This window comes from Electrona antarctica (assembly GCF_951216825.1).
Source record: "Electrona antarctica genome assembly, chromosome: 5".
Lineage (NCBI taxonomy): Eukaryota > Metazoa > Chordata > Actinopteri > Myctophiformes > Myctophidae > Electrona > Electrona antarctica.
In genome coordinates, this window is record NC_136810.1 from 17,392,680 (window position 1) to 17,681,037 (window position 288,358).

At 42.8% G+C, this 288,358-nt stretch overlaps 6 protein-coding genes across 10 annotated transcripts in view; 4 read left to right on the plus strand and 2 right to left on the minus strand.

Moving 5' to 3' along the window:
- Positions 1-17,716: 17,716 nt before the first annotated feature.
- wasla (WASP like actin nucleation promoting factor a) lies at positions 17,717-46,633 on the plus strand. 3 transcript variants are annotated; one of them, XM_079502180.1, is made up of 12 exons: positions 17,719-18,344; positions 22,417-22,551; positions 24,138-24,224; positions 25,051-25,147; positions 26,684-26,707; positions 33,157-33,415; positions 34,189-34,231; positions 36,800-36,953; positions 40,345-40,691; positions 41,052-41,372; positions 43,041-43,146; positions 45,444-46,633. In XM_079502180.1, exons 1-12 carry the CDS (start codon positions 18,228-18,230, stop codon positions 45,503-45,505), a joined length of 1,752 nt encoding a protein of 583 aa, XP_079358306.1. In that variant the 5' UTR covers positions 17,719-18,227; the 3' UTR covers positions 45,506-46,633. The 3 variants fall into 3 exon arrangements, with proteins under 3 accessions (XP_079358307.1, XP_079358306.1, XP_079358305.1); XM_079502179.1 differs by having other exon boundaries at positions 17,728-18,344; positions 41,052-41,375; XM_079502181.1 differs by lacking the exon at positions 26,684-26,707 and having other exon boundaries at positions 17,717-18,344; positions 41,052-41,375.
- A 4,821-nt stretch (positions 46,634-51,454) lies between these two features.
- Positions 51,455-60,432, minus strand: lmod2a (leiomodin 2 (cardiac) a; the record flags this gene model as incomplete). The annotated part of the gene is made up of 3 exons (XM_079502215.1): positions 51,455-51,481; positions 57,734-59,101; positions 60,163-60,432. 3 exons carry the CDS (start codon positions 60,430-60,432, stop codon positions 51,455-51,457), a joined length of 1,665 nt encoding a protein of 554 aa, XP_079358341.1.
- Positions 60,433-64,757: 4,325 nt separating this feature from the next.
- On the minus strand, positions 64,758-89,264 carry asb15a (ankyrin repeat and SOCS box containing 15a). Its single transcript, XM_079502216.1, has 19 exons — positions 89,014-89,264; positions 88,825-88,877; positions 87,675-87,809; positions 86,610-86,774; positions 85,474-85,719; positions 84,182-84,353; positions 83,003-83,528; positions 81,275-81,428; positions 80,471-80,645; positions 73,581-73,715; positions 73,358-73,395; positions 73,077-73,208; positions 71,970-72,128; positions 71,074-71,319; positions 69,242-69,413; positions 68,408-68,713; positions 66,515-66,758; positions 65,623-65,776; positions 64,758-65,307 (listed from the first exon to the last, which is right to left on the minus strand). The coding sequence occupies exons 1-19, from the start codon at positions 89,115-89,117 to the stop codon at positions 65,132-65,134; spliced, it is 3,492 nt and encodes a 1,163-aa protein (XP_079358342.1). The 5' UTR covers positions 89,118-89,264; the 3' UTR covers positions 64,758-65,131.
- Positions 89,265-93,455: 4,191 nt separating this feature from the next.
- Positions 93,456-112,498, plus strand: iqub (IQ motif and ubiquitin domain containing). Its single transcript, XM_079501354.1, has 13 exons — positions 93,456-93,736; positions 95,562-95,694; positions 96,539-96,673; positions 97,561-97,728; positions 99,367-99,548; positions 102,080-102,238; positions 103,421-103,631; positions 104,926-105,101; positions 107,018-107,188; positions 107,406-107,582; positions 109,577-109,843; positions 110,210-110,395; positions 112,221-112,498. Exons 1-13 carry the CDS (start codon positions 93,590-93,592, stop codon positions 112,386-112,388), a joined length of 2,280 nt encoding a protein of 759 aa, XP_079357480.1. The 5' UTR covers positions 93,456-93,589; the 3' UTR covers positions 112,389-112,498.
- Positions 112,499-114,191: 1,693 nt separating this feature from the next.
- On the plus strand, positions 114,192-148,948 carry slc13a1 (solute carrier family 13 member 1; the record flags this gene model as incomplete). Its single annotated transcript, XM_079502217.1, has 15 exons — positions 114,192-114,293; positions 117,022-117,150; positions 119,595-119,731; positions 122,490-122,794; positions 125,192-125,220; positions 126,978-127,144; positions 128,802-128,921; positions 129,716-129,814; positions 130,219-130,320; positions 131,550-131,644; positions 133,040-133,134; positions 140,485-140,646; positions 143,121-143,258; positions 147,509-147,681; positions 148,182-148,948. 14 exons carry the CDS (start codon positions 114,192-114,194, stop codon positions 147,665-147,667), a joined length of 1,839 nt encoding a protein of 612 aa, XP_079358343.1. The 3' UTR covers positions 147,668-147,681; positions 148,182-148,948.
- A 6,845-nt stretch (positions 148,949-155,793) lies between these two features.
- Positions 155,794-288,358, plus strand: part of cadps2 (Ca++-dependent secretion activator 2) — a 229,821-nt gene continuing 97,256 nt past the window's right edge. For 2 of the 3 annotated variants that reach the window (XR_013790062.1, XM_079501503.1), the window contains exons 1-12: positions 155,794-156,550; positions 203,428-203,541; positions 229,187-229,504; positions 247,031-247,111; positions 247,776-248,009; positions 250,318-250,439; positions 268,492-268,603; positions 275,608-275,747; positions 284,460-284,532; positions 284,762-284,788; positions 285,663-285,771; positions 286,421-286,621. Coding sequence is in view for 2 of the 3 variants with exons in the window: in XM_079501503.1 (XP_079357629.1) it covers positions 156,131-156,550; positions 203,428-203,541; positions 229,187-229,504; positions 247,031-247,111; positions 247,776-248,009; positions 250,318-250,439; positions 268,492-268,603; positions 275,608-275,747; positions 284,460-284,532; positions 284,762-284,788; positions 285,663-285,771; positions 286,421-286,621 (1,951 nt within the window). In the remaining variant the exon portion in view is untranslated. The remainder of the gene's footprint in view (positions 156,551-203,427; positions 203,542-229,186; positions 229,505-247,030; positions 247,112-247,775; positions 248,010-250,317; positions 250,440-268,491; positions 268,604-275,607; positions 275,748-284,459; positions 284,533-284,761; positions 284,789-285,662; positions 285,772-286,420; positions 286,622-288,358) is intronic. The other variant, XM_079501504.1, reaches the window with a different exon arrangement.

Genomic DNA, 288,358 nt, shown 5'->3' on the forward strand with positions numbered 1-288,358 from the left:
TTGTATCATGCCGTCTCTCCCCATTCTGCTGTTGCTTTGGTCAAAGCAAATGTCCATATGGCATAGTGGTTATATTAACATGACTCAAGGCCAGCACATTGATGCCTGTGGTGGCACATTTAGTTTTAGTGGATCAGCTTAAAGATATGGAATGGAATGATTAGGGAGTAGCCTACATATTAGATTTAATTACATCTGAGCAGCAGTGACTACATGAGTCCTTTAATGCCCCTGAGATTTTAACATATTTTTATGCACTTTTTTTGTTGAATTTCCCGTCTAATGGACTAAAGGGTTTCAATACTAATCAACATATAATTGATCAAAAGTTCACATACCTCCAGGTCCTTTTTGCTCGATGAAGTCTCTCGTCTTCCTGTTGGCAAAAACTGAAATTGTTCTCTTCTAGAATCTAGACAGTGTTTCCGACCAACCCTGTGTCCCGGCTGGGTCCCTTGGCCCGGTTAGTGGGACCAGCGATGGCCCCACTATTGTTGGCTTGGCCCCTCCTCATTGACCTGGCTACTAACTCAACCAAGGGAGATAGATGGCCACAACTCTCCCACCAAAAAGAGCTACTTCCTTCCTGCACAGACCATTCTAGTCAACTAGTTTACTAGATGAAAACCTATATCATTGGCAGTTGCTGTGTGCTGTCAGGCATGCGAGAAATGTCTTCTCTCCATATTTATGCTTTTTGTGTTTCTTTTTTTTTTGTAAAATGAATGCCCTACTTAATCGCATTAGTGTCACAAAAGTATCAAAATAGCACATCTGCAAGCTCCAAACGTGGCACGTGCGAGTGTGTAGATCTGCCACTTTTGCTATTTTGGAATTTGGGGTTTGAGGTTTCCATGCACCCGACAGAGACCATATGCTGTAGCATTGTTGTTTGGAATAAATGCATCAATGAGATCAGAATGGATCAAATGGATTAGTTCTCTTGATCAAATGGATTAGTTATCTTGATCAAATGGATTAGTTCTCTTGATTATTTTACCGTCTTGCACTCTAGCCAGCCAACTGTTACTTTTCACGATTGAGGAATAATAGCAATAGTAGCAATGTTTTGAGTACAAGCTCAAAACGTGTCGCTTCGAGCTTGTGGATCTGCCACTTTTGATGCTTTTACGAAAAATGTTACAATATGGAAATGGTTTCTGCCCGACAGCAGCGATACATCTCTGATCTCTCTATATCTATAATTGCACCAGGTCTCTGTGTGTGTGTGTGTGTGTGTGTACGTACGCACGTCTGTAATCCACGTAACTCGAGAACCGTTCGCCCCGCCGACTTCAAATTCGACACATGCGTTCCACACCACCACAGGGAGTGCAGTGCCCAGTGTCGGTCGGACCCACAGTTGTCCAGAACCGCCACAAAAGGCCTCTTTCTGCCCAGGCTCTGGACCTGATATAGGAATAAAGGGACACAGAGAGACAGATACAGAAATCTCCATATAAAAGGGACAGATGGGTGGAACGGGTACTCTGACACGGGTATTGCATAGCCGGGTGGGGCATGGATCTCCAACTTCCATCGTTACCGACTCGGTGCTCTGCAGCCGGGCACCGGTCTAGTGTAAGCAATATCACATGAGAGCCAGTACACTCGTACTGTACTGCACGGGACAAGGTTGCGGCCTCGTGCCTATATGACCTCGTGCCTACGATGACAGATTATGATTTATTGGTTTATTTAATCATTTATTTGGCTCCGCCAACGCGAATAGTTTTGTAACTGCTTTACTGTTGCCAGGCAACACGTAAACATTTGCTGGCACACTAAAAGGGATATTTTACTACTATTTCACCAATTGTAACATGGTACAATAGGGTGAGGATGATTTTTTTCATTTATTTTATTCCATTTTTGGAATTATTTTCTCAAGGAATAAAAAACAAAAACAAAGGCCGGAGTAGATGTTGAAATTACCTCAAAATATCCCTTTAATTCTTTGCTACTTTGTGTAGGTCGGCACGTTACTGCAGGCCAGCTAGTTGTATCATGTACAGATATGTATCTTGTGCATGTTTACATTTTTTATGAAACCAGTCAAATTGGCTGCAGGTGTGATTCTGATGAGTTAACAAACTTAAAAAGAGTGGCAGAGTCCCCCAGGGGTCCATCCTTGCCCCCTTAATCTTTTCACGAGGCAATGCGTTGTGAGTGTTATGAGCTACTGCTATTTTTGTCAAATGTTTTGCCTATTATTACATGCCCAGAAAAGGGACGCTAATCACACTAGGGTTCAAGTGATTATGATAGATAACGACTGATCGTAAACTTACGGTTATTATTAAATGACCTACTCTATTGCTCAACTCTACTACTCTACCTTTACTCTATTGCTCAACATTCTAGGAATGCATCTTTTCCAATCAAATTACTTGCTCATAGAACTAAACTGTCCAGCCAGCACTTGCTTAAGCCAGAGAGGAAAGGTGTTTGCTGTATAAGAATCAGCTGACATCCGTGAAAACGTTTAACTCCAGACAGTTGCATAACAAAGGAAAGGGGTGCTCCACTTAGTTTGGCGTTTCTCACACGTATTTGTTTCAACAGCTGAGAAAACAGCCATGGTGCGTATGGTGGACTAACTTGTACAACACCTCTGCATCAGCATCATCGTTCAAACACTGCAGATCATGAACCTATATGGCCACGGCCCACACACATGTAGAATGGCCTTCCATCCGCACGCAAAGTTGACTTTACACAACATCACCTCTGAGGTCCGTCACGCGATATCACATAAAATATATTACCGTGGTCTGTGTTGCGCACATGTACCATAAAAAAACAATCCCAGGCACATTCCTTGAGGCCAAGTATTTCCTGCAGAAACAGCTGAACAGCGTCTACAGGCCTCGCGGGTTCGACGCACGTATCTCCGCTTTTCCCGACCCAGCCTCCCACGATCCGATTGTGTTCTTTCATCGATGGAGGGCCATGTGGACGAGTAGTTCTCCGTAACTCAGCTGTAGAAACAGTTTAAGTGGTTTGCTTGAAACCTTTACAATGTGCTTGGCTGGTGTTGACTTTATACAGACTCACACAGATCTGCATGGGCATTAAAAACATGAATAAGGTGTGTGGGTTCCTATATGGCTTGCTTCTTCATCATCATCATTAGGATTTGTCCTTGCCAGCAGTGTGTCATGGTTATCCGATGTTGGAACATTGTCAAGGCTGATTTGTGAAATTTTTGTGAAGTTTTCCAAATCTAGCTGACTAGCTCAAATTTATGCTCAAGAGCTTTTCACATCACTCAGCAGCCAAAGTTGGCATATTGCTCAATGCGGAAAAGACAGAATGCCTGCTTCTGAATGAAGAATCTGATCAACCAACCATCCGCTCCATAGATGGCAGTGCATCTTTATGGTGCTGAAGGACAATGAATCCCCCCATCTCAGTTGTTGTAGCACAAATAAGACTCCGCTTTGCTGGACACTGCCACAGAGCAAAAGACCAGGTCATTTTGGATATTCTGTAGAGACAATGATCTTGGTGTGGGAATTAAGAGCAACAGAGACCAGTGGAAGCAGCTTAATTGTGTCACATATCTCGAGGGCACTCAAATGATGATGATGAGCTCATATTTGAAAAACTTTATATATATATAGGAGACTTTGTTGACCGGGGTCTAGACTTGGACACAGCCCCTCCCCTTACACACTAAGGGCTCCATTTTCGTCACCGCTAAACCCCATATCCCTAAACTTCTTTGCCTTTTTTACTATTTTGAAAAACATTTTTGAATAGTTCAACTAGCCAATCTACATTGACACGTTGTGAGCTTGTAGACTGGTCATTTTAACTATTCAAAAATTGCGACGCATTGAGAGCTTGTAGATCGGCTATTTTCAAATGGCCGAAATGTTTAGGGTTGAAGTGATTAATGTATGTTTTCTAATCAAAATTAAAATCGCCAAAGTAACTAGTAGCTAAAGTTTTCAAATAATTGTAGTGGAGTAAAAGTACAAATGTTGGCTCAGAGATGTAGTGGAGTAGAAGTAAATGTACTGGAAATTGGAAATACTCAAGTAAAGTAAAAATACCTCAAAATTGTACTGTACTTAAGTACAGTACTTAAGTAAAAGTACTTAGTTACTTTCCACTACTGTGGACATACAGTATGAAGTTTCCACCCGACATAGACAATATGCTACTTCTGTGCCACACAAGCTCTTTCAAACACTAAGATATGAATTGAGTGTGCTGTCACTGTGCACCTTCATTCTCCGAAGAGGATGACCCTTACTGATTATTATAGAGACTCCTTGGCCTTTCCTTCCATCTTGCGAAAAAGGGCGGCTTTCCATGAAACGTTTGCCGAGGGCATTCATGCTCAGGGGAGGATGAACCTCATTTGAAAGTTGCCATGACCTTCCCTCTTGCGCCTCCCTCGGGTGAAAATTATGTATTTTCACACAAGATCTCTCATAATCTAATGGGAATATTGCAGGATTTGAAAGCCTGCACAGCCTCTAGCATTTTTATTTTTTTCTCTCACCAAAACAATCTTTAGTTCTAACCCTGGTGGAAAAGGGGGCCTATAGTGTGAAACAGACAGCCTGGTTGTTTGGTTGGTGTGATCAAAAGAAAATGAGTCCATGTTGTGCCCCCTGTTGGCACAGCAATGACTCCATGAGAACTTCCTCGCAAACATCAAACACTCTCATCATCAGGGTTTTAGTGAGTGTCTAGACACTAAAGCACAGGAGGAAGGAAGCGTCACAGACACAACTTGACAAATCTAATCAAACCGTTCCATTCCACACATAATAACGTTAGACATTAAGACCTGAAGCAGAGGTGGATTAAGGCCAGGACTGTGAGTCTAGTTCACAACTATTCTGCTGAATGTGTGCCAGTTGATTCCATGTAGTTGAGCTGCTGACAGGCATGTTTTCCACACTGCAGTTGCCACATCAGTGTTGATTGAGAATGAAGTGTCTGCTGCCATCTACTGGCGGAGATTTCATAATACAAGCTTTAGTATCTCAAATTACTTTTTAGCAGTGGTGGCAACTGGCAACTTGGCAATTAACTAAGTACATTTACTCAAGTACTGAAGTAGCCTACAATTAGTGTATTTCAAAAAATATATATATACCTTTACCCACTCTCATATTAATCAAAATATTGCACTTTTTACTACAATTATTTGAAACTTTAATTAGTAGTTACTTTATAACTTTAAATCATTTCTAATACAAAACCCCAAGCACTGTGTGAGCTTGTAGATCTGCTATTGCCAAAAAGTTCTTACACATTTTAAAATATCTTCAAAGAATGAGTACTACCACTTTCGGTTGTAGGCTACTTTTGTATTGTACTCAAGTAAATTATTTTCTACAGGACTTTTACTTGTAACAGAGTATTCCTACATTGTGGTAATGCTACTTATAGGCTACTTAGAAATAAAGGTAAAACAAAAATCTGATTTTTATGTATATTGTTTATGATAGTGGTCAGTAACAGGAATCATAATATTATTACCTGAGCCACAAAGCGACTGCAAAACTATTGTAGTACATTTAGTCCATGAGCCAGACCCCCCTAATTTGCGCGTTAATTACGAAATGGGTGGGCAAATTCTTGTTTGAATTTTTGACTAGCTAGTAGCTGTACATCTCTACTTCACATTTTTGTATGATAACAATCGCAGACTAGCAGCTTAGTGGTAGTTATCATGCATTGAATACATGCACCCCTATATTGCCACATGCAAATTGTGACAACACATATATGAACAACTTTTGAACCTTACTTTGTGCAGAGACCAATGAAACCACTTTTCTGCATAATTCAAATATGGGGAATCGATTGGAATGGTTATTTTACTTCCACAAAACTTCCATATATGCTTAAATGGGCTTTTAATGCAGTATTTTGCACACACACATCTAAGAAATTTAAAATAAGGCTTGCAAATATCCCCATTTTGGAAGTGTGTGCTAAGAACCAACATGTTCCTAATGGCTATAGAAAACTGCTCACCATTCTAAGCTTTAATATGAGTGGTAACATGTGTTTATACGTTTTGTAACTCTAGAGATATAATCAGAAACACTATTATAGTGTGATAACACGAGCCAGGGCCATAGCTATAGAATCAAATGGGTGGTCAAAGCTGGTGTGATTTTTTTTTACTTGTTGTGCATCTCTACTTCACAGTTTGGCATGATAACCATTGCAGACACATAGCTTAGTGGTCGTTATCATGCATTGAATATGTGGACACCTATATTACCACACACATTCTTACAAAAATATATGATCAACGTTTGAGCCATTATTGTGTAGAGACCTATAATCACACCTTTCTGCATAATTCAAGTAGGGTAATTGATTGGAATAGTCATTTTAATTATTCAATACTTTCATATATGCTTAAATGGCTTTTTAATGCAAGATTCTGCACACAAATGGAATAATTTGAAAATAAGTGCTGAATGAGGACATCAACACATAACGCCACCTAGTCCGGGAACCAAAGGGTGATTTTTGGCTGAACGTGGTTTCGTCAGATAAAGTTTTTTTGTCAACTGATTCTTGTAGCATGGGGTCACCTCTTAATAATTCAAGAGGGTGCCCAGTGATATCCCTTGGGCATTTTTTGTTATTAGCCCCTTAATGCCCGAAACACAAAAGAATCCACCCAAAATAGAGTTTTATGGTATTTCATGCAAAATACTTGGTCTAAATGCATCAACTTTGATTTCTACAGTGTTTATGAATGTGGATATGCAATCCACATTGTATAAATGTGACCAGATTTGACTGAGAGCCTGCCATCGCCAATTTGAAGCTATGATTCCCTGCTTTCATATGACGTGAAAAAACGAAAATCTAAAAAATCCAATGGCAGTCCCTCAGTCAAATTTAGTCACATTAATGTATAACATTTATGATTAATTCATTATTTATTAATGCATATTATTAACCCCTTCATGCCTGAAAACCCCAACATGCCATAAAATATATCTTTTGAGAATGAGATTGTATGCACAATAATCAAGTCAAATGTATCAAATCTGCTTTCTACCATCTGTATTAGTGAAACTGTAGCATATTTCTTTTCAGGTTGAAGATGGTGGCAACAACAGCCAAATCCAATTCAAATTATACACTCCAAAGTGTATGACCTAAATTATATCTATTCAATGGTCATTGTACTCCTGTCTAGTGACTGTGATGTTCATGTGGAGGATGGCCTTGCCTATGAGCTGGCACCAGTCTTAACTGCCATGTTCACAGAGGATGGAATGCAAATGTATATACCTTTATTGAAAGGATAAGCCCCTTGAGATGCATCATCTCATTTTAGAGGGGGTCCTCAACACCGATGAACAGTAATAATAAACAGCATCATCGAATAAGCAAGGTATAAATATGAACATGCATATTGGAAAAGAGGCAGCACTTTGTTTGTTGTAGAAATACAAAGTCCAAGAAAAAAGAAAAAGATTAGAAGCATGAGCACAGTGTTAGAAGATGAGTGAAGATCGATTATTTAAATACTGTACATTGAAAAGAAGTGATTGTCCACATTGAAGACGTCACTTCGGGAGGAATGCTGCTGATGCAGATGTCACTGTCATTGATGGATCAGACCTTTGGACCATCCAGCTGATGTCAACCACATACCTGTCTGACAGTGATGTCTACCTAATCTTCGAGATATAGGTCTACTGTGATTACTGTGATCAGGTCAGTCAGCAGAGATGCCAGGGAGACGGGGGTCAGCTAGAAATACCATGTCCTATCATGATATATCTCCTCCAATCACTGTAGCTACAAACAGGTCTGATTTCCACACTCATCTTGTGCTATAGGCATTCCAGCAAGTGCATTCTGGACGTAATGAAGTAATAAAAGTAATAAGTGTAATAAAGTAATAAGTGATAGAGTTAATTCATAGGAAAGGAGGTGTGGTGGACATGACCACTTCCAAATAAGCATTTATTTTGGAATGCAAATTTGTTGCTTTTGCATTAATTATTGTAGGCCTATTTTATGGTCTTTTGCTGTGTTAAGCATGACGGGGTTAATATCTAAAAATGCCCTATTCTGAAATCAAATATATTGTACATATCCACTCATGCGGATAAACACTCTAGAAAGCTAATTTGATGCATTTAAACAATATATTTTATGGGATTTGGGGGTTTGAGGCATGAAGGGGTTAATATGCATGAATTACTTGCGCAAGCAGAACGTGCAAGTAATGTTATCAGTCAGGTGCTACGATGCGCATGTCCCTTAGCAGTACATGATATGACGTCTTATGCTGGCACGAAGCAGACCGTGCAGGTATGTTCTCCGTCATGCTACGAAGCGTATGTCCCATGACGTGATGAAGATATGTACCAATGTCCCTTAGCAGCATATGATATGACGTCATATGCTGGCACGGGACATACGGAAGCAGACCGTGCAGGTATGTTTTCCGTCATGCTACGAAGCGTATGTCCCATGACGTGATGAAGATATGTACCAATGCCAGGGTATAATTGGTTTACGATGGTGACGTAATGATATGTTTCAGTGTCGGGTGGATTAAAGGGACATACGCATCAGACCACCCGAGTAACCACATTATACCACTAATCAACAGAAATTACATATACATACATATAGACATATACATATATATAGACATATGAGCATATGACGTGATGAATATATGTACCAATGCCAGGGTGTAATTCATGGTTATTGAAGGTGACGTAACGATGACATGTTACAGTGTTGGGTGGACTAAAGGTAATGCCCCTATGTATACATGTATGTAATCTGACACCACTGCCATAACAGGCTTAAGTAATCATTACCATACTTCAAAATACTACTTTTCTTCCTCCAAAAGCAAGGTACGTAGCAAATAGCTAAACCTAATAATTCAATATTGCAAACGTTCTTTCACAGAGAGGCTGAGATTTGAACGTTTGTAGCGGTCGACAGTACTTGCACGCTCTGCTTGCGCACTAGTAGGCCAGGCCTACTTGTGTGCAACAAGCAAGTAGGCACTCGACAGAGTGCAGTTCTAGTTAATAATGCATTCATCATAAATCTACTACATTGTGCCTATCCACATCCACAAACGCATGTAGAAAGCAAATTTGATGCATTTAGACCAAGTAATTCGCATGAAATACCATAAAACTTTATTTTCAGGGATTTGTTAGTATTTCAGGCATTAAGGGGTTAATAACTAAATTTGCCCAAGGGATATCACTGGGCACCCTTTTGAATTTGTGAGAGGTGACCCCAAGCTACAAGAATCAGTTGAGAAAGAAACTTTATCTGACGAAACCACGTTCAGCCCCACGGCTCCCGGACTAACCAGCTTTTCTGTGCACAACGTGGGGCACTTGAGTCGAGCCAGCTGACACCATGCAAGGACTGTCTTTTCATGCATGCCATGCATGCCAACTACCAGGCTGGCATTTGGAGAGGGAGTCTTTAACAACACCTGCAAGTCCCAAGCCCAGTTCAGCATGGCTGGGCCAGAAATGATGATGGTTGGCGCACTGTCGAATGGATGCAGGGATCTCCAGCTCCTGATGTAGTGTTGCAGCTGCTGCAGTCGAAAATGCAAGCTCCCAGGATGCACGTGCTTGGCATGGCTTGAAATGCACATCAATGTGCAAATTACAAACATGCAATAACCAACCCCAAGAAGAGGGCCTGATTATCACTCGGAAATAAAGGACTGAATTTACCAGTCCGTGGGAGCCTGGGCAGGGGCCCTGCACAGAGCCCGGGCAGAGGACTTTTGTGGCGGTTTTGGACAACCATGGGTCTGACCGACTTGACACCGGGCACTGCACTTATATTGTAAGGACCTCTTTAAAAATAACATTGCTGATAAACTGGCACTTCTTGTTTGTCTCTTCATCTCGAGCAAGAATGCCTGCTTGATTTGCTAACCCTACTGGCCACCACATAGAACTGGCCATGGCTGAAGAAGTCCCTCATGCAGAAGACCCCAACACAGTGTAGTGTCTGGCCCTGAGACATATTGACAGTCATGCCGAAGCAGGGTCGGACTGGAAACTGTTGGCGGGGCAGAGTGAATGGATAGATGATGTCGGTTGGACACAGGGTGATGCGTGGACTGAGTGTGCAAATTTGACACCAATCACAGATCTTGCAGCTTTAGGCGTGCATCTCGTGCTTTGTCTGACTCAGCTCTCCGTGCACGTTGTTGTGCGTCACGCATCCAGTTGCGGTAGTCTCGGGTACCTTTGGGCATATTGGCATGTAAAAAAGGTGATCTGTATTCTGTAACTGCCATCTATTAGCTGGCTGTTGAGCTCGTGATGTCAGAAGTGATGTCAGCGGTATCACCATTTATGCCCATCTTTGTCAGGCATGCCCAAATATGGGGTCTATGCAGATGTCAGAAGTCGGTGGGACGAACCCGTATTTAGGCATGCCCAAATATGGAGTTGCAGAGGCAGAGCCTTGTGATGTCAGTGGCCCGGGCAGAGGCCTTTTGTGGCGGTTCTGGACAACCATGGGTCCGACCAACTCGACACCGGGCACTGCACTCCCTGTGGGGGTGTGGAACACGTGTGTCGAATTTGAAGTAGGTGGGGCGAACGGTTCTCGAGTTACATGGATTACAAACGTACAGCTGTACAGACAGACTTTGCATTTATAGTTAGATGATACATTGGCTACTATATGGACATTGAATATTCCCTCGTTTAAAACCTTTGACATGTTAACAAAATTAAATAAGAATGTTGACTGTCAATACAATATTCAATCCAATATTTGGATTGAATATTGATTCGGGAAAGTTAGGCGAAATCAGGCATATTTTCCTATATAATGCCTAATTTGCATATTTAAAGATACAATTTCAGAAAACTTGTAATACAATAAATCATTGTTTTTATGTAATTAATCAACTAGGGAAGTTTCATGGTGATCACTAGTTCTTAATTTTTTTCATCCTATTCACCCATCATGTATATAGGTGAAAATAACAAAATGTGTGATAAATGTGAAAAAGCTGCTCCTGTGGAAGTGTTATCATATATTAATTTACTTATATTGACATTCTAAACAATTTAATATAGGTATGGTTTTGCCCACTCATTTCGTAATGAAAACTTGTCCGGCTCATGGACTAATTGATAACATCTGTGTTTGGATAATTTAGCACGTTTTCACCGTCAGCTGATGTTTCATATCCATATGATTAAAATCACTGCGATTTGTTTATTTCTGGAACACTGTTTTTATATGACACGGTCTAAGATTTATATAAAAACAAAGAACTTGCATATGATGTCATACTCTTTGAATACAATTTATTTTAAAAAAAAAGAAGATTTCCCTATCGGGGAAAAGATAACTCTGTGACCCAGGGGGGTAGCAAATAATTGTAAATTGTAACAGAAAATATATAGTTTGGTTTGATTCATTCAAATTCTCAACATTACAGCCATATACAATAATAATAAATTAATATGACTATACTGCAGTGCACCTATCTAACCACAGAGTCCACGTTAACACATTACCACCAAAGAGCCTTGGTTTCCTTGCCTGCTGTGTCGCTGAGTAATTTTTTAGGAGCATTCTAAAGTGAGTTGCGAGCCCCCGCTTTGCCTGTTTTTTCAGTTCGGCTCAGCAACAATAGCTGAGGATGTGCTCGTTATATATTTTCTTCTGAGAAGTATTGACAAAAGCACAGGGATAGTTGCTATAAAGGACAAGCTGAACCATAACAGATAGGCTTTAACAAAACAATTTCTGATATCTTGGCAACCAAATGTCATGTAATATAATGTATTTTTATATTATTTTTATTTAACCTTTATTTAACCAGTAAAAACACATTGACACACATTTTTCAAGTGGGAACTGGCCAAGTGGCAGAATACATAATTACACTTCAAAGCTACATCGTACATGTCAAGTTATACAACAGCCAATAATAAATCCATGACAATGCCTCCAGAAAAGTATACAAATGGTACACTAACAATAACCGGGTACAAGACATTTTGCACACAAATACACAAAGTATGCCCCTACATTTATGGACGGGAACCAAAAAACAATAAATATATGGGCATATGTGAAGGCTAGTACACATCCGTGCAGGTGTTGGATTGTACTTTTAAGATGATCCTTTTGAAACTTCTCAAGGGAACTTTCAAGGCCAATTTTATTCTGGCTTGCAGGTCATTCCACGACCAGGGGCCAAAGAAAGCGAGAGTATTTTACAAATACAATAAGTGATAGTAAAATATGAAGATTATTATAGTACAATGTGTAATTCTTCTACACCTCTTAACACTTTCTTCAGATTGTCATTAAATGACACACATTTATGACTTCTGTGAAATTACTTCTGTGTAACACTAACTGATCAAGTTTTTCTCTCAAGGCAGACGGCAGCACTGAGTACGTGTTGCGACATTGTGGATGCTAGCCATGTTTTCAGTCGGTCCAGGGCACTGAAACCTTTACTCAGAGGAAACAGGAAAACCACCAACATCAATCTGTTGACCACATAGCTTCCACCCGAGGAAACAATTCATCTTTGCACTAATAATTTACCAGTCTTTATCTCTTCTCCTGGTCATAAATTAGACGACAATCTAAAGGCCAGTTGTTCTCGTAGGAGGTCCCCCCGGCAAAACAGTTTAATTTCAATATTATTTCCCATCCCATCTAGAAGTTAACGGTTCAGATTATGGGTTTTATTTCTCCACTGTTATCTCCCCACCTATAGACAATTGTAGAATTCTGTACTATATTTAATGTAACAACAAAATCACACCTGTGTGAAGTGAGCGGTGCAACTGTAGTGTGTGGGGGTCCCCGGGGGCAACATCCAGACCCCCAGGAACACGCCGAGGGGTCTAGCCCGGATCCGGTGATCTTTCCCGCGTCCGAACCGGTCGAGAAATGACAGAGTTACCGTGTGGGGGTCCCCGGGGGATCCCCGGAACATCCGGACCCCCAGGAACATGGCCAGGTGGCTGGCCCGGTTCTGGCGAGCCTTCCCGCGTCCGAAACTGTTGAGAAATGATACATACATACATACATACATACATACATAGGGACACAGGGGACACCCGGAACATCTGGACCCCCAGGAACATGGCCAGGTGGCCGGCCCGGTTCTGGCGAGCCTTCCCGCGTCCGAAACAGTCGAGAAATGATACATACATACATACATACATACATACATACATACATACATACATACATAGGGACACACATAGCTGCGTAATGGAGCGGAGGCACCGCTCTAACGGTGTCCCAAGGCTATGTCACTACTGGGTTCACACCATCCCCCAAATCTATGCCAGTAGATTTAGTTACATCAGTTCTGGGTTGACCAAACTCCTGACTTGATTTTCTGGTTCCACACCTGATTAATGACTGGTCACACTCGTCTCACCACCTCGCCATTTTAGGGAGGAGGTGGTTGTATGTTACTAGATACCATATCTGCATTACTTCCTTGTCCACCAGTCTTCACACTTATACCCGGTAACATAAAAGAAGCAAACATGAAAACATTACCAGGATTTAAAATTGTTTAAATAATAAATACAATTCAAATAATCCAGAGAACATTGGTTTATGTCTGTATGCATTATATCACATTTCAATCAGGGAATGCCTGTGTCTGTACAATACAATTGTATATTTCATTGTTATATTATTATATGTAACATTATATCATAACTATTAACTAATTATTATATTCATTGTACCGCACTTTGGTCTACTTTTGTTGTTTTTAAATATGCTTTATAAATCAACTTGATTTCAGTACAGGGCAAAAATATACCGTGTGTGAAGAAAAATAAATCATAGTGGTGATACCACTTCAATCAATAGTCATTTCAAAAGCCCACACATACATGCCTGCAAGATGAGAAAATGTCTACAATGTGTGAATGTGAGCTATCTATCTCTCATGCAATGAGCTGGCAGGGCCCTCACACTCACAGAGAGACTCATGCTATGCGTGGTGGAATAACGTGGGCTTTTTGGTGGGGCCAAAGAGAGAAGATCAGTGGCCGCTTTGTGCTGCACATGATCTTGTTCTGAGCTCTGGTTTATGAATGCAGCAGACAATCTACTTGTGTTGAGAAAGTGAATGAATATTCACCAGCCCACATCATCTGAAGCCGCCACCTGGAGGTGACGTGACCCCCTCCAGCAACAGAGGCTGGCAGTACTCTCTCTCTCTCTCTCTGTGTGTGTGTGTGTGTGTGTGTGTGTGTGTGTGTGTGTGTGTGTGTGTGTGTGTGTGTGTGTGTGTGTGTGTGTGTGTGTGTGTGTGTGTGTGTGTGTGTGTGTGTGTGTGTGTGTGTGTGTGTGTGTGTGTGTGTGTGTGTGTGTGTGTGTGTGTGTGTGTGTGTGTGTGTGTGTGTACGAGTTTCTTCTTTCTAAACAACAAAATCTCCTTAATGTGTGTCTTTGCCCCATCAGTTCATTCTCTTGTCAGAGAGTGTTACATAATCCCCTGGCTTGTTCTCTGGGACAACAACGATAAATGCACAAACGACAGCAGAGAGCCGTGTGAGCCCTGCCAACCCCCCCCCCCCCCCCCCTCTACACACACCCCCTGTCCACTACCCATCTGTTGATCCCAAAATATTCTTTGGTAGTATTCCTGTCGTGTGTGTGTGTGTGTGTGTGTGTGTGTGTGTGTGTGTGTGCGTGTGTGTGTGTGTGTGCGTGTGCGTGTGCGTGTGCGTGTGCGTGTGCGTGTGCGTGCGCGTGTGCGTGTGCGTGCGTGCGCGCGCGTGCGTGCGTGCGCATCAATTTATTTATAGTAAGTTTTTACATCATGTTGCATGATTGCATCAATAAGCATGTATACAGCATGTTGCATGATTGCATCCATAAGGATGTATACAGCATGTTGCATGATTGCATCCATAAGCATGCATAGAGCATGTTGCATCCATAAGCATGCATACAGCATGTTGCATCCATAAGCATGTATACAGCATGTTGCATGATTGCATCAATAAGCATGTATACAGCATGTTGCATGATTGCATCCATAAGGATGTATACAGCATGTTGCATGATTGCATCCATAAGGATGTATACAGCATGTTGCATGATTGCATCCATAAGCATGCATAGAGCATGTTGCATCCATAAGCATGCATACAGCATGTTGCATCCATAAGCATGCATACAGCATGTTGCATGATTGCATCCATAAGCATGCATACAGCATGTTGCATCCATAAGCATGTATACAGCGTGTTGCATCCATAAGCATGTATACAGCATGTTGCATCCATAAGCATGCATACAGCATGTTGCATCCATAAGCATGTATACAGCATGTTGCATCCATAAGCATGCATACAGCGTGTTGCATCCATAAGCATGCATAAGCATGTTGCATCCATAAGCATGTATACAGCATGTTGCATCCATAAGCATGTATACAGCGTGTTGCATCCATAAGCATGTATACAGCATGTTGCATCCATAAGCATGCATACAGCATGTTGCATCCATAAGCATGTATACAGCATGTTGCATCCATAAGCATGCATACAGCGTGTTGCATCCATAAGCATGCATAAGCATGTTGCATCCATAAGCATGTATACAGCATGTTGCATCCATAAGCATGTATACAGCATGTTGCATCCATAAGCATGCATACAGCGTGTTGCATCCATAAGCATGCATACAGCGTGTTGCATCCATAAGCATGTATACAGCATGTTGCATCCATAAGCATGTATACAGCATGTTGCATCCATAAGCATGCATACAGCATGTTGCATCCATAAGCATGCATACGACATGTTGCATCCATAAGCATGCATACAGCATGTTGCATCCATAAGCATGTATACAGCATGTTGCATCCATAAGCATGTATACAGCATGTTGCATCCATAAGCATGCATACAGCATGTTGCATCCATAAGCATGTATACAGCATGTTGCATCCATAAGCATGTATACAGCATGTTGCATCCATAAGCATGTATACAGCATGTTGCATCCATAAGCATGCATACAGCGTGTTGCGACATACGATATGTTGTGACATACATGCATGACATGCCTTCATCCATCCAGTTGTTTGACCTATGATCCAGACTAAACCATATCTATCTGTTGGATCAATGGCCCTGCAAGCGTTGCCCTATACTATAGGGCAACGCTTGCAGGGCCTCAGGCTCAGGCTATAGGGCCTATAGCCTGAGGCTCTACAACTCCTACCCAATGCTGTGTAACCATGTAATCTTAAAGTTACACAGTTTCCCCAGAGCTGTATAGCGGCTCCTATGGCCTCATAGATTAGTGATGTTGTTGCTAATGCCCAGGTTTAACCAAAGGTGGCAGGTGGCTCATGCCTGGTGGGGCATCAGCCTTTAGTTAGCGTTGGTCCATCTGTCTACTTTTTCATCCCTGTGTATTTGTTTTGATGGAGGGCTATAGAGGATAAGCTAGAGCGAGGAGGATCCCAAGTCATGCGATGATTGCGAGGGCGAAGGTTGTTGGGGGACATGGAACATGACATGTGATGTAGAGTTAACACCTGTTGTTACCTGTTGTTGATTTCTAGGTCGTTTTTTAATAGCATTGGTATGTGTTATATAATTAATGCCATACATTATATCATTCTGGTCAATTATGTCAGTATAATAATTATACAATTCCAAAGTGAAAGGAAAGATATAGTTAGTCGATGGAGGTCAGGAAAGAAGGGCTTTTTTGGAAACAAGGATTTTTGAAGGTGGTGTATGGTGAAATTTAGTAGCATACATCCATTAAAAAGAAAAATATTTAGCAGCCAGCTACAAAATTAAAGAGGGTATTAAACCTTTAAATTGCTATGCAATTTAAAAGAGTTAGTTGTGGTTTAGCCCTGAAACATAATCATTGTGGTTGTATATAATGGCATTGCATAGCCTATAATAATTTGCAGTGCAATGCCTAATAACAAATAACATCATGCATGATTGCATATTATATCATGCATTGCATTGCATATTATCATGCATTACAGTGCATTTATTTAATGCAAATTATTGCATTGTATTTGCATTGCATTGCATAATATAATATAAAATCAAATCAAATCAAAATCAAACTTTATTTATATAGCACATTTAAAACAATCGAGATTGACCAAAGTGCTTTACACAATAAAATCTAGAGACAGTTATGCATACAAAATACAAAACATCAAACAAGTAACAAGAAATGAAACAGTTCAAAAACTTCAAATGACAAAAATAAAAATCAGGAAGGATCAAATGCCATAGAAAAGAGATGAGTCTTAAGAAGAGACTATCATGCATTGCATTGTATTTGCATTGCATTGCATAATATAACATCATGACATGAACATGCATTTCTTTGCATTACATAATTTGCATACCGTATATATTATAATATCGAGGTCAGTCAGGGCACGCGGCGTTGTAGTTGTCTGACAGCATGATGACGACATCCCTTTAGCTCCGCCCCTCACAACGACACCCCCCCATACTGCATTCCTGTTGCTAAATCCACAGGGAATCAGGACGAAACCATTCAGCTTGTTAGTGTCACGACATTCCGTCTCCCACATCCTGCAAACACAGTAGGCTAAATATTGACCAAACGGATAATAAAACAAATATTCAATAATTCTCAACCGCATTAGTACAGTCTCTTTATTTATTTTCACCACCACCGTCGTGCGTGGAAGATAAAATAACATGTTATGCCGTGTTGTTGAAGACACCACCCCTTCCCTTTCTCGTCAGAGTGGTGCGTTCCTTCCCACGTCCATGTTGGATGGACGGGACGCAGCATCGATGATGGTGCAGCTGGAGCAGAGTTTCCGAATGAAAGTTTAAGGATCGTTCCCTCTTGTGCGTGCACCACCACGGTTCCCACGGCTTATTTTTAGGACCCAGGGTCATCTCCCAAGCGGAGAAGATTGTTGTTTTGCAGAAGCTCCGCGGGGCCTCCAGTCCAATCCTCCGGTTGGAGAGACAGACACACACACACAACCCCAGATGAGATGATCCGCCTGCAGGCAGCAGAGCAGGCCGTGGTGTCGGCGACCCAAGCCTGCTGCATGGATATTATTTATATGTAATACTTGTCTTATCTAAAAGAATAAGTGCGTTTTGGGCTTTTTTGTGTGTTTTATTGGGGGTTTATTTTCCAAACCACTGAGCACCACACCAGCCATGAACAACCACCACCACAACCCTCTTCCACCGCGGAGGGTTGCAAACGTCGGCTCCATCCTGCTGACCCCGCAGGAGAACGACTGTTTGCTCAACTACCTGGGAAGGAAATGCATCGTAAGTTTACATTGATGAAACCTGTTTATGTATTATCATAGGGAAGAACACTTTGCTATTCATTCGTGACGTTAATTCCATGTGCATGATGGAGACTATAGGGTATACATGCGTTTGTGTTTTCAGACAGTGCGTGTGGGCCGCAATAACAAGTAGAATATGTCGATAACATAATGAACGAAGCAGTGACAAGTTGGTGTTTTGAAGCCACAGTCCGCATCTTGACAGCTCAGCGGCTTTTCTGCATTGGTTTGGTATTTACTGGATAGTCACTGCATGGTGCAGGTTTTTAATGCAAGCTGGACTGGACCAGTGTTGCCATGTCTGCTTATTGTAACCGACTTTTTGGGTCTTGTTTTTCCTGTGAAGTCGCTTGTACGTTTATCGTTATGTGCATGGTTGCTGTGGGGGCTTATTTCTATAAAGTTGCTTATTTTGGGCTTGTCCTTGCTGTGTAATGTTGTTTTAGACCAGTCACAGCCAAGGACATGAATAGTGGTAATTTATGTCTGCAGCAGCAGACACCCATCTGAAAATATTTTGTGCCAGTCATTTTCTTCAAGATTATTCTTGGGAAATAGCTGATGCGTTGTGAGCTTGTAATGTAGATAGTCTATATTAGGTTTAAAGATTTCATGTGAACAGTGACCTACCAGACCAGTCAATTCTTCTGGGCTTGTTTTCACATACCTGGCTGCTTTTTTCTCGAAACCTGGCAACACTGGACCGGGACCGGGCCCTGGGCTGAACCAACCTTGTTGTTAAATATTTGGACAATGTTCAAGTATAGTATACATGATTATAACATTTAACTATTAAGATATACTATTTCTACAACTGTTACAAAACCTGTAGGCTATATCAATTTAGGCATATCCAGTCATTTTGAGCCATAGACAAGAAGTTGAAGGATCAAATTGTTAAGTCTGATAATGATGTACCATGCATGTTCAAATCGTGTGTACTTTACATGACTTAAGACCATTTTTCAAATGAATATTTCTTTCCTTTTTGGACGAAATAAGCCTATTTTACATTGAGGTGGCCAGATGTCCCTAGAGCCCAGCAATCCTGTATCCTACTGTACACCATGATGTAGGAAAGCAGAACCGCTGTTTCCAATATTGTTCAAAATAATTCAAGTTTGAACACTGTACTTTATATTTATAGGCCTGGGGCAATATTTATATCAAATCTGTATTGTGATGCTATGTCTGGGAGTTTGGGTAATCTTGTCATTATAATTGTTGTCTTTTTCCTGACCTCAGTCACTTAAGCCTTTTTTTATACTGTTGTAAAAATGAAATAGCAGACCTCTAATAAGCTTAGAACGTGTTGACTTTGTGACATGACAGACAGTAGATCAGACATTTAGTGTGTAGTATATGGTCCAGTCAGCCCTATACCTGGCCCTCTGGCAGTGTTGCCAGATGTTGTGAGAGAAATGAGCAACCAGGTCTAATGAAAAGAAGCCCAAAAGAAGCAACTGGGCTACATAAGCACTTTAAACCTATAAATTCACAGTCGCACACTGGGAGCGCACTCGCCTATTAGTTTGTATTGGCAGTGCGGTCAGTCTGCGAACGCACCCAGTGTATCAGAGTGCAACACCTCCTAAGTCCTAACCGACTGGGGCACGTAGTTGAAAGCCTATTGCGAAAATACTATAAACAAGCCATTTATACTTTATAGTATAATTTATAGTAATAACTAAACAAATAAATAATCCATATTGGTCCGACAGTCAAAAGACAGACAACCTACCTCAAACTCTAACCTAACCATAACCGCAAGCACGGGAGCAGCGCATGTTCGAGTGCTAGTCCGACCGTTGTTCCCGCATGTCTGACTAATGCTCCGTTGGAATTTCCATTGGATCCCCCCTCAACTACCAATATTATTTATAAGCGACTTTACATAAAAAAACAAGCCCAAAGTCGCTTATAATGAGCCGACATGGCAACTCTGGTGATCTTGATATTGTGTTTCATCCTGTCGCACTGCAGACTCACGGAGGTGTACAACAAGTCATCCTGGCTGTCAATCCCATTTACATTTATCCTGTGCTGCTGTGCTGCTCTACTGCCACCATGTTGGCTATTATGATGATGCTGATGATACCTAGAGGGCCTCTCCTGTGCAATAGATCACACATTTATTGTAGTAAGAAGAAGGCCTGCATGACTAATGAGAACTAGCCTGTTTTTATTGCACTTCTTGGATTAGGCCTTTAACCCATTAAGACCTGAGGCTGATTCTGCAGATGCCTTCTAAATCAGTAGTTCTTCTCACACTTTCAAGATTTTTCAAACATGTTTAAAAATGGCAAATGTACATGCTTGCAGCGCGGCATGAAGTGACGCACTGTGAGCTTGTATATCTGCTATTGAACAGCCAGCGCGAAAATCTGAAATTACACTGGTTTCCTGGTTTTAATGATTGTGATGCTATATTAACTACTTTACCTTGGGACCCCTGGTATAACACTTTCAGAACCAAGGACTTAGATCAATTTCCAGCCAAATTTTGGCCAGTGTGAACCTGGGGATGTGACCTCAAGTCAAATGTAATTGGGGTTTAAATGTTTTGATGTCAAGAAAGACACAGGAGAACCAAAAACCAAAGCATACTGATAGCACGGCATCGGTTGAAATCTTTATTCTATAGCCCCTCTTAGCCCTTTTGACCTTCCCTGTTGTGACGTGGGAGTGCCTTCATGTTGAAAAGTGTTTCCTGGTGTTCCTCCTAAAAATGCTTCATAAATCACTGAGAAGGAAACCAGCCAAGTGACATATCCTCTTCCTCGTTGGCCCTGCAGTGAATGAAGCACAGATTGGGTTTTGTTGCTGAGAGGAGGAACAAAGCCCGAACAGGATGGTCCACTGTGGCTGTGCCGGTCATGGACCTCAAAACCTCAGACCAAGAAGAGTGACTATCCTTTCCTTTTGTCATGCAGTGAAAGTGCAAGCTTTTGTGAACACTTCCAGTAGTTCATATGGAGAAATGCCAGATGCGTGGCTGTGCAATACCAAGCCTAATTTGGCAAATGCATGTCAAGGATATAGCCCGATATATCTAGCTTGGAAAGATAATTGATGTGGAGGAGGATAGAAGATTCTATCAACATCTTGTTGTATAGTTGAGGCGAGGCAGTACTTAACTCATGGATTAAAATTCTCAGTTGCCATGAATGTTTTCAGTCATTTGAATTCTATAGAAGCCAGCATGTCGCCTATGAAAGCATGTAGCGCACCGGAAATAGCAGACCTATATGCGATGAAGATCGGCTATTTTTCGTTATTAGTTTGTACAACTTGTACAGCAGCTTGTACTGTAAAGTACAGCAGCCTTGTGTTACACAAGGCTGCTGTACTTTACCTCATACTTTGCGGTATAAAGTACAGCAACCTTGTGTTCATACAGTACAACAGAAAAATTGGGTATTGGGTAAGACTGATGTTATGTATCTTTCAGGACCTTTCAACCATTACTCTATGGCTCTGGTGTCAGCCACCGCGGTGTATTTTTTGACATTCCGTTTTTCTCCAAAGTTGAATGTTGCCACCACTGTTGGAGCAGCCATAAATGTTCTGGGCATCTTTGTAACGTTAGTGTTAGTAAAAAGCAGGTAAAAGAGTCACGTTTGAGCAGACTAACATCAGTCACTCTACCATTCAATGTAGTAGAAGACCTGCGAGTTTACACTGCAGATATGTCGTCTCTGCCTACAGGAAATACGTTCGCTGCAACCAGGGGGCCCGTTTCTGAATCGGTCTATACACAGCTATGTACACTTAGCATGCTATCACGCCTCCCCAATTGGAGCCACTAGAGCCGAAATGGTACACAAATCCTACAAATGGTCTCCTAAGTGGGTGCTGTGATTTGTCTGATGTTTACTGGTGCTAGATCCCACAAGAGTAAATCAGAATCTGTGGTCACGTTCACCCCACCTATTTCCCGCAGATCCAGGAAGTAAACTGGAGATGGCATGTCTTGGGTGCTGCATGCTATCACTGTGTGTTGTGCACATTTCTAATGGCCATCTGTGTGTGTGTGTGTGTGTGTCCAGGCTCTATGCTCTGCAGTGGTGCAGGTGTACGGGGCTGACCGGAACTCCTGCTGGGTGAAGAGATGCTGTGGAGTGGCGTGTCTGATCAAAGACAACCCCCAGAGGTCCTACTACATCAGGGTGTTGGACATCAAGGTGAGTCAGTGGGTGTAACTAGCCTGGCCCCGGAGCAAGCCAACGCTAGGTGCAAATCTGCATTTTGAAATTTAAGTGACTTAGTGCAAATGTGCATAAGTGACAGGACGAAAGCAACAATTACGGAGCCCCTGAGTGGCCATGGTAAGAAAAATAAATTATCTTGTCCGGACGAGATATTATCTTGTCCGGACAAAATATTATGTCGTCCGGACAAGATATTATCTCGTCTGGACAAGATAATTTATTTTTCTTACCATGGCCACTCAGGGGCTCCTGTCATTATGGGGATATAATATACGTTTTATGATGAATATTTCCAAAGCAATAGACACTACCACGTACCACCTACCATAGATGTTGATAACAAGTAAGACGCGCAAACGCGGGAAGCGAACGCAGCTCGTAAATTGCAATAACAACAATTAGAATAAATTACGTACTTTTTTAAGGTTTTTTTTTAAGTTCTCTTTTTTTTAGTTTTTTTAAGATTTTTTTTTAAGTTAATTTTTTTTTAAGTTAAGTTTTTTTTTAAGTTAAGGTGTGTGTGTGTGTGTGTGTGTGTGTGTGTGTGTGTGTGTGTGTGTGTGTGTGTGTGTGTGTGTGTGTGTGTGTGTGTGTGTGTGTGTGTGTGTGTGTGTGTGTGTGTGTGTGTGTGTGTGTGTGTGTGTGTGTGTGTGTGTGTGTGTGTGTGTGTGTGTGTGTGTGTGTGTGTGTGTGTGTGTGTGTGTGTGTGTGTGTGTGTGTGTGTGTGTGTGTGTGTGTGTGTGTGTGTGTGTGTGTGTGTGTGTGTGTGTGAGTGATACAGCTGCGCCCTCTGGTGGTGGGCGGGTGGTGTTACAGCGTGACACACACACAGACAGACAGACATGATCTGCTGGGTCTCATAGTAAATGCTCACTGCGTTCGCAATCAACTAGTATCTCCAATTAGTACTTTTGTTGCATGTAGTATTTATTTAAGTGCAATGACACTTTGGTGGAGGTGTGGGTTATTGGTGAGATATCTTGCGCCGTTGATCAAATGAAAAAATGTCAGTCACAAAAATATGAATAAAATATGATTGGTAAAGATTCTATGGTAATTTCTTAACACACAATTAACATACACAGTGATTCGTCTCAGAAGCATACCTACCATATCCTCTTACTGTAATTCAGTAAAAGACCTTCATCAGGTATCCTGATACCTGATGAAGGTTGTTTAGACCGAAACGTTTTCATCTGAATAATAAAAACTGCTCTATAAGTGAAGACAGTGTGCGGGACCCTTTTCTTATTCTCATGATTCGCATTTGGTTGCCGGCTCCGACGCACCTGTCCTTGTAGGTGTGCACAAGGCTTTTCTCTACAATGTAATTCAAATTGTAAAATCAATTCAGAGTTGGCAGCTGCTGAGCCGGGTTTTGTAATTTTATACATTGTCAGAATCCACTTTGTGTTCGTCTGAAGTTATATCACGGCAAGGTAACTACACAACCCAAACCTAGTACCAAATATGAATTGTGCTTTTAACATAATTTCCGTAACTATGTTGCAATTCCAGCCAGAACCTGTTTTGAACTGTTTCTTTTCTCTCTTTTCTAGGAAGGAAAGACCATGTTTGAGCAGGAATTGTACAATAACTTCTCCATCAGCAACTCCAGACCGTACTTCATTTCATTTCCAGGCGATGTAAGTCTCTTAACACTAGCTTTGATTAATCTTACAATGTAATAATGTATAGCCTCTAGTGTACAGTTTTATGTTGCCTTGCATCTGTGACTTACACTTTTTTACGCGTAGTAGTATCTCACTACTGCATTAATATTGATTATCATATTTTATTATAGTATGAACTCTATTGTCCCAGGGCTCTGTTCTTGGGCCTCTCCTTTTCCCCCATCAAATCTACACCAAATATGAGCCTATTATGACGAGACCAGACTAGCAACGCCAAGGTTCATGCGTCTTAAGTCGAGGATCTTCAACGTTTTTCAGGCCGATCTGCTATTTTGTGTTATGCTATTTTGTGTTATGCTATGTTCCCCTCAGAATAGGAATGCTAGGGTTGAAGTGGTTGATGTAAAAAGGAAAATAATATTCCAGTAACTCTGAGAACCTTCTAGGGCAGTGGTTCCTTGAGGGAGTTCCAGGGGGTCCCCAGCTAAGTGATAGTTACGAACCAAATGGACCCTTATGGGTCTGTATACACTCTTGAGTTAAATTAACATTGATTTTACAATACAAATTGGGGTCCCAGAGATAGAAATGTCATTAAATGGGGGTCCGTAGACTAATACAGGTCAAACTGGGGGTCCTTGAAATTAAAATGGTTGAAAATCACTGCTAGAGCCGTACAAATCTTCTCTTATGGGGGTCCCTGGCATATCTTTTCATATTGGCGGTCCACGAGCTGTTAAGTGTCAATTTGGGGGTCCTTGACATGAAAAAGTTTGGGAACCCCTGTTCTAGGGGTCCCGGACACGGTTTAAAGTGGCTTGATTTGTCTTTCCTGCAGAGCTGCCAGATGGGACTGAACTTCGCCAGCGAAGAAGAGGCCAAGAGGTTCCGACTCGCCATCAATGACCTACTTGGGCGGCGACAGCGCAAAATTGGTAATGCACCACGCCAGAGTCTGTTCCACCGATATGCCTCCTCCTCACAGCCAATGACTTTTCAACTTCCACTAGTTTCCCCACACGCTTTTACTAACATGGCCAAAAAGCCCTCTCTCTCAAACCCACAGCTTCAAATTCAATCATGCCTCATCCTTTTAGATCTTCAGAAACTCTACAACATCACTTCCCTGAAGTGGTGCGTAGAGGCAGTCATAACAGGGAGACAAATGGGTCCAGTACATACAGTACAATAGACTAGACTACATATATTGCTCTACATATACGCACCAGGCACCTCCATCAATATGTCCATTTGTGCAGGATAATGTGGTTTCAAATGTACACCAGAATGATGCATACAAAGTGACTCATGGAGAGGGGGGTTAATTATAAGGCTTGGTTTGGGAAGCGAGGTCAGCAGTCTGTTTCTAACTGGTCTGCTGTTGTAAGCACAGCGGTGTCCATCTCTGGGGCTCTAGTAAAAGCAGCGGCGTGTCTCTGCATCGTTTTGAAAAGGAGAGGGGGTCTGTAGCGGGCAGCATAGCCTCCCTCCTCTGGCTCCAAAAGGAGAGGGGGTCTGTAGCGGGCAGCATGGCCTCCCTCCTCTGGCTCCAAAAGGAGAGGGGGTCTGTAGCGGGTAGCATGGCCTCCCTCCTCTGGCTCCAAAAGGAGAGGGGGTCTGTAGCGGGCAGCATGGCCTCCCTCCTCTGGCTCCAAAAGGAGAGGGGGTCTGTAGCGGGCAGCATGGCCTCCCTCCTCTGGCTCCAAAAGGAGAGGGGGTCTGTAGCGGGCAGCATGGCCTCCCTCCTCTGGCTCCAAAAGGAGAGGGGGTCTGTAGCGGGCAGCATGGCCTCCCTCCTCTGGCTCCAAAAGGAGAGGGGGTCTGTAGCGGGCAGCATGGCCTCCCTCCTCTGGCTCCAAAAGGAGAGGGGGTCTGTAGCGGGCAGCATGGCCTCCCTCCTCTGGCTCCAAAAGGAGAGGGGGTCTGTAGCGGGTAGCATGGCCTCCCTCCTCTGGCTCCTGGCCAGTTCCTCCTGTTCTTCTCCGCATGCCGGGCTTTTTGATGTGATGCTATTTGCACAGTGGTGACCGAGGTTTCAAAAGGCACATGGCTGGCAGGATAAGCAGTGGTAAAGATCTGAGCACGGCAGAGACCTAGCTTAGCTTTCATACCTCTTTTCTGTCTATCTAACCCACTTTCTCCTCCGTCGAGGTTTTCCTGACTTTCCTCAAGTCTCTTCCTGACTGATGTTCCTTCCTGTGAGGTAGCATGATGTTCTGTCTGGCTTGTGGCGACATCGCTGCCTCTCACATCCAGGTCTGGATCAGAGCAGTCATTGACTTAGAGATTCTGACTGTCACAATGGCTTATACTAACTTCTTTCCAAAGCAACGCGCTTTGCCTCTCTGATAATTCTCCTCCCCACGTAACCGCACTATCTCCACATATCTTCTTTTGCTAGCATTGTTTGGATGGGTCCTTTTTATGATTTGATTTTCAAAACTATAATTGTGTTAATTTTTGTTTTGCAGAGAAGAGACGTGACCCTCCAAATGGTATGTTTAATTATAATTTAAATAATGACGAATTCTTCTTTAAAGTTCTGTCTCAGCGTGATACTTGGGAAATGCTGACTGTTGCACTTGCATTGGCTTTTATCTAGACAGGGTTTATATCCGTAAAAAGTCACAGTACATGTGTCTTAGGTAGCAAGCAAGCAAAAAGGAATCTGATGTCTTGAGAGCTTTTAACTTCAGTGCTGAACCTGAAGTATGGTGCGTTTGTGGGATTTTGTGTACATGCACCAGGAAAGTAACACTAATGGAGAGGTCAGTTCCTATGTTTGTTTACTAAGATTTTTACAGTCAAATAAAAACATATTGGTGCTTCGAGCCTTGGAAACATTTGGGAAAATGACATGTATATAAAAAAGTGATCAGAAGATCAATCCGTATTTGTGAGAGATTGAGGTACTTATGATAAATACTTTGTCCATATCCCAGTTGCTATCTATAGCTTACTAACTAACACCAGGACTGGTTTATAGAAATCACATCAGTTGTTCAGCAAAAATAACTGGCTTGGATGTCTGTCTGATGTTGACCGTGGTAATTGAGCATGGAGTCTTTTTTTATTTTAATATTTTTGCTGCCTATCTCATCCCAAGGGGGAACATCAGATTTCGGCTTCATCCAGCTGAGTGCTGCCCACAGAGGAGCACGGAGGGGTTAGCAGTTAGGGGTTACATTGCTAAGAGCTGGAATCATATATTGGAGTTCTGGCTTAATTCAAATGCATAGGAAGTTTGCTGACAGCGGATCAGTGGTTTCTACATTCTTCTATATAAAGCATAGCTTGCTGCAGACTGACACTCCCCCCTCCCCAGTGTCCCACCCCTCCCCTCCGGGGGTTGATGGCCATGAGGAGGCCCCATATGTAGACCACATGGCTTCCTTCCCTTCCTTCCTTCCTACCACGTCTCTCCCTCCTCCCCCTTTGTTAAATCTGCGCTGTAAAAGGAGCCAGTTCAGGGTCGAGCTAATCTCTAAAGCCTGGGTTATAGGTCACCGAATGGCTAACTTAAGGTCTGAGTCCAGCTCTTTTTGGCGCATCATCAGAGCCTGTAGTGTCATGTGTTCTAAGCTGTTGGCGGTGTGGCGATTCTCAACAGACTAAACACTTTCACCAACTCCTCCTTTGTTGGTCGGTAACGAACAATGATGATGATCTAAGGACATGGATTAGCCTGTACTGAACAGACGGGGCTGCAAAGGGCAAATATTCTATTGATTGCTTTTACAATTAATTGTGAAGCAGCATGTTTGTATAATCAACTTGAGTGTTGTACACCTGTTGTTTCTGAAAAAAAGTGTCTCCTATAATGATAATCGATTCATGTTTATAATCAATTCAATTGATTAACTGTTATACCTCTGTTCTCAAATGTCCCCCTAAACGCCAGAGGCCCTGCTGAGGGGAGGGGCTGCCACTTTGTGAAAGGCCGCAACCCCCCAAATAATCATATTTGATCTATTGTGGAGACCTCCCCCCCAACCCCCAACAGTTGGAACTTGGAATTGTAGGCATTACATTTGGTTTGACTCGGTTCCACAGATAGCCAATCTTGTAGATTTGACTTCATATTTGGTAGATGTTTACTTACTTTACTTTGCTTATTCCTTTCTTGTCCCTTAATTTGTCTGAGAGTTATGACAAAATGATTCCCATGAAATTATGCTTAAAAATGAGAGCGGGGGAGAGAGAGAGAATTATGCTTGCGTTGCCATTTAGTGATTAGTGCTGAGAAATTGAGGTGGAAGGCCATGTCATTAATTCCCTCGTCTCGTCACCCAATGTGAACTCTTGTCTAGCAGTGGGGGTTCTGTTAAAAATGTTCAAATGGTTTGTTCCTGATAACAATGTCTGTGTCATTTACTTACATCAGTGTCAGATGAAAAGCCCGTCCTGTCCTCCCTGACAAGCAGCTATTCAGTCTTAGTTCTAGATACCAGGCTTTTATCCTTACTGCTATTTTAGCTCTGCTGCCTGTGCCTTTTTTAATCATGTCACACAATGGACTGGATTGAACTGACCTGGCCTTTATGAAAAATAAAATGTGAAGTCTGAAGAAAGACTAATCCTCCAATCCTAGACTAGACCACTGATTTAGCAATGTTTTGACAGATATTTTGTTGGAAAAAAAAGCAATTTTGAAAATCTTGATTTAGGTTTCTATTGACAACATTTAACTGGTGAATTCCTTCAATTAAGTATTGCATATTATTAAACTTAAATCCTATTATATTAAAATTGGCTAATGGGAGGGCGGGTGGGCGGACCACATCATTTCGCTTAGTGCTCTGTATGAGATGACTCAGCCGTAAACCATAAGAAGTTACCAATGCAGCTATGCCCAAATATGGAGTGTGTTGCCTAAAATAAGGAACGTGGAAGTTAAAAATCATGACTGCGGCTGCAAAATTGCAGGTGCTGATGTTAAAAAAATAAAAATAAATCGAATAATGTATTGGTGGAGCTCTAGTGGACATCTCAAGACCGTGGCCAGATATGAGGTGTTGCATTGGGGTGAACTAAGGTGGGGACATTCATAGGGAATCCAAGGGATCTGGATTAACTGTAGATTAGTGGTTATGTCAGAGGTTGCTTTTAGATCATTATATTATAGTCTAGTTAGCAGGCATAGACTTCAAAAAGAGAAATAAACCTGCCAAGGAAGGAACTAATAAGGAAGTGCTAATAAATAAGTTGATGATGCAGTAAGTTGTCCGTCTTTGTTCCCTGAGTGTGCACTCCCTTCCTTGGAAGGTTTATTTCTATGCCTGCTAACTAGACTTGCACCTCCCACAGTTTTTTTTGTTTATGTGCAGGAGTCCCCTTTTTTATTTAATGAGTTACTTCAATCCTCAATTTCTATAGTTCCACTGACCCAGTGTGAAGACTGAGGGTATTCAAAATTAAGTGTATTGATTGAAATTTAGCTAGAGGGTGAATTCGACAAGTTATGGGACAATGGAGGTTTAGGTTTGACGATGACAATAGCCTTAAGGATCAGAGTGATTCGTCAGAAATGTTTGGTTAACTGGAGAAGTCTGCAGTGATGAATGGAGGATGTTATTGGACCTGTGTAACAGATGGTACTAGTCTGAAAGTTGCACTAGTGGAGGAACTTGCGGTCGCAAATACAACGTGGGGGTCCTTGGCACGAAAACGTTTGAGAACCACTGCTTCATGCGACTGCAAAGGTGAAATGGCAATTGGGGAGTTTCCAGCATCTTTTCGGCTCTTCCGATAATACAGAATCTTAGGCGGAAGCATTTGAAATTTGTATTGTATGAGGCAACGGTCTGTATCTCGAGAGGCAAGAGTCACAGTGTCCAGACAATAGATGTAACACATATTCCCGTGGGGCCAGAGTGTTCATGTATAATAGAGTGCCAGGTTAAGAAATAAGAGCCAGCCACGTTTTCTCTCCTTCGCAGATCACAGCACTATCAAGTGCAAATAGAAATAGACACCTCTGTAATACTGTACAGTTGGGGCCCGTTTATGCACCTCGTGTAGTGAGATAAGTGTTAGTGATGTGTGGAGACAATGCAGAAGAAAGTTCTCCTTGGTTCTGGCTTAATTCCCAAGCTCTAACCTTGCTTATATTTGTGATTTCACAGTTTTTACTTTTTATTATGACTTGGCTCTGCAAGAGGCTTAGCCACGTATCCACAAGTTCTCTAGGTAGCTTACTGGGGAAACGAGAGTGCGCAAATTATGGGCATCACCGGTTGTCATTGATTGAATTTGAGTGATCCGTGTCCATCAATAATAATGTGGGAAGTAACACAACCCGACAGAAAACAAAAATCATGTTGTTGATTGACGTTAAGAAGTTAAGTATTCTTGAGACATGCATTCTGTCAACAATGACAGCTGTCATTCAGACGGGGGGTGGGACCCTCCTGTAGCCATGCAGCTGTCATTCAGACGGGGGGTGGGACCCTCCTGTAGCCATGCAGCTGTCATTCAGACGGGGGGTGGGACCCTCCTGTAGCCATGCAGCTGTCATTCAGACGGGGGTGGGACCCTCCTGTAGCCATGCAGCTGTCATTCAGACAGGGGGTGGGACCCTCCTGTAGCCATGCAGCTGTAATTATTTTTGAAGGTTCTGTAGGACCACAAACCTATCCTACATAATGTTGGTTCTAGACAGAAACCTCTTATCTCTATATTTTTACTTTTTGTTGTTGTATATTAATGTCCTACTTGTCACACAAAAGCATCAAAAGTAGCAGATGGGTAGCTACCCTCACAAAAGACATGCAGTAATCCTGGTCTTAAACTTTAAACTGCCTCCTCCTGGCCAGCCGGGGCGCCTGATGGAGGGGAAAGGAACTGGTTGGAATAACGTGTTTCTTCCACGTGCTACGTCCAACCAGGGAAACTCCCCCCTGTCAGGTGTAAAGGAGCAACTTGGACACTCATGCATGAAGGAAGCATGGGTTCAAGTCCGTTGCTCTCCCCAGGTTGGCGGAGGGTGTGTAGAGCCCAGGATCACATTAGATAATTGACACAGGGGTGAAAAATGGGTTACAAAATTATGGAAAAAAAAATAGCAGATGAGCTCAAAACGCTGTGCCAATCGACACGTTTTGAGTTTGTAGATTTCCTACCTTTGCAATTTGTTCTAACTTGAATCCCGAAAAGACACTTTTGGTCATGAGGTTTCCACCCAACGATATGTTTTAGATCTCCCTCCACACTGAGTCAAATGCATGATCAATGCGTTGTTATTATCATCAAGCCCTGAAGCTGCTTGATGATGAGCATCATTTAATCCCCGCACTCAGAGAGATTAAGGTGTCATAGCAGCAGCACTGTTACTGAAACACAGGAGGTATATAGACTACAGATAAAGGCAGATCAGTCAAGTTAAATAAAGAATAAAACACCCGAGAGCATCAAGAGGCTTAAAAGTGACTACTGTGATCCTGTGCCATTGGGTTGAAATGTGGTGATATGATGATATTAAACCATTCTGTACGGGAACCCCTTTTTGGTGTTTCAAGCATTATGTTATACTTTAGCTATTGAAAAATGGCAGATCTGCAAGCTCATAGCGCGGCACCGAGTGCCGTGCTACGAGCTTGCAAAATCGTGAAAATGTATATATATTGTTACAGAGTGAACGTTTTTAACTCAAATCTTTGCTTTTGGGCGGGTCCCTGGATTAACATATTTTCAGATGGGGGTCGGCGGCCAATAGAATATCATTTTTGGGGTCCTTGACATGAAATTTTGAGCACCACTGATACAGAAACATAAGTATTTCAGATACATAAGTATTTGGGGTAATGGAGAAATAAGAGCCTGGGCTAGTTGCTGATCTCCGTGGTCATAATATCTGCCCAGTGGTGTGGCGTTGGTCAAGCCCCACTTTTCCCTCAGCCCTATGTTCCATCCTTAGTATTAGGGTTAGGCTTATCATGGGCCTGAGGTAAAGGTTCCCCTGTCCAGCCTTGCTTGATCCTTAAACATCATATTGTCTCTGTCAAGCAGAAAGCTCTCATCTCCATATTCTAACTTGTTGTGTTTATTCGTAAATTAATTCCCTACGTGATCATACTACACTAACTACAGTGTCACATAAAGCATCAAGGGTAGCAGATGTCTTGTGGATTTTTGAATCCTGAAAGGTTACCACCCGACAGACCGTATAATCAGTTATACGGTCTGGTGGTGGAAGTTCAACGTTGAATTGTGTGTTCTGTAAACTGTGCGCCAGAGAAAATTGTTGGAAGTTTTGTTTGTTTACTGTTTAGACAGAGAATGTTTGGTTGGAATAAAGATTTTAGATTTAAAACCTTACTTATTTGACCATAATCATGTGTGTGATATAGTTAACAGACTTATATCTGTGCTAAACGGCAAAGTTTGTCATTGTAGTCCATTAAAATTATTGATTTGAACATAGCGCTAGCATGACGACATGTACAGTGTTGGCATCAACCATTAAACAAAATGAGAGCTGATGAATAATAGGCGCCTTAGATTTCCTTTTACTTCTTTTCTGGATTTCATATCACATTTTTAAACCAAGAAAATACTTCAGAGGACAACTCATTTTCTCTCTTACAGTTCTTTGTGATTATGTCACACTAAGGCTTAAACATTACCACTTTGTCACACAACCCTTGAAGTACTTGAAGCGAAGTACATCTTAAATAAATGAAATTCTAACTTATATTAAAAATGTGTGTTTGCAGTATTTCTATCGAGCAAAAGTGTTCTATGGCGCGGTATAAAAAAGTGCCCCAAAGGGCAAAGTAGCAATTCTACAACACTCCCCATGACAGATGATAGAAAGGCATACATTAACATCCACACAACAGTACGTAACATAACGTCCTGCCTCCCTCCCGCCCTCTGCACGTCTCTCCGTCCCTCCCATCTCTTCATCCTTTCTTCCCTCGCACTCTCTGTCCACTCCACACAGGCCCGGCTCTTCCCATGGCCACTGTGGACATCAAGAACCCAGAGATCAACAATGTACGCTTCCACAACTCCCAGCACTCCCACCACCACCACCACCACCACCATCACCAGCAGCAACCCCAGCAGCAGCAGCAGCAGCAGCCATACCACCTCAACAACATGCTCAGACACACTGGTCTGGGCAGCAGGAAGGACAAGAAGATGAAGGGAAAGAATAAGAAGCTCACCAAGGCTGACATCGGCACGCCCAGCAACTTCCAGTGAGTGGGGTGGGACGCGGGGGGAGGGAGGGGACGCCTCTTCATGTGGTTCTCAAATTCTTTAATTTCAAGGACCCCCCCCATAACTCTGCGCACTGTGCACACATGCACAAATGTGGGTCCATTTGGTTCCATGTGTGCATCCACTGGACTAATGCACTACACGCATGCACTAATTGATGCTAATTAGGTCCATTAATATTCACATGGGCTTCACTTTTATTATAGCGATTCTGTTAATGTGTGCATGCTAGTAACACTTGAATTTAGATTGAGATTTATATTTGTCCTTTGTGTGTTGAAGCAGATATGTCCAGATTGTTCTGGTTTGGTGGGCAGAGTGCTGTGCACTGTGTGTGTTCACAGTCAAGTTGTGTTGTGTGACATATTGAGGTTGGCCACTCATGTTTAAGGGGGTCTTTGCAGTGGCCTTGGGAAGCTGGCATTCAATGACTTGATTGTTTGGCGCGTGCGGTATGTGTGACTGTTTGTGTGTGTGTGTGCGTGCATAAGTGAGTGGGTTTACGTTGTGTGTGTGTGTGTGTGTGTGTGTGTGTGTGTGTGTGTGTGTGTGTGTGTGTGTGTGTGTGTGTGTGTGTGTGTGTGTGTGTGTGTGTGTGTGTGTGTGTGTGTGTGTGTGTGTGTGTGTGTGTGTGTGTGTGTGTGTGTGTGTGTGTGTGTGTGTGTGTGTGTGTGCGCGTGTGCGTGTGCGCGCGTGCACACATGTACTGTATTCTCTTTCTTCATGTCTGTCCCCTTGTCTCGTTCTGCAGGCACATCGGCCATGTGGGCTGGGACCCAAACACAGGCTTTGACGTGAGTTTACACACACACAGAAACACACTCTCACAGGGCGTGCGCAAAGAGTCACTGCTGCACAATGGCGACCCGTGTGATTGATGCATGATTGCGCCACACAATGGGCTGTTGTTGCGTATATGCCTCATACTTTTCTCCCCTGCATCCAATGCTGTCATAGAAACTGCAAACCGAATTGATGTTGACGAGGGGTTATTGCTTTGTGCATCATCCATGCCACCCTCGTCCACAGAGACAAAGTAAACACATTTACAAATGGAATGTCATTTCTTTTGAAGCGTTCTGTTCTTTTCGGTTTTCTTATTGTGTTTCCTGGTCAGAATACTGATTAACCCATTCTGACCTGAGATCAGATTCTAAAAATGTCTTCTACATCCTGACAGTTTTCTGAAAAAGCTATGTTTCTATGTCAGTCGTTCTTCGATTTAAAAAAAAAATAGCAGACCTACAAGCTCGTAGCGTGCCACTCGGTGGCGCGCTATGAGCTTGTAGGTCTGCTATTTTTCAATAGCTAAAGCATAACATAATGCTAACACCAAAAGGGGTTCCCGCCCAAAATGGGTTAATACATTTCACAATCACAACATTGCCTTTACAGAGCCAACTGAATTACATTAGCATCAGTTCTATTCATATTTACACAGCTGTCATTTATGCTCTGTTGAAACAGAAGGGGATTGTTGTGTATAAAGTAGAACAACCAGTAGCACAGAACACAAATTGGACCAACGGTGCATGCACATATCGATCTCTCTTCAAAACACAATACGCATGACTGATAACACTAGGGCTTAATTATGCCCTCATTTAGGTGAGTGACCGTGCATGCAAAACTATCATGCACGCACGCACGCATGCATGCACGCACGCACACAGTACTGTAGATACCTCAAATGATATGCTGTGGAGAACGGAATCCATTGAGTTGGCAAAGATAAATTCTGAAAAATGAAAGTCATGAATTGACAAACTGTCAATGTGGAATGACCAATAGACCCTGGTCAGCTGACCTCCTGCTGGGCACCTACTGTATGGTTCTAGCAGGTCAGTTTGATATTCAGCTGCCTCACTGTCTATGTGTGAGTTCTATATGGCCTCTTTTCCACCAAAATAACTTCTAGAACTGGTTCCGTTACTAGATTCTTGGAACCTTTGGTGCTTTCACGGAACCGGAGGCCTTTTTATTTTTTTGGTTCCAGTTCCAAACCAACCTTTTAGGGTCCTGAACCAATTCATTTCCAGTGGAAACACTCTGAACTGGTTCAATATTAGGCAGGGGTACAAAAAAGAACTGGACCAGTTCAACCACCAGGACCTTGAACTTGAACCCTAAGACGCCAGAACTGGAACACCTTCTGCTGGACCTAGTTAACTAGTCTTTCAGCAGCATGTTAAATTAATTGGAGCCGGTCTATGGACGTTGCATTGAGGCAGGTGAAAACCAAATAGCTATACAGGTCATCTCGGTTGTATTTCTGCTTGCTGACTGACGACCACTAGGTGTCAGACTTGCACTTCAGTCAGTGAACCAACCTTTTACTGCAAAGAAGTGTAAATGATCTGTAGACTGTATGCAACACTGGAAATGTTGTCCACATCCTGCAGCAATGCAGCCCTAGACCAGTGGTTTTAACTTTTCAACCAGTGGTCCGGGGACCACCAGTGGTCCTTGAGGGGGTTCCAGGTGGTCCCCCAGCTAAATGATGGAGAGTTGGTAACCAAATGGACCCTTATTTGATCTTTAACTCTTGAGTGTAAAATGAAACCAAATAGACCAAGAGTTAAATTATTGTTAAACATCTGCATTATTTAATTTACACGAAATCTACACAATTAAGAATGTAGAATAATAAATAAATAAAAACTACTGCTCCTATGGTACCACTACCAACATAAATACAGCATGGAATTGTGGACAAAATACAATCTGACGACAAAACATTTGTTAAATCTCATGAAATGGTGGTCTGTGTGGCTCAAATGCCAAACAAATAATGACCCTGATATGAAAAGGGGTTGGGGTGCTCATATTCATCAAATGTTTGTCTGACATTTCCTCTCTTTACCATAGTGTACTGTGCTTGGCTGTGATCAGAGGCAGACAAATGTGCCATGGCAAACCTCAGGGAAATTCTATTACATGGGATTTAAAACTTCAATGTTCTAGTCTATAATAAGACATGCAGTCTGTGAACTATGTACGTGACATAATGTAGTCAGCCGCCAACACGAATCACATTTTGTGGACAAAATATTGAACAAACAAAGAGCTACAGGTTGTTTGGCGCTCGTCTCCGCGGTAGAGAACCCTTCCGATCCTGTTTGTTGCAACGTGAAGGCACACTTGAACTTTGCTATAGTGACGTTTTGCATTTGGCTGCGGAGTGCGAACCCCATCTGTAAAATGTTGAATTTGAATCCTGAAACGTATGCGGTTTCCAACCAAGGCAACCAACAGAGAACACTTAACTTATAACTGAAGACATACATTTGCCATAGATCACTACTACTAGTTATTGTGAATTTGTGCATTAAAAAAAAATGTCTTTCTTTCTTGTAACACAGCTGAACAACCTGGACCCTGAGCTGAAGAACCTGTTTGACATGTGTGGCATCTCGGAGGCTCAGCTCAAGGACAAAGAGACCTCCAAGGTCATCTACGACTTTATCGAGAAGAAGGGAGGAGTGGAGGCTGTCAAGAACGAGCTACGCAGGCAAGGTGAGCTGACTGGAGCCTGATCTCTCTCTCTCTCTCTCACACACACACACACACACACACACTTACAGGACACCGCAAGGTTAACATCTTTGAAATGGGGATAGATGGATGGATGGATGTCGCTGTTGGGGGGAGGGGGGGGGGACCACCTAACTCCATTATTATTATATAGATCAATGGTACTGTATGTACTCATACTTTACTCGTACTGTACTCACACTGTACTCGTACTGTGCTGTACTCTTAAGTGCTCAGTGTGAAGCTCAACAGCAACACTTAGGCCCAGACAGACAGACAGACAGACAGACAGACACTCGTGCTGAAAAAGACATTGGTGTTACACTAAAAGCTCGGCTTCCCATCATGCACCTGTGCACAGTGTGAAGCTCAACAGCGCCACTTTGTCACCTGTTTGTCACCCTAAACAGACAGACAGACAGACAGAGGGACAGAGGGACACACAAAGTTACATGTAGGAGACAGTGGTACCCACCGCTCGAAAGAATATTGAACCATTGACAAAACTTCTTAACTCCATTGGACCCTCAAACTGCTAAAGCAGCTAACTCTAACCCCTTTCTCTCTCATGCAAGTAATTGACTATATAAAGCCACAATACCAACTTTGACGAGGCAGTATTGCTTGGTTTTAAAAAGAATATAAGGTTTTCTTCATTTCCTCAACAATGAACATTTTGGCGATAGGTGCTTTCTGCCCGACAGCAGAGATACATATGATAGATGGTTAACCTCTTTGAATGGGTGTGACAGATCCCACGGGGAACATTCAGTTGTCAATGTCAGTTCAGTACAGTGTTGTTTTTGGCAGCAAATTTTGATTTTAATTTTGGGCAGTCTCTTGAATGGTTTTCATTGAGTTTTAGTCACATTTTAGTCACCTGGAATGTTTTAGTGTTAGTCTAGTTTTAGTCGTCTAAATGTCATAAGATTTTAGTCCACTAAATCTACAGTTGATTTAGTCGACTAAAATGTATTTTGGCGGGCCTTGATGCCGTCGTAATGACTGATTTTACACTTGCTGAAAATAGCAGATCTACAAGCACACAACAAGCACGACGCGTTGTGTGCTTGTAGATCTGCTATTTTCAGCATGCAACCAAGTGTAAAATGACTTATAGTGGATCTCTTGTCCACTAGTCCCTTCCTAACATTTTAGTCTAGTTTTTATTTGTTGACGAAATTGTCAACAACACTCGCGCGGTCTTGATGTGCATAGCTGCGTAAAATGCGATATTCTGGGCTTGATTAGAGCTTAATTTGACTTAATTGATAAAAATAAACGACCACCAGGACCACCAGGATAACTAACATATGACTAAAACTACCACCAGGACTTAGTGTCTAATACTATAGTCTTGCCCCGTGAAAATGAGAGATAGTGTGTATATCACAGATTGTTCTATTGGCATTAATACAATCTGTCATTCATGATAGTACAGCAGGTGTTATGTTTTCTATGACATCATAAAGTTCCGCTAGACCTGGTTTCTTAATGAGAGTGATGATGTTTTCATGTGGATTCAATGGGATTTATGTGGTTGTTTTTCTCAGATCTGCCCACGTGGTGTGGTGGGTAACTTGTGTGTGTGTGTGTGTGTGTGTGTGTGTGTGTACTTTCTCTGCCTTTGTCTCTGTTTACTCTTTCTCTCTCTGACGTCCTTGCTTTCTCTGTTTCAGCAACAGTTAATCCATTTAGTCAATTATGAAGACTAGTCCATATGTAGACTTTTAGTTGTACGGGCAAGGCTGGGTTCCATGTACATCTAGCTGCAACAGTTCCTAGTTCCTACACGTGCGTGCGTGCATGCATGCGTGCACAGTGTTCTCTGTGTGGCAGTGGCCGGCACTCTGCAGCTTGCAGTAATTGTGCAGTTTGATCATCCCATAGCTTGCGTTGCGGCGCTCTAACCATGGCGCCATAGCCTGAACTCCGAATCTCCAGTATTTACATAAAAACAGGAAAGTAAAAAATTTAATAATGCGTCCGTGTCAGTGATTCATGAATGGTGGAGCTCAAGCACATGGCTTTGAAGGGTAGCAGCATCTACAAGCTCTCAACATGCTGCAATGTGTTGTGGGCTTTTAGATCAGCTATTTTGATAAAAACTGGGGGAAAAAGAAGAGGGGAAAAAAATTATAATATGTATACAGCTCCATCTCAATGAATTGGAATATTGTGTAAAAGTTCATTTTCTTCCGTAATATAATTAAAAAAGTGAAACTTTCATATATTATATTATGCATAAAGTGTAAGTATTTAAAATCTTTTTTTGTTTTAATCTTGATGATTATGGCGTACAGCTCATTTATGATTATTTGTGGAAAAGTAATTGATAGAATCACCACTAGGAGAATAATGGATGGTTACCATGCTGTGTTTCTCTGCATGACGTCATGCTGTGCTTATTTTCTCACTTGAATGTCAGTCATGATGAATGATGACTGTAGTTGCAAATTAATTAACTAAAACAAATTTGGTTTCTGGCATGGTTTTGTTCGAAAGGCAAGAAATTCCAAAATGATAACGACGTCCTCATATATTATCTAGCCTGTCTTTGATTTATATGAGGGGTTCAGACAAAAGTATTCATATTCATATCTGCTATTTTTGAACACTAGACCGGTGCCCGGCTGTAGAGCGCCCAGTCAGTAACGATGGAAGTTGGAGATCCATGCCAGTTCTGTGTCAGGCATGCCCAAATATGGAGTGTTGTGATGTCAGAACAGGCCAGCTCCATATATGGACCCTGGCCAGGGGCCCTGTCCAGAGGCCGGGCAGAGGCCTTTTGTGGCGGTTCTGGACAGCCATGGGTCCGACCGACTCGACACTGGGCACTGCACTCCCTGTGGGCGTGTGGAACGTGTGTGTCGAATTTTAAGTTGGCGGGGCAAACGGTTCTCGAGTTACGTGCATTACAGCCGTACACACAGACATACAGAGACGTGGTGCATTTATAGATGGATAGAAATAAAAATCTTGAAAGTGTTGATTTGTCCCACGTCTGTGGATTTGTAGAACCGACCTCAGATCTTTTTGTAGCTGAAGTTGAAACCAGCTCAACCTTTTTGTAGCAGCTACAAACGTCTAATGTAGCTTTGTAGCTGTTGTAGCTTTTGTAGCAGCTACAAACGTCTTCATGTCGACCATTGAAAAATAATGGTATCCTGTATCTTTGTAGCTTTGTAACAGGTCTGCTCCAGGTCTGCTCAAGAGGGAAATAAGTTCAACAGAATCCAGATCTAGTCAGTTGTGGGCGCGCTTGCACGGAACGAGCAACGCGGGTCTCTATGAAAATGAATTACTAGGTGCGGTAATCGCTGCCCGTTTGAAATAACCTTAACTCCTTTTTTTTGTTCCTCCTCCACCCCAGCCCCACCTCCGCCTCCCTCTCGCGGTGGCGGCGGACCCCCTCCTCCTCCTCCTCCTCCCCCCCACACCCCCTCTCCCGGCCCCACCCCTCCTCCCCCACCGTCCCGGGGCGGGCGCGGAGCCCCGCCCCCTCCGCCACCCTCCCGGGCCCCCATGTCGGCGCCTCCACCGCCTCCGCCCTCCAGGCCCAGCGCCCTGGGAGCTCCTCCGCCTCCACCTCCTCCACCAAACAGAGGAGGAGGTGGTCACCACCATCACCACAGCTCCTCCTCCTCCTCACTCCATCACCATCAACAACAGGCTCCACCCCCTCCGCCACCACCCTCGCACGCCCCCATCTCTCCTCAGGTAAGGCCTGGTCGTCACTAATAGCAGTTAATTGTATGGCTGTTAATCGTCGAGTACAATCTTTTTTGATCCATTTTATAATTTGTATGACAAATCCTGTTTTAATTTTTTTTTTTTTCAATACTGTGTTTTGTCTTATCCTCTTTTTGCAACAGTAGCAAATGACTGGAAACTCTTATCAATTCTCTTACAAAGACCCTGTATTTTCATTTGTTTTACCCTCCCTCGAGCTCTTACCTGCTGTTTGCATCGCGACACAGTTTTTATTAAATCGATTTCAATTGTACACCAGTTTGAATCGATTTTTAATCAATTTACAATGAATCGTTAACATGCCTAATCGTAACCAAACCCTTATAGTCCCCCCAGGCTCCTCCGCCTCCTCCCCCACCAGCAACGGGTGGGGGCGGCAGCGTGGCTCCTCCACCACCCCCGCCTCCCCCTCCACCACCGCCGCCCGGCCCCCCTCCCCCGCCTGAGCTGGACGTTGGCGTGGTGGTGGTGGCGGGCGACTCGCCCCACTCCCCCGTGGTGTCCTCGGGGGGCCCCATGGCCCTGCTGGAGCAGATCAGGGGCGGGAAGCAGCTCAAGAAGGTGGAGCAGAACGACAAGCCCGCCGTGGCCACCAGTGGAGGCCGGGACGCCCTCCTCGACCAGATCCGACAGGGGATGAAGCTCAAGGTGGTGAGTTCGACAGGAACTGGATTAGAAGAACTGGATTAGAAGTTCTCTAGTCGTGACTCACAACGTATTTCTGTCATTTGGATTCCATGGGGATAGTAGTAAGCATGTCGCTAGCGAGTCGCGGCGCGTTGTAAGCTTGTAGATGGCCTATGTTCGGTTATTGGTTATTTTAAGATTAAAGGGTATTTGAAGTGGTAAAAAATCTTCCAGAAAACCTAAATGGTCTCGGATATTTTCATAAAAGTAACCTCAATCTGAAGAGTAGGAAAAAGGGGAGGGGGGGGGGTGTGTGTGTGTGTGTGTGTGTGTTATTGAAGCAGTAACACACATGAGAAGAACTGCTGTTGTACTGTGTAGCAGCTTGATATTGCTTTTATATAACACTATTCTAATCAACTATTCATGATGTTTGGGGAATACTTTTATATTAGTTCCTCCAGCACTCCATCCTCAACAGTTTGGCAAATCTTTCAACCCCACTGCAAATCAGAATTTTTTGGCATAATTCACAAACGGTCAACCTTTGGAAATACACAAATAACTATTTAAATGGCTCAACAGCCCATTCCTCAGGTGCAGTGGCCTCCAGTTCAACTAATATTCTTTGGTTTGCGTTCTGCAACCGCCTTCTTCAAGTCCCACCAGAGATCTTCTGTGGGGTTGAGATTGAGTTGAGATTTGGTTCAAGTCGGGCCACACATAAGAAGCATATTTCACGTTTCAAGTTCAAAGTTAACCCATTATCACCATAAGAGTGCTTGTGTCCGCCACACACACACACACACACACACGCACATACACATACACACACTTTCTTGGACTTCTGTACACCCTTTCTTTTTTCCTGAAGCAAATGGTTCTCTTTTTTTTAACAACTTAGTGATTTGTCTACTCTTAAGATCCTTGCAGTCTGGCCATGTTTTTCAGGAAAAACGGCCGAAAAATGCAGCAAATAATCTGAAAAACGCACCAGTGTGCAGGTACCTTTAATGTAGCCTCGGAAAGCCAGACGATTTTATTTCCAGTGAGAAAAAAAAAGTCTGGGTCCGAGTCCACTTCAATTCGGCATAGAGTAGCGCAAACGTCGATCACTCTCTGCTGATTTCTGATCGTCTGCACCTTTGTTAAATTGACGCACACACGTACACACCATAGAGTATATAAAAGGATAGAGACTGAACTGGCGCGAAGCTCCGCCCCCCCAGCTATTCATGTCAGTGGAAGTTGCTCAGTGGCGTTTTGAAGCACCCGGAAGACTGCCGGAAGTACCGTCTCAGAACGTCTACTTCCGCATTTGACCACCAAATTTTGGTGGTCAAATGCGGAAGTGCAACCGAGCGCTCAATGTTAAAGCCCAGCTGCACGGGGTTTCCCGGTCATGAATACACGGGTCCGCCTGTAGTCCCTCCTCCTACCACTAGGGCCGAGCGCCTCAACGTTGAATAGCCTCACTGGCCCCTTGGTACACACACACACACACACTGTCGCTCTAATGAATTAGTCTCATGTCGCGCAGCTGTGTGTAGTTTCTCCCGGCGGGTCCTGCCGGGAGCTGCCTATGCCATAGAAAGCATACAGTAGGTGGACCCCAGGCTACCTTTAATGTTATTAATTTAACCATGATTACAGTGGCTGAATGATGTTGTTGTTGTTGTTGTTGTTCAGGTGCCAGATATCCCAGAGTCTGGTCTTCCATCGGCCCCCTCATCGGGCATCGTGGGGGCTCTCATGGAGGTGATGCAGAAGAGGAGCAAGGCCATCCACTCCTCGGGTAAGATGGAATGAATTGTCCCGGTGATTAACCCATTTAGACCTGGGAACGATTCTACAAATGCCTTCTAAATTCTGATAGTTTTCTGAAAAAACCCTATGTTCTCAATATTTCATGTAAAAAATATATGTAATTGGCCACCGACCCCCATCTGAAAATATGTTGTTCCAGGGACCTCCCCAGAAGCAAAGATTTACGTTAAAAACGCGGTGCCGCGCTATGAGCTTGTAGATCTGCTATTTTTCAATAGCATTAAGTATAACATAATGCTTTAACACTAGCATGTCTGAATTAAAATCACTACTACTATGACGGCTAACGGTCAGGCTGACCGGTGTTTTTCGTGCAATTCCATTGGCCACTCTCTCCCTGCATCTCTTCACACCTCTCCCCCCGTGGCGGGGGGTTGACGACTTGCCATTGTCTTCTAAATGTCACATTCCAACTAATTCAAGGCAGCGTTTCAACTCGACAGGACAACTCAAAGTTATTTTTCAACATGTATTTATTTAGCTATGCTCAATAGATAGGTGGAAACAATACGCCAGTCAGTCAACACACCATATTTCACCATATTTTTGATGCGCTGATATATGAAATGAATATGCGCGACAGCTGTGCGTGCGTGCGTGCAAATCAGAAAAGTTTAGGCTACAGACAAAGGAGTTGGGAGTTTGGGAGCGGCCGGCTAGCCACATATTAGCCTATATATATTTTAAAAATACCCAGCATAATTGTTGGGAAGGCTAAGCCTGGCCTAGCCGCCGCCTATGATCGATGTCATTTATATATATTTGATTTATTGTGCCAGCAGAGAGATCCGTAGCAGCAGCACGGTTTATATATACACCATAGGATAGATCAAGTCATGTGACGCATCACCGCCACAAATAGTGCTACAGCGTTATCTAAAATGCACTTCCGCATACCTCACCGTCAGTTACTTGGATATTTTCTCCCTCTCCCCCTCTCCACGAGAGAGGGAGGGAGAGAGAAAAAAGAGAACCGTGATGCGTGGAAATCAGTTCCACTGGTCGCGTGCAGAAAAGTTATTTTCTTTTTCATTTCAGTTTACCAAACTATAATTATAGTGACGATGTGAGCGCTATATATTCAATATAGCGCTAGCTATAGCTAGTTTCTGTACCATACCACGTTCCTATGTCGCGCATTTCATATCAGCGCATCTTACCGTCTCGTTTCTGTATTGAATCAACCAAATTTGTACCGTAGTAAAAAAAAACAATGTCTGTTTACTTGGATCCATGAACATAAATTATAACATAATTATGCTAAAGATGGCGTGTATAGTCAACATGTATTTATATCTATTGAGCTATGCGCTTGGTGGAAACAATACCACACACCATATTTCTTTTTCCGTTTCGAGAAATAAAGTCAGACATCGTTATTTCTGCAAACCGCATATAAGAAATATAACATCTAAAACAACATTTAGTTTATGTAAGTTTGTAATGTAAGTTTGCCTACATGTGGACTTCCACATGTAGGTTGGAATGCAAATGACACATTAGCTTGAACAATGCCCGTCTCCAGCCGGGAGGAAGGTGTGAACAGCACGGCTTGTGGGGGAGAAAGGGTGAGGGCTCTAAGAGCGGTCCCACGGACCGCAAAAGAGCAGACATTTTAGTAGAATTATGTCTAAAATCATATTTCCAAAACGTTTCAGATGAAAAAAAAAACAGAGATGGTTTGAATCGAACATTTAGAAAAAGTCATGCAAGGGGAACTTTCTCAGGACTTCATGGGCAAAGAAAATCCACTTCAAAATTTCAAAATCGGTCAGCCTGACCGCTCCGACGCGCTAGTGTTAAAGCACCAAAAGGGGTTCCCGCCCAAAATGGGTTAAGTCCATAACGTAGACGAGTGGTTCTCAAAGACTTTCATGTCAAGGACCCAAATTACCCAATTTCCGCCCATTATGACGTGCCCAAAATTGGAATGAGTAAGTAACCTTGGGAACCAACCGTTTCCGAGCAGGGGCAGGGGAACCGGAGCCTATCTCCTGTTTCTGTAGTGCGAGGCCGCGGCTTGATGTACAAGTACACCCCCAGCCATGATGTACAAGTACATCATGACGCTAGTATGTCGCAGGGACCCCCAGGAACCCCGATACAACCCTTGATGCCATGTGCCAAACGGGGGTCCCATTTTTTTTTTATAGTCTTGGTATGACCCGGCTGGTCAGAAATGGGGCACTAGGTGAGCTGGTTAGAATTGCGACGCCAGGTTGACTTTGAAGCTAAATAGGACTGGCTTTTTTGCCCTTTCTTTAGACGACGACGAGGATGATGAGGACGATGAAGATTTTGAGGATGACGATGAATGGGACGACTGAGTGACGATGTCTCTCCTCTGACTGACGCTAAAACATGGCTTCCAAAAACTAAAAACTGTAATGTAAATGTTGTATGAAATATGCTGTATATTTATTGTTGCCTTTTTTTCTTTTCTTTCCTTTCTTTCTTTCTTTCTTTCTTTCTTTCTTTCTTTTTTAATTAATATTAATCTGTGCAATACCTCATCCATTTAATATGTAAAGTTTGTCACACGTTTTCCCTTCAGACTTCCCTGTCATAGAACGCACTTATAACACTGTTAATAGCATGGCATAGAGACTTATCTAGTTCCACCGGTTCCCAACCCCGTGGCCCGTGAGGATATATCATTTACAAAAGACTACGGTTTATTTATGATATAAACATTAATATAAAAAAACCCCGTAATGTATGTTTTCTTTGTAATGCCGATAAAGAATACTACGTTATAGTTCCATTGATCCAAGCCGGAACACGATTCATTTGATTTCTCATTAAAATAAACATGCTCTGAAAATGCACGGCCCAAGATGGGTGGGGTCTCGAATACTTACGAGACTTTCAAGTGGGCTCTAATCCAAAGAAAAAGGTTGGCAACCACTGCTGCTTTCTAAACCAGATTGACCAGCTAGCTAAGCTAACTAGCGGATGGCTCTTTAAACGGCTTACTATGTTAGAACTTTATATAAATAAGATACATAAAGCACTGGCTGAGCCCCGGTCTCATTTTATACTCCCGTCGCACAACGGTGTCGCTTGCCGAAAAGAATGGAGTGCCGTGCGGTCGATGGTGTATATATTGAGTTTAATGCTACGTGCAAACCATCAGTGGTAAAAATGTAGTCTGGGTTACAATGTCACATTGCTGTGCCATGCTTCTTAATGCCAGTTTAAAAGCAACCTCTGTATCGCTGAGCTCGAGTAGTACAGTTAAACCGTGTGCAAGTTATTGTTGGGGATATCCTTTTTTTTTATTGGTGTTCATTTTGAATGTTCCCGTTCTTTGTCCAAAAAAAGGGAAAGAAGGGAGTATGTTGTAACATAATGGGCGGGATCCTCCTTTGTGTTAATGTTTAATGTGAGATAACACTATTTTCTTATCATACTTTTTCCTTTACAAGTTTCTTATTAAAGCCTAGTTTAGCACACTTATTTTTCATAAGACGTTCACTTCCTAGAGAATTGAGGCCCTCTTGTGGTTGTTCAAGGCTGTTACATAATTTGCACACAGTTGGGAGTCCTCCACATTTATTTTCTATGACTATGTCATAGGTGTGCGTGCGTGTATGCGTGTGTTTGTGCACGTGTGTGTGTGTATGTGCGTGTCTGCAAACAGAAAGTGGTTGGGAGAATGGGAGAGTTTTGGTTAACCACTTAAACCCCAGCATCCAATCCATAGTGTGGGGAAAGCTTTTGTTGGAAATGGCCGATCAACGAGCTTCAGCGAAAGCTTTCCCTACGATAACAGAAAACTCAAAATACTCTAGTATAGAGACCTGAGGGACTCCGCTCAACCATACAGGGGTTTAAGGGCTTAACCCTCTTGTCTACACGGTAAAATCCTCCGTTTTACTTTTCACCACGAAGGGTGTAATCACCCTCGTAGACTGGAGTAGCGAGACGTATATCACAGATATCTTCCTGCTGATGTGTCTGGAGATAATTCAATGAATGGCCTAAAAAAAACTGTGTGGAAACAATTTGAGAAATAAAACAATACAACTACAATAATATCACTACGACTGTGAAGACTTAAGGGGTCGTCCTCCATAATTGGGACAGTCAGTCATACAGTATGCTGGTTTCTCAAAGCGGTGGTCCTATAGGTTCGTTAGTGTTCAACTAGCTATGGGGGGGGGGGGTTGCCAATTTTGAACCTAAATCCTATTGCTCTGATGTGAGATCACACAAACACACTCACATACAGTGGATATAGATATATATACATATAGATATGTCTGTGTGTATATTTCATATGTTTATACTGTAAATATGTGTGTTTATCTGTGAATGTGTATATATAGAGGGGGGGGGGGGAGAAGTGGGTGGAAAATACCCTATCCCTATTATGTGTATTTCTCTGCGTCCTCGGGCAACATGCCATACGTCTGACGTGAAACAAACGGGCTACATGCCATACGTCTGACGTGAAAGAACGGGCTACATGCCATACGTCTGACGTGAAACAAACGCATTTAGCTTCAGAATCCGCAACGTGAGGATAGAGGATGTTGTTACTGTGTATCAGCAAGAAGTGTGGTGTAAAAGATGAAAGTGAGAATGCATTACTTTTTTTTTTTTTTTTTTTAAATACGTTGCAAACATAACTCGATGGTTATGATTCTCACACAACCATTGAAAGATACAGAGGAATCTTGTCCTTTTTGAACTTTCCCCAGGCTCCATAAATGCTAGGGGGGGGGAAAAAAACATACTACTGTATGTGGGCATAGTTCTGCGTACACATATATATATATACAGTAGGCACGTGAAGTATCATTCCTTATGTCTCCATTCAGAGCTAAGTTTGTGTTTGTCTTTCTGTTCTTTTGTTTCTCTGGAAATAACACCCATTACATACACAGCCTACTGTTACCCCTTCAGAAGCAAACGTCTCGTTAGGATCGTTAGCTGCCTGCTCAGTATTTCATGCAATATAACCCCCAACCGATACACACAAACATCTTTCCCTTATGCCTGATCTATACTTGTGTTTATAGGTCAGGTTGTTGGACTAAAGTATAAATCAGGCTTTACTTTGTTCAATGAGTCGTTAAGAAGATTTTTTTATGCAAGTCTGTAAATGCCTCTCTGTTACAAGAGCAAAAAATATTGAACCAAAATTTGCATTTGCAAGAAGCTTCTTGGTTTGACTGCTTTCAATGTGGCAATAACTATGCCTGTGATGTTTCCGTTATACATATGTACAGAAATACTAATGGATGCTTGTTTTAACTGTTAATGTCTGTCGGAATCAATCGGTGGTTCTCAGAAAAACGTTTTAATTTCAAGGACCTCCCTCCCCTCCCCCCCACAACTCTGAGAGTTTACAAATGGAAGGAAATGGACCCGTTTTGTACACTCTCAGAGTTCCAGACCTGCAACGGGTCCATTTGGAACTCCAGAGGGTCCCTGGGACCACCTATTTGAGAACCACTGGTCTAAATCTTTACCATCCTCCACTGAGGCTTTGCTGCATTATGAAACCGTAATACTGATATGGAACGCCTGTGAAATAGGGGGGGGGGGGGCTGGGGGGGAGGAATGAAAATACTAAATTGTATACTTTAAAATAAATGTTAATATTTACAAAATACATTTGGTCTTTTTTTTTCTCCCTTTTTGAGTGGTGTAAACCACTCCAACAACTGGCTTTGTTAGTTTACGTGTCCACGTGTTTGTTCGTACCAAAAAAATTAGCATGGTTGCTATGGTCACTCAGTTCACACGGGTGTGATTTCATTACGTCAGACATTACGTCAGACCACAGCTGATCAGGCTATATAAAACCTTACACGGGGAGAACATGCAAACTCCACACAGAAAGGCCCTTTCGCCAACCCCACCTCGGGTATGGGCACTGATGACACGGAGGAGAGAACACGCTCCCAGCGCCCACAGCGTCCCCAGTGGGAATCGAACCCAGGACCTTGTAGCTGTGAGGCGACATTCTAAATTCTAATTGTCAGTCTTGAATTAATGTTTTTACCGGCGTTAGTCTAGTTTTAGTCTTCTATAAGTTTTAGTCTTCTAAATATAAGAGTTTTGTTGACTATAGATAATATTAATATCTATCCACCCAAAATATTGCATGCTGGATGAAATAATGACAATTACTTAAATGTAATCTATGATTTTAGTTTACAATTTCTTTGTTTTCTCTTTATTAACTTAACTATTTTTTCTTCTAGTTTTAATTTAATAATAACGGGCACCGGATCAAAGATACAGACACCAAAGGCAACCAACAGGGATGTCACAACAACACAACAGTCATAACATGTTTACAGTTACTGTGTAGCTGGGTCTTATTTTCCTCCATTAAAATATGTACATGAAGAATGACATCCAATTGACATTTTATCCAGTGTCTCTCTGAAGCCATGAGCGCTGTAATGAGAGCTCTCTTCATTCTTCCCCCCTGTGGGAAGAAGACATTCGCTATGTCAAGTGAACAGCTGCTCACTTGACCCCTAAAATACACTTTAAACATAGCCTATTTGAAACCATCTACAGTAGATGCTGATTGTTGATAGCCCTAATTTGCAAATGTTCAAGTGCTTGCGTAAGAGCATATCGTCACTGTCGGGCCAAAGTCTCTTATCTCCATATTTAACCATTTTTGTTTTTGACTTTTTTTGTAAATGAATGAAGTGTTATACAGAGTATGCTAGTGCAATATAACATACAGTTGAGACGAAGAACCATCTAAGTCCATCATTTATTCTGACCCCTCCCCGAAAAGTGCTATCGCTCCTGAACCCCTTATCCATAATTTATACATTATTGATATGGTCCTTCGTCTCACTGCTCGTGCAATATTTAACTTATACAATATGGGGTGGTTGCACCTTGTGTCCCTGCTCTTCTATTGAGACATTTAGATTGTGCCAAAGGTCATGTCTCACATAGACACACTGAGACAAATATTGAACTGATGGTCAAGATAACATGTATACCCTGAGCAAGCAGACAGGCTAAAGGTAAAATTGTCAACGTTATTTTAACTTTGGTACCTTACCGGTAAGTATATTGTCATGCCAAGGTACGTTTTGACTTTGCAATCAAGTAACAGTTTGAATGTGGACTTTTATACTTTTTTGTTGCTTTACTTTTGTTATGTAACAAATCTACTCGACAGTGATGGACACCTGGCTGTACGACACAGAACTGGACATTAGAAGATGATACACGAAAGAAGATGATAAAGAAGAAGTGATTGACAGTACATGGCAGGTGCACAAAGAACGTAGCAAAACCCAGTGTGCTGACAATGGAACACTTCACAGCAGCCTTGTTTACTTTGGCAAACGCACCTGAATTGATGATATGCACACGGCTGCCATCTAGCAAGGTGCTAATTAGGTGCAACTTCCCATAGACAGCCCATTCATCCAAACAGAAAAGTCCTCAAACTCACCAACATTGCAGCTGTACGGAAAGCTTAAATTATCCTCTATCTGCAATGTGTTTGTTTAATAAAAAGATCCACAGAAAATAATCATCTGCAAGGAATTTCTAGACAGGAACATCACAACATGTCTATGGTGGATTTTTATGAAACACACACTTTGCAGATAGAGGATAATTCAAGCTTTTCGTACAGCTGCAATGTTGGTCAGTTTGACGTTAATACAATTAGATAGGACTTTTCTGTTTGGATGACTGTCTATGGGAAGTTGCACCTAGTTAGCACCTTGCTGGCAAGATGGCAGCGTGTGGATATCGTCATACCATTCATTCTGGATGCTTCATTTTTCAGTTAGTCAACTGTCCAGGAGCTGTCATGCTGACACTGCAGTTAACACGCAATTAATGCAAATTACCTCAAGCTGCTGTGTTCACCTGTCGAAAATGTCTGCTGTGAAATGTTTGTGGAAACTTAACTCGTGTTGTGTATGCTGCCACATTGTCACCAATCACCACTGAGACGAGCAGGAAACTGTTTAAGAACTTGTTTTCTTGTGGGTTTCTTCTTATGAAGGCATAACGGCAACAAAAGGAATCTTCCGGTGCTTTATTTAGTCTACACAACAATATTTACATTTGAAACACTGTAGCAAAATACATCAATTGCTGAACGGAAACACATACACATATAGGCAATGTCATGTAATCATATGATTTTTTTGGTTTTCCAGTCCAAAGATTGTATAAACATTACAACATTACATTAAATCTGCAATTTAAATACATTATAAAGTGAATGTATGGGGCATGTTATTTTCTTATCCCTCCATGGTAGACTTCTAGCTCGGTTGCTGTGGTGGATCCACCTGACAGTTGGAAGATCAAAGGAGGCTGGTTAGTTAAATGCAACCTGTGACCATGGTACGTACATACACACACACACACAAATAAATAAGTGACACAGACATGACATCCACCATCTGTGCTAATTGGTGGATAAGTGCACGAGTGTATTTTAGGACATGGGAAGGCGGCCCAATGAGGGAAATGGCTCGGGATTCCATGCATCACAATCATTTAGTTAGAGGGGCTATTTTGAGTGCACATTTAAGGGTCTACATAACGGACATGGACAATGCACCTTTTGTGTCGGAGTGCATTGTGCCGTTATAATTTAGGACTTAAATCCTATATACTTTATCGGGGTCCCTCTGGGCTCTATACTAGTATTTCCCTCTACATCAAATCTCTTTTTCCTTAAAATAGACAATCTGCTAGCTCACAATCAGTTGAGTTGAGCTTGTACTGTATATCTCAAGCTTGTATATCTACTAATTTGACCAAAATATGTTCTCCCCGGCATAATAGGAATGCTATGGTTCAAGTGGCTGGACTTCTAAGAAATCACATTTCCTACCCACAGTGATTGCATAGGAGTTGCTTGTACAGTGTCAACAACAGTCATTTGGATTCATTTGGAGCTATATAAGCTTACAAACGTGCCTGTGATGTGTTGTAAGCTTGTATATAGCCTATTTTGGGGTATTAGTTGTTTTAATATATATAGTAGCTACTTGAAGTGGTCAAAGTAAAAGTCAAACAAAAACTAAATCAACAAAGCCGTTTTTCCCTTTGTATTATTTTCTATTATAATGGATTGTTAATTTGGGAGGATCATGTTTGAGAGTCTACTTTCTCTATGCTTTGTCTTTTCGACAGAACACACGTTTAACCCATTCTGGACGGGAACCCCTTTTGGTGTTTGTCTGGCTTTAGACTTTAGGCCAGGGGTGGGCAACTTTGACGATGGAGAGGGCCACTATATTTCCACACTCACTCCCTAGGGCCATATATACGTCGTAGCAAAAATAGCCGATCTACAAGCTCAAAACGCGTCGCGCTGCGACGCGTTTTGAGCTTGTAGATCAGCGATTTTTGCTATATTCGAATTGAAATCTTGATTTTTTTTTTGCTATTTTAAATTTACATTTTTATGTAATTTCTTGTGTTGAGCAATGAGATACTAATTTAGACTGAAGTAATTAAAGCGGGTCATGTTTGCATGTTGTGGAATTGTAACAGCTGAAACCAATATATCAGTATTGTGACATTAACCTGAGGGCCACATTTAGTGAAGGTGGGGGCCGCATGTGGCCCCCGGGCCGCCAGTTGCCCACCCCTGCTTTAGGCTATAGTAAGGCTGCCAAAACATACTAATTTAGTGCTAATTGTTTATGAAACACTTTAATCCATGGGTGGGAAACGGAGCAGATGTCTGTGGTGGGGGGAGTTTTACCTCTATATATATCTCCCCAGATATACCCCCTTTCTCACCCATCTACTGGTGGGGGGAGTTTTACCTCTATATATATCTCCCCAGATATACCCCCTTTCTCACCCATCTACTGGTGGGGGGAGTTTTACCTCTATATATATCTCCCCAGATATACCCCCTTTCTCACCCATCTACTGGTGGGGGGAGTTTTACCTCTATATATATACCTCCCCAGATATACCCCCTTTCTCACCCATCTACTGGTGGGGGGAGTTTTACCTCTATATATACCTCCCCAGATATACCCCCTTTCTCACCCATCTACTGGTGGGGGGAGTTTTACCTCTATATATATCTCCCCAGATATACCCCCTTTCTCACCCATCTACTGGTGGGGGGAGTTTTACCTCTATATATATCCCCCCTTTCTCACCCATCTACTGTCTGTGGTGGGGGGAGTTTTACCTCTATATATATCTCCCTTTCTCACCCATCTACTGTCTGTGGTGGGGGGAGTTTTACCTCTATATATATCTCCCTTTCTCACCCATCTACTGTCTGTGGTGGGGGGAGTTTTACCTCTATATATATCTCCCTTTCTCACCCATCTACTGTCTGTGGTGGGGGGAGTTTTACCTCTATATATATCTCCCTTTCTCACCCATCTACTGTCTGTGGTGGGGGGAGTTTTACCTCTATATATATCCCCCCTTTCTCACCCATCTACTGTCTGTGGTGGGGGGAGTTTTACCTCTATATATATCCCCCCTTTCTCACCCATCTACTGTCTGTGGTGGGGGGAGTTTTACCTCTATATATATCCCCCCTTTCTCACCCATCTACTGTCTGTGGTGGGGGGAGTTTTACCTCTATATATATCCCCCCTTTCTCACCCATCTACTGGTGGGGGGAGTTTTACCTCTATATATATCTCCCCAGATATACCCCCTTTCTCACCCATCTACTCCACTGTGGTGGGGGGAGTTTTACCTCTATATATATCTCCCCAGATATACCCCCTTTCTCACCCATCTACTGTCTGTGGTGGGGGGAGTTTTACCTCTATATATATCTCCCCAGATATACCCCCTTTCTCACCCATCTACTGTCTGTGGTGGGGGGAGTTTTACCTCTATATATATCTCCCCAGATATACCCCCTTTCTCACCCATCTACTGTCTGTGGTGGGGGGAGTTTTACCTCTATATATATCTCCCCATATATACATCCTTTCTCACCCATCTACTGGTGGGGGGAGTTTTACCTCTATATATATCTCCCCAGATATACCCCCTTTCTCACCCATCTACTGGTGGGGGAGTTTTACCTCTATATATATCCCCCCAGATATACCCCCTTTCTCACCCATCTACTGGTGGGGGGAGTTTTACCTCTATATATATCTCCCCAGATATACCCCCTTTCTCACCCATCTACTGGTGGGGGGAGTTTTACCTCTATATATATCTCCCCAGATATACCCCCTTTCTCACCCATCTACTGGTGGGGGGAGTTTTATCTCTATATATATCTCCCCAGATATACCCTCTTTCTCACCCATCTACTGGTGGGGGGAGTTTTACCTCTATATATATCTCCCCAGATATACCCCCTTTCTCACCCATCTACTGGTGGGGGGAGTTTTACCTCTATATATATCTCCCCAGATATACCCCCTTTCTCACCCATCTACTGGTGGGGGGAGTTTTACCTCTATATATATCTCCCCAGATATACCCCCTTTCTCACCCATCTACTGTCTGTGGTGGGGGGAGTTTTACCTCTATATATATCTCCCCAGATATAACCCCTTTCTCACCCATCTACTCCAAGCAGTGGTGTTTTCTTTATTTTTGACTCATTCTTTTCTCTTGTTTTGTTTTATTCTTTATTTGTGTGTAAACTTTGAGCTGCATTTTATGTACATAAAGTGCCAAAAATGTAATAATCGTAATGTTTAATCGTTTACATGTTTAACCACTTGAACCCTGAGCCTCCCTATTCAGTGTTGTTTTTGGCAGCACATTTTTATTTTAGTTTTAGTCATAGTCTCTTGAATAGTTATCATTTAGTTTTAGTCACTTCTGGAATGTCTTAGTGTTAGTCTAGTTTTAGTCGACTAAATATCATAGGTGCGACATATAATGGTTTGGAGAATGTGCTACCTGAGAGTGTACAAATACAACCAAATGGACCCATAACAGTCCATTTGTACAGTCTCAGAGTTTATTGTTATAAAAGGGTCGTTTGGTTCCATTTGTAGTTTCATTTGTAGTACACTGTCACAGTTACAGAGTCACCTAGACAGATCCTGCTGTTGTTAACTTGTTTCCACACACACATAAAACAGATAGACAGATATTTACATTTCATAGCACAATTCTGGAGATATAAGGCAGCCGCTGGTGATAATATTGATCAGTTTTTGTTTTTTTAGTATTTGTTTTTTTGTATTTAGTATATTTTTAAGAAAATGAATTGGTTCAGATCTGCCTAAACGTTGGTTCTGTAACGTTGGAACTGTAACCAAAAAATTACTTCTTCTTGCCTGAAGTGTGAACCAAAGTGGCTGTGTCACTATTCAGGTTGGAAGATACAGATGTGATATAAACCATTAAAAAAAAGAGAGAACGTAACAAGTTCTTTTGGTGGAAAAGGGGCCTCTGTGTGAAAGTATAAAAAGCGCCCCACCCACCGCTGCCTCAGCCTCGTTCAACGTCTCAGTTAATCTGGCTCCGGAGGGTTTGGAATACATGAGCAGTCATCAATGTACAATTACTGCTGTGTTAAAGCTGCACAACAGCTGGCCGGGTTCGACTTGTCTGCATGTGCTTCAGTGCTCCGCTCTGAGCCATCCATTCCACTTATCAAGTCAACGGTGAAAATGTCCGTCTATTTATAGCCGCACGACGTGTGTGGAATTCACAGGGCTGTGCTCTATAGACTATAATGACAGGAGGTTGCTCCTGGCCTCTGAGATGTGAGGTGTATATGTTATAATCTCTGCATTGTACAGTTACTTCACTTTGTTCTTCACACCCTGGAACTGTGTATTATTATTTTGCTATGGCTATTCAGTAGTACTTCAGTACTACTATTTCTACAATGAGGTATTAATACTTTTACTGAAGTAAAAATACAAATAAAATAAAAAGGAAATGAGAGTACCACCACTGTTTAAATAGCTGCAGTGTGTGGAATTCACAGGGTCGAAAGGCTGTGCTCTAATGAGAGCAGGTTGCTCCCTCAGGGAAGTTAAGATAAGTGTGTATACATTCATCACTGCACTGTATAATAAGGCACATTCATACTCCAGTTTTAGGTGATGGCTCATCACCGCGTGTAGTTTTTAAAGGGTTGGAAAACTACAACATTACGTCACTCGCCGCTGACACAGACTGTCAGCAGTGTTGTTTTGGTAGCAAATTTAGATTTTAGTTTTAGTCTCTTGAATAGTTTTAATTTAGTTTTAGTCATAGTCTCTTGAATAGTTTTAATTTAGTTTTAGTCATATTCTCTTGAATAGTTTTCATTTAGGTTTAGTCATAGTCTCTTGAATAGTTTTCATTTAGTTTTAGTCATAGTCTCTTGAATAGTTTTCATTTAGTTTTAGTCATAGTCTCTTGAATAGTTTTCATTTAGTTTTAGTCATAGTCTCTTGAATAGTTTTCATTTAGTTTTAGTCATAGTCTCTTGAATAGTTTTCATTTAGTTTTAGTCATAGTCTCTTGAATAGTTTTCATTTAGTTTTAGTCACCTGGAATGTTTTAGTGTTAGTCTAGTTTTAGTCGACTAAATATCATAAATCGACAGTTGATTTTGTCGAACAAAATGTATTTTGGCGGGCCTTGATGCCGTCGTAATGACTTTTCACTTGCTGAAAATAGCCGATCTCAACATGCAACTAATAGTAAAATGACTTATACTGGATCTCTTGTGCACTAGTCCCTTCCTAACATTTTAGTCTAGTTTTTATTGGGGGGGGTGCCACGAAAAATCCTGCCTGGGGCGCCAGATTGCTCAGGACCGGCCCTGGCGTGAGGTGATAAACTATCGTCTCGCACGTGGTGATAACCTATCCTTCCACCCTGACCTGGAGTATGTATGAGCCTGTGTGTGTTGTTTTGCTATCACTATTCAGTGGGACAGGTTTACCCTTTTAACACATCAAAACCAGGAAAGCATCTGCGTAATGACTTTAACCCAGCATTATTTTATAGTTTGGCTATTCAAAAATAGCAGATCTACAAGTTCATAGATTACTATTTTGACTATACAGTTTTTAAAGCAAACCTTTTTAACGCAAACATTTGCTTCTGGGAGTCCCTGGAACAAAATATTTTGGGATGTGGGTTCGTGCAGCCAAATACCAGTACATATAATTTTGAGGGTCCTTGACATGAAAAAGTTTGAGCACCACTGATTCAGAAAACCGTTAGAATCGGCCTCAGGTTTTCATGGGTTATTAACGCATTCTGGGCGGGAACCCCTTTTGGTGTTTTAAGCATTATTACACTTTAGCTATTGAAAAATAGCAGATCTACTGTACAAGCTCATAGCTTGTAGGTCTGCTATTTTTGGAAAATCGTGAAAATGTGGCCCAAATGTTTGAATATATTCTTTCAGAGCGAACGTTTTTAACTCAAATCTTTGCTTCTGGGACGTCCCTGGAACTACATATTTTCAGATGGGGGGTCGGCGGCCAATTACATATAATTCTGGGGGTCCTTGACATGAAATATGGAGCACCACTGAAACATGAGGTATTTCAGAAAACTGTCAGAATTTAGAAGATTTGTTTTAAAATTTCGACGTCAGGCCTATAATAACGGGACATGCTTACCCTTTTCAATGACCCAATGCTAGTGCCACGAATGGCCTCCATCAGGTCGTCGCGGGTGTTGCGCGGCGGCGGCGGCGCGAGGGGCCGTGACGGCTCCACTCTCTTCTTCTGCAGGGAGGGCTTCAGGGCGTTCTTCAGCTCCTTGAGAATGTCTGCGCTCTCCTTCTCGTTAGTGCCGTTCTTGACCTTCTTTGATTTGAGCTTCCTGCACGGGCTTGATTGGCCTTTTGTGTTGTTGGAGACCTCCTGCTGCTTGACTCGCTCTGCAATCTTCCTCGTCGGAATATTCTTTTCAGAAGGCAGTTGTTCCTGCAGGGCAGACGACGGCGGGGGAGGAGGAGGAGGAGGAGGAGGTGGTGGCATGGAGGAAGTCTTAATTTTAGTCTGATGTACGCCGGCCACTTTAGAGGGCTGTGCTGATTTCTTTAGAGTCTTATTAGTACTGGAAGGGCCAGAGAGTTGGGCTTTGCAGGGTGAGGTGGTGATGGTGGACGCCTCTCCGGGACAACTTTGCTGCTCCTTCTGCTGCCGCAGCCTTTTCTGCCTCTGCTGGTCCTGGTTGCGGGTCAGGATGCTGGTGGCGGTCATCCTGGGACCCGTGAGGTCGAACTGGTACCCCAGTTTGAGCAGGGTGCTGTTCTCCCTCAGCAGCTGCACCATCTCCATCTCCACCTTCCCCCCGCAGATGTGCCGCTGGTTGTGGAAGCGCAGCTCCACCAGGGTGCTGTTGTGGCGCAGCGAGGCCAGCAGCGCCAGGATGCCCTGGCCGGACACGAAGTTAGACTCGATGTTCAGGTTCCGCACAGAGCGGTTCTCGCGGAGCATCTTGGAGACGGCGAGGGCCACGCGGTCGTCGGCGTGCGTGTTGGCCAGGCTGAAGACGTGCACGTGCGTGTTGGCGCCCAGCGCCTCGGCGAAGCGGAGCAAGGTCTCCTGGGAGACGTCCTCGACGTTGTTGAGGTTCACCTCGCACCGGGACGGGTCGTCGCGCAGGACCTCCTCCAGCGCCGTGTCGATCACGATGGGGTTTCCGCACGGCTGCTCAGCGTTCAGCTCCACGTCCGGCTCCTCAGGTTCAGTCCTTGACGCGTTGTTCCTCCTGGAGGCGTTTCCCACGAGGCCCTTTGAGACGCCATTACAAGTCTTGTTTTGGAGACCCATAGTCTTTGACGATCCCTCCTTTTTGCACTGGTCTTTCTTCTCCTCCTCCTCCTCCCCGTCTCTGGGTGACCTGCCTTTGACTTTGCTCTTCTGGAAAATGTTTCTGTTTTTTTCACAGTCCTTGAAGGGCTTGGTGGCGTCGCTGTCACTCAGTGTCATCTGTTCCTTGTGGCTCTTATCTGGCTGGCCCCCCTCCTCCTCCTCCTCCTCCTCCTCTGTGGTGGTGGTGGAGGCCTGCATATCGTCAACAGGATGGAAAACCAGGTCAAGCCCTGACATTCTGCTGTGTCTCTGTCTGAGTGACTTCTAATGAAGAATAGCTCTCCAACACTGTCACTGCAATCATTATTAATAAAAGCTGCGGTTTCATATGCATTTCATATTCTTAGACCGTTTTCCACTGAGATGTAAATGTGAACTGCATGCTGACATTTGACACACGTGATGAAAATAGCAACATATTTGAATGGAATTCATCATTTGGATTTTAGTTGTTTGCAACTGATATTGATGTACTGTAGCCTACTTACACTATTACTTCTATACTTCCTTGAGGGCCCAGGGCTCTACACATGATACTATGGTTGACAAACCAATCACTTTAACTAAAGCTGAAACTCTAATCTACTGAAAAGACAAAACTGTCACATTCTGTGTGACCTTTCTGCAATCAGTTTCCACTGATTGCTTTTGTTGGACTCAAATTGCAATCACAGCAATCAATCAAACCCCCTAATATACTTAGTTGACCCGCTGTTCCCTAAGAGTCTATTCTCGGTGTGCTTCCTTTCTTCCCCATGTGCCCAAAATATCTGCCGAAAAGACTTGCGTTGCAAGCTTGTAGATCTGCTGTTTTCACCCAATGTTCTCTCCAGAATAGGCATGCTATAGATGGCTAGGATTCGCACTCACTCACAATGGGGGACACTATTCCGGGGGAAACTATTGGCAAACAGCCACTCTACAAGCTCATAAAGTTTGTAAGACTAGTCACAAATCAACTCTGTGTGTGCGTGCGTGCGTGCATGCGCGCGGTGCAGTGCAGAAGATATAATGAGCAACTTATCCCAAATATGACCCTAGTTATAAGCTGGAATGCGGACTCCTCTGTGCATGTAAACCACTGGACCCCCAGGTGTCCTTGAGGATTGTCTAGGGGGTCCCCAGCAAAAATGAAGAACGGTCAAAACACTTAACGCCTTGACAGACACGAACATGTTTGAGAACCGCTTAATGTAAAACACGACAATAAGCTCAGACCTCCTCACCTGCCCAGGGCTCAGATCTCCCTCCATGGGGTTCTTATTTTCGTCGTCCCAGTACTTAAGCAGAGCCTCCCTGCTGTAGATGCCCGTGGGCGACTTGGCGGTCTGGTCTTTCTGCCTCAGGCCGATGGGGACGTTGTCGTCGGGGTCCATGTCCGCCAGCTCCCTCTCCAGCTCCTGGAGCTCCTCGGACGACAGGCCGGCCAGGAGCTCGTCCTCGTCCACTTCCTCGTACTTCCCGAGCTCCCTTCGGTACCCAAAGGTACTACTCATGGTTATAAGAGCTATAATACTCGTCGCTGGAGGTATATATCGTCGGTGGCACTTACTTTGTTTTGACTTGGTACTCCTTGTTAGTTTAAAAACGCTCCACTTCCAGCCCACTCCGTGGAGTCGTGGGTTTACTTTTGTTCAGCACAGGAGTACAATGACTTCACCGCCGGAGTCTTTGGGATCACTGCTCGTCTCAAGCACAGCCTTCTTCTGCATCCCCATCAGCCATGGGTTAGAGAGCTTGGCCGCCTATGTGTGGTCAGGGATGTGGTGTAATGTGGGATGGGCGAGTCAGAGAGAGACAAAGAGAGAGAGTGTAGTGGTCCATGGGGTCATCTCCACCGCCAGAGGGAGGGGTTGGTTGGAGGGACGCAAAAAACAAGTGGCTGTCAGTGATGTTCTAGATATTTTTTTAGGGTTGTGTGTGTGTGTGTGTGTGTGTGTGTGTGTGTGTGTGTGTGTGTGTGTGTGTGTGTGTGTGTGTGTGTGTGTGTGTGTGTGTGTGTGTGTGTGTGTGTGTGTGTGTGTGTGTGTGTGTGTGTGTGTGTGTGTGTGTGTGTGTGTGTGTGTGTGTGTGTGTGTGTCGGGGGGGGGGGGGATTTGAGCCTCCACTCGGTTGAGACTCTCCCTCACACTCACTGAGCCGTGTCATCAACTCATGCCTAGAAAGACTGGAAAGCAAACAAAAAGCCACAGGGAGACATCGGAGACGAAGCGCTCTCTCCTGCTTGGTGCACGTTACGTAACGTGTGAGAACGCAGAGCGTTCAGCTTCATTCATTATGGCAACATTGGGGAAACACTTGTCATCCCCTGAGGAGGAGGTAGGCTTAAATCCAGTATGCAACACTGACAGCACTGCTGCTGCTTGGTATAGCTGTTTACAAGACCAGATAAAAGCATCTAAAAATAATAAAGTGAACGGGGGAATACGCAGCACTAACGGCTGGGTATTAAATACTCGCGGGGATAGTACAAAGTCAAACCTTGCAGATCGAAGGTTTGTAAACGTATGCGATAAACAAGGAAACAGGGGCCAGATCACTTTGAGTTGATTGTGGTGTGTTGATTGGTTGCCAACGCAACGGACCTCACTGACTAAGTATGTCCATCTCTAAGCACCTGCCAGCACTGCATTGAAGTCATAATGGTGTTGGATTATTCGCATCATACTGTATGTATGGTGTTAGATAGATTATGTCATAGGTGTTACTGTAAATCATGTCTGGAGTCAGACTGCTTAGATTGATCTAACTCGTTGTTGGAAGTACACGGTAAATTTGACCTTTGACCTGTCCAGGCTTATTCTTTACTGAAGTTCCGCCGTCCACTATAGAGGGTATGCGCGTGACATCATCATCAAACCAGGAAGTTATGCAGGAACGCCTACTGAGTGGCAAAAACTACTTTCTGGCCTTGACAGCCCATGCATCCACACAGAAATGTCCTATCTGATTGCAATAAACGACATTAAACAATGTTAAACTCACTTTGCATGTTGCTTTGCCACTCGATTTGCCACTCGATGTGCCATTCACTTTAAGCATGCGCATACCCTCTATAGGTGAGGTCCAGGTCTGTGTTTAAAATAGGAAAGGTTCAGTTACAAAGCGTACTTTACCTGCATGGCTAAACCAATCATGGATGACTCATGTGTGGATGTTGGATTAAAGGACTCGGACATCGCTGATATCGCCATGTCTTCGTTCCATGCAGTTTGAATGGAGAGATAAGAAGAAAGGGAATATGAGCTTCAAAGGTACACCAAAGATAGTCCAGACCTTTGTGAACATACTGTATGTATACATTTCTCACCAACACCAAATGAGTGTAGGACAGTGTAGTGACAAAAGAAAGGGTAGGTAAGAGGATAGATAGATATATTCAACACAGTATTACGGGTTTTTATGTATTTATTTATTTGTTTGTTTATTATGGTACATTTTCACTTTCAGATCTGTGTATAAATGACTCATGCAGGTTCAAGGTTGTACTTTCTTGTTACATCTTGTGTACAGGTACCTGAGTAAACCTTGGTTATTACTTATGTTGAGGTCAAGTATAAATGCATTACAATCAGCTTAAAACTATGATTTATACAAAACACATTGTAAAGCATACTTTATTGTGGCCACAGTCATATCGAACTGGAAAAAAACAAAACAAAAATAGATTTCTGCCTACACCTCCAGCAATGTCATTACATGTGTGAAACTTTGTCTGAGTGTCCAGCAAATTATGAAGAATGTTATAAAATCCTTGACCTGATAAGTTATTATAAATGCTGTATAATGTATTGTAGTTATTGTTATAAAGTATTATGAGTACTTATAACTAATCCATGAATTTGCACACTGCAGAACATTGCCCTCTAGTGGGCCATGGATGCACATGAACATTGGACTGTAAACAGAATAATACAACATCTGACTATTCATTTATACAAGTAGATAGGTACACAACTGACGGCGGCTATGAAATGTACTCATCATGGTTCCCCTGAATTGTGTAGGCCAGTGGTTCTAAAAGACCAGTCCTGGGACCTCCAGGGGCACTTGAGGGGATTCCTGGGGATCCTCTGCCAAAAGTATTGAAGAAAACATCAAAACCTTTTTAACAACTTGAACCTTAATATTCGAAAATAGCCGATCTACAAGCTAACAATAACACTAAAAGCTTGTAGATTTTTGCCGTTTTTGAAACACTTAAAATAAAATATTTAAACAATATTTAACATTATGGGGGTGGGGGTCCCACACTGGCACACAATATTTTCAGATGGGTCTCCATGGTAACATTTTGAGAACCTACAGCTAGGCCTACAGCCACGTACGATTGGGTTATTTCAAAATCATGAGAAAGGTTTGACTTGTGATATAGGATTGATTACTCTCCATCAGTGTTGATTTTGGCAGCACATTTTGATTTAGTTTATTCGTCTTTTGAATCGTTTTCATTTAGTTTTAGTCACATTTTAGTCACCCGGAATGTTTTAGTGTTAGTTTTAGTCGACTAAATTTCATTAGTCGACTAATTCTACAGATGATTTAGTCGACTAAAATGTGTTTTGGCGGGCCTTGATGCCGTCGTAATGACGAATTGTTGAAAATAGGCTATTTTCAGCAAGCAACTATTGTAAAATGACTTATACTGGATCTCTTGTCCACTACTAGTCCTAATTTGTTGACAAAATTGTCAGTATATTTAGTCTTAGTTTTTGTCATTATAGCTTCGTTTTTATTTAGTTTCCATTTAGTTTTCATCAGTGGAAAAAGGTAGTCGACGAACATTTTTCATCTTAGTTTTAGTCGACGAAATCAACACTGCCCTGAGGCCATAAAGGCATGTCATCGCTGCGCTGCCACAGGCAGAAACCTTGTATGTTCAAAACCATTACCTTTCAGGAAAAACGGAACCTTATGTGTGTTCCAGTTAATATTTTGCCACAAGCTCTTTTCATTGGGTAAATATTGTAAAACCCACAGACTTAACCACTTTCAACATCTTTCAAAAGTAGCCCGGTCTACAAGCTCACAACAAGCAAGCTTGTAGATCGGGAATTTTTGTTGTTACTTTTAGAACTTAGAAGTTTAAATATGAAGCTACAGGGCCGGACTGCTGGCCTAGCGGTCCGTCCGGGCACATAGGCTCCAATGTAGGCTGACAGTGTACCACGGGTTCGAGTTCCGATCCCGACGGCCTTTGCTGCGTGTCGCTCCTATCTCTCCCCCCCCCATTTCCTGTCTATAAAGGCATAAAAAGTCCCAAAATAAATCTTTATGAAATATGGAGGTACGATCTGCCTGACTTTTAGAGAGTTTCTATTTGGAGGTGACACACTTTCTGTAAAGCTGTCAATGAGAGAATTCAGGTCATGCCCTCTGACTGAAGTGTGTTGGTGTCAGCAGGACTGGGATCTGGTCTGTGTCTGACTCTGGGTGTACATAGACTCAGTAGTGTGAGTGGTGGTGATAACCATAATGTCTTTCATCACCAAAACACATTACTGACCCACATAATGAGGAAAAAGTGCACATGGTGTATTCAAATCGACAGTATCTATTAACATGTTTTTATCATATTAAAGCGGCATTATGTAACTTTATTTTAATGAATAACATGTAATGTTGCCAATCTGTATGGTTGGTACCGGAATATGGAAAAAGACAAAAATAGCTGCATAAATTTAGTCTTTATTGAGTTGAAACCACCGGCCATACATTGAACTGTATGCGTCCAAAATATCGGTTTATAAGAGCAGTTTTACTTCACAGATTTTTTTTTCTTTTTTTTAAGTTTCAATTTATGATCCCCTTCCCCCTTTTCAGTTATTCAATGGAATCCATGGAATTAATTGTGACCATAAAATGAAGGTAAAAAAAACTGACACAGTGATGTTCACGCCATTTTAACTCAAAACACAGATGTCTTGAATTGCTTCCTGTATGTTTAGCAGCAGCAGCCAAGTGAAGTTGTAGCACAAAAATCAGATCTACAAGCTCACAAGCGTGGATATTATGTTACCATGGTCACAAGTAGTAGATTGGCTATGTTAGCTCACTTTTGCAATACCCTTCTTATCAATAAGGCCTGTTTTCGGGCAGGCAGGGCAGCTGTATGTCCTCCTTGTGGGGGCTCCTCACTGGTAGGATGCAACAGTGGAATCAATTGGCATAAATTGAGGAGACAACGTTAAACGTTCACTCCTCTGTGCATATAATCTTGGTGTACAGATCCTCTTCCTTGAACAGTACATAGTCTCTCAGTCTGGGAGGTAAGTGCATGGAGTTGTTGATGCAGGGGTCGGACAGTCTGCCGGGGGACAGGTGTTTTCTTATCACCACTCTGCACAGATGTTCCAGAGACCGGGGGTTGTCTATAGGTATAGGAGGAGAACAGAGGAGTTTGTCAGAAAATGCTCTTTATGCAAAATGAGGTATAATGACTCACTTTTGTTGTTGTTTTTTGTTTTAGAAAGCTTACATCTGCAGTATTGTCATACAATATGTGCAAATGGTTGCTGTCAGGCAGAAACCTCCATATTCTAACTATTTTATTTTATTTTTGTAAATTCATGCCTTAGTTGATCATACTAAAAAAATAGCAGATCTATAAGCTGGAAACGCGGCAACATCCTGTTGTTTACAGCAGTACCATGTTATCTGGCGTGTACCTGTTATCTGGCGTGTACCTGTTATCTGGCGGATGTCGGGCCACTCTTTGTGTCTCTTTAGGGTCTTTGTCAGTTTGCCACAGAGGGTCACGTGACTGACGTAGTCGAGGAGGATTGACACGGCTCTGCCGGCCAAGTGACGCAGATATGAAACACTGATGAAGTCACACCACTGGGATGGATGACAGTTATGACACAGACACACACATACACATGGAAAAGAGAGATGATGATGATGGCATTGATAGGTCATTATTGGGGTTCTTCATTTTCTAGGGCAGTGGTTCTTGCTCATGTTCGTGACAAGGAGTCCAAGGACATTCCCAAATTGATATGTATTTCACCCGCACGGACCCCCATCTGTTTTCTTTCTTTTTTTCTTAATTTTATTTATTCAAACAAAAATTTCACAATTCTTCAAATTGTGTCATCTGCTTCACCTTTCAATCTGCGCTAGAAAACAAGACCCCTGGTCTGAGCCGGTTTCATGACCCTTAAAGGGACACTTCACCCCTTTTGCAACCAGATCCTGTTTGAATGATGTTTGGGAGACAAGAAACAATTTCCTGTTATGTGTGTAATATGTGTTTTTAGATATTTTAAGTATTTCAAAGTGTCCATGATGTCATGGACACTGGGCTCACTTACTTCCTGGACTACATGTAGTCTCAGTAAGACAGCCCTCCCCCTATCCACAAGGAGGAGCAGTGCACCAAAGCATTATGGGAATTGTAGTCCAGGAGGGAAGTGAGACCAGTGTCCATGACATCATGAACACTTTGTATACAAAAATATCTAGTAAAAACACATATTACCCACATAAAAAAACCCAGGGAAGTGTTTGTCTCCCAAACATCATTAAAATAAGATCTGGTTGCAAAGGGGGTGAGGTGGCCCGTAAAGAACTCACGGGAACTTTTTCCTCCTCCTCCTGGTCAGGCGAGTAGTCCAGGTCACTGAATTCGTCCCAGTCGCTCTCGTGGTGACAGCAGAAACACTTCTCGGCCTCGTAGCCGTTGTTGAGCAGCAGACGCATCATCACCTCGTCCCTCACGCCGTACTGGAGCGCCGTGGGGAACACTGTGTCGTCGACCGCTGTGAAGTAACAGTTGACGTCCGCTTTGTTGGACAGGAGAAGCTTCACAATCTCGTACCTATAGGGTTAATGACACCACCATGAAATGATGCCGGGCAGAATCTCTATCTTTTTAACGGTTTGTGTTTGTGTTTTTAAAAAAAATTGTAAATTAATGCCCTACTTGATCATAGGCTACTGTCATGGTCTGGCCCTCTGCCTGTCTATTCCCCTCTTTCTGTATCTCTCTAGCTGTAGCCAGATCTACCTTAGAGCCGCAGACGTTTTCGGCTGTCCGCAGCTTCTTTTCCGTTTTTTCAGACAGCTGGTGGATGGAAATTAAGCTCCACCTCCGCGGCTGACTGCCGCGGCGGACAGATTCCCGGAAACGCTCTCCTCCACGGCAGTCAGCCGCGGGGGTGGAGCTTAATTTCCATCCACCAGCTATCTAAAAAAACAGAAAAGAAGCTGCTGACAGCCGAAAACGTCCGCGGCTCTAAGGTAGATCTGGCTACAGAGTCCCGCTCTGCCCAGTTGTGTCTGTCTTTCCACTTTGGCCACTTTCACTTCCCATTGCAGCCCAATCAGCGGCAGCTAGAGGCGGGATCAAGGCAGCACTGTGTATGCCTTGATCCCGCCTCTAGCTGCCGCTGATTGGCCAGGCCGTTTTGTGGCCGGGCATCAAGTCTGCCTGAGAGTTCCAAGATGGGAGCAGGAGGGGGGAACCCAGTGTACTCTCTGCTGCCCCATCTGGCGGAGTCAGGTTACCCTATAGCACCCCCAGTCACAATTTTCCGGAGCCGTCGCTGCAAATGGTAGGTGTGAGGAATTTGCTGAATCCTGCTAATAGTTAGGTAAAGTTAGCAGTTGTGGCAAATCTGCAAAAAAAATGCTTACCACTAGCTTTCTTCACAGATGTGTTCATAAATGTGTCTACTATCACAGAAAAAATTGTTCCAAGTAACCCAAATCCCTTGGGAAACTTTGACAGCTGCTGAAAGTTGGGGTACCATTATCAACCAATATATGAATCCATTGCAAGCATTAGTTTTGCACAAAAAACAATCCTTTGCCTAAAAATGCCCATAGCCGTCATCACAAATGTGATGAGGTCAGCACACACAAGTGGCTATGGCCGAATTTAGCCCAAGGAGTATTTTCGTGCAAAACTCATGCTTGGAATGGATTCAGCATCATGTCACATGCTACTTAAAGTATAATGAAATTTGGAATTCTTTGCCTTATATTGGTTGATAAGTTTCCCAAGGGAGTCGGGTTGGAACATTTGTTTCTGTGATAGTAGACATGTTTATGAACACATCTGTGAAGAAAGCTAGTGGTAAGCATTTTTTTTTGCAGATTTGCCACAACTTAAGCTAACTTTACCTAACTACAGTATAAGGCTGGGATTGCCATGGCAATCATTTGGCTCATTTGGGCCACGGCCAGAGCAATTCCTGGTGGTTCTGGACAACCAACTATCTAACCGACTCAATGCACTCCCTCGGGTCGTATGCGACGTGTGTGTCGAATTTGAAGCGGTCGATCGGTTCTCGAGATACGTGGATTACAGTTATACAGTACATATATACAATACAGTTGTATATATACAGTTATACAGTACATATATACAATACATTCTAAACGTGACCTCAGTTAAAAGGAACATCTCGGGTGCAGTATAGTGACTGCATAACGTGTAATTGTATAGGCTATATATTCTCGTACCTCCCCGATCGCACCGCCACCAGGAGACAGCTGAGCGGGTCCAGGTCTGTTTTGGCTCCAGCGTTCAGCAGCATTCTGGTGCAGGTCACGTCTCCGTTGGAGACGGCGAAGTACAAGGGGCTCCTCCGCATGTCTCCGTAGTTCTCGGAGATGTGAGATTCCAGCAGAGCGTCGACGTCAAAGCCTTTCTGCACCAGGAGCTCCAGGCACTGCATGTGGCCCCCGTCGGCCGCAGAGTGGACGGGGCTTTGACCACACAGCCTGATGGCTCTCCTGGTGGTGATGGGGATGAAGACCCTCAACGCCCTGATGGAGGGGAAAAACAGTAGTTGTTAAATGTCATAACGCCCCATACTTATATAGTATAAGTATTAATAGTATGGACCTCCATTAATTCAAGACGTCTTTCTGTGTATTAAGGTTGCGCCACATGCATGTTACCAGTTCAGTTTATGCAATTTAAAGTTGCATTCTTTTTGTTTTAGCATTTGTTATGTCCTTGAGAGCTCATAAAAGAACAGAAAAAGGAGAGCATGTTTCCAATTACAATTTGCTGGTTTGATTTTTAAAGCAAAATAGGGGAGAACATTTTTCTTAGCCGCTATCCTAACTATATATACAATATACTCCACACAAGAAGTAGTGAAAAATGTCCAACGTTTGTGAAGATTTTTGTGATGTCTGCAAAACATAATCTCCGCCTTTTTAGCATATCTCAGCCTTCCTGGGCCTCGTGGAGATACATGACCAGAAAGAGGGGGAAGGGCGGACAAATATGGAAAGCAGAGGCAAGCATTTCACCCCATGCCATTAATTTGCATGGAGATGACTTACAGGTAATGTCCCTCATAGGCTGCCCGGTGGATGGGCAGCTGTGAGGACAGACTGGGGATGTTGGGGTTGGCTCCGTGCTGCAGCAGGATGTCGATGCAGTCTGGGTTCCCTGAACCAGCTGCGTCGTAGAGCACGCTGTCACCGTTGGGCGCCTGAGCATTCACATCAGCACCTTCATGTTATAGTGACACAACAATGTAGAACCCAGGCTTGGCTTTTTGAAAATAAGTTGGAAAATCTGTAAGGCGTTTCAAACGAGGTTGTTTCTTACAATAAATATGCAGTTAAAAAAGAAAATTATATATTTGCACCTGTGATATATAGTTTTTGGCTGTGTAAGATAGTTTTCTAAATGCGATAATTTTAAGCCTCCGGTACGATAATACAAATTTTCCCATCTGGCAACATCAAGTTGGGCAACAACAAGTAAAATGCTGAGCACATAACCAGTAGCTGCGTAAAACAGGCGGTTTATGGAAGCAACAACAACATTGTTTATATGATGGCCTTTTGTACCCTCAAAAGAATTGACAACATCAACGGCCAACTGGACTTGCCCCTAAAATGATAAACTTCCACAGGCCTGGGTCAAAAGTCATCTTTCATATCACCGTTATACTGAACATGTATGAACAGGTAATGAAAAACTTAAGCCGACTTTCACCAATCTGTATAGTGGAGCATGTTACAATATGTTGTAATATGTTAATACAATATAATTAGTAATAATCTGTATGGTAGAGTATGTTCATACAATTATAACTACATGTGCAGTGGTTGGAGGTGGTCTCCCTACTCAGAGTAACGAAGTCCTGACGTCACTCGTTCGTCCCCTGGGTTCTTTATGGAAAATAACGTTGGTCATCTTAGAGTTGTCTCATATAAGAATTGTGGTCCAAAAATAAACAACTGTCCCAGCGATAGTGTCAGCTGGCAGGTGGCTCTGTATCGTTTACGATAAGTCAGTCACTCATATTTGATACAGTCCGTTTCTGGCAAAGAATTGTATTAATTCGGTGGCAGTAACATTAGCATTCTCGCCTTCAGTTGATGCTTCATATGCATTATGAGTCAAACCACCATGCTCATTAAACACATTTAGTTTATTGTTGGAACACAGAGCTAGTTCTTATATTCAGCAATAGACTCAGGGTCAGACTGGTGTTGGGTAGGACTCCTACTGATGTTTGGCAGTAATGTTATTTGAAGCGTAATAATGTTTGGACTTTGGACAAAGTCTAGGAGTTACATAAAAGATATTTGTTATTTGATGCAGAACGTGCACTGGATTGTGTGCACTGGATTGTGTGCACTGGATTGTATACACTATCGATGCGGCTATCTTTACTGTTTGTTTGGACGTTGTTGCAATCACATCTCTCCATCAAGAGATGGAGATGAGAGACTTTAGATTGTATCTTGAGGGTGAAATTCAGTTTCACCCATGGCTGATTGCTGCTCAGGTGGTCATGATGAGAGCTTTGCGTCACACCCTTTACATCTGTGTGTTGGTTTTAAAAATATTGAACCCATGAAAAGTATTGAAGAGATGATAATACACAGTAAGGACACATTCGAGTATGTTCACAATGTATAAAGTCACCATAACAACTTTGATGAGGCAGTGTTGTGTTGTTTTAATAAATATCTCTGCCGACTGCAGATATATACTTAGTCGACCCGGGGGCACCCAGGGATCTATACTAGGTCCTGTAGTAGCAAAGACACCTAGTCTTTGCTCAATCTACATACAAGCTCACAATATGGGGCTATTTACAACGAATGTTTCGCTAAGGGTTCACTAATGATAAAATTAAATAATACATACGTACCACGTTTAATAAGGAGCTCCAGGACGTCAAAGTGGGCGTACTCAGCAGCGATGGCCAGGGGAGTGACCCCGTCTTGGTCCGTCTCTGTGACCTTTGCTCCGTGCTCCAGGAGCAGCTCCATGACGTCCACACAGCCCACCGTGGCGGCCTCGTGCATGGACGTCCACTTCTTCAGACACACCTGCTCCACGCGCGCCCCTCTGGATAGCAGAGTGGAAACCATCCTGTATGATCCGGCGTGCACCGCTGGACGCAAACGGAAACATAAGAGACACGCGCTGACCTTGCTTCTGGTTGTTGTAGTGATGGATGGATGATAGATAGATATCCCATAGCTCATGTAACAGGCATAAGGTTAGTTAAAAAACAGCACAAAAAGTGCCGTTGTAAGGAACATTCCTTAATAAACATTTTTAAGCTTTGGAGCTTAATCCAGTGTGCGGACCTTACCTGTTCTTTCTCTATGAGAGTATGCACATGCATCACTTTTCCTCTGAGACCCGCCCCCTCATCTAGACTGAGTGGAAAAACATTGAGCAGCATGGAGCATGGGAGCACTTCCAAACTCTGATAATCACCAGCACAGGATATCTTGACCGAAAGTAGCCCATGACATGACTATGGTGGATTTTTATGAAACAAAAACTTTGCAAATAGAGGACAATTCAAGCTTCCTGTACACCTGCAATGTTGGTGAGTTTAACAATGTTTAATACAATCAGATATAGGACCTTTCTGCTTGGATGTGGGCTGTCAAGACCAGAAAGTTTTGCCACTTTGTAGGCGTTCCTGCATAACTTCCGGGTACGATGCTGTCACGCGCATAGCCTCTATTTAGACAACATACTGTAGATGCATACTAGTACACAGTATCTATCTAGCAGGATAGTGTTTACCCAGAAGAAGAGGGGACTCATTCTTGCTGTTGGTGGTGTGTGGAGAAGCATGGTGGAGAAGCAGCATCTTGACGTTGTCCAACAACCCTTTCTTCACCGCCAGAGTCAACAATGTCTCCCCCTCCCTGGTCCTCTCCTCCAAGGTCAGACTGAAGGATGCTGGGAAGAGACCGTACATGAACACCACTCATTTCATCTATATTGTTGCAGAAGCCTCATCTCCCATATTTTAATCTTCTACTTACTACAGCCTCACACACATATCAAATGTAGCAGATCTACAAGCTCGATGCGTGGTGCCATTAGTTTTGGACATATGAGGTTTCCTCCCGACATTGACTGTATTCTAAATTTGTTATGTTTTAAATCAAAAAAGATTCAAGAGTTTATTTGTCACTCACTCATACAGGCACAAGCAGTGGGTGTGGCATGCTCCACAGACTGCTAACACAACAAGAAAATAGTGATTACTGAATGTAAAACCCTCATAATTTACGGTAGTCAAAGGGAAGAATCTTCTTTTTTTGTATTTGTGCTTCAAAATGTGTTGAGTAACCAATAACAGAAAATTACATTTAATTAACTTTTTAAAATAAGTATAATTATAAAACAAACTGAATGGACCTGACTGGAAATAGACCTTTATGGGTCGGATCCATTTCTCCACTTGCTCAGGAACACTGAGAATTTGACAATGTGTTTCCCAAACAAACCGTGGATCAGGACTCGGGACCCGTTTGTGGGTTGCGGACACATTTTTATGTTTTGTTTTTGTTTTTCTTGTTTCCTACATTTTGTTTTGAACTACTATTTCAAAACATTTTCAAAAAACATTCCCAAAAAAAGCTATCATGAATTAAAAACAAATTCAAACATTTTTCCAGTAATGGCATGAAGAAATAAAAGGGGAAATCAAATAAATTACATGAATTAGAAAACAAATGTTTAAGAAGTAGTGAAAATAGATCTTCAAGCTCACAACGCGGCGCGAAGCGACGCAGCTTGTAGATCTGCTAGGAGTATAGTACAGTACAGTAATCCTGTTCCCTGTGGGGTTGGTACAGTATGATTGGTGTTCACAGTTTATGATGTGAGGACAGATCTTACCATACAGCACTATTTCTAGCACTTGCGCCAGTGGTTGCAAGGCAGCCCTGTGCACGGGGTAGCGGCCCCTGTCATCGGCCTGGCTGAAGGCTTCTGGGAAATCACACAGCGCCTGCAGCGCCAACATGTCACCTATAGGATGAGGTGGCGAGTGACAGATTAGAGATTAGGAGGATGGCATCTGTCGTAGGTCCAAAAGTCACTACTGTACTGTCAGTTATTTTTTGTTTAAAGTTCCCCATTGCCACAAAACAATTGTATCATTACTGCATTTACTGTACCTTGTTCAATGGCCTCCACAACCTTCAAATGTTGTTGTCTGAACATATCAAAGGAAGATTTGATTTGAATCTATACATTTGAAAACAGTGGGACAAAAGGATAAAGGAAAGGAAAACCACACCGCAATATTATGTAATGTATATCGGTGTTATTATCATTGTATGTCTCAGTACTGTTAACATGCACTGAGAGTGTCTTAACACTCTCTCAGTTACTTAATACCTATCTGTTGATAGATATTGTTTTTGGCATGACTCTTGAATGCTCATTTGGAGTGCATAGTCAAGAAGCCCGTCGTCATCCATATCCTCGGTGGGATCCATAGCGTTGCCTTTGAAACGAGAGAAGGTGGTGGAAAGGTCAAGTCAACCCTCCAAACCACACAAATGAAGCTCTTATGTTAAAGCGGCACTATGTCACTTTTTATTTTAAATGACTAAAATGAAATTTTGTCCAATTTGTATGTTAATTCAATATAGCGTATACAACCGAGGTGGTTGTATTTAGTCTCCTATTGAAACATTTAGATCCTATGTCTATGTGAAACATGACCTTTGACACACAATGTTTCTTGTTTGACACACATTTTGACCAGAAGGTCCAGATTCAATTCAATATCCCCTGAGCAAGCAGGCGGGCTCTATTAGCTCTAAGGTAAACATTTCAGCACAGGCTCAAATAGAGCCGCGGGGTAGAAGAGTAAAGCTACAGTACATAGTGCTGCTTTAAGATATCTGCGTATAACTGTGTAAAGGGCACAAGTCAAAGTTCAACACATAACGGCTCACCTGTTAAGATTCTGTGGAAAGAGCACAAGTCGGTAGAACCTGGCTATATAGCCATTAGCCAACAACGGTTTGTTTGTTTGTTTCTCTGCTCAATGGAATCCCCCCCACCCCACCCACCCCACTCCTCTTGACATGCACCCACACACTTCTAATGCTATTTATAGCTGTCACCTGCTGTGCACGCTGAACCAATGCATTTACACTGTAAAATAACGAGTGCTATACATAATCTAACTCTGACACTGATAAATTAACACCCAGGGTTTCAACTGTGTCATTAATGGTGAGCGATCAGTGGCGGGAAAAGTACTCACATTTTTTTACTTGAGTAAAAGTATCAATACTGCACTGTAGAAATACTATTTAGTCTGGTGGTATTCCAAATTTAATTTGAGTAAAAGTACCAAAAGTATTGGTATCAAAATGTACTTAAAGTACAAAAGGAGAAATTGCTCATTATGCAGAATGACCCATTCACATGTTTTCAAATGTACAGTATAATGCAAAAGTAATCTTTTGAAAGTAGCAGCTAACAAGCTCACAATGAGTCGCAGTGTGACTTTCAAATTGAGTGAATAAAAGTACAATATTTGCCTCAGTCTGAGATGTAGTGGAGTAGAAGTAAAAGTACTGAAAATTGGTACTATACAGTAAAGTAAAAAATACCTCAAAATCGTACTTAAGTAGGCCTACAGTACTTGAGTAAATGTGCATAGTTACTTTAAAGTTTTCAGCACTGCGGTGTGACGAGCCTGGATAATAAACCAGACGCGAATCAGCCGCGAATATGCCTGCCGGCTAATAAGCCAGACATTAGTCTGGCTTATTAGCCAGGCTAGTGTGACATGTGCATGCCTCATGTACCACTGCTAATGACAAATTATAATAGCATACGGTATTGTATATGAATATTTATTCAGTCACTGTAGCGATTACACTGCAATGTGGGGGCAACACTTTAAGCCTGTGTAATGAATTATATACACACTTGTAATGCATCAGGGCTTGACATTAACACAAATTTCCCATTCACTTGTCCGGACACAAAAGTCACTTTTCTGGAGCAGGGGTCATCAACATGCAGTCTGGTGATGGACATTTTCCTCAAACAAAATGTTTGCCACGGACATAGAAAATGAAATGAGTGGTCAATAGTATTACCAAAATGCATACTAGTCCAGTAGACACGATGAAGAAAAGCACACTGTTCTTAAAGCTGTGGGAGAGTGGTTTGACCTTCACACGTGAACTCATGAAGTGGTTTTAATTAAAAGAAGCATGTCGCGGTTTCCTCAACCCTTTGTACAAAGCAGGGAAGGCGTAGATGGAGCAAGTTGTAACTCACAAAATTACTTGAATAGTCAAGCGTATTATTGTTACTATTTCCATGGCCATCTCTGTACTTTTGTCTACTTTCTACTTCAACTTCTTCACTTTATATTGAAGTGATTGCTTTGAACTTTTCAAAGCATTAAAGACAATCAGAGACAGTGGCAAGAATTGAGCAGTTGAAGACGAATAACTATAAGTTCATACTAATGTAGGCTAATACACCAAATCATGGAAAAGTGGTCAGGACAAAAAGGCCTTTTCGGGGAGGGGTATAATAAATTGACTGCAGGGAGATTTTTCGAGGCGCAATCATAGACATGTTCTGTATCCGCCACTGTTTGGTACCTGTTTTAACAAGGTTTGGATACCTGTCAGGCAGTGTCTTTATTAAAGTGTTAATGTCAATTGGCATTTGGGAAACCCAGCTCTCATCATGGTATGTTAAAATCTGGTCATTCATTGGCATGGAAGAAATGTGTTTCTCAGCAGTGGCGTTTCTGGGTGTACTGACACCCTAGGCCAGTGGTTCTCAACAGCTGTTCTCAAGGGGTCCTTGAGGGGGTTCCAGGGGATCCCTGCAGCAAAATTGCTTATCACATCAAAATCAGTTTAAACACTTTAAACCTATTTTATACATCATTAGTATATACAATGATGGACAGCAGGCATCTTGTCTTGATAAGAGTGCCTAGGCTTTGTATGAACAGTGTGGATCAAATTTGTGATTTGGGGGGGTCAGATCAACATATGGAATGAATTCTGCAGGCCTACTGGCCATATATGGAACGTGTCTTGAGTGTACAGGGTTTGATGTGGTCAGATCAACATATGGAATGTCAGAACCGGTCCCTTTCATGACGTGGTGTCAAGACACGACTGACTGACGGGAAATGCAGGTTTTCATAGTAAACGCGACATATGGTCACAATTAGTAGCCGTTTAAAAAAAATGAGTGATGTTGGGTAGTTTTTCCCTTTGAAAGTAAATAAACAAGCCACAGAATAACACAAGGTTCAGTTTTCCTGAAACAAAATGACGGACAATATTGGAAAGGTGATTATTAGGAAAGCCAGACAATAATGTCACACAATATTGTTTCTCAAAAAAAGTGAAACCAAGAGTCACTTGTCCAACGGACAAGTAAAAATGTAATGCACTTGTCCGGAAGGATTTATTAGTTGTCCCGGACAAGCCTTAATGTCAAGCCCTGCATGCATTATAACACTGCAATTATTATTACAAGTAAGATGCGTGAATGCGGGAAGCGAACGCAGCTGTTGTGGCAGTCTGACGCACACACACACTGACTCTTTTTTTTTTCTTTTAAGTTTTTTTTGTTCTTTTTTAATTATTATAATTTTTTTTAAAGTTTTTTTCTACTGTGTGCGTGCCTGCATGCGTGCCTGCGCGCGTGCCTGCGTGCGTGCGTGCGTGCGTGCGTGCCTACATGTGTTTTTTGTGTGATACAGCTGCGCCCTCTGGTGGCAGGCGGGTGGTGTCACAGCGTGACACAGACAGACAGACGAGCTAGGCAGGCTTCTATAGTAATCGCTCATTGCATTCGCAATCACTGCATTCGCAATAAGCACTCTTAAGTACCCATAATGCATATTGTGTTGTGATTTTATAAAGCACTTGTAAAGTAGGCCTATACTTACTGTAAGAGTGCTTAAAACTATAATCTCACACAGCTTCATGACTCTGACGAAATGCAACTGGCATCAAAATGTTGTAAAAGTATCATACCACAATGTAGAAATGGTTAATGTAATGTATGTTTTGCAGTTATATTCAAAATCTTCAAAGTAACCAGTAAAGTTGTCAAATAATTGTAGGTGAGTAAAAAGTACATTTGTGTGAAAATTGGAAATGCTCCAGTAAAGTAAAAAATACTCAAATTGTACTTACTGTAAGTACAGTACTTGAGTACACTCAGACCCCTTTTCCACCGGTTGGTTCCCAATGGGAACCGGTTCAGTTCTTTTTGGTTCTTAGTCCATGAGCCAGAGCTCCAAAATTGGAACGGTAATTATGAATTCAGTGGGCTAAACAATACCTATATTAAATTGTTTATAGGATCAATATACGTTAATTAATATATGATAACCCTTCCACAGTATAGTAGCTTTCTCATATTTTCTATTTTTTGCATGTTTTCCTATATAATGCCTCATTTGCATATTTTGTTTTTTTTAATTTGTAATATAATAAATAATTGTCTTCGTGTACGTAATCAACTGGGGAAGTTTCATGGTGATAACAATTTATTATAGGTATTGTTTAGCCCACTCAATATAACGTTCCAATTTTGGAGCTCTGGCTCATGGACTAAGAACCAAACAGAACTGAACCGGTTCCCATTGGGAACCAACCGATGGAAAAGGGGCCTCAGTACACTTTACACCACTGCATTTAACACATTAAGACCTGAGTGCCGTTCAAGTTATACAGAATTGTAACTCATATTCCCCATAAGTCAATATGTGCCTTATCCCCCCTAAATATTTCAATCAATCAATCAATTCCTTTTGGGGTTGAGAGTGACAGCGCAGTATTTTACCAAGCAAAACATTTGATAAATCTATCTGCAAAAGAAAGCTGCATCAGTGGCTTCACAAAAGACACACGTCAAACTATTCTTATTTTATTGCAACCCTTCAAGTTTTATTCCATTCACATATTTGTTCATAAAGACAGTGGAAAATGCAGTATTAACAAGCTGGTGTAAAACAAATGCATACAAAAAAAAAGAACAATGTTACATTATATGAATAATGCATTCTAGAGTAGGCTATTTAAAATATCTGACCGTAACTCCATAATCAATAATTGTAAAACTTCATAGGTATCACTTAAAGGAGCATTCAGTGATTTGAGTGATTTGGAAAACCACCCAGTCCGCCCCGGTAACAAAATGTGCACATGCACACTCTACAGTGGGGGGAAGTGCAACAGGCCAACAGCATGTGCACCAAGGCCCGCCCCCACTCGATCATGATTGGAGGAAGGCCCCTCTCATCCTGATTGGATGAAGGCTTTGCCACCCGCCACCAAAACTGAAACTAGGGTTTTTTGACCCCAGGGGCTCACTGGGGACAGGGAGGAACTCCTTATATGGTCAGCACACTCTATAGTAGGGAGGATTATACAGAAAAAAAGAAAAAATAAGTGATATTTAGTTTAAGTCAAATCACTGAATATACCTTTAAATGAGGAGTTATTTTAGACAGAAGTGATTTCATTTCAAGGTGAAGCAGGATAACTTAAAACATAATTGTAACCAATCTATATGGTAGAGTGTTTATACAATATAACTAGTAGATCTGCAGTGGTCTCCCTCGGAGTCCCTCTCTTCCATTGAGAGAGACATTTCGGCCCTGGTAGGACACCTACTGGTTGCAAGTAGTACTGCCTGAAGCTCATATCTACCATCTGGGATGAGTAGTAGATATGTTTTCTATCACAGGTAGAAATACATGTTACAGTCAGTGTTATTTTATTTTAGTCTTACTTAGACTTTTGAATAACACACAATTTAGTCTTTCCTATTTAGTCTTCTGAAAAACCTTTTAGTCTTAGTCTTAATGCAATGTTAAGTTGGCCAACAAAAGATTTAGTCTTAGTCTTCTGTCTTCTGAAAAACCTTAGTCTTCTCGTCTTTTAGTCTTAGGGCTCTATTTTCGTCCATGCTAAACCCCTTATCCCTAAACCTTTGCCTTTTTTTTCTTTTTTTTTTTTTTTTACTATTTTGAAAAACATTTTTGAATAGTTAAAATAGCCAATCTACAAGATCACAACATGTCGATGTAGATTGGCTATTTTAACTATTCAAAAATGTTTTTCTAAATAGTAAAAAAAAAAGGCAAAGTAGTTTAGGGATAAGGGGTTTAGCTATTTTCCAAACATTTTGGAAAGATCTGGAAAAATAGTGGACACATCTAGTATAAGGTTGAACATTTTTAACACAAATCATCTCTTGGTGGTCAAGGAATGGAAACCTCAGGACAGCAAAAGTAACAGATCAACTGAAAACGCTTCTGTAGCTTCGGGACCCGTTTCGAGCTTGTGGATCTGTTACTTTTGGTGCTTTTGTGTGACACTGTAGTATGATCAAAGTTAATTTACGAAAACACGTAATATATTAAAAAAAAAAGTTAGAATCGGGATAAGAGGTTTCTGCCCGACAGCAACGATATGGATTTGGGGGACGTTGTTGACATAGTCCGGCAGCCGACAGGCTTCTTTTGTTTAAAGTGGGAAATTTGGTATAGTCTTTTTTATTGGCCTAAAATATTGTCTATATACATACATTCATGAATCCACTTGCTGACCGGCTGTCACTATTGGGCAATTTTCTTATAGGGGTTTCTTTGTGACCCATGTTAATGACATCCTATGGCAGGCAAAAATGTCAAACTTTCCTTTTGCTTTAAGTAGCATGTGACATGTCAAACTAGGGGGTTTTCATGATTCTGAATCCATTCCAAGCATTAGTTTTGCACAAAAAACACTCCTTGGGCTAAAAGCAGCCTAGCCACTTGCCCAAATGTGCCCAAAAAGTGCTGACCTCATCACATTTGTCATGATGTCTATGGCCGTTTTTAGCCCAAGGAGTGCATTTTGTGCAAAACGAATGCTTTGAATGGATTCAGAATCATGAAAACACCCTAGTTTGACATGTCTCATGCTACTTATTAAAGCAAAAGGAAAGTTTGACATTTTTGCCTGCCATAGGATGTTAATGGTAGGGTCACAAGAAACCCCTATAAAAATGTGCCAAATAGTGACAGCCGGTCAGCAAGTGGATTCATGAATGTATGTATACAGACAATATTTTGGGCCAATAAAAAAGACTATTATACCAAATTTCCCACCCCATAACCCCGGCTGCCGGACTATCATGGAAAAGGTTTGAGAAGCACACAGACTTGTCCTCCTACATGATCCACACATCCGCAGTGCAGCTGTAAGCACACAGACTTGTCCTCCTACATGATCCACACATCCGCAGTGCAGCTGTACAGATCCAGCTCCTGGTACAGCAGGTAGTCTTTTAGCCTGGGTGGGAACAGGCCAGAGTTCATGAAGTCACGGTTGTTCAGTCTCTTCAAGGTTATCCGTCTCCTGAGGTCAAGTCTGCACAGATGCTTCAGAGACCGAGGGCTCCCTGGAGAAACGAGTTGTGATCGGTTTAAACAAGGGGTCTTCAATGTTTTTCAGGCCAAGAACCCCTTAGCTGAGAGAGAGAGAGATGAAGCAGGGACCCCCACTACATATTGATATGTTGCTCTGTTTTAACATTTTTATATAATGCTTTTCCTCCCTTTTGCTTTTATCTATCTTCTTATCCTCTTCTTTTTTGCCTATGTATGTTATGTTATGCTCTGTGATGTGAAGCACTTTGGTTCGACCTCAGTCTTTGGAAATGTGCTACAAATAAAGCTTGATTTGATTTGATTTGATTCATGTTAAATCTGTGTTCTCCGACATTTAACCACTTAAACAGCAATACGTTGTAAACTTAACCTTTGACTTGGTCTGCTCTTTTTCCCTGCACACCAAACCTCTTCGCCGAAAATAGCCGCTCTACAAGCTCACAAGCTGTAGATCTGCTATTTTCAAACAAAAATAGCCAGCGCTCGTGGAAAAAATAACCAAATGAAAACAACAAAAACTAAAAACTAAAAAACAAGCAAATCAAGACAAGAAAATAACACATCTATGCGATAACTGCAATAGAATTAGGGTACATAATAATATATATTTTTAAGGCTATAAGCTTACAAAGCAACTTACTCAGAATGTTACATATCTCTGGCCATTCCGTCTGCTTCTCCAGAAGGCGTGTGAACTTGGAGCAGATGTTTACGTGGCTGACGTAATCCAGGAGAATCTTTGTGACTCCACCAGACAGGTGCATGAGACAACACAGGCTCATGAACTCACAAAACTGCAGAGAGAGAAAGAAAAGATGGGCATGTTTAAAGGACACAGATGGGGGATAAAGTCAGAGGGATATTACAGGCATGTATTTGTACACATAACAACGTACGTCTACTACTGAGGTAACATTGACGTTTGTTGTGTATTCATTGTTAGATTAAACATCTCATGCCATGCAAGAGTGCAGTCTAGCCTACACCAACTCGGGACTCCTGAATCGCTGCCCTCCACACTCTCCTATAGCATTAAGGTCTTGAGCTCGTTGGGGTGAGCGCACACAATGCACTCTGTCCCTTACGTTGCCATGCATAGTGTATCCAGTCCTTATGTGTACGTGAATTTCAATACAATTCCACCACTAGTGGCAGTTGAAAGACTATCAAGTAGTGGCTCTCCCACAATGCAACGCTGCATTTTCAGGAAGTGAACCTGGCATTTTATGTTTTCCACCCCTTGTTGTTGCAACTTGCAAGTGATCGTCTGATTGATGCCATGGTTGGTTGTCAAAGGCCCCATTATTTATGCCATCATAAACTGTGATGGAGAGCTCCCGAGGAAGAAGATCGAGCAGAAGGAACAACAATCATTAAGACAGGTGACAACCTTTATAGTAAGCTGCTGCACTGCAGTACATGTACTGTACGTAGGTGGTGCTCTTGCCTTTCTTGCCTTTGCCCTGGGTTGGCTCCCACAGTGTCAGTTTGCTTGCCACTAGTTCCAGGGCCCTGAGGCTGCTATAGCCTCATCGGTTTCTCTCTCTGACTTTGTCTGTGACCTGTGGTACTGTAGGTCCCCGTTAAGGACCACAAAATATTTGAATATGTAATTATATTATATAATAAATACCCTTTGTTGCGGTTTTGAAATATTTAGGAATATTCACATGTGAGCATGTAGATCAGCTGTTGCTGGCAAATGTATTTGGTGTAGAGGGGGGAAAAGGAGGGGGCCTAGTGCAGACCCCTGTGGGACTCCTGTCAACTATTTCATTAATCCTTACTGGCCTACCGGCATGTGCACTTAAGCCTCTCCAATTGAGCCAGAATGCCGCAGCTCGCTTGGTCTTCAACCAGCCAAAATTCTCACATGAGTAGTGACTCTAGTCATAGTGTATACTCATAGTTTCCTTGTACAGATATTTTACTGTTAGATGGATGTCAGGTTCTTTGATTGATTGAAAATTTTATTCACAGTTTGTAGAATGGAGTACAGTTCAAACAAAAGTACAGGTCAATACAAAGTCTGCTACGAGGATAAAACCAGAAAATTCACTAAGACCTGTTTACATCAGGGTCCTCTATTTTCAATTCATCAGAATTTAAAGACATTCAAATATACACTTCTATGAATTTGATGTATTAAATGGCCATGTTATTTATTTATTTATTTGTGTTAGCTTGTTTGTTATAGGTTAGAGTAGCCATACTAGCCAATACATTTGACCTCCTTTTTCCTCCCAATTTAGTCGTTATTCCAATTAATTCCTTCCACTGCTTGCCACTGCCTACTGGCTCACCATGCCAGTGAGGAGCCCCCACCGGGAGGAGAGAGCACCTCATGTTAACGGTTGAGAGAGCTCACCGGAATCTTGCCGTCTACGTTATCACTGGGATCCAGAGGGTCGTCGTGTTTGCAGCGGAAGCACCTCGCCACGTCGTAGCCGTTGTTGAGCAGCAGACGCATCATGACCTCGTCCTTCAGGCAGTACTGGAGCGCCGTGGGGAACACGGTGTCGCTGACCACCGTGAAGTAACAGTTGACGTGCGCCTTCTTGGTCAGCAGCAACTTGGCGATGTCGTACCGCCCCGACCGCACCGCCACCAGGAGGCAGTGGAGGGGGTCCAAGTCCGTTTTGGCCCCGGCCTCCAGCAGGGCTTTGGTGCAGGCCAAGTCGCCGTTCGACACGGCGAAGTACAGCGCGCTCCGCCTCAGGTCGCGGTAGTTCTCGGAGTTGTGCACGTTCATGCGGTAGTTGACGTCGAAGCCGTGCGCTATGAGCAGCTCCAGGCAGTGGTTCTGACCGCCCTCTGCAGCGCTGTGCACCGGGCTCTGACCCGCCTCTTTGATGGCCTTCTTGTTTGTGAGAGGTATCAGCATCTTCAAAGAGCTGAGGGTCAGGAAATATAAAGAAAACAAGGTTAGGTTCCTTGGGTTGTAATAATCTTAATCATGGACTAAAATAAACTAAAAAGAAAAGACTTAAAGCAGCACTATGTAACTGTCCTCTTCTATCCCGGATTTGAACCCGGTTATCTGTGCAAACTAAAATGTTTACCATTGAGCCTGCAGTGGCTGCATCCCCTGCAGCTGCTTGCTGCAGGGGATGAATCCTGACCATCAGGTCAAAATCTGTGTCGGATCCTGAGCCTAGGTGAGAAATGACCTTTGACACAATCTACAGTAAGAGCACAATCTTTGGGGGTCAGGCTGTGATCCCCAAAAATAATCATAATTGGAACTGGGGACCCCCAATTTTGTTTGACCCGGTTCCACAGATAAATATTGTGAAAATAGCTTGCGTTGCAAGGCGGTGTGAGGTTGTTGATCTGCTATTTTCAAAAAGTGTATATTATTTGACAATTTGGCCAATGTTTGACTGCTTTGTTGATTACTTTTGATGCAGTATTATGGACTTTTTTTTATTTTCTTTTGTTTCGGTCGTCCTGACGACCCCCCCCCCCCCCTGTCGTCAGAGGACAGGGGGGTCACAGTAGTCCCTATGTGTTACTCACTCACTCACTCACTCACTCACTCACTCACTCATAGTGGCCTGCGTACGCAGCCTTGTGGATAGGCAGATGTCCAGTGATGCTGGGTAGGTTGGGGTTGGCTCCGTTCTCCAGGAGAAGACGGATGCAGGCCAGGTTCCCCGAGCCGGCTGCGTCTGTGAGGACGCTCTCCCCGTTGAAGGCCTGGGAGTTCACTCTGCTGCCTGCAGGATGGACGACGTGGACAGAATATCAAGTAACACCACCACCAGAACATCAAAAGGTTGTGACAGCTTTAGGACATACAGTGGTTCTGGTTCTCAAACATTTTCATGTCAAGGACCCTCAAATTGATTTGTATGCGGCTGAGGACCTCCATCTGAAAATATGTTGTGCCAGGGACCAACTGTAGAGAAGTTTGGTTTAAAAAACGACTAACTTATTCCACATTTTGGGTAAAAAAAAACTTCTATCATTATGTTGTGAAACAGAAATGCTTTAAGAATCATCTTTAATGACCAATTTCAACCAGGCACCTTTTACACTTTATACACAACAATTTCCACGTAATCCCTACATAGTTCATTGAAATATAGACCCCAGGGGTCTATATTTGGCTCCATTCTTTTTTCCTCTATACACAGCACCAGACCTTTACACACCAAAAATAGCTAATCTACAAGCTAGACTAAATATCATAAGATTACAGTTGCATTTTGACAGTCCTTGATGCTGATGTAATGATTGATTTTACACTTGCTGAAAACAGACAGATCTGCTATTTTCAGCATGCAACCAAGTGTAAAAATGACTTATACTTGGATCTCTTGTCCATTAGTCCATTCCTAACATTTTAGTCTAGTTTTTATTTGTTGACGAAATTGTCAAATTTAGTCTTAGTTTTAGTCAACATGGCTTAGTTTTCATTTAGTTTTTGTCAGTGAAAAAAGGTAGTCAACGAACATTTTTTGTCATAGTATTATTCGACAAAATGAACACTGGCTCCAGGGCTCAAGGAAATCGCTCTACTTCCTACATACCATAATTGAGTAGAATCTCGGTCATCATGTGATAATGGTCTTCTTCCTATACATACCCCGAGTGGAATAGTAAGAGAGTGGCGACACGCTTTGATCTCGCCTCAAAGCAGGTGCCTATGGACTATAGTTAGCACTTCCGCATTCCATTGTTACAATGGGAGTCAACGCTAGTGTCGCCACTCTCTTACTATTCCACTCGGTACATATATAGAATCTCGGTCATGTGATAATGGTGGTCTTCCTATACATACCATAGTTGAGCAGAATCTCGGTCATGTGATAATGGTCTCCTTCCTATACATACCATAGTTGAGCAGAATCTCGGTCATGTGATAATGTCCGTGCTCTGCAGCCACAGCCAGGGGCGTCACTCCCATGATGTCCTTCTGGTTGAGCTGAGCGCCGTGCCGTAGCAGCAGCATCATGATGTCCACGCTGCCCGACCGGGCCGCTTCGTGGTTGGCCGTCCAGTTCTTGCGGCACACGTGGTCCACCCAGGCTCCGTGGGCGATCAGCATGTGGGTCATCTCAAAGGACCCTGACCTCACCGCTTCAGCATGACGTGAGACACGATGACAAAATACAGCACACATCTCAGTCAAAGATTACAGCTTGAATATCATTATTCATTAACTTGTATGCGTGCATTTAAATGTTGATTTAGGAGTGCCTAATACAAGAGAGACGTGTGCTCTATACACTGAATTAATTCAGTTTTTACCCTAATAACCCTGACATTAATCTCTTAGCCTAACTTTAAACCAAACCCACAAATGTGTTGTGTTTTTTCAAACACTTTCAAGACATTTCATAAAGCACACGCCCACACAGTTACACTATTTTCAGTGTGTGATACTGGGCACGCTAAGTGTAAATTAGGCAGCGGCCAGCCCCAACCTATAAACGCCTCTTAACAGTTCTACTGCCGCTAATTGTTTGATCCAGTGTTGCGCCGCTGCATAATACGACATTCCCGCTATTTGTTTAATGCGTTTAATTCTCTGTTTTAAAATAATTAAAAATAAACAGCGCATTTATCCGTGACCTGATGACGAGGCCGTCGCGTTATGATGACCGGAAATCAAGTCATCATCTGGGCTGCTAGGGCTTCTGGGAAATTGAGCCCAATGCAAGTGGACGGGGGGTTTGTTTGGACTACAACTTGCTCTGCACTTTGGTTTCGTTTCGCATTGTCATGGCCGCTGGTGCATCTGATCATAACAAGACGAACCACCATTCTTTACCGGAATTTCGTGGTTGAAAGCTGCAAATACTTCAGCGTATGCTCCAAAGGTAATAAAACAATGTCGGCAGCGTTGGATATTTGATTAAAAGGCGGGTTCCGCGGGGTATGGCGTCAAACTGTTAAGTCTTAACCCCTATAACCCCAACTTGGATCTCCCTCTCTCACACACATGCACGCATGTCGCACACCCTCACCCAGCAGCAATGGGGACTCATTCTTGCCGTTGGTGTTGTGTGGAGAAGCCCCATGCACCAGCAGACTCTTCGCATTCTCCACCAAGCCGGCTTTAGCCGCCAGAGTTAGCGCGGTCTCTCCTCCCATTGTTGTCCTCTCCTCCAGACTAAGCCCACATGAAGCCACTGAAAGAAGGTGGGGTGGGAAAAGTCAAGGTCACCGGCAGGGACATTCCTGGTGTTCATCATGATGATGTCAGGTCAACAGTTGTGTGAGCCCGACGGACCGGTAAGCCCAGCCCAATATCGCCACCTCGCCATTTGCCAGTGGTGGAAAAAAGTAAGGATAAAGTGGGATACTATTTACATTATGAAGAGAGGATATATACAAAAATATATATATATATTAAAAAAATGATTTTAGAGCGATGGAAATAAGCGAATTAGCACTAAACCAAATGCCCCATTCAATTAAATTGAATTAATTGAGGGCTTATGGTAGGGGAAATAGCCAATAATGCGCTTTTGCACAAAATAACACCTGGACCTCTTGGGTGGGGACGTAACAACTACAAATAAAGGTAAGAACACCCCATTCGACTGGTATCATGTATTGAATCGGCGAAATCATCCGTTATCAGCACGTTTGAATGGTGCCACAATGTCCATACTGGCATCCTCACTGTTCAGTATGTCATTATCTGCGATTGTAGCATTGTCATTATCACTGATGTCCTGACGGAGGCGCGCCGTGTCTGGTGGCCATGAGCTACGTGAGGCACCGCCGAGCGAGGCGCTAGCCGAGCGAGTCGCCGTGCCGAGCGTTGCGATGGCCACCAGTCCCGACTCAGCGCCGCCCGAGTTACGTCCTGATAGGCAGAGAATAGTATATATTAGTAGCTCCTAGTTCCATGCACCGACAATAGTTGGAAATTACACGTCCACCAGGGGGAAACCTTGACCAGGCTATGTGGTGAGGATGCCAGTATGGACATTTAATGATTTTGCCGTTCCAATGCAGAGATAACGGTCGAATCCGCTGGTAAGAAAGCCTTCTAGTCTGAAATTCTCCTTTAAATCTCTTACCATGCAGCACAGTCTCCAGAAGTGCTACAATGGGTTGCGCTGCAGCTCTGTGCAGAGGAAGCCACCCTCTGCTGTCCCGCTCGCTGACGGCACACGGGTGCTGGTGCAGCAGCTCCCTGAGCAATGCCACTTTACCTGGACACAAGAAGAAGGAACCGCAATATGTAAGAGAGTGGCTACACGCTTTGATCTCGCCGTAAAGCGGGTGCCTATGGGCTATAGTTCCAAACATTGGAACTTATCCCATTGAGATAGAATGAGCACTTCCGCATTCCATTGTTACAATGGGAGTCAACGCTAGTGTCGCCACTCTTACTATTCCACTCGGGAAGGAACCAAATCAATTTACTCTTTAGGCATTTAGCTTTATACGCTCTTAATCCAGAACGATTGGTAAACACGTCTGGAGGTAATACATCCAATGCATGCATAGAAAGAGTCATCTATAGGATCATATACACTACTAGGTAAACCAAGATCTGTACATTGAAACTATACACACTATACTATACTATAGGATGCCTGGTCAACAAATATCATGGCATCTGGAACCCCTCCTCACCCCTGCCTCTCCTCTTCCCTAAACCTAGGTACTAAACCTACTTTGTTGCCCACTCTCTCCTCTCTCCCATCAATCTGTTTGTTAGGTCTGTCTATCCCTGCCAGCCATGGTTGGCAGTGATGATGCCAGACAGTTCTCATAAACAGCAGCCTGGCGTGTGACAGACAGGCGGATGCTGGCATTATGGGGGAGCACAGGGGTTTTGGCATGCAAACACAAAGACATATCCTTGCTGTCGGCCAGAAACCTCATACATGTTTTAATTTAACTTTGTGTTTTATTCGTAAAGTAATGCCCTATTCGATCATACACACTACTAGCCTGATTATCAGACTGTAGCTTCCCTCAAGAGTCCCTTGCAGTCCACTCAGAGAGTGGGCGGGATCTTTGGGCTGGATCCAGGCTAACACACTACAGCGTCACACGAAAGCATCGAAAGTATAGCAGATCCATAAGCTTGAAAGGTGATCTCTCGTAGATCTGCTACTTTTGCTATTTTTGACAGTTTTGGACGTATGAGGTTTCTACCCGACTGAGACAATGTTTATCTGTATTATTATCTGTATTTGAGGATGGTGTTGCACATACCTTGCTCTATCGCAGCAATCACTCTCAAATTGGCATCAGTCTCTTTTTCTAAACTAATACACGGGAAGGAAAAAACATATACAAGTTAACATTTCTGGTGGATACATTTTTCAAACACTGGTAATGTCAGCATGTTTACTTCTATTTTATGTATTTGTAAAACTCATATTGAGAATACAGCATCCATACCTGGCATTAGAATTTAAAAAAGCATCTTGACAAGATTCTTGGATACTTAGTTGAAAGATGTAGTCACTGAGGTCATAGTCACTCAAGTCCTCGTATGGATTCATAACTCCCCCAATGAAGTTATTCCAAACGTTACAAAATGCAAAGCCACGCTAATGATGTTTGGTTTCCAAAAAGGGGTGAAAAAAGGTTTAGTAGAACGAGAACCTTATTCCAAAAAATATCCTATAGAAATCAACACAAATCCTCATTTCCTTGTCTCCAATTCTACCTCACTGAAAGTCCTCACCTCTGGGAAGGTATGTAGCCGGTCACACTAACTCGTCCCACTCGCACTAAACAGGAGAGCATTTTTATATTTAGAGACTGACCTGCTCTCACCATTGTCCAAATAAATTCAAGGAATGCATTCCATGCCTGACACATATCCCTGACATACGCTGGACATACTGCAGATGGTCTATTGTGATTGTGTATGTCAGGGGTTCTCAACGTTTTTGGCTACAGGGGACCCCCGGAAATGCTTTGGCCATGTCTCATGACCCCAGCCCCCCCGACCCACCCACAATACAAACTGACTGCAAAAATAACCTTAATAATAGAGAAAATATATATATACTGAAACCAGATATAATCATTAAGGAAAGTTTATGCGTGCATGTACTATGTAAACTCATTTCCATTTTCCAGCCATTCAGTTTTTATTTAATTTATATATATATATAATTTGGGGACCACCCAAAATAATTTGGCGACGTCCCCCCGAGGGGTCGCGACCCACGGGTTGGGAACCCCTGCTGTATGTTGCCAGCAATAATATGAATAAAAAGAAAATAACCAAGCGCTGTATGCGAGGGACTGTATAGACACCTGGTTGTTTCTCTTAAATAAGTAGTGGCGCAGTTATAGATATACCACTGGGCACTCCACGTTTTAAGCCGGGTCTTTGTTATGTTGAGCCCCAGTCATATCAAGAGGCTCTCTGGGCTTATGGTAGAGTTAGAGCCATGGTTTGCCATCCATTGTTTTGTGGATGTCAAAAAATATGCCTGCGCGTTTGCATCCTTCATCCATATGATATGAAGAAATTGAGAGTTAGTGTGATTTCCCTGTCTCTCTGCTTTGTGCACTCCTGGGAGTGTTCACTAGGAACTGAGGAAACTGGGCATCATTAAAACGAGATGGGACCGACACAGTAGGCTGGTGAGAAAGCTCTGTTGACCTAAAGTGATTCCTCTGAAATCCTCCCTCTACCCCCAAAAGCAGCCACACCTTAACAATGGTGGACAGTAAGTAAATAACACGGTGACAGTACAGCCTACTGTACTTAAAGGATGACTTCCGAGGTCCTCACTGATGCCATTTTTGTCTATTCACCCTGTGTCTCAGAGGCTGTAGACAGTTCAGAAACCCGGGGAATCCTAGCTAATGGAAACTGCAGGGAGTGCAGGCTTTCCATTCCTGGGAAGTATGTTAAATAAATAATGCTATGCTATAATGGAAGCCATTGGTCTCGCGTTAATAAGAATACAAACTCACAATAGATGCAGCTGCAGACTGTCCGTGAGTCCAGTCTGAAGTATAGGCCTTATCCCAGAGGAGCCAGGAGATGTGGATTGGACTAGAAGATTAGCCTGGCTTTTAGGGAGGAGCCACTGTGTCGCATCCTCCAGAAGGTCAACTGAAGGCGACCCCTGTGGTATCCTGGCTTTGTAAGCACAATTTCAAAATAGCAGTATAATAAGTCCACGCGTGGGAGTTACTTTGCGAGGCTTGATTGTCGATGATGATTGTACTATTTACTGTACTGCTACCCCAGCGCATGGGGGTCGGTTTTACACTCAGCTCTCTCTTTCTCTCTCCCTCTCTCTCTCACACACTCACACACACACACACACACACACACACACACACACACACACACACACACACACACACACACACACACACACACATATTTGCAGTCAAAGGATTACAGTGGAAATAACTAAGCTCCTAAGCTTTCTGTGTTTTCTCCTTCTGACCTATGCTTTTGAGAATTCTTTGTAGGTAGATCATCGCTGTCAGGCAATATCTGCATATTCTAACTTTGACTTTGACCTCTTTAACAAAACACATGTAAAATGACATACATTAAGGAAAATAAAGTCTGCACACTGGATGTGATATTTCCAGCCTAGGCTAGGCTTGAAACGTCACGTCCAATTATGTAAAAGGAACCAAAAATATGTTGTTTTTAAGATTTGGAGAATAATCCAGGATGACTTTATTTTTCTTTATTTAAATAATTTTTATCCCACGATTTTTGCAACCCATTTTTTCACCCAGTGTCAATCATCCAAAGTTATCCTGGGCGCTACACTTCCTCTGCCAACCCGGGGGGACAGCGGACTGACCTCATGCTTCCTTCTATGCATGAGGAGTCAAAGCTTCTTCTTTTCACCTGACGGGGGAGTTTCCCCGGCCAGACGTAGCGCGTGGAAGGAACACGTTATTTCGACGAGTTCCTTTCCCCTCCATCAGGCGCCCGGGCTGGCCAGGGGAGGTAGTTTAGAGACCAGGATTACTGCATGTTTTTTGTGAGGGCTAGGGGACACGGGGAGAAACTACACACAGAAAGGCCCTTTCGCCGTCCCCGCCTCGGGTATGGGCACTGATGACGCGGAGGAGAGAACACGCCCACAGCGTCCCCAGCGGGAATCGAACCCAGGACCTTCTAGCTGTGAGGCGACAGCACTACCGACTGTGCCACGGGCGTGCCCCCACAGCCCACTTTATTTTTCTTTGTGGATTCTGACCTCAGCCTATAGCACCTGTTTCTTAGTGAGTGGATGTGCATGCTTTATTGTTCTTTTCTTTTAAAATTACATACAGTCATACCATTATAAAAAAAGGATAGATGCAAAATAGGTCAGCGGCTTATTTCCACACAGTATGTGCATGACATGACGCTGTCGTGTTGCATGATGGGATGTGTAGGCGGTGGCCTGTGTGTGTAATTGCACGTAGTGATGCACGATTAATCGGTAGCATAATCGGAATTGGCCATATCGGCTATAAAGAATTATCTGTATCGGAACGGTCTCAAAATAATACAGATTATTTAATCGGTTTTCACCAGCAAAAGAATAAATAAAATCTACATTTAATTTGTGTACTCATGTCATTCATGTATGCAGACAGACATACATGACACTTGGAAAAGAGTATATATGCTATTTATTGATTGATTGAATACTTTATGAATAGGCTTTGGGCCAAGCCCCTAGGGCCTAGGCTTGTTTCCATTGTGGTCCTCTGTATAATATCGGAATCGGTCAGAATCGGTATCGGCAGATATGACCCTGCAAATAATCGGATACCGGTCATGATGTCATAATCGTGCACCCCTACGTAAGTCCAGTAGTCCACACACCCAAAGGTGCCAAAAGTATCCTTGTGCATGTCAGTCCAGGCATCCATAGGTGCCCTGCTGGCCTATACTACTGATCATCATCATACTACAGTGTCACACAAAAGCATCAAAAGTAGCACATCCACAAGCTCGAGCTTATTGATCTGCTACTTTTGAATTTGAATCCTGAAAAGTAACAGGTTTTGGACATACAGCATGATATGATAAAGATATGTATCTAGGCCTATGTCAATTTAAAAAAAATCAATGCTGGCTGTGCAACGAATTGCTTCTCAGGGATAATAAAGGGTTTGTAAGCCCTTTGAGAGAGCCCTGTAGTTGAGTTGGTAAAGTGGTGCTTCATGCAGTGCAGAGTGAGTCGGCTGCCAAAGGTCATGGTCGCATCATCGCTGAAGCACCACTCTGCCAATGGATTCCAAGTCCCTGCAAGCATCCCAGCCAGCACTTGACTTAACCAACCACTCATGGCTACATTTCCTTTTGGTGATCAAACTCCTTTAGCCCAGAGGCGTGGTTAGTAGTTGGTTACTGGTAGTAAGGGCCCGGGGTTCCTAAAATGTTCCATGCCATTAAGGAACTCCAAATAGTAGCCATATAGTACTCTGTAGATTGATTTATTTATTTATTAGTAGCCTATTGTTTTTTTCTTTTCTTTTTTGAATTGCCCCCCTGGCGCCCCCTGGCGGTCTCCACTTTGAAAACCACTGGTTGTCAGAGGGAAGTTGGAACTCAAGGAAGACAATATTATGTTTGTTTAGTTCTCTGTGCGGCTAACTACAACATTAGCTATAACTCTTGTTCAATTAAGCTAGTTTTTGTGAAAACCACACGGATAGACAGCCAACTGTCTATAGCCAATTACCTGTCTAAAGTAACAACCGTCCCTCTGGACTATAGGATCATCAACGGGGTAGGCAGGTCCCGTTGACGTTGCCATGGCAACATGTACACACACTCATGGTGGTGGTGTGTGTATGAGAACAAGCCACACTATCGAGCCAAAACAAAAGCAGGTCTATAGGAAAATAATCAAACATTTGCCAGTGGACTGGACACATGCAGTTACAAAATTAGACGTTTGATGAATCATTGCACGTTATTGCACGCTTTAAGTTAAATAAAGTTTAGTTAACCAGCGGGACTTACTTTGTGGAGGTAAGAATGTCCGAGCAAAAAGAAAGGGAAGAAGAACCAGCGGCGGAAAGAGAGCAGCCAGTTGATGGAGCAGTAAACACAGAGGTAGATTCTGATGGTACTGATCCAGTTCACAAGCAAGAGGAGGACCATGAGTGTGGAGTGAACGGACAGGTGATTCATATATGTAAACGACATGACTTCAGCCTGTGACTGCAACTTGTTCCTGTTCGCAGATGACTCAGCACTGCTGGTCTCGGACAGGGACAAACTGCAGGTTGAAAATGCCCTCAGCTCTGAACTCGGTAGAATCTGCACCTGGCTCGCTGATAACAAACTATCTTTACACCTGGGAAAAACTGAATCCATTCTCTTTGGCTCTATTAGTAATCTCAGCAAGGCAAATGGCTTCTTGGTTAGAGTGGGTGACAATGTTATCACACGTAAAGATGAAATTACCTACCTAGGTTCCATCCTGGAGGCTAATCTTTCCGGTGATAAAATGGCCACCAACTTAATCAAAAAAGTCAACCATAGAACAAGATTCCTCTACAGGATCTCCTCACTGGTCAACAAAAACACCTTGAAGACCTTAACAGGAGCCCTTGTACAGGGTTTCTTTGACTATGCATGCACCTCCTGGTACCACAGCACCTCAAAGGCCCTTAAAACCAGGCTCCAGACTTCCCAAAACAAACTGGTCAGGCTCCTACTTGATCTAGCCCCCCGAACCCACCTCACCCCTGCCCACTTCGACAGGCTGGAATGGCTTAGGGTCGACGACAGAGTACAGCAACTTGCAATGGGTCTGGTCCACAAGATTCGATACACCACCAAGATACCCATGTACCTGTCTAGATACTTCCTTAATGTTAACGAAGTCCACACCCACAACACCAGAGGGAGTGCAACGAACCATGTACAACCCAGATTCGGCACAAACAAGGGACTCAATTCTTTTCGCTCCTATGCCACCAAAATGTGGAACGCCCTACCAACTGTCATTAAGACATGCGAATCCCTTGACTCCTTCAAAACCGCTCTCAAAGGGCACCTACGGATGGCTGCAATTCGAAACTGGCCCCCGTAAAATCTGAATCCCCCCCCCGCCCCCCCTTTTTTCCCCTCACTGTATATATTTCTTTTCCCTTTTTACCTCCTTTTTGATGAATTCTTTTTTGATGAATTCCTGTTCTGTCTATAGAAGTGTCTATTTGTACGTCTCTAAATGTTTTGATGATTTGAACATGGTGGACCCTGTTGGAAACAAGTGTAATGCTTAATTGGGTCGTCCACTCACAGTTAACAGCCTTTGTATTGAGTTTGTGCTTGAAATGTACTGTAATTCTGCAAACTGTTAATAAATTCTTCAATCAATCAATCAAAACAACACCATGCACAGCAGGACTGCAAACCTTTTCATGTCAAGGACCCCTAATGTCACGTGTATTTGGCCGCAGGCCGCCATCTGAATTTTGTTTGCGCCAGGGACCTCCATAAAGCAAATATTTGAGTTGAAAATGTTCACTTTAATAATAAAAATCACACCCGTGTGAAGTGAGGGGCGCTAATATATATGTTGATTTAGGTGATGTAATGGTGATGTAAGACAAACGGTGCAAACACAAACATTAAACGCCATTAACACTAATATGACTAAATGGCACATTATTACGTACATTTTCCCTTCGTTGTCAATGGCGTTTTGAACTAAACATTGAACTAAAGACAAACATTAACCCTATGTATAGGAGGGGCTAGCGCGGTGCGCCCCTCAAAAATAATAATATAGGCCTATGCTGTATGCTATCCTAGTACAGTGGTTCTCAAACTTTTCAGGCTGCTGCTATACCCCTGAAATTGCTCAAAATAATCATATTTGAACTGCCCCCCCCCCCACACACACACACTGGCACTTTATTTACAATTTAATTGGACATTAACTTGATATGAACATCTGCTAATTCACTATTTGCCTAAATGGTAAACTGCGTTGTAGACCATCTTCCCACGTTCAGGTCAAGGCTGGGAAGAGGCCGTTTCCCAGACCAACATTCATCCCCAGGACAGTGAAGGAGGACATTCACCTAAGAAAACATCATCAGCATATGTTGGAAACTCTACAGCAACCGGTGAGAATTCCCTTCCTGGCCATGTATGTAATGTAACTGCTGTAATTCATACACTGTAGACCATTATACACATGCCTCCCTCCCCTCTGGTCATTTGTGTAGCCTACAGTAGATATGGTGGGGATATGCACTGCTTCTGTTCAGACTGAATTTAACCTCAGGCCGATTCTACAAATGTACACGCTCACGCTCATTACTAATTCTGTAACGGCACGAGGAAGCCACGTATGGCAGTTCGTCGGAGTCCACTCTGTTCCCAACGTTTTCATGTCAAGACCCCAAAATTATATGCATTTGGCTGCCGACACCCATCTCAAAATATTTTTGTTCCAGTGATGCCCAGAAGCAAAGATTGAGTTAAAAATCTTCGCTTCAATTAAAATTTAAATCTAGAAAGCAAATATCTATTTTTGAATAGCCAAAGAAATCCAAAATGACTGCACGGGTAGATGCTTGCCTGGTTTTAATGGGTTGCATTTACTGTCTGATATCTTTGATATTTATGTCTGTATATTATATTTGATATTTATAATATCACAATTTCACAATTTATTAAAAATGTATGTTAACCACATTAACCCTGTTGTCGGGCAAATTAACAAAATGTCAGCATTATTTGATTTCAAATATAGTAAAAAAAATAAAAACTCTACAAGCGTACAATGAATTGTGATGTGACACACTATTTTCTCTCTTTCTTTCTCTCTCTCTCTCCCATACAAGTGGGATAATGGCTCCATTGTGTAATCCTCTCTCTGACTGCAGTGAAGATCATCCTGGTGCCGGAGGGCCAGGTGATGACCATGGCCTTTGTGTAATGTGTATGTCCTCTCTCTGACTGCAGTGAAGATCATCCTGGTGCCGGAGGGCCAGGTGATGACCATGGCCTTTGCCATCGGTCTCAGCATTGAAGAACTGAAGAGCCACTTTGCTGAGGAGCTCAAGGTCCCTGCAGAAGTCCTGCATGTTTCTTGGAACAGTAAGCTGTCAAATGCACTGATAATACCGTCAATAATGCCATCACTTTCACACAAAATGAATGAAGGTAAACTACTGTAATTGCATCAGAATTCTAAATGGGATTACAATAGTTTATAATTCCATTGCATAGGATTTAATTTTACCATTCAATAGTCCACATAATAGGCCACATAATACATAGGATAAAAAAAAACTGTGTGTGTGTGTGTGTGTGTGTGTGTGTGTGTGTGTGTGTGTGTGTGTGTGTGTGTGTGGGTGCGTGTACGCGTGTGCGTGCGTGCGTGTGTGTGCGTGCGTGCGTGTACGCGCGCGCCTGCTAATCTCGCAAACCACTTTCATTTTATGAGGGAAGTCAAAGGGTTCGGGATGAAACATTATTTTTAGTCGCAGGTTGACAATAGAACCTCTAAATTAAATTGATGTGTTTGGTTTCCGACGCCCAGGGGTCTCCAATAAAACATGATTGGAGATTTTAAACATTTTCAAGATTCAACAGATTGAACAAGCTGAATGTGAAGCTTTTAGATTAACCATAAAAGTATAAAATAGGGTTACACCGCTCACATGGTAGGTACACACCGCACTTTTATTCTACCTATTTTTTTTATTTAATTTTTTTCAGAAATCCACAAAAGGCAGCAAGCTACTCCATTCCAAATTAATTGGCAGAAATTAATTGGTGTGACTGTGCCCTTAAAGTGGTTAAACAGATTTTTATGCTATTGACAAATGTTCCTGGAACCATCCCAAGGACCCCTGGGGGTTGCCAGACCCCACCTTGTGAACCACTGTCATAAACGACTGACGTCACTCATACATGATGATGTCATAGGTTGGTCACATGAAGTCAGAGATCCATACGATTATCATTCTTGTTTCTCTAAGGTAACGTGGTGGAGGATCACATGACCCTAATGGACCTAGGGGTTCAACCCAACGGGACCACCCAGCTGGAGCTGAGATCCACGGACCCCCTTAACCACCCTGTCCGGCCCGCCAAGCCCCAGCAGGACTACAACATGCCTGATGTAATCACTGTCAGGGTGCAACAAGGTATGATGTCATCACTGTCAGAGTGCAACAAGGTATGATGTCATCACTGTCAGGGTGAAACATGGTATGATGTCATCACTGTCAGAGTGCAACAAGGTATGATGTCATCACTGTCAATTTGGACCCCTGTTGCTCCCTGGACCGACTTTGAGATACAGTATATCTGGGCATGATGTTGTGGAAGATGGTGTCTATTCTTGCCTGCAGTAAATCCATACCATTTATATAGCATAACAAATGTGCCATTTGGTATGTTATCCCAAAGTTATTTACAGGTACCATTGTGCATATATTTAGCATTGGGGGGGATAGAATCTCCTAAACCCTAGTATCAGAGCTATGCTCTTAAAACATGAAGTCACCAGCTTGGCAGCATATCAGCAACTGCAGTATATATACAGCACTACATGCATGCACCGCTGTTCAAAGATTCAAGAGATTTTGAGCATCACCAACTCGGCTTATGACTATAGCGCATGGCTTGGATAGCTTAACATACAGTGACATGCTTTCCTATTGTCACGTAATGCCCTCTAGTTTAAGAATGGCCCACTTTGGCCATACTGTAACTACCCAGCCCCCTGTGTTGTCTGCGTTCTGCGCAAACACAACAATATCTGGTCAGCAGCACTGACATTCCCAAGGGCGGTATACTGTCCCTAAATGGATGCCATGGATGTGTCATTCCTAGTGTACAGTATGTGGGTGTCCACATCAGAAATAGGTAGACAACTCATTGGCCAGTGTGGCCTCACGTCAACACCGCCCCCATATAGTATGTGGGGAAGCTTGGCACAACTGCACTGAAATAAATATGCCTGAGTTTAGAAGTAGACCTTAGACTAAAAGTTTTTATTCTGTTTCATAACCATTACTTTACCCACACTTTTAATTTAACAAAGTATCCTATACACATACTAAAATCTTTGGGAGTGACAAGGATGGATAGGAACGAGTACATGAGAGGGAGTCGGGACAGCAAGAGGCCAGACAGATGGTTTGGACATGTACAGAAGAGGCATAGTGAGTGAGTGTATTGGTAAAGGATGCTGAGGTTGTAAGTGGAACTGCCATTCAGGAGGCCTTATAGGAAGTACCAAATTGGAGATTTATGCATGCAGTATAAGAAGAGGGCATGAAACTGGTGTGAGAGAAGAGGAGGCAGAGGATAGGGTCAGATGGAGGCAGATGATTCACTGTGGCGACCCTTAAAGGGAAATTAAAGAAGAAGATTGTGACATTACACAGTATACACCTGTTGTGCATGGATCTAATCAATGCATCACAGGATAAATCAGTCATCCACACTCAGGTAAAGGACCTCTGTCATGAGATTTGGTTGTGACATCTTGCCTCTCTCTACAACAGGGGGTCTTCAATGTTTTTCAGGCCAAGGACCCCCTAGCCGAGAGAGGTGAAACGGGGAGTCACATTTTGTATAAAATTGTATTGCAGATTAAACATACATTTGAAGTTAGTATTTTTTCTTTTTGCCTTCTGCTCTGCATGACATGTTATTGCAATTCTCTCTCTCTCACTCACTCACTCACGCACGCACGCACGCACGCACGCACGCACGCACGCACGCACGCACGCACGCACGCACGCACGCACGCACGCACGCACGCACACACACAGATGCGGAGCTGAGTGAGTTCCAGGAGGTGGTGGTGGAGATCGAGCGTGCCACCCAGCGGAAGGCCTTCCTGGGCGGCTACAGGAACACGGTGACGGGGGCCGAGTACCACCACGCCGCGGTGCAGACCCCCGCCAAGAGGAGGCCCGACAGGGGCGTGGCCATCTTCAGCCGCGACACACAGGTACGGTTTGGGTTAGTTTAGTTTAGTTCAGTGGTTCCCAAACTTTTTCATGTCAAGGACCTCCAAATTGGCCATAATTAGCCCACAGATATTTGAACAGATATGCCAAGGACCCCCATAAGAGAAGACTTTTACGGCTCTAGCAGTGAGTTTCAACCATTTTAATTTCAAGGACCCCCAGTTTGACCTGAATTACCCATTTCTATCTCTGGGACCCCAATGTATATTGTAGAAATCAAAGTTAATTTAACTTTGAGTGTTACCCATAAGGGTCCATTTGGTTCCAAAATATAATTTAGCTGGGGGTAGGTCTGCTATTTTTTTGTTTGTTTTCTTTTATGGGGTAGCTCAGTCGGTAGAGCTCTCGCCTTTGGACCACAAGTTCATGGGTTCGATCCTGGGCACCGCCCACTCAGCGAATGAGTAGCACGGCTTGGTGCAGCAAGTTGTGCGGGAAGGGAAGTACTGGGAGCTGATGGTAGGTGTGGCGCTCCACCTCAGCAATCCATCTCCCAGTCTCCCGGTCTAGCGCATTGTAACGGGGATAGACTCCCGCGTGTTAGTGGCTGATACCGACAATAAGCCTACCTACCTTTTATAGCAGGTGTTTTTCATCTCATTTGCCTTAATCCCCTATATTTTAAACTTATCCTTTGTCTGCATTCACCCAGTCTGAAGTGCTAGCCTGCTAAGTGTTTGTGACACATCAGGTGGGAGAGCAGCTTTTGCTTTGACACACACAGAACACGTTGCACTCCTTGGAATAGTATGGCGGTGGTGCTGAGCAGCACATAACAGATGTAGGTGGTCATGTATTATTACCCCAGAGGCTGACGGAGGACGGGTATATGAGACAGTGGCCTTCTGTCTGACAGCGTGTATGTTTCATACATGTTTCATGTGTGTTCCATGTGTGTTTACTTTCAACGTGTCAGTTACAAGTTAAAGTCCGCTAATCAAAATGTACTGTTTCACAACGCATCATGTATACAACTATACAATATATTAAAATCTTTTGAAAATAGAATATCTACAAGCTCACAACACGTCTCATCGTTGTGAGCTTGTAGATATTCTATTTTCAAATAGCCAAAGTTTAAATAGGGCTGAAGTGTTAATAATAATTCATCCCTAGCCCTCACCAACATTTATGCCCAAATCATACACTTGTGTCGTGCACCAAAAATTGCCTATTTTTGGCTTTAGGATCAGGGTTAAAAAAAAAAAAGGTGGATATCCTTACATGTATAGCAATTCAAACGTGCACACTTTACTTTACAAATTTACAATTTAGGCATTTAGCAGACACTTTTAATCTAGAGCGACTTTCAGCAAGCAAGAACAACACATGGTAATACATCAAATTCATATAAATAGTCATCAAGGATCATAGTCATTAAGCTAAGGACCTAACATCCGACTAACCACCGGTATCTCGGGTATCATTATTTTCCATAATGCTCATGCACACCTTGCTGCAGTAATGAGCTCTCATGTACTGTATGTATCTGGAGTGCATTTGTTGTGGTTTGATCATGTGCTGCATGATGATGATCAGTCAGACAGACAGAAGCGTGAGGAGGAGGCCACACATCACATCACACTGCAGCTACTTGTTAGCATGACAGTGGGCTGCAGGATCTGAGAAACAGGAGCTCTTTAAGCGGTTTCTACATCAAACGGGTGCAGGCTTCAACTATATATTTTCATTAACTACTGTACTTAAACCCTAGCCTCGTATCGGGAACCCAGGCATTTTGGTTATTTTTTGTTTTAAAAAGCCTCTGGGAAATCTCCAGGAAATCTGGTTTAGGAGTGGGAGTGAACCTTGTATTTTCCTAACCAATCACAGCGGTGCAGAGGGGCGTCACTCCAAAATTGGTGACATCACTGTTCTCCTGGGATGAGGGGAGGAGAGGTGGGCACATAGATATGTTGGTGAACCAATAGGGAGTGGGTGCTGGATTTCAGCGCAAGTTTGAAATCGCCCCTCTAGTCCTTAGAAAGGGCTTATTCCTCCAGCCAGGGGTCCCCCAAGGGTTCTACATGGCCCCACTCCCCCCCCCCCCCCCCCCTCTACACCTAATTTCTTGGCTGAAAATATCCCAATACATTGTAGACTGACAATTCCCCCCCCCCCCAAATGTTTGCCTATATGTTTGCCAAATTTGCAGCTATTATGAATTTGATACTGTATATGCCCAAAATGGGGATGCTAGGATTCGTGTGGTGAAAAAATATGGATTGGCAGAAGATGAAGATTTTTTTCCCGGGTGCACTTGTTTGTAGTTTTCATGAGAAGAGGGAGAGAGAGAAGAGAGTAGGTTAGCACTGGAAAGAGAAGCTCAAAGACCGACAAGCTCAAAATGCGTCATTTATTTGATGCTTTTGTGTGACTCTGTGTTTGTAGTATGATCAAGTGGGGGCGCTAATTTACGAAAAACACAAAAAATGAAATTAGAGGTTTCTGTCTGACTGCTACGTTTTGCTTTGTGTCCCTCTGATGGCGTGCGTGTGTGCCTGCCCTCCAGACAGTGGTGGTGAAGACCCAGGCCCAGCAGTGCTCCCACAGTGTGTCCACTCAGATGACCGGCATCGGCTGCTACGTCTCCTGCATGAAGGACAAGCTGCTGACCCCCACCGGCACCTATGTTACTGCAGCCCAGCTCCACAGCCACAGACTGGACGCTGTGAGTATTGTGTAATACAGGAGAGGATTTTAAGCTAAAAAAATATATACTTTTATTACTGGCGCTACATTTCAACCCTTTCAGAAATATATGCAAATATTATATATCCGTATATAAGTGGTCGCGACACAGCTGTCTTGTACGATGAATTATTGTGGCCGTTCAAAAAGAAATCCGAGTTACTCTTGATGCATCCGTGTGACACTGTAGTACGATCATTGATCAAGTAGGCCGTTCATTTATGAAAAATCACAAAAAGTTAAAATGTGTGGATAAGAGCAGGGACGTGCAGAGAGTGTTAGAGGGGCAGGTGCTGAAATCCCGTAAGAGGACACTTTTGGACAAAAATAGCAGATCTACAAGCTCACAACGCGTTGCGCTGCGACGCGTTGTGAGCTTGTAGATCAGCTATTTTTGGGGCGCAACCCAGCACTCTTTAGCTAGTGGAGATGCGGTGTAACAACATGGATTCTAAACAAATTTGTTCAACGCAAAATGCTGCGTTCAAGTTCAGGAGATTTCGGAAAAGCTATTCTCCCGAATGCTGCCTATGACGGAGTGGCATTTGCATTACTTTCACCATAGTAAATGCTGCATTCATGGTCTGGAGAGGGCAGTTGTTTTACAGACGGGTAAAAGGGCAGGGGCCCTTTTCTGTGTGCATGACCCTGGATAAGAGGATATGTGGTTATAACCTCACACCCAGTACTTAAACATGAACCCTGGCTCCAGGGCCGGATTAACACCTCTGAGGGCCCCTGGGCACTGAAGCTTGAAGGCCCCCCTTCACGCGCGCGCAACATTTTTGCTGTTTTGGAGCAGTTTTATGCCATTATATTGGCCTATTTCCGGTCGCCTACCCCCCCAGAGTGACAGCCAATCTAGCGCATTGTTGCTGCTTTACACACAATTGCACTTTTCAGCTGCCTTCTCACCAACAATAAAACACTAATATTTTTAGACACCATTTCTTTCATTCGGATTAGCATGCAGGGACATTTTCTGTGGAGCAAAAAATATATATATATATATATTTTTTTTGAGGGGCCCCTGGTGCCCAAGGGCCCCTGGGCACATGCCCAAAGTGCCCATATGGTATATCCGGCCCTGCCTGGCTCATCTTTCGTACATAATCTCTCATAACCGTTGAATCCTTCGTACATACTTCCCATCCCCCCGCAGGTGATCACACTGCAGACATACGTGCGGCGCTGGCTGGCCAGGTGTTGCGTGGAGGAGCTGAGGAGGGCCAGGGACCGCCGGCTGGCCTGGATACACATGGAGCAGCGGAGGAGGGAGGAGGAGATGGAGGAGAGGGTCAGAGCGGAGGACAGACGCACGAGGAACCCCAGGAGCAAGGAGGACTTCGCCCTGCTCTACAACGCCCTGGAGAGTAAGGAAGAGGGGAGGGTTGTTGCGAACGCAGTGAGCATTTACTATGAGATCCAGCAGATCATGTCTGTCTGTGTGTGTGTCTGTGTGTCACGCTGTAACACCACCCGCCCGCCACCAGAGGGCGCAGCTGTATCACACACACACACATGCACGCACATAAACGTTCTCGGGTCTCCACACTCCTGACACAAAACCTTTTCTGATAGGGGTCCACAGCCAGATATCATTCTGGGGGTCCATGGGACAAAAAAGTTTGAGAAGCACTGATTTAGAAGAAAAATTTGAATCGGCCTCAGGGTTACATTGTTGCGACCATAGGTCGAATTACTATGAAAACCTGCAGATCCGCCGATCCGTCAGTCAGTCACACCTCCATATATGGTTGTCACTGTCAGTTCATCACGCCTCGTGACATCACGCCTCGTCACACGTCACGGCACCATATATGGGCGTCTCCATTAGATCACGACACTGACCTGGATAGCCATACATGGAGAAGCCATATATGGAGCCGGCCAGCAACTCTACATCTGACCTCAAACCTCAAACCATTAGATATCCATATATGGAGCTGACCTGTTCTGACATTACATATGTTATTAGTGCAGCCGCGCCCGGCAGCCGGTGAAAACTAGAGTTATCAACAGGCCAGAGAATGAAGGCCCGGCCTACCTGGGCCCTCATCAAACCCTGTACACTCAAGACACTGCCACCGCTGCCACCCTTAGATCTCCTTATATGGAGCTCACCTGTTCTGACATTCCATATGTTGATCTGACCTCATCAAACCCTGTACACTCTAGACACTGCCACCGCTGCCACCCTTAGATCTCCTTATATGGAGCTCACCTGTTCTGACATTCCATATGTTGATCTGACCTCATCAAACCCTGTACACTCGAGACATGCTCCATATATGGCCAGTACAAAATTAATTCCATATGTTCTGTATGTTTATGTATATCTGTATATCTGACCCCCCCATGCCAAAGCGCCAGCGCTTGCCCAGCAGTCTGCCGTCAGCCCCTGCGGATGTGTGCATGCGCCCTCAGGGCATCTTACCGTGTGTGTGTGTGTGTGTGTGTGTGTGTGTGTGTGTGTGTGTGTGTGTGTGTGTGTGTGTGTGTGTGTGTGTGTGTGTGTGTGTGTGTGTGTGTGTGTGTGTGTGTGTGTGTGTGTGTGTGTGTGTGTGTGTGTGTGTGTGTGTGTGTGTGTGTGTGTGTGTGTGTGTGTGTGTGTGTGTGTGTGTGTGTGTGTGTGTGTGTGTGTGTGTGTGTGTGTGTGTGTGTCAGAGTGGAGGCAGGAGGAGCTCCAGCTCATCAACTCCTCGCTGTGTGGAGCAGAGAGGAAGGCAGCTCTGTGCTCTCTGTTGGAACAGGAGACGCAGCTCATCTCCTCCATCGGACGCCATCGCCTCCTCGCTCAGCAGAACAACTACGACAAGGCCGTACACGCCTTCCTGGACAAGGTGAGAGGGCTCTATGACAACGCCGTACACGCCTTCCTGGACAAGGTGAGAGGGCTCTATGACAAGGCCGTACACGCCTTCCTGGACAAGGTGAGAGGGCTCTATGACAAGGCCGTCCACGCCTTCCTGGACAAGGTGAGAGGGCTCTATGACAAGGCCGTACACGCCTTCCTGGACAAGGTGAGAGGGCTCTATGACAAGGCCGTACACGCCTTCCTGGACAAGGTGAGAGGGCTCTATGACAAGGCCGTACACGCCTTCCTGGACAAGATGAGAGGGCTCTATGACAAGTGGAGATGTACCCATACCATTGTTTTCCCTTCCCGGCCGATACCGATTCCGAGGCACTGGAGCAACTCAGACAGTTTAAGCCCGTTTTAATTCACAGTTTGTAAGTACCCTGTGAATTAAAACTGTCTTAAACTGTCTGAGTTGCTCCAGTGCCTGTCCATGGGGCGGCTGTGGCTCAGGAGGTAGAGCAGGTCGTCCAATGATCCCTGGGTCGGCGGTTCGAATCACGGCTTCTCCTGTCCGAAGTGTCCTTGGGCAAGACACTGAACCCTACATTGCCTCCAATGAGTCTGTCGGTGTGAGCTCGCCACCATTGGTGTGTGAATGTGGGAAGTGAGGACTGTTCGCCGCCTCACCTCCCCTCCCAATGTATGAATGAATGAACCATTGTAAAGCGCTTTGAGCACTTGGAAAAGCGCTATATAAATGCAATTCATTAAAAATGCAATTCATTGCCCTGCCTCTGAGATGCACCAAATTAGCGTACCACAGGCTTGAGGCGCGGTGGAACTCCCTTCTACCCATATCTTATGTGTTGGTCGATGCCGTGTACCGATCTGATTCCAGTGTGTAGTTTTAAATTAATCTAGGACAGGGGGGTTCCATCTGGGTTCCTTGAGGGGGTTCCAAATGGACACTTACGGGTCCATTTTGGTTCCATTTGTACACTCAGAGTTATGGGGGCCCTTGAAATTAAAAAGAGTATATCGTCTCTGTCGGGTGGAAACCACATATGTCCAAATATGTTACTTTTCAGGAATTCAAAAGTAGCAGATCTAAAAGCTCAAAACGTGTCGCTTCGCACCACATTTCGAGCTTGTGTATCTGCTACTTTTGATGCTTTTGTGTGACGCTGTAGTGCACGTACAGGACCTTAATTTACAAAAAATCACAACAAGTTTGAATATGGAGATAAGAGTTTCCTGCGCTGCCCGACAACGATGATATATATATATATATATATATACACAGTGTGCGGCCCCCAGGAGGTGGTGTGATTATATTTATATGTGGTTGTTGTGGGACAGTGTGCGGCCCCCAGGAGGTGGTGTGATTATATTTATATGTGGTTGTTGTGGGACAGTGTGCGGCCCCCAGGAGGTGGTGTGATTATATATATATTTATATGTGGTTGTTGTGGGACAGTGTGCGGCCCCCAGGAGGTGGTGTGTTTATATATATATTTATATGTGGTTGTCGTGGGACAGTGTGCGGCCCCCAGGAGGTGGTGTGATTATATATATATTTATATGTGGTTGTTGTGGGACAGTGTGCGGCCCCCAGGAGGTGGTGTGTTTATTTATAATGTGGTTGTTGTGGGACAGTGTGCGGCCCCCAGGAGGTGGTGTGATTATTATATGTGGTTGTTGTGGGACAGTGTGCGGCCCCCAGGAGGTGGTGTGTTTATATATATATTTATATGTGGTTGTTGTGGGACAGTGTACGGCCCCCAGGAGGTGGTGTGTTTTGTTTATATATATATATTTGTATGTGGTTGTTGTGGGACAGTGTACGGCCCCCAGGAGGTGGTGTGCTTATATATTTATATGTGGTTGTTGTGGGACAGTGTGCGGCCCCCAGGAGGTGGTGTGCTTATATATTTATATGTGGTTGTTGTGGGACAGTGTGCGGCCCCCAGGAGGTGGTGTGCGCTGGACGGTCAGATGACCCACATGGACACTCCCTCCACCCTGCGGGCCAAGGAGCTCAGAGACCTGTACACCAGCCTGGCCCTGACCTCCTGCAGCCAGGAGGAGCGACTGGACGCGCTGCTCACACTCAAACACACTGTCAAAGTAAGACCGCCTTTTTACGCTTCAATATGGCTTCAGTTTATTTTTACATTTTTGTCGCGTGTCAGGTGGAAACTTATTATGTAAATGTACAGGAAAATAGAAACGACAACAATAAGAAGTCTCTCGTTAATACTGTTCACACAAATCCTGGTACAGGGGTCACAAAATGATTTGTTTAACCTTTTAACAAAAACCATACTGGTCGACATACATACAGGAGCATGACTGTAAGCTGACACGGGACATGGTGGAGTTGATTGACAGGGAGGCGGACCTAATGATGAGAGGAGTGAAGAAGACCAATCTGGAAGGGCTGAGGAAGAGGATCTCCACACTCTTCCTCCAGTACATCAAGACACCCACCTTTAACCCTGAGGTGGCCAGGTGGCTCAAGGTACAGTATACAGTGGAAAAACCTTGCAAAGTGTTTTAATTGACCCTTTGTCAAGTCCTGTTGTGCTCTTCTTCGCACCCATTGGTTGCATTTTTTTGGGAGAAAATCCTTTCTCTCCATCCACTATCATTGAAATTTACCATGTTTTTCAGTTGATATTCTGTGTATTAAATTCTTATTTTCAACTTGGTCACAGTAAAAAAGGAACATCTCAGGTGCCGTACACTGAGTATAGTGACTGGGCATATTGTGTTTGTTTTTCCACCAAAAATTATGTTTTAGCAAATTCAACATAAACAACCATAAGGCGGAACAAGGCATTAAGAGCCTGCTGGTTAGTCAGTGAGGGACCAATCAGAAGGCTGACAATGGGTCAATTGTTTTGAAATAATTATAATTAAAACTTATAGGAAAATATAGGAAACAATGTAAAAACAAAATATAGGCATATATAATTTACTTGCAACCAATACAAATGGGTTTGCAAACCCATACATGGGTCCCGAGCCACTGTTTGGGAACCACTGGTGTACAGTATCACTGCCCACTGAGCAATAGTCGTCTATGTTTTTAAATGTTTATCATGGCATTTCAGCAACTTAAAAGATCTAACACTGTGACAACTGGAAACATTGCTATGGTGAGCTAGCTGTTACATGATACTGACAACATGTTTCAACATTTAATCCCATTAACGTTTGGATTTCACAGTTCATGTATAGATTATTTTCCCATGTAATTACACCCAGAATATTCTGTTAAATCATTTATAGAGGGATTTAATGTTAAGTGTTAGCGACATAACAGCTGATCACCTTCCCCAGTTTCCAACGTTAACTGATCTGTACTCCGATTTTCTTTTACTTAAGGATGACTTCATCCATTTTTCTTGGACCACCTGAAGACCTAATTATGCATTGGACCATTAGTAGTGTAGAATGTGTCTTTTTCTGCAGTTTTCCTATAATGCATTATAGACATGTGATGCATATCAAGTGTTGGCAAAAATCTAATCTAAGCCCATATCTCATTCCCCACCCAACACAGTGGTCCCCAGCTTGATTCTTAGTCAGGGTGGTGGTCCCTGGTTCACAATCCGTTGAAACCCCATGCATTATACTTATACATTCTAACTTTCCAGGATTAGAAAACCCTAACCCCCTTAGAACCGGCCTCATTGCCTCAGGTCTTGATTGGGTAAGACCAGTGTTGATTTCGTCGACTACCTTTTTCCACTGAAGAAAACTAAATGGAAACTAAATAAAAACTAAGCTATGATGACTAAAACTAAGACTAAATATACTGACAATTTCGTCAACAAATAAAAACCAGACTAAAATGTTAGGAAGAAGGGACTAGTGGACAAGAGATCCAGTATAAGTCATTTCACAATTAGTTGCATGCTGAAAATAGACTATCTACAACAGGGTTCCCCAATAGGCGGCCCGCGGGCCATTTGCGGCCCGCGGAGCGCCCCCTGGCGGCCCGCAGAAGAATTTGCCATTTATATCTGGGGGGGGTCCCAGATATAAATGGCATTAAATGGGGGTCAGTAGCCTATGCATGTCAAACTGGGCATCCTTTTCAAATGGGGTCCTGCCCTGAAAGACCTCGACCTCACGCGTGCGGACTCGGCCCCCAGCCTGGTACCCTAGTCAAAATATGGCCCTCGAGGAAAATTAATTGGGGAACCCTGATCTACAAGCTTGTGAGCTTGTAGATCGGCTATTTTCAGCAAGTGAAAAAGTCATTACGACGGCATCAAGGCCCGCCAAAATACATTTTGTTCGACTAAATCAACTGTAGATTTAGTCGACTAAAATCTTATGATATTTAGTCGACTAAAACTAGACTAACACTAAAACATTCCAGGTGACTAAAATGTGACTTAAAACTAAATTAACTATTCAATATTCAATCAAAATTTGCTGCCAAAAACAACACTGGGTAAGACTAATGAGTAACAGTACTAATATAAGTAACTGTTGTGTCAGGTGCCCCAGGAGGAACCGTCTGGCCACCTGAAGGAGAAGAAGAGGTACTACTGTCATGGCTGCCGGCGCTACCTGCCCTCCGGAGACTTCTCCCTGACGGCCACCGCCCGCCGCGTGGCCGCCGGCCAGTGTCGGCAGTGTGGCGAGCTGGACAACGAGGCCCGGCAGCGGCAGGACTTCTCCAAGTACCACGCCGTCCTGGAGAGGCTGCGCCACGACGAGGAGAGAGAGCTCAGTACGGACACCAGCATCACCTACCTGCTGCAGGTACAGTAGCTGGTGCGTGCGTGTGTGCGTGCGTGCGTGCGTGCGTGCGTGCGTGCACTGTATGTGTGTGTGTGTGTGTATGTACTGTATGTGTGTGTGTGTGTTTGTGTGTGTGTGAAAAGTATGTTGGAGATTGTTTTCAAATAATGAAAAGTTGTGATTTATTTTGTTTAAAACATAAAATACATAAAATATTTAAAATATATACCGGTAATACGAAGAAAATAAAACACATATATTTTTTAAATACCCCCAACCCATAATAAATTGGTCGGCGACCCTCAAATGGCTCCAGGCGGCCCACTGTTTGGTGGAAACAGTGCCGTAAACCCATTCAAGCCCTTAAGTTTCTCCTGTGACGTCCAGGAGAAGGACATGCACCACCTAGTGGACGTGGTGTGGGGGTGCCAGTCGGCGCTGTGTGCCTGCAGGGACCTCCATGAGCTGCTGATGGTGCGCTGGGAGCGCCGGCGCCACTGGAGCCCCTGGAACTGCATCCTGCTCACCAAGGACGAGGCCGCCGCCCACCGCCAGGTGGACCGTGTCAGCCAGGTACGTTATTATGTCATCCAGTGTTGATTTCCTCGTCGACTAAAACTAAGACAAAAAATGTTCGTCGACTACCTTTTTCCACTGACGAAAACTAAATGGAAACTAAATAAAAGCTAAGCTATGATGACTAAAACTATGACTAAATATATTGACAATTTTGTCAACAAATAAAAACTAGACTAAAATGTTAGGAAATATAAGTCCAGTATAAGTCATTTTCAATTAGTTGCATGTTGAAAATAGTGGCGCTGCGACGCGTTGTGGTCTTGTAGATCAGCTATTTTCAGCAACTGAAAAAAACAGTCATTACGACGGCATCAAGGCCCGCCAAAATACATTTTGTTCGACTAAATCAACTGTAGATTTAGTCGACTAAAACTAGACATTAATAGAAACATTCCAGGTGACTAAAATGTGACTAAAACTAAATTAAAACTATTCAAGAGACTATGACTAAAACTAAAATCAAAATTTGCTGCCAAAAACAACACCGATGTCATCAATATGTCCACAGGACAAATGGCATTTTTTTAAATTGTCTTTTTTACACACCATTATAATGTTCGTATTTTAATCATAAGACCCAATTTACTCAAGTCTACAGGTTGTCTTCAGAATATGTATGACACTTATTTACTACGACACTATGGCATATTAGGTGTCCAACTAGTGGTTCTCAATTATTAGTTAACACTGCAGCTTTTGTAAGCTTCTAAGAAGTGGTGTGGGGAGTGTATATTTGGACAGCAGAAATTGCCTGTCATAATTTCACCCCGCTCCCTATCTAAGTATTGGAGAGTTATAGTTAGATGTTAATTCACACTTTTGACACTGCAGCTTTTGTAAGCTTCTAAGAAGTGGTGTGGGGAGTGTATATTTTAAATTTTGATAGCAGAAACTGCCTGTCATAATTTCACCCCGCTCCCTAGTCCCTATCTAAGTATTGGACAGTATTAAGATGTCGATATTGATTTTGAATTCATCTTTATGGCCCAAATCACACCTTAGAAAGCATGAGTGTCTATTTCTATTCTAAGTGTTTTTTTGACTGGACCGTTTCAGCTGTGATCACTGACCGTGTATCTAGGGTGCACCCCTGAAATGCTTCCGTGTTCCCGGAAGTGCGTCAGTGTTGTCGGTCTCGTCTCTTAAAGGAGCCGTGCGGGCTAAAAACCGTCGGCAGTCTGAGCCATTTAGCGCCATCTAGTGGCGACAGGGAAGTTAAAGTGTAGTCTTATGTTGCTGCCTATACTGTATATGGGTTGAAGTGTATGTTGGTTCCCTGCAGGCCTATGGGTTGAAGTGTATGTTGGTTCCCTGCAGGCCTATGGGTTGAAGTGTATGTTGGTTCCCTGCAGGCCTATGGGTTGAAGTGTATATGTTGGTTCCCTGCAGGCCTATGGGTTGAAGTGTATGTTGGTTCCCTGCAGGCCTATGGGTTGAAGTGTATATGTTGGTTCCCTGCAGGCCTATGGGTTGAAGTGTGTATGTTGGTTCCCTGCAGGCCTATGGGTTGAAGTGTATGTTGGTTCCCTGCAGGCCTATGGGTTGAAGTGTATGTTGGTTCCCTGCAGGCCTATGGGTTGAAGTGTATGTTGGTTCCCTGCAGGCCTATGGGTTGAAGTGTATATGTTGGTTCCCTGCAGGCCTATGGGTTGAAGTGTATATGTTGGTTCCCTGCAGGCCTATGGGTTGAAGTGTATGTTGGTTCCCTGCAGGCCTATGGGTTGAAGTGTATATGTTCGTTCCCTGCAGGCCTATGGGTTGAAGTGTATGTTGGTTCCCTGCAGGCCTATGGGTTGATGTGTATGTTGGTTCCCTGCAGGCCTATGGGTTGGCGTTGGTGCAGAGCGTGGAGCACAAACACACCGTGGCCAAGAGATACTTTGCCCAGATTCCCGCCATGGCCCGCTACCTCCGCAATGTGGAATCGCAGCCCGTCGCCCGCGGCAACCAGCTGGTATCCAAGCCCATCACCACGGAGACGGAGTAGCCCCCCGCCACCAACACTGTGCCGTTCTCGACTCACAAAGCAGGACTGTGATTTTCAATAAGCTCTGGAACCAAATCATTTTCATTCCACTTTCTATCTCTGGCAATCTCCTCTCCTCCCTCTCCTCTTAACATAGATATGCTCTCAAAAGCATTGCCTTTATTTTCAAAATGATGAAAATAAAGCTGATAATTGCTTTGTGCTTTGACTTCATTTGATTGTAATGGCTTACTGCTGGAACGGGCAAATATTTTAGACCGATATTCTTGACATATTTTTTCATCAGTCTTTACCAATTAGTAAAATTGGTAAAGACACGCACGCACGCACGCACGCACGCACGCACGCACGCACGCACGCACGCACGCACGCACGCACGCACGCACGCACGCACGCACGCACGCACGCACGCACACACACACACACACACACACACACACACACACACACACACACACACACAAAATAATTGCACCACACCAATTACACCTTTAATATCTGCGGCATAGATTTGACATACATTTATTTCTAAGATGAGCATCACTTCAAAGGTCTAAGGAAGATTGCTTTGATCACAGCCCAAAACAATAATGCATAAATCATAGAGCTAATCACACATTAAGCCCTTTGAATGCTGATTTTAGGGTGGCTTATTCGAAGCATTTCAGTTCTTGTCATGGATGAAAAAGTTACAGTGGAACGGAATGGAATTTTGTAATTAAAAGAAAGGGCAAGTGGCTACTTTTTCATTTTGTGACAAAAGCTTGAATAGGGGGGAAAAATTAAGAAAACCGAGTTTCCCCAAAACTTTCAAATTGTTTTAGTCTCAGTTCTTGGGAACAATAAAAAGAGTATTTGCCATACTTGCACCCCTCCCCAAAAAAAGCAGAATGGAAGTCATGAAACGGTGACATCAGAGCATACTGACACCAGGGCTCCACCGGGCGCGTCAGCGTCGCGCCTCCGTCACCGTCAGGGAATGTTCCCTTTTTAATCAATGAAGGGTGGCTCCACTGCCCGCGTTGCGTGACATTAACGCGTGCATTAAAATTGAACCGGTGCGTTTTTTGACGCACGCGACAGAGACGCAACGCGTCCGGTGGAGCCCTGGCGTAAGCAAGGTAATTATACGATTGGAACAGTGCACTCATAGAGCTCAGATCCCCGCCAGGCCGGGTTGTGTACCCACTACCCAGGGCCCGCAAAATTTGGAAAGCAGTCATAGCCAATTGGAATGGAATCTCCAGCACTGCCGGACCGATCAGCGTGAAACTTTGCACACAGCCACACACACTCCCAGTAGGCCATGATGTAAGGAATCCCAGAATTCTTAAGATCAGCCTAATGGTCACGCTATAACGGGCTGCTTCACGTTTTGGCCGTTTTGGCCGAAAACACTTGGACTGTAGGTCGGACTCACATTGTGTCACCACAGGCAAGTGCAAGACATGAACCAAATATGCAATAGCATTGTACATGGTCTTACTCTCTACTGACCAGTGACCATAGTATTCACACAGTGGCTGTTTTGCTCTTACAAAATGTGTTAATATAGACCTGACTATAGTTAATATAGTCAGGTCAAACAGTATAAAGACCTGCAATATCCTTTGTGTGTTTTTCTTTGACAGGTTCGGTGGCTAATAAACCTTTATGAGCGGCGACTGGTGAATGATATACATGTAACAGATAGATAAGGAAGGTTTCCGTCTGTCTGTCTCGATCTCTCTCCGGGACATTCGGTGTTGTGCAGCAGCTGAGGTGTGTGTGTTTTTAACTTTTTTGTTGTGGCGTGCTGCAGAGATGAGGCGCTTCATGAGGACGTTGTGGAACTATCGGGATGTCCTTGTCTTTGTTTTTACTCCTCTGGCTCTTCTTCCTCTTCCTCTGGCTGTCGGGACCAAGGTGAGACCATCTTAACGCTGCGCAGGCGTACGTTTGATTTAGTTTAGTTTAGTAATTTAGTTTAGTCATTTTTGTCTAGTTTTAGTCGACTAAATATGTGATTTTAGTCAACTAAATCTACAGTTGATTTTGTCTACAAAATATTATTTTGGCGTAATGGCAGATTTTACACTTGCTGAAAATAGCCTTATTAACATCCGAGTGCATCCAAAGATAAAAATGACTTATTTGTTGATGAAATTGTCAATATATTTAGTCTTAGTTTTAATCATCATAGCTTAATTTTTATTGCGAAATTGAAATTGTGCATTTCCTGTCAGTCAGTTGGTCATGCCCCTGATGTCATCAATATTGGCCAGCAACTCCATAGACAATTAGACATATAAACGTAGACGCCTCTTCCGGCTCTGGGGCGCGTGTTATTGAAGGCACAATTTTCCCAAGATTCCTGGCAAAGCATTTGCCTTCAATGAGCGGAAAAGACGCGCTGTGATTGACCAGTAGTCACTTGAGTGACAGCGAGAGACATGGAGGAGTCGCATGAGTGACGTCACTTGGGCAGCGACGCAGAGTGCCTTCAGCAAATGCCGTCAGCACTTCTAAATGAGAAAGCTAGCTGCGGAGAACTGTTGCTTTGTGTTCACTCTTTAATGTTTAATAGTTAGTAATCCCCCCTGGCTCTGATGTAGTATGTATTGTTGTATTGTTGTATTAATAACTTTGTTGTTTGTGTTTGTTTGTTTGTCTTGTTTTGTATTGTAATGTATTGTCATGACTGTTATAAAGATTTGTTAAAAAAAATTAAAAAAAATAAAATAATATCTATGAACAACTCTACATCTCACCTCAAACCCTTAGATCTCCATATATGGAGCTGACCTGTTCTGACATTCTATTATGTTGATCCTTCCCCATCCATCCTTCCTCTTCGATGTCTCCCTTTTGACTGATACCTGTCCATTTCAACTCTAGACTGGTTTAGCCTTCGTCAGTGAAAAAAGGTTGTCGATATGTGACCTGCTCTACCGATTATGTTGCCAGTAGGTTTCTGGGATCCTCATCCCAGGGTCGGCTGGTTGTCCCTCGAACCTGGTTAGACCAAGGGTGGTCGAGGCTTTCCGTGTTCCGGCCCTAGACTATGGAATGATCTCCCCTTGGACCTAACGAGCCAGGGACGTGCACAGCACAGATAGACACTAGGTGGTGCTAGAGCACCTGCCCCTTCGCCCTTTGGACAGCAATGTGCCCTTTTGAAAGTTCATGTTTTGTACAGTTTTTCATTTTATTTTTGTTTTTGCACAGTGTACAGTATGTGGCCCATGGTAACCGATCAATTCTGGATTAAAAGCTTCTAATATATTATTTATGCGTGCCCCAGAATCTCTAAATCTCACACACCATTAATGCAGCCGGCAGTTTCACGCACTGTACAAGGTGCCCTGTTTTTTTTTTTCTTTACTTGAGCACCTGCCCCTCAAAATGTCTGTGCATGCCACAACGAGCTAACCTGACTCCGCCAGATGGGGCAGCAGAGAGTACACTGGGGGGGAACCCAGTGTACTCTCTGCTTCCCCATCTGGCGGAGTCAGGTTAACAACGAGCTGCTGTTCATTTGAAAAGACTGCTAAAGACCTACCTGTTTAAAACAGGCCTTTTAGGTATTTTGTGATTGCAGTGATTTGTGATTTTTGTGTTGTGCTCGGTCTTGTTGCTTTGTCTTCTTATATTGGTCGATTGTTTGAATGTTGATTGTTTTATTCATTTTGTCCTTTGATTTATCATTATGATATGCTTCTGTGTTTTTAAACGTGCCAGGCACTTTGTGACTATTACTGTCTGTGAAAGGTATAGCTCTATAAATAAAATGTTCCTACTTATTGCAGATACACATGCCGTAGGCGTCTACTGATCCTATGCCTCCTGAAGAACAACATCGTTTCTATGTTTTTCCACAGAGGGAAAACAGAATCCCATTTAGTTCGACTGTAATAAACCAAGGCCATTTTTCAATTTCCAACCCTAGGAGGCTTGAGGTCAATTTCATTAACTGGATTCCACTTATCCTCTGAAATTGATATTCTTGTCTTCAGGGTGCAGAGAATTATACCAAGCCTGTTTCCGACTGGTATGAATTCAGTTTTCTTCTTTTTTTTCCTTTTTCAAGTCCAAATAAACCAAAACAATAATAACTGTTCCCATCATTATAATAAGTGTCGGAGCTGAAGTAGGCTAATAGAACCTAAGATTCAACAAGGGTGACAGTATATTTCAGGAGACCACTGTGACATTCCTTTCAATCCTTTGTGACATTCTTGTTTGTAAAGATAATAGTGTGATGCAGTATAGCATTTTTTTCAGGGGCATGTTTAAGCCTTTATTACTTTAACATTCAAACCGAGGACCCACTCATGAGGGCGTTTTGCGCCCATTTATACAGTATGCACCCTAATATGATTCAGCTATCGGGTCACCCAAAATCTTAACTGATATTTTACCAGTCAGGGTTTACTGTCTGAGTGTCTGTAGGGTAAACTTGAGTACACTAACCTGAGTACAGTGGCCTTACGATCTACAAGCCCACACCACACATGTGAGCTTGTAGATCGCCTGCTTTCAGTAACCTACTCAACACTGTTGTACAACAAAGTATTTCGCCTGTTGTGGTGTAGTGTGGTATATGCATTGGGTTTAAGGGTGCGTGTGCGTGTGCGTGCGTGCATGCGTCTAGGTGTCAGAATGTGCGTTTGTGCTGTGTCTCATGGCTGTCTACTGGGCGACTGAGGTGTTGCCTCTCGCTATAACAGCCATGCTGCCTGCCTTGCTCTTCCCTCTCCTTGGCATCATGAAGTCATCTGAGGTGAGTGAAAAAACACGCCCTGAATATGTCCTTGAATGTAACCACTTGAGACATAATAATGTTCCAGACAGGGTGAAGTGTGCAATTTATTGAAGGGGATTCAGAGCATTAAAAAAAGCTGCAGTATAGCCACCAGTAGTGGAAATGTGTTTTTCAAACAGCTGTTGACTTGCTCCATGTTGACAAGACCCCTGCTGTGGGGTGTGTCGTTTGTACCAGCATCAACTAAGATGTTGAACGAGGGAGGCTCTGAAACAGCAGTAACTGTGTGAGGCTAGATTATCCACATCATGTGTTCAAATTGTGTAATGTTGTGTCTCCCTCTGTAATGTATTTTTGTTTGTCATTATGTTGTATGTGTGGCTGTAATGTGTGGGTGAAAGCCCAAGACAAATTTCCCTTGTGGACAATACTGTTTACCTTGACCTTGAAGTTAACACTCTATGGCCCAAATGCAAGTACAGTAGATAGATCAGAAATAATTATAGAACAGATTGGCATACTAAGATTCTATTATAGTAGCCAAACTACATATATTTAGTTGTATAATGATTAACGAATAGCACAAATGGACAATCTACAACTCACAAGGTGGTACATTATAGACTAGAGGGTATATGCGCAGGGACGGATTAACCCCCACGAGGGCCCCTGGGCCGGTAATATTTGCAGGGCCCCCATAGCGCGTGCGCGCGACTTTTTTGTGTTTTTGTCATATTTTTAACCTAAATTCAACAAAATCAACAGCCAATGGAGGGCCCCAGGAGCCCTTTTCAGGGCGTCAAACCTAGTACCTCACGGTCCAATTTCCCCGAAGGGCCCCTGACAGCCAAGGGCCCCTGGGCCACGGCCCCACTGGCTCAATGGCTAATTGCCAAGTTTCATGAAAACTGACTGCACGGTTCAGCCAGAACTGCTATTTTTGGTGGAAGAAGAAGGAAAAGGAGAAGGAGAAGAAAAAAACCCAGACAGAAACAATAATGCTGCATTCACATGGAATCAGGCAAGCGGTAGAAGGCAAACGGCAAACCTGTTGGACAGCATGGAATGGTAAAAAGATTAAATATTTCATTTGCATTGATGCAGTCTGCCGTTACCGTCGCCTGTAGTGGCTGCAGGGCCGTCCTGTTCCGTTTACCGTCCTGCTCCAGTCCACTAAAATGACATGCCGTCTACTGCTTGCCTGATTCCATGTGAATGCAGCATAAGGGGACCAAGAGCCCCTTCGCCCCTTCGGGCTTGGTCCCTTAATATTACACAGAGTTCAAAGACTATATACTGTATAGAGATCACTGCTCTTCTCATCTCTCCAGATCTTTTATTAAACATAACAAATGTTCAGGTGGGTTGCCAAATGTATCCAATCAGTTACGCATGGAGAACGGCCCGAGGCCCAGATTAGGCTTCTAGATGAGTTGAGCGTCACACCCGTTGATCTCCTGTGATAAACTAGGGCTGGACAAAGATTAACGCTGTGGCCCTGTGGGTAGATTAACAGAGGGATTTAATTGTTTAAATGGAACCTCAGTGTAAACATTCTTATCATGGTCAGCTGTTGACCCAGCCCATCAGCATACAACTGGCTGCAGGGTTCTTTGACCATTTTGCCAGTGGCAAAATGGCACATCGAGTGGCAAAGCAACAGGCAAAGTGAGTTTAACATTGTTTAATGTTGTTTAATGCAATCAGACAGGACTTTTCTGTTTGGATGCATATGGGCTGTCAAGGCCAGAAAGTAGTTTGCCACTCAGTAGGCGTTCCTGCATAACTTCCGGGTTTGATGATGATGTCACGTGCATACCCTCTACTGCAGGGGTGCCCAAAAGGTAGATCGTGATCTACCAGTAGATCACACAGGCTATGCAGGTAGACCACATGACATGGCCCTAAAAATATGCAATTTAAATAAATAATAAACTATTTTTGGCATCTGCCACTTGAATTAAGGTGACTGCACTTGATTGATTGACATCAAAAAGGGCAGCTCAAACCCACATATTTTCAAAAGTGTTTCGCACAAACAAAAAAGAAAAAGAAATGCATTTGTCTAATATGTAACTATTTTCAGCAATGGGATAATATATATATATTTTTTGGTGGGTAGATCTGGTTGAGCTGTTCATTTTGAAAGTAGCTCTCAAGTCTAAAAAGTGTGGGCACCCCTGCTCTATTGCAATGCGTTAACTTGTGAGGTTTATTTTGTATTTCTTTCTGGCCTATTATGACATGCGGCGATGCCCAACATTGGGAGAACACAGGTTGTAAATGGTTGCATTAAGGCCAAATCATCTGTGATGGATGAAGAATAAAAGATAAGTTACATTATGATAAACGTCTCCCTATCTCTCCTTTTTAATCTCCTTTCTCTTTCTTGCTTTGTCTCCTCTCTCTCCCTCTGTTTTTTCCACGACTCCTGTCTCGTATTCTCTGTGTCTCTGTCTCAGGTGGCGAGGGTGTATTTCAAAGACTTCCACTTCCTGTTGATAGGGGTCATCTGCCTGGCCACCTCCATTGAGAAGTGGGGGCTCCACCGGAGGATGGCTCTCAAGCTGATCACTCTGGTTGGGGTCAACCCTGCATGGTGAGCACTGTTGTTTTTGGGCAGCAAATTTAGATTTTATGTTTTAGTCATTGTCTCATAGTTTTAGTCATTGTCTTGAATAGTTTTCATTTAGTTTTAGTCACATTTTAGTCACCTGGAATGTTTTAGTGTTAGTTCAGTCGACTAAATATCATAAGATTTTAGTCAACTAAATCTGATTTAGTCGAACAAAATTTATTTTGGCGGGCCTAAATGCCGTCGTAATGACTGTTTTTTTTACTTGCTGAAACTAGCTCACAACGTGTCGCGCTGCGACGCGTTGTGAGCTTGTACAGATCGTCTATTTTCAGCATGTAACTAATTGTAAAATGACTTCTACTGGATCTCTTGTCCACTAGTCCCTTCCTAACATTTTAGTCTAGTTTTTATTTGTTGACGAAATTGTCAGTATATTTAGTCTTAGTTTTCATTTAGTTTCCATTTAGTTTTCGTCAGTGAAAAAAGGTAGTCGATGAAAATTTTTCGTCTTTTAGTTTTAGTAGACGAAAACAACACTGATGGTGAGTCATGCCCTTAGAGTATGTATATAGAGACATCACCGAGAGGAAACACTGAAGTGCAAAAGACATGGTTCAGGATACATTTCAGTTTAGGAGCCAAGAAATTCAGGCGTCTCCTGCTAAAATCAGGAGTGGCAGGTATATATAGTATATAGGGGCTATACTATAGAGCGTCGCAGTCCCGCCCCCTACCAGGGCCCAAGAAATTATTCTCTGTTCATTTTCCTCATATACATTTCAAAAAGTATTTATTTAAAGACCTTTTAAGCCTCGTACAAAAGCCAACTCTTGTCGTGACAAATCATAACAACAAACACAATTTTTTGGGCCGAACAAATAACTAGAAAGGTCGCAATGTTAAAAAATTGCAAAGTGTGGTTGCCGCAGTGGCTTAGATATGCCCCTCCCACTAATCATATTGCCATATTACGATGTTGCATCACCCCTGCAATCATGCGTAAGTAATTCGGAGGGTATTTATCCCCCAAAAATCATGTTTTTGCGACAAACGGTTACATTTTTCGCATTTGCGGCGCCCCCTATGGATGAAAATGTAATTGCTTTCGGCTCTGGGTTGATTGAACCACCCCTGACAAGTGATTCAAATTTGGGATGGATTGGACATTCGGTTCGTGATTTGTGGATTTTTTGGTCAAATAGGCCCCTCCCACTAACTTCGGAAGCCGATTACGGCCGAACGATATGCACTATCAAAATTCCGCCTGTGGTGTTTTCATCGGAAAGTTCCAGAGATCATGTGTACCAATTTTTGTGAGATTTGGACAAAATCTGTAGGAGGAGGAGCAAAAAGTGTGTTTTGGAGAAAATCTATCATGGCGGAAAATCTATCATGACGCAAATGGGCGTGGCCTATATGGGGAGATGCGTCATGACCCAAGGAAGCCAGGGAAAAATAATTTTGATTTTACGACCTACGGTTCAAGAGTTATAAGCCAAAACGTAAAGTGGGCTGTTATAGCGCCACCATGAGGCCCGACCGATAACATTATAAGTTAATTAATTTTAGTAATTATTATGAACCTCCCCTCCAAGTTTTGTAACTATAGCCCTTACAGTCTCCGAGGAAAAAATACTTGAATGTTATTTTTTGCACTTTCCCATTCATGTCAATGGGGAAATTTAAATCACTAATAAATTCATATCAATTAAACTATAGAACATTTCTCTTAACAAAATACAAGCACACCATTCCCGATGAAGCCGGTCAATTTGAGATATGGCTCAAGTGCGTACAGTCAAAACTGTGGGAGGAGTAGTAGTTTGAAATTTAGGGTTACTCTAGAAAGAATAAAGTGTTCCAATTGCAATAGTCTGGTTGCCCTGTTAGGGCAACCACACTTATTAGAAAGAAGAAAAAAACGGCAGGTTACAACACTTTTTTTGTTGTTTTATATTGTGTTATGTATATCGAAATGAAAAGAGCAACATTGACTTTGTATTGTATCATATCGTTTTGCAATGCAAATAATCGTTTGTATCATTACTATGTTTTTGTGCATGCTATTTAGCAATTTTAAGAAGAAAAAATTAAAATTCATAAATTTTTCCTTAAAAAACAGCACTATATCCATGCACATTGTTTCACACAGATTTAATTCCTTTGCTAAATAGTTACTGTATCGATTTCAAATCATTGAATCGTATCGTATCGCCATAATGAACCAATATCGTCCATGTATCATAACGTCAACCATGTATCGTAATACGTATCGTATCACAGTTAAAATGTATCGTTACACCCCTAGTATTACGTTATGTTATGGTATTAAAAAAAGCAATATGTCTATATGCCACTATCGCTGTCTTATTGCTTCATCATTGCCCTGTGATCTTCCTCCGCTCTAAAGGCTGTTGTTGGGGTTCATGGGGGGATGCTCCTTCCTCTTCCTCTAAAGGCTGTTGTTGGGGTTCATGGGGGGATGCTCCTTCCTCTCCATGTGGGTCCACAACACCTGTCTTATTGCTTCATCATTGCCCTGTGATCTTCCTCCGCTCTAAAGGCTGTTGTTGGGGTTCATGGGGGGATGCTCCTTCCTCTCTAAAGGCTGTTGTTGGGGTTCATGGGGGGATGCTCCTTCCTCTAAAGGCTGTTGTTGGGGTTCATGGGGGGATGCTCCTTCCTCTCTAAAGGCTGTTGTTGGGGTTCATGGGGGGATGCTCCTTCCTCTAAAGGCTGTTGTTGGGGTTCATGGGGGGATGCTCCTTCCTCTCTAAAGGCTGTTGTTGGGGTTCATGGGGGGTTGCTCCTTCCTCTCCATGTGGGTCCACAACACCTCGGCCGTCACCATGGTCATGCCCATCGTGGAGGCTGTCATCCAGCACCTTGTGAGGCCAGAGGAGGTAGAGGTGACACAGGCAGGCCCCGGCCACCCCGTCATCCAGCACCTTGTGAGGCCAGAGGAGGTAGAGGTGACACAGGCAGGCCCCGGCCACCCCGTCATCCAGCACCTTGTGAGGCCAGAGGAGGTAGAGGTGACACAGGCAGGCCCCGGCCACCACAACCCTGGGCTGGAGCTCAACGGTAGGCCTATAGCAACCATGCACCATGGCTACAAAGCTCACCTGTTTATCAACTCAATTACCTCTTGAGTTGATAAACGGGTACGTTAGTTAGACTAGTCATTGGTCCGACAAACGACAACCCACCTCAAACCCTAACCTAACCATAACCGCAAGCACGGGAGCAGGCGCTAGTCCGACATGCGTCCGCATGTCGGACTAATATGCTCCGTCGGATTTACATGTGGTCCCCCTCAAGCTTTGTAATTTCAAGTGGGCTTTGTTTACCAAAAAGGTAGAGTATAAAGTGATATTTTTCATACAAAAAGGGTTTTATTAAAATAGGTAAAACACTATATTCTGATAGTAATCATTGTTATAGACAGAGTGTTTGTTCAGTAACAGGGGGCTTCATGTCGTCTCTCCAGCTCTTTAATAAACAGAAAATACATTTTCATTTAGGTGACAAAATGTCAGCCAATCAAGAGAGAGCAACATTTGCTGGAGAGACACCCCTACTGCAAAAATACACTCCATTGCAACGATTATACTATGTGGTAATATTTAAGACTTATTTGAACATAAAATAACCTACACAAAGAAAAGTATAAAGAGACATGCGAGAATGTATTGTAAATTGTCTCTGAGCTACAGTGTGTTTCTGCTAATGACTAGAACCGTTTGAGTCTGTAATGACATCCATTAGCATCAGTCATTAACTGACTAATGTCTGTAATTTGTGTAGAGACCGCTGGGCATGTTTACATGGAGGAGAACACGAGGTAGGCTATGTATTGTGGAGTACATTATTCAATCTTAAAACATGACGTATGTGTGGTTTTCATGTTTGATATGTCTTTGGCTGCAGACCCATCTGAAAAATATTTTATTAAGGTTAGCAACTTAGCATATATATATTTTTAAATGGTCCTGGGAACCTATAGACCCCGCTTTGAGAACCAATGCATTATTCAATCTTAATCCAAATTCATAGTGTGTAGGACAACCCTTCCGCGAGCCATATTTTCTTGGCTTCATGGACGTAGTATTTTTTTTTGGGAATGTGCCACACAGGCTATGAGCCACTTGGCTCCTGAAATGTCTAGCCGGCAGCTCACTCCCAACACGTCATTAACGTCATACAGTTTTGATTGGTTGACTGGCCTGGAGACACAGAGTGTGTTCAGTTGTGCACAAGCGGAGCCCTATAAATGCCAAGAGTTAAGAGCTATGCCCACCGCTTGTCTTATACTGTATTCTGCCCTTAGTACGTGTATCTGTACAGTACTAGACAGTAGACAAGACAGCAAATTTCTCTATACACATGAAAATCACTCAAAAGGGTTAGCAAATCCCCAATCTGAGAACCCATCGGTAAAACATAAAGGAAATAAAATACAGCGCCCTCTTTTCCTTTGAATTTGATGCAAATCTGTCCTGAGAGACTAGCACATCCCAAAGTCAATGGAAGTACTCATTTCCACTTTTTTATTGGCACAATAATGTGTTTCAGCCATGAGCTTTCATCACTGCAATTTTGCTCTGACATTTTGAGCATTTTATTTTGTTTAACCTTTTTAATTGCAAGGACCCCCAGTTTGATAGGCATTAGGCCACCGACGTTACCCTTCTTTCTTTTTTTCGAATTAGATATTTTTCGGCCTTTTATTGATAGAGGTAGTAGACTAACAGAAAGTGGGGAGAGAGATGGGGAGTGACACGCAGCAACGTTTGTCGGGATCGCGAGTCGAACACGCGACTCTGGCACTGACACTGGCACTGGCAGGCGGCACTATAGAGCGTCGCAGTCCCGCCCCCTACCATGGCCCAGGAAATGATTCTCCGTTCATTTTCCTCATAGACATTTCAGAAAGTATTTATTTAAAGACGTTTACGCCGCGGACAAAGCCAACTCAAATCATGACAACAAACACAATTTTTCGGGCCAAACAAAGAATTAGAAAGTAGAAAAAAACGGCAGGTTACAACACTTTTGTTGTTGTTTTTCTTCTATGTAATTATTTGTTTGGTCCAAAATATTGTGTGTGTTGTCATGATTTGTCACGACTCGAGTTGGCTTCGTACGACGCTTAAAAGGTCTTTAAATAAATACTTTTTGAAATGTCTATGGGAAAAATGCATTGTGATTAATTTCCTGGGCCATGGTAGGGGGCGGGACTGCGACGCTCTATAGCAACCTATAGGTGCTCAGATGGCTACGCCAGCCGCCCGGGCAACTGGGACCCTAATCTATAGTTGCTCTGCTCAGACGGCTACGCCAGCCGCCCAGGCCACTGGGACCCTAAGCTATAGTGAAAGGTCCTCTGTGTATAACTGTCATTAGTTGTTGTTCTTTGTACTGTACAGCTGGTCCAGTGGGCGTGCTGGTCCAGTGGGCGTACTGTTGTCTCTCTCTCAGTACAGGTCAGCATCCAGAAGAAGCCCAAGGTCACTGTACTCCTGAGGAACCATCATCACATGTGGAGGTGAATGAGTATACTGTAATACCATTATACTGTCAGGTACATACTGTATAGTACTGTATCATAGCACAATGTACTCTAATACCTGTTAAGTATGAAAGTCTAGGTGAACCCAAATGCAGACTCAAACACAGAGGCAAGTTCAAAGTTCAAAAACACAAAGATTTATTACCAGCCCATAGCACAACAAAAATACAAAAATGCAAAAGCAGGCAAAAACTCAAAACAAAGTAGGCAAACTTGAGGCGTAGGCTGGTAGCGAAGAGGCAAAGTCAAGACAAGGCACAGGTTCTGGAGCAAGAGAAACACAGCAAGTTACTTGAGGATCTGACAAACACTGAAGTGCAGATCATGCAGAGCTTAAATAGGGCTCCACCCGATTACTAAAGGGCTGCAGTTGAGGAGCCGCACCCCTGTCTACAGTCTCCCAATCACAACAGATTTAGAGATTAGGAAGCCAGAAGGTGGGAGTCTGACAAAGTCTGGTCTGTATTGACTAGTTAAGGGTTTGAACCAAGTTGAGTTACGTTTGTACGTTTATTTTCCGACAAAGAGATCTTGGCTGGGTGTAGCCTTATAAAGAAGGGAGAATGACGTAACGGTAGTTCGACGTTACGTCATCCTTAACAATGGCACTGGCATGTGAGCCAATGTAACAATACCATCATAACACAATAAAACCACTATACATGAGTACATACTGTATCAGAACACAAAAATGTTACACATGATACATATTCATAACTTAACCTTTTCACAGAATGAATTGGAATTTCACTGGGATGTTGTGACCGAATTAATTAACCATTTAATTACAGTATACCTTTGTCATACGATATTGTCACATGGCGAAAATAGCCATGTACCATCTCATCATGCTGTCACGATGTGAGTTTATAGGTCATATATTTTCTCTGCATGACACTGGCGTACAAGAGGGCCACTTCACCCCTTTTGCAACCAGATATTATTTTAATGATGTTTGGGAGACAAGAAACACTTTCCTGTGGTTTTTATGTGGGTAATATCTGTTTTTAGATATTTTAGTATTTCAAAGTGTCCATGGGCTCCATGATGTCATGGACACTGTACTGGGGATGACCTTTTACGCAGAGCCTGATCGTCGATGGTCACTGAGGGGGTGCTTGTTTTACAGGCGACCGGATTAAGGTTGGTGGGGGATCCGTTAAAATGACCGGATTAAGGTTGGTGAGGGGTCCGTTAAAACGACCGGATTAAGGTTGGTGAGGGATGCGCTGCTCCGTGCTTGCGGTTATGGTTAGGTTAGGTTTTGAGTTGGTAGTAGCCGGTGCTGTAAAACAAGCGTCCCATCAGCGCCCATCCAAACCGAGGCTCTGCGTAAAAGGTAGTCCCATGGACACTGGGCTCACTTACTTCCTGGATTACATTGTCTCAGTAAAACAGCACTCCCCCAATCCACAAGGACTAGCAGTGGACCAAAACATTGGGAATTGTAGTCCAGGAAGGAAGTGAGCCCAGTGTCCATGACATCATGGAGCCCATGGACACCTTGAAATATCTAAAAACACAAATTGCCCACTTAAAAACCCCAGGAAAGTGTTTCTTGTTTCCCAAACATCATTAAAATAAGATCTGGTTGCAAAAGAGGTGAAGTGGCCCTTTAAGCATTTGCCTTCAATGATGTGCCCAATTGGGATGCCAGGATTAATGTGGTTAAATGTGAATGGTCATGCTTTACAGATAACGATGGCCGTCACCACAGAGAGCCCCTATGGGAGGAGCAGGAACAGAGAGCGCATGCTGTGCAAGGCTCTGTGTCTGGGTGTTGCATATTCCTCCAACATCGGAGGCATCGCCACCCTGCCTGGAACCTCCCCCAATCTCATCTTCTCACAGTACATCAATGAGTGAGTCGTGAGTCGTGCGCGTGTGCGTGTGCGCACATTTTTCAGGTTTTTTAATTTTTAAGACATGCACATAGCCTATAGCAGGCCGGGGTATTCAACTAGATTAGTTCGGGGGCCACAACTGTAGAATGATTGTGTGTGGAGGGCCGCACAGCGTGCGCGCGAAGTGCGACATTTTTGGGATTCTACAAATGCATTTTGTGTTCAAACACAAAGATTTATGTAGGCTAATACATTTGTGCACAGTATGAGCACAGGGTGATATATGTCTATACAAGTATATGCTATACCTTAGAATATAGACCTATTTGACAGAACGAGCGTCAACGAGCACTAGCTGAAAAGGAGTCTAATTTCTCTCCAAAAGCCCTTGCAATAATGGAATATGATTTAGGATTACTGTCATTATGATAATCTAGCACTTTATATATCGCACACATAATACCTGTAACTTTCTCTCTTAAAAACAAAACAAAAAACGTTTTTCTTTTTTTTAATATTCCAAGGGCGGCCCGCGGGCCGCCAGTTGAATAGCCCTGGCCTATAGTATGTGTGTGTTTCCATGGCCACACAGTTATTAACGATTTTAAACTAATGTATACTAACTTATCTACAACACTAACGAGGCTTGCCGTGTTGTGAGCATAAATGACAGATACTTTCTTTTCATCCTGTGGTTCTTCCGTGCGATGTTTTGTGCGACTTGCTGATTGCAGTTTAACTCATAGACTGTAAAAAATATGGACGAAGGGAACCGGCACGTGACTCATTGTTTTCTACAGTCCTGTTTTGAACCCACTTTTTCTGCAAATCTTGGAACTTCCAGTCCTGAAAAGAAACCATAAACGACTCACGACTGCTATTGGCTGCAACCGCATTGAGGGTGGGTTTTCTCTCGGTAGAACCAGTAAAAGTCCTAGAAACATAATCTACTTTATCATTCATTTTAATTTAAAAACAAGTAAGACACGGGTAAACGCGGGAAGCGAACGAAGATGTTGTGGCAGTCTGACACACACACACACACACACACCTCTGGTGGCGGGCGGGTGGTGTTACAGCGTGACACACACACACACACACACACACTGTGTCAGCGGTGGCCAAACGGTTTGCGGAGCGGTCTTGATACCGGAAGGTCGCCAGTTCGAATCCCCGGACCGGCACGTTAAAATTACCACCGCTGAAGTGCCCTTGAGCAAGGCATTGGACCCCTACCATGAAATGGTCTATGAGCAGGGTGTGGCTGTAAACAAGCATCTCGAGCTTAGTCCACTTCCCTGGGTAAACAAAGAACTTTGCTTACACACACACACACACACACACACACACACACACACACACACACACACACACACACACACACACACACACACACACACACAGACAGACAGACAGGCAGTTTTGGCTAGCTTCTATAGTTAGTGCTCACTTCGTTCGCAATAATTGGGACCATACCGGTAATTTATATCGTGATAAAGATTTAAACTAGCAATTGAACCTCCACCTACACGAACTTGGTTTGGCTCCCCCCCCCCTTTCTTACAGTAGTCCACTTCCTCCCGGGTGCTTCTGTGTTTATACCTACTAACAACAACACTATGTTTAGGGCAGTGGTGCTGTGCTGACCGAGAGATTAAACTGTTTTGTATCCTAGGTTTTACCCAGGGTGCAACAGCATTAACTTTGGAAACTGGCTGTTGCTGTGTCTGCCAATCAGCATCATCATGCTGCTGTTGTCATGGATATGGCTGCACTGGCTGTTCATTGGTTCAGAGTGAGTAAACAACCCTCTGTCTCGTCTGTTCTCAAACATTTCAGGCTGCGAGTCGCGACCCCCCCCCAAAAAATCATATCTGAACTGGGGACCCCCCACCCGACCCCCCAAAATAATCATATCTGAACTGGGGACTCCCCGCCCCGACAAGGACTTGGAATTTTCAGAATATGGAGATAAGTAGGTTTTTGCCCGACAGCGACAATGAGGAATTTCACAATGACTGACAGCCTCGGTGACTGTTATGATGGTGGCGTGACAGACTTCAGTTAATTATCTGCAGAGTTGACCTTTTTGGAGACACTCAGAAATCATTACATTGACCAGCAGTGTCAGTGTTAGCGTTTGTCTGGGATTTTCTCCACTCATAATAACTGTGCTATTAATAGGCATATATAGCTTTTATGTTTGTACTGGCTTTATTAAGAAGTACTTTTGGCATGCTTGTCGAAAGACAAGACCCTAACCCTAACTCTTCGTTCTATTGCATCCAGTATTTTACCATGCTGTTGTACTGTTATGTTGGCACATTTGTGCGGGACAAGTCCCACCATTTCACTGCTTGTACTTGTAATTAGTGTCAAATAAAACCCTTCTTGATTCTTGATTATATTTAAGAATGTGAGAACTTTGATGTAGGAAATGAGTAATTAATGACCCAAGTGAATGTGAGAGCATGTTTGCAATCTGTCAGTAACGTCATGTGTTATGTTCAATGAACACACGCACGCACGCACGCACGCACGCACGCACGCACGCACGCACGCACGCACACACACACACGCACACGGCAGTTTCAGGTTCCTGTGGCACTGCAGAGCAGAGCGATCGGAGAGGGAGAAGACTACTGCCAGACTGATCCAGGAGGAATACAACGCTCTGGGGCCAATGAGGTCAGCCATTCCACATGAAATACAGATCCATGACTTCAGAGCACAGGATATGGATAGAAATGACTTGATCTCAAGGAGAGATCTACATGTATTTGCATCATGGCTACTGTATGCAACACACGCGCACACATGCACGCACGCATGCATGCACGCACGCACGCACGCACGCACGCACGCACGCACGCACGCAGGGGAGAAAAGCATCATCTCTGTCCCTGGCTTGTGGCCTCGCAGAGATAATGACGTACAAATGCTCATGTAATTGCCGACTGGGTTGCAATGAACCACACTCCCTGCATGAATTCCAACAGCAAACACAAAGGCACCATTTACCATGTCTCTTTCTGTTTGGATGAACCATGTGGATTTGGTTGAGTTCCCCTGTCTGTCCATTTTGTCTGCAGCTCCCAGGAGCGGGTCACCCAAGGGGTGTTCATCCTCATGGCCGCTCTGTGGTTGACCAGGGACCCCGGTTTCATGCCTGGCTGGGCTTCACTCTTCCCTACGTGAGACCTGCAACTTATTTTATTATCAAGTACAGAGGCATTTGAAATGTTTTTACAAGTTTATCTCTCTTGGAAATAAACTCAACACTTCCTGGAGATGCACTTCAGTAGATAAACACCGGCTGATCAGTTCCGTGGTTTACTTGCTTGCTCAAGAACACGTTATTTGCTAAAACTTGCAGATCCACTACTCTTGGTGCTTTTGTGTGATGCTGTAGTATGATCAAGTAGGGCGTTAATTAATTTACAACAACACAAAAATAAACTCTGGATATGGATTGATTGATTGATTGATTGAAGAATTTATTAACAGTTTGCAGAATTACAGTACATTTCAAGCACAAACTCAATACAAAGGCTGTTAACTGTGAGTGGACGACCCAATTAAGCATTACACTTGTTTCCAATAGGGTCCACCATGTTCAAATCATCAAAACATTTAGAGACGTACAAATAGACACTTCTATAGACAGAACAGGATTTCATCATAATAATGGAGATAATAGACGCCTTATCAGACGACATCACACTGATAAGAAACAGCATGCGCGCGCATAAAGGCAGCAGAAGAACACCACCTCTCATAAGATGCAATGGAAAAGTTCTAACTGCACTCACGTGTAAAAAATGCCCCATCAAACTTTCAGATGCTGTTTTTCTCCCAGCGTGGAGGAAGAATGATTAGGATTTTTATTGTGATCTCTCGCCCTTGAAATATATAATCCTTGGTTTCTGTTGTGTAGCAATTCAAAACAGTTGTCCTCAAAACCACACCTCCAGTCGCTGTCATAAGAACGGGAGGTGCGCTCATGATCACAGCAGCAGAGCCTATTTGTGCACGGCTGCACGCGCACCTGCAGTCCATCAAGTATAATTTATGCTTCGTCCCGCGATGGTGTCGCGCACGCAGACCTCTACACTCACAACAGTCGCATCTGCGATGCGATGTGAGCTTGTATATCAGCTGTTCTCTGTGCGCAATACTGTTGGGCTTTGAAGTATAAATGTCTCCTAGGGTGCATCTCACTAGCCAACTCACAAGAGGAGGTTGAATGGACTGAAACCAGCGCTCCCCAAAACAACAGGTTTGGAGATCTGTTGGGAATTGATTACATGAAACAGTCACCCGTGCGCCCAGTCCCAATGTTTGTAAACAAATAATTGGTCTATTGGTTTCTGCCTGACAGAGATGATATATTGCATGGTTGAATGTGATCCTTTCTGAACAGGTACACAGGCTACACCACTGATGCAACCGTGGCACTTCTCTTGGGTCTCCTGATGTTCATCATTCCTGCCCACGGTCCCTCCTCCACCAAAGCTGGTAACTATTAGTCTCTCCTATAGCCAGATGATCAGAGGGATCAGAAATAGCAACCCCAGGGTTAACATTTTCTGTTGTTTTTTGTTCCATTAAATTGTTACATTGTGATATTTTCAAACATAAAATATAACACATGCCAGACCAGAGTGTACCAAAAGGAAATCCATCAGTCTGACCAGAAGCAGGGGTAAAAGATAAAGTTTCCCCTCGCCGACCAGCGACCATACAAAATAATGACCATAGGGGGATATCAAAAGCAGAGCTATGTATTTTTAACCCCATCCTCCCCAGCAAATCGAGAGAATTGCATCTGGGACTCCCAGATGCAGACTGGGAGATATTATCTTCTCTCTTCCGATCCCTTCCATTTTCTTCTGCAAATCCAGGTGGATGCTAGTGATTGACTGCAAAAACTACCATGCAGACATACTGTTCCTTTGTCTTTCGTTCTCATGTTTTTGTTTCTTAGGCTTGTCTTTCTTCACCACAACGTTAAGAAGAATGTAATTTAGATAGCATGTTATTTCTTTCTTTTCAAAATCTTTTTATTTCCGTTTTATAACAGTATGGGTGTCAAAGTCACAGGTTCATAGAAAAAATAAAATATCAGCTTTTAGTATCAGTGACTGAGGTAAACAAACCTAGCCTACTGTATGAATCAGAGATCGTGGGCAGACATATTAAATGAAAAGACTGTTATTGTGCAAAACAAAATAACAAAATAAAAACATTTTCTCCCCATTTAGTATAGCCAATTCCCAATTCCCCAGCCTCTCTACAAGTACTCCATCTCTGCTAACCCCCACAATCAGTCATTGGGAGGGTGAAGAAAGCCTCAGCATGTTATTTCAACAGATGCTAGGTCCATTGTTTACCTAAAAGTATTGTTAAACCAATGCCTGGTTCTTGGTTTAGCTGTGGTCCTCGTTTCCTGAGGCACTACACTGTCTCTCTGCATTCTATTTGTGTGATTACCTTGCTTATTGTAAGGTCCATTCATACTCTGGTGATAAGCAACTCACCTTTTAGGTGATAACTTTATCACCTAAACGGTGATAACGAGTTCAGATGCGTAACCCCCATGCCTGCAAAACCAAGGGGACCGCCCAACCCAACTTCTAGACCAATCAGTGAACGGGGTAAGCAAAGCAAAGTTCTTTGTTTACCCATACCAGGGAAGTGGACTAAGCTCGAGATGCTTGTTTACAGCCACACCCTGCTCTTAGGGTGTGGCATCTCTCTGTAAAAACAGAGAGATGTGTCCCCGGTGAGTGACGTACAGTAAGGTTGTAGTTTTCTAACTTTAGAAAACTACACTGGTGAGTTTCTTATCACCGTATGAATGGGCCCTTAAGTCACTCTGGATAAGAGCGTCTGCTAAATTGTAAATTGTAGATGCCATGATCTCCTGGAAGGAGTTCCAGCGATCCATGCCGTGGGAAGTGTTGCTGCTGGTGGGCGGAGGTTTTGCCCTGGCAGAGGGTACCCAGGTAAAATGAAAATGAACGGGGTAGTAACGGACGCTTGCCAACACCTGCCGCCGCCAAAATGAGCACGTTAAGCCACAGTACATTGGCTATTTGAAAACAGTTGATATACAAGCTCACAGCTATAGCGCGTCATGGTGCAATGAGTTGTGAGCTTGTAGATCTTCTCTTTTAATTTGGGGGTCCTTGACATGAAAATGTTAGAAAACCACTGGCTGTACCTCCTGAGCCACTGCTGTTGGGCAGAAACCTTGTATCTCCATATTCTAACTCTGTGTTTTTTCATAAGTTAACACCCTACTTGATCGTACTACAGCGTCACGCAAAAGCATCAAAAGTAACAGATCCTAAACAAGCTCGACAGATTTGACACGTTTTGAGATTGAGATTGCACGATTTAAGATTGCAGGCTCAAATCGGGGCGCTTTGTGCCTGCATTTAGAGCTTCGGCATCTGCTACTTTTGAAATGTTTGCATCATTTGAATCCTGTGAAGTAACACGTAACAGTTTTGGACATACTGTATGAGGTTTCCATCCGACATAGAATAGAATCACACCTATACACTCAAGACACCCTCCATATATGGCCAGTACAGAATTAATTCCATATGTTGATCTGACCCCCCCCATACCAAAGAGCTAATTAGAAGCTCTGCTTTAATTTAAAAAAACAAAAGATCTTGGCAGTATCACTCATGGCATTGTTGTGCCTCAGTTGCCAGGTTACATGTTACCTGCAGCTGCCTCTTACAGTATGATGTATGCGAACGGCAGTGAGGAGCAGACGGGAAAAATAAGTCTCGGCGAAACAGTTCTCCAGTCTATTAGTTTTGTATCAAGTTTTAATGACCAAAATGCACTCGGTTACAAGGCAGTCGTGGGAGCTAAAAAAGGCCCACGATGGAGTCACACAGCATAAGCACATTCGAATCAGTAAATACCTGTGAACACACCGATAGAAACAAAGCGTAGGTCTTTATACTGAAGAAACTTTCAAAGCTCCCTCCCTCCTCATGAGGGTGCGTCTTAGAGAAGTGTCCTTGCTTACTAGCCAATCAGTAAGCAAGGACTATTCTAAGTGTCACGCAAGGTTTCAATGAGAACTAGCAACAGATTAAACATGTAACTATATATTACCATTAAGAATGAAATATATGTACATATGTATAAGGTTAAGTTCACGCAGCCCCCTGTGGGGTTTAATTGCACTCCTAACAAAAGCTCTGTTTTTACAGGCCTAATTGTAAATAACTAAGCATCTTCTCGAGGGATCTCGCAGTGAGCTAGTTGCCACAGTATCAACTTACACCTTCTGTGTGTCAGCCAATATACCTTAGATGAAAATAGGTTGATGTACATGTACAGATGTCCAGATCTGTCCAGATCTGATCCATCAAGTATGTGCAGGATTATTATGGTTGGGATTCTTTCAGGTCAGGTCAGTCACTTTGATTTTGTTTTTCTTCTACTTCAGGTGAGTCACTGTGCCGGTTGCATGCTGTTAACCACATGAACTCTAGCACAGTGCTTCTCAAACTCCTCCATGTCAAGAACACTAACCCCTTGCCTTCCCCTGAAGAAGGCAACTTGTTGTATAGGAAAAAGCTTGATAGGCAAAGTATATACAGACGAACAAGATCAGAGGAATCTATACATTTGTTAAAAAATCATTTACTAGGGCTGAACTGGGATGCATTATACAGTGCATGATGCAGCTTATGAGTCATTTCTACAAACTTTTTGTTCTTTATATGACAAGTATTGTCCAATTAAAAAATATTCCAGGAAATTAAAATTTGACAACTGTCCATGGATCACGAAAGGACTACAAAATGCCTGTAAAAAGAAAAACACACTTATTATGCGGGCAAGTAAGAAAGACTACTATAAAAGGAGATTAGAAGTTAACAAGCATAATATTAAAGGTATATTCAGTGATTTCACTTAATTCAAATATCACTTATTTTTTCTTATTTTTTGGATAATCCTCCCTACTATAAAGTGTGCTGACCATATAAGGAGTTCCTCCCTGTCCCCCGTGAGCCCCTGGGGTCAAAAAACCCTAGTTTCGGTTTGGGCTTTGGGTGGCAAAGCCTTCATCCAATCAGGATGAGAGGGGCCTTCCTCCAATCATGATCGAGTGGGGAGGGCATTGGTGCACGTGCTGTTGGTCTGTTGTACTTCCCCCACTGTAGAGCGTGTGCATGTGCACATCTTGTTACCGGGTGGACCGGGTTTTTTTCCAAATCACTGAATGCTCCTTTAAAGAAATATGGAATATATTGAACAATGTTATAAGAAATGGCTCTAGACATAATAATATACACTCACTCATTCTTGAGATAAGGGACAAAACCTTTTTCAAATCAGATTTTTTTTTTTTTTTAAGAACCATTAAAATGAAATGGATGTATTTGTAGACACAGGTCTCAACTACCAATCTTGAGAAGGAACAGGTTTTTCGCATAACATTTCTTTCTAAAATGGGACATTTATGCACTTTATAACTGATTTATGTCAACTCCGTCAGACACACTAAAATCCCTTTTATTTTAATTTGATAATTTCAACAATACTATAAAGTCCTCAGTTATCTTATAATGGCTTTTAGTAGTCAAGTTAAGTAATACAATTAATTTAATATTGTTTTATTCCAATATCACACTATTATGAAATATCCCATTTCTCAAATCCTTCATTTTCAACCTTTACTTTCAATATTATAACATAAAAACCATGTTAAAAAAAATAAAAAGCATCGTTACGTAGTATTTCAGTTGGTGTTTCAATACATAAGCACAAAATATTTGACATTGAATCATCTATTTCTTTGGAAATTAACAAAAACATCATGTGACCAACGTCTGACGGAGTTGACGAACATCTGACGGAGTTGACAAGTTGAACTGATTTAGGTTCTAGACCACCTAGGATCTTGATTCTGGTAACTAATCCCACATTTTCAAGGATGAGGAATACTATTTAGATTTGCCCTGTGACCATGGCAGCCATTTTTCAAAATGGCCGCCACCTGCTGTTACTTTACAATAACTCAAGTTCTACACCACCTAGGATCTTGATTCTGGTGACTAATCATACATTTTCAAGGATGTGGGATACATTGGTACTATTTAGATTTGTCCTGTGACCATGGTAGATATTTTTCAAAATGGCCGCCAACTTTCTGTTATTTCCCAATAACTCAAGTTCTACACCACCTAGGATCTTGATTCTGGTGACTAATACTACATTGTCAAGGATGAGGAATACAGTAGTACTATTTAGATTTATCCTGTGACAATGGCAGCCATTTTAAAAAATGGCGGACCTTCTATTATTTTACCAATTAATCAGGGAATATTATCAGAATAATGTCAAATCTGGGAATACATTTCTTACCAAGAATTGTCTTGTTTGTAAAGGTGTCTACTAACATATCCCACATTGGTTTCTATTGAACCACCCTAGGGGAATTTTTGACAGCTGCTGAAAGTTGGGTACCATCAACAACCAATATAAGGCTAATTGTTCTAAATTTCATTATGCTTTAAGTAGCATGTGGCATGTCAAACGAGGGGGTTTTCATGATTCTGAATCCATTCCAAGCATTAGTTTTGCAGGAAAACACTCCTTGAGCTAAAAACGGCCATAGCCATCATCACAGATGTGATGAGGTCAGCACATTTGGGCACATTTGGGCAAGTGGCTATGGCCAAACTAGGGGGTCTATGGCCAAACTAGGGGTCAAACTCCTTGGGCTAAATTCGGCCATATCACTTGCCCAAATGTGCCAAAATGTGCTGACCTAATCACATTTGTGATGACGGCTATGGCCGTTTTCAGCCCAATGAGTGTTTTTCGTGCATAGCTAATGCTTGGAATGCATTCAGAATCATGAAAACCCCCTAGTTTGACATGTCACATGCTATAAGCATAATGAACATTTTTCCTTATATTGGTTGTTGATGGTACCCCAACTTTCAGCAGCTGTCAAAAGTTCCCCTAGGGTGGTTGAATATACAGCAATGGGATATGTTAGTAGACACCCTTCCAAACACATTGGTGAAGAAAATTCTTGTTAAGGAATTTATTACCAGATTCTATTAATATCCCCATACTAAATAACTCATGTTCTAGACCACCTATAGACCCGACTTCACCAACAGAGACCCGGGTGACACCTAAATAACAAGTTTGGACAGCCCCACCAATTAGTGTTACGGAAAATAGCAAGTGTCATGGAGGCAGCCGACATCTGTCGAGGCGATGGGGTGGCCTTTGAGAAGTTTGCGCTTCAAGTACAGTCGCTGGTAGGCATGCTAACAACCCTAGGCCCAGAGGGAGACACAGAACTTAGATGCGGCTCACAAGTTGCACGACTCCTCAACAAGCTGCCACCAGAGATAAGAGTTCAATTCCGCCGCACAATGCTCTGCGGCCCAGGAGCAACCAACACCCTGTTGGAGTTCTCGGAGTGGTTGAAGCACGAGTCCTAGCCATATAGCCTGTGCAAAGGCAAACACCTTGAAGTCCTGCTTGAGGTGAACAGTGAGCGAAAGACTCTGCCTCAACGGAAAACCTGAAGATCTGCATTCAGAACTATCAGGCAGGATGTGCAGACACTGAAGGCATCAGTGTCGTTCTCTGTGTCCCCAGCATGTCAACCAAATCAAAGGAGCCTTCACCTCAAGTCACCTGGGGCTGGGTGAGCAATCGTATCCTGTATCTAGCCTCACAACTAAATACAGACACTTGGCCAGACTGCCGCTACAACGGTTTGAAAGGGTCAAACCCCTCATCCTGATTGGGGAAGACCACCCCACCTAATCACACCAACCGAACAAGTGAGGTTGGGGCCTCCAGGTGGGCCAGCAGCCATCTGCACAAGACTGGGCTGGACCCTGCAGGAAAGCAATCTCCAGCCAAGACAATGTAAGAGCCCCAGAACACAGAGCTCATGAGGACGGGGAAACACTGGCATGAGGCCACCAAGATACAACGCCCAAGAGACCCAGAGTGTGCCACCGCTCGCAGTAAGGAGATCAACTGCTGCAGCAACGATGTCATGAAAGGCAAGTCTCTACCAAAAAAACCCTGAACCTAATCGGGGTGTCAAGAGACCAAAGTTTCTCCCCCACAGTTCCCTGCAGTGGCCAGTGAAGTCAAACTGTGTGTCTGTGCCTGAAAGGGACAAGTCAAAGGCCATAAAGCCCACCTCCTGTAATGTCCTGTCAGTAGCAACTCAACCTGCACCTGAAATAAGCCCTGACCCCTCCCAGAGAAAGTTCATCCTTGAAAATGTAATGATTAGTCGCCAGATCCAAGATCCTTGGTGGTTGAGTTATTGGTAAAATAACAGCAGGTTGGTGGCCATTTTGAAAAACAATGGCTGCCATGGTCACAGGACAAATCTAAATAGTACCACTGTATTCCTCATCTTTTAAAATGTATGATTACATTGATTAGTCACCAGAATCAAGATCCTAGGTGGTCTAAAACTTGAGTTATTGTAAAATAACAGCAGGTGGCGGCCATTTTGAAAAATGGCTGCCATGGTGGGAGGCATACTATGGTCCGACGGAGCATTGGTTCGATATGCGTCCGCACCTCGGACTAGCGCCTGCTCCCGTGCTTGCGGTTATGGTTAGGTTAGGGGTATCGGATCAATGAATCGTCGGACCAAACACATGTACCCTGCCATGGTCACAGGGAAAATCTAAATTGTACCACTGTATCCCTCATCCTTGAAAATGTAATATTAGTCACCAGAATCAAGATCCTAGGTGGTGTAGAACTTGAGTTATTGTAAAATAACATCAGGTGGCGGCCATTTTGGAAAATGGCTGCCATGGTCACCACGAGACAAATCTGTGATGGCCCTATAGCCAAAAATGTTCCTTAAGGCATGCTCTAACTGTCTGCCAAATTAGAATACTTCCCATTATTCAAAAACTATAATTTTATTGTTTTGGGAACACTTTTGTCAACTCCGTCAGATACATGTCAACTCCGTCAGACACAAAAACTGACGTAGTTGTCGTCTGACGGAGTTGACAAAAGGGCATTTGTTTTCATCTTAACCCTCTGTAGTACAATTTAGCCATTTAGTTTTTTCTTCAGTTGTTAGCTAAACCTAACCCTAAACTAAAATACTAAACATTATTTTGGAATTCTTAACAAAGATCATAATAATGTCCTGACGGAGTTGACATGTAAAAGCTGTGACCACATTGATATCAACATTGTTTGTTTAAAATATCAAACAATTGAATGCTTGTCAGACCAGGTGCTCCACTGTTGCAACAAATATAAACAGGACTTGGAAAAGGAGTATTCAGGCTAAATCTGTCGACAATATTTTCTGATTAATTTAAGACTTTTAAAAAACCTGACGTAGTAACTAATTCAGATGGCATATGAAAAAATATATAATGAAATTAATGGCATAAGAATACACAACTGTATTACATTTAACTTTGCAAGTGCTTTTATTTTTATGAATTAATTTATTGTTAACATAAATATGGCTCTTATGTGTGGGACATGTTTTTTCCACTTTTGTCCCTCATCTCAAGAATGAGTGACCTACATATTTTATTGATAAGGATATTGAAAATTATAACATGGATGAAGTGGCCTTTGTGTGTATATGTAATATTCATTTGTATACATAGATATCACAGATTTAGTTATTTAGTTAATTATTGAATAGATAATTTAATGATATTTAGTATTGATGGAAAGGGGGTGGGAGTAATAAGCTATGCTTCTTCTCACTCCTTTTGAATTAGCTTTTTTTTAATTATTTTGTATTGCGTGTTATTCTGACGTTTTCTGTTTATATTGTTTTAAAACTGCTTTATTCAAATAAACATTTCAATCAATCAATCAATTGCCGAAACGTTGGAAAAATAAAAATTTGATGGCATCGTGACTTTCTCAGTCAAGAACCCTAACCCCAAAATGATATGCATTTGGCCATGGACCGCTATCGGAAAATGTTTTGTTGGGACCTCCAGCAGAAAAGATTTATGTAAAAAATTAAAATAAAAAATAAATAAAAAATAAAAAATATATATATTTGCAAAATTAGCAGATGTGCATCAAGGTACATATTGTACAACAAGTACATTATCCTAGATATTAAAATTGCAGCACTAAATATGGAGTGAGTTGTCTAAACTCAATGTGTCATGATCAGGCGCAAACAAATTATTCAGTTCCATATGTGATTGATCAGGGATCTCCATATACACTGTACACAACACAACACAACAGTGGTCCCTAGATTGATTCTTAGTCAGGGTGGTGGTCGCTGGTTCACAATTGTAAACCCCTGCTCTCTACCACAGGTGTCTGGTCTCTCCTCCTGGGTGTCCAGCCTCCTCTCTCCCCTGGGTCATCTGCCAGCCTTGGCCACAGTCACGGTGGCTTGTGTCATCGTCACCTCAGTGACAGAAGTGACCAGCAACGCTGCCACCATCACCATTTTCCTCCCCATCCTCGCACCTCTGGTGGGTTCACACATCGTGACATACCGTAATGACAGTATATCTCTGCTGTTGGGCAGAAACCACATAGCCTCGGGGACCACAGGCGTTTTGTTTATATGTATTAAAAAAAAGCCTGGGTAAACGAGCCAGGGATTCTGGTCTAGGAGTCGGAGTGAACGTATTTCGCTAACCAATAACAGTGTAGAGGGGTGTCGCTCCAAATGTGGTGGTGCCAGTGTTCTCTTATACCAAAGGGAGGAGGGCGGGCGCACAGATCGGTGAACCAATAGGATCCACCGGCTGTTTTCACCGGCAAATTTGAATCCGCCCTCTAGACCGGAAATCACACTGGCTGGGGCAGGCTAGAAACCACTAAACTCCAACATGTACATTTTTCAAGAAAGAAAAAACAAAAAACATCCAGCTCAAGTGGAGTTAGGAGGTTTTGGCCGAAGCGCTTTGTAATACCAATTTTCATTGGTTAAACATTTTTGTTTGACATAAGGATGTTCAATAGCACTATATATTGTGGCATCTCGGTGCGGGATCGCGAGCCACGTCTGAGCCTCCCCAGGCAGAGAGAGACTGGGGGAGTCCGTCGGTTACATCATACAGGCCAGGGGCGGTACTTCCCTCGTTATCTCGTCAGTGATGACTTATAAGCTCCCACCTGCGCTTCCACTCCACCTGGTATAAAAAGCTCCTTCCTCCCTCAGTCTGCAGAGACTCTCCCGGGAGACAGGCTGGCGTGCGGCTCGTGGTAAGAGACGTTATATGTTCCCCTCTCACAATTCATGGTGGAGATGCATGATAGTAATTATGTCTATATCTCTTACCTCCAGGCGTAAACAATGATGCTTGTGAAATGACCGTTGGGCTCTATGGAAGTGCCTCTGGTGTGTCTTTGGTTTGAGAACAGCGCCCCCAACTAATCAAAACCTGAAATATCTGTCCCCCCCCCACACACACACACACAGACAGCAATAGATTAAATAAAGAAGTCTGAATATTGACTTGATGTGTAGTTTCTACTTTTGTCCTTTTCTGATTATAGCAGGGAGGGGTAAATGTTTAACTCGTGGCGTGTACAAATTATGTTTTCTCACTCAGATTTTAATTAGTTAATGCTCAGGATTATCGTCGTGTTTTTAGGGAAGGACTGTGGTTGTGGTTCCAATACCGTTGCTAGGCATACGCGCAAGACACAGGTAGGGCATAGGGCAACACACCGAGGGGGGCAAAAAATTATAGTTTTCTCCGCGGCTCTGGCGCTTAATAACGAACGCCCGTGTGTGCGTCCTCGATTTGCATGCGTGCTGCTCAGGGCTGAAGCAGCCCCTCTTCCCCATCCCGAGTTTAAGGCCCGATTTAGACTGCAGTCACATCAAGTCAAATCCGCTTCAAATCAGATTTTTTTTCTCAAATCCGATCTGTGCGTTCAGACTAATTTTAACAACTCAACCCAAAGTCGCCCTGCGTCGACACACAGTATCTGCTTTGGTTACCGTGGTAACCAACAACAATCTGACATTGCAGATATAGGACCGTGTGTAGTGTAGCCATTCTCTACCATTCCGCGAGAAAATGTCCTCATAAACGGCCTTGTTTCTGTACATTTCGAGGAGTTTAGTGGGAGGCATCCCCAAAAGTGACAGGAGCGCCAAAGTCTGACGTAGGTTCAACATCCTACCCGGTCTGCATTTAACCCTATACCCCCCTTATGAATTCCAAGCCAATCTGCATGAGGGAACTCAGCGCTCTCGTCGAGGGGTGCCCAAAATATAGGGTTATGTTACATTTAATTACGTTACACACATTATAGCCTATATCTTCAGTATTAACATCCTTACATTTGTTGGATGAGATCTAAAGCTTTGTAATGTTGTTGAAACCTTTGGTTTGATGTTTGTTTGGAGGGAATGTAGAGTCGCTAATGACAGCTATTTAAAGACCATTAGTGTCAGAAACGCGAGGGGTTCCCCCATGTAGAATACCTCTACTGGGGGAGAAGTGTACCGCGAGGGGTTTCCCCCATGTAGAATACCTCTACTGGGGGAGAAGTGAGGGGTTCCCCCATGTAGAATACCTCTACTGGGGGAGAAGTGTACCAGTTCCCCCATGTAGAATACCTCTACTGGGGGAGAAGTGGGTTCCCCCATGTAGAATACCTCTACTGGGGGAGAAGTGTACCATGTAGAATACCTCTACTGGGGGAGAAGTGTACCAGCCCTTATCGATTTGGTTCCAATTGTACATTAAATTAAATTAACCACTTAAACCCTTCGCTTACCGGGGAACCTAAGGGATCCAGCTCCCACCAACAGCTTGCCAAAAAAGGTCAAGCTCACCAAGCATCGTATTTTGACACGTTCTAAAGCTTGTAGATCGGCTATTTTAGAGCCAAATGTTTGCCTCTTATCCCGGAATGGGTTTCAGGAGTGTGTGTGTGTGTGTGTGTGTGACTATTGTGTTTTTTTCTGCATTGTCGTTGACAGGCAGAAACCATACACGTAAACCCACTGTACATGTTGATACCTACGACCCTTTGCACGTCATTCTCCTTCCTGCTGCCCGTGTCCAACCCTCCCAACGCTGTGGTGTTCGCCTACGGTCACCTGAACACAATAGATATGGTGAGTACTCTAATAGAACATGTGTTCCCAAACGTGCGACCCCAAAATAATGCTGCCATTGACTCGCGGCTCCAACCTAACCTATTATGCACATAAGCATGCACATTTGGTGCACATTTGTCCGTGCATGCAAAGTATGGTTAAAATGTATTTATAATAATTTTTACATTGTATTTCACTCATTCTGTTGAATTTTAATCAGGTGTGTATATATATTTTTCAGTAGATATATTTTTTGATGATCCAAAATAAATTTGCGACCCCAACTCTGGAACCATTTTTGGTTCCAGAGAGAACCATTCAGACCATAGGTTGCATTGCAGAGCTTGTAGATCTGCTGTTTTAAATAATCTTTATATGAAACATTTGGAAACACCACCAATCTAGAGACTGGCCAGCAACTGCATCTTTTTTTTGTTTTTGGTTCTGGAGTGAAAATAAATTCAGGTGTCAGGCTAACACAAATCTCTGGAAGATAATTGTGGGATGGAGGATGGCTTTTCTAAACAGTCATACCTGGCCTGAGTCAAACTGTAATTGGACTCAGAGCTGGGTGATGCTGCTCACCTGTGCAAGTGTACATCGAGGAAATCAAGTCAAGTCACAACATGAATGACACATCAGTAGTCTCCACGGCGAGAGCCACTGTCCAGACAGAACACCATCTGCTCTCCCCTGTGAATTTAATGGGTAGCTACAGGATCTATCTAGTACCGCAGCAAGCTGCGCTGCATTTGTGATCCCATAATTATGGCTATACTGGTTAAAAATTAATATATAACTTTTCATAACTTTGGGATCTCGAAACCTTGGCCGTTGTCTGTTCAACTGGCAAGCTTGTTATGTTCTGGTGGGAGTCTGGTGGGAGGCCAAATACACATTAATTTGACATGATGACAAAGGTTTGACAGTGACTCATCAGCTCTGAATTGGTTCCTAGAATGGTCTGAACATCCTCTCAGGACACAGGAAAAACATTCTCCATTCACCACATTTTGGCCCCAGCTGGGCTTTTTGCAGGCTTATTGTCACATCTACGAGATGAATGATGAATATGTCTCATTAATATCTCTCATCCTTAGTTTTGATGAGGAGGAAGTCCTTGAATCTTCCTATACCAATAATCACCCAGTTTGTTTTCTTTGTCATTAAGAGACGTACAAATTAGTCGCTTCATGTCCGCCCCGTCCAGATGGCAGCTGTATCTGAATGACTTCGCTGTCGTCGGGCAGAAACCTTGTATCTCCCTCTCTTTTTTCTTACATACATTAATGCCCTATTTTGTCATACAAGGGTGACACACAAAAGTACCGAAAATAGCCTATCTACAAGCTCTCAAGCCGTCACGATGCTACTCATTGTTTGCTATTTTGGAAAAGAAAATTAAGTTAACGGAGTAGTTCACCCAAGAAAATGACTTATTTTCTATCAATTACATACCCTATGAAGCCTTGAATTAATGGAGATTGTTTTGTTGCATTCCTAAGCCAATCATTTATACTCCGTATGACACCCTTTGATTCTCCGACCGGAGACTCCGCCGGTCATCAAATTATTGGCTTAGGAATGCGACAAAAACAAAAAGGGAGGGAGAGAGAATCAGAACTCGAAAACTCTTTATCAAAATAAGTTCTAAATAGAACTGGAGCAGGAGTTCAGAACCTGCCTCCTCGACGTTCCGTATTGAACCCTTTTGATTCTATAGACAACAAATCTTTGAATGGTTTCTGTGTACTTTTAAAGTATCATGGGGTTCCATATTGAACGCTTTTCAAAAATAGTCTGCAACCCAAGATGAAATACGTAAGGTAAGGTAACATAAGATATCCCACGTGGGAAGTCGCAATGAAGGCCTCATTTCCTTCAGAAAATTCAAGGTTGTACTTTGTTACATCTTGTGTACAGGCACATAAGAGTAAAAATGTATTTTTGTTTGGCATTCCTTCAGACAATGCAGCAGCATAGACAACAAAGAATAATGAGTAGTATTGTACATGTGCTGTTTTCCCTGTAGTAGCAAAGTTAGGTGAACTTTGTGTAAATAACTTCCATACAGTTATACCATATATTTAGGAAGGTGCAGTTCGATCGTGTATATTGTATCTGATTGTTCAGGGAAAGAAGCTTTTTTGCATTCTATTTCCAGTGGCTTTGAGTCTACAAAACCGTTTTCCATGTGGCAGCATCTCAAGCAGTCTGCGGTTGGGATGGCTTGAATCCTTCATGATTCCGCAAGCTTTGTGGGCGATATTGTGGTTCTGCATTATAGTTGTTTGTGTATTAATGCTTATGTCTATTCTTGGCTACAGCATGGTGGACATGCATGTCTCATACATTTTATGGCTCCATATAGCCCTGTAATTATTTGAGAGGTATGTCAGTGTGGAATAATTAAAAAAGAAAGAAAACAATACTTTTCTTTACTGTAAGCTCTGGGAATTCTGCCTGACAACTCATCCAGAACTAGTGGCTATAAATGTGCCTCGTTAGTCTGTACTATCTGTAGATATACAGTATAGTATGTCCTGTGGTGGAAAAACCTTCTTAAAGTAAAAGTATCAATACTGCAATGTAGATAGACTATGTTACAAGTAGAAGTCCCATATTAAAGATATAGGCTACTTGAATAAAGTTACAAAAGTACAAAATTTACGTTAAAGTTCAAAATGTATTACAAATATATTGAAACTAGACGATCTAGAAGTTCACAATGTGTCGCATTAGATCTGCTATTTTCAAATGGCCAAACTAAATTTAGGGCTGAAGTGGTATAGTGTGTTTTGTAATAATCTGCAAAGTAACAATTTGTCTCTATAAAATGTAGTGGAGTAGAAGTAAAAATATTGAAATTTGGAAATACAGTAAAGTAGAAGTACCTCGAAATTGTACTTAAGTACAGTTGAGTAAATGTACTTACTTTACACCACTCACTGACACATAGTTGTAGTTGTTTGAAGTACTTTTGGAATTGAGCCCAAATCACTGGAAATGCTAAATGTTAATAATGTACTGCACAGAATACTATACTGTGCAGATTATCCTTTCTTGACTTTTATGGCCTTTGAAAGCCTGAACAATTTGGCTGATGAGAATATTTGTTCTTTCAAGGCTTGTGTCAATTATAATTTAGTGGCAAACAATCATTCTTGGACATTAAAGACCACCAAAGAGCTTGAAAATGTACCAGCTTTCCAAATTGGGCTTCAATTGATTATAACTTTTTTGATTAGGCTAATCAAATAATCGAGAAGCATGAAAGAGAATTGACCCGAAAAAGAATAAATTGATTAGTCCGATTAGCTGTTGCAGCCTCTATTCCCAAACCATGCATTAATTATGGTAATCTTGTGATAAATGCAACGGCAGTGATACATGTGGGGTTGTGAGTTGAATTTCACTGTGAAAAACCAAAAACCAAAATGTGTTTTTCTTTTTCATCTTCATTTCTTCCTCATCTTCATCTTCCTCATCCTCTCATACTCTGCTTTGATTCCGTTAATTGTCGCTTGCGGCAATTTTCCTATTTATTTTTACTTATGTTCAGGGGCAAACAACACACATCGGAGAGAAGCCAGTAATGTTATTAATGGTGATCATTGATCATTAAAGTGCTCAAAGCGCTTTACAATGGTTCATTCATTCATACATTGGGAGGTGAAGTGGCGAACAGTCGACGCCAGCGTCCTCACTTCCCACATTCAGACACCAATGGTGGCGAGCTCACACCGACCAACTCATTGGAGGCAATGTAGGGTTCAGTGTCTTGCCCAAGGACACTTCGACATGTGGACAGGAGGAGCCGGGATTCGAACCACCGACCCAGGGATCATTGGACGACCTGCTCTACTTCCTGAGCTACAGCCGCCCTGGATCTGATACTTTTGATACTTTTTGGTGTTACGCTGTAGTATGCTCAAGTAGGGCACTAATTTACGGAAAAACACAAGAAAGTTAGAATATGGAGATAAGAGGTTTCTGCCCGACAGCAACAATATGCTCTTTTTAGATTCTGGATACAGTGCAGTATGTATTCCACTGGCACCTGACATGTGTATGGTGCCATATGCTCCATACTGGACTATGTATATCGTCGTTGTCAGACAGAGACCTATAATACATTGTGTGTGTGTGTGTGTGTGTGTGTGTGTGTGTGTGTGTGTGTGTGTGTGTGTGTGTGTGTGTGTGTGTGTACATTTGTTAGATGCTCTCTTACAGTGCTGATGATGTCATCGTGTCATTGGTTGTTCCAGGTGAAGGCGGGGCTTGGTGTGAACGTGATCGGTCTCCTAGCCGTCCTATTGGCCGTGACCACGTGGGGAACTCCCCTGTTTGCTCTCAACACTTATCCTGACTGGGCACCTGCACTTCCTCATTCCAACTCTACGATAAACACGCCTACGGGACAGTGATGATGATGTCATGGGTCAGTGGTTCTCAAAGTGGGGTCCGGGGACCCCCAGGGGTTGGTGAGGGGATTCCAGGGGTCCCCAGCTAAGTGAGTTAATATAGCATAAACATCAGTTCAACCACTTAAACCCTATATAGGTTGTAGATATGGGGGAATCGCAAAAAAAATTAACAACACAAAACATGTATGGGGGCCCTGACTGACATAGAATATTTTCAGTTGGGTGTCTACTAGTCTACAGCCAAACCAATACGTTTGGGGGTACTAGACATGACACGTTTTGGTGACCGCCATATAAGAACTGTCTATCACTGTTCTAGAGCAGTTTATTTTGTTATTAAATGTTTTTTGAAAATCTTTTGAAAAATGACTTGAAGTGATTTTTGGTGGGGTACATTTTTGAAAATATTTTGGAAATATTAATAAAACAATAAAATAGTTAGGAAAAAAGTGGATATTTACTTGACCCATGATGAAATTATATGGTTTCTCTAACAGTTGTTTATCCATTACAGTATCAGAAGATCTGAACATCTGGCCTGGGCCGTGGCACAGCGGCCGGTAATCCAGTCTGGCAGTGTGCCGCGGTTTCGACTCCTGATCCCGATGGCCTTTTACTGCATGTCACCCCCCCATCTCTCTCCTTATTCCCTGTCGGGTAGGAGTTTGTGCGGACTGATTTTAAGCCCTTCAAAGTTATATTTATGTATCAACCAAACAATGTATTCAACCAATCATAATCGAAATTTGGCAGTATAAAATAACATTGTCTATTTAGCAAAGCTGTTTTTTTTTTTTTGTGACCAACTTTTTATTTTGTTTTTTGAGTGGTGTAAACCACTCCTACAACTGGCTTTTGTGTTGAGTGGTGTAAACCACTCCTACAACTGGCTTTTGTGTGCATAAAAAAATGAGCATGGTTGCTATGTTCAAAATAATTTCTGACGTAATTAAATCACACCCGGGTGAACTGGATGACCGTAGCAACCGTGGTCATTTTTTCTGCACAAAAAAAGCCAGTTGTGAAATCACATCCGGGTGTGATTTCATTACGTCAGATCAGAGCTGATCAGGCTATATAATACCTTACCTTATATAATACCTCACATCGGACAAAAACTCCAGCTGAATCAACCTTACACCACTCAGTTCACACGGGTGTGATTTTTTTTTTTAAAAGAACCCCGGGTTAGCACAGACATTACAGGAGAGGGAAACAACAATGATGCATACGTATAACATAATACATGTTTCTTTTTCTAACAAAACAAATAAAATGGAAACCAAAACAAAACGTGGCAATGATGTTGGAACAGACAAACATGGATGGATCAGACTTTGTTTACAGGAGTACAAGTATTCAACCTAACGGAGTCCTGATTTCACCTTCTGTGCCGCTGTAAGTAGGGCTTGGATGGAATGGAATCTGTCCTTGCTCCCTGTGCTCGAGCACTGGAAGCCTCTAAACTCAAGACGTCATAGAAGGATAACTTCCAACGGTGGATACTGAGGTTATGGGGCGGTTTCCATCTCATTACCAGCATCTTTTTTGCAGCTGTTAAACCGGCAAATAGTACAAAGCTGGTTTTGAATGCAACAGGAAAATAAATGCAGTCATTTTCATCTTGTGAATATGAGGCGTTATTATCGTGCAGAGAATAACTAATTGTGTTCATGTCGCGTCAGTAAACCATACATTTTTTTATGTTTATCAACAGTGAGTACCACAGACGAATAACAGTCTAAGTCCACACTATTGATCCATAATATATAAATGATAGATAAGGGTTCAGGACAACAAGGCCTTTTCGTGGAGGGGTCAGTCTGAAATTTGGACTTAGACTGTTTTTCGTCTGTGGTACTCATTACTGCTGAAGCATGAACTCCCCTTGTTCTGTTCATCAAATGGAAGCAAATGAGAGTGAAATGAATACACTGTCCTGTAACCCAGTAATTCTCAACCTGGTCCGGACGGACCCCACGTGTTTTTTTTGGCAGGTCCCCACTCCCAGATGATTTGCTTAATATGCAACCTTTTTCTCACTCAACAGTAACCATACAGAAGCCTGTACTGTATGTGTATTACAGGGTATCTGCACCTTTCTAACATGACAATGGGGGGTTCCAGTACAAATAGCCTATGATTATTTTGGGGGGTTGTGGCCTGAAAAGTTTGAGAACCACTTAAACCTGATACCCGTCTCCTTTTCCAACTGTGGAGGTGAATGACGCTGTATGACATCATATCATCATATATCATATTTTATCATATCATTTATCCTGCATTCCTGCTGGAAAATTCTAATATTTGTGTTAACTTCTTGTTGGCTGTAGTGTGTATGGTAATGAATGTGTAATCATCTCACATCAGGCATACAGAGAAAGAACGCCACCTAGTGGCTACAGCACCATTCACTATTCTGGTGCTGCTCACTAAAGAAAAGAAGAAAAAAAACCCTGAGATACCCTGAGAAAATCCCATTCATTTTCCCCATAGAGATTTCTGAAAATATTCATATCATTTTAAGCCTGGAACCAAGTGATCCAGGCTCCTGGTGAATTATGACCATATATAAGACATTTGATTCTGCGTCAAAATATATTTCACTATTAATTATATTACTTTATTTAATATACCCCTTTTTCTTGCAGTTAAAAAAATCACAATCTCTTAAGAACTTTTGAAGCTGTTATTTCAAACCAGATATAAAAATTTTTTTTCATTGTTTTATTAAAGCGAAAACAATGTCTTCTATTATAGCATGCTAACTTTCCGGGAATAGAAAGCCGAGCCTGCGGTTTCTATTAGCTTGGATTCCCCATCAATGATGTCACTGACTCACTGGTATAGGCATGTTTCTGAACTGTCCACAGCCCTCCTCTGAGAGTGAGTAGACACATATTTGACCATCTCATAATGAGCATTAGTGAGGACCAACGCTCTGTTAATTGAAGGGGCACTTAACTGAGACACTTATGGTAAATGGTGCATTTATATAGCGCCTTTATCCAAGGCACTTTACATAGTGCATTACATTCACCCATTCACACACCGATTGCGGCGGAAGCCATGCAAGGTACCAACCAGCACATCGGGAGCACATGGGGTTCAGTGTCTTGCCCAAGGACACTTCGACATGTAGACAGGAGGAGCCAGGATTCGAACCGCCGACCCATGGATCATTGGACGACCTGCTCTACCTCCTGAGCCACAGTCGCTTATGAGGCACTGATTGTAACGGACACTTTTTTGAGTGGTGCAACCACTCCTATAGACAGCTATGTGTGTCCCTGGCTGACTGCACGGAAATAGCGTTTGGTTGGTTTTCACCACCAAGTGACACTGTTGCGCAGCCTAACACACACACACATATTAACTGTGTATATATGATGATTTCGGGTGTGACAGTGACACAGTGACAGTACAGTACAGTAGAGGGGCCCCCTGGGGACCCCCACACGGTAACTCTGTAATTTCTCAACCATTTCGGACGCAGGGCGGCTCGCCGGAACCGGGCCGGGCCCCTGGGTGCGTTTCTGGGGGTCTGGATGATCCGGGTACCCCCACACGGTAACTCAGACATTTCTCGACCGGTCATTTCCCCACACAGAGTTGCACTACTCACTTCACACGGGTGTGATTTTTTTTTATCGGGACAGCGAGACACAGTTGTATAGAGGTTTTACTTCTCTATACCATTGCTTTGTATTGTTGATGCTTCTTGTTTTTTCTTTTTACCTTCTATTGCTGTACACGACAGTACTTTCTCTTTTCCTTACCCTTTCAATCTAACTTTGTAACCTTTAACTGCTGTGCTGCCTCATAGGCTGAATTTCCCCCACAGGATAAAAGGTATCTGTCTGTCTGTCTCTCTATCACTCTCTGAAAGACGGTCCTCACTTGTGTTAGAGATGTTTTGTGCTTGTCCAGACATAAGTTTTTGGAAGAACAGTAACAATGTACTGTCTGATTCTTGGCGCACCATCTGTGGAACTGTGCCACCCGGACATGTCTGAACCACGACGACAAACAAAAAGTACCAGCCCCCTTTTGTTCTGCCAAACAGGAGCTGTACGTGGCTTTGTGTGTGGGTTGGATGGAGAAAAAACAAAAATAAACTCAGAGGAAGCTTTGTTTTGCCATGTTGTAGAGGAATCTACAGTAACTCAGCTTTCCTTCTGTATAAAAAGTAAACAAAAGGGGAGTAGATTTGCACACATACTTTAAAATTATATCCACCCCGGCATCCTTTGGGGGAGAGAGGAGGCTGTCAGCCTAGGGGCGTTGGTTCGATTCTAACTCAACTTTTCACTTCTACTCTGCATCAAGATCTGACATCTTATCTGACATCTTATGCCCTCATCCAGTCCAGGTGTGTTTACTGTTTACACTTTACAGGAACCAGAGAGCTGAGAGCTCTGCATGTCTGCAAGACACATGATTCAATTCACACCCATCTTCTCCCTTGTTTGTTGGGCTCCATTATTGGGTGGGTGGTGGAAAGTAACTACATATTTTACTCAAGTAATTTGTTTGAGGGGCACTACCCCTGCCTATACACAGGTTTAATTTTTGTCTTTAGTTTAATTAATTTTATTTTTGTTTTGTAAACGCCATTGACAATGAAGGGAAAATGTACGTCATAATGTCTCTTTATTGTTAATGGCGTTTAATTTTTGTGTTTGCACCGTTTGTTTTAAATTGCCATTACATCACCTAATCAACATAAGTTAGACTTTAATATATTAGTGCCACTCACTTCACATGGGTGTGATTTTAATTTTTTTACTTTACTGGAGTACTTCCAATTTTCAGTCATTTTACTTCTACTACTTACAAGTAAGACGCGCAAACGCGGGAAGCGAACGCAGCTCGTAAATTGCAATAACAATTAGAATAAATTACGTACTTTTTAAGTTTTTTTAAATTAAATGTTTTTTCAAGTTTTTTTTTAGTGTGTGTATGTGTGCGTGCGTGCGTGTTTCTTTGTTAGGTTTTTTTTTTAAAGTTTTTTGTTTAAGTTTTTTTTTAAGTTAATTTTTTTTTAAGTTAAGTTTTTTGTGTGTGTGCGTTTTTCCTTTTTAAGTTTTTTTTTTAAGTTAAGTTTTTTTTTAAGTTAAGTTTTTTTTTAAGTTAAGTTTTTTGTGTGTGTGCGTTTTTCCTTTTTAAGTTTTTTTTTAAGTTAAGTTTTTTTTTAAGTTACGTTTTTTGTGTGTGTGCGTTTTTCCTTTTTAAGTTTTTTTTTAAGTTACGTTTTTTTTTAAGTTAAGTTTTTTTTTAAGTTAAGTTTTTTGTGTGTGTGTGTGTGTGCGTGCGTGCGTGCGTGCGTGTGTGTGTGTGCGTGCATGTGTGTGTGTGTGTTTTTGTGTGTGATACAGCTGCGCCCTCTGGTGGTGGGCGGGTCGTGTTACAGCGTGACACACACACACAGACACACACACAGACGTGATCTGCTGGGTCTCATAGTAAATGCTCACTGCGTTCGCAATCACTGCGTTCGCAATCACTGCGTTCGCAACTACTCCACTACATCTCAAGGCAAATACCGTATTGTACTTTTTACTATTTGAAAACTTTAGTTACTAGGCTAGGTCAGGGTCTACTGAAGCCTGAAGGTGACCAATAGACCAATTATTTGTTTACAAACATTGGGACTGGGCGCACGGGTGACTGTTTCATGTAATCAATTCCCAACAGATCTCCAAACCTGTTGTTTTGGGGAGCGCTGGTTTCAGTCCATTCAATCTCTCTTGTGTGTTGGCTAGTGAGGTGCACCCTAGGAGACATTTATACTTCAAAGCCCAACAGTATTGCGCACAGAGAACAGCTGATATACAAGCTCACATCGCATCGCAGATGCGACTGTTGTGAGCGTAGAGGTCTGCGTGCGCGACACCATCGCGGGACGAAGCATAAATTATACTTGATGGACTGCAGGTGCGCGTGCAGCCGTGCACAAATAAGCCAAATTCCAATACCGCAACTTTCACACTCGCTCACTCCCCTCGCGTCCTCCACTCGACTCCACTCTCCTCCTCGATGGAGCACTTTAACTATCGGAACGTTAACCATTTCCGGGTCAAGCTGGAATGACCCCGAGTGATCGAGTGGGAGTGAGCGAGTGGCCGAGATTTTGGGTATTGGAATTTGGCTATAGGCTCTGCTGCCGTGATCATGAGCGCACCTCCCGTTCTTATGACAGCGACTGGAGGTGTGGTTTTGAGGACAACTGTTTTGAATTGCTATTATTGTTCAAACAGAAACCAAGGATTATATATTTCAAGGGCGAGAGATCACAATAAAAATCCTAATCATTCTTCCTCCACACTGGGAGAAAAACAGCATCTGAAAGTTTGATGGGGCATTTTTTACACGTGAATGCAGTTAGAACTTTTCCATTGCATCTTATGAGAGTTGGTGTTCTTCTGCTGCCTTTATGCGCGCGCATGCCGTTTCTTATCAGTGTGACGTCGGCTGATAAGGGCTAAATTGGTCACTAAAGAGGATCGGGCTTTTGTGGTTAAGGCCCCAGGCTCTGGAATAGCCTACCAGAGGAGCTGAGACTAACCCATGTCTTTAACACATATTAAAACCCTCCTAAAGACCCATTTTTATAGAATAGCCTTTGCATCTCCCTGATTTTTATCTGTGTTTGTTGTTTTGCATTCTCTATTGTTATTTCTTTTGCACCTGTGATGTATTCTGTTATTGTTGTCTGACTGTTCAAAGCACTTTGTAACTTTGTTTAAAAAAGTGCTATATAAATACAATTGTATTATTATTATTATTATTATTACTTAATTATTTTGATTATCATTAAAAAAACAATTCAGACATATATTCTTTGGCAATTTGAAAATAGCCGACATGGTGAGCTTGTAGATCTATTTACAAAGGACTTTTATACATTTTTATACTTTCTGCATAGCCTACTTTTACTTTTTGATATTATATTGTGATGACAATAAATACTTCCCACTGAGCATTTTTGTAGTCTAATAGACGTCTAAATGGCTAAAAAATGGTCTAAAAACTGGGGTGAAAATAGTCTAAAAATTAAGTTTTTTAGCAGTCTAGGCTAAAAAACTCGGCTAAAAACGTAGTTTCAACGTCTATATATAGACGGTCTACATGTAGACCGTCTATATATAGACGATGAAACAACGTTGTTTCAACGTCTATATATAGACGGTCTACATGTAGACCGTCTATATATAGACGTTGAAACAACGTTGTTTCAACGTATAATCTAAGCCTAGACTGCTAAAAAACTTTCATTTTTAGACGTCTAAAAGCCGAAAAATGCTCAGTGGGTTACTTAAAGGACCACTTCACCACTTTTTTCCTACTCAGTCTGTGTCTCATAGGAGGGCTTTGGGCAGTTCGGACACCCGTCCACCAGTGGCATCATCATTAGGCAGATTTTTTTTTTTAGATTTAAAATATATTTAGATTTTTATTATCGTGAGAACCATGGCTTCAACTTTTGCATTGCAACTTTTCAGGAAAAGAAAGCCTGCAGTTTCTATTAGCTTGGATTCACCACCGATGATGTCACTGGTGGACGGGTTTCTGAACTGCCCACAGCCTTCCTATGAGACTGACTGAGTAGGAAAAAATGGTGGTAGTTGAAAAGTGGTGAAGTGGTCCTTTAAGTAAATTTTGATTTCCGAACTCATCACACCGTTTCACCATGGATATGGTGATGGTGGGAAAGGGAGGGATCTGGTATACCGGTAACTGCAGATGCAGTAATAATTCTGTAGCAAATGCAATAATATCTTGAAAGGTATGCTAAACAATGTATGTAGTCTACAGTACAGTACACATACATGGAATTAAATAAATATAATTATGTCTCTGAGTCTCTCTCTGTGTATATAGGCATTGTGCGTGCGTGTGTGTACATTGTGTGTGTGTGTGTGTGTGTGCGCGCGCGCTAGTTCCACAGAGGCGCCTCCCACATGTTGCTTTTCTCCTTCAGCTACAGGTTGCTTCTCACCTGTTTGTGTGGCAGAGGCGCGCGTGCACTGCCGCGCACACACACACACACACACACACACACACACACACGCCACAAACAAACACGCGCACGCACACACAGTATCGGCAGCCACGGCACCGCGCTTATAGCCGCTCGACTCGAGCCGCCTCCTCATTCCAGAACAAGTATAGCGAGGAGAGGAGAGACTACAGCTCCTGCAAAAAAAAATAACTCCGCCCTTCTTACAAACCCTTCTACTGTCAGGGACACAAAAATAAGTATTTATTTCACACACGCAGAGCTACGCGGAGTAGGTTTTCGCTCGAGCGTTCCCAAAACACACAACAAGACGAGAGGATACAGGTGTGCAGCATTTAGAAAAGTGGAAGCGCTCGAACGCCACGTCGACTTAAAACAAACGAACAGGAGTTTTATTTCATATACAACACCTGCTGCACCTGCCGCTGGTCTTCTTCACCATGTTGGACCCGTCCTCCAGCGAAGACACCGGCGGGGAGTCGGACCTCGAAGTTTTTCAAGAAGACGAGACGCCGAAACCTAGTAGCGTCAACTCCTCCACCACCTCTAACGTCGTCTCAGGAGGCGGTAGACAACAACAACAACAACGACAGAAGAGACTACGTCCCGAGAACAACAACAACACCACCAGCAAGCCCTCTTCCAACAAGGCTCAAAGTGGCGGCGGTGGTGGTTCTCATTCTCCCAAAAACAACAGCGCCGCCGCCGCTGCCAAGGCTGAGGACGAGGAGATGAAGCGGCTCCAGAGGGAGGAAGCGGAGCATAAGGTGAACCTGCAGATCTACGTGTTAGTGATGCGCTGCATCGCGTACCCCTTCAACGCCAAGCAGCCCACGGACATGGCGCGCAGGCAGCAGAAGGTGAGTTACTTACAAGTTACTACCAAAAGTCCAAACAGAAAGCACCTGTTGTGTTCCATTCTCCACTGCTTCAAGTGTGTGTGTGTGTGTGACGCACACTTGTGCTGCTACACTTGTGTGATGGAAGGGTATAGGCAGCCAGGCATACGTACTCTGTGCTGTGTGTGAAGACCTTCAGCTATACCATCTCTAAGTCAGGGGTCCCCAAATTCTTTTTTTGGGGGGGTCCACCCAGCAGATGATTGTGCAACAACATTGTCTTCCCACTCAACAGTTAAACATCAAACCAACATACTGTATGTATGTATGTATGTATGTATGTATGTATGTATGTATGTATGTATGTAGCCCTGGTCCAGTGCTTACAGCGAGTCAGAGAGAGACTCGCTGTAAGCACTGGACCAGGGCTAGTATGTATACATTACAGGCCAGGTAGGCCTATGCTTAGCCCGTCTCCGGACCCCCCGGGTTGAGCTCCTTTGGACCCCTACCACGTAGGGTCCGGTCTCACCGGATTCAAGCGACATGGGATGCAATCTGATTTCCCCTGACTTACCCCTGTGCTGCGGTGTGGGTGTCACGCTGACATATTCAAAAAGAAGCATATGAACGCTATAGGAGACAACGAACCTTCTGACCCCCCCCCGCGAACGGCTCAGAAGCCGTTAATTATTTTTAATGTTTGTACGACCGTTTTGGCAGCTCTGAAATTCTCTCACATCCCATTGTACCGCCTCCAGCCTCTCGGTTGGCTAGCTGCGCCTCCCTACGCGCCTCGTAGGCGCAGCTAGCCAACCGAGATGTCAACAAGGAGGGACCGAAGAGAGAATTTCAGAGCTGCCAAACGGTCGTACAAACATTAAAAATACTTAACGGCTTCTGTGCCGTTCGGGGGGGGGGGGGGGGGGTGAGAGGGTTCGTTGTATCCTATAGCGTTCATATGCTTCTTTTGGAATATGTCAGCGTGACACCCACACCGCAGCACAGGGGTAAGTCAGGGGAAATCAGATTGCATCCCATGTCGCTTGAGTCCGGTGATAAGGAACCCTACATAAAGTCATCAAAATGTCAGAAACTTTAACGTAGGGTTCCGAAAGGAGCTAGCCTATGCTGCACATTTCTAAAGTCACAATTTAATGACTTGAAAGCCTTGTCCATATTTATTCCAAATTGGCAAATATTCTGTAAGAAAGAGCAAACATTGTTAAAATAGCAGATCTACTAAGCTCAGAGCTTGCAGATCTGCTATTTTCACAATATTTGTGCTTGCCAGGGTGGAGTGGTCCCCTGTTCAAATATGACTAATTTGGGGTGTCACAGCCTGAAAAGGTTGATAACCTACGAGTATTAACAGTAGTAGTAATAGTAACAGTAATAGTAGTAGTACTAACAGTCAAAACAAAAAGCACCTGTTGTCTTCCATTCTCCACTGTTTGTGTGATTATCCTTGAACAATAGGCCTACTAGTAGGCACACCTATTACCTACTGTGAAGGCTGAAGAGTCAACATCACCAACAGTTGGCTACAATTAGTACAGCTCCTTTAAGCTCTGAAGCCAGTTGTACCACCTCACACTAAGTTCAAACTTCGCCTAATTATAGCTTAAATGGCTTGACTTAAAAGCCATTTAAGCTAGTATAACTATAGGCTAAGTTTGATCTTAGTGTGAGGTGGTGATCATAGTTATCATTGGTCCTTAGCCTTACTCCTAATGACTCTATGGACCAGAGCTAGTAAGCCTTCCCCACAGGTCGAAAAACAAAAAAAGCACCTGTTCTCCACTGCTTGTGTCATTTAACCTGGATGGAACAGGCATATAGGTTGGTAATTTGGTATACCTACTGTGAACTTGTAAAGACCATCAACTTCACCAATAACAGCTGCTGCATTACTTGGAATAATAGCTTTAGCTTACTTGAATTCAGGTTATTAAGGTTAACACCTGTTCATGCTCCACTGCTTGTGTGATCATTAACCTGGAACAGAATGCTAGTTGACTTACTTACTGTGAAGATCATCAGTCACAGTATCCGATCTACAAGCTCACTCACAACGCAAGCTTTCAGATCTGCTAGATATTCTAGGTTTTGTGTTGAGGGATAAAAAGAGCAGACCAAGTACATAGCCAAAGGTCTAGTTTGCAAAGTATTGAGGGGTTAAAGATGGAGTGCCGTGATTTTTTTTCCACCCTAAAACATGATCATCAGGTCTTATTGTTATATAAGGAGGTATAATTTTTTCAAAGTGTACAGCATTTGTTAAAATATTGTTTTTATGTGGACACGCTCACCAGTTCATTAAGTATGCTTGGTTTGCCTGATGGGTGGTGATGGGTGGTGATCCACCTGAACTGAAGCCGCACCCACAGCTGTAGTTGTATGATAAAGGGAGAGGGGTTAGGGGAGGGGCTGATAGTGTGATGTCACTATATTACTGTTTATTTCATTGGCCCGTTTGACTGTCAAGGGTTCAACCTCCAGGAAGAAACCCTAAATACAAAGTTAATACACCATTGCACATAAAAACGACTCCAGGGTGTCTAATGAAGTACTGTCACCTCATAGACACATGAAAAACTGGAAAAATACAAAAACTGTGGCACTCTCTTTTTAAGTGTTAAATCTGTCTGTGAAAACACACTTAACATTAATCCAAAATGTAGTGGGGGACCCCGCTTAACACAATCGGTGCCGGGATGCCTTCAAAATAGGAGCTCTGGGGTGCCGGAAAAACATGTCCGCTTTTACTCGACTCCTTACTGAAAAAAGACCCCTGCTCTACTGCTTGTATGATTTAACTGGATCAGAATACTTGTATGCATACAACTGCACCAATATAACAATTAGCTATGTTACTTTTTAATCATGGTTATTATTCAAAATAGTAGCATTAGTTCTCAAAGTGTGGTACGGGGAGGACCCCTTACAGTCTATGAGCTTGTAGATCTGTTATGTTTAAAAACATTGTGAAAATCTGTGAAAATCTTTATGTTTATACATTCTATACGATACCTGTATATGTTTTTAAAGAGAACCTTTTTAACTCAGATTTTCTCTTCTGGGAGTCCCTGGAACAAAAGGGGGGTCTTTGACATGAAAAGGTTTGAAAGCCTGAGCCACTGATATAGCGAATACGTTTTTCAGAAAACTTATGATTTAGAAGACATTTTTAGAATTGCGATCTCAGGTCTTAATGGGTTAATTGATGTACACTTGAAGTTGTATTTTTTTAAACTTGAATTCTAATGAATGTTTTAACATTTTCGCCTCTCCAAACATTTCCTAAGTAAGCATTGCATTGGTTTAATTGGATCCTGCTAAAAAGTAGCTCTTTTCTTTTTGGTTTATATTCATTCCAAAGTTTTATTCAAATCTGTGTGTTTGCACAGTGCGTGTGTGATGCACAAACCTCCGGATGCTTATCCTGTATGTATAAAACAACACAGTACACAAACACAAACCCAGTGCACTGCAGCTTTTCAAGGTAACGTCCAGAAATTCACCAGAGGCGGCTCTCTAAACTTTTATCCATACATTTCCAGGAAATCAATTATTTAAGTATCTACGAGCCGTCTTTCTTTCTGTAAGATCATTTTTGTGAAGTCCATACTGCATACACTGGATAATCTTTACACTCTCAACTTTTATCCATACATTTCCAGGAAATCAATTATTTAAGTACCCATGAGCCGTCTTTCTGTAAGCTCATTTTTGTGAAGTCCATACTGCATGCATACACTGGATAATGGTACACCAGGAGAATATGGAATGTTCAATCTCCCTAGAGAAAGACACACTGTGGAATGTCTGCCAATGTGATGATACTGTACTTGTATATATGGTGTGTGGGTGTCTGACAGCTTGTAACTAAACCCATTCTAATGTTTAATTCCAATTCACTTTATAACTCAAGGGTCAAAGTGCTGGGTAACACTTTACTCATAGGGCGGGTTTATAATGCATCATAATTTATAATCCTACTATAAATGCGCCACGTCTCTGCGTACGTGCGTGCACGGTTGTAATGCACGTAACTCGAGAACCGTTTGACCCACCGACTTCACATTCGACGCACGCGTTCCACAGGGAGTGCAGCGCCAGGTATCAAGTCGGTCGGACCCACGGTTCTCCAGAACCATCACAAAAGGCTCTGGTCAGGCTCTGCCAGTGGGCCTAATGATTCCAACTCCTTTCACCTGGGCCAGGCTCTGCCAGTGGGCCGAATTGATTGCCAAGTACACTTCAGTTTGCAGTCTTCGCACACAGGCACATACACAGTTCTCCATGTGGGACACCGGCTGACAGTTAAAACTGGTGCTATGACAATGTATATCATTAGTATACATATACAAGTAGGCCGGTGGCCGACTGCGACGGGCACGTATAGGTCTAGTAAATTATAATACACATAAGGTTTCAGAACATTAAAATTAAAATCTCCGATACGATTATTAATTTATCACGATAACCCCTCCACACACACACACACACACACACACACACACACACACACACCACCTGAAATAAATGAATACAAATTATTCATTATACAACGAAAGATAATCTGCAGTCTGTTAATGTTGGAGAGATTAAATAAGCTACATTTCAAAATATCTATCCGCCTATAACCTCAAAGACTTTTCAAGGCCTTCCTGTTTCGCAGAGATTGGGTAAAAGAAGGAGAATCCAATATTACAAACAAACATGACCCATCAGACCCCTCGAGGGACATGGATCACTACAGCAACACTTGTATCAAGTAATGCTGCTGGAGTTGACCATAGCTAATTGGATTCCAATGCAATAACCGCAATGGCTGCCCACCTTTCTCATGTCTTTAAATTAAGCTCCTGAAGCGTGTGTGTGTGTGGCTTTTGTGGCTTTTGTTGAGCTGCTTCAGCACCACTTAAACCCTCTATACTTTATTAAAAACGGAGCTGTAAACTAAAGAGCACATTTGGTACGCTCTTATTTTACTCTATACAAATTGATATGCCAAAATAGCAGATCTACAAGCTCACAGCGCGTTGAGGTTTTACATCGTCTATTTTTGGCGAACGTTCCCCTCCAGAATAGGCATGCTGGAGATTCAAGTGATAAACAAAAGTGGCATAGCATTATACACTTTTAGAGCATGACCACACTCATCTGTGGTGAGTGTGGTCATCATATGGGCATATACCTAACAATCTATGCCAAAACAATGGGAACATTTCCATCTTTGTGTATTTTCATATCAAAAGTTCATACAAATCTAAATTGTATTACTTCCTTTGAATGAAAACGTGATGCGTGATGACGTGTCGAGTCCTGCATAAATAAAAAATAATCTTTCATTCCCATCGCTGCGCGTTCCTCCAACACAGCTTGTTTTGATTACAGATCTACTCCGTTTTTAATCTCATTCAAAATGACATCAAGACAGTGTATTACTTGTTATAAACGTAATCATCACGCTAAAATATGTATCTGAAAACACTATAGATTAGAAATAGGCCACGAGCTTTGCTGCCCGTCTCTCTGTGACATGTAAACAAACAGACTCAACGCACGAGTCGCGCATGTAGCAAAGCTACGTCCCATACCCTGAAGGGATGCAACGTTCTGATTGGTTAAAAAACACAGCGTTCTGAGTGAAACTACAAAATAAAATACTCCAAATAGCCGTCTTTTAGCATATTTTGATTATCGTAATAATATCGTTGATCAAATTATCTTTGCCACACGAATCGTGACGAAAAGAGTTTCCAAATGTAACCAAATGGACATGTATGGTTCCATGTTTTGTACACAGTTATTGCCTGCTCATTAAAATAAAAAGTTTGAGAACGAACCACTGATCTACTGTAGGAATAAATACATATTCCATTAATAGTTAAAGTGCAGCTACAAGTGTACAATACTATATGTAAATAGTACAGTAAAGAACTGTTTTTGCGGTGGTTTTTGCGGCTCCGAAATCCGCAAAATAAAAGTCCCGCAAAACATTCTTGCACACAGAGTGCGAGGCGAATTATTGAAATTAGTTGCAATGTTTTCACAGAACGAAATTGAGTGGAGCAGCAGCAGTGAGGATGATCCTCTGATCTGTGAGTGTTCAAAGATCCAATCTGAACCGTCCTGAGTTCATCAGGGCCACTCTGATCATTTTCAAACATTATTTTTTTTTTTCAAACAACGTTTGATATTGTACTGACAGAAAGACAGGGGAGGAGAGGACCGCAATGCCGTCAGCCCGCTGATCAGTGATCGCACGCACGCACACAGTCCCAAGAATACGCTATTATTATCGCTATAATGTGACGTCCATATAGAGAATCTATCCCCTTAAACTTTTATATAACTTGCCTATTCCAAGTTGCAACCAAAACGTTGATGAAACGGCTTTGCAGTTTGCATTGATGAGCAGCTGCAATCAATCTAGTATTAAACGAACAATTTATCCTCTGATGTACAGTGCCAGAAACTGGCAATGGGTATAATATCCAGCCATCATCTTGTGATGGCTTTTTGTCGACAGGTATTATGTCTTTTCCTATTATGTCTTCTGGTGTCAACCGGAGATATAAAATCCAAGGAGGGGAGGGGTGGACACCTTTTAATTAACATCAGTGTGTTTTATTACAGTCTATCGGCTGTTCTTTTCCTTAGAGTTCTCAAATTTAGACTACAATTGCTCATGGGTTCAATCCCGGACACCACCAACTCGGCATATGAGTAGCACGGCTTGCGTGTGGAAAGTAGTGTGGTAGGTAGGTACTGGCAGCTTACCGCATGCTCCACCTCAGCATTCCAACTCCCAGGGGTCTAGCGCATTGTAACGGGGATAGACTCCTGTGTTCTCGGCTGATACCGACGATAAGCCTCTGCGAGCTTACTTATTATTTTGGTGTCAGCATGTTGGCAGTAGAAATTCAATGTTCTTTAAATTGTGTCTGAATAATCCCATAAGAGATATGGGCTGTGAAAGGCAGCCAGACATGAAAATAACATTATTCATTCATATATGGTGTGTGCTTGGAGGGAGTGATATAGTGTACTCTCTTCAGTTTATTGCTACTGTACCTGCTAATCTCTCAGGTCAAGTGTAAAAACAGTTGATACCCCTGTAGAGAAAGCATGCTGTGTTCTTGAACACAGCATGCCTTAATGCCTTGGGCTGAGTTATGAGAAATCACCCATTATTTTCTTCCTAGTTCGGTTCCCCCAATTTGTTTCTGATGAAGGGGCATGACAAACCTTTAATCCACATATCCATTCCAACAACAGAGCATATTTTATTTAACCTTTATACCTGATGTGTGTGCTAAAAATACAGGCATGATGATTGATCGCCACTGTCCAATCCTTGCGTTTTCATAGTTGTTATTGATTTTATTTAATTGGCAGTGGCAGATGTTATGTGATTAGACTGGGATCACTTAGCTTTGTACTGTAGGTTGCCGATTCGTTCTGGGTTTAGAGCAGATACGGAAACTGTGTGTGTGTGTGTATGTCTGTGCAAATTACCGGATATAGTTGGCGGGTTCCATACCGGATCATCAGACCGGTTTGTTTGGAACAGAAAACAAAGAAAGCCTGGTGGTTATATGCATATTTTTTTTTCAAATTGGAGACCTTCTCATTCATTCATACTCATTCAATGTTGGCATCAAACAACAGAGCTAGATGGCATGTTTAGTAGCTGAGGAGCTCGCCCAGCCTACTAGTACTATAATGTCAAAGAACTGTGCTGCTATTCTGAGGTGATTCCTATTGCCTCCAATGCAATATTCCTTTGTTTTGCCTCCAACTAATGTCATGATGGAATCAATGACGTTGACGCAAAAGGGATCTGCAGATCAACCGCACCTAACCACTGAGTGGGCAGAGCAAAAACCTTGGCAAACAATTTGGCAATGCCCACCTCTATCTCAGGGGAGGGATATTTGGACTCAGGGGAGGGATATTTGTTGGGGAGGGGATATTGTATGGGAGGGGCGGATATATGTTGTCAATGTGTGTCCGCCCCTCCCAATCCCATTTTTCCCCTACTGCCTTAGGGTTCACTACTGAACAGCTTTGGAAATGCACTCAACTCAAAGCAGAGTTAGTGGTTACTAATATACCACTGCGCTGGGCTACGTGGGCCTCGGGGCATATGCATATGCAATAGGGACGGGTGAAGTGTGGCTGCGCCAGGCTAAAGCAGAGTAGGGCAGTTGAAACAACAACATTGACCTGTGCATTGATACCTGTCCAGTGTCGTACTGTGGATTCTTTTCTTTTTACTACTGGACCGTTGTGTCATGCACACGACGTGCACATGCTCGTTTGACTTCCGGGAGCTATAGGTGGGAGAAGAGTAGAGGGAGGGCTGCCAATCGATGGAGTGCCAGAGGGCTGCACAGTTCACACTGCCCTGGGGGGGTTGACATTCATGAGCCATGGGGGGAACTAAAGGTTACACATTGTGTTGTGCTATGAACCTTTGCTCCAGTTCCTTGTCATGACCACTGCTGACCACCGTCACTATGCTTATGATATCGTCGCTGTCGGGCAGAAACCATCATATTTTAACTTTCTTGTGTTTTTTGTTTTTCTTTTTTTCGTGTGTAAATTAACGCCCCACTAGATCATAACTACAGCGGTGCACAAAAGCGCCAAAAGTAACAGCTATGACACATTTTGAGCTTCTAGAGCTGCTAATTTTGAATTTGAATCCTGAAAAGTAACAGTTTTGGACATATGAGGGTTCCACCCGACAGACTATGTGGGCGTTCTCTGCTTCAATGTGGCAGAGGAGCTCTAGATTCAAAACTGCTGACACACACATCATGCCTTGTTCTTTCTTTTGCTCTTTTTAAACCTATGTTTAAAAAGGAGCTGTCCTTTTGGAAATGGTTAGAAAAAAAGCATTATCCCTCCATCGTTATTCTTGCTCTATAATCTTGTTCCTTTGCCGTCTCTGGCAATCAAGCCTGATTTGCAGCAGCTACTCATGTACAGTAAGTACACGTGGCCTTGGCATCACTGATTAAAATAACTGGAAGCATGGAACTTTGATAAAATGATTAGGGGCTTGAAGAAGTAACACGTCTGAATAAGAGGATTTTGTTTAATTTGAAAGACTGCCATGAAGATTATAAAGGCAGCTCTTTTCTGGGCTTTGACAAGAAAAGCAACTCTCACGTTCAACACGCGCAGGAGTGATGGAGCATCAAGTCTTCCCCCAGTTCTTTTCCAGCCCTTGATCCCCATGTCTTAGTGACGGCAAAAGAAGATAAGCGCCACATGAGTCCCACGCTTCCCTCCTCCCTCCCTCCACTTGCCATAATTCCTTGGCACCCGCTGATTACACAAATGAAGAGAAAATAGACATTTTCCTTCCCTGCCTTCTTTAAGTGAGCTGTTGTGCTGATGAAGGCCGTCTGTGTGAAGCTCTTGTTGGATGTCGGTGGGTGCTGCAGTTTGCTGTAGGCAGACTTCCTTCGATCCTTTGTGTGGCGTCGCCTTCCCCCTGTCACTTTCCCTCTCCCTCTGAGACGTGGATCTTCCTCCTTATGTAACACTCACTCCACCCCCTGATTTTGCCAAGACATGAAGGGGATGCCTTAGCAGGGGTTTATGACAGCTTAGGATGCTCTTGTGAAGAGACTTAGATTTTAGGGCATCAACGAAAACCACGTGGACAGTGATGATGGTCCTTAGTGACCAATATAGACTGTCGGAAGCGTCAATGGTACATGATTATTCATCAACTCAACTTCTCTAGTTTACAGGTTTAAAATAGTGCGTATTGATGTCTGACGGTAGGCGGGGGGAAGCTGTTCATGAACATGGTGGTGTTGCTCTTGATACTGCGTATAGGCCTCCTTGCCCGGCCGCGGTCGTTGTAGGGGTTTGCTCATTGTGGCTGGGTATTTTGTCCATATTGCATATTGCGTCCAAAGCATCAGTCCCATAACACATTAAATCATTCCCAATGGAAATGAATGCCTATTGTCTGAGGGAGTCAGGTGGCTTGAAACGTTGCCACCACTACATTTAGCAAACGTGTGTGTGTGTGTGTGTGTGTGTGTGTGTGTGTGTGTGTGTGTGTGTGTGTGTGTGTGTGTGTGTGTGTGTGTGTGTGTGTGTGTGTGTGTGTGTGTGTGTGTGTGTGTGTGTGTGTGTGTGTGTGTGTGTGTGTGTGTGTGTGTGTGTGTGTGTGTGTGTGTGTGTGTGTGTGTGTGTGTGTGTGTGTGTGTGTGTGTGTGTGTGTGTTACTTTCATCACAATGGAAATTAACTAATGAGACATTGACATTTGACAAGTTCCCCCGAGACAACTACCAGCCTAGAATGGTACAATATTTAACTTGTGTTCTTAATTCATTCTCAGGGGGGGACATGGAAGGCTAATTACACTATGTGTAAGATGGTTTTTATTTATTGTTTATTTCCCCATTAGCTACTACCTTAGCAGCAGCTACTCTCCCTGGGCTCCACACAGAAATACATTTACATAACGTGAACACATATTACATGACAGTATAAGAGAACAGTTAATAAAACGTACAATCAACAAAATGTAAAAATCATTCTAATGATATGGTGTGGTAAATCATTGCATAAATGCATCTTCATGATACCTCAACAACCATAGTGAAAGTTTCTAGTTTGTTTCATTGCATAATGTGTTGTGCTACTCGTTTTGTTGTCTCCACCAGGGTGGATTGCCGAAGGCCGGAGACGATGTTTGAGACATATTGTGGGATATTTGCACTGCTTTACAATTAACAGTTTTAATGCCGGGATTAAACGAGCGTCTTCCAGGCTAGACTAAAAAGCAAAGTTCTTTGTTTACCCAGGGTAAGTGGACTAAGCTCGAGATGCTTGTTTACAGCCACGCCCTGCTCATAGAACATTTCATGGTTGGGGTTCAATGCCTTGCTCAAGGGCACTTCAGCGGTGGTAATTTTAACGTGCCGGTCCGGGGATTCGAACTGGCGACCTTCCGGTATCAAGACCGCTCCGCAAACCGTTCGTCCACCGCTGCCACTGTTTAAAGTTACCTTTGAACAGCAATCGCTATTTGCTTGTCATGAAAATCCACTTTAAAACGGTGTAATCGCTTGTTGACTTGTAGTGTTGAAAAATATTCCAAAGTGCCGACCACAACAACAGGCAGAAGGAGGCAGCCGCGTGCTGCTATGCAACTTTCCTATTGTAAACAACAGGGACTCAATTTCCCATAACCCTTTGCATGTCGGTGCGACGGACCTTTTTGCGATGACATCATCAAACGCGTCATATCCCCTTCTGTCCGGTGGATTGCCCGTATGACTTAAAACTGACTAAAACGTGGATTAAACAATGAAAACATAACTCGGGCAACTCGCGAATCGCAGCGAAAGTGTTCTACAATTAATTAACTCGGGTAAGACACCTCATTAGTCCATCGCATTTCAGCTCCAACTCATTGTTTTGTGCACAAGGCAGAGGAGATTAATTGCACACTTAATTTACACACTTTAACCGATTTCAACCTGGCTTCACTTTGTCCATGTCATTGCAAAATTGTCAAAGAAATGAAAAATATAGGATTATATATGGTATGGTGGTGAAATACTTAACGTACTGTATGTTCAAACTGTTTTTCAGGCACTTCTGTTGCTATAATTATATTCAACTGCATATGGCAAAAGTATTTTTTCATGAATTGCTTATTCGACATGTGCTAAGCTAGTGTAAGTCGTTACATGTTTTGTAAAAGCATGTTTGAGGTCAAAATGTAAAATGTGGGCGTAATTATTCAATTGGTTAGTAACGTGTAACTGTAAAATAATCTCTCAAAGGTTATAGTGCCAAGATTTAAAAAAATAAACTACGCTGCACTATTGACAATCTTGCGGTTTGAACAGTTATAAATGTGTATTGGCAGATTGAGTGAACGGCGTCATGTCCTCAATCTAGTGTTCAGTTTCAGTCACTGCTTCTTCTTGTGCCTAATTAAGTCCCCCAGGACCCCCTCTAACACCCCTCAACACGATGCACATTGAGACAATCTCCTGTTCCTCCAGGACCCCCTCTAACACCCCTCAACACGATGCACATTGAGACAATCTCCTGTTCCTTCTTGAGATTCATGCCCTCAACACGATGCACATTGAGACAATCTCCTGTTCCTTCTTGAGGAAGGACCCCCAGGACCCCCTCTAACACCCCTCAACACGATGCACATTGAGACAATCTCCTGTTCCTTCTTGAGATTCATGCCCTGTTGAGCTGCTTGGAGGTACTTGTGCGCTGCACTCAGCAATGGAAGAAGTACTGACATTTTGTACTTGGGCAAATGTATTATCAATACCCTAGTCTGTTACAGTACAAGTACAAGTGCGGGTGTGGTATACTTGAGTAAAAGCACAAGTATTGACATCAAAATGTAATAATCAAAATCTACAATGTAACTAACCAGTTGCTAAAGTTTTCAAATATAATTAGTCGAGTAAAAGTACAATATTTGCCTTTGAGATGTAGTGGAGTAGAAGTATTGGAAATGTTAATTTGTGACAGACGGAAGACCCCAAATTCACAGTCCACAAACATGGGGCTCTTGGGAAAAGCATTGTATTTGCTCAGATATTTGTAGAAATACTGTGTGCAATAATGTCAGCAAATAAAGCCTAACCCGTGGCTAGTAGTGTTGAGCAGACATTTAAATGGTAATGCATCTCATAACTGACTCGCTCACAGTGCATTTACACATCCAAGTATTACATATTACATTACAGAAGTATTCAATTCAGTTCAGTTAAAGTTATTATCAGAGTGCCAAAACACATCAAGTTGACTCAAGACAACAGAGACCTGACATTAACCCCCAGAGGAAGCATGTGGCGACAGTGACAGGGAAAAATAACCTCCTCTGAGTTTAACATTCAGAACCAGGCCCTAGGGTTTTCCTTGTTCTAAGCAACTTTGGGCTTCTTTTTCTGTAAAGTCGCTTGTAAATATTGGTAGTTCCTAGTTACTACTAGTTGCTTATCTGAGCTTCCTTCCTTCTGAATGTTAAAATCAGAGGAGGTTATTTTTCCCTGTCACTGTCGCCACATGCTTGCTCTGGGGGTTAATGTCAGGTCTCTGTTGTCTTGAGTCAACTTGATGTGTTTTGGCACTCTGATAATAACTTTAACTGAACTGAATTGAATACTTCTGTAATGTAATATGTAATACTTGGATGTGTAAATGCACTGTGAGCGAGTCAGTTATGAGATGCATTACCATTTAAATGTCTGCTCAACACGGGTTAGGCTTTATTTGCTGACATTATTGCACACAGTATTTCTACCAATATCTGAGCAAATACAATGCTTTTCCCAAGAGCCCCATGTTTGTGGACTGTGAATTTGGGGTCTTCCGTCTGTCACAAATTAACATTTGCAGTTTGCACTACAGTGAGTGCACTACAGAAAGTACTTAAGTACATTTACTCAAGTACTGTACTCGAGTACAATTTTAAGATAGCATTTACTTTACTGGAGTATTTCCAATACTTCTACTCCACTACATCTCAAAGGCAAATATTGTACTTTTACTCGACTATAATTATATTTGAAAACTTTAGCAACTGGTTAGTTACATTGTAGATTTTGATTATTACATTTTGATGTCAATACTTGTGCTTTTACTCAAGTATACCACACCCGCACTTGTACTTGTACTGTAACAGACTAGGGTATTGATAATACATTTGCCCAAGTACAAAATGTCAGTACTTCTTCCATTGCTGAGTGCAGCGCACAAGTACCTCCAAGCAGCTCAACAGGGCATGAATCTCAAGAAGGAACAGGAGATTGTCTCAATGTGCATCGTGTTGAGGGGTGTTAGAGGGGGTCCTGAAGGAACAGGAGATTGTCTCAATGTGCATCGTGTTGAGGGGTGTTAGAGGGGGTCCTGAAGGAACAGGAGATTGTCTCAATGTGCATCGTGTTGAGGGGTGTTAGAGGGGGTCCTGGGGAAGGAACAGGAGATTGTCTCAATGTGCATCGTGTTGAGGGGTGTTAGAGGGGGTCCTGGGGGTCCTGGGGGTCCTGGGGATGAATCTCAAGAAGGAACAGGAGATTGTCTCAATGTGCATCATGTTGAGGGGTGTTGGAGGAGAAGGAACAGGAGATTGTCTCAATGTGCATCGTGTTGAGGGGTGTTAGAGGGGGTCCTGGAGGAACAGGAAGAGGGGGTCCTGGAGGAACAGGAGATTGTCTCAATGTGCATCGTGTTGAGGGGTGTTAGAGGGGGTCCTGGGGGACTTAATTAGGCACAAGAAGAAGCAGTGACTGAAACTGAACACTAGATTGAGGACATGACGCCGTTCACTCAATCTGCCAATACACATTTATAACTGTTCAAACCGCAAGATTGTCTATAGTGCAGCGTAGTTTTTTTTTTTTAAATCTTGGCACTATAACCTTTGAGAGATTATTTTACAGTTACACGTTACTAACCAATTGAATAATTACGCCCACATTTTACATTTTGACCTCAAACATGCTTTTGCAAAACATGTAACGACTTACAGTATGTCGAATAAGCAAATCATGAAAAAATACTATTGCCATATGCAGTTGAATATAATTATAGCAACAGAAGTGCCTGAAAAACAGTTTGAACATACAGTACGTTAAGTATTTCACCACCATACCATATATAATCCTATATTTTTCATTTCTTTGACAATTTTGCAATGACATGGACAAAGTGAAGCCAGGTTGAAATCGGTTAAAGTGTGTAAATTAAGTGTGCAATTAATCTCCTCTGCCTTGTGCACAAAACAATGAGTTGGACTAATGTCTTACCCGAGTTAATTAATTGTAGAACACTTTCGCTGTGATTCGCGAGTTGCCCGAGTTATGTTTTCATTGTTTAATCCACGTTTTAATCAGTTTTAAGTCATACGTGCAATCCACCGGACAGAAGGGGATATGACGCGTTTGATGATGTCATCGGAAAAAGGTCCGTCGCACCGACATGCAAAGGGTTATGGGAAATTGAGTCCCTGTTGTTTACAATAGGAAAGTTGCATAGCAGCGCGCGGCTGCCTCGTCCTGCCTGTTGTTGTGGTCGGCACTTTGGAATATTTTTCAACACTACAAGTCATCAAGCGTTTTAAAGTGGATTTTCATGACAAGCAAACAGCGATTGCTGTTCAAAGGTAACTTTAAACAGTGGCAGCGGTGGTCGAACGGTTTGCGGAGCGGTCTTGATACCGGAAGGTCGCCAGTTCGAATCCCCGGACCGGCACGTTAAAATTACCACCGCTGAAGTGCCCTTGAGCAAGGCATTGAACCCCAACCATGAAATGTTCTATGAGCAGGGCGTGGCTGTAAACAAGCATCTCGAGCTTAGTCCACTTACCCTGGGTAAACAAAGAACTTTGCTTTTTTGCTTTTTAGTCTAGCCTGGAAGACGCTCGTTTAATCCCGGCATGAAAACTGTTAATTGTAAAGCAGTGCAAATATCCCACAATATGTCTCAAACATCGTCTCCGGCCTTCGGCCATCCACCCTGGTGGAGACAACAAAACGAGTAGCACAACACATTATGCAATGAAACAAACTAGAAACTTTCACTATGGTTGTTGAGGTATCATGAAGATGCATTTATGCAATGATTTACCACACCATATCATTAGAATGATTTTTACATTTTGTTGATTGTACGTTTTATTAACTGTTCTCTTATACTGTCATGTAATATGTGTTCACGTTATGTAAATGTGTTTCTGTGTGGAGCCCAGGGAGAATAGCTGCTGCTAAGGTAGTAGCTAATGGGGAAATAAACAATAAATAAAAACCATCTTACACATAGTGTAATTAGCCTTCCATGTCCCCCCCTGAGAATGAATTAAGAACACAAGTTAAATATTGTACCATTCTAGGCTGGTAGTTGTATCGGGGGAACTTGTCAAATGTCAATGTCTCATTAGTTAATTTCCATTGTGATGAAAGTAAATAACACACACACACACACACACACACACACACACACACACACACACACTCCTGTTTGCTAAATGTAGTGGTGGCAACGTTTCAAGCCACCTGACTCTCCCTCAGACAATAGGCATTCATTTCCATTGGGAATGATTTAATGTGTTATGGGACTGATGCTTTATGTCGTTCTTTTATCCATTCATGTTGTATGTGCAATATGGACAAAATACCCAGCCACAATGTTCAAACCCCTACAACGACCGCACTTTTTCTTTTTTAGAGAGCTGACAATAAAACATGACAACATAAGGGTTTCTCCAGGGACGAAGTGTATTGATTCACTCACTCTTGACCTGTACCTCCATGCTCGATCGCTCGGCCTCCACCTAGTTTTAGCGGAATCGAATATCACCTGAGAAGAAATGCTAATTAGCTTTGTGCAGCTTTTCGATTCCCATACAGTAGACCAGGGGTCTTCAAGTTCACGTTGTGAGCTTGTAGATCTACTATTTATGACTAAACAACATAGCCCCCCCCTCCCCCCAAGGACCCCTGGGAGTTCCCACTTTGAGAAACAATGTTGTAGATGAGATCTAGTTTATCACCAACAAACATGTCACAAAATGAATGGTAGGCCTATGTATGAAAATATTGTTTTTGTAGTACTTTTTTGGCATTTGTGGGCACTTTTATTGTTTATCTAGACTCCAGACAAACAAACAAAAGAGAAACACATGTTGGCACATAAACCTGTGACGGCTATGGATGGACAGTATTTCTGGAAAGCATTATGATGCATTCTTGTTTAGGTAAAACACAGAATTGGGCTAAACTCATTCTCTATCATGTATCAATACTGCCCAGCCCTCCAGGCCAGAGTGTGGCGCTAGTGCCAGAGAAATCTGCGAAATAAGTATAGAAGACCGGTCACTTCCGCGTCCCCGTTTTTCCTACCCGATTTCGCACCAGTGAGGGGTGGGAGGGGAGGGGCTGGGGGACATCTGGACGGCAGACGGCTGTGGAACTTGAAGGACAACGGGACGTATAAGAACTTCGGCGAAAACAGAATCGCAACACGAGGATAAAGGACACATTCAGTACAAATGTCCAGTTGGCTATAATTCACAACTAGTACTACTATTTTGATGTTGAAACTTTGATTTTCTCTAACTATAAACTTTCACGACAGCAGACAGCCTAAGTACAAATATAAATTATGAAAAGGCTACAACAGTGAAGTCGGTTCACGGAAGTTGTTGCAGGCTATGTGGGGATTATCTGATGAGGTACTATGGGTGGGCAAAAGCTTACATATAGTCAGGCCTACTGTGATCCCGGAAGTAGTGATGTAGTGTTGTTTCTGTAGTGTAGTGTAACTATTACAGTACTGAAGACGTGTGCATGAGCTGTGATTTGTCTTCTTTTACGGGACATGCACAGACATATCGTTGTTGTTGGATTTTTTGTTGCATTTCCATATTTCAGCGTTTTATTTTCCCGTAAATTATTGCCCTACTTCATCATACTACTGTACATCTCACACAAACGTAGAAATACATCTGCAAGCTCACAGCGCGCCCTGATGCAACGCGTTGTGAGCTTTGAGATCGGATTTATTTAGCTATTTTAGAATTCTTTTTTTTTTTTATGTGAAAATTATGTTTGTCTCTGGGTTTTAACCCATTTTGACCTGAGATCAGATTCTAAAAATGTCTTCTACATCCTGACAGTTTTCTGAAAAAGCTATGTTTCTATGTCAGTCGTTCTTCGATTTTTCAAAAATAGCAGACCTACAAGCTCGTAGCGCGCCACTCGGTGGCGCGCTATGAGCTGCTATTTTTCAATAGCTAAAGCATAACATAATGCTAACACCAAAATGGGTTAAGATTATTGAACAAATAAAGTATTAACACGAGCTCGTGACTAAATAATAACTACATGTTTCCTTGAGAATGAATTAAGCCCAAGGACGTTACTGAATGCATCGGGGTCTCTGCCTCATCTCCATTGAAATACTGTCCATTTTAAGTGGTGGCACTTATAGGCACTTATAGTTATTATCCATTGGAACACAGGTTCTTTTTTTCCGCTTCCTGAAAAGTATCAGTTTTGGAAAAAAATAAGCTTGGCTTCCCACCCGACAGTGACGATATTTGGTTCTAGATGGCGAGGAGGCCGTACAAATGTGTCCAGCCTGTGGTTGTTCCAATGAAGGACTGCCACTGCATGTCAAAGTGTTGTAACTGTGACAACACATTTTTTATTTGTTAGTTAGAAAGACTCCTTCCTCTTTATAATGAGCTGGTTTACATGAGCGTTAGGCAGCTCGGTACAGAGATGCTGTCAGAGGGAGAAAAGAAATTCGGTGGAAAGAAGGGGAGCTAAAATGCACAAATGTCTCCTAGGTTTGTCATGGTTCCTTCTCCCCCACAGGTCCTCTGCTCTCGGCTGTCATGGTTCCTTCTCCCCCACAGGTCCTCTGTTTGTCATGGTTCCTTCTCCCCCACAGGTCCTCTGCTCTGTCATGGTTCCTTCTCCCCCACAGGTCCTCTGCTCTGTCATGGTTCCTTCTCCCCCACAGGTCCTCTGCTCTGTCATGGTTCCTTCTCCCCCACAGGTCCTCTGCTCTGTCATGGTTCCTTCTCCCCCACAGGTCCTCTGCTCTCTGTCATGGTTCCTTCTCCCCCACAGGTCCTCTGCTCTCTGTCATGGTTCCTTCTCCCCCACAGGTCCTCTGCTCTGTCATGGTTCCTTCTCCCCCACAGGTCCTCTGCTCTCTGTTTGTCATGGTTCCTTCTCCCCCACAGGTCCTCTGCTCTCTGTTTGTCATGGTTCCTTCTCCCCCACAGGTCCTTCATGGTTCCTTCTCCCCCACAGGTCCTCTGCTCTCTGTCATGGTTCCTTCTCCCCCACAGGTCCTCTGCTCTGTCATGGTTCCTTCTCCCCCACAGGTCCTCTGCTCTGTCATGGTTCCTTCTCCCCCACAGGTCCTCTGCTCTGGCATGGTTCCTTCTCCCCCACAGGTCCTCTGCTCTGTCATGGTTCCTTCTCCCCCACAGGTCCTCTGCTCTCGTCATGGTTCCTTCTCCCCCACAGGTCCTCTGCTCTCGTCATGGTTCCTTCTCCCCCACAGGTCCTCTGCTCTCGTCATGGTTCCTTCTCCCCCACAGGTCCTCTGCTCTCGTCATGGTTCCTTCTCCCCCACAGGTCCTCTGCTCTCGTCATGGTTCCTTCTCCCCCACAGGTCCTCTGCTCTCATGGTTCCTTCTCCCCCACAGGTCCTCTGCTCTCGGCTGATAAACACCCATCATCTCGGCCCCTTTGAAAACGCACGCACGCACGCACGCACGCACGCACGCACGCACGCACGCAGACACACACGCAGACACACACGGGTGCAGAATCTAGTCACTGACTCCTCATTATGGGAATACAACTAAAGATTGCACCCAGTGAGTGCATACTGTACAGTACCTCCGACAGCTTGTCAAGATATATGCCATGTTGGATAGTTGAGCAAATATAATAAAAAAAATTGGTGCGAAAGTATAATTTATAAATAAGTGCATCAAACTCTAATTCTTACAGTGCCACAGTTTCAAGTGTCAGTCCTCGTTTCAGATTGTGCATGCACAGCCTCAGGCGGTGAATGAAAATGCTAATACTTTTGAATTTTCTCAATATATTTTCTCAATACTTTTTGTATAATGGCATGCCCAAAATTGGGATGAAAGTGGCTGAAAGTGGTACGTATATGCTGCAGAAGAAGGAGACGACACTGGAGTAGCTCGGACAATTTAAGCCTTTTTATTCAGGTGCTAAATAATAATGACTTACTCCTCAGAGTCATCACGACATGACGAAGAGGAAGATGGCAAGATCGAAACGTCTTCTTCTGCAACTATTGTCCCTGTGATGCACCGGGCTAGCCATTTGAGGCTTGAGTCGTGTTGGTAGATTAGATTCCTTTCTCTTAACATGGCTATTCATGATTTCATACTGTCGTCTTCTTCCTGACACTATTAGAATTATAATAGGATATGCCTGTTCACATATTTTATCTTCACCAAAAGTTAATCATTTCTTCCATGCCCCATTAGATTAAAACTAGGAAAAGACAACACATTATGCCATATATATGTGTCTGGCATCTGGGCACTTCTAAACACATTTTGTTGGAATGTCCCGACTCCCAATGCAGGGCCTCCTCGCTCTCTCTGACCTTTCGGGCCGGGTAGGGCGTAAAATGTGTTCTAATTAGTAAGGCCAGGTACGGCCGGGCCTTAATTTTCAGGCCTGTTGAGAACTCTAGTTTTTGCCAGCTGCTGGGCGCGGCTGCGCTAATGACTTTGGGGCGGCGGACCCGTCTAGAGTTTGAATGGACGGGTATCAGTCAAAAGGGAGACATTGAAGAGGAAGGACGGGTGGGGATGGATCAACATATGGTCTGTCGGAACAGGTCAGCTCCATATATGGAGATCTATGGGTTTGATGAGGTCGGATCAACATGCTGACTCTACATCTGACATGCTGTCAGATGTAGAGTTGCTGGCCGGCTCATATATGCAGATCTAGGTGATGATCCATGTATGGCTATCCATTCATAGTAAACTGCGACCTATACGGTCGCAAATAAGACTATTGACTTGTTCTTTAATTCTATGTTAGTTCAGGGCAGGCATAGCCTGGAGGTGTGTTTGTTTTGGGTCATTCATTATCTTGCCATAGGATGACCCCCTGACCAACTATAGGCGTAGAACAGGGGGTGTTTATTGCACAGTACACTGCGGTAGCCCTTTTGGGTTCAGGGTGCTAGTCACTATGCAAGTCCATGATTCTCTCTGGATACAGTAAGAATGTATAATTTGGGCTGTAAGACTGTTATTCAACCCATTAAGACATGAGGCTGATTCTACAAATGCCTTCCAAATCAGTAGTTCTCAAAGTTTCTCGTGCCGTGAATTTTACAGGGAACAAATATAACAGTGTTGAGAGTTCATGGGCACCTAAGGATACAAATGGCACCTTCTCCTCCACACAGACAAACTGCCTTTAACAGCTGAAACAGAGCAGTTTGTTGTTTGGCTTTGCTCTTTATCATGCCAGCTATTGTTAGTCCACTCGTGGTCAGTTTATGTACATGGCCCAGCCTTCCAAATATCAGTATGACGAATCTACATCGATACCCAAGGTTTGTTATGATTCCAAGTAATGGTTGGTACTGAGAATGTTTATCTTGGAATGCCTGGTCCATGTACAAATCAAAGACACAGCCCACCTCTAAAATCAGGACTTCCTTGTAGCTGGTGTCAACAAAATCAACATCAGGTGTATTTGGGGTGTTACAGACAGTAGCAAAGACATCACATGCACAACTAATCCAATCCTGTTACACTCTTGAATGTTTATACATTGGCATATGTGACCAAGCTGGTCACAACCCAGGGCACGGAAGGACACAACACAGGCAGCTGTTCTCAAGTTTAGGCTGTTTATTCCTCTGAAGCCAGGGAATTGGTCATCAAACAAACTATCTCAGTCATCAACAGGAGCCAAAACTAAAATGTAACAAGTCACAGAGTGACCTTAATGTGAATCCTATACTCCTATAATATGAACTAAACAGTCACTGTGTGACATTAAACATAACAATTACAATTTACAATTTAGGCATTTAGCAGCCGCTCTTAATCCAGAGCGACTTACATTAAGCAAGAACAAAAAGCATGGGAATACATCACATATATAAACAGCATTTATCAAGAAACATGCGTAAGCTAAGAACGTAACTAGAACATATCTATATATAATGACACTATACATATAAGCTATACATATATATTATACTATGCTGTACTGTTATTGTGCTGTCTACATGACATGCTATAAGTCTGTTTCAAATGCTATCTAAGTCTAAAAAAGTGCTGTCTAAGGGGGTAGGGTAAGTGCTATGGGCCATGGTGGAGTCTGAAAAGGTGGGTTTTCAAAGTACGGCGGAAGATCGGGAGTGATGCTGCAGTTCTGATTGCAACGGGAAGTGCGTTCCACAGTTTTGGGGCCATACAACCATAACAGGCAGGAATATGGAGTTTTGTGTGGCTCTGTCTGGACCCAGCCTCTCACTGTAACAGAGAACACAAGCACATTAGCCTCCTTATATACACAGCAGCTGTTCTTCATTTAATTGACACAATGTGCTGCAGGTGCGCCTGTGAGCTGGCAAAGCCAGCCCTGTCACCCCACTCACAGACACCTTGATCCCGCCCCCTGCCACAGCATACATTTTCGAACTGCATCAGACACTAGTTCAACGATGCGGTTGTGGCGAGCAATATACACATTTTTGTATGCACTACATCCATTTGTTATGTGTGCGATGGATTCTAGGTGTTGTTCAGAATCATGATGGTTTCTACAAAGTGGAGTGTGCATGTCAGGGTACCAGAGTGACAGATTTTACTTGGTTGGTAACACGGTGACTGCACAGTGCCGCGGATGCACAGTGACACTGAATCTGTCGGAACCGAAGCCTCAGAACAAACCGAAGCGTAAGTTGAGGTGGAGGATTTTTCACGGATGTATGAGTCTGGAGGCTGGAGCCATACCTCCTCCTACGTGTGTGTCGTGTCGGGGGTGTCTGTGTCTGCTCAGCGTAGCCTGTCTCTCGCCAACATGATTGTTGCACAGTACACACACACACTTCGCAGTTTTCTCAAGTAAAATGTAGTGTTTTACAAGTAGTTTCTTCAAATGTAGTGTTTTAGAGACTGTATCGAAGTCACGCTGAAACAACTGACACGCTCGAGTAGGTTGTGCACCAGGCAGCCTCCAGGACCTCCGGCGTTTCCACCAGTCATTATAGCCGAAAAGGGGCGAGCCGAGCACAGGAGGAGAACATTAGACCCTGGGTTCTAATCTCTGACGGCTTGTTTGTAAACGACTTATAATATTTAGGGGTAAATATGCCATGAAGGTGCGGAATCTGTATTCTTTTTTTAACAGCTACTTTTACATTTTGTTTTCAGAAGTCACATTTGTGAGGCCAATGCAGGCCGTTCTGTGGAGTTGTTTCAGAAAATAGCACGCTCGACTCCGCCCCCTCCCTGCACTGTACCACACCCCCATAATACAAATATATATGTGAAACAAATATAAATATGAATTAGATATGATTACGTCACCCCGCACCCCTCGTACAGATAATATTTACTCAATTCTGCTGTTTTTGTAGCCATTTTGGTGTACTTCCAGTTTTATGGCTACAAAAACAGCAGAATGCTCTCAATCCACAAGCCTACAGTATGAGCAAATTGTATCATATCATTGCTCCCTATCACAAGTGACACATAGTATCTATGATCCAGTGCTGAACAGCTGTTGGTGGTAGTTGTGTTCTATTGTACACACTCTCTGTTTCGGTATATAACAGGTGGCCAGTGGTCCACTTGGATTTGTTTAAGCTAGAAGCATAACGACCGATAGGTGATTCATACTCCTATTTTAGAGCAGGAGTATGTAGAGGCGTCCCAGGCTCTGTAGAGACTGGAACGTCATTCAGCGGTTCGGGAACCGCCCCAAAATCATTTCGGCACTCCAGCGGTATTTCCTCATTCATTCAGCCCAGCTTTGAGTTAAATTTGTCGGCCGTGAAGTCGAGGAAACCGTGCGATCTGACTGCTCTCCTCTCCTCTCACACTCGTTCTCAACTTCTCAACAATAAAACAAATACTGTCTAAATAATTACAAACCTATACTAGGCTGCACAAATAAACAACACGTTCACATAAGAAACAAAAATTCAAGATACCTCCGTTTCCCCACAGCATCGCATTCTTAACAAGCTGCATTTGAAAACACACACACACACACACACACACACACACAGCTGGGTGTTTTGTTGTGTAATACCGAGCTGGCTGGAGGAGGTGGACGCACCGCCACAGCGAGGGCCAGTCAGATATGTACCCGCTGTGCGAGGCTCATTTCCCGGCCACAAACATATTCATGTCAAGGACCTCCAATATTTACAAGCGACTTCTGCGCTAGCTGTGAGGGGGTATCAATTGACTTTTATAGAGGCTAACTAAAGTCGGGTCAGGGACCATTCCCGAACCAACTTCTTTTCCCGGCGCTAAATGGGAGTATGAATCGGCCCTAATGCATGCTGGATGCATCCACTGGATATTTCACTGTCTCTCTGAGGACTTCTCAGTAAAGCCAGTCCTCAGCAGAGCTGTGCTGAATCAGTTACCCATGACGGATCTGGCCAAGCGAAGGACCAAATGCACAGCATCCTACCGCTGCAAATGCCATTGTTATTCCCTTGATTCCTGCAGATAGAGCACCTTGAATGAATTTCAGCTAGGGATGCTGTCTCGTCAAGAAAACCCAGAAGTACTAGGATGCCAGTAGACGTAGAATGAGGCTACAGAGATTGATTTTTTTTGAGAGATTCCCAATTCCCATTGCTGCTAGACTGCTTCATCTGTAAGCTATTTTGAATTCTATGTTTGCTGAAAAAATGTGAATTACTAGCTGTGCGCGGCATCTCAGCAATGGGCACTGATGGGTTGAAACGCAAACGCACTGGAGCTTGAAACCTCCAGAGGCCGTTCGCATGAGCATCTTATAACCAAGTCATCTCTCTTCAGAGCACCTCTCACCTCCAACCAAAGACCAATCTCCCAGTCACTCAAACTGGTGCATCATCTCTGTCTGGAGGAAACCTTAACCAAAACCGTTCCTTTTGAGCATTCAAATTCATTACTAGTAAAAGTAGCAGATCTACATGCTCACAATGTGTCGCTTTGCACCGCGTTTCAAACTTGCAGATCTGCTACTCTTGATGCCCTTGTGTAACGATGTAGTATGATCAAGTTAATTTACAAAAAATTAGAATATGGATATAAGGGGTTTCTGCCCGACAACAAGGACAAAGAACCCTGCAGCCAGTTGTATGCTGATGGGCTGGGTCAACAGCTGACCATGATAAGAATGTTTACACTGAGGTTCCCTTTAAACAATTAAATCCCTCTGTTAATCTACCCACAGGGCCACAGCGTTAATCTTTTTTTTTTTTTTTTTGACTTCACGGGTCGCGCTTTGGGTTGTGATGAGACACAAGACAGCAGTGTGCATTCTGGTGTGACTGTATATTTTTTAAACTGCATGGGTCCGGAGCTGTCCGGACTCCGGAGCGTAAACAACATGTAGGCTACAGTACATTAGCCTCCCTCGGTCCCAGCCAGCCCAGAGTAGAGTGAGCGGCGCGCTGCATGTCTTGAACTTCCCCCGTTCCCCGGCCGATGCTGCTGGGTTCCACTTTCCACCCGGCCGCTGTTACGACTTTGCTGGCCCAAATTGATTCGCATTTTGCTCACACTTACATTATTTCGCTAGGTTAATATTTTGCAAAATAATAAATCGCCTCATATTTTTTTTTTTAAATGTTTAAAATATAACAACTGCTTGTGTCCGGATAGCTCAGTCAGTAGAGCTCTCGCCTTTGGACCACAACTTCATGGGTTTAAATCCGGGCGCCGCCAACTCAGCCCCACAATTAAAACCGACCCTGTTACAATGACATGGTCTACTTTTTCTCAATTTCAGTCTTCCATGTTTCTATGGCTTATTTGTGCATATCTTATTGCCTTCCTGCTTGGTCCGGCCTTATCACTGCTTGCAGCTATATTTTGACATTGACATTGTGACCACGTACAGTACAGACTGAATGGCACATCTCAGACTTTTGTGCCAAAAATATTACGGAACACTCTGATCTGATGCACCATTCACTCTTGCTAAATGTCAGATTGGAAATTATTCGTCTTTTGAAAAAACGTCCTTTAGATTTATTTTTTTCGGTCTTCCATTTCTTCGCAACCTTGCTGCTCAACTACCATTTCTCTTTGCTCCATCCCTCCCATCTGTCATGTTCCAAGTCCCTTTTCTTTTGTGATTGACATTTAGAAATGTTATTCCACACAAAAGATACATAATAGCCATAATAATGGCTTGTCATTAACACATTCACACGGGACTCGAACCCGCAACACATTGTAATGCAGGATTGCCAGCCAAGGTGCCTGGACTGCTAAGCCGGCCCAGGCCCGGACGTCATTTCTGATTATCCGGTGATCGCGATTGGAACATTGGCGTTTTCTAGAGAAAGGATTAGCCTCTCTTTAGCTCACTAGCATTGGTGCTGTTACTTAGCATCCAAGATGGCACCCAAAACCGGATGTGCGTCATAGTAGAATTGCTTCTCATCAAGTGGCACCCAAGCCCCACCACTTTCGTCCACCAGGTGGCACTCAATGTGTTAAGTACAGTACTTTTCCAAAACTGGTGGACAGGTTTGCAATGGAATCTCCGCCACACATCAACAGCTGACAATGTACGTGCTTTATAATGATGAAGGCTTTTAAATTGGATCCTTCTTTGGCCCCTTGGGTCTTCTAATGCAATAAGGGACTTGAGCTTCTCTGCAACACTGATGATCAATTGATTCAAATGGCCCCCAACAGACATTACCCAGCCAGCGGGACCAGCTTCTATTTTTAGCCACAGCCACTTGTGAAGTCACATGCAGCCACTGTCTCCTGCTTCATCTTTCTTAACCCGTGGAGACCTGTCCTGAGCCCCATTCTGAAAATGTCTTCAAAACAGTTCTCTGAAAAACAAATGTTGCTATAGAGCACTGTTTTCCCAAACAGTGGGTCCGGAATAACCTGACTGCCAGATTGCGGCAGAATTTAGTTCACACGTTCCCTCCTCCTACCTGCATCTGGTCTCTCTCAAGCAGAAACGATGAACCCGAAGCATCTCCATAATATTTTTTTATTACATGTGCGCTGTGGCACAGCTTCAATATGTCATCAGTCTCGCGTTGATCCCGCCTCTAGCGGCCGCATATCACTCTGAATCTGATCAGCACTGGTTCGGAGTACATCGTCTCTGCCAGAGAGAGACCAGATGGAAGCAGGAGGAGGAACTCACTACTGCCACCATCTGGCGGAGTCAGGTTATGTTCCTTTACAGAAACAAGGCATGTTTCTCTCTCTCTAACAGAAAAACCATTGTTCAAGCCATAGTTATGTATGTCTTTGATTATGGAGATGTTCTATACATTTCATTAACTATACTGATGCCTCTCGATGCATTCTACCACAGTGCTTTACGCTTAAATACCGGTGATAGCTTTTATACTCATCACTAGAGATGGAGCTCGATAACCGATACCCGTAAAAACCTGATAACAAGCTTATTGAGTACCCGGTATCAATATGCTTTGGGCTTATCAAGTCTGTTATCGAGCATAGTGGCCCATGATGTCATGTTTAAACGATCAACCCATGCTGGCACAAACATGTCTGTTTTAAAAGTGTATTGATACCTGCCAACCAGTGCTGTCCGGGTAACCGCAATTACACTTTTAAAAGTGATGGTACACATATTAACCAGTTAACAGTTTCTTTAATATTATTTTATTGGTAAAAAAAGGTAAATTGCCTTTCGTCTGTTAGAAAAGTGCTGTATTTGAAGGCCCCTAGTAAAATATATTGGTTCTGTTCAGAATTTATTGTCTCCTGTTTTTCCACAAAATAATAGAAAATGCTCGATAGTGGGCTTGATAAGAACCCGGCTGGATAAGCCTGATCGATCGTTATTTATTAATTTTTGATAACGAGCACCTTATCATAAGGTGCTCGTTATCAAAAATGTATAAATAACGAGCTCCATCCCTATTCATCACTGTTTTATCTGAAAAATGTGTAGAGAACAACATTGTGTTTTATTTATTTATAAGGCTCTGTGTGGCAAGCTCCCATTGATCCTCCCCCGCCTTAGGGTTAAGAAGTAGTGAAAATAGCTGCTCTACAAGCTCACAATATGGCGCAAACTCCGCAAAGCGACACATTTTGAACTTCTATACCTGCTATTTTCACTAGTTCGGGTCTCATGCAAAGTTGCAAACGTCTAATATCTGCTTTGGGTCACAGGCTAAAAGGTTTGGAAACCACTGCTACTGTATATAGAGTGTTAGTTAAGTAACAGGAGTCTCCCTGTCGCTCCAGCTCTATAAAGTAAATCAGGAGAGAGTACCCATTTATCAGATTCATTTTTATAGTGTTCCAGTTCCAATTATGTCTGCTCATTTTCATTGTGGCATCACTTCCAATTTCACTTGTTTAATCTGTATCCTGCCTCAATTCTCTATCCTGATTGGATAAAATTGGTGTCCTCACCAGAAAATGCATTTCTGTTTTAATGGAGAGCCGGAGAGACATGGAGTGGAATCTCCTGTCACTGAACAAACACTCTATATAGCAGTGAGTACTATCAGAATATAGAGCTATTTAACACTTATTTCAACCAAAGAAAATCACTTGCGCTACCTTGTAATAAGTTTACCTCCTTTCCTCTTGTGACCCCTTGCGGCCACCTTGGGGTCACAGCCCCCCACTTTGAAAACCACTACTCTATCCTCTTCAAAGTGTAGTCTCCTGCTGGGGCCCAGCGGAGTGCTTTTCTGCCTCATTGGTTTGATCCACCACCGCTCATTAAGAGAGAGAGAGAGAGACACACACACACACACACACACACACACACACACACCCCTTCCTTTCCAATCATTCCCTCAGTCACGTAAGCACAAGGGAATGAATGCATCACTCTCTCCGTGCTGTCATCCCTTGTTTATTGGAGCCTGCCTGCCTCCAGCTGTTCTTGCATGTCTCATGGCTACTGTGTGCCGCACTGTTGTTCCCTTAATTTCCTCTCTGCTGTCTCACTTCATATCAACCACAGACTGTAACATTTATGGACAAAGCGAGCCCCATTGGTTTCTACGGACCGCTTTGAAGCCACCTTTTCGGGCGAATTGAAATCTGCCATCGAAATGAAACCGACTGCTATTGACTGCACCCACATCGAGTGCAGGTCTTCACACAGTAGAACCAGTAGAAGCCCTACAAAACGTACCCTACTTCAAGGGATATTTCACTTTCAAATCAAATGAATGGAAAAATTAACCTAAGTACCCTGATGTTAGATAGGAGAGTGTGGAAGGCAGTGATTCAGGAGTCCTGAGGGGGGGGTGTGTGTGGGGGTGTGGGTGTGGGTGGGTGTGGGTGTGTGTGTGTGTTCGGTCTTTGTCATGATTGGAAATGTTTATTGTCACAACAATTTGTAGCAGCCAAAGTGTGGGGGTGTGTGTGTGTGTGTGTGTGTGTCCTCTTATTTACCTTCCACAGTCTTTGCACAGGGTTAATCTCTAATCTAAAGGATCATAGCGTTACCCCAATAGCACACAATATAAATCCAACTCGTGCCTCTTAACTGTATGCTATTCTATTTAGGGCAATCAAATGGCACACAGCAGGTCACATTTCTCTTTGGTACAGCGTGTGTCTCAACCCTCCCTCCACTTGTCCATGCTTCACACAGAGGTTGTGACTGAATGCCAAGACTAAATGCTGGCGTTGAGCAAGACAATAGCAGGAAATAGCTGACAGAACAGCGGCATGCAAGTGTACATCCTCTGGATTCACTCGGACACATCCGACCCTGAGCTAAGTGATTCCAGGCGGTGATGGGAAATGTTATTCTTTAACAACCCTGGCGTCTCTTTACTCTTTTGCCTAAAAATTCAAAATGAATAGCCTAGGTGTAGTGTAGGCACATTACGTTTCCCGTAATGTTTCCCGCAGTGAAAATGGCCGATATACAAGCTCACAAGTTCACAACAATGCATCGCTTTGTGTTCGCTACTTCCATACAGCAGTCCACTTCTTTCGAAAGCCACGATCCCTCCTCTGTCTCCATAGAAAAAATGCTTTGCACAACCACCACACAGATGGTTAAATTGATATCCTTTCAGTTGAACTATAGCATACAGTAAATGGATGTCATGGTAATTACCGGTACCGCTATAACTTAAAAGCGTGTCATTATTGCTACCTACATGTACAGTATTTCAAGTGTTTTGTAGTTAATCTTAGGAGTCATGACATGTTAGATGGAAAATGTCACCCTGCCACGCCCCCAACCCCCTCCGATGCAGCCATATGAGAAAATGTCAGATTGAAATATGGTGATATTTTCTACTGTGTCTACTGTCTACAGGAAACAAAGGGTTCAAACTGATGATTCTTCAAGACGGTGTGACATTTTTAGTGGTACAGTAAGCACAGTGTTTACCACTCATTGAGGTGACCGGCAGCCTTGGCAGAGAAATAAGCAACCAGGTCCATGAATTAAAGCCCAAGAGAAGCCACTATAATAGGCCACATGGTCACTTCAAGTTCAAACCTATGCTATTTGAAATAAAATAGCCAATCTACAACCCGTAGATTCAGGAAAGTATGACAACTAACTGAGAAGGCATTTGTAGAGTGGGTCAATCAGTGTCAACTTACAACATAATGTTATTATGGAATTATTTGGAACCATCTCTCTCTCTTCCCCCTGACACGGTCAAGGGAGATAGGCTGGCAGCTATAGAGACGATTCATGTTCATGGTTCATGTTTTTTTTTGTTTTTTTTAACTAAATGTTTTATCCCACAATTTTGTAACCCATTTTTTCACCCAGTGTCAATTATCTAATGTAATCCTGGGCGCTACACTTCCTCTGCCAACCTGGGGGGGCAGCGGACTGACCTCATGCTTCCTTCTATGCATGAGGAGTCCAAGCTGCTTCTTTTCACCTGACAGGGGAGAGTTTCCCCGGCCGGACGTAGCGCGTGGAAGGAACACGTTATTCCGACCAGTTCCTTTCCCCTCCATCAGGCGCCCCGGCTGGCCAGGGGGAGGTAGTTTAGAGACCAGGATTACGGCATGTTTTTGTGAGGGTACCTACCCTAGGGGACACGGGGAGAACATACAAACTACTACATGGTTCATGTTTTTGTGAGGGTACCTACCCTAGGGGACACGGGGAGAACATGCAAACTACTACATGGTTCATGTTTTGACTGCTGCACAATATTACACCTGCATTTCACCAGGATTATTTATGCAGGGGTTTGATTACATGTCTCTCCTTTGCAATAGCTTGTATGTACCTCCATTACAGCTTCAATTTGAACACGACAATTAAACTCCCATGATAATGGCTGTCATTTATTAAATTGTCTTCATGTTGTTTGTGCCTACACAATAACATCATCCTCTGTGGAGAGTTTAAAAATCATCCTGTACGGGTCAATTATTTTCCTCAGTCAAATTAACACCATTGTGTACAGCTATGCAATCATTTAGTGACAAGCGGGAGATTGAAATGTCTCACACTTACCTCGTCGTGCGGCGGTTATGCACGGAAATAGAAATTGCGAATACAAGCTCACAACCTGCCACTTTGTGACATAGTGTGAGCTTGGAGGAGGGTGTCTGTTGCAAGACCCGAAACACCCGTGCATTAATGGCGATAAAGAACACCCTCTTGTGTAATATTGCATATATATATATATATATATATATAGCATTTGTTTTTTTCCCCAATTTATTTATTCCACGATTTTGCAACCCATTTTTTCACCCAGTGTCAATTATCTAATGTAATCCTGGCCACTACACTTCCTCTGCCAACCTGGGGGGGGCAGCGGACTGACCTCATGCTTCCTTCTATGCATGAGGAGTCCAAGCTGCTTCTTTTCACCTGCCGGACGTAGCACGTGGAAGGAACACGTTATTCCGACCAGTTCCTTTCCCCTCCATCAATGGTCTGCCATGTTAATAGTTAGGCTACTCCTCCTATGACGTTGTGCTGCCAAGCGGCTTGGGTAAATATTTAGTTATTACTTAGAGATGCGTTATAAGTATTTTGTGTGGTGCAACAGCTTACATTTTTGTAATGCATAAGTCTTTACCTAAAAGCCATTTAATCTATAACTAGGCTAACTGTGAACTTAGTGTGAGGTGGTGCAACTGGCTCCTGATGTCCACAGTAGACAATCACAGCAGCATGAGCTGTCCTAATCCTTATTAGTTTATTTTCCTCCGCTTAGTAATATGCTTAAATTCAGTGGGTCTCCTCGTCTCGTCATACCACACGTGTTTTTTTTAAGTTTATTTTAAGTGTGTGTGTGTGTGTGTGTGTGTGTGTGTGTGTGTGTGTGTGTGTGTGTGTGTGTGTGTGTGTGTGTGTGTGTGTGTGTGTGTGTGTGTGTGTGTGTGTGTGTGTGTGTGTGTGTGTGTGTGTGTGTGTGTGTGTGTGTGTGTGTGTGTGTGTGTTACAGCTGCGCCCTCTGGTGGTGGGCGGGTGGTGTTACAGCGTGACACAGACAGACAGACATGATCTGCTGGGTCTCATAGTAAATGCTCACTGCGTTCGCAATCACTGCTTTCGCAATCACTGCGTTCGCAATAAGGAACCGTTAGAGAAGTCTATGTAGACTCCTATTTGGGGAAGCCTTTTGGCTTAAGGATCTGTATTTCTTCTTAGGAGCTGGGGAGGGAACGGAGCTGGACACGTTTGAGTCTACCTTTAGATAACTCCTTTCTTATACTTCTAATTGTAATGGATGTACTAACGCTGCGCCAATGCTGTACTAATGTTGTAATAAGTGTCGATCCCTTCATTACTGCCATTCTCTGCACTTTCTCTGCACTTATGCAACTTATATGAAGGTGATATGACGTCATCCGTTTCGTGGCAACACTGCTACTGCATGTATATATGAACCGACCTGATAGAAGACTCTAACTGTGTGATGCTGACACAAACTGCAGACTTTTGACTGGGGTTTAGTGGTTTACTGCAGTGGTCAGTTCTGGACCCATTTTATTTGGACAGGGGGTGGAGGGGGTGTTTGTCTTGGAGGAGTGTTCTGTTGTTCTGGCGTTTTACTATGTTCTTTCTCTCTCTCTCACTCACACACACACACACACACACACACACACACACACACACACACACACACACACAGTTTTGTATTACTTTACTTCAGAGGACATCATTTCAGAACGGCCATAAACCGATGCTCACAACACGATGCGCTGTGAGCTTGTAGATCGGCTATGTTCAGGGGCGGTGGGATGCCTGGGGGGAGTTTTTTTTTATTGATTGAAGTATTTATTAACATTTTGGAGAATTACAGTACATTTCAAGCACAACTCAATACAAAACTAGAAAAAGTGCCCTTCTGGGCACAGGTCTCCACCAGGAGGATAGGACTGTGTGAGATGTTTGGCAAAATGTTTAGGAGTAATATAAACATGTTTTTTTGTTTTTTTTGCAACAATTTTCTTCATTTTGTTGAGGAAATGCAGAGCCAGATCACTCATAGCATGAGGATAGAATTCTGGATGAGCAGGACATGTGCAGCATTTCGTACAAAACGGGCCACTCCTGAAAACTTTGGAAGGCAATGTTAGCCAATCAGTGTAGAATCTGAGAAATCCAACAGACTCGTCTTGATCACATGACTACAGAGATCATGTGTACCGATTTGCGTGACATTTGGATGAAATCTGTGCGACTAACATAAGCAATGTGTTTTGCAGAAATCGGCCTCATGGTGGCGCTATAACCGGCAGATGTGGAGGGATGCAGGGACAATGTTTTTCCATGGCCTCTAGGGAGTGCGCATACATAAGTTGTATACAGATCGATGCAGTTATAGCTAAAAACAGGAATTGGCCTGTTATAGCGCCACCTTGAGGCTGATTTGGGGAAGAAATGAGTGGCATGTCGTCCTCGGCCTAGTGGAAATGTGCGTGTATAATTTCACGGAAATTGCACACTGTGTTTGTGATTTGTGGCATTTTGTTCGAAACGGACCAATCATGTGAGCTTTGGAAGGCAATCTTAGCCAATCAGGATGGAAGATGGGAAATGGTGCAGATCCGTGTTGATCACATGATACACTAGATAGTGTATACCGAATTGTGTGATGTATGGATAAAATGTGTACGAGTAATCTACAGAAATGTGTTTTGCCTAAATCGGCCTCATGGTGGCGCTATAACAGGCCGTTGAGGAATATTTGGGGCAGAGGTTCGTCGTTGGCATCCAGGGAGTGTGTGTGCAAAGTTTGGCATGGATCGGGCCAACGGTGGCAGAGATTAGCTGGTAACAGACGGACGGAAGGACGGACGGACGCACACACACACACACACACACACACACACACACACACACACACACACACGGACGGAGTGCAAAACATACTCTCTCCCCATGCCTTCGGCCTGGTGGAGACAACTATTAACTGATGTGTGAAAACTGGGTGAACTCTGTCACTGCACCAGATACTCCACAGGTCGGTCAGGGGACCTGAACTGAGAGTTATGTTATTATGTAGAATATGTACCCTTATATAGATATAGATTTCCGCATTCAAAACACGCATTATTTCTAATTATTTTCTACCTTCAGTCGATGCTTCATATCCATATGAGTGAAAAGGCCGGGATGATCGGTTTATTAAACAGTTCTTATATGAAGAGATCTAAAATACCCCTATGGGGAATTCAATGCAAATAAAAAGTACACAAACCTGTGGACTGGCGCCCTCTACTGACAGTGACGTCAGGACTTCAGTGCTCTATTGTACTGTATATTCCACACAACATTTGTGAATTGTCAAGAAACTTCAGGAATTGACTGGCTGTAATATTTACCTTGAACGTGATCATAATGCAGTATGTAACCATTTGTGAATGGTGAGCTGCCATGGCAGGACCTTCAACTTTACACCAGGGGGACAAAATGTTTTATTTTCCCTTTTATGTTTTTTTCCTTGAAGCCATATTTGTAATCCTGTAATTTCAGGCTACATTTCACTTAAATGTCAGAGCTTAACTCGGCATGTCAACATCACATAAATGCAATAATGTGTAATTGATATTATGTCCTGATAATATCAGGACATAATTATTGTCTTGACAATATTATTGTCGAGTCCTCCAGCTGTTGGCCTAATTCGGCTAATTGTATTAGCTTACTTCAACATTAAGGCACTGTTTGAAGGTGTACGCAGAAATGTCGGCGCTAAATTACTTATCAACGTGAGTCGCGTTATCAATGTAATGTACAAACAAACAAACAAACAATTATTATCCACATTATGGTGTTAAATGAATAGCTTTTATCGAAAACATTACGGTTTCTTCTACGTTGGTTTAGGCGAAAGCAGAACCATTTCTGCATTTTCTTCTTCTTGTTGGCCTGTAATGTTGAATGCTGGCCTGGAGAGACAGCCGTATCACCAGAGCCACTCACAGACGCCTGGTCTGGCTGTTTTTTACTTCCAGAAAACACGGAAGCAATTTATACACATTATAAACATAACAGTATAGCACCATCACTTGGTTAATAATTGTTTATTTGGAATGTACACGTCACGTCTTTTGCAACATGCTGTTGCAAAAGACACAACGCTACAAATAAGATGAACTGGCTTCAACTTCAGCTGCAAAGATGCAAAGCCACAAATACGCTGTGTAACCTTGAATCTTTGTATCTTTTGCATCTGTGAACGCACCATAATGGCTGGGACACCAGGCCAGCCAGGGACAGTTGTGATCCTATAAAAGGCTAATGTGAATTAATAGCAGAATTTTTAAGTGGTGCAAACCACTTCCTTAAGTGAGTATGTGTGTGGGTGCCTGCCTGCCTGGCTGCCTGGGTATGTGTGAGCACGAAAACAGCATGGTTGTTTTTCACCACCTGTGCGCAAGCTAACACACACACAAACACACACACACATATTAACTGTATATATGGTGAGTTCAGGTGTGCCAGTACAGTACAGTACAGTACAGGGTACAGTAGAGGGACCCCCACACGGTAACGCTGTCATTTCTCAACCGTTTCGGACGCGGGGCGGCTCGCCGGAATCGGGACGGCACCCTGAGTGCGTTCCTGTGGGTCTGGAACTCCCCCCCCCCCCCCCCCCTGAAGAGTAACAGTTTTAGACATGAGTTTTCCACCTGACACAGATGATATTTTCCTACAAGGCTATCATCACCAACACAATTTACGATCCGGCTTAAATTAGTTTGGTTGTTTTTTAAAGTTGTCAGGTCATGTTACAGTATCTTTGAGTTACTTTGAAGGCTTTTGCCCATATTGGTGTCATTTCCTCATGTGCTCGTGGGCATCTGAGCACAATCTTTTACAGCCAATTAAACTGCATTTTCCGCTTGCAGAAAAGTAAGGTTGTCTAAGAATAGCCTGTCGGGTGGGATGGAAGTTGATTTTACTGACTGGTCATGACATGTCAGTAATTGATCTGTGGAAATGGATGCTCTTTGTATGAAATGTGTGAAAAAGCCAAGGCCATGCACCTCAGGGACATTAATGAATGCGGCATTCCATATATATATATTTTTTATGGTAGATAAACGCCAAAGAAGACTGGACAGGATAGTCTCTTTCAGTCTCAATGTGATGCATTGTGCACTTGTAACTATGCTATTTTTACATTACACATTTACATTATACCAGTAAGCCGCCTGAGGGCGAGAAGCGACCACGCATCCGCCTATAGTTGACAGCAGACTGCTGGGCGAGCGCTGGCGCTTTGGAATGGGGGGTCAGATCAACATATCCGCCTGGGTGACAGCAGACTGCTGGGCGAGCGCTGGCTCTTTAAAATGGGGGGTCAGATCAACATATCCGCCTGGGTGACAGCAGACTGCTGGGCGAGCGCTGGTGCTTTGGCATGGGGGGTCAGATCAACATATGGAATGAATTCTGTACTGGCCATATAAGGAGCATGTCTTGAGTGTACAGGGTTTGATGAGGTCAGATCAACATATGGAATGTCAGAACAGGTCAGCTCCATATATGGAGATCTAAGGGTGGCAGCGGGGGCAGTGTCTTATGTGTACAGGGTTTGATGAGGGCCCAGGTAGGCGACTGGTCTTAATTTTCGGACCTGTTGAGAACTCTAGTTTTCACCGGCTGCCGGGCTAATCACTTTGGGGCAGGTCCGTCTAGAGTTTAAATGGACAGGTATCAGTCAAAAGGGAGACATTGAAGAGGAAGCATGATGGGGAAGGATCAACATATGGAATGTCAGAACAGGTCAGCTCCATATATAGAGATCTAAGGGTTTGAGGTGAGATGTAGAGTTGCTGGCCAATATTGATGACATCAGGGATCTCCATATATGGGCTTAATATTGATGACATCCCGTGATGTCACGAGGCATGACCATATATGGGGCGTGACCAACTGACATACCGTTTCTTCGTTGCTGTCTGGAAGAAACCACCTAAGTACATTTTTGAGGATTTTGTTTTTTTGCATGAATCATTTCTATTGAACACCCTTTATATCTGTGTATTGGTAAAACAAATATTGAACCAATGGAAAGTATTAAAAAGTGCAAGTTCTGCAAAACTAAATTGGTTTAGTTTTGCAGAACCTGTTTAGCCATCTATCAGTGCTATTTATTTATTTATTTATGAATTGCATCGCTTTTCCAAGTGCTCAAAGTGCTTTACAATGGTTCATTCATTCATACATTGGGAGGTGAAGCGGCGAACAGTCGACGCCAGCGTCCTCACTTCCCACATTCACACACCAATGATGGCAAGCTCACACCGACCAACTCATTGGAGGCAATGCACCTACCTATCTCTAATTTGATCACAGCTGTTGATTTAGCTGTCCTGATGAAGACATGCATGCAGCGCTGGTTGAAATATTGTTTTATTTCATTCCAGCTTGAGATGGAGGATGACTAGTGCAGCCAAATAGAGAGAGAGAGAGATAGTGTGTGTGTGTGTGTGTGTGTGTGTGTGTGACTGTGTGTGTGTGTGTGGTCAGTCTTAGTCATGATTGGAAATGTTTATTGTCACAACAATTTGTAGCAGCCAAAGTGTGGGGGTGTGTGGGTGTGTGCGTGTGTGTGTGGTCAGTCTTTGTCATGATTGTAAATGTTTCGGTGTCAACATTGGAAGCTGTCATCATTTAGCATGCTCCGGAATGGGTGTTGCCATGGCGATGACAGGAGATGTCATATTCTCGGACTGGGGAGAAGTCATTACAAAGTATGTGTGTTCAAGGATATAATGCCATTAACTACATTGTTCTAATTTTGGATCAGTTAAATGTTTATCTCACTTTTGTTGTGGCACATCGTGTTTACAGACAGCATTTCTTCATTAACCTCCAGAAGATAATGTTTCTTGGTTTGATGGAAAAGTTTATTTCTTTTTTTTCTTTTTTATCGTTTTCTCTTCATGACTAATAGAGATTATTATTATTATTTTTTATCCATTATTTACCCAGGGAAGTAGCTGAGCACAGCAGGTGCTTATTTTCAGCAACGCCCTGCGAAAATACAGATCCATCTTCGTCAATGGAGCTGCATTGTAATTGGATTTTAGTTTTTGTCATTCTACTAATTATCCTTTGCTGTATAGTCCCTCGTTAGTCTGGCATTGTCGGACTTATCACGAGGGATCACAAACCTTCCCCACGACATCAGTCTGGACTTCAGCCCATGACACCAGCATACAGTACATAGTGGGTGGGAGTACCTTGACAGACAACCTCATTCAGTCATTTAGCGTAACTGCATCTGATGCCTTCATGGTTGCTCTTTCCAAATCCACGGTGATCCACCTACTTTACCAGCAGTGTTGATTTCGTCGACTACGACGAAAAATGTTCGTTGACTACCTTTTTCCACTGACGACAACTAAATGGAAACTAAATACAAAGTAAGCTAAAACTAAGACTAAATATACTGACAATTTTGTCAACAAATAAAAACTAGACTAAAATGTTAGGAAGGGACTAGTTGACAAGAGATCCAATATAAGTCATTTTACAATTAGTTGCATGCTGAAAATAGCGCGTGTGTGTGTGTGTGTGTGTGTGTGTGTGTGGCTGGCTGCACAACAGTGACATTTGATGAAAACCAACCAAATGCTATTTTCGTGCTCGAACACAGCCAGAAACACACAAAGCTCCGTATAGGAGTGGTTGCACCGCTCAAAAATAGCGGAAATAGCTCATCTACAAGCTTACAATGCGTCACGGAAAGCTTATATATCTGCTATTTCAGCTTTTTTTAACATATGGGAATGTTTCAACATGGAAACAATTATGACAACTATTGAGAATGAGATGAGACGATCATGTAATAATTGTGACAGGCCTAACGTAAACAAATGTATATTATACCTTGCGTTATACATTGATTGAACCATAATGACCAGAGTTGAGAGTCGGCTGCATCGCAGCATTCATTCAGTGGCTATATGATGAGGAGGGGATGGAGAGGAGGGGACGGAGGGGAGGGGACGGCAGCAGCTGGCAGCGGCAGCCCCGTCTGCCCACTTAGCCATAAGTCTGTGATGTGCTGATGAAGTGTGACATCTCAGCCCACGCACTCAACACAAGCATGTGGAGGAGATGCACGTGCATATCATGCATGCAGCGAGAGCCGAGTCAGGGACGGACTGTTGGGTTCTTGGGTAAAATATGTGCAGCTTAAAGGAGAGAATTGTACCTGGGTCTAATGAGCGTTAACCTTCTGCCGGTCCTGCGTGGTTGATGTCCACCTCTGCCCCTCAGGTGACATTATCCTGATGTTCTCTAGCACTAGGCGTGGTTGATGTCCACCTCTGCCCCTCAGGTGACATTATCCTGATGTTCTCTAGCACTAGGCGTGGTTGATGTCCACCTCTGCCCCTCAGAGGGTGACATTATCCTGATGTTCTCTAGCACTAGGTGTGGTTGATGTCCACCTCTGCCCCTCAGAGGGTGACATTATCCTGATGTTCTCTAGCACTAGGTGTGGTTGATGTCCACCTCTGCCCCTCAGGTGACATTATCCTGATGTTCTCTAGCACTAGGTGTGGTTGATGTCCACCTCTGCCCCTCAGGTGACATTATCCTGATGTTCTCTAGCACTAGGCGTGGTTGATGTCCACCTCTGCCCCTCAGAGGGTGACATTATCCTGATGTTCTCTAGCACTAGGCGTGGTTGATGTCCACCTCTGCCCCTCAGGTGACATTATCCTGATGTTCTCTAGCACTAGGCGTGGTTGATGTCCACCTCTGCCCCTCAGGTGACATTATCCTGATGTTCTCTAGCACTAGGCGTGGTTGATGTCCACCTCTGCCCCACAGAGGGTGACATTATCCTGATGTTCTCTAGCACTAGGCGTGGTTGATGTCCACCTCTGCCCCTCAGAGGGTGACATTATCCTGATGTTCTCTAGCACTAGGCGTGGTTGATGTCCACCTCTGCCCCTCAGAGGGTGACATTATCCTGATGTTCTCTAGCACTAGGTGTGTTCCCAGCGGTACGTGTACCCGACATGTTTTTAAATGTATTTCAAATATCAAATTAATTAATTCAAATGAATGATCAAAATAAAAAGACAGAACTGAGCGCATTTTGATGGGATAACCAAATATCCGAACACACCCTTATCTAGCACCCCCCCCCCCCCCCCCCCCAAAAAAAAAGAGAAAATAGTGACATAATATCGGCAAGCTGCAAGTAGATTTTTATGATGGAATATAAAAAAAACGATGAAGTGATGCTGACTAATAACATAGCAACTTATTGGGCTGCAATTATACTAGCCTGAAGTATAGGAAAATAATTTTGTTCCAAATATCCCTGTGGCGGGTAGCCAAGCACCTCGTTTTACTAAGTTCAGGGTGCAGTCAAAGATGGTGAAAACCTGCCAGATAAAATATTTCAAGTCGATGAGCTCTTAACACATGTGCGTGCGTGTGTGCGTGCATGGCATGCGTGCGTGCATGTGTGCGTGCGTGCGAGTGAATGTGTGGGACGGGTGTTATCAGAGGAGAGCTTATGTTTTATTTGGAGTGGGTCAGACGGAACAATAGCAAAACTCTCAGCCAGTTTCTTATGGTATTATTATGGTTATTATCTGTGAGATGCTCTCTCATCTTTATTCTGAACAATGCAAACCTTTAAGACCTCTGCCTCCCTTTCATAATGGTTGGCTAGGATACAGAGCAAGGAGGATGTGCACAGCACAGCACAGCACGGTGCATAGTGCAGACTGACTGACTGACTCCACTTGAATACTTTCATCTGTACTTTGATGCTCCATGAATTTCAATCTGTCTGGAAGTCACTTCCACGTGTACTTTCTAGACTAGTGTAGAGGGTATGTGCATGGCATCAACATCATGATCATACGCGGAAGTTATGCAGGAACACCTAGAGAGACTCATGATGACTTTAAGAGCTAGTTTAACCAACCCATTCAATCGTGTGTGTGTGTGTGTGTGTGTGTGTGTGTGTGTGTGTGTGTGTGTGTGTGTGTGTGTGTGTGTGTGTGTGTGTGTGTGTGTGTGTGTGTGTGTGTGTGTGTGTGTGTGTGTGTGTGTGTGTGTGTGTGTGTGTGTGTGTGTGTGTGTGTGTGTGTGTGTGTGTGTGTGTGTGTGTGTGTGTGTGTGTGTGTGTGTGTGTGTGTGTGTGTGTGTGTGTGTGTGTGTGTGTGTGTGTGTGTGTGTGTGTGTGTGTGTGTGTGTGTGTGTGTGTGTGTGTGTGTGAAAATAACGTTTAGTGTTTGTTCACCACCAAGTGTCACTGTTGACAGCCTAACACACAGGCCAGGGAGGAGGGCTTGTACAGTACAGTGCCGCTCACTTCAGACGGGTCTGATTTTCTTTTTTTACATTGCCCCTTGAAATTTAGCATCCCAGAACTTTAGCATTGTAATCTGTGATCTTCTTTTGGACCTTGTTTTTGTAGACCTGGTTGCTTGTTTCTTTTGCAGAATTCTGTCAGAGGTGATGATGGAACACATGTCGACAGCTATCAATCTTTAGCTGTCTAATATCTATAGTGTGGTTCATACCAGTCAGTCACACTCTGTCTTTGTGTTCATCATCTTTACTTGGATGAGGAACAACAGAGTAAAGGCCAATTTATGCTCTGAGCGACAAGTGTTGGCAAGCAGACAGGCTCTATTAGCTTAGGTTTCCAGGGCATTTTTCTTGTTGTTTTTTTTACTGTGTTCAAAGTACTATTTTATTTTACTAGCCAGTAAAACTAAGAAAGTATGTTGTAATACTCGTTTTAGTAAGTCCCGGAATCAAATTTTACTTGCGTAAAAGACAAAGAAAAAGACAAAGTATTGGCATAAGTACTGCGAAATGTCCCATTTCACAAGGTATCATTATGTACATTTATTAAAATATTTTGAAAGTTAGCAGGTCTACAAGCTCACAGCACGTCACAGTGCGCCACGTTGTGAGCTTGTAGATTGGTTATTGTCAAATAGCCAACATTTAAATAGGGCTTAAGTAGTTCATGTATGATTTTAATTTGTAATAATTCAAATCTACAAATGAAAAAAACAACACATCTTTTAGTTTCTCTAATAACATCCTAAAACATGAACCTTGGTTGAAAAAAAATAAAGTTGTCCTTTAAGGGACCCATAAAAATGTGTCCACGACCCACAAATTGGTCCCGAGTCCGACTCCCGACCCACCAGTGCTGAATACTGTGTGCTTCATATCCATGTGTGTCAAACCGCCAGGCTCATTTGTGTATTTATGGAGCACAGTTCTTTGGCCTATATACCACAATATTGAACAGGTCTATGGGGAAAGTTGCTGCTTCGTATGGAACCATGTACATTGTTTTGTTTTTTCATAAAAAAACCCCCATGGAAACCATGGATAAACCATGAAATCATGGACATCCTCAGAATGTAAAGATGGATCGATTCAAGATAGGAAACGGTCTCATTCACTTTCTGCTCAAGGGTGTAGCTCTGATGGAAGTTGCACAGCACTTCACCTCAGGGACATTTTGGACACAAATCACAGCTCTTCAGACGTCCTTCAGGTTTCTCTTCACCTCACCGTCTAGTATGAGGTGTCTATCAGACGACTGCTGTCTGGCTGGGAGAAACCCAATGAAATAAAGAATATGCCAGCACTCATGTCCTTATCACATGAATTTATTTACCTCTGACGAGAGTGGACAACGTACGCGTTTCGGCCTGGTTGGCCTTCCTCAGTGTTGTGACAAGTGTGGTGTGGTATGTATGTATGAGATACAATCAAATGACTATTTATGGTACCAAGACAGGATACAAATCATGTGAGCACAAATAAACAAGTAAATGGTAAAATATGAATACATCCCAATGAGCTATCATACTGAATATGGGGCCGGCCCCTAAAGTGCCTGGAAAGTTAATAGACCAAACAGACAGTGATAAACTCACACAATGAGTCTTTACATAATAAACTCATTAGAAATGTATAAAGACAATAGATAAATAGAAAACATTAAATATAGATAAAGGAAGGAGACCTTTGGAATCCAGATCGTATCGTTCTCATTTCAGAACTTTTAAACCATACAATAATTAGAATTTGAAAATACCAAATTGTATAAGCCAATGTGGCTGACTATGGCTGAACTCTAAAGGAAGCAGCCCAATAACAGCTCCTCATTAAGACCCTTGGGGTCTGGAGTGTATGAATCCAATAGGCCTCCCTCTGGAGTGACGCTCTGTCCCTATCATCCCCTCTTTTTAAGGGGTTCACAACTTCAATCCCCTGGAACCTCAAAGTGCTGACTGCATGACCCACAGCATTAAAATGTCTTGCAACAGAAGATTTCTCATCATTATTCCGAATGGAACTTTAATGCTCTGAGAACCTGGTTTTGATAGTTTTCCTCACAAGGGCATTTCAAAAGGTATACCACACATTTGGTTTTGCATGAAATCCTGCCTTGAACTGCATGTTTTTTTCCTGAATGTACAGTGTAGATGAAAAAATGACTCACTCTTAATCATTGCATTACAGTGTATACAATTGCAACAGGGGAAATTACCAGAGGGAAGTGTTGACACTAGGAAATGTTTTAGTGGGCTATATAGATCTGCTCTAACCAGTGTGTCCCTCAGATTCTTAGCCCTCTTGTGGGCGAACACAGGTGTGTCTCTAAACACATGACCTATACTGGGATCACTGGACAGGATGTGCCAGTGTTTCTGTATACTTTGTCTAATGTCTCTTGAGAGTGGCGAGGAAGTGGTTGCACAGACAATCCTATTAGAAACTTTAGAAACCGGTGGTTTACGGTAAGCCTTTTTTGTGGCCAGGCGGATGATAGCTGGAAAAGTCCAGAAAACTGTTGCAATCGGTTTTTTTTCCTATAAACTCTAATAGATAATAAATGATCAGACTTATTAACCACAACATCTAAAAAAGAGACTGGCTGTGCTCCAAGGTGAACTTGATTGTGGGCATTCTGCTGTTTATGTAACTGTTCTTGAGAACCACTGAAGATACAGAACACGTTGTCTATAAACCTGAACCAACATTTTAACCCAACCATTTTGACCTGAGATCAGATTCTAAAAATGTCTTCTACATCCTGACAGTTTTCTGAAAAAGCTATGTTTCTATGTCAGTCGTTCTTCGATTTTTCAAAAATAGCAGACCTACAAGCTCGTAGCGCGCCACTCGGTGGCGCGCTATGAGCTTGTAGATCTGCTATTTTTCAATAGCTAAAGCATAACATAATGCTAACACCAAAAGGGGTTCCCGCCCAAAATGGGAGTAGAAAAAGGATTATTATTGTAAACAAAATCTTCTTCAAACTTCCCCATAAAGAAACCACCTAACTCCAAAATGTTCATTTTTCAGGAAATGGAAAAATATACTTTGAATGAAGAAAATGATATATTTTTTACAACCTCATCAAAGTTGGTATCGTGACTATATATTTCGTCAAATTGCATGAGAGGGGGAGAGATGGTGGAGTTAACTGCTTTAAGCAGACAGTTTGAGGGTCCAATGGAGTTGAGAGGTTTTAAGAGGTTCTAATCTAAAATGACACCGATACTTTCCCGATTGTAATGGGTTAAAGACATAACTGGAAAAAAAAACATTGGTTCTGAAGCTCGTGTTTATCCTGTCGGCCACATTCACACAGTGAGTGTCCATGAAATTATTGTAATTGTTTGACCCTGTTTTGAGTTATTCAACTAAACAGAAGGAGGTGGTTGAATTGAAGGGGAATAAGCTTGCAGCTACATTCTCACACAGTAAACTAAACACGGTCAGACTCATTGTGTGATTGTGATGTTACTGTATAGCCATGTGCACTGCAGTACATGGCGATGGTTGGCTGTGTCAGTGAAGTCAAGTAGAAATTTGAGACCTTTTTGAGACCCTCCAACAAAAAGAGGGAAACAAATGCCATTACTACTGTACTAAATTCAGCCCCATGTTTGTACAGAATCTGTGTTCTGTACTAAATCTAATTGAATTAGGAATGATAAAACATGATGTAACTGTGTGTCATCTCTGTTATTTTGTTTAACATAGTTTAATAGTAACATTGTTGTGTAATGCATTATGCATAACATGCATAATGGCTCAGCAGCTACTGAAGTGAAAGCTCATTTCAGTCTCTGTTACATTTGTAACTAATATGACTGGCTTCCCCAGGCAGTTATTTTCTGCTTGAATATTTTGCCTACTGAGTACTAAGTCAGATACTTAAAGCTAAACTATGTACTGTACTAGCTTTTCTCTTCTACCCTGGATCTTAAGCTGGTTTCCTTCGTGTTATGTTTTGCCATTGAGCTACTGTAATAGAGCCTTCCGGCTTGCTCAGGGTATACATTGAATCTTGACCTCCAGGTCGCCAGACTCGCCATGGTATCAGGCACAAACAAATCAGTCAGCTCTATAGACCAATTATTTGTTTACAAACATTGGGACTCACACAGCAAAGTTCGTCGGGATCGGGACTCCTGGCTGCCGGCTGGATTACCAGCCATGGTGCCTGGACCGCTAAGCCAGCCCAGGCCGGATCTGCTACTTTTGCCGTTTTTGAATTTGAATCCTGAAAAGTAACAGATTTGGACAGATGATATAACGTGTATGTATTTCACACGAGACAGTAGTGTAAGATACGACTTGAACATTCTTCACATGGAATTTAATTGCGTGTTCCTTTCTTTGCTACCTCAACTCTCTGCCTTCCTCACTTATCTTTGCTACCTGCTTTTCTTCCATTTCAATCTGCGCTCCCTTTGCCTCATTTCACCTCTCCTCATCAAGCTTTGCTCTCTCTCTCTCACTCCCTCATCCTCCGTTTCTCTCCACCCGCCGCTTTCTACCCACTCCACTCCGCTTCATTCCTTTCTGCTTTCTCTCTTATTCTTCCCTCCTTCCTCTTGTCCTTCACGCTCCCATCCTCCATAAGGCTGTCACGATTACAAATTTAAGCTGACGATTACTTTTCACACAAATAATTGCAACTAATACTTTCAGCGCTATTGCCGTTGATTAATGGCAATTGCGCTTTTATAGTGCATTCGATCGATCGAGCCATAATGCTACTTACGTTAGCCGGTTAGCTAGCTATGTTGTTAGCACAACACTGGATCGTCCATCTTAGATCGTCGTCGCCATAATAATCCATTCTATCCGTTTCTTTCAATCGCCAGGATCTCCTATTCCTTGTCCCAGATGGCATTTGGTCAAAACAGCGTTTCTTTGACGGCACAGAGCCGGCGATGAGGAGCCCCCAAGTGCACTGGCATGGACCCATATTGTAAACAACAGTTGAACGGGACCTGTTAAACTTTTCAAAATAAGAGCTCAAATGAAACAAATGCTGGCCTGGATTAGATCCTAATTTTTCAATAAATGCTAGCGCTGTAAGGGTTAACGATTTCATTGTTTTTTTTGGCGTCGGACATTGGAACATGAATAGAATTAAAAAATCAGTTTGGCTTGACAACACTTCACAAAGTGACGTGTTGCTTGTTGATCAGCTGTTTCTGCTATTTTTGGAAAATGCTTGAAAATGTATGGACATTTTTCAACATGGAAACAATTTCCGAATACAAGAATAATTGCGATGAGACGATTATGTAATAATTGTGACAGGCCTAATCCTTTGTTGCTTCTTCTGTCCTCACAGGTGAATAAGCAGCAGCTGCAGGCTGTGACGGGGCGCTTCGGGGCCTTCCTGAACGGGGAGACTCAGATTGTGGCCGACGAAGCTTTCTGCAACGCCGTGCGGAGCTACTATGAGGCAAGTCCAGTGTCTCTTTATCTACACACAACCAGACCCTTCCTCTTCCTCCACAAAATGACTCACGAGGCCGCATGGAGAGAGTGTGTGTGTGCAGCCAGGCTCACAATGATCACAACCTCGCCCAGAGTCCCCTTCATCTGTTCTCACTACCTGGGTCTTTCTAATCTGTACCTTCCCCAATACTACAGGTGTTGATCTTCCATGTTTTTGGCTGGAACGCAACAGTGGGTACAGCCTTATGAATTCGAAGGTGACTGACTGACTTTAAGTTCTGAGTCACTAGTGAGTCACTCATCAACGGTCCAGGTGTCTTTTAGTCATTAGTTTGCCTGAAAATATATTTCGAACTTCTCTTTGTGTCATGAGTACATTCGCTTGGAGCACAATTATTACGTGGTGATATAAAGCGACACAATATTGTATCAGAATGAGGTAAAAATGTCACCTACATGAAAATTTCTACTGCTAAATACTTTAATCTCAGCAGTGTGCTACCAATGTGTACACCTCCACATCCCTCTGTGATGGAGGAGGGGGGGTTCCAAGGTAGTTAACCACACACTAGTTAATATACTGTAGCAAATATAGAAGCTCACTATGAGCTTGTAGAACTGCTGTTTTTGAAAAGCTGTGAAAACATTTGAACTCAAATTTCTTGCTGGAACAAAGTCCCTGGAACAAAATGTTTTTTGAGATTGTGTGTGTGGCCAAATACATACAATTTTGCATTCTCCTTGACATGAAAAAGTTTGATATAGCAACATGGGAACAATAGGATTTAGACATTTTCTTTAATCTTGGGTCTTAATATGTTAACCAGCTAGCACTCAGGACCACCTCCCCTCTGCTGTCCCTCTATCTCTTCCGTCTTTCATTTGGTCTTGCCTCCTGTGCTGAAGCCCATATTGTCATGTTCTGAGATGGAGATCTTATCGCTGCTTAGCTGCAGCTTCATTCTTCAGTTGCAAGTGTGAGAGAAGAGGAGAGCCTCCCATTGAAGTATGTGCCTCAAAGCTGCACACTGCAACTTTCATGTCCTACCAGGGATTCAAACCCGGGTCCCCTGTGCCTAAATGCTGACATTTTACCACTGAGCCGATGAGGAAGCATGAATGCTTCCTCAAGGGAAATATTGACTTTTTAACCTTCCGGCAAACTACCATAATATACTTAAAAATAACGTATTCACTAGAAAGGTTACATTGTGTAGCTTTACGCCCCATTTATACTTAGCATTCACAAATACAGATTTTTAGTATAATTCGAATAGCCGAATATGTACGGGTGATAATGAAACATTTAAAAAAAAAAAAAAAACCAACAACCTAGCAATTCTCTGGATTTCTCACTAAAACGCAAGCCTTCAAGTAACAACCATTGAGAGGGTTAACTATTGTACAGCCTATCTAATTAGTATAATACAAATAATAGGATAATTGGATTGGATGATGGTTTTGATATTGACAAATAGTCGACTTCCGATTCTGTGAAACCCCCTAAGTCATACACCAGTCTCACAAACCTCACGCTTCACGGTGTGATGTGAGCTTGTAGATCGGCTATTTTCATCATGCCACACATCGTACAACAATGTATTAAGTACGCGATACAGCAGTGGTTCTCAAAGAGGGGTTTATTGTTTATTACGGATCCCTATTAGTCCCTACAGTGAAGACTACTCTTCCTGGGGTCCGAACACTCATACAATCAAATTAAAACATAAATACAGCCCAGGCGGTGGCGTAACCGTCTGGGCACCCGACTGGTAATCCAGTCGCAGTGTGCCGCGGGTTCGACTCCCGAGCCCGACACGGCCTTTACTGCATGTCTTCCCCCATCTCTCTCCCGTTTCCTGTCAGCCTACTGTCTGTCCCTTCAAAAACCAATAAAAGGCGTAAGCCGCAAAAAAATATAAATACAGGGGGCACGGTGGCACAGTTGGTAGTGCTGTCGCCTCACAGCTAGAAGGTCCTGGGTTCGGTTCCCGCTCGGGACGCTGTGGGTGCTGGCGGCGTGTTTCCTCCTCCGCGTCATCAGTGCCCATACCTGAGGCGAGGTTGGCTTTCTGTGTGGAGTTTGCTTACCTAGGGTAGGTACCCTCACAAAAAACATGCAGTAATCCTGGTCTCTAAACTGCCTCCCCCTGGCCAGCCTGATGGAGGGGAAAGGAACTGGTTGGAATAACGTGTTCCTTCCATGCGATACGTCCAACCAGGGAAACTCCCCCCTGTCAGGTGTAAAGGAGCAACTTGGACACTCGGGCATGAAGGAAGCATGAGTTCAAGTCCGTTGCTCTCCCCATATGTCCCCCATGGGGACTAGGCTGGCGGAGGGCGTGTAGAGCCCAGGATCACATTAGATAATTGACACACGGGTGAAAAATGGGTTACAAAATCATGGGTTAAAAGATATATATAATAAAAAAAAAACATAAATACAATGTAATTTTGCCATTACAAAAGACAAAAATAATTGAAGATTTCAGTCTTCATACCTTCTATAAATGATATTAGATTTTGGTTTTCAATCAGAAAATTACAAATGATAAACTACAAAGTGAACATTGTAAAACTCCACGAGCTAACTAAACATAATTTCTTTCCTAATCACTGCTGCCTTTCATTTCTTTTTAAAGCTTGATTTATTCTCTATTATTATTACTAGTCCTTACCCCTTGTGAGATATTGCCTCCCCATAAATATTGTTAATTGCCGTTCATTTTAACTTGGCACGCAAGAGCACGCACGCACGCACGCACGCACGCACGCGCACAATTCCAGGTAAACAATTCCAGCTACTTTCACAACGCGTGCACACACACACGCGTTGTGAAAGTAGCTGGAATTGTTTACCTGGAATTGTTTACCTGGGCTGTAGATGGCGGAAGTGGTGGAAGGCAACGTGTGAAATAAGCTGTGGATCCTGCGTGATATATGAAGATGTAGGAGGAGTGCGTGTTCACGGTGGTGTGAAGTTAATAAGCATCACAGTCCACAGCTAATCTCCGGCACCGTTAACCCGGTCGATGCCAAACTTTGCACACACACTCCCTGGATGCCAACGATGAACCTCTGAATAATATACATATTATTCTTATTTTTTTCATTAACGATCACATTATTATTGCATCAATATCGGTGAAATATCTAGTCATCTCCTCTACACACCATCACCTCGCTCGGTGGAAAAGTAGGAATTGAATCGTTCATCGATCAGCCAGCCCTGTGAGAGGTGAAGGGTGTTTAATTGACTCTCTTGTTCAGTTTAATGGCAATGCGTCATGTCTCAGATCGCCAGACTGTCTGTGCTGAGAGAGAGAGGGAGGGGGAGAGGGTGAGGGAGAGACCGACAGAGACGTTTATTGTCCCAGAGGGAGCGTCTTTCTTAGGCACATTGCAAAAAATTATCGTTGCTTCACATAACAGACATCACAAATATTTTAGAACTGTTTGTCATTATGTAACAGTTGCTTCAACCCGGCAGCACTAATATCATATGTAGAATCTTGTGCCAGATCTACAGGAGTGTAGATCTGGCTATTTTAATTCATTTAACCTCATGATACCTTACGTCATCATTTAGTGCCCTAACAAAACATCTAATCAACGTCTAATGTGGGCCCTGTCCAGAGCCCTGCCAGAGGCTTTTGTGCTGGTTCTGTATCCCACCGACTCAAGGATGGGCACTGCACTCCCTGACTGTGGTGGTGTGGAACGTGTGTGTCAAATTTGAAGTCGGTGGGGAGAAACGTTAGTACCAGTAAGACGCCCCGGTTATGGTTCTCATGGTGGTATTGAGCTGGGTGTCTAATTGGTGTGTGTGTGTGATGACCTAGACCAGACGGGGGCACAATATTGTGCTGCAGAGTATGACAGTGCTGAGGTGCGCGGTGTGGAGGCTGCCGCCCCCCCCATTTTGCACCAGTGAGCTTGCAGAGCAGGTTGTTGTTTCTGGACTTCAATTAGCTGCCGTCCCTTTAAGGTGTTCCTTGAAGGACGGGGTTCTGTCGAGGGTCATACCAAGATAGGTTGTATAGGGTCACAGGGTGCATGCTTTAGTTTAGTTGCCAACATATCCATGGATATAGTGGTTACAATGATTGTGATACTACACCACTTTGAGAACCACTGATAGTGTAGTCTTACTGTTGGATCCAGCAGCACAGGTTGGATCATTACTCACTGTTTGGTGATGTCTTTGCTTGTTCTTACCCAGTGGCATGGATAATAGATGAAGCAAGGAGAAGAGACACCCTCAGAAGTAAATAATCTCTGCTCGCTCAATCACTTTTTTTGTTTATCTTTTTCCCCCCCTACAATCTCAGCTATACTTCTCCTGGGAAATAAATAGTCACAACTTTAGGGTTTGTACAACAACCATTGTAAGGAATGATGCGTATCCCTCTGGCGCAGGTGAGTCAGTCAGTGTTGCCATGTCTGCTTCTTATAAGTGACTTTGGGCTTGCTTTTCTGTAAAGTTGCTTGTAAATATATACTGTATGGAGCTGACCTGTTCTGACATTCCATATGTTGATCTGACCTCATCAAACCCTGTACACTCAAGACATGCTCCTTATATGGCCAGTACAGAATTCATTCCATGTTGATCTGATCCCCCATGCCAAAGCGCCAGTGCTCGCCAAGCAGTCTGCCGTCAACAAGCTTTTTTTTTCAAAGCTATTTTTGAAAATATGTTGTAGTAAAATATTTTCAGATGGCTCATGTGGCCTACATAGTTGCTATTTTTGCGCTTGTTTTCATAGACCATGTTGCATATTTATCTCGCAACATCTGGCAACACTGCTCAGTGTTTCACAGCAGCCATTTTGATTAAACAGCTGAAAGTGCAGTAACAACATTAATGTGGCTGTTTATAGAGCGTCGCAGTCCCGCCTCCTACCCTGGACCAGGAAATGAAACCCAATGCATTATTCTCATAGACATTTCTTAAAGTATTTATTTAAAGACGGTTACGCCGCGGACAAAGCCAACTCGAGTCGTGACAACTTATGACAACACAAACAATATTTTGGACCAAACAAATAATTAGATAGAAGAAAAAAACGGCAGGTTACAACACTTTTTTTGTTGTTTTTCTTCTTTGTAATTATTTGTTTGGTCCAAAATATTGTTTGTGTTGTCATGAGTTGTCACGACTCGAGTTGGCTTTGTCCGCGGCGTAACCGTCTTTAAATAAATACTTTAAGAAATGTCTATGAGAATAATGCATTGGGTTTCATTTCCTGGTCCAGGGTAGGAGGCGGGACTGCGACGCTCTATAGTGTTGCTGTGTGCCATTATGCTACTTACAGTATAGTTAATGTCATGCTGGCACACAGAAACACCTCAGTGAAAACGAACAACAAAGTTCCTTCACCTTCAGCTGCATTCACACATAGGCCTATGAAAAAACAAACAAAACAAGACTGGCATGAAATGTAATTTGCAACTTGGCTACGAATTATAAACAAAACAAGGGCATCTGTGTATGACAGATGCGATCAAAATAACATTGTATTCACTTAAAACAAGTTCCGGATTGCAGCTTTAATTTGAAGATTGACAGCTTCTCAATAGAGGCATTGTCGTTAGTTAGCCCTCAAGTGAAGCTTTTGCATGAATCTCAAAAACCTTTGTTGGAATACATATACAGATGGACACCATTGACCTAACTTAACCCATTGGCTTAACCCATTAAAACCGGTAAAGCATCTGGGTCATTTTATATTTTGGCAAAAAAAAGCACAATTCTTTACTTTGGCAATTCAAAAATAGCTGATCTACAAGGTCGTAGCACAACGACCTTGCAAATAAATTGAACACCCTTTACGTGTGTGTGTTATATAATATTAAAGTAGTAAAAAGTGCTTCGGGGGGCACGGTGGCACAGTCAGTAGCGCTGTCGCCTCACAGCTAGAAGGTCCTGGGTTCGATTCCCGCTGTGGGCGCTGGCGGCGTGTCCTCTCCTCCGCGTCATCAGTGCCCATACCCGAGGCGGGGTTGTCGAAAGGGCCTTTCTGTGTGGAGTTTGCATGTTCTCCCCGTGTCCCCTAGGGTAGGTACCCTCACAAAAAACATGCAGTAATCCTGGTCTCTAAACTGCCAAAAGGCCAAAACCTTTCATAAATTCGTATTATTTTATTATTTAGTGAAGAGCCTATATAATGATAAATGAACAAGATGGGGCCTAACAGCGTGTCTTCCCTGTGTCACACTTTTGGTGTTTTAAACATTACGTTATAATTTAGCTATTGAAAAACCGTGAAAATATTTATTTCAGAAAACTGGAGGATTTAGAAGATTTTTTTTAAATTTTGAGGTCAGTCCTAAATGGGTTAAAGGCATGAACACTACTTGATGTCTCCAACAACCGCGGGGGGAAGGCTGTTCCATGCTGTTATACTAGAAGAGTGGACACATTTGGTGTTTGACTTGAGGATTTCTAGGACGTGGCTTGGTAGTACCCTCCTGGTGATTCGACCCAGGGATGTGAGCATGCAGTAGCAGTGCTTTGAGATCGACTGGAGTGTGTGTATCTTATGAAGAACGGTTGTTGCTGCAACAAACTATTCGACGATGACTCGGCTTACTGGTGGCATGTAAGCCGAGGTGTGCAGTTTGTGAACATCTTCAAGACATCAATCAATATAACGTCCTTCTTGCCCAAATACGGAGCTGGGCGACATACAAATTGTACATGTACATACACACTGTACTGTACATACGTACATACGCATATCTATGTACGTTCATATTTATAGCATGGTCAAACTAGACAATACTTAAGTCAAAATAGTGGTCCGGCTCTACACAAGATGTTCTTTTTACCTCCCCCTCATATTACTTATCACCCTTACCATCCAAATTGACATGACAGCTATTCTTCATTGTACTGTATCCTCCAATAGCATTGTCATCATGTTAATTTCTCATTCTCTCATTTTAATTATTTTTCTATCTTGTCTTCTTTTCCTCCTTCCCCTCACACTCACTCTCTCTCTCTCAATCTTTCTCTCTTTTTGTCTACAGTACTGTATTTCTCTCTCTCTCTCTCGCTCTATCTCTCGCTCTCTCGCTCTCTCTCTCGCTCTCTCTCTCGCTCTCTGTGTGACAGTGGCTTCTGTGTGTGGGCCTGTTTTCTTTGATATGGGTCTCCGATGTACTGGCTCCTAAATGTGGCATGAAAGTGGATTCTTACTGAGGAGGAGTGCGAAACAGTGGCGTTTAGAGAGTGTGTGTGTGTGCGTGCGCAATAAGTGTTTTGCACCCCCCAAATAATCACATTTGAACAGGGGACCCCACACCCTGACACTTGGAATTGTGGGCATTACTTTAAATGTAATGCTCACAATTCCAAGTGATTGTGAAAATACAATAGAGAAGCAAAGTCAAACAAAATTTTTGTTTGACTTGTGAGCATGTCTATTTTCACAATGTTTGCCTCTTTTTCATGTAATATTTGACAATTTGGTAGGTCTTACAAGTCCCTTCAGCACTTTTTGCAGTGAATGTCTGGGAATGTCAGAGACTAGATTCTTCATTCCAATGAAGCCAGCTGTCTTCACATAATTGGTTCGTTGACATTTGCATATATCATAGGTGTCCTATGGAAGTGTGTCTGCTCATTAAATTCCTGGGAATTCATTATAGGAACACCGTCATTGGTGAAAACATTATTATTTCACTAGTTAACCCATTAAGACCTGAGGTCGATTCTACAAATGTCTTCTAAACAGTTTTCTGATAAATGTATGTTGCTATATCAGTGGTGCTCAAACATTTTCATGTTTGTAGAGTCCCCCAACATCATATGTATTTGGCTGCTGATCCCAGACAGACAGACAGACAGACACATATTATGCAGAGTCCCTTATTTGTGCCTGGAGGTGTGGCTGATGGGCATGTTGTTGCGCTATCCATACAATTGCTATCATGCATACACGCATATTGGAAAGCGCATATTGGGTCTTCAGACCACCCGCTATGTCAAACCCGTTTGGTAGAGCGAAAACTTTCAAATCGGCTATTCTTTATATACAGTTGGAGGCCATCGATATTGTCCTTTTCTTTTTGCTGAGGTTTGCGTGATCTGCGCAAAAGGACAGTTAACCCATTTTGGGCAGGAACCCCTTTTGGTGTTTTAAACATTGTTATAATTTAGCTATTGAAAAATAGCAGACCTACAAGCTCATAGCGCGCCACCGAGTGGCGCGCTACGAGCTTGTAGGTCTGCTATTTTTGAAAAATCGTGAAAATATTTATTTCAGAAAACTGGAGGATTTCAGGCCTAAATGGGTCAAATAATAAGGGACAATATCGGTGGCACCCAACTGTGTATATATATATATATATACAGCTCCATCTCAATGAATTAGAATATTGTGTAAAGGTTCATTTTCTTTCCTTAACATAATTCAAAATGTGAAACTTTCATATATTCTCAATTCATTGTGCATAAAGTTAAGTATTTAAAACCTTTTTTTGTTTCAATCTTGATTATTATGGCATACAGCTCATGAAAATCAAAAGATCCTATCTCACGAGACCACTAAAAAAAATGTCGACCATCTGAAAAGTATGTATGTGCAGTCAATACTTGGTCTGGGCTACCTTTGAACACATTTTTTCATCAATGGGGCGTGGCATGGAGGTGATCAGCCTTTGTCACTGTTGGTGTTATGGAAGCCCAGGTTTGCTTTGATAACTGCCATAAATGCATTTGTATTGTTGAGTCTCATGTCTCACACCTTCCTCTTGACAATACAACCTAGATTCTCTGTGTGTTTCGGGCTTGCCGGAACCAGGCCGCCCCCCTGGGCGCGTTCCTGGGGGTCTGGATGTTCCGGGAACACCCACACGGTAACTTTGTCATTTCTCAAAGATTTTTTGCAAAAATAATCAAAGTACAGTACAGAGTAAAGTACACTACAATACAGTACAGAGCACAGTTTTTTATTATTATTTATTTGCTGTTCCAAAATGTGTCATTTTCGATGTAGTATTGAAGTGTAATTTTATTTCTGCCTCTTGGCCAGTTCCCACTTTGTAAAAGAGGCGCAGTCTCAATGTGTTTTTACTGGTTAAATAAAGGTCAAATAAATAAAAAGTACAGCAACGTAAGTAAGTACTGCCCGACGGCAACGAAATGGAAAGAGGATGATATTAATCTGGCTCAAGTGGCATTTCCCTCACTGCACCACCATTTCTCTGATGTTCTGACGTTAATATTTCAGCTCCTGGGATGGGGGGGGGAGGGGGGGGATCTAATCTATGTACCTATTCTTGAATTTGATCCCAGCTGTTGATTTGGCTTTCTTGCTGAATATCTGCAGCATTGAGAGATTGTTTTATTTTATCCAAGCGTGAGATGGAGGATCAAGGTGTTTATTGTCACATACAATACAATTTGTATCCGCAGTCTTTGGCTAGTAGAGAGAGAGAGAGAGAGAGAGAGAGAGAGAGAGAGATTTGTGATGTCCTCACAGCGATTGTAGATTTTGAGAGATTGACATTTTGAGGACAATTTTCCAGGGGAAATTGATGTTTTTATGGTTCAAAAAGATTGTTTTGTGTTCTTTTTTTCTTTCTTTTTTTTTTTTTTTTACATCTCCTCTCATATAGTACTCCAATCTACTGCGTCTTGCTATCCCTGCAATGCAACAGTTTAGGTTCTCAACCAGTGGTCAGGAGACCACCAGTGGTCCTTGTGGGGGTTCCAGGTGGTCTCCAGCTAAATTATTATGAGAATTACATGCTGAAATAATTTAGTTGACTTTGAATTTGTCGTGGCTATTTTAAAATAAGACGCGTCCTTCTCAACTCATACCAGAGTGAAGACGCTCTTGCATCCACACACTCCACATCATGCACGGACGGTCATGTTCCAAAGCCGAAGTGATCACAGATGATATTACAATAAACACATTTTATAATCAAACGGAAAAGGAATCAAAGCAGAGCCACAAAGCTACTCCCCTCAATTGAAATCCCAAGCTTTGCACCGATCCCCATTGGGGAGACTGAGCCAGAGACCTGACATTCCGACAGCCATTTGCGGAATGACTCTGTGCTTCGACGCTCCCTGTGGGCATTTTAAACAAATGGCATTTTTCTGCATGAGCGCGTGGCATCGTATTTAGCGGTTTGATTTGCTGCTCGCTGATTACTCCATCACTGACAGACCTCTGTCAATACATCAAAAGCTGCTGTTATTGCAAGCTTATTAACAGATGCACGGCTGAGCTATTTGCTTTATTTCGCTCTGAGTTGAGAAAGGGACACACAAGGCACAAGCATTTCCGAGGCTAATGATTAATGAACCACCACCACGATTTTTTTGACTTTCTTGCCTATTAATGGCTTAACCTTCTCTCCTAAAGCCCTGTATGGACACTGTGTTCATGTGGGTTGTGGCCTTTTCATCTCCATTGTCTTTATTCAGACCGCAGCCTTGTTGCCAGCAACGTGCTACCTAAGTGCTACTTCCCATAGACAGCCCATCAGGGCCGGTTGGGCCCTAGGTGGCGCTACAAGCGAGATCTGTAGAGTGGCCCCCGCACGCATGTGCAGCGATTTAAACCGGCGATCGCCACCGCCGGACTAATTTAATTAATTCCACCCGGCATCTTGAAAATCTTTGTGTAAAAAAAGCTTGTTTTGACGGACAAAGGGAAAAAAGGAGCCATACGTTTACTTGGGACTCAGGGAGGCATTTTTGTTTGTTTATTTTTTCTTTTCCTTCCGGTTCAACCCGGGCCGTTAAGCCTGTCTCCCAGGCAACGCGCAGCATGCGCAGCATGTATTCATTTTAGATGGTGGCGACTACCCCCCCCCTAGTGTCCAACATTTGTCACCTCACCCAATGTGAATGTGTGGGTTGCCAGTTGCCCGACCGATATCCCCCCACTTAAAGCAGAAACCAGTGCAGAAAAAATATTTTTTTGGAGGGCTTAAGTGGCGCCCCTAAGAGGTGGCGCTCGAAGCGGCTGCTTCGTCGGCCTGTAGGAAGGGCCAGGCCTGCAGCCCATTCATCCAAACAGAAAAGTCCTATCTAATTATATTAAACAACGTCAAACTCACCAACATTGCAGCTGTAGGGAAAGCTTGAATTATCCTCTTTCAATCTGTAAAGTTTTGGTTTAAAAAAAATCCACCGTAGACATGTTATGAGCCATTTCCTGTCAAGAAATTCTGTGCATGATATGTTTTTCCTTAGTGTCAGACTGGGAGAGCACCTCCTGCATTTATTAATGCAGGAGGTGATTGTAATGTTGGTGATTTTGACGTTGTTTAATATAATTAGAGAGGACAATAGGATTACTGTTTGTCAGGCCAGCAAAGCCCTCAGGGCATTAGATTTGAAGGCTGAGAGAGCAGTAAAGTAATACATCTCATTTTTTTGTTTTAGTTTTTTTTTTAGGAGAGAAGCAGGGCGTCAGGCTCCGGATTCTTGTCATTATTCTCTGCCTTCCTGTCCTCATACCGTATTTCTCCTTTTCTGTTCCTGGTTTTGTTTGATTTCATTATCTTCTTGTTTTGTTTTTTTCCCCTCGCTCCCACTCGGTGTGTTACAACAATGCAGGAGAGGTTTTTATTCGTCACAGCATGCATGATGCGCTCCCACTGTCAGAGAGACTTATATTTGCTGTGCCTCGTACTGCTGCCACTTAAAGGAGAATTCCATGCTAGAAGGCTTTCTTACCTTTCTTTGTAGTTGTTACGTCCCCACCAAAGAGGTCCAGGTGTTTTTTTGTGCAAAACCTCCTTATTGGCTATTTCCTCTACCATAAGCCCTCAATGAATTGCATTGAATTGAATGGGAATTGAATGGGGCTATGGGGTGTTGTGCTAATTCGCTTATTTCCATCGAAATAAGTAGTAAAGTGTGCCGCTTGGGATATTATTTACATTATGAAGAGAGGATATATATACAAAAAAATAGGGCTTATGGTAGGGGACATAGCCAATAAGGAGCTTTTGCACAAAATAACACCTGGACCTCTTTGGTGGGGACGTAACAACTACAAAGAAAGGTAAGAAAGCCTTTTAGTATGGAATTCTCCTTTAACACGATGCACACCAAAACGCCTCGCAAGGGTTATAAGGGTAAGGGTTATATTAATACCATGCAGCCGAAGCTCAACACTAAACCTTCCGTGCTGCCCAGGCTGCTAGACAGGGCATACGTTCTGACCATCGCGCACCTCCCATAATGATCCACTCATCGTCGTTTCTTTGTTGCTTGTTTTCTCAGAAAAATACTCAAGTGGTTGTTTTAGTCCAAACCGCCCGGCGTTCAGATAAACCGTGATTTCTGATCGCATCGTGCCAGCCATGTCATCGCTTGTTGTGAAACCTTAGACATGTCGGTTGCTGCTCGAAAACGTTTCTGCACCTCTACTCGTTGTATTGGGCTGTATTGACGTAATTGAATGGCGCCTATATAGGGGATATAGCTGGCTCCCTGCGGTCATTTCAAATGAACAGCAGGGGGCGCTGAAGGTGTTAATTTGCTTTGCTTGCTTTGGAACAAAGGCTCTGGGGTGAAGTCTAGAAATCACGTTTTTTCAAACAGTGGGTTGCAGACAAATATCCCTTAACATTTTGTTTTTAATCATTATTATTTCAAAACATTAAATCCCCAACAATCTCAATCTTTGTAGATGTGTACTATTTTCACTAGCTTGGGTCCTGCGGAGACATCAAATATCTCTTTCTGGGTCTCGAGCTAAAACGTTTAGGACCAGTGGTTGGTTCTCAAAGTGGGGTCCGGGGACCCTGTGGGTTCTTGAGGGGGTTCCAGGGGGTTCCAGGGGGTTCCAGGGGGTCCCCAGAAAAATGTCTTAATACATTTTAACCCCTTTATCCATATTGTATACATTGGCTTTTAAAAATTAGCAGATATGCAACGTGTTGCTATTTTTGAACCCGAAAGTGTTTCTTAATCTTGAAAGTGTTTGATTCATTCTGGATGCACGTGGATACGAAACCTTTTCACAGCAGCCGTTTTGACAGGTAAATCTTTGAAGGTAATCACACTAATCAGGAATGTGTTTAATTTAGACTAGCATGAAGTTACCTGTACAGCAGCTGTCCATGGTCAGCAACACTTAACCCAAACACATGCCACAATTCAAGATATTACCCTCAGCTGTGTTTACCTGTCAGACTGTCTACTGCTGTTATGTTATGTGGTTCTCAAACGTTTACATTTCAAGGACCCCCATGAACTAGACCTGTAAGGGTCCATTTGGTATCCTCTCAACTTTGACTTGGTTCCATAGTGGTGAGCTATCTGTAGGATTTCAAAACGTTTTTTTCTGCTTTTTCTTCACTGATGGCATCAATTCCTAAATATAAATATGAAATGCACAATGTAAACATACGTACGTCGTACGTACGTACGTACATACATACATACATGCATGCGTACATGCATTCATGCGTACATGCATACATACACATTGCATGCACTATATTCCTGTTGGCTACAACATCTTCTCTCCTAGATTTTAGTAATGCTTTGGCATTACATATTCAACTGACTTTATTATTTCCATGACTCATCATGTCATCCCTCTATTCTGACACCCCCTCTGCAATCTTTTTTTCCCTCAAATGTCTCCACTACAGACCAAGAAGAAGGCTTTAAAATGAGCTATGTTTTATGCATGAGGTGAAATATGGGAGCCATTGAACATCAGCAGACACTCGTAAAGGGATAAATATTGTTGCCGTCGGGCAGAAACCTCTTATCTCCATAGTATAACTTTTGGTGTTTTTTTTCGTAAATAACGCCCTTCTTGCTCATGCTACAGCATCACACAAAAGTAGAAAAAGTAGCAGATCTACAAGCTCGAAGCGGGGCACGAAGCGGTGCGCTTCGCACTTGTAGATCTGCTACTTCTGATACTTTTCAATTTGAATCCTGAGAAGTAACGGCTTTGGACATATGATGTTTCCACCCGCCAGAGACAATTTGCTCATGAAATGATAGTGTGAGACAGTGAGGTAATGCTGTAATGTTGTAACGCATCATAAAAATGTCATAGACGGATTGCTCTACTTCTCCACACCCAGTAAAACTGTTTTCAAAAGATTTTATACATTTGAAATGAGACATTCTGCATAATGAGTACTTTCTACTTTTGGTACTTTAAGTACATTTTGATGGCAATACTTTTGTACTTTTACTACATTTTGAATTCCGGACATTTACTTGTAACAGTATTTCTACATTGCAGTATTGATACTTTTACTTAAGTAAAACATGTGAGTACTGTTTCCACCACTGCTCATGTTAGTCTCTCGTAGCCAACAACTATTCCACAATCTCCGAACGCTACAGTATATGGAGTCTGGAAATACACCTCCCCAAATTGCTACAGTAACGCTACAGTATATGGAGTCTGGAAATACACCTCCCGAAACTTTCTTTCCTTTTTTTATTTTTTATTTCCATTTCTGCTAAGCAGCATATTATATATATATATATATATATACATTTACAGTATATTAGTGTTGAGTTAGGTGTGTTGAGTTAGGTGATTTGACCAACAGTTTGACGATCCAACCGAGTTAGTAGGTTTAGAAGCGCCCTTTAATACTTTTCATTGGTTCAATATTTGTAAAACCAACGCACATACTTTACGTAAAGGGTGTTCAGTTCAGTAGTATTTATTCAGATTCTGGTTCATTTCAGGAGCTGATGACCTGGAGACTGATTGATTGCTGTTACCTGTAACCCATTTAGGCCTGACGTTGAAAGAATAAATAAAAAAAAGTCTTCTTAATCCTGACAGTTTTCTGAAATACCTATGTTTCTATATCAGTGGTTCTCAATATTTCATTTCAAGGACCCCAAAAATTATATGTATTTGGCCACCGACCCCCATCTGAAAATACGTTGTTCCAGGAACCCCTCAGAAGCAATGATTTGAGTTAAAAACATTCGCTCTGAAAGAATATAATATTCAAAGATTTGAGGCACATTTTCACAATTTTTCAAAAATAGCAGACGCTATGAGCTTGTAGATCTGCTATTTTTAAATAGCTATAAAGTATAACATGAATGCTTAAAACACCAAAAGGGGTTCCCGCCCAAAATGGGTTAATCATCTTGAGTAGAACTCAGTACGGCAGTTGGTTATAAATATTTTAATGGGATTTTAAAGCCCCTCAATTAAGCCGAGCAGCAGGGAGAAAGGAAATCTGTCGGTGGTCGGCTCATTAGTAATAATGGCTGACATTTGTGAGCGCCAGGCAAGATGGAAGTCTTGGGGAGGAAGACTATGGGAATACCTTTATGACCCCCAAGGGATTTAATTCAGGTGCTCAGGTACTCCAGTGGACTCGGTGTTGTATAATAATGGGCATAGCATGTTCATTCCATTAGTTTCGGCAGTGCGTTATTGATTTGCATTAAATATTTCTGGCTGCCCTTCAAAGCAAACATAATGGAACATGTACACATGCAAGAGTGCAGTATTGCTCTCTGGTAAGCAGACCACTATAGCTACAGATCATTTTATTCAAATACTACTTGTAGCCCACTTTCTAGCTTTCATTAGTCCATACCAATACGGGGAAGCAGCTTTCTGCTTCTACGGGCCGACGGCGTGGAACAAACTCCCACTGTACCTTCGACAGGCAGCCTCTGTAGACATTTTTTAAGCACAGCTCAAGACCCACTTCTACACCCTTGCTTTTAATTGATCTTTTAATTTTTTGTTATTCATGTCCTCACTATTGCATTACTGCTCTTGTTTTTTAATGTTTATCCTTGCTTTTCTTTTCTTTTTTTTGCTCTGTAAAGCACTTTGAGCTGCATTTCATGTCATGAAAGGTGCTATACAAATAAAGTTGTATTATTATTATTATATTATTATTATAACAAGTGATGTTGTGCACACTCAAGACTTTGGGTTAATATGCACTGTGTGTACGTGCATGCATTGGCTTTGTATTGCTGAACATCACTAAACAAAGTGGTAGTAGCAACTATTAGCACTATTCAGGTGCCATCGCATTTACTCCCGTGTAATGCTTCACAGATAATTGCACAGTCAAAGTATTTACAGACTTTTTGTTATGTACTGTATGGACAAGGCATGTGTTATGAGTCGATGACTGCCTAGCTGCAACACACATTTAACATTATTTGCGTTAACATTTAATTCTTGAACACAAAGCGTAGTAGATGCACAAACTTGGGAAACTCAACAATAATTAAGCAGAATTTTTTTTTAAATTCATATTCCTACCTTTATAACCAAAGTGCACCCATCTATAAGAGCCACTGATTACTGATTACACTCAACAATAAGCGTTTCAGAATACATGGATACAGGAAGCATTGTCTCCTCCATATGGGGCGACTGCCAATTATCACAGACACTAACAGAATTTAGCCGCTGCTCTTGGCTTGGGCATTCATGCAGGACTCTCACACCAACTGTATGGACATTACAGAGGCTTCCAAATATGAACACAAGCTGTTTACATTTGTAAACAAGCTGTGTAACAGCATCCTTAACTTAAGACATTGGTACTTTTGCACCATGGTAAGGAATGCCTCTTCCAGACTGTGGTCGAATCATGTCCAACCTACTTCTAACACACACACACACACACGGTGCAGGTCCACACGTTCCGATTAAAATAGTCGTATTTCTCTGCAGCCGTGAGGCATGTCGTCGCGGATACTAGAATTTGAATTTGATACCTAGTTACGTTGCAGCGCAATGGGAAGAAGGAAATTGCGGGCCTTGACAGACTCCACTTCATGTTTCAGCTGTGTTTTTAAACCCAGTATTGTGCCCTTCACATGTAGTAACGGATGGGTTATTATTATTATTTGTTGTTTTTTGGGTCAAACCCCCCAATACCCCTTAAATGCATAGAAAACTGCATCTTGAATTTGGAAATATTGTTCCCGAGTGTCTTCACATCAATCACCACAGTATGCCTGTGTGTAAGTTCAGATCAATTGCTCAAGGAGAAAAACGTGTTCAGACATACAGAGTTTTGTAGAATACATAGTTAGATTGATGATGTTCAGTGGCAAGGGTATTGCAGAAAGTCTCTAATCTAGTATGCACGTGCACACACACACACACACACACGGGGGGGGGGGGGGGGGGGACACACGGACACACACACAGGGACACAGGGACACAGGGACACAGGGGAGTGGTTTCTAGCATTTAGCCACCATGGAGGTTTTGGTCGATATTAGCGTCTCTAAGGGGAGGTGGGCTGTCTACCCAGGGTGTCAGGAGACTCTGGCTGTGCGTCAATGTGCTCAGACAGCTAAGTGGGGGAGTGACCTTTTGGGATGGGGAACTCTTGGCTTGTCTACTTATGTGTCACCTTTAGCAGAAAGTTCAGGTGCAAGCAGTGGCCTTTTTCGTTCCACACCCCTTACATTTTTCCCATAGAGATTTCCAAAAGTATTTATATCACAGTGACACAGTCACAGAATCACTCAAATGTTTTATGGTCATGCATTATCAGGCTTGATTCTAGGCTTTGGATAGGGCGGCTGTGGCTCAGGAGCTAGAGCAGGTCGTCCAATGATCCTTGGGTCGGCGGTTCTAATCCTGGCACCTCCTGTCTACTGTACATATGTAAGAGTCTTTGGGCAAGACACTGAGCCCTGCATTGCCTCCAATGAGTCGGTCGGTGATAGCTTGCCACCATTGGTGGATGTGAATGTGGGAAGTCGCCACTTCACCTCCCAATGTATATGAACCATTGTAAAGCGCTTTGAACACTTAACACTATACATTTTTAATTCATTTAAAATAATTGAAATCACTATACAATTAATGGGGTATGGAACCATAGGCTGTATTATTATTATACAGAGCAAGAATACTTCAAAATGGAGGTTTAGATTTCGTTCAACCTTGCTCCATAAAGAAGACATATGGTTTGGACAGGAATTAAAAACGCGCGCACACAGAGCGACACACACTCATTCACAAGCCTTCACCTATAAGTGGAGGAATTAGCTCATCTTCAGAATAGTAATTGTGTACTCGATCAAATTTTAATGACTATGAGTCATACTGTAGAGCCATGCTCTGTTTTATAGTATGTGTAAATATGTGGTACTGGTAATCGATGGTATAGTTAAAATTGAACCCTATATATTATTTGTTGACCAGCTCACAACCCATCTGCTTGAGTTTGTAGATCTGCTGCTTTTGTCACCTTTAAAAAAAAAAGTTCACCTATTTTTTGACATGCCGAGAATAGGGTTCTGGGCTTGTAGATCAGCTATTTTCGGCACACAGCTAGCCTACTGCAAGTATAAATCAGCCAAAAATACTAAAACTAGACTAAAAGTAAAACATTTCAGATGACTAAAATATGACAAACTAAATGGAATTTGATTCAAAAGACTGACTAAAACTACACAACAAGATCTGCGGTCAAAATCAACACTTATTTTTTTTACATAGCCACTTGATGCCTCATGGCACATAAGGCCTTCAATCACAAAAAGCCCTTCCGCTTTTCACGGTCAGCTGCTGCCGTCCTCACTTCAGACCATGCTTTCAGTCCTGCATCTTTTCTTTCTTTTCCAACGGTACGCCAACAGGTGTTCTTTGGTCTACCTTTTGCTTCTTTTCCCGTCTGGTGCCCAATTAAGTCATTATGTTGCAATCGTTGTTGTGCTCCTGTCCAATCATCTTCCATCTGCGCAGCTTCCCTTCCTCACTCAGTGGCTTCATCTCAGCTCTTTCTAGCAGCTCTTTCAGTACTGACGCGATCAGCATCAGATTTATTGTCACATCACAGGTTTAGTGTAAACAGTTTTTGTGCCAGTTCTATTGTTTTTGTTATTTCCATAGAAAATAAAAATCACACCCGTGTGAAGTGAAGGGCGCTCTTATCATCGTACATCATCATGACGTAACATGTCAATTTGCTCAGAAACATATGACGTAAATTCTTCATTCATTGTCGATGAGAATTTTTCACGAGACCATGCTGATTGTGGGCCCTTTGTTGATATTGGAGATACATATTTATAACTACATGTAAAAGTTTAGTTATGCTCAGGAGGAGACCTACTGATGTGGTGGCGTTTGAGATGGTGGGAGAGCCTTTATTTGTATGTCTTTGATATGTTTTTGTTCTGTGTTGTTAGATTGTTTTCATGTTGTGCTTTGAGGATCCCCTCAAACGAGATGCTGCATCTCAAGGGGCTCTAATCCTTTAAATAGAGTTTTTGCCAGGCGCCTGGTGAAAATAGACGTGAAAGTGACGGATTACGGTTTAGGTGCAGTGGAATTGAATGCAATTCTTTTTGTCTTATTTCATTATAGACTTGAAGACGACTCTTGACTCCCGTAGGGAGACATTTACATGAAGCCACACCCTGCAATGTTTCCTCCCCCTCGTTCTAGCTGCCAGTGACTCATTCAATCAGACCATGGCCTACTATACAGTCTACTATACAGTACCTCTTGAGTCATTCAATCAGACCATGGCCTGCTATACAGTACCTCTTGAGTCATTCAATCAGACCATGGCCTGCTATACAGTACCTCTTGAGTCTGCATACAAAAACACCTTTCCTCACCTTAACGCCGGAGATAGTCAGATCATGCAATGCATTCTGGGATAGGCGGCTGGTGAGATATTGCTATGGGCAAAACACGTTTTGTTACATTCCATTACTCAGTCATCTTGTTGTAAATCAAAAGGGTCAGCAGCTGTTTCATGTTAAAGTTAAAGCAGACTCATGAGTAGATCTCAGAGGCCAGGGAATGCGACTAATAGATCCTCTACTGTAGCTTTGACCGAAACGAAACCACAGCCATGTTCATCTTCAACAATAATTAACATTTTAATAACCGGTTACCGTTAGGCCTTGACGGCTAATTAGCCGCTACGGATTTTTTGTGCTATTTTACCCATTCAAAAAAGACAAATGCAACAGGGTTTTCCGAGTCCCAGTCCGCCCGGCCGGGGTAATTAGCAGCCGCAACGTTTTAGGTTGGACATGATTCGACCACAGTCTGGAAGAGGCATTCCTTACCATGATGCCAAAGTACCAATGTCTTAAGTGGTGCGCATCGGGGTGGGCTATTTCCGTGCAGGGACGGACAGACCCAGCCAGGGACAAACATTGGAGTGCCTGCACCACTCAATAATACCTGATGATCATGTGTTAGGGTGGAAAAAAAGATCTCGGCACTCCATCTTTAATTATCGACCTGTCTCTGTCCATTCTTCGGCGGCAGTCTGCAAATTAAGCCAGGTGCTTTGCTACAGCACTTTCATTATGGTCGCGAAGCTGGCCGTGGTGCTGAAACAACCATCTGTATACCGCGGAAGGAATGGAAGTGCCACCGCAATCAGAGAGGCTCCTATCTCTCAAACTCCGATAAGAACAGGGCCAGATTAAACCTATGTGGTGCCATGCAGGGACAGAACAGGGCCAGATTAAACCTCTGTGGTGCCATGCAGGGACAGAACAGGGCCAGATTAAACCTCTGTGGTGCCATGCAGGGACACAATAGGGTATAACAAATACAATACATTGGATTTAGACTTATCAGTTTTCTGTCATCAGCTGGCCGTGTGAACACATTTACCCGGGGACCTCCTGGAACTCATCCAAGGACCCATGGGTGTCCCAAGACCACACTTTGACAACAACTAGTTGGCCAACTTGGAAGTGAGAACAGGCTTGGGCTATTATACCCCTGTGATCGTCTTCCCCTTCTATCTCACAAACATGACAATTTTTGTTTTAGTTTTAGTTTGTTTTGTTGTTGGTTTCCCCACATCTCTCCCTCTAACCACAGTTCAAAGGAGCGCAACTTTAGTGCCATAAAAGCTCATTATCCCTTTTAAGAGCCTGCCACGGTGGCAGCTACATCTGTCACTAACCTCTTCATCTGCTCAAGGCTTGCCCATTTCCATTTATCTCCATACAGAGCCTCTGCCTGTCTCAGTTGTTTTCAATGAAACTTGGCTTTACAGTCGGAAAACCCTTCATGGTGAGGCCGTCCTGTTGTGTTGACATCCTCACTCCCTCTTTAGAAATGGCTTCCCTTTTTTTCTCCTCGGGGAAAGCACCTCTGTTTTCTGTGTCTTTGTCCCCTCCTGTCTCGAGCTTGAAGTGTTTTTGTCACGCACCATTACTCCTGACAAGTGTCGCCGATTCATCTCCATCTGCTTTCGGTTCATGCTCCACAGGATCCTTCCCGCACAACGCATCATCGTCGGCAGCCCCCCTCAAGTGGAATCAAATATAGTTGGTGGCATCATGGAATCAATACCAAAGTCCCAGCTTAACCATGGTCTTAGACTCTCTAGTAGTCCATTGGACCCTGTTGGGGGTCCCCAGCAAAAGTAGTCAACATAGCATTGCAATCATTTGAATTCAAAAATAGCAGTTGTACAAGCTCATTTGTGTCTGTCTACAGCCACATCTCTCACATCTGTGATCTTGTAGAGCAGGGGTATTCAACTTGTGTCTTTTTGTTCCCCCTGGAACAAAACAAACATTTTTTTTGGGGGGGAGCTAATGAAAGTAGTCATTCTACAGTTGGCCCCCTGCCTAATCTTGTTGAATACCCTGTTGTAGAGCGACATTGTAGGCGATTGTTCCCCCCTGGATATGGATGATAATAGTCTGTGAGTCAGTCAGCCAGTCATGCAATTGGGCAGCTTCTTACCTCCAGCCTTAATTATTTTCCACTATGTGTACGTCTAAGACCTTTGATGTCTTTTCTTCCATTGAACCATTATGGTGTCAAGAATAAGATATCTTATGGCATTTTTCTTATCAATATGTGGATTTATAATCAAGTATGTTATTTCAATATTTGCACTCACAGTATGCCAAAGAGCTATTTTGAAAATTGATCTCCCAGAAGAGGCTATTGTCTGTTTTAAGTCTTCGAAGGATTTGGAATTGATACTTGAGACTCCAGACTAGAGCGTTGTTGACATGCTGGGTTTGATATAAATAGTGTTCTGGATGCTATACAACCTGTTTGGGGTTCGCCATAGGGAGGATTATGTGTGCTTTCACTTCAAATCATGTCCTCAAAGAGGAAGCTTTGTCAGTTGGAATATTAATGAAGGGAGAGTTTGGTTACCATTGATATTGGCAGTGGTGGAAAGTAAGTACATTTACTTACTGTAAGTACTGTACTGTACAATTTTTAGGTATTTGTACTTTTACTCTACTACATTTATTTTAAAACTTTAGTTACTAGTTTGTAGATTTTCAATATTATTGCAAAACATTCATTAACCACTTCAACGATCTACAAGCTCACAATGTCTTTAGATCTGCTATTTAGATTTTTTTTTACTTTTGGTACTTTAAGTACATTTTTAAATATTTTTAAATATCCATTTCTGCTAAGCAGTAAGCTATATGCTTAGATGATTTATATTTATATTTTGGTAAATTAGCGTGACTCTAAAGACGAAACGGAATCCATTAAAGATTGTCCATCTACTTCTTGTCCATCTACTTCTGTTTCAACAGTTGGTTTCAATTAAGATGCATTTGTGATATATTAATAAAATGCTTTTTATATTTTAATATGCCCCCCACACCAACACACAAAGAAGAAAACACCATAGACATCCATTGAGATATGCATAAAATGGATTATTAGTTATTACACTAGTATGTCTGGAACATACAAAAGCAGGCATGGCCAATTTTATGTCCAGAAGTCATTTTTACTGAAAATGAATGGTTGGAACGGATTCAGCACCCCCAAAAAAAACCCTATTTACACACCTCACAAGCTGATATTGGCCAATTTTAAAATGTCCTGCTGTTAGCCTAGGCCCTAGGCCCTCCAACTTCGATTGGCTCCCATAAAGTTTCCCAAGGGAGTTGGCTTTGAAAAAAAAAATTCTGTGATAGTAGACACCTTTATGAACACATCTGTGAAGAAAGCTAGTGGTAAGCATTTTTTTCCAGATTTTCCACAACTTAAGCAAATTTTCCCTTATTAATAGGGTAACGAAGGCTATACAAGTTGTCTCTAAGGAAGAGAGAGCGACATTGTAGGGAAAATTAGGCTCAATAGTCTCCCAAACACTTTAGATAGTGACTCAAATATTCCCATCCAGTAGGACTGCAGAACAGGACAGGACCAGAACATCTGTCACAGATCGGTTCCATGTCATTATCGTTGTGCACAATGTACGATTTTAAACTGTATTAATCTGTGCCTTGCACACATGGATGATTTGCGCACCTTAATAAGAACGTCCTCCCAAACCTCCTCCGAAATCTCCTCACCCAAATCCTCTTCCAAGAGTGTTTTAACTGAATTGAGAGAGACTAAGCATACAGCATGGATTTGATCTTAATGCAAGAAATAATTCCCTTCAACTCAGGTAATGGGTCAAGAAATGTGTCAAGAGATGTCTCAGGGGGACGCCGAGGAAACTGAGGGAATATTCTAGGCTGATGCATCTTTTATGTATGATTACAAAGGCGCTACCAGAGCCTGCAGCAAGACATAAACACGTGTGCTGCTATAAAACCCCAGGGCAACACTATAAGGAACGAAAGGGAATGTTATGAGATAAGAAATCTAGCTCTCTTTTATTTCCAAGAAGAGGTTTGCAGTATTTGTATTGGGTATTTCATTCAGTCCAACTGGTTTGTGTGGGTTCATGTAATCTACTAGTATTATCTGATGATAAAAGCTGGCTTGTCCTTGCCAGTTTCTTCCAGCATGGCAAATAAAGCCTCAGGAAGTTAAACAGGAAACGGGGGGTTACAGGTGTCACCTATCAGATTTAAAGCCAGGGCTAGACTTGTTTGCACTTCCCTTTCTCACTGTAACCGTTGTATCCGTTGAATAATCTAAATCGGTCGAGAGTAGTTCTGTAGCTCAAACACTACAAAAGAAACACACTGCTAGAGGTCATTAACCGATTAAAACCAGGAACATGTTACTATTCAAAAATAGCAGATATACAAGTTCATAGCTTGTCAATTGATCTATTTTTGAAAAATCATGAAAATTTGTGGAAATCTTGAATATTTTGAAGTAAACATTTTAACTCAAATCTTTGCTTCTGGTGGTCCCTGGCACAACACATTTTGAGATGGGAGTCGCCAGCCAAAAACGTACATTTTGACCTTGTAGATCTTCTATTGTACTTTTGTGCTAGTATGCAGTATATCGTCTCTGTCGGGTGGAAACCTTTCACTGTTACTTTTCAGGATTTAAATTCGAAAATTGGAAAAAATCTTGAGCTTGTAGATCTGCTACTTTTTATGCTTTTTGTGTGACGCAGCAGTGTATGATCAAGTAGGGCATTCAGTTATTACAAAAAAAAACAAAGTTAGAATATGGAGTTAAGAGTTTCTCCCTGACAGTAACAATATTCTTTTGGTTCTGTGGTCAAGTCAAGTTATTGAATTGTGCACACACACACACACACACACACACACACACACACACACACACACACACACACACACACACACACACACACACTCTGGACCCCTGCTATGTGTCATTTCATTATGTGGAGCACAGGTTTGTTTGTTGATGTCAGATTGGTTTTGCAGCAGCAAGGACAAACACTGAACAGCCTAAACAATAAGAACTGAACATTCGGCTGCGTGCCTGCCATCTTCATTAAATCCTTGAGCGGTCGCTGCCCTTAGGCAGGTCCGCAGGGGGTCTGCTCTGCTGCAACTCCATGACTGTGTCCGAATTCAGCTCCTAGTGCACTATTTTGGGGCTTCCGCCATTTTGTGTTTGTGTTCGAATGTAGAGTGGACATTATTGTACCCATAGATATTAAAAAAATAGATGCCTCATTGGCCGCTGCAGTTCGTTGGAGCCATGTGTGTCGACAGGAGGGCGGAATAATTTACACTGGGGGAGGAAGTACGCAGGAAGTGTAGAAGGCTCGCTACGTCACACTGCCACTCAAGTGACTATACTGGCCAATCACAGCGCATCTTTTCCAGGACTTATCAGACCCGAAAATGCGCTCTGCATGGCAGCGTCTATTTCAGCTATCCTTGGACACCTTTACTGTGCCAGAAATCTGAAAAAAATCTATTATAGTTCCAGTCCCAAAAAGGCCCTGTACACAAGAGAATAATAATCGGCCAGTAGCATTAACTTCCAATGTGGTCAAATCCCTGGAGAGAATCTTAACTGAGGAGCTCCAAAAGGAAACAGAGCGATCACTAGATCCACATCAATTTGCATATGCACGGAATCGTGGAACTAGTGATGCGATTTCCACATTAACACACCATGTATTGAAGCACTTTGAGGGAGCTAAAACATATGCATATATATATATCTTTGTTGATTTTAGCTCAGCCTTTAATACAATCCATCCAGACATTCTTCTTCGTAAGTTATCCCTTTTTTCCTCCCAAACACTTTTTTTCCCTTTTTTTTTTTTTAAATGGCCGATCTCCTTGTTGACGGGTTGTGAGCTCGTAGATCTGTTATTTTCAAACATCAAGTGCTCATGTGGCCTATTATAATAGTGACTTCTTTTGGGCCTTGTTTTCATAGACCTGGTTTGCTTTTTCGTTTAATCAAAAAAAAATCTGGCAACACTGTTCTCCTCTAACCATGCGTATATGTGTCTGTCCCGCTCAGGGCTTCCTGAAGAGCGAGCGGGTGTCCAGGATGGTGAAGGGCGGCGGCTGCACGGCCAGGGACTTCCGCGACCTCTTCAAGAAGGACATTGAGCGGCGCGTGCGCAGCCTGCCTGAGATCGACGGCCTCAGCAAGGAGACCGTGCTGAGCTCCTGGCTCGCCAAGTACGACGCCATCTACAGGGGGGAGGAGGACTTGCGGCGCCAGCCCCAGAGCGTGTCGGAGCTGATCCTCAGCAAGGAGCAGCTCTACCAGATGTTCCAGCAGATCCTGGGCATCAAGAAGTTTGAGCACCAGCTGCTGTACAACGCCTGTCAGGTGAGCTCGTGTGGATTCAAGTTCTCAGTCGCCACCCCTGATTTCAGTAATTTGAATTCCATAAAGCATGTCACAATTTTCCGGAGTGCAACAGACCTAGGTACCGGAGCTCGACTAAGTTCTTAGTCCTTCTCACACACCTTGTGTATAGTTGTCTTAGTAGAACGGGAGAGCATCTGTGTCATTCTAGATTCTAACCACTTTAACCCTTCTTTGTGAAAAAATAGATACTTTGGCTATGTCTACTATTTTTGAAGAATCATGAAACTTTGAGCAAATCGTGTGTTGTACTGTACTGTACTGCAGTAAGGAATCGCCTGTACATTGATCCATTTAACTTCTAAAAAAAAAAAAAGACCCCAGACTTTTAGGCCACACGATTCTCTCTCTCTCTCTCTCTCTCTCTCTATATATATAGGCTCATGGGCCTTAAAGGACCACTTCACCACTTTTCAACATCTCTTCATATAATGGGTCCTCACTAATGTTCATGATAAAACACCACCATTTTTTCCTACTCAGTCTGGGTCTCATAGGAAGGCTTTGGGCAGTTCGGACACCTGTCCACCAGTGACATCATCGTTAGGCAGATTTATTTTTAAACAATATTTGTTTTATATATATAAATATATTTAGATTTGTATTATCGTGAGAACGATGGCTTCAACTTTTGCATTGCAACTTTTCAGGAAAAGAAAGCCTCCCGTTTCTATTAGCTTGGATTCACCATCGATGATGTCACTGGTGGACGGGTTTCTGAACTGCCCACAGCCTTCCTATGAGACACAGACTGAGTAGGAAAAAATTGTGGTATTTTATCATGAACATTAGTTAGGACCAATTATAGGAAGAGAAGTTGATTTTTCCAAATAAAGCTGGCAGGGAACACTGCCCAATTAATCGTTTACCCGCCAGGAACATAGGAATATTAACACGTAGAATCTTGTAGCCTGCCACAAACGGAAAAGCCGTTTTAACAGCGATGTATTCATTAATGCATGTTTTAATACGATCGTATCGAAATCTACCGTCCGTTAGCTTTGTTATGCTTCTGACACAATGGGCGCGGCCATTTTGAAAATGCGCGCGCATCCACTAACATTGCCGGCTCTGTTTTCAGACGGCTTTATCTCACAGAAGCGACATTGCAGAGGACGCTTTGTCCCAGACAAGCGTTTTCAACGGCCTGTAGCAGGCGCTGTGATACTCGCGGTCCACTTTTTCCACCACCGACCGAGAGAACGAGCACCAGCTTCGTCAACACACACGGAATGGTTTCATAGTAAAATGCGATACGGATATTTGGCTCTTCAAAGTAAGTGTCACGCGTGATTAAACCATGGCAATACGCAATCGAGGGATTAATTAATGGCGGCAGTTATTGTGTTTTAACAAAATGCAACCAAAAACACAGTTGCCCTGGTGTGCCTGAGGAGGAATGGAGAGACCAGAACATTAACACAGCAGGTGTTTTATAGTGTTTGGGGAGGACACTGGCCAGGTGTCTCCCCTTCTGCAGATTGCCAGCTCCGCCCTCCCAATCCAGCACTGCAAAGGGATTGGGTTAAGCATGCCTGACACCGAACAGCATACACATTCCCTTAAAGGTACAGGGGCCGTCACAATTTATATATATATAGTCTATAGTCTGTCCGTCTGTCTGTGACCCATGCGTGAGGTTTCAGTGGCGTATATGCGTGAGACAACAGACTCTTATTATAAATGTAAAAAATAACTCTGTTTCCCATCATGCACCTGTGCCGTCCCGCGTGTCACGTGAACCCAATAACATAGGACTCCGGAATGCTGTTTGTGGGCCGAGACAACGGACTATATTGATATAGTGTGGTTATGTTGTTGTATGTGGGATGTGCATTAGACGAAAGTGAGGGAAATAGGAATGTGGCTGGAGTGGCTAAATAATGGATTACGGACATAAATGGCAGAGACGTGTTGGCACTGTGGTATGTTTCATACCATATGTTGTAATAATTCTGACCTTTAGTGCATTTATGTGTTAGTCTCCATTTTTTTGAGTGGTGCAACCACTCCAAAGAACAGCAATGTCCGTGGTGTTCACCTATGTTTGTGACTGTTAACCTATGTTTGTGTGTGACTCATGTGTGACTCATGAGTACCAGTAGGGGCGCTGTTTTTATTTTAATTGGAACGATAAAGAGAAGAAATTGGAACGATACAAATTGGAACGATACAGAGAAAAAATTGGAACGATACAAATTGGAACGAGACAGAGAAGAAATTGGAACGATACAAATTGGAACGATACAGAGAAGAAATTGGAACGATACAAATTGGAACGATACAGAGAACCAATAGGAACTGAAATTGGAACGATACAAATTGGAACGATACAGAGAACCAATAGAGGGGAGTTGCACCACTCAGTTCACACGGGTGTGATTTTTGCATTATTCCTGGTAATATTTTGAGGGCCAAGGTGCGCTGCTTTTCTTTTCTATACATTTCATTGCACAGTAGGTTGTGACATGTTTTATATATGAAATATAACCTTTTGGCTAAGTTTACTATGTTTGTATGTGTGTATGTATTCATTTTGCTGGGTGCCTCTCACTTAAGATGAAGTGATTTCTTTAACAAATATGCTACATTTCATGGTCTAAATTCAACTATGAGTATACTAAGGAACCAATACTTGTACGTTAGGTATATGTATCCTTAATTACATTTATGACATTTGAGAAAGTTTCTCTGTTGCCAAAATCAATATAACACATTTTACAAGCAATTTAACAGCAGCACAAGATTTTCGTGCCCATAACACTTTTACATACTTTTATATATTTCTGGCTTGTGACAAAATACTGCAGGATATTATGAGGAGAACTTTTAACCCAAAGTTCAGAAGGGTATATATGCAAAAAATCATTGAAATAGTAGTGCCCATGACGTGGGAACGAAATTCATTTTCTAGGCACTTTTCCTTGGGTCCCGACATGCCACAGCCTATTACTTCTCTCTGTGGCCATGAGAGCTATTCTCTTGAAAGCTTTCTTGGGATTCTTTTGGTTTGATTTGTTCATGACCCAAAGACACATACAGTAAACTACACTGATTATAATCAGTGGTTACGTGCAGCAGTCACGGTTAGCGAGACTTACGGGCCGAACCAGAAGCAACAACACCACCTTAGCATCATGGAAGATCTGCTACAGTAGCTCATTGCTGGATTGTATATGTTCTTTAGCCCTTGCCATAACCAACCACTTGTGTTCTTAACCAAAGGCGAGAGAGCATCTTACTTTTTTTTTTTACTTTCTTCAGTATTTACAATTTTCAATACTTTCACTTCTAATCCACTACATCTCAGAGGAAGATATTGTACTTTTACTCCACTACAATTATATGAACTTGGTAGATTTTTATTTTTATTACAAAATACACAAAACACTTTAGCACTATATACTGTGTATATTTCGTCCATTTGAAAATTGCAGATCTACAAGCTAGTAGATAGCTATTTTCAAAAGATTATTTTAAATGTTTTTTTTTATGCTTAATCAAACTGTGCTTTACTGGCCTTGTTAAACATAGCCTATATGCAGCGCATATGTGCGACTTGATGTGCGAGATGATTCGGGAGCGCAGCGTCACATCAGACGCTTATAATCCCTGTGATATTAAGGCATAAATTGAACGTCTTTATTTCCAAGTAACAATGACATGCATATAGCTTGCCTATTTGCAATTGTAGGCTATAGGCTTAAGGGGCTTAATCATTCACCCATTTAAATAAGTGCTTTGACAGTCATTCTTCAGATAAAAGGCAGATCTGGTTATCTGGCGGGTCAGATAGGCTGAGTGCTTAATTTTGCAAGATCGTTTTCGGAAGTCGGGAGGACGGGACCGCGGCGGGCGTCGCCAGTACATACCAGCACACATGCCAGCCTTCATCAATATGTTTATGATTCATTCATCAATCACTCTATAAACGTTGATTATGACTGCCTTGACATGCTATATCTTTCATGCAGGCATCACTCACCCACAGCACTTATCACAGCAGTGCGCAGTCTCAATGATCGCCTTCGCCATATCTACATGACTACTTTATCGTGCACTGCGCACAAAATTAATATAGGCCTAGCCTTCAAAATTCCATTCATGGCGATGCAACTGTGATGTGTCATGTAGCCTTGAGGTGCGTGCGTGCGTGCGTGCGTGCGTGCGTGCGTGCGTGCGTGCGTGCGCGCGGACATGACAGCAAGGCAAGCGAGGCGAGAGGGAAACGGGGTAGGCCTACAGCTTTATTAATTCATGCAGGTGTTCGTTCAAATACCGGTATATCTTTATTTATTGTCTCCACCAGGCCGAAGGCATGGGGAGAGAGTATGTTTTGCACTCCGTCCGTGTGTGTGTGTGTGTGTGTGTGTCTGTCCGTCCTTCCGTCTGTGAACAGATAATCTCCGGCACGGTCGATGCCAAATACCTTTGCCTGGAATTTTTCACATCTGCTCTTTATAGCGCCACCAGAAGGCCGACATATGTAAAACACATTTTCTAATATTACTCCTTCAGATTTTATCCAAATTTCACGCAAATCGGTACACATGCTCTTCATAGTCATGTGATCAATACGGGTTTGTTTGATTTCTCATAATCCACCCTCATTGGCTACGATTGGCTTCTAAACTTTTCAGGAGTAGCCCGCTTTGTACCCGTTTTGTACAAATCGCCACAACTACTCAACGCAGCGTCCGATTGTGGTGAAACTGTGCATGCATATTCCCACTAGGCTTTGGAAGAAATGCCACTTGACAGTTTTCAAATCAGCCTCATGGTGGCGCTACAACAGGCCAAGCCGCCGCGTCACACACACACACACACACACACACACACACACACACACACACACACACACACACACACACACACACACACACACATATTGCTCCTAAACATTTTGCCAAACATCACACACACACACTCCTATCCTCCTGGTGGAGACCTGTGCCCAGAAGGGCACTTTTTCTAGTTCCATCATGTAACTATGGTTTCCATATACGTTGTTTGGTCGTATTGCAGTTGTTCATGTCCCAAAAACGAGGGTGAGGCTTGATTTCATAGGGCGTGCCAGATTGATTTCAGCCGTCACATTTATCAACTAAGGAACGAGATTAAGGAAGGATCAGCTGTTTGGGATCACATAAATGTCGTGCCGACATAAGTGTACTCCAAAACCGACACTCGGATTTGAGGCAGATTTTACACTCCATTGATAAATGAGGGTCTGAGTACTTTTACTTTTGATGCCAAATACTTTTGTACTTTTACTCAAGTAAATTTTGATTTGAGTGTTTCTACATTGCACATGCAGTATTGATACTTTTACCTAAGTAAAACAATTGAGTACTTTATCCACCATTGCGAACAGGGCAGCGTCGAGTACGACCGCTCGAGGCTTTATATCAGCCAAGGACCACCCCAAGTAGCCTCAGGCACTGAGCTGCAGCCCCCCTATATTGCAATAACCTTATATGAATTGAATTTGAAATGAAATAAATAACACTGTTCTGTGGAACTTGAATTTAAATAATCACTGTTCTTTCTACGGAACTGAGAATATACTTGTACATTCTACACTGTGAGCCCAGCCCCTAGCCTACCCAGCAAAATGTCAGTTCGCCTTCATTTTTATTTGTTATTTGTGGTTTGTTTATACCGTTTAATGAGGTAGTATTGAACGGCCTGTCTCTCTCTCCAGAACATTGTGCATAGTTATGCTCATAACATGCATCATTTTTCAGGTTGATGCGTCAGTGAAGCCACCATTAGTATATCGGTAGGTAATGTTTGCATGGCGTCTAATTATTTTTGGGTTCACAGGACCTGCTAGAGGAAGAAAGAGAAATATCCATTAACAGATTGTTAGCGTTGTTTGTTTCTCAACTTTTCGCCTCTGTCGGGCGGAAACCGGCTTGTGGTTCTGCTACTTTTGATGCTTTTGTGTGATGCAAAGTCACAAAGTTCGAATAGATACCGGTAATAGGAGTCTGCCCGACAGCAACAATATGGTATTTAATATTATATTTGTTATTTTTTCAACAATCTGTGCTTGTTATTGCGTGCACAGGCAATTGCATGCCTGGTGCGTGTCGATGAACAGGGCTATTTTTGGAGTCCATTCTCTGCATGCTCCCCCGCGATCTGGGCAACCCTGTGTTAATGTGCAGCCAGGCAAGGATGGAAGGGCAGACAAACCTGGAATCCCAGGTCTATAAAGTAAATCCTCGTCGTGTCTTAGTTCCCCCCCATGATAATACAAAGAGGAAACGAGCAGAGGAGAGAGAGGAATCAAATAAATGGTGAGAGATCCACTTTGCTTTGGCAATGTAAATGAGAGAGAGAGAGAGAGAGAGAGAAGAAGGTAAAGCACAGCTGCTCCCACTAATGCACTACTGTATGTTCATTGCAGAAACAATCAGAATCATCTTTATTGTCACATCACATGTGGGTGGAATTTGTTTTTGTGCAGCCAGCTCCATTGTTTGGATTGTTTCTAGAGAAGAGAAGGGGTCAAGGGTGGCAGAGAGACAACAACGTATCTACATATCCAAACAGCATATCCATCCAATGGATTATGAACATGAGATTTCAAAATGAGGTGAATGAGCAGAGCAGCTGGTATCTGTTCCAGACACTCGTGAATGAAACGTGTCAGTGACTCAGTGCATGCATGAAGACTCATGTGTCATGTCCATTCAGTGAAGCTCCCTCTGATGCTTCTTTTGAAGCCCTTAGACAGGTACATGGTCCCTTAATTGAGTATCTTGGAAACCGGGCCTAGTAAATGAATGCTGGCCTGGCCCCACACACACCACACAATGCCAACGGGGTGGCTCTACTCCATTTGCTCCTACTGTAAGCATGCTGGCATGTGCACTTAATCCCCTCCAAATGATTCAGAAAAACAAGTTTTTCAAAGGATACAGAATGCTGTAGAACGCTTGGTCTTCAACCAGCCAAAATGTTCACATGTCCGTCCGTCCTCTCCGCTCCCAGAGTACAAAACACATGATGTAGGCCTACAAAGCAACCAAAGGCATATGGCACCGCCATATCTTAAAAGCCTGATCCAACCCTACAACCCCTCCCGCTTGCTCAGATCAGCTACCGCAGAGAAGCTGTCAGAACCTTCCCTAAACCATCCGGACAACGATCCACACGTCCCAGACTCTTCTCCCTTCTGGCTTCCAAACTGTGGAACGAACAGTTAGAACTACAGACTCACTCCCAATTCCACCATAATCTGAAGACTCACCTCTTCAGATTCCACCTTAGCCCTTATAGAACTTGCCATAGCCTTGACGACCTTGCAGGCTTATGCAAAGGATACAATGTAATTTAGATGGCATATTTCTGTAGACCAATCTGGGAACCCATTGGTTTGTTTGTTTCCTTTGCATTTGGCTCTGGGGGCGCCACCCAATAGAATGTGGGTAGCAGGATATTGGCCTGTTTATTCCGCTTACCCCTCCGTATGTTTTCATTCCAGTAATCCCCAATGTACACACGTTCTGAATGCCCCTACCGACAGATTCAGTGGTGCAGCTCGGAATCTGTTCTTGAGAGATTACTGTAGACAGATGCCAGGTCATTTTCTTTTTACGTTGTACTGTTTTGACTGAGGATAGGTTCTTGGTTTACCTACAGTATGATCCTAGATGACTATTTCCATGCATTTGATGTATTACTTCCCTTTTTCCTTGCTTACTGTAAATCTCTCTGGATTAAGAGCATCTGCTAAACCTCTTGCTGTAGCCTCACTGTGTCCTTTGTTATGTTTTATCTTACTGTATTTGCCTGATGTTTATTCATTCCCTTCTGGCATTTTGTTATGCCGCTCACCTCCTATTTTTATGTTGTTCCTATTTCCATCAAACATATCTTGTTGCAGCTAGTGGGTACAAGTGAAGAGTGTCTGTCTGTCTGTCTGTCTGTCTGTCTCCTTCCTTCCTTCCTTCCTTCCTTCCTTCCTTCCTTCCTTCCTTTTCTTCTACATTTGGTTGCTGATATGCTGGGTCCTTTTTAGGAACCCCATAATGAGATGGAACCATTTTGCACACTCTCAGAGTTACAGACCTGTAGGTCTCCATTTGGTTCAATAATGTATAGCTGGGGGACCCCCTGGAACCCCCTCAAGGGCCAGTGGGGGTCCCCACTTTGAGAACCACACCGCTCCTCTATTGTGTGCTAGTGGTGAAAACTGTAGGGCTTATATTATTATATCAACTAGTGTTTGGTTCTCTTGTTGTCAAAAAAATGGCAAATTAATGCACAAAAAAGAAGAAATGAAAAATCTGCACACCAATTAAGGCTCCCAAAATATCTTTACTTTCGTTAAAGTAAAGATATTTTGGGAGCCTTAACTTGAGCCCCATTGCCCCCGCCGGCGGGGGCAGCGGCTGTCCACCTCTGAACAGCGCTCAGCGGGTCAATGGAGACCCAATTGGTCTCCGGTTCCAACTCCGATGTTGCGGATTTACCCCCTTTACCCCCCTGGGGATTAAGAGGTTAATTGGTGTGCAGATTTGTCATTTCTTCTTTATGACTTTACTTTGATCCAGCACCCAGCCTATAGGTATAGATGTGCTCCAGCACCCAGCCTATAGGTATAGGTGTGATCCAGCACCCAGCCTATAGGTATAGATGTGATCCAGCACCCAGCCTATAGGTATAGGTGTGCGTGTCCTTTGTTTGCTCTGTTTGTTCAGCCTCCTCTACTAAATTAATGCACAAAGACAACTTTGGCCATGGTGTTTAGTGAAAAAAAATAATTTCAAAGGCAGTGAAAACAGTTCTACATATTGTCTGACGATGGCTTAGTGCAGCTGTTGTAAGAAAAACATTTCTCCTGATTGCAATACTTGAACCATCCCCAAAGGGCTGTTTGCTAGTAGCCTAAAACATCCCGGCCGCGTGGATTCACACCATCATGTGTCTTCTGCCGGTCATGTACCGGTAGCTGGCCCCTAACGCTGGGTGGGCGTTTTGCAAAAAAAAAGAAAGTGGAAGAGCCGATCAGCGCCTACGCTCGGGGGCCAGGCCCTGTGTTTGACAGATGGTCATTGACTCTTCAACTTTTTGGTTTCTGTCAAACTGTCACATCCAATAATAACTCGGATAGTTTGTGATGGATGAACTGCACTCAAAATCCCTGTATCTACAAAACTATTTGAAAGCTACATTATTCTGAAAGTAGTTCGAAGTAGTCGAAGTAGACATTTGTGGCGGTTTTGTTTATTTGTACTATGAAAAGGTATTTTTTACTTTGATATTGTACTTATTTCTTTTGATATTTAATAGTAACAGGATAGGTGGGCACTATGGACATCTGGGCACCTTCATATAGAATTGACTATTTTGTCCAAAATGTTAAAGATTCAGATTTTACTGAAGGGATAGCCCCGTTGAGATGCAGCATCTCATTTTTGAGGGGGACCCGTAACACAGATACAGACAATATACATAAAACGTACAGTACACCGATACAGACAGTATACATAAAACGTACAGTACGCAGATACAGACAATATACAGATACGTACATGCATAAATACACAGACAGCTTGCTTGATTTGTATGGACTTTTGATTTAAAAATATACAAAAAATGAAAATGTCCCATGGTTTTGGCAACCATTGTATACAGTATGATGACTCTGGAATTAAATGGTCTAAAATGGTGAAAAACACATTTGTCATTTCACTAGGTCTTTAAATACATATTACGTAAGTGAGCTACTTCAACACAAGTGATTTTCTTCTGGGTGACCTACACACCAAAGATAGATTCAAACATCCTTGACTTACAGACTCAATTAATAAGGTTAAGTGTAATGATTTAATGACTATACAGAGGCAATGTGCATAGCCTGCTGGAAATGTAAACATAAAGCCAGTAACAGGAAAACCATCAGTGTTGGCATACTGCATGTATGCTCCAAGCTATGAATAGACCTTGACTTGTATTGATGGTGGCACACCATGTTACAGAACACACTTTCCAATTAGCCAGTGTTAGTTGTATATGCTGCCGGGCAGACACCTTGTATCTCAAGTGATCCATATTTCCACATACATGTCACACTGAAGTAGTGAAAATAAATTCACTGCTTTTAAAATGTTTTTAAACCATTCAAGGAGTACTCGTTTTCTATAAATTACAGACCCCATGAAGCCTTGACTTCATGGAGGTGTGTGTGTGTGTGTGTGTGTGTGTGTGTGTGTGTGTGTGTGTGTGTGTGTGTGTGTGTGTGTGTGTGTGTGTGTGTGTGTGTGTGTGTGTGTGTGTGTGTGTGTGTGTGTGTGTGTGTGTGTGTGTGTGTGTGTGTGTGTGTGTGTGTGTGTGTGTGTGTGTGTGTGTGTGTGTGTGTGTGTGTGTGTGTGTGTGTGTGTGTGTGTGTGTGTGTGTGGCGCTGCTCAACAGTACCATTGCAGAGGTGTACATAGGGACAGACACACATAGCTGCTGTTACCAAGTGGGGAAACCTTAAAAATGACATAATGGACATGAGGCAGACTTGCAGGTGAAAGATAAGTTCCAGGCCTGGACAACATAGGTAAAGAACATAACTTAACAGAGCGGTACTGGAGTCAACCTCTCCCCATGGCAGCCCACTCTCTACTGAACCATTTCCCCTTTATATAGACTCCTGACTCCACCCCTGGCTAAGCAGTCAGCAAATCACAATGCATTTAGCAATACCCAAGACGCTCCCCCTAAATCAATCAGAGCTCTCTTCAGGCAATCAAGGCAGCGTCCCAATTACAGCATCTGCATAGATAAACACAAGTATGTTCGATTCACATGTCGCAGCAGAATGTGCACCTTCTGTGGGACTGAGAATCCAAATGTCAACATACAAGACAGCATAAATACAATGAATGTGTATTGTTGAACAGCATACATTACTGTGACAGAGGCTGCTCTGTCACAGCTGCATATAGGAGCGGTTAGGCACCACTCAAAAACGATGTGTTTTGGACATACAAGGTTTCTGCCACCACACAGCAAAACGATGTGTTTTGGACATACAAGGTTTCTGCCACCACACAGCAAAACGATGTGTTTTGGACATACAAGGTTTCTGCCACCACACAGCAAAACGATGTGTTTTGGACATACAAGGTTTCTGCCACCACACAGCAAAACGATGTGTTTTGGACATACAAGGTTTCTGCCACCACACAGCAAAACGATGTGTTTTGGACATACAAGGTTTCTGCCACCACACAGCAAAACGATGTGCTGTGGACATACAAGGTTTCTGCCACCACACAGCAAAACGATGTGTTTTGGACATACAAGGTTTCTGCCACCACACAGCAAAACGATGTGCCCGGTGGTGCATGTTTGATATGAGGCATCGGCGTCATCAAGCAGCACAGACTTGTTGACTTCTCCACTGAATGGCATGCCTTTGATTAACGCCTTCATGTGAGCTCTGGTTGTCATAGGAATTAAATGGGCAGTTTGCACAGAACTACAAAGACTGAGAAGGAAAAGATATAAGCAAACGTCACAGTAACATGGCAATATACAGTAGTGTGTGTGTGTGTGTGTGTGTGTGTGTGTGTGGGGGGGGGGGACATGTTTGAAGATATTAGCTTATTAGACATGTGGCAAAATAGGGATGCCATGTTGAAGGTGGTTAATAAATGTATGGCTATCATCAAGACATCAAAAACATCAGAAACAACAAAACATGAAAATAACAAAACCTCAGATAATCGGAAAAAATAAGACTAGTTGTGCGAGTGCTTGATTGAATAGTTTTTTTTAGACAGAATGTAAGAATCAGACCCGTCTGAAAAGAGTGGTGCTACTGTACTTAGGGTGTGTGTGTGTGTGTGTGTGTGTGTGTGTGTGTGTGTGTGTGTGTGTGTGTGTGTGTGTGTGTGTGTGTGTGTGTGTGTGTGTGTGTGTGTGTGTGTGTGTGTGTGTGTGTGTGTGTGTGTGTGTGTGTGTGTGTGTGTGTGTGTGTGTGTGTGTGTGTGTGTGTGTGTGGAAACTGTCCTCCCCATGACGTCCCTGTTTGACGCGAAGCCATGGGGGCAGCCTGGGAACAAACCGGGAACCTTTTTTAAATGATTGAATACTTTAATTAGTCAGAAATGTAAACAGCATGTGGTACAGTCAGACATTAATGCTAAAAAGATAACACAAAAACGTCCTTGTTTCCATTGTGGTCCGATGTATTCAATTCATCAACATAGCATACAATACAATAATACATGTATGTACATACTGTACATCAACAAATACAGACACTAATGATCAGAAAAAAATAAGCGCTTTGTGGGTACTAAATATAGAAAACTCTAAACAAGTACAGTTCAAGTAGAAAACCCTTTATTTCATTAAAAAGCAAGGGTTAAAAATTGCTGTTGACCTAAGTGTTTCGGCTAATTTAATCTAATAAAGGATTTTCTACTTGAACTGAACAGAGTTGCCTTGGACTTTCTTTGAGTTCGCTTTTGTTTGTTAGGACATTCCACATTTTGGTGGCATTGTAGTAGAATGAGAATTTTTGTGAGAAAGTTTGTTCTAAATGTTGGTGGTACCAGATCATGGTCGCACCCTTCCGATTCCCAGGCGACCACTCTACCTTCTTAGCCACTACCGATCATCTGAGTTGAATAGAAGAGCAGCAGAGCATATCAACAGGCAGATGTTACATTTGATGCCAGCCAGAACTTGAGCACGATCGGCTCACTTGCCTGGCAAAACATATATCTGAGGGTAGAGAGTGACTCGCATCGAAAAACGGATGATCCAAGATAGCATAGAATGATAGATTTTTCCCAGAATCACTCAAATGTTGTATGGTCAGGCTTGATTCTAGGCTTTGGATAGGGCGGCTGTGGCTCAGGAGGTAGAGCAGGTCGTCCAATGATCCGTGTTTCGGCGGTTCGAATCCTGGCACCTCCTATATACTGTACATACATCAAAGAGTCCTTTGGCAAGACACTGAACCCTACATTGCCTCCAATGAGTCGGTCGGTGCTAGCTTGCCACCATTGGGAAGCCGCCACTACACCTCCCAATATATATGAACCATTGTAAAGCGCTTTGAGCACTTATAAAATGCTATACATTTTGAATTCTGAAATGGTTAGTCCCAATACTTGATTCTGATTGGCTGGTTACCGTCACGTGACCGATAACCCACACCTTCAATCACTTTATATCATTCTCAGCTGATTCCGCATCTCTGTAGCTGTACTGGGGAAGGGGAGCGCTTGATTGCCTTATGAACCCATGCCGAGCGGGCGTCTAAGCACCGCCTGGCTCATATGACTGTGAATGTGTGGCTCCAGGCAGCCCCGTAAAGACATCAAGTGCTATTCTCCCGTCACATAGTCTACTTGCCGAGCAAAACAAGGAAGTGATGTGGCTCGCTCTGGTGGCGCAAAGTGTAGCTACTTTTGTGAATTTAATAGTTTTATTAGGTTAATATTGCTATATGTTTGTAACCGTTTTAGAAAAGCAATAAGCCACTCGAGGCCCCAGCTCCGCTGCGCGTCAGGTCTGCCTACACCTCCCAGCCATTGTAAAATACCCGATAACCTGAGACCTCTCGTGGCTTATTGCTTAATTCAATAATTGATAGAAATATTTTTGGAAATCACTATACAATTAATGGGGTATGGAACAATAGGCTGTATTATTATACAGAGCAAGAATACTTCAAAATGGAGGTTTAGATTCCGTTCAACCTTGCTCCATAAAGAAGACATATGGTTTGGACAGGAATTAAAAAGACACACACACACACACACACACACACCAAATCCAAAGAGACAAGTGGAACTCTGTGCCGATAACAAAATTAAATGGAAGAGCAGAAAAAGAATAGAGATAAGCAGCTAAATTTAAATGGGCTTCAACATGGCCATCAAACCGCCACACACACAGAAATGGGCAAGTGGGAAAGTACTGCAGGAACTGTTCCACTTACATGCACTAAAGAAGTCTTGTAGTTGAAAAGTATACATTCTGTAGCTATCAAACCAATGTCTAATGTAATTCAATTAATATTTTAAAGAACAGAATAGAGAATAGACTATGCATAGAGAATAGACTATGTGCTATATCTTGCGCCGCCCCTTACCTCTTTTCCCTTTCCCTATCCTATTAGCCATTTTCTACTATTTTTTGAAAATCCTTTTAAAATAGTTTAAATCTCAAATACAATCTACAAGCTCACAACATGCTGATCGGCTAGTTGAACCATTTTAGAGAAAAAAACATGTTTTTCAAGATAGTAAAATATAATAATATAATCTGAAATCTGAAAAAAGCATCTTTTACATTAAAGCATGTTTCCTCAGCGTTGTCTTTGTTTGTTCTCTTGTTGAGCTCAATGTTCTTTGTCTTTGTTTTTTCTTTATTTTTTCTTTGATGTAATCATGGTGATAAAATGTATGGTTGGTAGCAGCATCAATTAGATGTTTTTTTTTTTTTTTTAATGATAGGGGCAGGTATAAATAAGATTTATCTTCTTCCTGCTCCTTTTCGTTTCTGGTATGGAATATGTAAAAAATAAGTACAAAGTAAAAATGAATATGATCATGTAAAACCATAACTGAAATGAAATAAATAAATATGAAATGAAACATTGTTTTCTCCTTAAACCCAATCCTCTGGATGCTGGACAATCAATATATTTGGAGTGCTAGCCATGAATCGTGAGTCAGCATGTGATTTCAGCCTTCAGCGCTGCACACAAACTTTTATTCAATCAGCATCCAGACAATACCCAAGGTTATTGTTGCACAGGAGAGGTTAGACACTAGACAAGATGGATAGATAGATAGAGGGAAACTTTATCTTTCCTGAGGGAAATTGTAAATTACCGGTTCCTCTTGGCTAAAGCTACAAAGGCTGACTTTGGTCATATTCACTCCAGAAAGCTTTACTGCGATGGGGTGGGGTGCAGACGTTTATCCGTACATACCAAAAGTCTTGGCATGCGCTGTGGGTTAAGAATCACCCGTGATGCGGGTTACAAATCACCCGTAGTCGGAGAGTCCGAGAGTTACAAATCACGTCCAATTGGATCACCGAAAAAAGTCCTTGCGGAATTGTTTCCATTCAGGTCCTGGGTATTCAATTCATAATGACTGACTAAATCAACTGTAAATTTAGTTGACTAAAATCTAGTCTTTTGAAGGAAATTCCATTTAGTTTTAGCCATATAAAGCCGGACTAAAACTAAAACAGCTCAGATGAATAAAATATGACTAAAACTAAATGGAATTTTATTCAAAAGACTGACTAAAACTAAATAAAAAGTTCCATTCTACGGGAGAAGCACGGCGAAGCAAAGAGAAACGTCGAGAGAGACCGCTGTCCATGTGACCACATCTTGCTTTAGCATAGTCATCCAGTACAGTGTTAAATCATGTTATTGATGTTTGGTTTGTAATAATAATGGTGACGAGTGACGACCCCACTCATGGCCTACTGCTGTGGAAGGCCTGATCCTGAGAGAAATAGTGTACATACAGTATGCTGTGTGCAGGTTAATTTGATCATTATCCATTCATTACTAATGGTTTTTTTCCCCTCCTTTACTGAATAATTGTTGAATTACGGTATATTCAGATCCTGAGCACTGTTCCAGTGCAAAGTCCTGTTTAAATGCAAGCATTTTTTGAATAGCCAACGTATAAATGGATTGGAAGTGGTTAACCCTGCAAGACCCGGATATATTTCTAGTTGCAAAAAATAGATTTCAACCTTACTACTACTTTGTACTACTAGGACTTTGCAGAGGAAATTATGTTAAAAAAAAGTTATGCAAATGTTACGCACATTTATAATAATCTTTTAAATAATAATAATAAATTAATAATTTACATTTGGGGGATATCTTTCACAATAATGAATGTACATGTTCTAGACATTCTAATCACAAATATATTACAGGCATTTTACTTAATTTTTTCAGGGTTAAAGGGTAAAGGTTAAAAATAGTAAAAAACATGTCCAGAGATTTTGAAGTTGTGTGAATTTCTGCTTCTGTGGGGGGTATTTATATGCAAATATCATGACCAATGGCATTGCAAGACTAAACAATGAACATCTTTTGCTGAGGACTCCCTGGAACCCCATCAAGGATCCCTGGGGGTCCCCGGACGCCACTTTGTCAACCACTGCTCTCTAGGGTCTCTAGGCCATGGGGTGCATGTGCTTGAGGCTGCTGTAATTAGAGTTCATAAGTTAATTAGCTGCAGCTGGGTGCATGGTGGATGGGTATGTGTTGTGTTTGTAGTTATTGTGGAAAGGACCGGAAAGCCAATTAGACGAACGCAATTACAGTAGGTGTGGAGAATGCATGCCATGCACTGGTTTAGGGTTCATGTCATACAGTGTATTCAATTTACAGTTCAGCACACACACACACACACACACACACACACACACACACACACACACACACACACACACACACACACACACACACACACACACACACACACACACACACACAATTACAATTACAGAAATGAGAAAAGAAATAATGTGGGGAAAAAGATATTACATATACATCTATTCTACATGGTAATTAAAGAGCAATTATACTCTTTCATTACCATATGCTGAAGTTTTGTTTTACTATTTAGATTACTTCTTGGGAAACAGAAGTGAACTTGCATCAATTTGCAAATTACAATTCCGGCAATAATTTACAATAAGCACAGGCCACCCCCCAAACCCCCCACCCCCCTCTCTCCTTGCTTTCAGATGCTTTCAGGTTGTTGTTGTTGTTTTTCTTCTTAAATCAACGGCCTACTTGATCATACTACAGCGTCACACAAAGGCATCAAAAATGGCAGCTCAACAAGCTCCAAGCAGAACCTACTGTATACTACAGCATCGATTTAAACACCACACTATCGACATACAGTAACACTATGCTATATTGAAACTATACTGTATGATATCACGTAAAACATAATTATGGAACAGCTGGAAATCCTTCAGCTCACCCATGGAACATTTAGTATTATGCAAGCAGATATGAATACATACAAGACCAGGGGACGTACACACACACACACACACACGCACGTACAGTATACGCACGCACACGCACACACACTGCATGCAAACTACTGCTGTATGAAGAATCATTAATCTTCATAATAAGAGACTGAAAATGCTGCATTTATAATGTGCATAATGTCACGTAGTGGGGAATGAAATAAAGGCAATTTGTATGATTGAAATTAGTGCTTACTCTCTCATTAGTTGATGTCATTCTAATCCCTTAAGTCTTGAATGGTGGTTCATTAACATGCTCCTTTATCCCATCAGCTTTTGATTGGATATCTCTGTACAGTGGCTGTATCCTCTTCGTCTCTCTCTCTCTCTCTCTCTCTCTCTCTCTCTCTCTCTCTCTCTCTCTCTCTCTCTCTCCTCCGTCCACTCAGCTTTTTGATAGATTTCATTGACTCTGTTGTTTGCTTTCCCCAGCTTGACAATGTGGACGAGCAGGCAGCACAGATCCGTAGGGAGTTGGATGGAAGACTCCAGCTTGCTGAGAGGGTGGCCAAGGTACAGTAGGTTATTACACAATAACAGTAGGCCTACATGGTGGTCACTGGAAATGACTACACCACCAACTCATTTAATTCCACCAAATAACATATCATTTATAATCTATTTCATGCTCTACTTCATAATTCATTATAATGCAACATTTGTTGTATTTATAATTGTGCGTGAATTGCGAGCTGCTATTTTTGAACATTTTTGAATAATTTAGAATTACCAAAAAAAGTGTAGAGAATTACTGATTCATAAGGCATTTGCAGAATCTGACTCGGGTCTTAACCCATTCTGGGCGGGAACCCCTTTTGGTGTTTTAAGCATTATGTTATGCTTTAGCTGTTGAAAAATAGCAGATCTACAAGCTCATAGCGTGGCACGAGCTTGTAGATCTGCTTTTTTTGAGAAAATGTGGCGCTAATCTTTGAATATATATTCTTTCAGAGCGAATGTTTTTAACTAAAATCTTTGCTTCTGGGGGGTCCCTGGAACAACATCAGATACAGATAATTCTGGGGGTCCTTGATATGAAAAAGGTTGAGCACCACTGAAATAGAAACATGGGGTCATGATTTAGAAGACATTTTTAGAATCAAGCTCAGGTCTAAATGGGTTTGGGTTAAATGAAATGTTCCGGAATGTGCTTCTGATCTGCCTCTTCACCCTAAAGGAGAGTCGCTATCCTCAGTTTGTGTCCCCCGACATGGAGGCCATGTACATGGAGGAGCTGCGTTCCTCTGTCAACATGCTGATGTCCAACCTTGAGAGCCTGCCCGTGTCCAAGGGAGGAACCGACTTCAAGCAGAGGCTCAAACGCTCGACCATGAACAACTCCTTCCTGGACATGGGCGACGAGGTAGACCTCCTCTCCAAGTCCGACGTGGTCCTCTCCTTCACACTGGAGGTGGGTGGGCGTGTGTGAAGTGTGTGTATGTGGGGTTGGCGGTTGGAGGTTGGGGGGCGGGGGGGAGATGACGGTGAAAGACTTTTAAGACCTTTTTGAAAAGTAATCAACAAGGCCCGGACGGTTAGCTCAACTGTCTGGGCACCTAGGCGGTCGAGCGAGCCTGATGGCGTGCCGTGGGTTCGACTCCCAAACCCGACAGCCTTTGCCTCTTGTCTTCCCCCCCATCTCTCTCCCCATTTCCTGTCATCCTATCAATGAAGGCAGAAAAAGATAATAATAATAAAATCTAAAAGTAATCAACAAACCCCAAATCTGGTCAAACATTGGCCAAAGAGGCAAACATTTTGAAAATAGGCAATTTACTAGCTCAGATCCGCAACATTAGATCTACAATTTAGTTTACTTTGTAGATCTCAATATTTACCTGTAGAATCTAGTGAAACTAAATGTAATGCCTCAACTCCTACAATTCCAAGTGCTTGTCAGAGTGCTTCCACTAAGGAAAGTAGGCTTTCTAATGACACAACCCGCCTTTGTATTGGTGAGAAGCAAAAACGTTATTTTTTATTTATGAGAAGAGGCATTTATGCGAGCCCCGGAAGTCATTGGTAACATAGCTCTAAATGCGACAGCATTAGAGCTATGGACCAGAGCTATCTTTACTGTATTATGTACGGGGCTGCAGTGTCTCAGGACTCAGGAGGTAGAGCGGCCACTTCCCAATTCGATCCCAGACTCTCCCCAGAGTGTCGAAGTGTCCTTGAGCCTCCGGCGTTGATGTGTGACTGTGTGTGGATCGGTGAAATGTAATGTGTATTGTGAAGCGCCTTGGATATAAAGGCACTAAATGAACGCACCATTTTCCATTTACAAGAATACACTTGGCGAATGAGAAAATCAGTAAAAAAATAAAAGAAGCAAGTTGAGCAAAAACAAAATGTTTTGAGCCTGAGATTATATCAAGGACCTTGTCTAGCTCTTTCCTTGCACTTTCTCTTGCATTACCTCTGCAGAGAACCTTCTGCTGATTTGTTTTGTATAAAAGGCTTTGTAAATAAATTCCACTTTGCTGCTTTCACCCCCCAAATGAAGTGCAGCTTACATTGTTTCGCTCCCTGCTTGAAATATTCAATTATACCACAAAGTAGTTATGTGGCAGGCTCCTTCATGTGTGAGTGAGGCCACGGTTATTGTGGCAAGAGAATCACAATGTTTATTTGTCACACTGACTCATCCAGGTACAAGCAGGGACATGTTGGAGTGAAATACAGTATGGTCTGCATTACTGGGCAACAACAGCAATATAATATATATTTTTTAAATGTTTTATCCCACAATTTTGTAACCCATTTTTTCACCCAGTGTCAATTATCTAATGTAATCCTGGGCACTACACTTCCTCTGCCAACCTGGGGGGGCAGCGGACTGACCGCGCGTGGGAGGAACACTTTATTCCGACCAGTTCCTTTCCCCTCCATCAGGCGCCCCGGCTAGCCAGGGGGAGGTAGTTTAGAGACCAGGATTACGGCATGTTTTTGTGAGGGTACCTACCCTAGGGGACACGGGGAGAACATGCAAACTCCACAACAGCAATATAATATTAAGAACAGTACTGGACTGTAATGGGAATGTGGGGGGAGTAACATAATGCAGGGAGACGTAAGATATGCACATAAATACATCAACTTGCAGTAGTACACTATCCCTACAGATCTGTGCAAGTAAAGACCAGTGATATATACAGTACAGTACATTCATTACATACACTTAGCTACAGTATGTACTGTACATTAGTGTGGTCTAAAACATGCATGCATAGCTTATGCAAGGCTGGATTATAGAGAATATAACCTGTGTTCCAATGCCGTTTATTATTATACTCCCAAGCTCTTGTTAATACTTTTGATTGGTTAAATAATTCATGAAAAGCACAGACAGAATTAATCACTTTCTCTTTCAAACATTTTTAAATGGCGATTAGCACGGCTTGTGAGCTTGTAGATCAGCTATTTTCACTACATAGATAGACGGGCGGGCGGGCGGGCGGGCGGATACTTTATTGATTCCCGAGGGGAAATTCAGATGGCCCCACATCTCATACAGTCGATTGATGACTAGGTCCATACTTTGATGACTAGGTCGCTTATATTTCATGAGCTTTCATTAGTCAGGTTTCACCTGACAACAAGAATCGTCACACTTCTACGCAGATAATTTGATCTAAACCGGGTGTGATTTTTATGTTTTATTTGCTATATAAATACATTTGGTTTGCTCTGATTTGATGTGATTTCCGTCTCTCCAGATAGTGATCATGGAGGTCCAGGGGCTTAAGTCCTTGGCCCCCAACAGGATCGTCTACTGCACCATGGAGGTGGAGGGTGGAGAGAAACTGCAAACAGACCAGGCTGAAGCCTCCAGACCTCAGTAAGACAACACCAGTCATCTCATCATTATTGCCGAATGCTGGTTTTAATTGATATCGTTCGTCTCAGTCGGGTGTAAACCTCATGTCACAAACTGTTATTTTTCAGGATTCAAATTCAAAAGTACCAGATCGACAATCTCAAAATGTGCCGCTTCACGCCACGCTTCGAGCTTGTACTGTAGATGTGATGCTTTTTTATGTTTTTGTGACGCTCTATGATCAAGATAGGCATTCATTTACGAAGAAAATAAATGCATAAAGTAAAAAAATGGAGATAAGAGGTTTTTGCCCCAAATCAAGAAATGTTATGCAAGTTTTTATGCAAATGTTATGCTCCCAAATATTTCTTTACTGAAGTGGTAACGTTTCGGGCTGCAGCCCTTCTTCAGACCTTCAAGGAATGAGTAGACAATACATATACAGTACTGTATATTCTGTGACAGGCGGGCGCACTGCGGTGCACAGATCAGTGAACCAATAGAAACCACAGGCAAGGGACGTGCACAGGGATTTGGTGGGGCAGGGGCCGAAATTTGAAAAGGGCACTTGCGGTGCACGTGCACACCACATAATTTGGGTTTTATTTAGGGGTGCCCGACACCATTTTGCGGGGGGTTGGGGACACAAGGTTATACTAACTATACTAGAGTCAATCGGTACTCTCAGTATTGAGCAAGATATGAACATCGATAAGATCATAGAAGAAAATATGATAGATGCTTATTTACTCAATCAATAAAGTGCTTTAACTTAAAAAGAAAAAAAAATCACACCCATGTGAAGTGAGGGGCGCTTTTCCAACCCTTATCATCTTACATCATCGCGATATAACATAACATCATATGCCGATTTGCTCAGTGACAGACAAAACAAACATTAAACTCTGTTCATTGTTCATGGCATTTAATGTTTGTGTTAGTGACAAAACAAATATGAAACCTGCGTCCCTCAAAAAGGAGCACACTCATGTGCCCACTGTAGTTGCCTCACTGTTTTTAGTGCCCTAAACAAACAGTCCATAGACTTGGCTGGCACCCTGATCCCTGAGTCGTTTCGTTTGTGACTTGTGAGCGGCTGTGTGAGCACTCAACTGCATCAATGATGGAATGCCATGTGTTCAGCTTGTTTGGTTGATTGTGTGTTGCCCATTCATCAGCAGCATATTTGTGTCTTTGTGACTAAATGTAGCCTACTACATTTGCAAACAGTGCTGTTGAGTGTTGACCACATTGTCCACATAACATTTGTGCAACAAGAGCCAATGCCAATATTCTATATATTTATAAAAGACAGATTAATTGACAACAATGCAGGCGCAATGGGGCATCATCACTGTGCTGCCTGCAGTGCAGAATGTAGGAAGAAAACGTTCATATTATTAGCAATTACTCACCGATTTCACACCAAAAAACCCCCCCAAAAAGTTTAGATTTTTTTATTATTTTTTCAAAACTGTTTTTTTTAACATAAAATGATTCATTTCAGTTCAGGACGTAGAGGGCACTTTTCTCCGACGGTCATAACAGCAGGGGCCAGTGCCCCCTTTCATGTATTACTGTGCAGGTCCCTGTCCACAGGCTGTTTTCGCCGGAAATCTTATCTAGACCAGAAATCACACTGGCTGGGGCAGGCTATGAAACCCACAGACAGAATTATTTAAAACATTAAAAGAAACAAAATTGTTAGGATTTAGAAGATATTGTGTACAATCGACCTCAGGTCTTAATGGCTTAAAGTGGAATCCCCTTTCGCTTTCATACCGATTGTGGGTCTCTGTCTCTAAACCCAGGTAGCAGTCGCATTCTGAAGAGTAATGCCGATGCGATTCAAACGCTTAGCTTCTTTTGAAGATTAACTTAATATGCACACAGCCTTGAAACTGTACTAATGAAATGCAGTGGAGCCCCTGTAGATTTGAAATGCAAACCCACCCCTGAGCCTTGTGCTGTAGACGGAAGACTGGAGGCTATCGGAGAGGTTTTCATGAAACATGTCTCTGGTTTAATGGTCCAAAAGTCTACAGAAATGAAAGTCTACAGAAATGAACCACTTTCATGAATCTGGAAGGTTTTATTTGTCACTAACTTATACAGTACAAATACAAGCAGTGAAGTGTTGTCGGGACAATTTTTGAGCGGCGCTCTGTGTGTATCTGTGTCTGTATACAGTTGGGTGCCACTGATATTGTCCCTTATCATTTGACCCATTTAGGCCTGACCTCAACATTTTAAAAAATCCTTCTAAATCCTCCAGTTTTCTGAAATAAATATTTTCACGATTTTTCAAAAATAGCAGACCTACAAGCTCGTAGCGCGCCACTCGGTGGCGCGCTATGAGCTTGTAGATCTGCTATTTTTCAATAGCTAAATTATAACATAATGTTTAAAACACCAAAAGGGGTTTTGCGCAGATCACGCAAACCTCAGCAAAAAGAAAAGGACAATATCGATGGCCTCCAACTGTACGTATGAGCACGCCAGCACAGAATTGATGACTTTGATTGGCTGAGTTAAGATGCATGATGATAAGAGTGCCGCTCATTTCACATAATACACAGTGGGTTTTTTTTTGAGTGGTGTAAACCACTCCTACGACTGGCTTTGTTAGTTTACGTGTCTGTCTGTCTGTGCTCAAAAAATGAGCATGGTTGCTACGGTCACCCAGTTCACCCGGGTGTGATTTCATTACGTCAGACATTACGTCAGACCACAGCTGATCAGGCTATATAAGACCTTACACCACTCAGTTCACACGGGTGTGATTTTATTATTTAGCAAGCAGAATTTCAAGATTTTCACAAATATCGTAAATAGCCAATCTACAGGCTTACAGTGTGTTGCTATGCGACCAGTTGTGAGCTTGTAGGTCGGGTATTTTCAGTACAACGTAGTACAACAAAATAAGGCTGAAATGGTTAACTGAACAAAACATTGCCAGTATATTGTCTCTGTCGGGTGGAAACCTCATGTCCAAAAGGCTTACTTTTCAGGATTCAAATACAAAAAAAGTAGCAGATCTACAAGCTGAAAAGTGCCACACTTCAAGCTTGCCAATATGCAACTGTTGATACTTTTGTGTGACGCTCTACTTTAGTATATGATCAAGTAGTGCATTCATTTACGAAAATACAATAAATAGGGAGATGAAACTAGTTTGCTGCCCAAGCAGCAACAATATACTACAGTATGAACACAGTTGAGTTTTTGACTGATCGGCTCCTCCATTTTTAATCATAGCAGATGATGACCTGCACGTTTTGACAGTCACAAGCCAATGATTTATGAATCTCAGCTACAGACTGATAGAAATGACAACTTGAGGAAGAAGTATCTTTCGGCTGCTTGAGCTTTGGGGAAATAAACACATTTGTTTGCGACTATATGAGTGCAAATACATCACCTCACCTCACCTCACCATTTTTGGCACAACAACGTTTTGAGTGGTGCCTCCGCTCCAGTACGCAGCTATGTGTGTCCGTATGTATGTATGTATGTATGTATGTATGTATGTATGTATGTATGTATGTATGTATGTATGTATGTATGTATGTATGTATGTATGTATGTATGTATGTATGTATGTATGTATGTATGTATGTATGTATGTATGTATGTATGTATGTATGTATGTATGTATGTATGTATGTATGTATGTATGTATGTATGTATGTATGTATGTATGTATGTATGTATGTATGTATGTATGTATGTATGTATGTATGTATGTATGTATGTATGTATGTATGTATGTATGTATGTATGTATGTATGTATGTATGTATGTATGTATGTATGTATGTATGTATGTATGTATGTATGTATGTATGTATGTATGTATGTATGTCTGTCTGTCTGTCTGTCTGTCTGTCTGTCTGTCTGTCTGTCTGTCTGTCTGTCTGTCTGTCTGTCTGTCTGTCTGTCTGTCTGTCTGTCTGTCTGTCTGTCTGTCTGTCTGTCTGTCTGTCTGTCTGTCTGTCTGTCTGTCTGTCTGTCTGTCTGTCTGTCTGTCTGTCTGTCTGTCTGTCTGTCTGTCTGTCTGTCTGTCTGTCTGTCTGTCTGTCTGTCTGTCTGTCTGTCTGTCTGTCTGTCTGTCTGTCTGTCTGTCTGTCTGTCTGTCTGTCTGTCTGTCTGTCTGTCTGTCTGTCTGTCTGTCTGTCTGTCTGTCTGTCTGTCTGTCTGTCTGTCTGTCTGTCTGTCTGTCTGTCTGTCTGTCTGTCTGTCTGTCTGTCTGTCTGTCTGTCTGTCTGTCTGTCTGTCTGTCTGTCTGTCTGTCTGTCTGTCTGTCTGTCTGTCTGTCTGTCTGTCTGTCTGTCTGTCTGTCTGTCTGTCTGTCTGTCTGTCTGTCTGTCTGTCTGTCTGTCTGTCTGTCTGTCTGTCTGTCTGTCTGTCTGTCTGTCTGTCTGTCTGTCTGTCTGTCTGTCTGTCTGTCTGTCTGTCTGTCTGTCTGTCTGTCTGTCTGTCTGTCTGTCTGTCTGTCTGTCTGTCTGTCTGTCTGTCTGTCTGTCTGTCTGTCTGTCTGTCTGTCTGTCTGTCTGTCTGTCTGTCTGTCTGTCTGTCTGTCTGTCTGTCTGTCTGTCTGTCTGTCTGTCTGTCTGTCTGTCTGTCTGTCTGTCTGTCTGTCTGTCTGTCTGTCTGTCTGTCTGTCTGTCTGTCTGTCTGTCTGTCTGTCTGTCTGTCTGTCTGTCTGTCTGTCTGTCTGTCTGTCTGTCTGTCTGTCTGTCTGTCTGTCTGTCTGTCTGTCTGTCTGTCTGTCTGTCTGTCTGTCTGTCTGTCTGTCTGTCTGTCTGTCTGTCTGTCTGTCTGTCTGTCTGTCTGTCTGTCTGTCTGTCTGTCTGTCTGTCTGTCTGTCTGTCTGGGTTTGTCTGTCCGAGCACGGACAGCTGCAACACCTAAAGTGGCCAGTAGAGAACAGAGTAAAGCGGCACTACACTACACTACAGTGATTTTGAATAGGGGTTCAAATGGGCGGCTGTGGCTCAGGAGGTAGAGCAGGTCGTCCAATGATCCATGGGTCGGCGGTTCGAATCCCGGCTCCTCCTGTCTACATGTCGAAGTGTCCTTGGGCAAGACACTGAACCCCAAATTGCTCCCGATGTGCTGGTTGGTACCTTGCATGGCTTCCGCTGCAATCGGTGTATGAATGTGTGTGTGAATGGGTGAATGTAATGCACAATCTATGTAAAGCGCCTTGGATAAAGGCGCTATATAAATGCACCATTTACCATTTACCAAAGCCAAATATATAATTTTGGAGGTTCTTTGAGAACCAGTGCAGTGAGGGAAGGTTCCTGACAGACTCCCCATGCAGCATACTAAAAATGATAACATTTTGATGTTTTGATCCTTGATGTGGCACATTTGTACACTACAACGTTTGAGGAATAAGTATTGCAAAAGCTGTCTCAAGTGGTTCAAAGTGATATTTATTACACGTATACATGGACGTTAGTTGACAGATGTGCTCATGGCAGGATCTCCAAGTAACATCATGAGAAAGGAGAATACAAGTATTATATTGTCCCAGTTCAACGAGAGAGAGAGAGAGAGAGAGAAAGAGAGAGAGAGAGAGAGAGGAGGGAGAGAGGTACTGAGGAAAGGGAGAAACAGACAGACAGAAACGGTGAGAGGGTTGAGTGGGAGTCAGCGAGAATGCATCGTTATCTGTGTATTGGACCCTGACTTCTCAGTTTCCCAGAAGAGAAGTGAACCAAGAGAAAAGATTAAAATAATGATACAATGAACAACAATATTGTTATATGAAAAGAATAGTAAATCTAGTGAATATAATTGGTTACTAAATGTTAACTTCAGTGAGTGCTATATAGCAAACAGTAGTAAGATGGGAATTCTCCGTCATCCTATACTCAGCGGCTCTGGAATGAGACTTTGACACATGGCAGGACAAAGGATTGGGTACTTCCAGCACACGATAGGGCCAACACTTCAAAATAAAGCCAGTGAAATGTTCAAGGTTATCGTTATTATTAAGTGAGCGAGACCACTAAGATCTTATCTTTATTATTCCCCAGGTGCAGTCAACTAAGTATGCCATATAAAAAATGCACTGATTTTCAAAGTGAGGTTTTGATGGGACGCCCCCCTTTGGTCCAGGTTGTGAATTTGAAGGGGAAGGGGAAAAATACTAGAACAATGGCCGGGTAGGTTATTGCAGGCCAGTCATTTTCGGAATTCAGTCATTACGAAGTTTAGTGTAATCGCTGCATACATGATTTGGTCAAAGCGAATCACTCCTGCAAACTTTAGATGCCAATCTTAGCCAATCAGGATGTAATTTAAAAGATTGGACAGATCTGTCTTGATCACATGACTATAACGTGTATCGATTTGCGTGATGTTTGGACAAAATCTGTACAAGTCATACCAGTTAGGGCACATGTAGGGCCAGGCCTTTATTTTCAGGCCTGTTAACACAGCCGACGCGAATCGCGTATCAATACGTTATCAATTAATCAAACGTCGGGTGCGGATCACGTATCAATAAGTTTCAATCACTTTTTTATAGCATACTTTCATTCATCTTTTTACCCACCCGGACAATGAAGAACCATCGCCCTATCATTGCTGCTTAGTCCCGCTCACGTGATCAGAAAAAAAAAAAAAAAAAAAAAAAAAACCCTCCCCTCCTGAAAACAGGAGGGCGGGCCGCTTTACGTGTAGAAGCCAGTGTAATGGATGCCCCCATGCCGATGTAGCCCGTGTGTGAAAAGAATCAAATTTCACCTAACCTCGCCTCACCAGGCTTTCCACCTCGGACATTTGATTCCCCCCTCCCCTCCTGTTTCTCCAGGAGGAGGATCTTGCGAGGGGGTACATGCTCTCCTCTGTCTCTCGGAAAAAAAACATGATGAACGCTGAACGGAACGCTGCCTAGACACATATGCACCAGATCGGCATTGCAATGCATAGTCTGCAACACACATGGACAGATGCATGTTTCCTTCTTCATACTGTAGCGACCAAACGATCCCCGAGCCTACAATACTACGAACTAACCACAGTATCGAGGGGCCGCCACGACAAGACAGTGTTCCGTTGGTGGATCACGTATCGCCATGCAGAGCCGTCATAATCGGAGATCGCTCAGACGTGTGATTGTAACGCTTTTTTATTCATTATAATTGTAGTGATAAGACCGCAATGAACGCGTCGGGGACGTAATCGACCCGGGTGTAATGTATAACGAACTTTTCCGCGACCTAAACCGTGGTGTTGTCATCTGTGGAAGTCATTTTTTCCTTCTCGTCGACATCACAGCCGGGTGACGCTTTTTTCCCCCTCCATCGCCCCCAAGCTGCATGCCCATAGCCTGGCTTGGCCAGCCTCATAGCGGGGATTCACTGAAGATTCTTCCCCGGAGGAAACATCAGTGAACCCTCGCTATGAGTCTGGCCGTGCCAGGCTAGCATGCCCAGGCATGTTCCCCTACACTAGCTTGAAAAACAAAATCAGCTGATGACAACGCGTCTCACCGTTATACTATAGTTCTGAACCGAACGGTGGAATGGGACTTTTTATAGCCGTACGGATCAAGACTTTTGCTGCCCAATGTGCCCATGACCCCCCCCCCCCCCCCCCCAATGTTACTGCGATCAAAACAATGAAAGCAGTGAGATAGATTAGGCGAGGCGGCAATCATCATCATCATCAAAAAGAAAGCATAGTTATGAAGGTTTATAGTCAGACATTGACAGGCAGATATAACAATAAACACAATAAATATGCTATACATCCTATACACCGAATGAAAGCCCTGAATGTGTACTTTTACGAGGAAAAGAGTAAACATTGATCCCATGTACAGTCTGTCATAAATTGGTTACTGGGTGGATGCACATTGCGCCCACCAGATATAACTGCAGAGAAGACATGGACCCGAACTCAATATTCACAAAATAAGGCCTATAGCGACATATAAATACTATATACCGTATGAAACAGAAGACTCTCTGCTTTCATAAGAAAAAAACTTCTACTGTAGTAATAATAAAAATCACACCCATGTGAAGTGAGTGGTGCAACTCTGTCCCATATTCTGTTCTCTGCTTATTCAATACAGGTCGCTATATACGGACTGAGGCAGAAAGTCATGTAAACCTTTTATTTACAGTTTGGTCTGTAAACTTCTACTGTAATAATAAAAATCACACCCCTGTGAAGTGAGCGTTGCAACTGTTCTGTACTTATTCACTACAGCTCGCTATATACGGACTGAGGCAGAAAGTCATGTAAACCTTTTATTTACAGTTTCTCTACAGTTGCGCGGTGCAACTGTAGAGAACAGTTGCACCGCTCACTTCACAGGGGTGTGATTTTTATTATTACAGTAGAAGTTTACAGACCAAACTGTAAATAAAAGGTTTACATGACTTTCTGCCTCAGTCCGTATATAGCGAGCTGTAGTGAATAAGTACAGAACAGTTGCAACGCTCACTTCACAGGGGTGTGATTTTTATTATTACAGTAGAAGTTTACAGACCAAACTGTAAATAAAAGGTTTACATGACTTTCTGCCTCAGTCCGTATATAGCGATCTGTATTGAATAAGCAGAGAACAGAATATGGGACAGAGTTGCACCACTCACTTCACATGGGTGTGATTTTTATTATTACTACAGTAGAAGTTTTTTTCTTATGAAAGCAGAGAGTCTTCTGTTTCATACGGTATATAGTATTTATATGTCGCTATAGGCCTTATTTTGTGAATATTGAGGAGTTCACGTCCATGTCTTCTCTGAAGTTATCTGGTGGGCACAAGCTGCATTCAATAACCAATTACTGTCTAACTGTACATGGGATCAATGTTTACTCTTTTCCTCGTAAAAGTACACATTCAGGGCTTTCATTCGGTGTATAGGATGTATAGGATATTTATTGGGTTCAATTTTATATCTGCCTGTCAATGTCTCTGACTTTAAACCATCCATAACTCTGCTCGCTGTTCAAGATAACCACTTCCAGGCAAATGCAGGTGTTGCAAAAAGGTCAATATCTCCAGAATGGAACATGGTAAAATCAAAATGTATTTTTTAAATTGAAGTGGACAAGTTCAGCTTTCTTTTGATGTATGCGTGTGATTCTCGCTATAAGAGAACATTTTGCTGTGGGCCCCCGAACAAGGCCTTTGTGCAATGTTAAACGGTAGCAACATCCAAATAGGCCTGTCGAGATCTTGTAGCAATCAAAGTGTTAAGAACTGTAGTTTTCGCCGGCTGCCGGGTACGGCTGCACTAATAACTTTGGGGCAGGCCTGTCTAGAGTTTGAATGGACAGGTATCAGTCAAAAGGGAGACATCGAAGAGGAAGGACGGGTGGTGTAGGATCAACATATGGAATTTTCAGAACCGGTCAGCTCCAAATATGGAGATCTAAGGGTTTGAGGTCACATGTAGAGTTGCTGGCCGGCCCGATATATGCAGATCTAGGTGATGATCCAGTCTTCTCCATGTATGGCTATCCAGGGTTTGATGAGGTCAGTGTCGTGATCTTCTTATGGAGACTGCCAGGTCAATTGTGGAGTTCCATTAGCGCCGACTAGTGTCTTAAAACGTTGAGATTGGTCACATATGGAGCGTGTCACGAGGTGTGACGGACTGACATCCATATATGGTGGTGTGACGGTAAGACGGACGGACGGACTGATTGACTGACAGGTTTAGCAGGTTTTGATTGTAATCTGCGACCTATGGTCACAATAAAAAGTTATTGCGACCTCAAGTCGCATTTACTATGAAATCGTACGTTTTTTTTGTCCGTCAGTAAGTCAGTCAGTATATCACTCAAAATCCCCATACATGGGGAAAGCCTCCATATATATTGGCCAGCAACTCTACATCTGACCTCAAACCCTTAGATCTCCATATATGGATATAAGTCAGAACCTGTTCTGACATTCCATATGTTGATCGTTCCCCATCCATCCTTCCTCTTCGATGTCTCCCTTTTGACTGATACCTGTCCACTCAAACTCTAGACGGGCCTACCCGAAACTTATTTGTGCAGCCCGGCACCGGCGAAAACTAGAGTTCTCAACAGGCCTGCAAATTAAGGCCCGGCCCTACCTGGGCCCTCATCAAACCCTCTACACTCAAGATACTGCCCACACTGCCACCCTTAGATCTCCATACATGGAGCTGACCTCTTCTGACATTCCATATGTTGATCTGACCTCATCACACCCTGTGCACTCAAGACATGCTCCATATATGTCCAGTACAGAATTCATTCCATATGTTGATCTGACCCCCATGCCAAATCGGCAAGCGCCAGCGCTCGCGCAGCAGTCAGCTGTCACCCAGGCGGATATGTTGATCTGACCCCCCCCATTCCAAAGCGCCAGTGCTCGCCCATAGTCTGCTGTCACCCAGGCAGATGCGTGCACGCGACCTCACCCTCAGGCGTCTTACTGGTACGTACAGTATCGCCAAAATGCAAATGGGCCTGTTAATAATGCTTCGTGTTTCAAGCTTGCTGATGTGCTACTGATGCTTCTGTGTGACACTGTAGTATGATCAAGTAGGGCGTTAATTTACCACAAAAACACAAACAGTTAGAATATGGAGATAAGAGGTTTCTGCCCAACAGCAACATCATCATCATTATACAGGCTCATTAGTGCTCATTTGTCACATTAGTGCTCATGTATCACTTGCATAGCGACTTGCAGGAATCCTTCATTTAAAGTCGTCTTCTATCTTTGAATAGCCAACTAATGTGCTATATAAATTGATATAGCTAAAATCCAAAATGACACAGATGCTTCCCATGTTTCTATGTGTTATTTCACCTCCAATGCAACGCCTTTCCAAACAGCACTGGTGCTGCTTTTTCTAACCATTGTGGACACAAAGGTCACAACAAATCACACTGGGCCAAATCACACCAGGCCCTCCCTAGTGACCAGGGAGAGATGGAAGAGGAAGCACAATGATTTGACTTTTTGTCAAAGCGCTACACTGTCATTTTTAACAAGTTAACACCTGCTGCAAACTGGAGAGACCCAGACAAGGTGTGTGTGTGTGTGTGTGTGTGTGTGTGTGTGTGTGTGTGTGTGTGTGTGTGTGTGTGTGTGTGTGTGTGTGTGTGTGTGTGTGTGTGTGTGTGTGTGTGTGTGTGTGTGTGTGTGTGTGTGTGTGTGTGTGTGTGTGTGTGTGTGTGTGTGTGTGTGTGTGTGTGTGTGTGTGTGTGTGTGTGTGTGTCACTGTGGAGCAAGGATAATGCAGGTTGTTTTCTTGACATCTCTACTTGAGTGGAGAAGAGGTAAAGGTCATCCACACCAAGCACATACATATAAATACTGTTTTAAAAATAACCGACTCCAGAGTCCACTCCACAGCCGACAGATGTAGAGGATACATTTAACATGAAGTGTTATATAAATCAAAGGGACCGTGGCCAATGAAGTGTTGTTACTAATCCCGTTGCCCATATAATTATGGACAAACAATATGGGTGTTTATCTTACACACGATGGAGGGGATAACACCAGCAAGATGTGCTAATAGCCACATCAAAGATACAGTAGGTAGCCTACAGCAGGGGTTCCTTTCTATTACCACGGACCGGCTGACAGTTAATACAATTGTGTGTGTGTGTGGTGGGGGGTGGGGGAGAATGCGGTGTTGCTCGCTCAACACACGTGAATGGTAAAAATACCAAGGATTTGACAGATGTCAAAGCTGTTTTACTCGAAGCTGTTTATAAACCACAGTCAGTGACTTCACTGACGACTCCGAGTCAACTTTCCACCACTGTATACATGTCTGTTAAGAGTTAAGAGAGAGAAAGAGAGGGGGAAAGAGAAATGCAGTGAGGAGAGAGCATAAGGTGAAAATCTTCCAGCCCCAAAAGGCTTCCACTCTGTCCCCATCCTAAAGTCCATGTATACGAGCAGCTTTGACCATGAACCATCTGTTGCTCCTGGACAAAGTAAGACTCAAATCCCTCCCACACTCAAATCCCTCCCCACAGGTCTTCGCTTCTCAGTGTGGATCTTGCATTCATCAACACTGTACCGAGAATGTAAACCAACTAGGCGACGAAAATATACTAAATACCGTATACTGATACGTATGCAAGTGGTATTACATAAAACGGGAGGGCAAGCATTCACAACTTGCATACTTCCCGAGTAGATGTAATCAAACTAATAGTAATAATAATAATAATCATCAAAGATGGGCACAAGTGAAGTCCATGAGCACGTATGGCTCTGTGTTCCAGTGGTGGGAGCCTGCTCCTTTCCATTAGGTATCCTCTGCAGTAAAAAGAGCATGAGAGAAAAAAGGCCAAGCTTGTTAGTGGACGAACCCCCTGCAGCTGCTCTGATGCTCCCCTAATCATCACAGATAGACCACGGCTGGTTGAACTGCTGACCAGGGACGTGCAGAGAGTGTTGGAGAGGCAGGGGCTGAAATCCTGTTAAGAGTTGAGTTGAGATGCGTTGAGAGCTTGCAGATCAGCTATTTTCCGGGCGCAATCCAGCACTCTTTATCTACTGGAGATGCAGGTTACGACATGGATTTCTAAACAAATTTGTTTAATGCCAAGTTCAAGAGACTTCGGCAACAAAAGCAATTCTCCTGAATGCTTGGAAAGGAAAGGGCACTATAGTAAATGCTGCATTCGTGGTCTGGAAAGGGCAGTTGTTTTACAGATGATGATGTATCCATCTGTGCCGGTTAGATTCACAGTCTTCTAAATTAATTAGAGGTAATTGCCTCTGTCATCTGCTAGGAATCTACCTATGTGCACAATATGTTACCTTGGAAACTGGTCACACGGGTGCAGTACTAAGTCATTGGTCCGACAACGACAACCTACCTCAAACTCTAACCTAACCATAACCGCAAGCACGGAGCAGCGGATGTTCGCCAACCCAGTGCTTAATTTCTAAATTCTTAGGTTTTTTTGCCTAGGTTTTTTTTGCCTTTTTTGCACAACCAACGGCCAGCCCACCCATCAGAACACAATAGAGTAGGCATATAGACGTTTTTATGTATTTAAATGTTCTGATGAATTGAAAATGGAGGACCCTGAAGTAACAAGTCTTTTTCTTTTTCTGGTTTTATACTCTTAGCAGTCAGATTTTGTATTGACCTGTGTAGGCTACTTTCGTTTGAACTGTACCCATTGTACAAACTGAATAAAATTTCCAATCAGTCAATCAATAACATTTGCAGCAGCAGTTTACACAGGGGCCCGTCGGCTCACAACACACAACTACAGTAGACATTTTCAGTTCAGTTGGCACAGCGGCTCAATGTTATATTACATACTGTATAAAATACAGTATAACAAGTTAGGGTGGCCCATCATCATCAGAACAGTACGCAATGCTAAATACCTGCATGCGCGTTGTTGTTGTCCTTATCCAAGTTCCTCCTCCGACCTCCTCCGATGACAACTCAATAATGCTGCTACTATACTTAATTCTGTACTAGTCTTTTTTTTTATTTCAGGCCCACCAAAGCAAGCGTTATGATATTCGATTCTGATCGAGCCACTTTGCGAGATTTGGCAATGCAGTCATTTCTGTTCATAAGAACTCACCATTTTGTATTGATAACAAAACGCATGCTGTCCCCAAGGCTATAAACTCCAAGTAGCAGTTAATCTATTGCTCCATAAAAGTATGAAAGTTCCATATTCCATTATGCAACGAACGGATGCAAATTGCAAAAGTCGAGACGAGTTGTTTTTATTTACGCACCCGGCACCGTCAACAGTGGGGCGACGCCGGGGTTCCTTAGTCACCTATTTCCTCTCAAAACGGGCACACATTTCAAAATAAGTGTTTTTTTTTTGTTTTTTTTCTACAGGTGGGGGACTTGGGGGAAGAAAAAAAGTGACAGGTACTGGAGCTGAGCTCCGCCAAACTCCGGCTTAAATTAAGCACCGGCCAACCTTAACGCATGTTCGCCAACCTTAATCCGGTCGCCAACCTTAATCCGGTCGCCAACCTTAACGCATGTTCGCCAACCTTAATCCGGTCGCCAACCTTAACGCATGTTCGCCAACCTTAATCCGGTCGCCAACCTTAACGCATGTTCGCCAACCTTAATCCGGTCGTTTTCCGCATGTGCGACTATTGACATGTCTGAAAAGCGTACGCACCCTGATCACACTTGTATTGGTTTTGCCCCTTGACAAGTGAAGGGGTCCCTTTTGTATGTGATTGTGAATCTACTGCATGTATGTAAGTGTAGCCCATCTGATCCCCGTAATAATAGAGGAAGGCTTTAAATTCGTCTTAAACTATTAGTTTGAGTTGTGAAGCAATTAATCCCCAATATCAGCACTTAACTAAAACCATAAATATACCACTTAAAGATGAAAACCTTTTTAAACCTTGGAATTAATTTAAGGCAGACACCAGGATATAGATTTTAAATGCTTTAGTTGAAAATAATGTAAACACAAAATGTAAAAAACCTCCAAATTATCACATGAAAAGAAATCACATTCAACCTTCAATAAACCAAATAATAAATGTACTTTCAAATTGTTTTACAAACCTTTAACGTGCACTGTATTTACTTAAATAAACCTAAGCCGGCATCTAATAAAAAACAAACAAAACCCCACCCACGTTGCAGGCCTGTTTAGTGCATCCAGACCTTCGACCTTCCTCAGGCATGCCTGAAGGTCGAAAGACCGAAACGTTGCATTTGACATTAAATAAAAAGCTCTTGAACCAGCAAGTGACAGTGTGCGGGTCATCCCTCCCTCTCTACATGTCTGCAGTCTGCTGCTTTGTCGCCGACGCACCTGTCTTCCCTTCAAAAAGTATCAGATTTATAAAATGAATATACGTACATCTGTACATGGGGACAAGCACAGTCCCCCGTCCCCGTCCCCGTCAACAGACTTTGACATCGATTATTATTACAAAACGTACCGATACATAGTGTGCATACATACTATATGCCCCACCATTATCAAAAGGATAAACGCACATGAAGCTATAGCAGCTTATTTCCATGTCCTCCATATGTACAGATGCACCCAACAAATATACAGAATTGAAGAGGTTGAACTGTGTCAGATTGAGCAGTCTGTTCAGTCCCACATTGTGGGAATCTAAATAAAACCTCAGTTTGATGACAAAAAATATATTCTTCCAATAAAATATCAGTGGGGGCGGAGGACGACGTGTACCTGCTGCCAGAGACAACTACTCTCTTTTAGTATAATTATGGTTGCTGTCGGGATGAAACCTCTTATCTCCATATTTAAACTCTTTGTGTTTTGTAATAATTGAATGCCCTATACTGGATCATATACAGTGCTCAACACATTTACAGCTTGCAGATCTGTTACTTTTGAATTTGAGCTGTCGCCATGCGATGCCCTACGAGCTTGTAGATCTGCTATTTTCACCACTTTTGTGCAACAATCTTGTATGATGAAGTACGAAAAAAGACAAAAAAAAGTTTAAATGTGAAGATGCAGAGGCAACAGGTTTTCTGCCCGGCAACAGTGAGACATTTAGCACAGTGGTTATCAAGGTTGGGTCCTTGAAGGGGGTTGCAGGGGGTCCCCAGCAAAAGTATAGTTAACATAGCATCACAATCATCTTAACCCATTCTGGGCAGGAACCCCTTTTGGTGTTGTAAGCATTCTGTTATACCTTAGCTATTGAAAAATAGCAGATCTACAAGCTCATAGCGCGGAACCAAGTGTCGTGAAAAATGTGGCGCAAATCTTTTAATATATATTCTTTCAGAGCTAACGTTTTTTAACTCAAATCTTTGCTTCTGGGGGGTTGCTGGAACAACATATACATGGGGTTTTCAGAGAACACAGACATTTGTAGAATCTGTTCTCGTGTCTAAATGGTGCCGTGTCATTAGTCAGAAGGTTCATTGTTCCGAAATGACTATCCCTATCTCTAACCCTAACCTAAACATAACCGCAAGCATGGGAGCAGTGCATGTTCGCCAACCTTAATGCATGTTCGGACTAACGGTACTTCAGATCTATGGGCAGTTCCCGTCAATGGGTTAACCACTGTATCCATTATACGTCCCTTCTGGCCCAAAACCTTTTCAGATGGGGGTCTGTGGCCAAATTGGTCAAGTTTGAGGTTTACATGTAGCAGGTATATTCAGTGATTTCACTTAATTCAAATATCACTTGTTTTTTTGTTTTGTTGTGATAATCCTCCCTACTATAGAGTGTGCTGACCATAAAAGGAGTTCCTCCCTGTCTCCAGTTAACCCCTGGGGGTCAAAAAACCTTAGGTTTTGTTTTTGGCTAGGTGGCCCAGCCTTCATCCAATCAGGATAGAGAGGGGCCTTCCGCCAAACATGATCAAGTGGGGGCGGGCCACTGTAGTGCGTGCATGTGTACATCTTGTTACCGGGGCGGACTGCAGGGTTTTCCAAATCACCCAAATCACTGAATGCTCCTTTAAGCTAGAACAGACTACACAATGCACTGTGTGTGCGTGTGTGCGTGCGTGCGTGCGTGCGTGCGTGCGTGCGTGCGTGTGTGCGTGCGTGCGTGTGTTATGAATAAGGCAATTCAGTTCGTTGATCATTAATGGCTAGCAGTTATTGTTCATTTCTGTGCACCTATTGTGCCAGTCTGATGGCCCACCCTTATTTGGAGAATCCTTCTCCCCTTGATGACAGTTTGCTTTATTGCCCTTTGTTTCCCCAATTCTACATGTCCTCGGTTTAGCACTAGACTAGCCTATTCATTCATTCATAGTAACATTTTTGGACATACATGGTTTCTGCCTTGACAGTGAAACATTCTTTCAAGGGTTTGTTGTTTGCTAAGTTAGAATGAGTTAGATTCTAGAATGAGCCCAGAGCAGCAGATGAATGAGTTAGATTCTAGAATGAGCCCAGAGCAGCAGATGGGAGAACATGAGTTAGATTCTAGAATGAGCCCAGAGCAGCAGATGGGAGAACATTAGATTCTAGAATGAGCCCAGAGCAGCAGATGGGAGAACATTAGATTCTAGAATGAGCCCAGAGCAGCAGATGGGAGAACATTAGATTCTAGAATGAGCCCAGAGCAGCAGTTAGAATGAGTTAGATTCTAGAATGAGCCCAGAGCAGCAGTTAGAATGAGTTAGATTCTAGAATGAGCCCAGAGCAGCAGTTAGAATGAGTTAGATTCTAGAATGAGCCCAGAGCAGCAGATGGGAGAACATTCACCACACGCGTGCGGAGGCCTCTCAGATGGTTGGATCAGGTTACGATCACACAGAAATATTATGCCAGAATAACTATGACATCTTTTCCAGTGAACATGAGTTTCTGGGCACTAATAGTGCTTTAATTATTTTCTTGCCATCTACGCTTATAAACGTAGCTAGGCTAATGGGACCTATCTATGCCAGCTACGCTTATAAGCGTAGACAGACGTTTAATCCATATATGAACGCGCCGTCGGTCTGTTTATCTTTTAGCATTGCTCCGGCTAGTATAGCCCTCCTCCGTCACCATCAGCGATGCGATTTCTAAATCCAGCTCCGTTGAGCCTCTATTATAACTCGATTTTCAAAGCGCCGTATCTCCAAAGGTTAGAGAGCTGTCCATGGTGAGCTGGCGCGCACCCGATGATCGTAAATCATTTGTGATTTTGTATCGCATCGCTGAGAAAATGTAGCTGGTTGTTCTGCTAGCTAAAGGCTGTGGGCTGTGTTGTGTGGTGTCGTTCCACTTCCGGAAGCCCCCACCTTCCTGTTTAACCCGGAAGGACAACAAGCTCCATAGAGTGGGCCTGGACGGGCGGCCCCTGGGGCAGTACAACCATGCTAACACTAGGGGCAGCAAAGGAGGTTTTAAGGTTCAAGCTCGGCCAAAAAAGTTTGTGCCAGGGACCTCCATAAGATAAGATTTGGGCTGTAAAACTTTTTTTTCAAGATTCCAAACTTTTCACCAATTCATTTGTAAAAAGAAAAAATGCAGATCTGCAAACTCTGCCCGACATTGATGGTTATGTGAACAGTCGGTTGGGTGGGCAGCCTGTCAGTGTGTATTAAAGCAGAACATTGTGTCTGTCTTTCTTCCTTGCAGATGGGGGACCCAGGGGGACTTCACCACCACACACGCACTGCCCTGCGTCAAAGTGAAGCTGTTCACTGAGAGCACAGGGGTTCTGGCCTTGGAGGACAAGGAACTGGGCAGGGTGAGAGAGACACACACACACACACACACACACACACGCACAGCACTCATATCAAGTACTGATCAAACACCCAGTGGTGAACAGTAACCGGGGGAAAAAAGTTAGGATTTAGAATATTTAGCAGACGCCGTTATTCCAGAGCGACGAGGTAATACATTAATAGCATATTAGACACAGTGTAGTAATGCCTCAGTAATCTAGGATTGCAACGCGACTCATTGTGAGCTTGTAGATCGGCTATTGTTGGCGAAGAGATTTAGTGTAGATGTGGAAAAAGTGGTCAAAGTACAGTTGCATCTCAAGCAGTGGCGGCTGGTGGATTTGTCCCCATTTAGTGCTACGCCAAAAATTAAGACAATAACATATGCATATGTTATCACACTATATTTATTTTGATAGGCCCTGCCTTAGGCTAATAGTCATTTGTGAAAGACAGACATGACTTATCGCATGACCCAAAATCATACTACACCTTTTTGTACTTGTAGGTAGGCTAATAATAAAATACTGCTGTATTATATGATCCATTATGACATATCAATACATTCACTACAATAGCAACAGACAAAAAGTTGTTTAGTTTTATAAGCATTCTTGTTCCTGTATCATACAAAGGGTTGTCCCGATCGGGTGATCGGAAATCACCCTTAATGCACACAATAAAAGACATTGTATCAGCGCATGTTTAAAAGAGTAGCCACTGGTTACTTTCTTTAGTTTGAATTACTTGCACTGTAATTGGATGTAGTGCTATTGAGGCAAACAAACATTAAGCTCACTCTGTCTTCATTGATATCCGTGCCAAGTGACACACCAACCCTGGTCAAATGTGATCATTGCTTTGCTTAGCCGTGACTTTTTATTGGTTTCAGTTGCTATCGAAACCGGCGAGCCCATATCCCTCTTTCCCTTATCTCTCCCTTGTTGGTCCTCTGTTGCTGCAACAGATTCTATCTCTCCTGTGAGACACTGGAAAGCAATAAACCACACACCACACTAGGAGAATTTTCCCAGTGGTCTTGTCAGCCAGTAAAGTCGAAGTTGAGTCGATGCATGGTTTTCTTGAGGGGGGGGGGGGGGGGGGGTGTATGGGAAGACCCCCGGCGGCCCGGGAGGACCCTAACAGGGGGCGGGTGGGGGTGCGGGGGGGGGGGGGGGGGGGACTTTAACAGGGGGCGGGTGGGGGTGCGCACGCTCAAATACGGAGCATGTCAAAATGACGGGGCATGTCAAACGGAGCCGCACCAAACACACACACAGTGGCCTCTCCAATATGGCACAGAAACCCATTCGAAAAGACATAGCTAGGCTACACACACTGTATCAGTGCAGGCACACCTGCACACACTGGCACATAGACCAGAAAAGAGAACGCAACAGACTGAGACGAGGCATAATTGGCACAGCACAGCACACCGGCTCGCTCCAGCCATATGAACACAATACAAAATACCTTGTTGTGTACCTTCAGAACACAATAGAAGACATAGGTCATAGGTATAATTAACACCCCAATCGCCCAGGACAAAGTTCACCGTCCTTTCTATTAGTAACACCCAGCGCCCAGGACAAAGTATTATCCAAAAGACGAAGTTTATTGATATGAAAACCGATCGCATTGCTCCACAGCCTAGGAGCGCCTGTTGCGCAATCCTCGATGTTGCACAACAGTGGGACGTCATCGAAAATGTTCCCCCCCTGTTTAGCCGACAACAACGAAAATCTTAAAATGTTAATAACTCGCGATCTAAATCATCCTGTCCAATTCTAAGAAAAGATCCTGTGTTAGACGGCCCTCCGCTGTCCAGTCGCTAGTCGCGTTAGATTTAATCATGCCTCCCGTTGTTGTCGATCGCCGTTAGTGTTTTGGCTACATTTAGCTGCTCCAGCCACATCCGGTATAACTTCCGGTCCGTCGGTAAAAGTGCTCCGTTGCTATAAATCGCTTGGGCGCTATGATTTAATGGATTAAATAACCCCGGGCAATCGGAGTGTTAACATTATTGCAGCCAGCAGCAGTTTGGCACACCATCAGAATACAATCTGCTATTAGCTTCCACGTTCACAACGTGAACATTACTTTCTCCTCCACCTCCTCCTCTGACAACAACTCCAAGCATAACGTCCTCAAGTTTGGTCTTTTCTGAGCCATGCAAACAACCCGCACTGACCGGAGACGGAGAGATTCATCCGTCCCGTGCGTAAAGCTAGTCACGGTCAGCACGGGGGTGGGGGGGAGAAACTTTGGGGAGAAAGTTTGCGTGCTTCTGTACTTCTCTGACACGCACAGTTCAACTTCAGCCAGTCAATTAGTGGAACACGCTGAGAGCGCACATCAAAGGAGAACACAGCTGCAGGTTGTTAATTAAGGCTGTGGCTGAACTCCGATGCAAAGGGAAAAGAATGACTTATGTCCGTGACAATAACCAATCCTACAGTTTGAATTATGTACACACACAGCAAAAATAATATGGAGAAAACAAATGAAATTGTTTTGTTTTTGTTTTACTTTCGACTTCCCAATTTGAATCGACTTGTGTTAATGAAGTTGATGCGTCGATGCATATTTTTTTTAATGAATGCCCTACCCTTATCTCTCCCGTGTTGGTCCTCTGTTGCTGCAACAGATTCTATCTCTCCTGTGAGACACTGGAACACAATAAACCACACACCACTGATGAGGTGGACTATCTCTTACTGCACCATCTCTACCTCATCCACCACACTGGCCTACTTTACTTTTATAACGGAGCTTAGTTTGTGCAACCTTAGGTTCTATATGGTCTCTGTCGGGTGGAAAGTTGAAACCTCATGAATAGAGATGTCCCGATCACATTTTTTTCTCCCGATCTGCCGATACCGGTTTTTCCCGATCCGAGATATATATATATATATATATATATATATATATATACTTTTTTTTTGAACACTTATTCCATATTACAATAGTACAATATCCAAAATCACAGACAATATCCCGTCTAATATCATATGGATATAATATATATTTTTCGGCTCCCGTTCCGATCGGCCCCGATTTCCGATCATCCGATCGGGACAACCCTACTCATAAACCTACAGTATGTCCAAAACTGTTACTTTTCAGGATTCAAATTCACAACAGCAAAAGTAGCAGATTCACAATCTCAAAAGCTTGTAAAATGATTTCTGCAGAAACTGGAGAAGAGCTAACCATTGTTATTATTCTTTCCCCCCCTTTTTTCTTTCTTCATTAATTAAGGACCTGTTTTGTCGCTCAAGAATGTTGGCAAAAGTAGCCAAAAATAGCCCATCTTTCAAGCTCATCACGGCGTGTTGTGAGCTTGTAGATCTTGTTCCTCAAAAGTAACGCAAACCAGGATTACCCGGGGCCATGTGTGTCAGGAACAATGCAAGTCACTCCATTTACTGTATATATTCAGTGGCGTGCACAGATAGACACTAGGGGGTGCTCTTTTCCCTCTGGACAAATGTGCCCTTTTTGAAAAAAAGTGTACACTGTACAGTATGTGGACCATGGTGACATTGATCAAATCTTGATAAAAAGCTTCTAATATATTATTTAGGCCCCAAAATCTATAAATCTCACACTATTAAGGCAACCGGCCGGTTCCACGCGCTGCACAAGGTGCCCTTTTTTCACTTGAGCACCTGCCCCTCTAAATGTCTGTGCACGCCACTGTATATATTGACTATGCAGCTCAAACGTTATGCAAAGCCGACGGGTGAGGATAGCCAATCAGGGATGTATACTGGCTTTAGCGGCACAATTGTGATGTGACACTCAGCCAGTCCGTGTAGGGTGGCCAATCAATCAAGGAAGCCCATATGCATCATCCCAAACTTGTATTGTGGCTTTTCCGTTCCCTGAAAACGTCGGTCATTCGGCTCTGCACACCTCTTCAGATTTGCCATTGTGTAAAACACATAGGAATTTGTTTTGACGTGTGTGCACTGTGCATTCCTTCTTTCTTTTTTCACATGTAACAAAAATAACAAACACAAATGCAACACCTCGGGGGCGTATGAGACGTATGCACACCGAGTTTGATGCCGAAAGGTTGGACACTTCCCGAGTTATGTCAGGGACACATTTCTGGAGGGAGGGGGAGCTCAAAAAGTGGTCTTTAGTATACCACTCCACAAAAAGTGCTATATTCCACTTTTATGTGGCCCCGCCAGAGACCCCTGGGTGCAACAGGCACACAGTTGCTCCGATCCTCAGCAAACATGGCAATAACACTGTTCAGGGGTCTACCATCACAATAGCCACATCAGGGGCCAAATGGGAATTTAGATTTAAAAAGCTATATCCAATGGAAGCGTGGATAAAAGCACTGTTCTGTACTAATAATGCAATAAAGAATTTTCATAGCACAGCACGTCAAGCCTCCGATGTCCTCAATGCGAGACACATGTTGAAGCAAGCTAACATTAATCCAACTCCTAGTACGAGTTCACGGACCCACGCCCAGGACCAGATGACTGATTTCTAACTAAACGGTTATGGCCTATTAACGAAATCAATGTTATTGGTAAATCTGTTATGGCTGTTATGTTCTCTGAAGCACCAGAGAGATGTTTTCTAATGGTCAGGGTTTCCACTGTTCTGGAATGTACTTGCTGCCCCAACTCTGTGGAATGCACTCCCAAAAACTCCCAGAATATTGCTTTCCCAGCTGCTAACTCAGTCATTCCACTGTTTTAAAAAAAAAAGTTATTCCTTTGTCTTAGTGCGTGTTTTTTTTGTGGCTTTCGCCTTTATTTTATATTTTTTATGGAGGGACAGACAGTAGGCTGACAGGAAATGGGGAGAGAGATGGGGGGGTGACATGCAGTAAAGGCCATCGGGATCGGGAGTCGAACCCGCGGCACACTGCCAGACTGGATTACCAGCCAAGGTGCCTGGACCATTAAGCCATGGCCCAGGCCAGTACCACCTATTGTGATGGTAGAGCCCTGAGTTTGGTGCGGATCGGAGCGGATATTCCCCTTTTTTTGTATAAACACAAGCATTTTAGCTTGTCACTAAAATACTAACATTACACAGTACATTGGACCATTGTGAACAAACACGGGTACCTTTTGTTCTTCCATTACCTGAAAATGAACGGCTTTGGACCAATTCAAGGTTTGGCCGACAGCGCGGACATGATATTGGCCTCCCTCCCATGCAGCCGTGATCAGCCCAGACAGTGAATGAGGGTCTGGACAGACGGTGGTTCTGACATATTGTCAGGGTGACTCTGATGAGACAGGACAGCAGAAGGACAGGCTGTCTGACAGACGAGCACACTCCGTCTGACAACTAACAGTTATTATGTGGTTGCCAAGCACTAACCAGCCACGCATTAGCCTGGAAACCAGACCATTCTGCCAGTGCGAGAACACAAAAAAGAAGAGCCCTCGCCTCGGTGATTGCGTCTGGCCACGTGTGAGTGTGTGTGTGTGTGTGTGTGTGTGTGTGTGTGTGTGTGTGGGTGGGTGGGTATGTGCGTCAGACTCACAACAGCCATACTTAGCAGGTTAGCCATACAGTAGGTTTGAAATCTCATACTCAAGACAAATAATAATAATGAGTCGATCTGCACCTGTCGATCTGAGACTTTGGACTATATCTGCATTAAATTAGCATATAACATCAGGAGTGGGGCCAAGCTATATTTTTATTTTGTGCTCAGTGTTTTCTAAAATGTCACCAAGACATTTGACAACTCACCCTAAAACCAGCAGAATTATGTTATGTGTGATTTTCCACACGCTGACTCTTCTAAGTGTTTTAATTTTAAAGAGACAAAAATGTGACATACTGTAATCATAGAAGCATCCTATAAGTGTGTGGAATCAAATGTCAAATCTCTCCCTGTGGTGCTGTCAGTATGTTAACCTTCTGTTCTCTGGGAATGCAAAGCTTCCTGGTTTGTCAAGCGTTTCCAATTCAAACCTGCCAACATGTGGCATGTTTTCACATTCTTCTGAAAGGTCAATTCATAATTTAACCACCACAAAGCATCCCTATTGTTGTGACTGTAGGTCGCATTTACTATGAAACCTGCATTTCCGTGTGTCACATCACACCTCCATATATGGTCACGCCTCGTGACATCATACCTCCATCATCTCCATATATGGAGTTGACCTGCTCTGACATTCCATATGTTGATCCCTCCCCACCCGTCCTTCCTCTTCGATGTCTCTCTTTTGACTGATACCTGTCCATTCAAATTCTAGACGAGCCTCCCCCAAAGTTATTTAGTGTAGCCACGCCCGGCAGCACTAATATCTCAGAGAAATAGAGTTCCCACCTGGGCCCTCATCAAACCCTGCTTCATCTCTCTCTCACGTAAGGGGGTCCTTGGCCTGAAAATGAGATGCTCTTATCTTTGCTGAACATTTCATGGATTCTCTAGGATTCAGATTTGATTGATTGATAGTTAGCGTGTAATCCTGGCCTGAGAAGATGTCCTCTTTCTGGAATTCCTGTGATGCGTTTACGGGGCAAGCATCCGCTTCTTGGCCTCCACTGTTATTCGTATTTGCATAATCGTGAACGCTCTTTTGCCATACAGATACTTGTCGCTCATACATGACCGTGCCACTGTACCCAGGTCGTAGCGACTAAAATATATATATTTTTAAATTGTTTGAATACTTAGTCAGAAATGTAAACATGGTACAGTAAGACATTACAGCCTAAAAGGATAACACAAAAATGTCCTGGAGACTTGTTTCCCTTGTGGTATAAATTGAATGTATTAAATTAATCAACATAGCATAACAAATTAGCATAACATATTAATACAATAATACATCATCAGCACGCCATTAACAAATACAAACGGCAGCGAAATGACACCTCCTTACTATGGGAATATACATTTACCTCCCCTTGTGGTCTCCTCATAGATTTACAGGCACATTTGGAAAGAACCCAGTGATACATATCTTTTAATGGTGGTTAATCATCATCTCCATCTCCACCTGTCTGTCTCCCTGTCCTCTAGGTGGTGCTAAACCCCACCACCAACGGTCCCAAACAGAATGAGCTCCACAGGATGGTCATCCCCAAGAACAGCCAGGACAGTGAGCTGAAGATCAAACTGGCCGTCAAAATGGACAAGCCCACCAACATGAAGCACGGCGGGTAAGAACTGCAGTAGAGAATGAAGAAAATGCCAGCACTCAATATGTGTCCTTTTCACAGCAGACAACGTACGCGTTTCAGCCTAGTCGGCCTTCCTGAGCGTTCAACGCTGAGGTAGGCCGACTAGGCCGAAACGCGTACGTTGTCTGCCCGTCAGAGGTAAATAAAATCATGTGAAAAGGACATATATTGAGTGCTGGCATTTTCTTCATTCTATTATGCATCATCGAGCCTTGCACCTATAAGGATTTTTTCTCTAACCTGGAGTGTTGCGGGTTGTCTGCCTCGGCAGTACTCTTCTCTTCTCAAGAACTGCAGTACAACTTGTACAACCAGCTTGTACAACGCTATAAGTCTGCAGTGTTCATACCCGAGGTGGGGTTGGCGAAAGGGCCTTTCTGTGTGGAGTTTGCATGTTCTCCCCGTGTCCCCTTGGGTAGGTACCCTCACAAAAAACATGCAGTAATCCTGGTCTCTAAACTAACTACCTCCCCCTGCCCAGCCGGGCGCCTGATGGAGGGGAAAGGAACTGGTCGGAATAACTTCCATAACTTTCCATTTCATGTTTATGAAATATTTTAACTACACAGATCTGGTCTCTGGCATAAAACAAATTCAGATGGGGTCCTTGACATAAAGATATTTGAGAACCACCGGTTTGAACAACTTTAGGAAGCAAGCCCAAATGAACAACTATACACTTTAGATATGAGCCCAAGCGACCTTACAGGAAAAACAAGCCCATACATAGTTGCTTATAATTATGAGCAGACATGGTAACACTGCTTGTCTGATGTTGACTGGAACTTCACTGCCAAACTCTGAGCCAATTGAAGAATGACAGCTCCCTCTAGTGGTGAACTTCATGAATCACTGAAGCTTGGACTTCAGTGTTGGCAGTGGGGATGGAGCCCGTTAATTTTTATTGATAACGAGCACCTTATCGGTCAGGCTTATCGAGCCGGGTTCTTAAAAGAAAGACGGGAGACAATACATTCTGAACACAACCTGTATTTTTTACTATAGGGCCTTCAAATACAGTTTTTATAACAGACAAAAGTCAATTGACCTTTTTATCAATAAAATAATATAGAGGGTATGCGTATGCATAAATTGAATGGGAAATCGAGTGGCAAATCGAGTGGCAAAGTGACAGGCAAAGTGAGCTTAACATTATTTAATGTTGTTTAATGCAATTAGAGATTACTGTCGAGGCCAGAAAGTCGTTTTTAGCCACTCAGTAGGCATTCCTGCATAACGTCCTGGTTTGATGATGATGTCACACGCATACCCTCTATTACAGAAACTGTTAACTGGTTAATATATGTACCGTCACTTTAAAAGCGTAGTTTTGTATACCCGGACAGCCCTGGTTGGCAGGTATCCATACACTTTTAGACCGACACGTTTGTGCCAGTGTGGACGATTACATAAATGTATTGATTGCCTCTTGTCTTGATTGTTTAAACATGACGTCATGGGCCGCTATGCTCTATAACAGGCTTGATAAGCCCAAAGCGCATTGATAACGGGTACTCAATAAGCTTGTTATCTGGTTTTTTCGGGTATCGGTTATCGAGCTCCTGGTCTCATCTGCCAGTAGAGTAGTGTAAAGTATAGCCTCCCAGGCGTTTGTCATCTCCCAGGAGAAAAGCCTGGTAACCTAATGCAGAGAGAGTATATAGCAGTGGTTCTCAAACGTATTCATGTCAAGGACTCCCAAAATGAATGGCTGCGGACCATGGAATTATTTTGTGCCAGGGACCTCCATAAGCAAAGATTTGAGTAAGATGCACGCACGCATGCACGCACAGAGAGAGAGCGGATTTTGCATTCATGATTTTTTTCAAAAAATAGATCTACAACATCATGATAGTGGCAGCGGTGGCCGAACGGATAGCGGCGCGGTCTTGATACCGGAAGGTTCCTAGTTCGAATCAGCCGTCCGACACGTTAAAATTACCACCGTTGAAGTGCCCTTGAACAAGGCATTGAACCACTACGATGAAATGTGTTCTATGAGCAGGGCCTGGCTGGAAACAAGTTCTTGAGCTTAGCCCAGATACCCTGGGTAAATATAGATTTCATTTCATTTCATTTCATGCGTTATGAGCTTGTACAGTTAGTACTGTATATGTCTAAAAGAGAAAACACCAGCACTCACAGAACTCTTGTTTTAAAGCACTTATTTTTATTTTTTATAAGAGTTGGCATGGTAGCTGCAGAGCAGAAACAACGAGGGCGTTTTGACCCTCAAGTCTTCATCAGCGTTGAATGCTACAAACACAGGAAGTGACACCTTTTTATAGTCTCCCTAGGTGAGACAACTTGGTCTGTACCATGTGAACAAACATGACTACACAGCCAACATGTACCAAAAGTGCGACCTTAAAATTCAGACACAATAAATACTACACGTCAGAGTCCTTGAATAAATTGGCATGCAGAATATCAGAATATCAGGGTAATTTGTTCCATGTAAAGCTTCACAAAGTTGAAGGCCATGTGACGTGTCAAACTAGGGGGTTTTCATGATGCTGAATCCATTCCAAGCATTAGTTTTGCAAACAAAAAAAAACACTGACGGCTATGCCCACTTTTAGCCCAAGGAGTGTTTTTGTGCAAAACTAACTAATTCAGCATCATGAAAACCCCCTAGTTTGACACTGTATTGTATTTCCCCACCCCCCCATTATAGGTTGTTAATGCTATGGTCACACATTATGCCAATTATGAAAATTGCTCAACATTTGCAAGTTAGCATCCGGCAATTTCTACATGCTGGGGAACCATATTCAACCTTTCTAACATAAAACTTTGGTGTACTCAACATGCCTGGGTTCACATTCTGGCAAGTGGACTATAGTGGGTTTTGGGGGCTCAGTTAACTTCCTCATTCACGCCATCTATCCATCCGTCTCCTGGCATCCTCTTCCTCGCCTTTGTTCCCTCTGTTCAAGTCAGCAGCTGCTACGTTCAAGGTGCCCTGCTCTATTCTCCGCTCTGCCTTTGACTCTCTCTCTCTCTCTCTCTCTCTCTCTCTGTCTCTGTCTCTGTCTCTGAATTAAATTAAATTATATTAAATTATATTCCAAAGGGCTTTATTGGCATGAGAAAACATACTTTTTCATTGCCAAAGCACAATACAATATATACAATCAAAACAAAAATGATGTACATTTTAAAGTCAGAATCTTCAATAAATCAATGTCTATGTATCAAGATCACTCGATGGAGATTGTGCAGGAATACACACAATGATTAGTCTTTAGGGTGGTTGTGTTCCATTTGATATCCTTCTCCTATCACAGCAGCTCACAAATCTTGCTGCTGTGTTTGCAGATTGTTGTACCTCGCCCATCAGATATGGGAGTTTTTTTGTCATTAGTCATATTTTCAAAATCTCTGTGGGTGATTGTAATCTGTGGGGAGTATGTGTCTCTGATGTCTTGGTACAATGGACAAATGATTAGGAAGTGTAGCTCGGTTTCCACTTCATTTTGTGTGCAGTGTGCAGTCTGTCTTCTCTCGGGATGCAGATGCCTATGATGGCCTTTCTCAATCGCAAGACTGTGCTCACTGAGTCTGTACCTAGTTAAGATTGTTCTTTGTTTTGGGTCGGTCACGGTGCTCAGGTATTCTGCCACGGTGCATTCTCTGTTAAGGGCCAGATGGCATTCTAGTTTACTCTGCTTTTGTGTTGCTTCTATCCCATGTGTCAGATAGTTCTCCTTTTGCTGTTTTATAATGTGGTTTAGTCCAATGGGTTTTCTATCTCGTGGCTCTGTTTGTGTTTGTGCACAGAGTTCCAGGGCCAGCTGGCTGAGGGTTCCAGGGGGCATGTCTCTAGGGATTCGCTGTGTGTGAGGGCCTTGTTATGGAGTGGCATCTGGCTCACTTTCTTTTAGGTGGTTGTAGAATTTAAGTGCTCTCTTTTTTTATTTTGATTATGAGTGGGTATCGTCCTAATTCTGCCCTGCGTGCATTATTTGGTGTTTTTCGCTGGGTCCGGAGAATGGATTTGCAGAATTCTGTGTGCAGGGTCTCTGTTTGGTGTTTATCCCATTTTTTTCAAGGTCATGGTTTGCTAATGGTCCCCCCCATATCTCACAACCATAGAGGGACATTGATTCTATCACAGAGTCCAGTATTTAGGTTTTAATTGGGATGTCTATTTTGATTTTGTTTCTTTTGATGGCATAGAAAGCCCTTCTTGCTCTCTCTCCCTCCTCTTCTGGAAGGGGGACCCATGTGTGTGAGGTGAATGGACTCCATTCTGTCTCTTGTCTGGTCTCTTCCTTCCCCCCCCTTGCCACTACTTAGTAGAAGCATCTTAACCACATGAACCCTATATGTCCCTATTCTGGCTCATAATAGGTGAACATCTGGTGAACATTCAGCAGGAGAGCAGAGACCAATATCACTGATTGCTTTTTATGAACTCTGCCACTTTGGACTCTGCCCATCGCCCCAGATATATTTTTATTAGGGATGTGCCGATGAGACATGTTGGCCGATATCGAATTAATTGCTGTTATGGCCGATAACCGATATTACCGATGTCGATATGATCTCATTCTGTATTGAAAAATTATAATTTGTCCATTCTGAAAAATACATGTAACAGGGTGTCTGCAGCACTGCAGGCTTAGGCAAGTCAGATGTAACTTAAATACCTTTTATATTTAATAGTGTGAGCTTGTAGATCTGTTCAAGCTGTTACTTTGGGCTTGTTTATCTGTAAAGACAGACCGAATCGGTCTGATTGATTAATCGAACCGATGCCGATTAATGTAAAAATACCGATGTGTTTGCCGATTAATCTCCCATCACAAATTTTATTTGAGCATCCATTTTGGATATGATATGAGGTTTCCACTCGATATACAGTACAATAATAGCAACAAAGGTTTTCAGGAAATTGTTGGGATTTAGAAGGCATTTGTAAATCAAAATTTGGAGTTACACAAGATTCCTTCCTGATGACAGTGTTGATTATGTAGCGAAAATCAATCAAATCAAATCAAACTTTATTTCTATAGCACATTTACAACAGCCGAGGCTGACCAAAGTGCTCAACAATGTCAAAAGATCAAAGCAATATAAAGCAACGATATACTAAGGCAGGAAACATGAACGAGACAATAAAATATGATGTATATTATTTAGATATGTTGTATCTTAGTATTGATAAAATTGATTATATACATTTCAAAACGATACTATACAAAGTGAAACAATATGATATTTGCTGTTTACATATCGATATACTTCAATTTCTTATAATAAAATCGATATTTCGAGGTCTACTACATCGTTACACCCCTAATAGATAGATTATTATCCGACGGGGGAACTTGTGTCGCCCATGGCAGCACAGCAGTGAAAGGTTACAGAGTTACATGTAAAGGGTATAATGAAAAGAAAAAAGTACTGTTGTTTACAGCAATATAATGCAAAAAAACAACAAGCATCAGCAATACAGAGCAATGGTATACAAAAAAAAGGTGTCCATTACAGTAGTGCTTCATAAGTGTCTCACCGTATCTCATCATGGAACAAATAATAATTAGCATATCAGTGCAAACTAGAGATGGAGAGTGTGCTCCCATGCATGCAGTGGTTACAAACGTCCACTAGGAGCCAGTGTTAGTTTATTGTTGAGTGTGTGTCTTCTCACTCACTGCTATACAGCAGTAAGAGGCCTTTGAATTCAGGACTAGATTTACCCGTCTCATGATTCATGTGTAACTAACTGGCATTCACCTTCCTCTCTGAATGGAGCCATGTGGCACATAGAAGCGTGTTTACAGTCTTGTACAACAGCTAGTGTATCGTCCGATTTGTCCTTGTTAATTGCCTAACAGGAAAGGATACAAGAACGCGTCACAGATGTCAACAAATATGATGTTAATATCGTTGCTGTCGGGCAGAATCCTCTTTTCTCCATATTTTAACTTTAACTGTTTTTAATAACATACATAAATGTATATGATCAACAAGTAGGGCATTTCCCTACTTGAGTCCCTAATGCAGTGCTCCAAGGAGGCCAGAAACCTTGGATTTTGGACTCTGACCTAAACTTCAGTAAACACTTCCAAATCCGCCATCTTCCAACTAAGGAGTATCTATAAAATCAGATCATTTTCTCTCTCTTTCCGATGCCCAGACCATATCCACGCCTTCGTCACCAACCACCTGGATTACTGCAATTCCCTATTTTCAGGCCTTCCTCAAACCGCAATAAAACACCTCCAACTGGTCCAAAATACTGCAGCTAGGGTTCTTACGAGAACCAAAAAATATGACCTTATTACCCCGGTTCTGGACTACCTGTGGCATTTAGATCAGATTTTAAAATATTATTATTTGTCTTTAAAGCACAGAATGGCCTTGCACCTGCTTATATTTCCGACCTCGTCACCATCAAGGTGACCACCACGGCTAGACTCAGAACAGAAGGTGATAAGGGCCCCTCACCTGTGGAATCAACTTCCATTGGAAGTTAGACAGGCTACCTCACTGGGCACTTTTAAAACTCTCCTAAAGACTCATTTTTATAGGATGGCTTTTTGTTAGAGCCTTTGGCTAATGTTTGTGCTCATTTGATTGCTTTTGTTTTAAATTGAAATTTTTTGTGCTCTGTCTGTTCGTTTTTTATACTCGTGTGTTTTTTTTTTGCTTTTGTGATTTGTTGTAATTTGTGTTGTGAAGCACTTTGTAAAATAATAATACTTATTATTATTATATCATACTGCAGTGTCACACAAAAGCATCAAAAGTAGTAGATTTGTGCAGCGTTTCGTGCTTGTACTTTTATGCTACTTTTGATATTTTTTAATGTGAATCCTGAAAAGTAACTGTTTTGGACATAATGCATGAGGTTTCCACCCGACAGAGACGATAATATGAGTAAATATGCAGCTTTTGTTTTTGCGTTTTTTTTTTTTGCCTGACAGGAAAACCTTTTGGGCAAAAACAATGGCTCAAATAAGGGACACTGCCATTATTGTTCATCTTAAATTAAATCTACAAATAAATTGAGCTGGTTTCAACTTGAGATTCAAAGATACAACTATGCTGTGTTGCTTTAAGTATTTTTTGTATCTTTTGTATCTGCCATGTGAACGCACGATTATACTTGGTGATTGTACACACACCGAGACAACGCGTATCGCCGCGACCCAAGGCCACTAACCCAAATCCTCTCTTCTGGTGGGATCCCTGGCACAAAACTTTTTCAGATGGAGGGTCTGGGGCTAAATACATATCATTCTGGGGGGGCCTTTTGGTACGAAAAAGTTGCTGATTTAGAAGACCGTTGAAGTATCGGCGTCAGGTCAACTCTCAAAAGAACTGTTTCTCATAAAGGGGTCCAAATAGAACCTTACGGGTCTGTCACTCTGAGAGTTAAATACACACTGAAAATTGTTACTGTCTAAATTGGGGTCCCAGAGATTGTTTTCAATTAAGTTTAAGTGGTTGAATGTCAGAAAAGACAAATTAACATGAATCCAACACACACTGATGACAGTGCTGTCCAACAAGGCTATGAAGCTATCGGTGTAATCTATGAAAAACTTAAATCTGCAACACATTTTCTTTTTACAATGGGTGGGGGGGTTCCTTGTCCCTTTTCCCTGCTTCATCTCTCTTTCAGCTAAGGGGTCCTTGGGCTGTAAGACCCCTGTCCTAGAGAGTGGCCCAGATTTCCTGAGCCCCGGCCAGTTCACATTCACATTCATCGCGTTTGGCTCCAGTCTTTTCTTCCAGGGCATTCAGCAGGGGCTTAAAGGGTCTCAGCATTGATTGATTTTCCTCACTTGCACTTGTCCACATCCCACGCTTTTCTCTGGACACACCAAGAGGTGTGCCATAATATTGATTGAGAGGCCACTTAAGACCAATGGTTCTCAAAGTGGGGACACTGGGGCACTCTTTAGTGTTTATACGCATAGTTTCATTACATAGATATTACACTGTTAGACGGATGTTAGGTTCTTAGCTTACATATGATTCTTGATGACTATTTTCATGTATTTTATGTATTACCATACGGGTGTTCTTGCTTACTGTAAATCACTCTGGATTAAGAGTGTCTGCTAAATGCCTAAATTGTAAAATTTGAACCACTTTATCCACTTTAAACGTTGGCTATTAAAACACATTTTGTGCCCAAAACGTCTGTGGACGTCCTGGGTATTACCGCACGTGCATAGCCCAAGACGTCTGTGGACGTCTTTTTTTTAATTTTTATTAAAAAAAATCAGAAAAATCATGTTTTTTTAACACATGGTGCCAAAGTTTGTGTTTTCGCCATTGAGAATGCATTTGGCGTTTAAATTAAATAACTCAGAAACTATAAAACATTTCAAAGTAAAAAGTTCCAGCATGTGTCTCCACAGTCAGCTGAATTATAAAAAATGTGAATGGATTTTCTAGGTGAAAGTGATTTTGGGCAGTATTGCGTGGGCTCTCAATGTGTTAACAAATTGCAGATACTGTATACATGCTCACAGTGCGGCACAAAGTGACGTGCTGCCCTTCAAATGTTCAGCTTGTACTGCTATTCTTTTTACATTTTTGAAAGTGTCTACTCTTCTTCCTTTCTTTTTCTACGACGTGACAAGTTTTTTATATTGAGCTTAGATGTGGTAATCAACCTCAAATTCACGACAATATAAAAAAATAAATAATGCTTGTGTTTTTCAGGTATCTTTATGCAGTGGGACAGCGTGGGACAGTGTGGAAACGTTGGAAGAGAAGATATTTTGTTCTTGTTCAGGTAACAAAACCCACCAACTTTACTGTCAGAATATAGACCTACAGTATTTAACACTTTTTTATATATTGTCGCACTTTGACCATAAACCAAGACACAGAGACAGTGCTACGGGGTATTTCGTATAGCCTTCCTTTATTTAGAAGTGAGTTGACAAATGAAAAGGTGAACTAAGGCAGGTATTCACACACAAGCACTCAACACCATGTCTATCCTCTTCCTCTCCTCCTAGGTTCCCGTGGTTCCTCGATGGCCTGAGGTATATAACGGTTACTTTCCCTCCTTTTCGGTCTGGGTGATCCAGGCTCGTGACGTCACGTAGCCATGGCAACAATGTCAACACAGGGGGTTCGCCTCCTGTTACCGGCTAATATCACTACTCCCTGGCTATTATGAGGGGGGCTGGGGGTTCCTCGTATCCTCCCGATCCCGTCCCAGGGTTTTATTCTGAGGTTCCGTATGACTCGTCAGAGCCGTAGTTTGCCGCCAGGCGCTCGATAGCGTGTGCACACCAGAGAGACCAGCCTGTAGGTGAGAGACGCAGGTGGGAAGCAATCGCTCTGATAGAGGATGACAGCCGGTACATACCACCCCTCTATGATGCGTCCGAGAGGTTGACGCGGCGTCCCGCCTCCCTCTGCCTGTCTCTCTCCGGCGTGTGGGCGCCTACCTGGTCGGCGGTCCCTTAGCGAGACACCACAATATATATATTTTTTTACCCCTGAAATCACTTACTGCTCCTTTTGAAGGAAACACATTATACAATGTATTAAGCATAATGTTTCTGTTGAGGTGGAAACCTCATATGTACAAAACTGTTACTTGTCAGGATTCAAATAAAAAAACGGCAAAAGTAGCAGATCCACAAGCTCAAAACATGTTTCTTCCCACTGCGTATTGAGCTTTTGGATCTTCTTCTTTTGGTGCTTCTTTTTACTGAGGCGACACTGTAGTATGATCAAGTAGGACCTTCATTTATGAAAAAACATATTTATGTAAAAAATACGGGGATAGAAGGTTCTTGACCAACAGCAACGATAAGAGGAATGATGCCCATTGTTTCCCTGTTGTTGTGAGAGGTCGAGCTCCCTTGAGTCCTTGTGGTGACCCCCCCCGCCCGCTCTCCTTCTCAGGTCAGCCAGTACACCTTCGCCATGTGCAGCTACCTAGCGAAGAAGTCTGAGCCCCATGAACTGATGCAGCTGGAGGGGTACACAGTGGACTACTGTGACCCACAGCCTGGTATGTAACGTAACCCCTAGTCCTTCTGACTCTCCTTCACATACAACACAGCACAACATTTCCTCACATGCAGAGTTCAATATGTAAGAGGAAAAACAGAGGGGAAGCACTATGTTTTCTTAACCATTTAAGCCCTACAGTATATACAATTGCCGCTATACAATTACTATTTTTTTAAATTAAGAAAACTGGTAAAGTTTGACATAATCATGATATTGATTTCAAGTCAAATTGCTCAGCCCTAATTGCGCTACCAATAAACTTGTCTCTGATAGGGGTCTGAATGATTGATAGTTTGGGGGAGTTTCTACTGGTATTCAACATTTCATTTCAGTCAGATACTGACTGGGGTCAATGGGTCAAGTTGAAACCCATTGATTGCAATTCGGCATTGTGTTGTTATTCTTATCTGCATTGCACTAAGATGTGTCGTCAGCTTGTAGATTGGCTGTTTTTGATGAAGACATGGTGTTGCGTACGGTGGAAACAAACGGTATACATACCGGATATGCAGCCCAGCAAAAGTAAAATGATGTATGATGGTCGGATAATTTCGCGATCATTTAAAATCTCTGCAATGTTATTATTATTATTTTGACCACGATAAATGATAACGATTATGATCCCATGCCTACATGTATGCTGGCAGGTCTGCAGGGAGGACGGGTGTTCTTCAACGCTGTGAAGGAGGGCGACCTGGTGATGTTTGCCAGCGACGACGAGCACGACCGCGTGCTGTGGGTCCAGGCCATGTGCCGCGCCACCGGACAATCCTACAAGCCCGTGCCCCCTTCCCAGAACAAGACCAACAACTGCCGTGGCGGCGGACACAATCCTATGTCCCCAATCAGTAAGTCCACCTCCATCTTTGCTCCACCTTTCGTTTTCATTATACATGTAACTTTTTTTCTTTTTCTTTTTTTAATATTTTTTATCCCACGATTTTGCAACCCAGTTTTTTCACCCAGTGCCAATTATCTAATGTAATCCTGGGCGCTACACTTCCTCTGCCAACCTGGGGGGGGCAGCGGACTGACCTCATGCCTCCTTCAATGCATGAGGAGTCCAAGCTGCTTCTTTTCACGTGACATGTGAATTTCCCTGGCCGGACGTAGCGCGTGGAAGGAACACGTTATTCCGACCAGTTCCTTTCCCCTCCATCAGGCGCCCCGGCTGGCCATGGGGAGGTAGTTTTAGAGACCAGGATTATAACTTTGTTTTTAACACTTAAAGCTGCCAACACTTTAACACTTATCTCCATATTCTAACGTGTTGTGTTTTTCATAATTTAACATGCACGTACGGTTGTGATTTTGTAGGAAACAAAAAAAGTCCTTTAAACCATACTAATTAATTTGATTATTTGATCGTGTGGTTTTCATAGTTTGTATTATTTGTGTGGCAACGTTGACATGATGACATGAGTTAAAAACCTCTTTAATCTCTTCCAGTCTCCCACTCTCACTGCTCACACACTGTCTCTCTCTCCCCATAATCTGCACTCTCAACTGTCTCTGTCTCGCGCTCTCTCTCTCACTCTCACTCTCACTCTCTCTCGCTCTCTCACGCCCGTACGTTCACTATCAATATGTCGACTGGCGATTGGAAGTGCAGCGGCGGCCCATGCTGAACGCGGAAGACTTGGATGCATATAGCCCATTGCTCCCGATGAGCAGGATGGTGCCTTGCATGGTTTCCACTGCCATCGGTTTGTGAATGTAATGCACAATCTATGTAAAGCGATTTGGATAAAAGCGCTATATAAATGGGGGTGGCGGTAGTTGCCAGGTTTAAATTTGTTTCCTTTTTTATACGGAGGGATATATATATATATATATATATATATATATATATACACCAACCCTATAGCTACCAATATTGTCAGTGCTGTCACCTGGCCAGGGGAGGATGGTTGGATGCTGATGGTCTGGCGCAGCTGCCAGCCCACACAAACAGGCAGGGGGCTAATCTGACAGGTTAGCATGTTGCTTGCACTGCCTGTGTGTGTGGGTGTGTGGGTGTATGTGGGGGTGTGTGGGTGTGTGTGTGTGTGTGTGTGTGTCAACATACCACTTTTGAACATTTCAAATATTTTTCAAAATCTGAGGGGGAAAAATATGATAATAAAGGCAGATCTACAAGCTCACAACACATTGCGAAAATAGGGAATAATGTCACGATGCAATGTGTGCATTTTTGTTTTCTTATATATTCTTGAACATTTATGAAAGTACTAGAAGTTTGCATGCCTGCGGCGCGCTCACATCTGACACCACGCATCCGTGTTGTTGTTTCTCTGTGAATATCGTGTGTCCGAGTGAGACACACAAAGCATGCATTTTGAACGAAGGCAAACAGCGATGTGTCTTTGGCCAATGACCGTGTTTTGTCGCTCCATCCCATCACGGAAAGGGAAACTGCAAAAGCTGCCCCACTGTGTGAAACTGCCAACAGCCACTGTGCACGCTTGTAAACGCAGAGCTAAAGTCAGTGATGTATCATGGCCACAAAGCACAGTCGTAAACGGCACTTGGCTTGACTTAGCCTGTGAACTGTGCACAAAGTTGTGCGCTCACAAAGTGTGCAC

Excerpts from the sequence above, each read along its gene's own strand:
- wasla (XM_079502179.1), top strand. The coding sequence starts at position 18,228 with ATGAACAACCACCACCACAACCCTCTTCCACCGCGGAGGGTTGCAAAC. Across the intron at positions 22,552-24,137 it reads TCAGGGTGTTGGACATCAAG|GAAGGAAAGACCATGTTTGA; the intron begins GTGAGTCAGTGG and ends TCTCTTTTCTAG. Across the intron at positions 24,225-25,050 it reads TCATTTCATTTCCAGGCGAT|AGCTGCCAGATGGGACTGAA; the intron begins GTAAGTCTCTTA and ends TCTTTCCTGCAG.
- asb15a (XM_079502216.1), bottom strand. The coding sequence starts at position 89,117 with ATGAATCCATACGAGGACTTGAGTGACTATGACCTCAGTGACTACATC. Across the intron at positions 73,716-80,470 it reads ACTGCGGATGTGTGGATCAT|TTCCACCACCTTCTCTCGTT; the intron begins GTAGGAGGACAA and ends TTGACTTGACCT. Across the intron at positions 71,320-71,969 it reads TGAGTCCCCTCTTCTTCTGG|CGGTGCACGCCGGATCATAC; the intron begins GTAAACACTATC and ends GTTTGCGTCCAG.
- iqub (XM_079501354.1), top strand. The coding sequence starts at position 93,590 with ATGTCCGAGCAAAAAGAAAGGGAAGAAGAACCAGCGGCGGAAAGAGAG. Across the intron at positions 96,674-97,560 it reads CCTGCATGTTTCTTGGAACA|GTAACGTGGTGGAGGATCAC; the intron begins GTAAGCTGTCAA and ends TGTTTCTCTAAG. Across the intron at positions 109,844-110,209 it reads GCATCACCTACCTGCTGCAG|GAGAAGGACATGCACCACCT; the intron begins GTACAGTAGCTG and ends TGTGACGTCCAG.